At 43.0% G+C, this 288,358-nt stretch overlaps 2 protein-coding genes and 2 pseudogenes across 4 annotated transcripts; 2 read left to right on the forward strand and 2 right to left on the reverse strand.

The window, feature by feature from the left end:
- The first annotated feature begins 59,834 nt into the window (after window positions 1-59,834).
- Window positions 59,835-153,691, forward strand: LOC135512183 (leucine zipper putative tumor suppressor 2 homolog). Of its 3 annotated transcripts, XM_064933915.1 has the most exons (10): window positions 59,835-60,229; window positions 104,049-104,146; window positions 110,577-110,696; window positions 136,629-136,861; window positions 137,458-137,866; window positions 143,499-144,215; window positions 144,610-144,732; window positions 145,082-145,228; window positions 145,362-145,877; window positions 146,007-153,691. In XM_064933915.1, exons 4-10 carry the CDS (start codon window positions 136,668-136,670, stop codon window positions 146,292-146,294), a joined length of 2,394 nt encoding a protein of 797 aa, XP_064789987.1. In that variant the 5' UTR covers window positions 59,835-60,229; window positions 104,049-104,146; window positions 110,577-110,696; window positions 136,629-136,667; the 3' UTR covers window positions 146,295-153,691. The 3 variants fall into 3 exon arrangements, 2 of the variants coding, with proteins under 2 accessions (XP_064789987.1, XP_064789986.1); XR_010451382.1 differs by lacking the exons at window positions 59,835-60,229; window positions 104,049-104,146; window positions 110,577-110,696 and adding an exon at window positions 117,418-117,691 and having other exon boundaries at window positions 146,007-150,295; window positions 150,374-153,691; XM_064933914.1 differs by lacking the exons at window positions 59,835-60,229; window positions 104,049-104,146; window positions 110,577-110,696 and adding an exon at window positions 117,418-117,691.
- A 1,479-nt stretch (window positions 153,692-155,170) lies between these two features.
- On the reverse strand, window positions 155,171-205,730 carry LOC135511608 (PDZ domain-containing protein 7-like). The gene is made up of 15 exons (XM_064933094.1): window positions 205,505-205,730; window positions 205,159-205,296; window positions 203,200-203,374; window positions 200,300-200,476; window positions 199,821-199,968; window positions 197,983-198,043; window positions 190,951-191,466; window positions 173,367-173,600; window positions 172,582-172,754; window positions 170,282-170,373; window positions 169,932-170,023; window positions 167,440-167,508; window positions 163,910-164,599; window positions 158,672-158,772; window positions 155,171-155,596 (listed from the first exon to the last, which is right to left on the reverse strand). Exons 1-15 carry the CDS (start codon window positions 205,728-205,730, stop codon window positions 155,453-155,455), a joined length of 3,036 nt encoding a protein of 1,011 aa, XP_064789166.1. The 3' UTR covers window positions 155,171-155,452.
- Window positions 205,731-222,319: 16,589 nt separating this feature from the next.
- Window positions 222,320-232,445, forward strand: LOC135512184 (sideroflexin-3-like; annotated as a pseudogene).
- A 414-nt stretch (window positions 232,446-232,859) lies between these two features.
- Window positions 232,860-244,702, reverse strand: LOC135512185 (peroxiredoxin-like 2A; annotated as a pseudogene).
- Between the last annotated feature and the right edge of the window lie 43,656 nt (window positions 244,703-288,358).

The following is a 288,358-nucleotide window of genomic DNA, read 5'->3' on the forward strand; positions in this document are numbered from 1 at the left end:
CGTGCAACCATGTGTGCCTGTCACCCAGAGACCGATATGTCTCCTAAGAGGATTTACGTTATGATACTGTCAGGTAGTCTACTGGTTAATTATAGTACCACAAGCAGCAACAGAACCATACCAATTCTGATGTAATAATTAACATTTTGTTTATCTAAGCCCAACAGGATCTGCTTGTTCTGCTTGTTGCGGGATCACACTGGTAGAGGGAGTCACTGAAGGTATGGAGAAGACCTGGATCGAACAAGGGCAGTATGACCGTATGGATTCTTGTTGAGATAATGCACACACACATACATGCACGTACAGATGCAGGCATGCACGCAGAGTCACACATAATCATAAAGTGAAATGCCTTGGTCCTTGAATCCATCTTGAAAACCTCACTGTTCCACTGTTATGCAGTAAAGCACACCCTATCCGGTGGCTCACCATACAGTGAGCCAGCAGTCCTCCTTGGTCAGAGAGAAGCTGTACCGACACTCGGCTCACCCTGATGTTGCCCAAAACTCTGACACATGAGGGCCGTGTTCATTAGGGCACACTGTTGAAAAATATTTTGCAACATCAGGGTGAGCCGAACAAGTTCAGATACCATTTTGGACTGTTTTCTTACGTTTCGTGCCTACTGATCAAGATCCAATACCCGTCTTTAATATGTCATGGAGTTCTCACAGGACAGTCAGAGAGGGATTGTGAGAGAGAGATTCATAGTTACCTTCTAAACAGGGTTTCTTCATCTCCAGGTTTCAAGGATAACATTCTGCCTGCATGTTTGATAAGATTCTTACCAGTTTCCATGTTTCAGAGAAGTGGGGAAATATCATTCGTACTTCTTGTAAACTTGGCTACGACACAATTATTCACTAAGACTGATAACAGAAAGTAGTTCAGAGTGATTAGACATCAGTTATATTGAGTCCTTTGTCTGAAATATTTGAAAGATTTGATCCGACCCACCACAACTGATTCAGCTAATTAAATTATTGGTAATATTTTTTTTAGTTGAACCAGGTGTGTAAGTGCTAGTCTAACAAAAATATTCACCACCTATGGATCCCTAAGGAATGGATTAGGAGACTATTATAGGACCCTTTCCTAGAGTCAGAGGAGATGAGAGAGAGAGGGGCTGAACAGGTGAAACATCATAAAAGTGATTCAGAATAATTAGTATAATATTCCATCTCTTTTATCCTTCACATCTCTCATGTTTCCCTGTTCTCTATGCTTTTCCTAAGGCTAGGGCCTTGGGCGGTTGCATAGCTCTCTTGAGAGAGCTGGTTAAACAATACAGACACACATACAAAGAGATGCGCACACACCCAGGGTTGGGGAGTAACTGATTACATCTAAAATATTGTAATCAGATTACAAATACTTTTGGAAAACTAGATTACTTCTTGGATTGCTTTAAAATCATTTCTGTTCTCAATGACTTTCAATTTGGCTTTGAAAAAAGGCAGAAGTTTAAAGGTGCACTTTGCAGAAATAGCTCTGCCATTTCCTGGTTGCTAAAATTCTAATAGTTCACCTAATCCATAGCCCCAAAAAATATATTTTCAACTGTTTGAAGCTGGTGTACAAAACCGAAAGTAAAAGACGCAAAAAATAAACTTTAGACTGGGAAGCATAGAAATAGTGCACCGAACAGATCTACCACTTCTTAAACTTGCTTTCACAAAAAAACGACAGGTCAGTTTCTATGTGAATTTGGTCAGGTCGCCCCAAAAAGTTACATAGTGCAGCTTTAAATTTGTTCCTCCTGGGCAAGTCTGGCCACAAGTCAGAGACCACTATGATCACACAACAAATGCTTTTGATGGGTCATTTTTGTCTTCTTCTAATGCCTCTAAGGGAAAGTGATCCAAAAGTAATGGAAAGTAATCAGATTATGTTACCGAGTTTGGGTAATCCAAAAGTTATGTTACTGATACAAATGCTGTACAGGTAAGTAGTAACTATAATGGATTACATTTAGAAAGTAGCCTGCACGCAAACGAATAAACATGCACACGAAAGAATAAACAAATCATTTATGCACAGACGTTCCAGCATCTTCAGGTAGTTTAGCCTGATGGCTCTGCCACAAAGACAGGGTCAAAAATAAAAGCCAGTATGACATTGTGACTCATCTCAACCTAGGCGAGGACACACACTGGTTTCGTAATCATAATACACACTCATTATTCTGACACTACATACACTGGATATATCATTGTCTTCCAGTACTGCCACATCATTCCATTGAAAACCCAGACACTGCTTGTTAATCAGGTTCTAAGGCTGTGTGTGAGTCATATTGTCGTAAGCAAGCACAGCGCAGACGTGTGATATTTCCAATCTGCAAAGAGTTACCATTAGAGATGGACAGGTAACTGCCAAAATAAAGGAAACACTTGAGTAAATGAGGAATACAAAGTATATTGAAAGCAGGTGCTTCCACACTGGTGTGGTTCCTGAGTTAATTAAACAGTTCACACCCCATTATGCTTAGGGTCATGTATAAAAATGCCAGTTGCCCCTCATTTTGGCTAGTGACTTTGAAAGAAGGGCATCAAGGGTTTAAAGTGTGTATGTGTGTGTGTGTGTATGTGTGTGTGTGTGTGTGTGTGTCTCAGTCCAATTGAACACTTATGGGAAATTCTGGAGCGGCGCCTTAGACAGTGTTTTCCACCACCATCAACAAAACACTAAATAATGGAATAATGATTTCGCATCCCCCCAATAGAGTTCCAGACACATTTAGAATCTATTCCAAAGCACATTGAAGCTGTTCTGGTGGCTCGTGGTGGCCTGACACCCTATTAAGACACTTTATGTTGGACCCTCAGAAATTGATAGCTTGTTACAACATGCATTTGACCAAAACTGGATCACAAAGCGTGAGCACAAATCCCTAAATGTCACCTATCCAGTCACCCCAGTCCTTAATTCCCTTCTGAAAGTACATAAGAACCCTGCTCACCCTCCACCCAGATGTATTATCAACAGCATAAAATCAGTCACAGACCCCCTTTCGAAATTCATAGATTTTTTCAGATTTTTTTAAAAAGTTGCCATCCTTTTTAAGACACAAAATATCTACTCAACTGCTTAAATGACTGTCAAATTGATTCAGATGTACTACTCATTACTCATGTTCACAATGAAGACAATAACCCTTTTACCCATATTACGCTTTGGAAGCGCTAAATTGACAAAATCATTTTATTTTGGTGTTTATCTAAAGAGAATCTTGATTACTTTGTTATCTGAACAACACAAGGACTTTCCTCTAATTCACTGTTGAAAGTGACCCCAACAGCATCAACTTCCTAGATCTCAAAATATTCAAGGATGATCAAAATCCACACTACCATCTATCGGAAACCAAGAGAGGAATAGTGTCCTCCTCTTCTATTGTAATCATCCGTGACATCTCAAAACAGATATCCCGACTGGCCAGTTTCTACGCCTGAGTCGCAACTGTTCCAGAGGATATTGTAGTCCAATCCTCCAGCGCGCCCACCTCCAGGCTCAGGACATGCCCAGACCGTCACTTCTAGCTCAGAAGCCCCAAATGAACAGCATGGCATGACTGTGCATTGTAACATGGCTTCAGTCATTGTTCAAATCAAAAATGCCAAAACAGTAGCCTATTCTACAAACTGACTGGGCAAATACTGGTTCAATCAACATTGTTTCCACGTATTTCAACCCCAAAAATAAATGAAAAAAATAAATCAACTTGGATCAACTTGTAAAACTCTTTGGATTAGAACATGAGGGCATTTTGTCATTTTTTAACCCAACTTTTAACCTAAATCCAATTACATGGTCATTTTTTGTTGTTGATTTTACAATGATTTCACGTTAGTTGACAACTCAACCAAAAGTAAATCAAAAATGTGCCCAGTGAGGATGCTCCAGCCTCTGGCGGAAAATCCCCCTCTGTTCCAATCTGTTTTTTCCCCATTAAGCAGCGAGCCGGAGTCAGAGGCCGAGTCTTCTCTGGTCTTTACTCCTCCCGTTACGGGGTCTGAGACGCCGAAGATTCCCACCATTAGCTCTGACAAATTGAAAACTCTAGTCATTGGCGACTCCATTACCCGCAGTATTAGACTTAAAACGAATCATCCATCGATCATACACTGTTTACCGGGGGCAGGGCTACCGACGTTAAGGCTAATCTGAAGATGGTGCTGGCTAAAGCTAAAACTGGCGAGTGTAGAGAGTATAGAGATATTGTTATCCACGTCGGCACCAACGATGTTAGGATGAAACAGTCAGAGATCACCAAGCGCAACATAGCTTCTGCGTGTAAATCAGCTAGAAAGATGTGTCGGCATCGAGTAATTGTCTCTGGCCCCCTCCCAGTTAGGGGGAGTGATGAGCTCTACAGCAGAGTCTCACAACTCAATCGCTGGTTGAAAACTGTTTTCTGCCCCTCCCAAAAGTTAGAATTTGTAGATAATTGGCCCTCTTTCTGGGACTCACCCACAAACAGGACCAAGCCTGACCTGCTGAGGAGTGACGGACTCCATCCAAGCTGGAGGGGTGCTCTCATCTTATCTACCAACATAGACAGGGCTCTAACTCCTCTAGCTCCACACAATGAAATAGGGTGCAGGCCAGGCAGCAGGCTGTTAGCCAGCCTGTCAGCATAGTGGAGTCTGCCACTAGCACAGTCAGTGTAGTCAGCTCAGCTATCACCATTGAGACCTTGTCTGTGCATCGACCTAGGTTGGGCAAAACTAAACATGGCGGTGTTCGCCTTAGCAATCTCACTAGGATAAAGACCACCTCCATTCCTGTCATTATTGAAAGAGAACATTATACCTCACATCTCAAAATAGGGCTACTTAATGTTAGATTCCTTACTTCAAAGGCAATTATAGTCAATGAACTAATCACTGATCATAATCTTGATGTGATTGGCCTGACTGAAACATGGCTTAAGCCTGATGAATTTACTGTGTTAAATGAGGCCTCACCTCCTGGCTACACTAGTGACCATATCCCCCGTCAATCCCGCAAAGACGGAGGTGTTGCTAACAGTTACGATAGCAAATTTCAACTTACAAAAAAAAATGACGTTTTCGTCTTTTGAGCTTCTAGTCATGAAATCTATGCAGCCTACTCAATCACTTTTTATAGCTACTGTTTACAGGCCTCCTGGGCCATATACAGCGTTCCTCACTGAGTTCCCTAAATTCCTATCGGACCTTGTAGTCATAGCAGATAATATTATAATCTTTGGTGGCTTTAATATTCACATGGAAAAGTCCACAGACCCACTCCAAAAGGCTTTCGGAGCCATCATCGACTCAGTGGGTTTTGTCCAACATGTCTCTGGACCCACTCACTGTCACAGTCATACGCTGGACCTAGTTTTGTCCCATGGAATAAATGTTGTGGATCTTAATGTTTTTCCTCATAATCATGGACTATCGGACCACCATTTTATTACGTTTGCAATTGCAATAAATAATCTGCTCAGACCCCAACCAAGGAACATCAAAAGTCGTGCTATAAATTCACAGACAACACAAAGATTCCTTGATGTCCTTCCAGATTCCCTCTGTCTACCCAATGACGCCAGAGGACAAAAATCAGTTAACCACCTAACTGAGGAACTCAATTTAACCTTGCGCAATACCCTAGATGCAGTTGCACCCCTAAAATCTAAAAACATTTCTCATAAGAAACTAGCTCCCTGATACACAGAAAATACCCGAGCTCTGAAGCAAGCTTCCAGAAAATTGGAACGGAAATGGCGCCACACCAAACTGGAAGTCTTCCGACTAGCTTGGAAAGACAGTACCGTGCAGTACCGAAGAGCCCTTACTGCTGCTCGATCATCCTATTTTTCCAACTTAATTGAGGAAAATAAGAACAATCCGAAATTCCTTTTTGATACTGTCGCAAAACTAACTAAAAAGCAGCATTCCCCTAGAGAGGATGACTTTCACTTCAGCAGTGATAAATTCATGAACTTCTTTGAGGAAAAAATTATGATTATTAGAAAGCAAATTACAGACTCCTCTTTAAATCTGCGTATTCCTTCAAAGCTCAGTTGTCCTGAGTCTGCACAACTCTGCCAGGACCTAGGATCAAGAGAGACGGTCAAGTGTTTCAGTACTATATCTTTTGACACAATGATAAAAATAATCATGGCCTCTAAACCTTCAAGCTGCATACTGGACCCTATTCCAACTAAACTACTGAAAGAGCTGCTTCCTGTGCTTGGCCCTCCTATGTTGAACATAATAAACGGCTCTCTATCCACCGGATGTGTACCAAACTCACTAAAAGTGGCAGTAATAAAGCCTCTCTTGAAAAAGCCAAACCTTGACCCAGAAAATATAAAAAACTATCGGCCTATATCGAATCTTCCATTCCTCTCAATTTTTTTAGAAAAGGCTGTTGCGCAGCAACTCACTGCCTTCCTGAAGACAAACAATGTATACGAAATGCTTCAGTCTGGTTTTAGACCCCATCATAGCACTGAGACGGCACTTGTGAAGGTGGTAAATGACATTTTAATGGCATCGGACCGAGGCTCTGCATCTGTCCTCGTGCTCCTAGACCTTAGTGCTGCTTTTGATACCATCGATCACCACATTCTTTTGGAGAGATTGGAAACCCAAATTGGTCTACACGGACAAGTTCTGGCCTGGTTTAGATCTTATCTGTCGGAAAGATATCAACGTCCTAACCAACGTGCTTCTACACCTGCATTGCTTGCTGTTTGGGGTTTTAGGCTGGGTTTTTGTACAGCACTTTGAGATATCAGCTGATGTACGAAGGGCTATATAAATACATTTGATTTGATTTGATTTGTTCTCATATAAAGGAGCACGCACAATCAGGGACACCCTCGTCCAATCTTTCCAAAAGCCTGACTGTTCAAGCTGGTTACCTCTACACTGAACTATAAATGTGGAAAATGTGCTCAATGTAACAACACAGCAAACTGTAAGTACTTCACACACAGTTCATCAATTGTAACTCCGCCAACATTATGTATATTCTTACGTGCCCATGTGGTACAGCCTACAGTATGTGGGCCAAACAAAAATATGTTTAAAAATAAGAATATCTGAACATAAAACAACTATCTGCACTGGCAATATTAAATATGCTATGGCAAAACACAACTTAGAAGCCATATGTCACACCCTGACCATAGTTTATGTGTATGTTTCTATGTTTTGGTTGGTCAGGGTGTGATCTGAGTGGGCATTCTATGTTGGATGTCTTGTTTGTCTATTTCTATGTCTGGCCTGATATGGTTCTCAATCAGAGGCAGGTGTTAGTCATTGTCTCTGATTGGGAACCATATTTAGGTAGCCTGGGTTTCACTGTGTGTTTGTGGGTGATTGTTCCTGTCTCTGTGTTTGTTGCACCAGTCAGGGCTGTTTCGGTTTTCGACGTTTGTTGTTTTGTATTGTTCATGTTTACTTCATCATTAAAAGATGTATCTAATGAACCACGCTGCATTTTGGTCCGATCCTTGTTCCACCTCTTCATCAGAGGAGGAGTTAGAAGAACCGCATTACACCATATGTGTATATGTATTTGTATAGACTGTATAATGTCACCGTTTGTTTTGAATACCACTATGCACCACCCTCACACAGGTCTGGGCAATTAATGTAATTATCACCTTCGCACTTGCATAAAAACAACTGTGGCTTTGGCACATCTCCCAATGAGCTGATGAAGGCATCACTGCCGAAGCATGTTAGCATGCCCAGCCTAAAATAGAAAGGTGAAATGAGGTGAAGTCTTTTTTTTGTCTTCGAAATACATAAATTGAGTGAAGCCTTTCCCAATTTCCTTGGGATTTCATTTGAAGTCATTGTCATGTACAGGGCCTTCAGAAAGTATTCACACCCCTTGACTTTTTCCACATTTGGTTGTGTTACAAAGTGGGATTGAAATGGATTTAAATGTAGTTTTTGTCAATGATCTACATAAAATACTTAACGTCAAAGTGGAGGAAGAATTATCTTTAATAAGAAAAGGAAAATAAAACACTATATCTTGATTAGATAAGTATTCAACACCCTGAGTCAATACCTGTTAGAATCCCCTTTGGCTGTGCTTACAGAGTCTTTCTGGGTAAGTCTATAAGAGCTTTGCACACTTGGTTTGTACAATATTTGCCCATTAGTCTTAAAGAACGTGTCAAGCTGTGTCAAGTTGGTTGTTGATCATTGCTAGACAGTCCTTTCAAGTCTTGTCATAGATTGTCAAGCCAATTTTAGTAATAACTAGGTCACTCAAGAAAATTCCATGTAATCTTGGTAAGCAACTCCAGTTTACATTTGGCCATGTTTCAGGTTATTGTCCTGCTGAAAGGTGAATCTGTTTCCCAGTATCTGTTGGAAAGCAGACTGAACTAGGTTTTCCTTTAAGATTTTGTCTGTGCTTTGCTCTACTCTGTTTATGTTTATGAGAATAAACTCCCTAGTCCTTGCAGATAAAAAAAACCATACACATAACAGGAAGCAGCCACCACCATTCTTCTCAATATGAAGAGCGATACTCAATTATGTTTAGGGCCAATCCAGCACAACACATAACACTTTGTATTCAGGACAAAAAGTGAATTGCTTTGCCAACATATTTTTACAGTATTACTTTAGAGCATTACTGCATACAAGATGTATGTTTTTGAATATTTTTGTATTCTGTACAGGCTTCCTTCTTTTCACTCTGTCATTTATGTTAGTATTGTGGATTAACTACAATGTTGTTGATCCATCCTCGGTTATTTCCTATCACGTCCGTTAAACTAACTATTTTAAAATCACCATTGGCCTCATGGTGATTACTTCCTGGTGGCTTACTCTGCTCAAGCAGTTGACTCCCAATCAGTAGTGCACAGTCTAGCGTGGGTTCGAGCCCCCTTTGCAGCAAGCTTATTTCTTGGGATGCCAAGTGGTGCAGCGGTCTCTGGCACTGCATCTCAGGGCTAGAGGCGTCGCTAAAGACCCTGGTTTAATTCCAGGTTGTATCACAACCGGCCATGATTGGGAGTCCCATAGGGTGGTGCACAATTGGCCCAGCATCGTCCAGGTTAGGGTTTGGCCAGGGTAGGCTGTCATTGTAAATAAGAATTTGTTGTTAACTGACTTGCCTAGTTAAATAAACATTAAATAAATAAATATCTGAGTGGTTTCCTTCCTCTCTGGAAACTGATTTAGGAAGGGTGCCTGTATCTTTGTAGTGACTGGGTATATTGATACACCATACAAAGTGTCAAATTAATAACTGCAACATGCTCAAAGGGATATTCAATGTCTGTTTAGTTTTTTTACCCATCTACCAATAGGTCTGCGAACCAAGGGAAAAACTCCCTGGTCTTTGTGGTTGAATCTGTGTTTGAAATTCACTGCTCGACTTAGGGACCTTACACATAATTGCATGTGTGGGGTACAGAGATTGGGTAGTCATTTAAAAATAATGTTAAACACAATTATTGCACACATATTGAGTCCGTGCGACTTATAATGTGACAATTTTACTCCTGAACTTATTTAGGCTTGCCATAACAAAAGGGTTGACTACTTATTGGCTCAAGACAATTCAGCTTTACATTTTTTATTAATTTGAAAACACTTATTAGAACATACTTTCTATTTGACATTATGGGGTATTGTGTGTAGATCAGTGACACAAAATGTGGAAAAAGTCAAGGGGTGTGAATACTTTCTGAAGGCCCTGTATGGCAGCACAGCCAGCTAATACAGTGAGGTTGGGCACCTGTTACACACTCCACTTTCTGTTGGTGTTTCCTTTGTAACAACTGTTTGTTGACTAATGTTTTGAATACCACTATGCGTTTCTTTGTATTTTTTAAAAGCATTTAGGAGTACTGCCATTTCCCAGTGTTCTTGGGATTTCGTTTGAAGTCATTGTCATATATGGCAGAGCAGCCAGCTAATGAAGCGAGAGAGCGCACCTGTTACCCACTTCAACTTATGTTGGTGTTTCCTTTGTATGGGAAGTTACCTGTATATGATGGGTCAGTGTCAATAGTATAATTTACTAGCTGGGTCTGTGTGTGAATGAACCATCTACTATTGAGGTTTAACCTGACTACAATACCAAGCATTCACCATCTCTCTCTCTCTCATACACACACCCACACACACTGACACTCATGCAGTGCACCTCAGGTATCTGTGACTAACTTGACATTAACGTGACATTAATTCCAACAGCAGGGGACAAACTTAACAGATTCTGCTCTACTAAAGCACAACATTGCAGAAACAAGCAGAACATTTCATCTGCAAGTAGCATACAGAGCTATCACAGGAATATATGTTTGCACAATGTGCACAAAGGGAAGCCTTCACCGGGTGCCTGCCGTCTCCATCTAGAAGGGGGGGCTGAGTATGAGAAAGTGCATGTATGAATGTTCATGTTTATGCTTTATTCTACTGATCAATAGTATAATCCATATTTCATGAATTTTGAATTATATTCATACTTTCATAATTTCACCCTCTTTAGTGTTATCATTTGTTCTCTCTTTGTTCCCTCTCTCCTCCCTCTATTCCTGAACACAGGTGACAAGCTGCACCTGTGACCAGTGGGGATCCTATAATGAACAAAAATATAAATGTAAAGTGAAGGTCCCAGGTTCCATGAGCTGAAATAAGAAATCCCAGAAATGTTCCATATGCACAAAAAGCTTAATTCTCTCAAATGATGTGCACAAATTTGTTCACAACCATATTGGTGAGCCTTTCTCCTTTGCCAAGATAATTAATCTACCTGGTGTATTTCTGTCTGTAATAGGGGAAAGACTCATGCTGGTTTGCTGGGCCTGGCTCCCCAGGGGGTGTGCCTGGCTTCCAAGTTGGTGGGGCCATGCCCTCCCAGGCCCACCCATGGCTGCACCCCTGCCCAGTCATGTGAAATCCATTATTTATTTTAATTGACCGATTTCCTTATACGAACTGTAACTCAGTAAAATCTTTGAAAATGTTGCATTTTGCATTTATGGGATGCTATGGGGTGGGGTGTCTTCTCGGGGAGGCCTTTACCATGTGTTTGTTATTTTCAGCCTGAGGGCCATGTATTTTGCACCAGAAAACATGATCCTGGGATTCTCTTCATAGATATAGCCCAGGAAACATGGTCTTGGGATTCTCTTCATAGATATAGCCCAGGAAACATGGTCCTGGGATTCTCTTCATAGATATAGCCCAGGAAACATGGTCCTGGGATTCTCTTCATAGATATAGCCCAGGAAACATGGTCCTGGGATTCTCTTCATAGATATAGCCCAGGAAACATGGTCCTGGAATTCTCTTCATAGATATAGCCCAGGAAACATGGTCCTGGGATTCTCTTTATAGATATAGCCCAGGAAACATGGTCCTGGGATTCTCTTCATAGATATAGCCCAGGAAACATGGTCCTGGAATTCTCTTCATAGATATAGCCCAGGAAACATGGTCCTGGGATTCTCTTCATAGATATAGCCCAGGAAACATGGTCCTGGGATTCTCTTCATAGATATAGCCCAGGAAACATGGTCCTGGGATTCTCTTCATAGATATAGCCCAGGAAACATGGTCCTGGGATTCTCTTCATAGATATAGCCCAGGAAACATGGTCCTGGGATTCTCTTTATAGATATAGCCCAGGAAACATGGTCCTGGGATTCTCTTTATAGATATAGCCCAGGAAATATGGTCCTGGGATTCTCTTCATAGATATAGCCCAGGCAACAACCTGCCTGTGACACACAAGTCAATGAGAAACAAGACATTCTGTATCTACATTCTGTGTCTAATGTTGTCTGTGTGTGTGTCACGTCCTGATCTGTTTCACCTGTCTTTGTGATTGTCTCCACCCACCTCCAGGTGTCACTTGTTTCCTCATTAGTCCCTGTGTACTTATTCCTGTGTTCCCTGCTTGTCTGTTGCCAGTTTGTCTTGTTTGTCAAGTGAACCAGTGTGGTTTTTCCAGTTTTCCCATTTCCCCGGGTTTTTTTTTTTCTTCTCTCTGTTTTGCTAGTCCTCCCAGTTGTGACCCTTGCATGTCTGGACTCTGAACCCACCTGCCTGACCATTCTGCTTGCCCTGACCCCGAGCCTGCCTGTCACTCTGTACATCTTGGACTCTGACCTGGTTTGGATCTTTTGCCTGTCCCTTGAATTATAATTATGATAAATATCAGAGACTCAAACCATCTGCCTCCCGTGTCTGCATCTGGGTCTCGCCTTGTGCCCTTATAGTGTGAAGGGAACCATAGGGGGTCTGTGTAACTATAGGGCATGTCATTGTTGTATCGATTATAGTTCCTTTATAAAAAGTGACATTTGTTATGTTGTTACTTGCTTGGAAATTATGGTGTGACTGTTCTTGTGTGGGTTGGACAAAGATTGTTGTGTAACGATGGACTCTTCTCTTCCAAAACAAACAGTCACTGTGGCTGTAGCACGCCATGCCAAGAGACGCCTCCCTGTTCCCTCCATGACCGGTTTAACTCCTAGACAGCCACGTGCTTCTGTTGTTAGATCAGCTGTCACACACACGCAGGCATGTATGCACGCATACACACACACACATATGCACACAAGTACATATGCGCACACACGCTTATGCAAGCACGCACTCATGCACGCACTCATGCACGCACAGTCGCACACACATACACGCTTCAGTTGTCACACACGCACGCACATTCCTGTCAATCAAGCCTTTATCTTATTTTTGGGAAAATTAGACCATTCCGAAACTTTTCCAGAATCTTTTTTTAATAACAAAAATCCCCTGGATTATAACACTGATGGTGATGTCCTAAAAACTGAATGTTACAACACGTATCTGTCTGTCAAAATATACAGTTGGAGGCTTTACCACCAGTCTGAGTGACACAAATTCTCTAGACAAACAGGTCACAGTCTCTCAGCCAGACAAGTAAATCACTCTTGAATCTAGACAAACCGGAAATACTGGGTTGCATCTTAAGTCTAAAGTGGCTTGCTCTCCTCGTCTCTCCTCTCCCTGTTTACTCTTCTATTTTTTTACTGATCTGAAAACACAGGCTAGGTGAATTCATAGACTAGATTGGAACGTGAGGGAGTCCAATCCGGCCCGTGGGTGTTTTGAGTAAAAAACAAAAGGGGAACTCGAAACTTTGTAGAAATGATAATGGACCTACATTCATATAGTTTGTTAACTGTGTCCAGCTTGCTGATAATCACTGAACTTTAAGCTAGACAGAGAGCATAAAAAAATCCAAAAACGATAGAAGACTACTTTTTGTCAATTTTGACTGCGAGGAAATATAACCAATTTTCAGTGCGATCTTCCAGACCTCGTTGAAGACCGAAATCAGCCTCCAGGGCAAAAATGGTATGACACCCCTGATTTAGACTATTAGGACACACCCCTGGCCAGGTCTCTTAGCGACACGTCACCGTACACATCCACACCTGTCGACTGAAGTGTCATGACATCACACCCATTCATACTTTTTACTGCCATCTTCTTTTGAGATAACCACACATCAATCTAGATGGGAATTTGATAATAGTCTAGGCCAACCACATAGTTTCCACTGAGATTTGGCTAGAGGCGACACTGTGTCAAGAGAATGGCGTTTGTTGTGCTGATCAGCTGCACTGAGACATGGCTGTGTAGTGTGTAGACTTCTATGTCATACAGCGAGTTCACACGTGATACAAGTCAGTTTTCAATGTCTATCCATGTCTGAGGATGTCGGGAGATGACATAACAACCAACCACTAGGGGCAACCAGGAGCACTCTTCATTTCAAATATGTTTCCTTTTTGCTAGGGCATTGTAGACGGAGTTGGTGGATGGCATCTGCCTGTGGTGCCGAAGTTTGCCTGTTTGAATCCAGCGATATAAAAATGTTTTTGAGATTTTTGTTTTAAGCCTATCCCAAACCTTAAACCTTAACCATTCGGAGTTAATGCCTAACCTTAAGATTTCTGAGTTACTGGCTAAATGTAACCTTAAACACCTCGAAATGTGATATTTGCAACAACTTAGAAATTAGACATTTGAGAAATATGGATGAACATCTAATTCTGACATGAGACTGTGAGAGCTAGCTGGATCATAAATAGAAATAATTTGGAGGTTTTCTCCCCACAATGGTCATTCATTGAATATGGAGAAATGTATCTCAAGTATGGGCCTTGGTCAAAAGTAGTGCACTGAATAGGGTGCCATTTTGGATGCAGACAGGGTGTTAGAGACAGATAGAGGGGTGAATCAGGGACCTTTGCACTTCAAATATTGACTGTGAGTCAATAACCCAGCCTCCAGCCCACCTACTGAGTCTATCTTTGATGCCTGCCACCTCTGACCCTATAGCCTGTTACACTGGCTGTATGTGTAGGTGGGTGCAGTCACAGTCCAGCCCTACTCAACATATTTGTTTGATAATTACGCCATCTATTGAATTTCCATTATAATCACACTTGGCTGCAGTTCTACAATTTCTCCACTAGAGTTCATATGTGGCTTGGCTATTCCAGAGAGTAGTCAAAAACCAGATGGGGGAGAGAAATGGAGAGAAGCCACTTCAGAATACTATTGAGACACCAGGTAAACAATCTTGCTGTGGTTTATTAGAGGAGTCCCCAGCACAACGTGCACCTGAGTAAAGATCATGCTGTTTAATCAGCTTCTTGATATGCCACACTTGTCAGATGGATGGATTATCTTGGCAAAGACATGCTCAGGGATGTAAACAAATTTGTGCACAAAATCTGAGAGAAATAAGCTTTTTGTGTGTATGAAAAATGTATGGGATCTTCAATTTCAGCTCCTGAAACCTGGGACCAACACTTTACATGTTGTGTTTATGTTTCAAATCACTTGTCTATAGTCTGCTTATAGTTATAATACCATATCCAACCTACTCCCAAATCCCAATGACGGGATGCTTTCTCTGTTGTCAGTCCCTAGAACATAGTATATATATTTTTTTGTATTCAGTATGGTATGACGCCCTCACCCCCTGTAGAACAGTCAATTATATAGTTTCTCCTCTTTCAGTATTGTATTCACCCGGTGTCACAGGAAGGCCAAGAAGATCATCAATGACCTCAACCACCAGAGCAACGGCCTGTTCACCTTGCTACCATCTAGAAGGTGGAGACAGTATACTGTAGGTGCATCAAAGCTGGGACCGAGAGCCTGAAAAAACAGCTTGTATCTCCAGACCAACAGACTGTTAAATAGTCACCACTAGCCGGCCTCCTCCCTGCCCTGGACTAGCCGGCTACCGCCTGGTATTCTACTCTGTACCTTAGAGCCTGCTGCCCTATGTACAGCACATTTGTAAAGTATTCAGACTCCTTGACTTATTCCACATTTTGTTACGTTACAGACTTAGTCCAAAATGGATGAAGAGAAACAAATCCTCACCAATCTACACACACTTCCCCATAATGACAAAGTGAAACAAGTTTTTAGGAATTTTTATAAATGTATAAAAATAAAAATAAATAAAAAAATACCTTATTTACATAAGTATTCAGACCCTTTGCTATGAGACTCGAAATTGAGCTCAGGTGCATCCTGTTTCCATTGGTCATCCTTGAGATGTTTCTACAAATTGATTGGAGTCCACCTGTGGTAAATTCAATTGATTGGACATTATTTGGAAAGGCACACACCCATCTATATAAGGTCCCACAGTTGACAGTGCATATCAGAGCAAAAACTAAGCTATGAGGTAAAGGAATTGTCTGTAGAGCGCCGAGACAGGATTGTGTCGAGACACAGACACACCAGCCAGCTGGTCTGCGCATGCTCTGAGAGCGCGGCTGGGGATGCCGTCTGGGCCTGCAGCCTTGCGAGGGTTAATACGTTTTAAATGTTTTACTCACCTCGGTTGCAGTGAAGGAGAGACCGCATGTTTTCGTTGCAGGCCGTGTCAGTGGCACTGTATTGTCCTCAAAGCGGGCAAAAAAGTTATTTAGTCTGCCTGGGAGCAAGACATCCTGGTCCGTGACTGGGCTGGTTTTCTTCTTGTAGTCCGTGATTGACTGTAGACCCAGCCACATACCTCTTGTGTCTTAGTTGTTGAATTGGGATCCTACTTTGTCTCTGTACTGACGCTTAGCTTGTTTGATAGCCTTGCGGAGGGAATAGCTGCACTGTTTGTATTCGGTCATGTTACCAGTCACCTTGCCCTGATTAAAAGCAGTGGTTCGCGCTTTCAGTTTCACCCGAATGCTGCCACCAATCCACGGTTTCTAGTTAGGGAATGTTTTAATCGTTGCTATGGGAACGACATCTTCAACGCACGTTCTAATGAACTCGCACACCTAATCAGCGTATTCGTCAATGTTGTTGTCTGAAACAATACGAAACATGTCACATGTCATGTGATGGAAGCAGTCTTGGAGTGTGGAATCAGCTTGGTCGGACCAGCGTTGGACAGACCTCAGTGTGGGAGCTTCTTGTTTTAGTTTCTGTCTGTAGGCAGGGATCAGCAAAATGGAGTCGTGGTCAGCTTTTCCGAAAGGAGGGCGGGGCAGGGCCTTATATGCGTCGCGGAAGTTAGAATAACAATGATCCAAGATTTTGCCAGCCCTGGTTGCGCAATCGATATGCTGATACAATTTAGGGAGTCTTGTTTTCAGATTAGCCTTGTTAAAATCCCTAGCTACAATGAATGCAGCCTCAGGATGAATGTATTCCAGTTTGCAAAGAGTCAGATAAAGTTCGTTCAGAGCCATCGATGTGTCTGCTTGGGGGGGAATATATACGGCTGTGATTATAATCGAAGAGAATTCTCTTGGTAGATAATGCGGTCTACATTTGATTGTGAGGAATTCTAAATCAGGTGAACAGAAGGATTTGAGTTCCTGTATGTTTCTGTGATCACACCACGTCTCGTTAGCCATAAGTCATACGCCCCCGCTGTAACGGGTTTCTTCCAACTCCTCCTCTGACGAAGAGGTGGAACAAGGATCGGACCAAAATGCAGCGTGGTTAGTTAGATACATCTTTAATGAAGATGAACACGAACAATACAAAACAACAAACGTGGAAAACCGAAACAGCCCTATCTGGTGCAACAAACACAGAGACAGGAACAATCACCCACAAACACACCGTGAAACCCAGGCTACCTAAATATGGTTCCCAATCAGAGACAATGACTAACACCTGCTTCTGATTGAGAACCATATCAGGCCAGACATAGAAATAGACAAACAAGACATCCAACATAGAATGCCCACTCAGATCACACCCTGACCAACCAAAACATAGAAACATACAAATAAACTATGGTCAGGGTGTGACACCCGCCCCTCTTCTTACCAGAAAGGTGTTTGTTTCTGTCGGCGCGATGCGTGGAGAAACCAGCTGGCTGCACCGCCTCCTATAGCGTCTCTCCAGTGAGCCATGTTTCCGTGAAGCAAAGAACGTTACAGTCTCTGATGTCCCTCTGGAATGATACCCTTGCTTGGATTTCATCAGCCTTGTTGTCAAGAGATTGGACATTGGCGAGAAGAATGCTAGGGAGTGGTGCACGATGTGCCCGTCTCCGGAGTCTGACCAGAAGACCGCCTCGTTTCCCTCTTTTACGAAGTCGTTTTTTTGGGTCGCCGGCTTGGATCCATTCCGTTGTCCTGGTTGAAAGGCAGAACACAGGATCCGCTTCGCGAAAGTTATATTCTTGGTCGTACTGATGGTCAGTTGACGCTGATCTTATATTCAGTAGTTCTTCTCGACTGTATGTAATGAAACCTAAGATGACCTGTGGTACTAATGTAAGAAATAACATGTAAAAAAAACAAAAAACTGCATAGTTTCCTAGGAAGGCGAAGCGAGGCGGCCATCTCTGTCGGCGCCGGAAGTATATGGATGAGCGATGGCCGTGCGGCTTAGGCAAGATGCAGTAGATGGTATAGAGTACAGTATATACATATGAGATGAGTAATGTAGGGTATGTAAACATATCAAGTGGCATTGTTTAAAGTGACTTGTGATTCATTTATTACATCCAGGTGTGCCACATTTACATTAATTACATACAGGTGTGCCAAGCTTGTAGCTTCATACATAAGAAGACTCTAAGCTTTAATTGCTGCCAAAGACACTTCAACAAAGTACTGAGTAATGGGGCTGAATACTTATGTAAATGTGATATTTCAATTTTTTTGTTTTTATATAAAAACAGCTTTTGCTTTGTCATTATGGAGTATTGTGTGTAGATTGATAACGGAAATAAACGATTTAATCAATTTTAGAATAAGGTTGTAACAAAGCAAAATGTGAAAAAAGTCAAGGGGCCTGACTACTTTCCGAGTGAATTGCATGCATGAACACTGGTCACATTAATAATGTTTACACACTGTTTTACCCACTTCATATGAATATACTGTACTTTCGTCAAGGCTCATCTCAACTACTGCTGTACACACCTTTTATATTCATATACTGTCCATACTATCTATACACACCATAATATACATATAGATTTATATTCCAGTGCTGATATTTCTTGATGTCTTTCTTTACATTTTTAGGGATTGGTTGTTTTGTATGGTTCGGTTATACTGAACTGATGGAGCTGGAAACATAAGCATGTTGATGTACCTGCGATAACATCTGCAAAATATGTGTACGTGACCAACAAACTTTGATTTGGTTTGATTTGACCCTAGTAAAGTTTAGGAAAGCTCTCTTAGCCTGGCTGGCTGGCTGGATGACATCTGTGTGGGCGAGCTGCTCCAGGATTACATTTCTATAATTTTGATGGGAGGGATTTCACAACCAGCCAGCCAGGACTAATGGACTAGAAATGGGAGGGAGGGGGAAAATGATGAAGTTTTGACAAATATGCATTTTCCAGACCTGATTTGCTAGTTTTTCTTTAGTCTAAATTTGATACAAATATTTGTATATATGATTTTACTATTACCATATGTAACACTTTTTTTTGTTTCTGTGTTGAGGATAGAAAGCATGTGTGGGAGGCTAAGTGCCACTTGGGTTTATAGTTTGTGTTTGTTTTTGGGATGTCACTTCCTGCACATGGAGGAGGGTAATACATAAAGTGTTGGTTAGATTATGTTTAAATTATGAAGTCAATCTGCATGTGACCTGGATTTAAAAGGAATATCGCAGAGACTGGTGTAAAAATATGGTGAAATGAAACTCTCTGTCGCTCATGTTTACACCAATCCAATGCCTTTTAACTTTAGTAATACATCAAGTTAGGATCAAGTTAGCTACCTAGCGTCTTTCCCTGTTAGCTAGTGATAGCTAGTGATAGTGACACACAGAGCTAGGCCTATTTGAAACATAGCTTGGCCGCATTTACCTGCCAGGATCCTATGTTTTTAATGTTGAATTTAGCCTTAAAATGCTTTTGGGAAACCGGGCCCAGATTAAGTAGCTTGTAAACCACCCAAAGTCTTGAAAACAAATTGGAAAACCCAAATCGATTTTTGTCCAAAGTGTAGAAACAAAACTAAAACTGAAGATATTTCATGATGGTTTTTATTTTATTTTAATTTGTTTTGGAGCGAAAGATAATAGTTTCAGTATAGTTTTAGTTTTTCAAACAGGTTTGTTAATTATCTTATTTCAGTTTACTAAACTTTTTTTTTCCATTATTAGTTTTCATTTTAGTTTCAGTTTACTATAATAATCTTGGGATGCACGCACGCACGCACGCACGCACGCACGCACGCACGCACACACACACACACACACACACACACACACACACACACACACACACACACACACACACACACACACATACATAAGGACCACAGATTTATCTGGCTCATTGATTCTCTGGGTGTGCAGCAGGACGGAAAGTACATTTCAGGCCCCAGTGGAGACAATACTTTTAACTGTTGCTCTTAGTTAAACACACGGTGTGCGTGCGTGCGTGTGTCTGTGTTGTGTTTGTGTATTTGTGTTATGTTGACATTTTGAGTGTGTAACTTGCTGTCATTGTTCCTGAGTGGAAAACAGTTTTTTGAGTGTTTGCAGTGGAATGAAATAATGTTAAAGAATTAAACAGACTGGAAACAGACTTAACATTGTGTAGCATCACATGAAATAAAACAGACACAAATATATAGATCAGAGGGACAGATGACAAAGATATTTTAGTAAGTTTGTCTATGTGGTGTATGTGAATGTGAGGATCCTGCATATGTCTGTGTGTGTGTGTGTGTGTGTGTGTGTGTGTGTGTGTGTGTGTGTGTGTGTGTGTGTGTGTGTGTGTGTGTGTGCGTGTGTGTGTGTGTGTGTGTGTAGAGAAGTTTAATTGAGCTAAAGGATCCTGCTTCAATCCAGGATAAGAGATGATCTCTCTCTGTGTGTTTATCTTCCACTGGACTCTCCACAGAGGTTTCACTCAGTTACACACACACACACACACACACACACACACACACACACACACACACACACACACACACACACACACACACACACACACACACACACACACACACACAGAAAGACACACACACTACATAAGTAGGGCTGACCATACTCGTATTCGTAATCGCCTCCGTAATTGACAGTTCATAGTTGGATCGGATCATACTCGTAATCGGAAAAGACGGAAGTGTTTTAATATGCCTAAATAGATGTTGGCAAATTACCAATCTCTTACATAAATTATGTAATATGCCAGGGAGATATGTATACTCTAGCTAAGAAAGTAATACTAAGTGTATGTTGTGTACGATGTTAGCAGCCCATGTGCCTCACCCTAATAATTTGGTCTATTTTCACTTCTTAATTTAGCCTACTGTTCTGACTTGGTGGTGCACATGTAGCCTATAGCCTGTTTTAGAGAAATGTCATCATAAAATATCCAACCTGACAGAGCTTGAGAGGATCTGCTGAGAAGAATGTGAGAAACTCCCCAAATAAAATAAAATAAAATTGTATTGGTCACATACACATGGTTAGCAGATGATAATGCTAGTGTAGCGAAATACTTGTGCTTCTAGTTCCGACAGTGCAGTAATATCTAACAAGTAATCTAACAATTTCCCAACACGACCTTATACACACAAATCTAAAGGGAGGAATAAGAATATGTACATATACATATATGGATGAGCGATGGCCGTGCGGCATAGGCAAGATGCAGTAGATGGTATAGAGTACAGTATATACATATGAGATGAGTAATGTAGGGTATGTAAACATTATATCAAGTGGCATTGTTTAAAGTGACTTGTGATTAATGTATTACATCCAGGTGTGCCACATTTACATTAATTACATACAGGTGTGCGAAGCTTGTAGCTTCATACATAAGAAGACTCTAAGCTTTAATCGCTGCCAAAGACGCTTCAACAAAGTACTGAGTAATGGGGCTGAATACTTATGTAAATGTGATATTTCAAATTTTTTGTTTTTATATAAAAACAGTTTTTGCTTTGTCATTATGGGGTATTGTGTGTAGATTGATAACGGAAATAAACGATTTAATCAATTTTAGAATAAGGTTGTAACAAAGCAAAATGTGGAAAAAGTCAAGGGGTCTGAATACTTTCCGAGTGAATTGCATGCATGAACACTGGTCACATTAATAATGTTTACACACTGTTTTACCCACTTCATATGAATATACTGTACTTTCATCAAGGCTCATCTCAACTACTGCTGTACACACCTTTTATATTCATATACTGTCCATACTATCTATACACACCATAATATACATATAGATTTATATTCCAGTGCTGATATTTCTTGATGTCTTTCTTTACATTTTTAGGGATTAGTTGTTTTGTATGGTTTGGTAATACTGAACTGATGGAGCTGGAAACATAATAAGCATTTTGATGTACCTGCGATAACATCTGTACCTGCGATAACATCTTAGAGAAATGTCATCATCAAATATTGTAAGAGTTTTCATTGTCTGCTTATATGCCACCTGTATTTATCCTACAGTTCTGACTTGGTGTTCTGAATTTTGTCGCTGTACAGCTCAGAAGTGCTGAATAAATTGTTATAGTGACTACGTCCAACCTAGCTCGCTCAATAAAGTCTTTTTTTTAAAGGGGCTCATTAATTGAATGTCTTAATCAAAATTACGGATTGCCTCTTATCTTCTCGCCGTCCCCTTATACCATAGTTTGTACATCTCAATTGTCAGTAGAAACCACATTTGTTTAAGCAAGTCAGCCATATCAGCTATGTTTTGTTTTTTAAAGCTAGTAAAGCATAATTAACTGTTTCACTGCTAGACAAGGCTCCACTGATAGCCAGGTGTAGCAGTGGTAAGGCGTTGGGACTGCTGTTGGGACTCTTCTGTTGGGACAGCTTTATGTAGGCCCTAACAGTTTTTGGGCACCGTTTGTCACCGTTATAGTCCAATTAATGTATTGTTTAGTGTTGTGTCGTGTAGTGGCTTTGCTGGCATGCATCGATTTTTTTGTTGTTTATGAGTTTGCCCCACCAAGATTTACATGCTAAAATCGCCACTCTGTAGCACATTGCATTTGATTGAAAGATGCGCGCAGGCACCATTGATTAGAATGATCATTACCAGGTTTCTGCTCAATACAGGTCTGTCTGTCTGTCTGTCTGTCTGTCTGTCTGTCTGTCTGTCTGTCTGTCTGTCTGTCTGTCTGTCTGTCTGTCTGTCTGTCTGTCTGTCTGTGTCTGTGTCTGTGTCTGTGTGTGTGTGTGTGTGTGTGTACATGAGGGACAGTGTGTTTGTGTCCATTTATTACCGTTGCTGTAGACTCAACGATGCGTGGCCCAGTGTGATATAGCTGCATTGCAGCAGAGGCATCTTCTCAAATGTTCTCCTCTTTCACAATCAATACCCGGTCAAATAACTAATGATTTACTTATCATGGAGCAAACCATGGCCATTTTTAGCTTGGGAACAAGCATGATCCTTTATAAGCTATCTGAAAAGTGTATTTTACAAGGCAGCAAAAATGAGCAAAGTCAAGAAATTGGGCTCATCATTTGCACAATGTGATGTGAAGGGCAGTAACTCTGTTGGTAGACTTGGTACTAGCACACAGGGTAGTCGTTCTGATACACAAACAAAGCTACAGAACTCCATATAGTGAAGCATTAAAGCAGTGTGAACCAGTGTGTCCAACATGACACAACATTTAATATGAAATATTATGAAGTAATATCAGTTTAAACAAATCTATGCCCATTTCTCACCCCTACCTCCCTCTAATGTTGCTTTGACTAAATATGTCACATACTTTTACAGGAAGAATGTGTCATTTGTCATGAGGCTGTACTGAAGCCTTTGTTATGTAAAGATCAGACAGTTTTTGCCTTTGGAGAATAAAGAAGTCTTTCATTTCTGTATTCATCCCCCTTTCTTTATGCCCCTCCAGGCAGTGGCGGTTCTGGCTTGTATGGCTCCCTGGACGAACCCCCCCAAGTGGCGGTTCTGGCTTGTATGGCTCCCTGGACGAACCCCCCCCAAGTGGCGGTTCAGGCTTGTATGGCTCCCTGGACGAACCCCCCCAAGTGGCGGTTCAGGCTTGTATGGCTCCCTGGACAAACCCCCCCAAAGTGGCGGTTCTGGCTTGTATGGCTCCCTGGACGAACCCCCCCAAGTGGCGGTTCAGGCTTGTATGGCTCCCTGGACGAACCCCCCCAAAGTGGCGGTTCTGGCTTGTACGGCTCCCTGGACGAACCCCCCCAAAGTGGCGGTTCTGGCTTGTACGGCTCCCTGGACGAACCCCCCAAAGTGGCGGTTCTGGCTTGTACGGCTCCCTGAATGAACCCCCCCAAAGTGGCGGTTCTGGCTTGTACGGCTCCCTGGACGAACCCCCCAAAGTGGCGGTTCTGGCTTGTACGGCTCCCTGGACGAACCCCCCCAAAGTGGCGGTTCAGGCTTGTATGACTCCCTGGACGAACCCCCCCCCCCAAAAAAAACACCATTCTGCACTAACTGTCATTTTTATTCAGACATTTGGAACATCACAAATAATCATAATATTTAAAACTATATAAATATGAAATTATATACAAAAATAACTCATAAATATCAAAAAAGTAACAAAGACAAATAGAAACACATTGTAGTATATAAATACAAATAAAAAAAGAGAATCAAATTATTACACTATTGCCCTATTGCTAACAAAAAACACACAAATGAATCTAAATTGCACAAATCCTATATTACACAAATAGAATAGCACACCTGATTATTGCACTATTGCAACTTCAAACAAAAAACACACAAACAAGGGCCACAAGGGCCACGGCTTTTGTGGAGTGATGGGTAACAATGCTTCGTGGGTGACTGTTGTTGATGTGTGCAGAGGGTCCCTGGTTCGCACCCGGGTCGGGGCGAAGGGACGGACTAAAGCTTTACTGTTACACCTGGTCTGTGAGTTTTGGTGGGCGGCCCTCTTTTGGCAGGTTTGTTGTGGTGCCATATTCTTTCAATTTTTTAATAATGGATTTAATGGTGCTCCGTGGGATGTTTAAAGTTTTTTTTTTTAACCCAACCCTGATTCGTACGTCTCCGTTTGTCCCTGACCTGTTTGGAGAGGTCCTTGGTCTTCATGGTGCCCCTTGTTTAGTGGTGTTGCAGACTCTGGGGCCTTTCAGAACAAGTGTATATATACACTGAGATCATGTGACAGATTATGTGACACTTAGATTGCACACAGGTGGACTTTATTTAACTAATGATGTGAGTTCTGAAGGTAATTGGTTGCACCAGATCTTATTTAGGGGCTTCATAGGAAAGAGGGTGAATACATATTCACGCACAACTTTTAAGATTGTTTTTCCCCCAGTTTTTTTGAAGCAAGTTATTTTTTGCATTTCACTTCACCAATTTGGACTATCTTGTATATGTCCGTTACATTAAATCCAAATAACAATCCATTTAATTACAGGTTGTAATGCAACAGAATAGGAAAAATGCCAAGGGGGGTGAATACTTTCGCAAGCCACTGTAGATGGGCTACACTTCCTGAGACAGAGGGGCGCTGTTTTGTTTGCTCAGATGCTTTCTCCGGTGAGATACATTCAGCCTCTAGCAAATTGAGGTTAATTTATGAAACAGAGAGACAAAGATAAATTATTTCTTGGTAAACATTTTGGGGAAGCCTGGATTCCCTTGGCATCCATGAATACATGCCACTGACCAATGCTACAAATAATTTCTCCCTCGCCCAACAAATAATCATCACTTTCTTTTTACACTTTTAACTAGCGCCATGCTACTGTTGTTGCCAGCTAGCCAACATAAACTAATCCCTTCGTCTCCACACTTGACTCTCAGCTGCACGACATATGTCCTCAATTTGAGCACCATGCGTGTCCGTATAGCCTTTCCCCCTCAAGGCCCTCACTCCCCCTCTCTCTCCTTCCTCCTTCCCTTCACTATCCTTCACTGAGTTTCTTATGGAGCAGGATCTCTGTGTGCCACAGGGAGAACAGGAGATTTGACCTTTCACCTTCTCTCTAGTCCACTGGCTTTACCTCCGTGGAGTTGCCTGGGGCTCTTACGGACACTGTGTGTTTATGTGGAGCTAGGGGCGGGGAAACTACAGCTATTATGTTGTGAGCATGAGCATGGGTGAGTGAGTGCATGTGTGCATATGCGTGCATGCTTGTCCGTGCATGACCTCGTCCTTGTGTACTTGCGTGTCAGAGAGAGACACAGCTGCCGGTCGAAGGCAGTGAAGCTTGTGTTTACATACATCACCCCCCCCCCCACACTAACCCAAGCCCTAACCCCTTATCCTAACCTGAATTCTAACCCAAACCCTAAACCTAGCCTCTAAACTTAAAATAGCCCTTTTCCTCGTCGGGAGGAGGGAGAATTTTCTCTGTTCTACTATCCTTGTGGGGACTTTTGAGGATTTTAGGTCCCCACGAGGATAGAAGAACAATACCACACACACACACACACACACACACACACACACACACACACACACACACACACACACACACACTTCCTTTTACATCAGCTCCATACTTTCTAATCAAGAAAGCTGATTTTTAATTAATGGCCTACGTGTAAGTTAAGCCACACACACAAATGGCTGAGTAGACTTGCCTGTGTATGTGTGATTGTCATCATCATCACCACCATTATTATCATAATCATCATCATTATCGTCATTATCGTCATCATCACCTGTGTAACCGTGGCAACGGGCGTGTTGCTCAACATTGTGGCACAAGTTGTCTGTTTGACCTGCACTGACCTAAAGCTACCCCCAAGCCTCTTCTCGGAGAAGGAAAGAGGAGGAGGAGGAAAGAGGGAGGAGAAGGTAAGGAAAAGTTCTAAAAACAGATGCTCCCCTGACTGGCCCTGTCACTTCACGTTAGTGCAGCACACCCTCTCTTTGACTCCTCCTCGCACCCCTCTCTTCTTATCTCTCTCTCCTCTTCCCCTGTCCTCTCAGCTCTGTCCTCTCCCCTGACCTCTCCTGCTCCCTCTCTCACTTCACTTATTTTACTTCACTGCTCTCTTGTCTCTCAACTCCCAAGCTATCGTGTTTGTTAGATACTCGCTTTAGTGGTTCTGTGTACGTAAGCACACATAGGTAGGCATGCACATGTGTACTTTCACATTATCTTCATTTGTATGTGTATTCACACGTCTTTTCTGGAGAGTTTGTCAGTGGTACCATCATCTCAGCCAACCATAACATTTCCACAGCTGCTGTTTCAACACATATTCAAAGGTTCAGATTTCCTTACAATGGCAACTGTGTGTGCGCATTTGTACGTAACACATGTACAGGCTGCAGTTCAAGCGCAAAGTAGACAGCCCTCGACCCTCAACCCTCAGCCGTTGAATGGCGTTTTATATTGCAAGATGTTGCTGACAGAGAGGGTCGCCTCGCTTCTAGTCCTTGGGAAACTTTGCAGTATTTAGTTTTTTTTTGGTATTATTTTTTACATTGTTAGCCCAGAAAATCTTAAGTGTTATTACATACAGCCGGGAAGAACTATTGGATATCAGAGAGATGTCAACTTACCAGCACTACAACCAGGAATATGACTTTCCCGAAGCGGATCCTTTGTCCGAACCACCCAAAGCATTTCAACTGATTCTGGTCAGACTTCGAGACGCACACACCACGCATTTCTTCCGAGTATATTACTCGCCAATGTCCAGTCTCTAAATAACAAGGGCAACGGTTGCTTTCTAGAGAGACATCAGGGATTGTAACATACTCTGTTTCATGGAAACATGGCTCTCTGGGGATAAGCTGTCGGAGTCGGTACAGCCACCGGGATTCTTTATGCATCGCACCGACAGAAATAAACATTTCTCTGGGTAGAAGAAGGGCGGGGGGTGTGTGTTTCAATGACTAATTGTTTTACTCCAATGTTTTCAAACAAACTAAATGTAAACAAACACTATATAGCTTCAAAACATGGGTGAAACTATCATTTTGATATCACAGATGGTCAGTCCTTGCATCCATAGCTCTGTCTATGAATTTGAGAGTGGTTACATTTCTCCAGCCCCATCCCTCAGATTTTTACCGGAACAAGGGTGGGGAGACAGCTTTGTTATTGTTTCAACTGCTGCTTTAAAGGCAATATCCCAGACGTTTATGGTAAACGCTGCTGCATATGTGAACTCGAGCATTACCTTCAAAAATAAAATGCAATGCTTTTGTTGACAACACACCTTGGATTGACCAGTGACTCGGACTGGAACCTGAATCACCATGACATGAGTGCATTTAGAGCTACAGTATATGAACACAATTTTATTGAGGTTGTTGTTGATATCTTAGAAGAATGTGTGCTAAAAGGTGATTAAGGAGAGTTGGCTGTACTGTACCCGATGGTGTCTTTGATCTGTTCTGAAGATAGACACATAGCTATAATAATACTACAAGCCTTAACAACACACTGTTCACATGCCTTTGATCTTTAACCTCTCTATCCCTCTAATACACACACGCGTGACTGAAGACACACACACATGCATGCATGCACGCACACACACACACACACACACACACACACACACACACACACACACACACACACACACACACACACACACACACACACACACACACACACACACACACACACACATTCTGCTCATGTAGAACCAATCTTGACCCAAGGCGTAAAAATTAAAGAGAGTGGAGTAAACAAGTGCACACATTGGGGAGAAGAGTAGAGGAACGCAAATTCACCACTGTCTTTTTCTCATGTGTTGCCCTTTGTATTGCCTGACTGAAATAGCCATCTGGAGCACACTCTCTTCTGGGAAATGTACAGTATAATTCACTGCTACATTTGATGCTTATTATAGCATACACACACACACACAGAGAGAGACTTAGCGCTTGGCTAATCTGGGTCATTGCCCTCCCATCTGAGTGTGTGGATTAATCTAATGTAACATGGAGCGTTCTCCTACACACAAAAGCAAATATTGCTTACATCCCAATCCCCCGCTGTGTGTGAGTGTGTGTGTGAATGTGGTGAGTGTGCGTGTGAATGAATGTGATGTGTGTGTCTGTGTTTGTGTGTGTGTGTCTGCATATGTGCGCCTGTGTGTGCATACCTATGTGTGTGTGTGTGTGTGTGTGTGTGTGTGTGTGTGTGTGTGTGTGTGTGTGTGTGTGTGTGTGTGTGTGTGTGTGTGTGTGTGTGTGTGTGTGTGTGTGTGTGTGTGTGTGTGTGTGTGTGTGCATGCACCACTAACACTGCATGACATTTGGGACCCCTCATAGGGCCCCATAGGGGAAGGTCAGGGCATCTGTTATGTTTGCAGTATTTATTTACAGTCAACACACACTTACTGTGGACAGCCCCTGTAAGGAACATACACACTGTCAACACACACTTACTGTGTACAGCCCTGTAAGGAACATACACACTGTCAACACACACTTACTGTGGACAGCCCCTGTAAGGAACATACACACTGTCAACACACACTTACTGTGTACAGCCCTGTAGGGAACATACACACTGTCAACACACACTTACTGTGGACAGCCCCTGTAAGGAACATACACACTGTCAACACACACTTACTGTGTACAGCCCCTCTAGGGAACATACACACTGTCAACACACACTTCCTGTGGACAGCCCCTGTAAGGAACATACAGGAATGCGTCCCAAATACCACACTATTCCGTATATGGTCCACCACAGAGCCCTGTGGTCCCTGGGCAAAAGTAGTGCACTATAGGGAATAGGGTGCCATTTGGGACACACAACAAGTTACCCGTCTGTAGCGTGACCATGGGGTGTTTGTTTGTGTGGGAGGAGAGGCTACAGTGGATTATTAGTGTCACACTGACTACTTTGCGTGGGATGTTGTTCTTGACCTTTAAATGTGAGTAAATGAAGATAGACTTGACATCATCGTCAATGTTGATATTTTCTGTTACATCATGTGCTGTTATGAGAATAAAGTTCGTTGAAATACCAGCAAGGTCATATACTGTACTTTTCCATTTTTTTTAATAACAAAAAAAAATGGTCCTCTCATCTGAACCCATGTTGTGTACGTGTGTGTGTGTGTCTGTGTGTGTGTGTGTGTTCAATACTGAGAAACTATCAGTCCAAGCCTATTTAGCACACACCACAATGTCATTAGAGGGGAGTTATTCAATACACAGAAGAGAAAACCCCAGAGAGAGGTGGGAACCATAGGATCCTAATAGCCTAATGTTTTTCAGATGTTTCTTAACTAACAATGAAATCTTTTAAAATCATTCAGTATTTACTGTTTGTCTTAGTTTTGAATAGCGAGTATGTTAAATCTTTTGTGACGTTGCCGTAGCCCCTTATTATACTGAATGTTTAATGGGACTCTAATGGTACATTTTACTCCCTATTTCCCTACCTTCCCATATCAATAATAAAGGATTAGAAAGATGAGCTTTTGAAGTTGGTTTCAGTAATCCTTGGAGGATGGCTCTAAACGCTTAATTTTAAGCTCTGGGAGTGAATTTTTTTATCTTGTATTAATCTTCATTTTACAGGTTGAGGCAGTTATTTAGTGCACTTGTGACAGCTTAGTAAGAGCATATTGGTTAGAGTGATTCAATTTCAGAGAAAACGTACACATCACGGACAAACTGAATTGGTCCACCCACACAGACAGCATCATGAAGAAGGTGCAGCAGCGCCTCTTCAACCTCAGGAGGCTGAAGAAATTTGTCTCGTCACCAAAAGCACTCACAAACTTCTACAGATGCACAATCGAGAGCATCCTGTCGGGCTGTATCACCGACTGGTACGGCAACTGATTTTGTTTAGTGTTTTTCTCACAAACCCTCACTCATAAGACACTATATTGTTTACACATCAAATGCTGTTTCGGTTTTCATAAGAACATTTATTTCAAAAAAGAGAAAATATTGTCCACATCATTTACTGTATCCCAGCCAGGTGCATAGGAGCCGGAGAAACCCCCAATGTTAGAAACTCCTTCTGATGTGCATATTTCCATTTCAAGATGATTCGATACGCATCTACACTGAACAAAAATATAAACACAACATGTAGCAATTTCAAAGATTTTACTGAGTTACAGTTCATAAAGGAAATACGTCAATTTGAATAAATGAATTAGGCCCTAATCTATGGATTTCAGATGACTGTGAATACAGATATGCATCTGTTGGTCACAGATACCTTTAAATGTGACCACAATTTGCCTTATGCAGCATGACACATCTCCTTCGCATAGAGTTGATCAGGCTTTTGATTGTGGCCTGTAGAATGTTGTCCCACTGCTCTTCAATGGCTGTGTGCATTTCCTGGATATTGGAGGGAACTGGAACACACTGTTGTGAACTTTTTGAGGATCTGGGAACCCATCACAAATCATTTCAGTCCCTCCTGAGAGGGAAAAGGCATTGCCGTGCCCTCTTCACGACTGTCTTGGTGTGTTTGGACCATGATAGTTAGTTGGTGATGTGGACACCAAGTATCTTGAAACTCTCAACCTGCTCCACTGCAGCCCCGTCAATGTAAATGGGGGTGTGTTCGGCCCTCCTTTTCATGTAGTCCACGATCAGCTCCTATGTCTTGCTCACGTTGAGGTTAGAGGTTGTTTTCCTGGGCCCATGTTCGTGAACCAGCGATTTGCAACATTTGAATAGATTTTCTGACCGATGCATGCTACATTTGGATCAGTTTGGAGTCCCCTGGGCCGATGCACTCATTTCTTACATTTTAACTGGGACCGATGTCTATCAGTGAGTCATTACATCACTTGGTGTTTCCCCGTCAAAATGTCACCAAAAGTATGGCCGGCTCTGACTGCATGTGTGGCTATGGATGTGGGTAAGCAGACCCGAGATGATGAGTTCATCTATTTTGTGGCCCCCACCCCCATCAAAGTTTCCCGTCTCTACAAGGTGTAATGCATGTGTTAACAGTAGAGAGGCAGCCATGATGATACCCACGGACAGACAGACAGGCAGAGAGGGGGAGAGAGGAGGCCACAAACAAACAGGTAAGATAGTAAGTGCCTCCAAGCTCATAGAGTTCATAGACTGATGAGCTTTCATGGTGTGAATCAATCTGAATTAGTGTGCAATAATAGTCTTTAACAGAATTTTTTTTATGACTTACCTCATCTCTTTATCCCACACATACAATTACCTGTAAGGTCCCTCAGTCGAGCAAGGAATTTCAAACACAGATTCAACCACAAAGACCAGGGAGGTTTTCAATGCCTTGCAAAGAAGTGCATCTATTGTAAACTATTTTGAATATCCCTTTGAGCATGGTGTAATTATTAATTACACTTTGGATGGTGTATCATACACCCAGTCACTACAAAGATACAAGCGTCTTTCCTAACTCAGTTGCCGGAGAGGAAGGAAACTGCTCAAGGATTTCACCATGAGGCCAATGGTGACGTGAAAACAGTGACAGAGTTGAATGAAAAGAAGGAAGCCTGTACAGAATAAAAATATCCCAAAAATATCCCATTTCCATATGAAATAGCCATTGGGTGCTGTTCAGGGGAGGGCAGGCCCACAACACTAGCCGGAGTTGAATGGAACAGCACTTCACCTTAGTGATTGTTCCCTCTGCTCTATACAATACATATCTGTTTATTTTATGTGATGATAAAAGGCTCATACAATACAAATATTTTTTAAATGTTTTCTTTCACAGTGATAGCGACTCCGACTGGGAGCCCCCGGTGCCAAGCTGCCCGCTCTACCTCTGCCCCCAGTGGTGTTCATATGCCACAGTTCATTACTGCAGGCATGACTGTGCCTCAGGGCCAAAAGGGCACAGCATGAAGGCGTCGTTGTGTTCTGTGTCGCATGAACTGCATCACTTGTTCAGTTTGCCTCTGCTTTACATCAGAAAGAGACTGCTATGGGACATGGCACAGGCAGCAAAACATTGTGTTGAGGACTTCCAAAGGGTCTACTGTTTAAAAAAAAAAAATATATATTTTTTTTTTTAAACATTTTTTGTGTGTGTGTGTTAGAATTGCTTTTTGATATGTTGTATATAGTTATTTGCATTATAGTTATTTGCATTATATAGTTATAGGTCATTTCACCAATTCGGCCACTTGGGTACATTTGGGCAACTTGTGTGGGACACCTGGGTGTCTTCATGCTAAATGTCATGTAGCTCACCCATAGCTCACCCATTCCTGAAGTTATCAGTCTGAAACGTTGCACACCTACAGTTGCCCTCTTGTGTTATCCATCAAAATTATCTCCAGCATCTTATCTGACTGTGTGGCTATTCTAGTACATGTGAAAGATGATGCTACAACAATAAAAAACAGAAAACGTATGCTCTTTCTGTCTCTTTTCTTTCACCAGATCTACTGTGTTATATTCTCCTACATTCAATTAACATTTCCACAAACTTCAGAATGTTTCCATTCAAATGATACCAATAATATGCATATCCTTGCCTCTGGGGCTTAGCTACAGGCAGTTAGATTTGGGTATGTCTTCAGGCGGAAATTGAGAACAAAGGGATGCAGCCATAACAGGTTAACAGTCACACTGGTATTCAGAACAGTATGAATGGCCATGGCCCTAAGACTGATTGAACTGTACCAAAGTAAGTCCTCCCTGGTAGGCCCCCCTTCGCCTTGTAAACTTGCCCATTTGTAAGTTAATATTTTTTTACAATCCTGGACCACCGTAACAAAATGTGTGTGTGTGTGTGTGACCACGCCCCCGATCCAGCCATATATGGATTATTCACTCCCATCTACAGTACATTCCATCTCCAGGGGCATTTGGGGGAAAGGCGCCATTTCAATTTAAACAGTATCGCACTGCAGGGCAAAGCTTTCATATAGTTCATATCCGTCTTCATGAAGGGTGGAGGAAAGTCCGTGTCAAGATGTTCCTGGGGAATGAATTATACTACTGTACCCTGCTGTACTGTACTGTACGCTATGTTCTGTATGGTCATTGTGTGTCTGCAATGTGTCCACTATACCATCACTTTATCAAGCCCAATCCCAAATGAACCCATAGCCCAATCCTACATTGAGCAGCATAATCCATTGGACAGTGACCATTTTTTTGTTATTTTGGTTCTGTACTCTAGCACTTTGAGTTTGAAAGGATACAATGACAATGATGAAGTGCAGACTGTCAGCTTTAATTTGAGGGTATTTTCATACATATCGGATTAACCGTTTAGAAATTATAGAAGCTTTTGTACATAGTCCACCCCATTTTCGGGCATCAAAAAAACATTGGACAGTTTAACATAATGTAGAATAAAGTAATCATTGTTAATATTTGGTCGCATATCCTTTGCATGCAATGACAGCTTGAAGTCTGCGATGCATCGATATCACCAGACACTGCGTATCTTCCCTGGTGATGCTCTGCCAGGCCTTCAGTTCATGCTTGTTTCGGGGACTTATTGCCTTCAGTCTCCTCTTCGGCATGTAAAATGCATGTTCGATTGGATTCAGATCCGGTGATTGACTCGGCCAGTCAAGGATTTTCCACTTTTTGGCCATCAAAAACCCCTTCGTTGCTCTAGCAGTACGTTTAGGGTCATTGTCTTGTTGCATGATGAAGTGCCAATGAGTTTGGAGGCATTTGGTTTTATCTGAGCAGATAAAATGTTTCTGCAGACTTCAGAATTCATTGTTCTACTTCTGTCTTCAGTCACATCATTGATGAAGACAAGTGAGCCTGTTCTACTGGCAGCCATACAGGCCCAATCCATAACACCCCCTCCACCATGTTTCACGGATGAGGTGGTATTGCTTTGGATCATGGGCATGTCTTTTCTTTCTCCACACTTTCCTCTTTCCATCACTCTGGTACATATTAATCTTGGTCTCATCTGTCCACAATACTTTTTTTCCAGACCTCTTGGGACTCTTTTAGGTGCTTTTTAGCAAACTATAATCTCGCTTTTCTTTTCTTCAGGCTTATCAGTGGTTTGCATCTTGTAGTGTACCCTCTGTAGTCCTGCTGGTGTAGTCTTCTACGTATGGTAGACCTAAACACATCTACACCTGCATCCAGGAGAGTGTTTTTGATCTGTTGGGCTGTTGTCAGGGGGGGTATCTTCACCATAGAAAGTATTCTCCGGTCATCCACTACAGTGGTCTTCCTCAGTCTACCGGGTCTTTTTACATAATTGAGTTCACCGGTTGTTGTTTTCTTGTTAATGATGAACCAAACTGTTGACTTGGGCATGCCCAGGATTTTTGCAATGTTTCTGATTGATTGATTTTCATTTCTGAGCCTTATGACGGCCAGCTTCATTTGCATCGACACTGCTATCTTTCTCATGTTGTCACACCCCAACAACAACCTCCAAAGGCATTAGCAAAGTCTATAATCAAGACTATTCATCATCAGCTCTTCTGCATTCACTAATGACACAAATGAATACACCTGCCTAACAACACACATCTGTGAAGCCAAATCAACAAATACTTGTAGTACCTTAAAATGGGGGGACTATGTACAAAAGGTGCTGTCATTTCTAAACGGTTCATCCGATATGTATGAAAATACCCTCAAATTAAAGCTGACAGTCTGCACTTCATCCTTGTCATTGTATCCTTTCAAACTCAAGGTGCTAGAGTACAGAACCAAAATAACAAAAAAATGGTCACTGTCCAATGAATTATGGTGCTCACTGTGTAGGTGAAGGCAGGTGATTGCTGAACTCCATTTATTGAATTTAAATCAGCGTACTGCAGGTGTGTGGAGCCAGAACAAGGATGCTGTATGCACACTGCAAAAAAACAAACATATTTGGACTCAAAACTCCATCAAAATAATAATGCAGTAGTGCGTATAGTGCCCAATCCATCCAAAACAACCTCATAGCTTTCCCTATTGCTCTGGAATCTTGATTATTCTCTTTCAGAGATCTGAAAGGATTGTAGTTGGATTGTAAACAGACTGGGCAGCTCATCTATTCAGCTTTGTCTCACCATGGGGTGTGGGGGGAGGTTATATCCCATTGTATTCAGTCAGCACAAGCAGTGACCAGAATTTCAACGTTCGTATCCCACTGATCAAGGCTCTTACAATAACAGCGTATTTCAAAGTATTAGGACATACTGTACACTACAGTATGATGCACACACACTGGCTTTCACAGACTGTGTTTACAAAACAAACGTTGGTATCCAACTCAAAGCACTCAGATGGCAGAAGTGCACATCTGTGAACAAACAGAAAAAAAGTGTTCAGGAGCAGATCTTTGGAATGGAGTTAAGAGTTTTCTGCCCCAATTCTCTCCCTTCTATTCACAGCCATGCAGATAGAGTCTGAAGTGGACAAAAGATTCAATATTGTATGAGCCCAGTGCTGCATGGGGCTAAGAATGCTTGTTTCACGCTGTGATGCTACCCACTGATTTAATTTTGGAATATGAAAATAACCCCCTGACACACACACACATACACTGTAACCAATTTTTGTAAGTTTATCCGTAAATTACTACATTAGTCAACAGTATGATACTGTATAAACTGAATACAGTAGATTACCATAGAATGCACACTAAAATACTGCACATTTGTTACTGTACTGTAAGACCTGTCTATAATTTCAACAGTAATACATTGTAGAATGAACAGTAAAATACCAGTAAAATAAACAGTAAAATAAACAGTAAAATAAATAATAAATATGTTTTACAGTATTCATTTTGGTGCATTGTGGAAATATATATATATGTTTTTGAAAACTCTGTTTATTCAGTTTTACACACAAGACAACACAAAACAAAATAAACAATATACTCAAATAGAAAAAAATGCAAAACAACAACCTATCTTTAAAGATACCCTACTTTAGACAAGTTAAACACACTGGGCAGAAGGTTAAAGGGCAATCTGTAGTCCAGGGACAGAGGAAACACCTCACCATTGTTCCTGTAAGCAGTCAAGGGATAGGGGTGGAGAAATGCAACCACCCACAGACAGTCATGGCCACAGACCGACCATCCACTGGACCAAAAAAATAGTTTACAATGCTATAAAAAGAAGAAAAATAATCATCATTGTATGTGAGCATGAACAAATTGTAAAAAAAACAACAACATTTAAACGGCAAAACAAGCTCACATTTTAGCGTCTGACCGAACAAGGCATCCGCAGGGCACAATCAATAAGTACATCATCAACTTTAATGCCACCCCCCCCCCCAAAAAAGAAAAGAAATGCTCAACCAACCTTTAAGTCACAGGGGAATCAAATACAGACTTATTTGTGTTTTAATATGAGAGGATGGACTGTATGAAGTAAGACCGGAATGGAGCCCAAGCCTCATAAAACAGTTTGGGGTTCCCACGTGTATTGAATTAAAAAAATTCAAGTTTCAGAGAGCACAACACATCTCTCACCCAATATTTATAAGATGGGGGAACTGCCATCTTTCAGTTCTGTATTATTAGCCGGCTAGCTAAAAGAGTTGTATAATGTCCAACTGGATTCTTGACAGGGGGTAGCTATGGGCAGTACACCAAAAAGGGCTGTAAGGGGAGACGGATCTATAACAGTGTCATATAGATCAGAGAAACATTTAAATGTGAATTCCCAGAAACCTGACAGTTTATGACAGCCCCAAAACATATGCAACAGTGTGGCTGGTTCCGTTTGACATCTGACACAGGTAGGATTAAAATCAGAGAATATTCTTCCAAGTTTGGCCCCGGTCCAGTGGATACGGTGGACCACCTTGAATTGAATGAGGCTGTGTCTAGTACTAAAAGAGGATGAATGCACCCTGTGCAGCACAGCTTCCCAGGTGTCTTCCCCAAGTTCCTCCCCCAAATCCTTTTCCCATTGAGTCTTTAAAGGCACCAAAGAAGGGTTTTGTATGTCATTAATGATTGCATATACATCTGAAATTACGCCCCTTGGAAGCTTGTTCAGCTCAAAGATGCTCTCTATAGCTGTATTTGCAGGCTTATGGGGAAATTCAGGTGTGTTAGCTCTGACAAAGTTCCTAGTCTGGAGATAGCGGAAAAAGTGGGATTGGGGGAGGTTGAAATTTTCCTGTAGTTGAGCAAAAGAGGCAAATGTATCATCAAAGAATAATTGGGCTAGTGAGGAGAGGCCTAGTGAGTGCCAGATAGCAAAAGCCCCATCATTCAAAGATGGAGGAAATAAAATGTTCTGATTGATTGGGCCTGATAGAGAAAAGCCTCGGAGGCTAAAGGCTAAACTGAACTGATTCCAAAATTTAAGAGACTGCTTTACAATTGGGTTGACACACCTTTTGCCTAGGGACACTGGGAGAGATCAGCACAACACAGAAGAAAGTGCAGCCGGTTTACATGATTCAGACTCCATCTCGACCCAGAGTGGTCTAGGGCCAGTAGGATCAGTCTGCAGCCAGTACAAAAGGGCTCTGAAATTTGCAGCCCAATAGTATGTCTGAAAATTTGGTAGAGCTCAACCCTCCAATGACCTAGGCTTCTGTAAATGTTTTCTACCAATCTGTGGTACCATGTCATCCCAAATAAAATACATGAATGTTTGATCCAGTGAATTAAAAAAAGATTTTGTGATAAAAATGGGTAAACATTGAAATAAATATAAAAATTCTGGCAACACATTCATTTTAATGACATTAATCCTTCCAATAAGAGAAAGAGGTAGAGAATTACAAAGGTAAAAGATTGTTTCAAACTGTCTGCTAGAGCAACAAAGTTTTCCTGAAACAAATTTGAATATTTCCTTGTCACTTTAACTCCCAAGTAGGTGAATTGATCCCGGACAATCCTAAACTGAAAACTTGCAAAAGAGCACTTTAAAGCAGCCTTATTTACAGGAAAAAGCTCACACTTGCCTAGATTCAGCTTGTACCCTGAGATTGATCAAAACTTTTTAAGAACAGATAGGGCACGTGGCAATGAGGTAGAGATAAACAAAAGGAGGTCGTCAGTATATAGTGAGACTTTCTGCTCTAAGCCCGTCCTGATTATACCTTGAATTGCTTCATTAGGGTGTAGTGCAATGGCGAGAGGCTCGATTGCCAGAGCAAACAACAAGGGGGAGAGTGGACAACCCTGTCTGGATCCGCGGTGCGAGGGAAAATAGTCCGAGGACAAGTTGTTAGTCCGTGCCATGGGAGAAAAATAAAGAATCTTTATCCACGCAATGAATTTGGGGCCAAAGCCAAATCTATAAAGGGCAGCTGTTAGGTAGTCCCACTCAACGTGGTCAAAAGCTTTTTCCGCATCAAGTGAGACCACCACCTCCGGGTCCCCCGATGCTGGGGAGTAAAGTATATTCATAAGGCATCTAATATTGAAAAACAAAGGCCTATTTCTCACAAAGCCAGACTGATCAGAGTGTATTACTTGGTGTAGCGAGCCTTCCATACGGATGGCTAAAAGCTTGGCTAGGATTTTGTAATCACAGTTTAAAAGCGAGATTGGGCGATAGGATCCACATTTCAGGGGGTCTTTGTTTTTCTTTAATAGTAATGAAATTGAAGCCTGATAAGACTAGACTGTAGCTTTGAGGTATTAAGGCACTCTGCAAATAATTGAGACAAGAATGGGCCAAGCAGACCAGAAAACATCCTGTAAAATTAATTTGGAAAACCATCCAGACCCAGTGATTTACCACTTTTCATTGCAGACACTGCTGTTGCAATCTCCTCAGGTGTAAGTTCTTCTAGACAGTCATGGGAGACTGTATCAATTGAAGGCATATCAAATCAAATCAAATCAAATTTTATTTGTCACATACACATGGTTGGCAGATGTTAATGCGAGTGTAGCGAAATGCTTGTGCTTCTAGTTCCGACAATGCAGTAATAACCAACAAGTAATCTAACTAACAATTCCTAAACTACTGTCTTATACACAGTGTAAGGGGATAAAGAATATGTACATAAGGATATATGAATGAGTGATGGTACAGAGCAGCATAGGCAAGATACCCCCCTTAAATGATTTAGATGCACTATTGTAAAGTGGCTGTTCCACTGATGTCAGAAGGTGAATTCACCAATTTGTAAGTCGCTCTGGATAAGAGCGTCTGCTAAATGACTTAAATGTAAATGTAAATGTATCGAGTACAGTATATGCATATGTGATGAGTATGTAAACAAAGTGGCATAGTTAAAGTGGCTAGTGATACATGTATTACATAAGGATGCAGTCGATGATATAGAGTACAGTATATACGTATGCATATGAGATGAATAATGTAGGGTAAGTAACATTATATAAGGTAGCATTGTTTAAAGTGGCTAGTGATATATTTACATCATTTCCCATCAATTCCCATTATTAAATTGGCTGGAGTTGAGTCAGTGTCAGTGTGTTGGCAGCAGCCACTCAATGTTAGTGGTGGCTGTTTAACAGTCTGATGGCCTTGAGATAGAAGCTGTTTTTCAGTCTCTCGGTCCCAGCTTTGATGCACCTGTACTGACCTCGCCTTCTGGATGATAGCGGGGTGAACAGGCAGTGGCTCAGGTGGTTGATGTCCTTGATGATCTTTATGGCCTTCCTGTAACATCGGGTGGTGTAGGTGTCCTGGAGGGCAGGTAGTTTGCCCCCGGTGATGCGTTGTGCAGACCTCACTACCCTCTGGAGAGCCTTATGGTTGAGGGCGGAGCAGTTGCCGTACCAGGCGGTGATACAGCCCGCCAGGATGCTCTCGATTGTGCATCTGTAGAAGTTTGTTGTCAGGATTTGGCCAGGGTTGTTCCGGGTTTTGGTCAGTAGATGTCCCCATTGTGCTTTTTGTCCCTATGTTTTTCCCTTGATCCCCATTATTATTTGCACCTGTGTCTCTTTTTCCCTGATTGTATTTAAACCCTTTGTTTCCCTCAGTTCTGTGCTCTGTGTTTGTATGTTAGCACCCTGCCCTAGTGTTCTGTGTGCTCTTGTCGATTCCGGGTGAAGTTCTTGTGGTATTCTGTTTTTTGTTTTTGTTTATTTTTGGTGAGTTTCTTTTGAGGTCTTTTTGTGTTTTTCCTACCACCTTTTGGATTTGCCATTTTTTGTATTTTAGGATTTTTTCTTTATTAAATACACCGTCTTAAGTACTGCTGTGTCTGCCTCATCTTCTGGGTTCTGCTGTCTATTCGTGGCTCAGTTGGTTAAGTGACTGTTTCTCACTCCGGAGACCCAGGTTCAAAACTGGGTCCTGACAGAAACACAGAGCCAAAAATGAACCCAGAGGCAGCCAGTTCCCAGGACCTTTTTGCCACGCTGTCCCACCACCAGGAGACTGTCCAACGCCACGAAGCCGCCCTGGTTCAGCAAGAGGCCTTAATGGCTAGACATTCTCATCTTCTGTCGGAGATGCTGACTTCCATTAAGCAAATATCTGATCGACTTACCCCGGCAACAGTTTCCGTCCCAGTACCTCAGGTTCACGTACCCATGGCAGTTAACCCCCTGGCTGAACCTCGTCTTCCACCTCCCCAACGGTTCTCAGGTGATCCAAGTGCTTGTAAAGGCTTTCTCACTCAATGTTCTCTCTCCTTTGAGCTGCAACCCTCGTCGTTTCCCACCGACCGGTCTAAGATCGCATATATCATCACCCTGCTGTCGGAAAAAGCCCTGGCCTGGGCTACTGCTGTGTGGGATGCCCATAGTTCCTGCTGTGCCAGCTACTCTGCCTTTGCTGAGGAATTCAAACGAGTGTTTCAAGGCCCAAGCAGTGGTTCTGACTCAGCCAAACAGCTCCTGACTCTCCATCAAGGTTGGCGCAGCGTGACGGACTATGCCATCCAGTTCCGCACGGTGGCAGCAGCGAGTGGCTGGAACAACGAGGCGCTCACGGTGTGCTTTCTGAAAGGCCTTTCCGACACTATCCAAGATGAACTGGCCACTCGGGAACCACCGGACAATCTCGAGTCCCTGATCAAGTTGGCCTCACGCATTGACCAGCGTCTGAGAGAGAGAGAACTCAACCGTAGACCTCTAGCCCCTATCAGTCCCAGCTCCGAGTCCCCACCTTTATCATCGCTGGCTCCACCGGAACCCATGCAGATTGGACGCATCTCCCAGGCTGAGAGAGACCGCCGGATGAGGGAGCGACGCTGTCTATATTGCGGCAAACCGGGCCATTTCCGTTCCACGTGTCCCGGGCTCCAGGGAAACGCTCTGTCCCGTACAGACCGGGGGGAACTGTAACGGGAAACATAACCTCCTCCCATCCGTCCAACTCCCGTCTGCTCATTCCAGTCACCCTCTCCTGGGACAACCACAAGCTTCACCTTCAAGCCTTGGTAGACTCTGGAGCCGCAGGTAACTTCATGGATGGTGTCTGGGCGAAGGAGAATGGCGTTCCCTCTGAACTTCTAAGTGACCCCATGAGGGTTACTACATTGGATGGAAGCCCTTTGGGATCTGGACTTGTCACTCATGTCACTACCTCCTTGAGACTTTCAGTTTCACAACACCAGGAATTGATGAACTTTCATTTGATCTCCTGTTCCGAGTTCCCTCTCGTCCTTGGATACCCCTGGCTTCACAGCCATAACCCTCACATCGACTGGTCTGTGGGCACTATCAAGCAGTGGGGTCCTACGTGCCAAGCTACTTGTATTTTCCAGAATTCCCCGAGTTCTACTCCCGAGTCTTTAGAATCCATCGACCTGACCCGAGTTCCCGAGTGTTACCATGACCTCAAACTGGTGTTTAGCAAACAGAGGGCCACCATGCTACCACCCCATAGATCTTACGATTGCCCCATCGACCTGTTTCCGGGCACTTGCCCCCCAGGGGTCGGATCTTTTCCCTATCTCCACCCGAACGAGCTGCTATGGATACCTACATCAAGGACTCTCTGGAAGCAGGCCTCATGCGTCCATCAACCTCCCCGGCGGGAGCAGGGTTTTTCTTTGTGGCCAAGAAAGATGGTGGATTACGTCCTTGCATCGACTACCGGGGACTCAATGACATAACCGTCCGTAACCGTTACCCGCTACCCCTTATGGCCACAGCCTTCGAGCTGCTCCAGGAAGCAGTTGTTTTCACTAAGCTTGACCTGCGGAACGCATACCATCTTGTGCGGATCAGACCTGGTGACGAGTGGAAGACCGCTTTCAACACGCCTACTGGTCACTATGAATACTTGGTGATGCCCTTCGGCCTGACCAACGCCCCAGCGGTGTTCCAAGCGCTCATAAACGATGTGCTTAGGGATATGCTTAACATATTTGTGTTCGTTTACTTGGATGACATCCTCATCTTTTCGAGCTCCCTTCAAGAACACACTAAGCATGTCAGACAAGTACTCAAACGCCTCCTGGACAGCCATCTGTACGTTAAGCCGGAAAAATGTGAATTCCATTCATCCCGAGTACAATTCCTGGGATTTGTAGTGGAACCCGGTCGAGTCCAAATGGACCCTAGGAAGGTAGGGGCGGTAGCGGATTGGCCCACCCCAAATCCGTTAAGGATGTTCAGCGTTTCCTGGGCTTCACAAACTTTTACCGCAAGTTCATCAAGAACTTCAGTTTGGTGGCAGCTCCTCTCTCAGCTTTAACCAAAGGTGGCAATGCAAGGTTTTTGTGGGGAAGAGAAGCTGAGACGGCCTTCCAAGGACTCAAGCAGCGCGTCCTCTCTGCTCCCATCCTGATACTACCGACTACGGATGAACCATTTGTGGTGGAGGTAGACGCATCAGAGGTTGGTGTTGGAGCTGTCCTGTCTCAGAGGGGTGAAGACAAGAAGCTTCATCCGTGCGCTTTCTTCTCACACCGGCTTACCCCGACTGAGAGGAACTACGATGTGGGGGATCGTGAACTCCTAGCGGTTAAGATGGCATTGAAGGAATGGAGACACTGGCTCGAGGGGGCTTCTCACCCGTTTCAAGTGCTTACGGACCACAAAAATCTGGAGTATATCCAGCAGGCGAAGCGATTGAACTCTAGACAAGCTAGATGGTCTCTTTTCTTCAATCGATTCCAGTTTATCCTCACCTATCGGCCCGGGTCGAAGAATCTCAAACCGGATGCCCTGTCCCGAGTCTACGCTCCTGCCATTCGAGATGACACGGACATGCCTGTCCTTCCTGCTGCTAAGATTGTGGCTCCGATCTCGTGGCAAGTTGAGGATACCGTGAGACGTGCTCAAGCTAGCGAACCGGACCCTAAAGGAGGCCCTGCCAATCGGTTGTTTGTCCCCAAGGCAGTGAGGACTCAGGTCCTTCTGTGGGGGCACTCCTCTCGCCTCACCTGTCATCCGGGCGTAGGTCGCACCTTGGAGTTCATCCAGCGTAAGTTCTGGTGGCCTACCATAAGAGAAGACGTTGCCACTTTCGTCAATGCCTGCCCCGTGTGCTGCCAGGGCAAATCTTCTCACCTCCGCCCTCAAGGACTCCTTCACCCTTTACCTGTTCCCCACAGACCCTGGTCCCATATCTCATTGGACTTTATTACTGGACTTCCTCCATCCCATGGCAATACTACTATCCTAGTCATAATCGACAGGTTTTCAAAGGCGGCCAGGTTCGTCCCTCTGACTAAGTTACCTTCTTCCAAGGAAACGGCTGAGTTGGTAATTAATCATGTGTTCCGAGTCTTCGGCATTCCTCAAGATGTGGTTTCTGACAGAGGTCCCCAGTTCGCCTCAAGGTTTTGGAAGGCCTTCTGCCAACTCATGGGGGCTTCTGCCAGTCTATCTTCAGGGTACCATCCGGAGTCCAACGGCCAAACAGAGAGGATGAATCAAGAGCTGGAAACCACCCTCCGATGTATGACTCGTGACAACCCGTCCACATGGTCATCCTTTATTGTTTGGGCCGAATACGCGCACAACACCTTGCGCTCCTCCCCCACTGGTATGTCCCCGCACGAGTGTCAGTTTGGCTATGCTCCTCCATTGTTCCCGGACCAGGAGGCAGAAGTCAGAGTGCCTTCAGCCTTGAGGTTCGTCAGACGCTGTCGGCTTATGTGGAGGAAGACCCGTCTAAATCTGATGCGTTCCTCACAGAGGTATCAACAACAAGCCAACAGACGTCGCCGTCCCGGGCCTACCCTGCGCCCCGGCCAGAGAGTCTGGCTTTCCACAAGAGACTTACCTCTACGGGTGGAGTCTCGCAAGCTGTCCCAAAAATACATCGGTCCCTTCAAGGTTGCCAGGAGAGTTAACCCAGTTTCTTATCGCCTACACTTACCCAGATCCCTTAAGATTAATCCCACATTTCATGTGTCATTGTTAAAACCTGTTGTTTTTTCTCCCCTTGTCCCGGCAGACAGACCTCCCCTCCGCCTCGTGTCATTGGAGGCCAGCCGGCTTATACCGTCCACCGGATACTGGATTCCCGCCGGGTGCAGCGGTCCTGGCAGTATCTGGTGGACTGGGAAGGCTACGGTCCTGAGGAGCGCTCCTGGGTTCCTGCCAAAGACATCCTGGACCCTGACCTCATTCGTCAGTTCAGGGTCCTCCACCCTGAGAGAGCTGGTAGGAACGTCAGGAGCCGTTCCTAGGGGGGATTCTGTCAGGATTTGGCCAGGGTTGTTCCGGGTTTTGGTCAGTAGATGTCCCCATTGTGCTTTTTGTCCCTATGTTTTTCCCTTGATCCCCATTATTATTTGCACCTGTGTCTCGTTTCCCCTGATTGTATTTAAACCCTTTGTTTCCCTCAGTTCTGTGCTCTGTGTTTGTATGTTAGCACCCTGCCCTAGTGTTCTGTGTGCTCTTGTCGATTCCGGGTGAAGTTCTTGTGGTATTCTGTTTTTTGTTTTTGTTTATTTTTGGTGAGTTTCTTTTGAGGTCTTTTTGTGTTTTTCCTACCACCTTTTGGATTTGCCATTTTTTGTATTTTAGGATTTTTTCTTTATTAAATACACCGTCTTAAGTACTGCTGTGTCTGCCTCATCTTCTGGGTTCTGCTGTCTATTCGTGGCTCAGTTGGTTAAGTGACTGTTTCTCACTCCGGAGACCCAGGTTCGAAACCGGGTCCTGACAGTTTGTGAGTGCTTTTGGTGACAAGCCGAATTTCTTCAGCCTCCTGAGGTTGAAGAGGCGCTGCTGCGCCTTCTTCACGATGCTGTCTGTGTGAGTGGACCAATTCAGTTTGTCTGTGATGTGTATGCCGAGGAACTTAAAACTTGCTACTCTCTCCACTACTGTTCCATCGATGTGGATAGGGGGGTGTTCCCTCTGCTGTTTCCTGAAGTCCACAATCATCTCCTTAGTTTTGTTGACATTGAGTGTGAGGTTATTTTCCTGACACCACACTCCGAGGGCCCTCACCTCCTCCCTGTAGGCTGTCTCGTCGTTGTTTTTAATCAAGCCTACCACTGTTGTGTCGTCCGCAAACTTGATGATTGAGTTGGAGGCGTGCGTGGCCACGCAGTCGTGGGTGAACAGGGAGTACAGGAGAGGGCTCAGAACGCACCCTTGTGGGGCCCCAGTGTTGAGGATCAGCGGGGAGGAGATGTTGTTACCTACCCTCACCACCTGGGGGCGGCCCGTCAGGAAGTCCAGTACCCAGTTGCACAGGGCGGGGTCGAGACCCAGGGTCTCGAGCTTGATGACGAGCTTGGAGGGTACTATGCTGTTGAATGCCGAGCTGTAGTCGATGAACAGCATTCTCACATAGGTATTCCTCTTGTCCAGATGGGTTAGGGCAGTGTGCAGTGTGGTTGAGATTGAGTCGTCTGTGGACCTATTTGGGCGGTAAGCAAATTGGAGTGGGTCTAGGGTGTCAGGTAGGGTGGAGGTGATATGGTCCTTGACTAGTCTCTCAAAGCACTTCATGATGACGGAAGTGAGTGCTACGGGGCGGTAGTCGTTTAGCTCAGTTACCTTAGCTTTCTTGGGAACAGGAACAATGGTGGCCCTCTTGAAGCATGTGGGAACAGCAGACTGGTATAGGGATTGATTGAATATGTCCGTAAACACACCAGCCAGCTGGTCTGCGCATGCTCTGAGGGCGCGGCTGGGGATGCCGTCTGGGCCTGCAGCCTTGCGAGGGTTAACACGTTTAAATGTTCTACTCACCTCGGCTGCAGTGAAGGAGAGACCGCATTTTTCTGTTGCAGGCAGTGTCAGTGGCACTGTATTGTCCTCAAAGCGGGCAAAAAAGTTATTTAGTCTGCCTGGGAGCAAGACATCCTGGTCCGTGACTGGGCTGGATTTCTCCCTGTAGTCCGTGATTGACTGTAGACCCTGCCACATGCCTCTTGTGTCTGAGCCGTTGAATTGGGATTCTACTTTGTCTCTGTACTGACGCTTAGCTTGTTTGATAGCCTTATGGAGGGAATAGCTGCATTGTTTGTATTCAGTCATGTTACCAGACACCTTGCCCTGATTGAAAGCAGTGGTTCGCGCTTTCAGTTTCATGCGAATGCTGCCATCAATCCAAGGTTTCTGGTTAGGGAATGTTTTAATCGTTGCTATGGGAACGACATCTTCAACGCACGTTCTAATGAACTCGCAAACCGAATCAGCGTATTCGTCAATGTTGTTATTTGACGCAATACGAAACATGTCCCAGTCCACGTGATGGAAGCAGTCTTGGAGTGTGGAGTCAGCTTGGTCGGACCAGCGTTGGACAGACCTCAGCGTGGGAGCTTCTTTTTTAGCTTTTGTCTGTAGGCAGGTATCAGCAAAATGGAGTCGTGGTCAGCTTTTCCGAAAGGGGGGCGGGGCAGGGCCTTATATGCGTCGCGGAAGTTAGAGTAACAGTGATCCAAGGTTTTTCCGCCCCTGGTTGCGCAATCGATATGCTGATAAAATTTAGGGAGTCTTGTTTTCAGATTAGCCTTGTTAAAATCCCCAACAACAGTGAGTGCAGCCTCCGGATAAATGGTTTCCAGTTTGCAAAGAGTTAAATAAAGTTCGTTCAGAGCCATCGATGTGTCTGCTTGGGGGGGGGGGGGGGGATATATACGGCTGTGATTATAATCGAAGAGAATTCTCTTGGTAGATAATGCGGTCTACAAGCCATGAACGAATGAATCAATGAGCAAAGGGTCTTGAGGAGATTCAGAGGTGTATAGCGTAGAGTAAAATAGTTTAAATTGACCATTGATCTCTTTATGTATAACTGTGGTGGCACCAGACAGGGTCCTTATTTGTGGGATTAAATGTGAGGCCTCAGATTTACGAATGTGATGTGCAAGGAGTTTACTGGCCTTGTTGCCTTGTTCATACACTCTGTATAGAGCTCGCAAGAGTAAATGTTCAGCTTGCCTGGTAGAAAGCTCATCAAATTCAGATTGGAGTTGTTGGCGCTCTTTATGTAGATCAGAGGAATGATCCGTATCATACTTCTCATCCAATGTGGCTATGGATTTGCTCAGGTCCAGAAGTTGCTGAGAGCGAGCTTGGTTTTGTTTGGCTGTATAAGAAATAATTTGGCCACGTAGGCATGCTTTGAGAGACTCCCATATGGTAGAGCAAGACATACCTGGCTTTGAAATTGTGGAAATATTTTGTGGGCGTTAGCATATTTTAAGCCGTGCCTTGTAAGAGGCTGTATTTGTTGCACCCATGAGTGAGACAGTTGTACATCCACAGAATACAGTAATACACTGTATTTTAGGCATTCTACAGACCTTGTCCTGAAACTCTACTGCAACTTACTGGCCAATTTCTGCCATCAATTTACTGTAATTCAGAATACAGTACCATACCGCATTTTTGGAGCACCAAAAACCATTTGAACTCTAGTGGGTGCAGGGTATTGTTGTTTCTCACTCACCCATTACTGAAAGTGCTGTACCAATTTAAGTGATGTGTGATAGTGTTTCCCTAACAATTCAATTTATCCAGAGGACAGATCCGAGTGGCAGCAAGTCTAGTGGAAAGCCTTCCCAAAAGAGTGGAGGCTGTTTTAGCAGCAAAGGGGGGACCAACTCCATATTATTGCCCTTGATTTTGAAATTAGATGTTCGACGAGCATGTAGTGTAGTGTATTTCTGGAATATGGTTTATAATATGATGATAGCTAGCCTTCCAGTAGGTTGTGAACATAGATGGCATAAATCCTATAGAGGAAGGAACAAGAGACCAAGCTATATGAAATGGGCCTCTCATATCATATGATTCACAGACGTTCTCTGCCTTAAGGGTCTTCATCCTATGACCAGAGCCTAGTCCTGCTAGTCACCTGACCTAACTTTGACCCTGTTACTGTAGTTCTTCACGCTACACTGTAGTTCTTCTCTCTACAATGACAAAAAGTACCTGCACCACAGACAGATTCTGAAATACCCAAAAGCATAGAAGAGATCTAAATTCTGTTCTTTCAGTCGAACATTCACAAGTGTTCTATTATTCTAGTATTAGTAACTAGCTACAATGTACTTAATGGGTTCAATGTATATGTTTAATTCACCATGAGGAAATGTCAGTATTATATAACATAAACAATGAAGACTGGAATGTGGGCACCACACATCAAAATAACCCCAGAAACAGAACAATAAATATAAACATAACAAGGGGGGAAAAATATAAGGAAAACATTTTATATCTGTCTTGTTATCGTCCTCATTAACTGTTATCGTCCTCATTAACTGGACAGACATCATCGTCATGTATCAGTTCTTCAAGGGTCAGTTCTTCTCTTGCCAGTTTCTGGTCGGAGTGGTTGTGTGTGTGCACACATGCACGTGTGTGTACATTGCAAAACATTTCTGGTCAAATGTACAGTAACATACAGTAATTGGCCACTACAGCTACTGTAATCGATTTTGCGGTTATCCATTTTACAGTACCAAACATGTTACTGTAATCTAATTTACAGTATATTACTGGAATTACCCATGCAGCGACATACTACCCATTGTTCTTTGGAAGTTTAAATGTTGACATTTACATTTACATTTTGATCATTTAGTGGGCACTCTTGTCTTAGCAACTTACAGTCAGTGCATTTTACCAAGGTTGATTAAACAAAACACATATCAAGAGTCATAGCAAGTAAAACATTTCTGTAACCGTTACTGAAAATATTGTTGAAGTTAAGGATACAGATATTCATGGTAACCAGAGCAATAAAACACAGTACAACACAATAAAAGTAACTATTAAACTGTAAGAAAATTATTTCTGCAATATTTTACTGTAATTACAAGGTATTAGAGCAAGCAGGTTGCCTGTAGGCATTTGCACATTACAGCAAATTAATGTATACTAGGAGTTTTATATTACTTGCACTTATAGAGGCCTAAACAAAGGCTTCCAAACTGGGTGTGACTACAGGGAAAAACAGATCAAATGGACATGGGTAAATATACTGAACAAAAATATAAACGCAATATGTAAAGTGTTAAAAGATCCCAGAAATGTTCCATATGCACAAAAAATCTTATTTCTCTCAAATTTTGCGCACAAATTTGCTTACATCCCTGTTTGTAAGCATTTCTCCTTGCCAAAATAATCCATCCACCTGACAAGTGTGGCATATCAAGAAGCTGATTAAACAGCATGATCATTACACAAGTGCACCTTGTGCTGGGGACAATAAAGGGCCACTCTAAAATGTGCAGTTTTGTCACACAACACAATGCCTCAGATGTCTCAAGTTTTAAGGGAACGTGACTGCAGGGAGGTCCACCAGAGCTGTTGCCAGAGAATCTGATCTTTATTTCTCTACCATAAGCCGCGTCTGATGTAATTTTAGAGAATTCGGCAGTAGATCCAACACACAACTGTAGATCCTCACAACTGCAGACCACCTGTAACAATGCCAGCCCAGGACCTCCACATCCGGCTTCTTCACCTGCGGGATCATCTGCAACCAGCCAAGTGGACAGCTGATGAAACCGAGGCGTATTTCAGTCTGTAATTAACCTTTTTTGGGGAAAAACTAATTCTGATTGTCTGGGCCTGGCTCCCCAGTGGGTGGGCCTGGCTCCGAAGTGGGTGGGCCTATACCTGCTACCAATCTGATCTGTTCCCTTTATAAATTACATTTATTGGGAATTAATACCACATATAACTTAAATTGGTACAAGACTCTCACTAACGGGTGCAACAAACATATTTTTAATGATAATAAATCAACATAGCCACTTACCATGCCTTAAAATATGTTAATGAGCTATCCTTTCTCCTCCCACAATATTAATCCACAATGCACCATAATTAACAGTATGCTGCAGTAAATCTATAGAAAAACAACAATACATTACCTTTTTGTTGAATTGTATGTATTGAACATAAAATCAGCAATTGCTAATAGTGCATATTAAAAAATCATATACACTATATATCCATAAGTATGTGGACACCCCTTCAAATTAGTGAATTCGCTATTTCAGCCATACCCATTGCAGTCATGTGTATAACATCGAGCACACACCCATACTGTCACGCCCTGGTCGTAGTATATTGTGTTTGTCTTTATTTATTTGGTCAGGCCGGGATGTGACATGGGTTTATTGTGGTGTGTTTTGTCTTGGGGTGTTGTTAGGTGTTGGGTGTGTGGCTTAGTGGGGGTATCTAGCATAGTCTATGGTTGTCTGGAGTGGTTCTCAATCAGAGGCAGGTGTTTATCATTGTCTCTGATTGGGAACCATATTTAGGCAGCCATATTCTTTTGAGTATTTCGTGCGTGATTGTTCCTGTCTCTGTGTTTGTTGTTCACCAGATAGGCTGTATAGGTTTCCACGTTCCGTTTGTCGTTTTGTATTGTTAGTTATTTCATGTTGAGTTCCCTTTCATTAAAGAACATGAATAACCCCCACGCTGCATTTTGGTCCGCTTCTCCTTCGACAGACGAGAACCGTTACAGAATCACCCACCACAACAGGACCAAGCGGCATGGTAACAGGCAACAGCAACAGCAGGAGCAACAAAGAGAGGAATGGACATGGGAGGACGAATTGTACGGAGATGGACCTTGGGATCAGCCTGGAGAATATCGCCGCCCCAAAGAAGAACTGGAGGCGGTAAAAGAGGAGAGGCGCCGGTATGAGGAGGCAACACGGCAACGCGGATGGAAGCCCGAGAGTCAGCCCCAAAAATTTCTAGGGGGGGGGGCCTCAGGGAGAGTGTGGCAGAGTCAGGAGTCAGACCTGAGCCAACTCTCCCTGTTTATCGTGAGGAGCCAAGGAGGAGACCAGAACCAGAGCCGGTGTTGGAGGTGAGCGAAGCAGAGACTGTGAAGGAGTTAATGGGGAAATTGGAGGAGACAGTAATGAGGGAGTTGCTGTGTTGGTGCTTTAAGCATGGAATTCGCCCGACGGAGCGTGTCGGGATTTGATGGCACCTGGGTCAGCGCTCCATACTCGTCCTGAGGTGCGTGTTAGTCGGCTGGTGAAGATGGTGCCAGCCTCACGCACCAGGCCTCCTGTGCACCTTCCTAGCCTTGCACGTCCTGTGCCAGCACTGTTCTCAAGATCTCCAGTACTCCTTCACGGTCTAGCCCATCCTGTACCACCTCCACACACCAGCCCTCCGGTGGCAGCTCCCCGCACCAGGCTTCCTGTGCGTGTCCTCGGCCCAGTACCACCAGTGCCAGCACCACGCATCAGGCCTACAGTGCGCCTTGCCTCTCCAGCGATGCCGGAGCCTTCCTCCTCTCCTGCGCTGCCGGAGTCTCCCGCCTGTTCAGCGCTGCCGGAGCCTTTCTCCTCTCCTGCGCTGCCGGAGTCTCCTGCCTGTTCTGCGCAGCCAGAGCCTTCCTCTTCTACAGCGCTGCCAGAGTCTCCCGCCCGTTCAGCGCAGCCAGAGCCTTCCTCCTCTCCTGCACTGCTGGAGTCTCCCGCCTGTTCAGTGCAGCCAGAGCCTTCCTCCTCTCCTGCGCTGCTGGAGTCTCCCGCCTGTTTAGCGCTGCCAGAGCCTTCCGCCTCTACAGCGCTGCCGGAGTCTCCTGCCTGTTTAGCGCAGCCAGAGCTGCCAGCCTGCATGGAGCAGCCAGAGCTGCCAGTCTGCATGGAGCAGCCAGAGCTGTCAGTCTGCATGGAGCAGCCAGAGCTGTCAGTCTGCATGGAGCAGCCAGAGCTGTCAGTCTTCATGGACCAGCCAGAGCTGCTAGTCTGCATGGAGCAGCCAGAGCTGTCAGTCTGCATGGAGCAGCCAGAGATGTCAGTCTGCAAGGAGCTGCCAGTCTGCAAGGAGCTGCCAGTCTGCAAGGAGCTGCCAGAGCTGCCAGTCTGCATGGAGCAGCCAGAACTGCCAGTCTGCAAGAAGCCGCCAGAGCTGCCAGTCTGCAAGAAGCCGCCAGAGCTGCCAGTCTGCATGGAGCAGCCAGAGCCGCCAGTCAGCATGGAGCAGCCAGAGCTGCCAGTCAGCATGGAGCAGCCAGAGCCGTCAGTCTGCCAGGATCCGCCAGTCAGCCAGAATCTTCCAGATCCACCAGTCAGCTAGAATGTTCCAGATCCGCCAGTCAGCCAGACTCTTCCAGATCTGCCAGTCAGCCAGACTTTTCCAGATCCGCCAGTCAGCCAGACTCTTCCAGATCTGCCAGTCAGCCAGGATCCGCCAGTCAGCCAGACTCTTCCAGATCTGCCAGTCAGCCAAACTCTTCCAGATCTGCCAGTCAACCAGACTATTCCAGATCCGCCAGTCAACCAGACTATTCCAGATCCGCCAGTCAGCCAGACTCTTCCAGATCCGCCAGTCAGCCAGGATCTGCCAGTACCGCCAGCCAGCCATGATCTGCTGGATCCAACGACCTGCCTGAGCTTCCTCTCAGTGCTGAGCTTCCTCTCAGTGCTGGGCTTCCTCTCAGTGCTGAACTTCCCATCAGTACTGAGCTTCCCCTCAGTGCTGAGCTTCCCCTCAGTCCCGAGCTTCCCCTCAGTCCCGAGCTGCCCCTCAGTCCCGAGCAGCCCCTCAGTCAAATCAAATCAAATCAAATTGTATTTGTCACATACACATGGTTAGCAGATGTTAATGCGAGTGTAGTGAAATGCTTGTGCTTCTAGTTCCGACAATGCAGTAATAACCAACAAGTAATCTAGCTAACAATTCCAAAACGAATTTCTTATACACAGTGTAAGGGGATAAAGAATATGTACATAAAGATATGAATGAGTGATGGTACAGAGCCGCATAGGCAAGATACAGTAGATGGTATCGAGTACAGTATATACATATGAGATGAGTATGTAAACAAAGTGGCATAGTTAAAGTGGCTAGTGATACATGTATTACATAAGGATGCAGTAGATGATATAGAGTACAGTATATACGTATACATATGAGATGAATAATGTAGGGTATGTAAACATTATATTAGGTAGCATTGTTTAACTTCTTGAAACTCCCCATCCCGGATCCGGGATCGTGACTAAAGCCTCAGGCTCATTAGCATAACGCAACGTTAACGATTTCTGAAAATCGCAAATAAAATTAAAATAATGCGTTTGCTCTCAAGCTTAGCCTTTTCTTAACAACACTGTCATCTCAGATTTTCAAAATATGCTTTTGAACCATAGAAATTGACTAATTTGTGTAAGAGTATGCAAAGCTAGCAATGCATTTTGAATAACATGTAGCACGCAACATTTTCACAAAAACCAGATAACCAAATAAATAAAATCATTTACCTTTGAAGAGCTTCTGATGTTTTCAATGAGGAGACTCTCAGTTACACACCAAATGCGCAGTGTTTCCTGAAAGCGTCTGTGTGTAGGAGAAATCGTTCCGTTTTCTACATTGCGCCTGGCTACTGAAACGAACCGAAAATGCAGTCACCTACAACGTAAAACTTTTTCCGGATTAACTACATAATATCGACCGAAACATGGCAAACGTTGTTTGGAATCAGTCCTCAAGGTGTTTTTTCACATATCTCTTCATAGACATGCAGTTCGTGGAAGCTTGCTTTACTCTCTGTATTGTTTGGACAAATACTGGCAGGTGACTTTTGCGCACCAATTTCGGCGCAGGACACCGGGCGGACACGTGGTAAATGTGGTCTCTTATGGTCAATCTTCCAATGATCTGCCTACAAATACGTCACAATGCTGCAGACACCTTGGGGAAACGACAGAAAGGGCAGACTCATTCCTCTTGCGTTCACAGCCATATAAGGAGATCATGACAAACAGAGCCTCAAAAATCCTTGTCATTTCCTGGATGCCATCTCATCTTGGTTTTGCCTGAAGCTCACGTTAAAGGGCACGCACAGAGAAGATCTTTGTATTTCTGGACACGTCAGAGTGTTTTCTTTCGAACAGTAGCAATTATATGCATAGTCGAGCATCTTTTTGTGACAAAATATCTTGTTTAAAACGGGAACGTTTTTCATCCAAAAATGAAATTGCGCCCCTAGAGTTCAAAGAGGTTAAAGTGGCTAGTGATATATTTTACATCATTTCCCATCAATTCCCATTATTAAAGTGGCTGGAGTTGAGTCAGTGTGTTGGCAGCAGCCACTCAATGTTAGTGGTTGCTTTTTAACAGTCTGATGGCCTTGAGATAGAAGCTGTTTTTCAGTCTCTCGGCCCCAGCTTTGATGCATCTGTACTGACCTCGCCTTCTGGATGATAGCAGGGTGAACAGGCAGTGGCTCGGGTGGGTGTTGTCCTTGATGATCTTTATGGCCTTCCTGTAACATCGGGTGGTGTAGGTGTCCTGGAGGGCAGGTAGTTTGCCCCCGGTGATGCGCTGTGCAGACCTCACTACCCTCTGGAGAGCCTTACGGTTGTGGGCGGAGCAGTTGCCGTACCAGGCGGTGATACAGCCCGCCAGGATGCTCTCGATTGTGCATCTGTAGAAGTTTGTGAGTGCTTTTGGTGACAAGCCGAATTTCTTCAGCCTCCTGAGGTTGAAGAGGCGCTGCTGCGCCTTCTTCATGATGCTGTCTGTGTGAGTGGACCAATTCAGTTTGTCTGTGATGTGTATGCCGAGGAACTTAAAACTTACTACCCTCTCCACTACTGTTCCATCGATGTGGATAGGGGGGTGTTCCCTCTGCTGTTTCCTGAAGTCCACAATCATCTCCTTAGTTTTGTTGACGTTGAGTGTGAGGTTATTGTCCTGACACCACACTCCGAGGGCCCTCACCTCCTCCCTGTAGGCCGTCTCGTCGTTGTTGGTAATCAAGCCTACCACTGTTGTGTCGTCCGCAAACTTGATGATTGAGTAGGAGGCGTGCGTGGCCGCGCAGTCGTGGGTGAACAGGGAGTACAGGAGAGGGCTCAGAACGCACCCTTGTGGGGCCCCAGTGTTGAGGATCAGCGGGGTGGAGATGTTGTTGCCTACCCTCACCACCTGGGGGCGGCCTGTCAGGAAGTCCAGTACCCAGTTGCACAGGGCGAGGTCGAGACCCAGGGTCTCGAGCTTGATGACGAGCTTGGAGGGTACTATAGTGTTAAATGCCGAGCTGTAGTCAATGAACAGCATTCTCACATAGGTATTCCTCTTGTCCAGATGGGTTAGGGCAGTGTGCAGTGTGGCTGAGATTGTGTCGTCTGTGGACCTATTTGGGCGGTAAGCAAATTGGAGTGGGTCTTGGGAGTCAGGTAGGGTGGAGGTGATATGGTCCTTGACTAGTCTCTCAAAGCACTTCAAGATGACGGAAGTGAGTGCTACGGGGCGGTAGTCGTTTAGCAGTCCAGTGGGGTTCTGGGTGAGGACTACTAGGCCATGGTCGGCGGCGAGGGTGGACTATCCAAGGACGCGAGGAGGAGGGCCTAAGACATTGATAGAGTGGGGTCCACGTCCTGCGCTGGAGCCGCCACCATGGACAGACGCCCACCCAGACCCTCCCCTATGGTTTTGGTGTGCGTCCGGGAGTCCACACCTTAGGGGGGCGGGGGGTTCTGTCACGCCCTGGTCGTAGTATATTGTGTTTGTCTTTATTTATTTGGTCAGGCCGGGGTGTGACATGGGTTTATTGTGGTGTGTTTTGTCTTCGGGTGTTGTTAGGTGTTGGGTGTGTGGCTTAGTGGGGGTATCTAGCATAGTCTATGGTTGTCTGGAGTGGTTCTCAATCAGAGGCAGGTGTTTATCGTTGTCTCTGATTGGGAACCATATTTAGGCAGCCATATTCTTTGAGTATTTCGTGGGTGATTGTTCCTGTCTCTGTGTTTGTTATTCACCAGATAGGCTGTATAGGTTTCCACGTTCCGTTTGTCGTTTTGTATTGTTAGTTATTTCATGTTGAGTTCCCTTTCATTAAAGAACATGAATAACCACAACGCTGCATTTTGGTCCGCTTCTCCTTCGACAGACGAGAACCATTACACATACAATCTCCATAGACAAACATTGCCAGTAGAATGACCTTACTGAAGAGCCCAGTGACTTGTTACCATCAAAGTGGAACCATCAAAGGATGCCACCTTTCCAACAAGTCAGTTCGTCACATGTCTGCCCTGCTTGAGCTGCCCTGGTCATTGTGAAGTGGAAACGTCTATGAGCAACAACAGCTCGGTGGAAGGCCACACAAGCTCACAGAACAGGCCGGCCGAGTGCTGAAGCACGTAGCATGTAAAAATCGTCTGTCCTTAATTGCAACACTCACTACCGAGTTCCAAACTGCCTCTGGAAGTAACGTCAGCAAAATAACTGTACGTCGAGAGCTTTATGAAATGGAAACCCCATTCTCCGGAGTGATGGATCATGCTTCACATCTGGCAGTCTGACGGACAAATCTGGGTTTTGGCGGATGCCAGGAGTACACTATCTGCCCCAATGCACTGTAAAGTTTGGTGGAGGAATAATGGTCTGGGGCTGTTTTTCGTGGTTGGGACTAGGCCCCTTAGTTCCAGTGAAGGGAAATCTTAACGCTACAGCATATAATGACTTTCTAGACGATTCTGTGCCTCGAAATTTGTGGCAACAGTTTAGGGAAAGCCCTTTCCTGTTTCATCATGACAATGCCCCAGTGCACAAAGCGAGGTCCTTTTAGAAATGGTTTGTTGAAATCGGTGTGGAAGAACTTGACTGGCCTGCAAAGAGCCATGACCTCAACTCCATCGAACACCTTTGGGATTAATTGGAATGCCGACTGCGAGCCAGGCCTAATCGCCCAACAGCAGTGCCCAACCTCACTAATGCTCTTGTGATGAAAAAAGTCCCCGCAGCAATGTTCCAACATCTAGTGGAAAACCTTCCCAGAAGAGTGGAGGCTGTTATAGCAGCAAAGGGAGGACACATTTTGGAATGAGATGTTTGACAAGCAAGTGTCCACATTTTTGTCAATGTAGTGTATATGTACATATCTACCTCAATTACCTCACAACCCTGCACATTAACTCGGTACTGGTACCCTGTGTATATAACCAAGTTATGTGTTATTATTCTCTCTGCTTTGTTGGGAAGGGCCTGTAAGTAAGCATTTCACTGTTAGTCTACAGCTGAAGCATGTGACAAATAACAGTTTAGTTTATTTGAGTAGGTCTCCCGTCATTGGATACAAATTTGCATTTCGTTCAACAGCATCAGTGTATTGCAACAGTCACTTCACACCCACATACAACCAACCGCAAAAGAAAGAAATGCAGATATAGTATCGGTCAAATGAGACGCTACCCCCACTCAGTCTGCTGTATGGAAGAAGCATTGGATGGACTGAGCTCCAAGCTATATGATCAAATATACGCACTCCATCACAAGCCCAACTGACTGCCCAAGGCAATTACTTTCATTAGTTGGTGCACACACACACGCACGTGCCTGCGCATGCACGCACACACACATCTACACTAACTGTAAATGCAGCAATGTATGCTATACATGTTGGCAGAGTCACAGATGAATAAATTAACAGTTAAAAAAACACAACTGCTGCGGTTCAAAACTGAATGAGAGTCCTGCCCACAACCCTCATCATCAGTCAGTCCTGTGAATACGCTCTGAGGGTGCTTCTCAAATGACACCCTAGTCCCTATTTAGCGCACTACTTTTGACCAAAGCTATATGGATTCTGGTAAAAATGTGTGCGCTATATAGGGATTAAAGTGTCATAAGGCCTCACCTAATGTAGTAGAATGCACAGAGAGGCTGTTGGGGAGAATGCAGCGGCTGCACTCCATCAGTGCATCTAATTTCAGCTGTGAATTATATTAGCACAGGAGCAGTACACTGGCTGGAGGAGGAGAGGAAAGAGGGAGGTGGAAGAGGAGAGGTGGGGATTATAGCCTTGGAGAATGGGGAAGGAGAGGGAGGTGGTGGGTGAGAAAGGGGGAATAGATGGGTTGAGGGTGATCAGAGAAGTGGGGGTAATGTTCTTGGCAGCAATTCAGTTTATAAATGCGTACAGTTTACAAAAACAGAGAAAGAGATAGGGAGGGAGAGAGAGCAAGAGAGAGTGAGAGAGCAAGAGAAAGTGAGAGGGAGGTAGAGGGTCATTCAGAGTTCAACAGTGATATGGGTCTCAGGTACCAGTCAGGTTATAGACTGGTACTGGACCTCATGTGTAGACGTATGAACCGGACACTATCAATTGAGCAATGACTTAAGAATCATTCAATTATAAAAGATGATGGATAGCATTTATCTAGCGATTTTCAATTAGTCTATAAGTGTTATCTATATAAAGGCATAGTATGGCCTCTGCCTTGGGTCTGAACCTTTATGGCACAGTAACAAGGTTACTGGTTCAAGCAACGTTCCAAATGTTCTCCATTAATTGATACAATAGACACCACTCACCATGAATCATCAAACAGTGGATCATGTCAATTCAATTAAAGGAGCGTTATTGGCAGGGGAAACATATGTTAACATTGCCAAAGCAAGTGAAGTAGATAATATACAAAAGTGAAAATAAAAATGTAAATGAACAGTAAACATTACACTCACAGAGGTTCCAAAAGATTAAAGACATTACAAATGTCATGTTATGTATATATAAAGTGTTGTAACAATGTACAAATGGTTAAAATACAAAAGGGAACATAAATAAAGAAATGTCTCTGTGTAATGTTGACTGGCATTTAACAACCCTTTCCCACCAACCTCTGGGCGATAAGGCCCTAAGGGCAAGGAGCAGTACATACTGTACAGCCTCACCATCTCTGACACTGAACCCATTCAGACACAACGACGGCTCTGTTTCAAAGCTCAGTCAGAGAGTTAGTGTAGTGCTAAGAGGAATTAGCTACCAATTGAGTTTCTATAGGCTAGTTCGTGAGGGGACAGGAATCGGGCTTTCCCCATGGAATAGCCTGTGTCGCAAAGTGTTTCTGTCCCAGTCAGGATATGGCCAATGACTAAAGCATCTGACTCAATAGATCTCACAGACTTTGACAGACCATAGCCCAGTGGGACATTTTACACACCACAATTTGATCTACATTGCATTGTATGTTAACACATACGCTAGCTAATAGACTATTTATATGACAAAGGACACATTATCTTTGAAGCAAAGCGATCGACAGTAAAATGATGTAAGGGATTGTTTCTGTCAAGCAACCGAACACCGGCAGTCTGGATAACTCCTCTCCCCTTGCCTCCACGGTCCTAAAACTTGTCACTCCAGATCAGCGTTCGAGACGCGACGAAAGCAGCAAGTTCGCCCGCGCTGCTCCATTCTGCTCCGTTCGTTTCCCTCTGTCTGCCAGTGGCGCTGAACCGCTGCAGCACGCAGCCCGGACGTTGGGGGCTGGCATACTGCGCGCGAGAGAGAGAACAGAATGAGAGAAAAGGACCAGACCAGTCGAGCTTGTTGCAAATCTGTTTCTCTTCGAAGCGGACGTGAACGGGACAGAGAGAAGAGAGGACGAGAGTGAGCAAGATGAGGAAGGGAAGACTGAGTTTCAACTCGTAAAAGAAAGGGGAACAAATGTGGGGGAAAATACCTGTTATATCAAGGAAAGAATTTACTTTAATATTACACCCAAGCCACATCTGGAAAAAGTCGTTCCTCGGACGTTATCTGCAAGGAGCAGCTCGAGGTAAGTTTCTTGGATGTTAGGCTACTAAACTATCTGCAATGTATCCGAGTTGTGCATACGGAATGTTCTGCATAAAATGTTGGTTATTTCTGAAGTAGCCTAGGCCTGGAGCACATCATGGTGAGGATTGTTTCGCTGTCATGTAGCAAACTTATTTTTAAAGCGTGCTCGTAGTCGGGTTCTTTATCATTTTCACCTTTTTAAAGCAGTAGCCTATATTTTAAGTTTTAATTGTTTGTGGGCCTGTTTCGTGTCATTCTAGTGACACGGTTGTGCTGTGTTGTAAACAGCAGTGTTTTATGTTATTGACAGTACATGCAGTGGAACGGACAGGCTCCAGCTACAGTCACACATCAGGAGCTGAGCTCACATGATGCAGCCATATCTGAACAGCTGTTGTAGCCAAATCATCCATACTAAAAACATGCATGAACTGAAGCTATTTTACCCTGTTTCAAGTGTTACTGTCACTTACAGTAGGTAATAATATCCATCACAATGGCTGCGTTTACTTAGGCAGCCCAATTCAGATCTTTTCTCAATAATAATTGGTATTTTTCCCAAGATCAGAGCTGGGCAGCCTGTGTAAACACAGCCATAGCCTACTCAGTTAAGACTGTTCTGTTTCGATCGGTGGAAAGAGTGTCTGTCTCTAAAATTATTCAATACTTGACTGTTCTATTGATCTTGTAATTGATTGGTTGATTTGACATTTCTGCTTATTGAGATTTGATACAGTGTCTATTCAATGTCTTTATTAATTGACAAAAGTTCAAATCAAATTGTATTGGTCACATACACATGGTTAGAAGATGTTAATGTGAGTGTAGCGAAATGCTTGTGCTTCTAGTTTTGACGGTGCAGTAATCAGTAATATCTAACAAGTAATCTAACAATTCCCCAACAACTACCTAACACACAAATCTAAAAGGAGGAATAAGGATATGTACATATAAATATAAAGGATGAGTGGCATAGGCATGGTGCAATAGATGGTATAAGGTACAGTATATACATATTAGATAAGTAATGTAAGCTATGTTAACGTTATTAAAGTGGCATTGTTTAAGTCGCTCTGGATAAGAGCGTCTGCTAAATGACGTAAATGTAAATGTAAATGTTTAAAGTGACAAGTGATCAATTTATTAAAGTGGCCAGTGATATGAATCTCTATGTAGGCAGCAGCCTCTCTGAGTTAGTGATTGCTGTTTAGCAGTCCGATGGCCTAGAAGCTGTTTTTCAGTCTCTCGGTCCCAGCTTTGATGCACCTGTACTGATCTCGCCTTCTGGATGGTAGCGGAGTCAACAGGCAGTGGCTCGGGGGGTTGTTATCCTTGATGATCTTCTTGGCCTTCCTGTGACATCGGGTGCTGTAGGTGTCCTGGAGGCCAGGTCATTTGCCCCTGGTGTTGTGCAGACCGCACCACCCTCTGGAGTGCCTTGTGGTTGAGGGTGGTGCAGTTGCTGTACAAGGCAGTGATACAGCCCGAAAGGATGATCTTGATTGTGCATCTGTAAAATTTTGTCAGGGTTTTAGGTGACAAGCCAAATTTCTTCAGCCTCCTGAGGTTGAAGAGGCGCGGTTGCTCCTTCTTCACCACGCTGTCTGTGTGGGTGGACCATTTCAGTTTGTCTGTGATGTGTACGCCGAGGAACTTTAAACTTTCCACCTTCTCCACTACTGTCCCTTCGATGTGGATAGGGGGGTGCTCCCTCTGCTGTTTCCTGAAGTCCACGATCATCTCCTTTGTTTTGTTGACGTTGAATGAGAGGTTGTTTTCCTGACACCACACTCCTATTGCCCTCACCTCCTCCATCTAGGCTGTCTTGTCGTTGTTGATAATCAAGCCCACTATTGTTGTGTCGTCTGCAAACTTTATGATTGAGTTAGAGGCGTGCATGGCCACGCAGTCATGGGTGAACAGGGAGTACAGGAGGGGGCTGAGCATGCACTCTTGTTGGGCCCAAGTGTTGAGGATCAGCGACGTGGAGATCTTGTTTCCTACATTCACCACCTGGGGGCGGCCCGTCAGAAAGTCCAGGACCCAATTGCACTGTGCGGGGTTGAGACCAAGGGCCTCCAGCTTGATGATGAGCTTGGAGGGTACTATGGTGTTGAATGCTGAGCTGGAGTCAATGAACAGAAATCTTATATAGGTATTTCTTTTGTCCAGTTATGTACAAACCTCACATATTTCTCAGTATATTTCCAGGATTCTGTTGCCATTTCATCTGTGTGTCTCTGTGGAGCAGGAATGTTGGGTAATAATAGGGCTGTCCCTGACAAAAAACATTTTATATTGTCAACCGAAATTCGTCTGTTTTGTTGACCAATCGATTGGTCGAAATTCTTTAACATGTATTTTTCCATATATAGACACACCTATGTGTTTTAATAAAATGAACTATATGCTTGTCTGATGCTTTAAGCAAACTGTTTGATGATATAAGACACAAATGACTCAAGAGGGAGCCAGATATCAGGATAACTAAAAGTAAAAAAACAACAGCATATTAGCCTGACCCGACCATCCTCCTCCTGCTCCTGCTGGCTTTCTACTCTCCTGATTTTGCCGGTAATAGGCTACATGAGGTAATAGGCTACATGAGGAGTCGACAACCTTTCTCATGTGGAATGGCAATTTATCTTCTAATTTTTACCGATCTGCGTGCCAGTTATGGTTTTCATATACACATCTTCGTATCTCAAAATCATCGTCATGTGGTAAATCAAAATTCTATCCAAATTTAAATGAAAATTATACAAACCCTAAAAAGTAATTTAGTTACCATTGCCAACTATGTAAAATACTTAAAGCCAACAAATAAAAAATTGCAGCCTGCAGGTAGAAAATATCCTGATAAAAATACATATCCTATAAATCACATTGGCTACACATGGCTTGTCTGCAACAAACTTGAAACATTGTATCAACTATCAACTTGGGTTCAGCCTAAAGCATACACTAGCAAACTTGAAACATTGTATAAAATATTCTGGGCCCTCAAAGCTTCCCAAGCCAGTGAGCTCAGGACAGACACAGCTGTAGTCTATTTGCGCAAGGAATAAGAGCTCATCAGGTAGGGCTATTTTATTATGTTTCCACCAAATCAGAGCATGACATTTCCTTCCTTCACGCTGAGTGGTTATCGAAAGGGGGAGAGATGGAAAGATTTTTCAAATACATTGAGGAACCATTGTGATTCTCAATGGATGTAAAACAGACTTTGTTTGCTTGCTGTTTGAGGTGAAGAAAACATTACTTTGAGAAGCTCCACAGCTCATTAGTGGTGGTGCGCTAAGCCAATCAGAAATACTATCAGATCCAACATTTGCGCGCAGGCCAGGTAGTCTATAGGCCTACCTTACTCAACATTGACAGTAGCACTCCAAACAAAATACAATGACTAAATTGACAAAACTCGTAAATGGAATGAAATAAACCAAAACGTGTTTCTCACAAATGTAGCGCTCTGTAAACAAAGTGTCCACTCTGACAATGAGAATGGCAAAAGATTGGAATAATAATATTTAGAAAGCATTAACAGAAATTACCATAACCAAGCAAACATTGTAGATCAGAAATTATAGGAATTAACGGTAAATGTACTACTGGTCATATATGTAGTGGGAAATAGATAGACACCAACAATCAAGGCAAACATTTCACACAATGAAGTCATAGAGTCATTATGCATTTTAGCCACACTCCCGTTCTTCATGGACTGTGCCATCCACGCGGCCTCCGCAATGAATTAGTCTCAGCCTCCGCAATGGGTTAGTTCGAATCAGACAGGTGTCTCGTGTGCCAAAATATAGTTGCTACTGCTTGACTAAAAAAGTCTTGGTTGACCAACAGCCTATTGACCAAACAATCGAACAGTCCACTAATTGCGGTCAGCCCTAGGTAATAGCATGCTGAGCTGTGCTGTCTGGCTTTGGCTCTACACAGCTGTTTCAGTGTGGGGTTTGTCTTCCCTACCCACCCCAATGGCATCCCCTGTCTGGGAAAACACGCACGAATGCAAGCACACACACACACACACACACACACACACACACACACACACACACACACACACACACACACACACACACACACACACACACACACACTCATTCCCGCTAATACCCATATCGTCAGAGTCTTGGCAGGACATTCTCTGTCTGACTCTCATGCCATCCCCAGTTGTTTAATGGTGTCTGACTGTCTGCTGAAGGAACAATCATGTCTAACACACAATTGGGAGAGAGAGAGAGAAAGAGAGAGAACGAAGGAGCAGATAGAAAGAGAGAGGGCTGAGAAGGGAGAGTGGGCAGAGAGAAAGAAAGAGAGAGAAGGGGGCAGAGAAAAAAAGAGAGAGAATGGGGTAGAGAGAAAAGGCAGCATGGAAAGTGATAGAGGATATATCGATGAAAGCTGCTGGCAGAGAGAGCAAGTGAGAGAGAAGATTGAGAGTGAGAGAAAGAAAGAGAGAATGGGGGCGTGAGAGAGGGCAGAGATAGGGTTCAGTTGTGACACTGTAAAGAGACATCTTTGTTTTATGCTCTCAATGCCTGTTTTAATACAGTGTATGGATCAGGATCAGCTGTGAGCAGAATTGCAAATGCTGCTGGTCTGCTGGACCATAAACAATAGGGATGTAACGATTCAACGATATGCATCGGTTCCCAATTCAAATGTTTAAGATGCAAGTCCATAATTGCGGGCTATTCTTTGGGTCTGAAAACTAGTTTTAAGGAAATCCTGGAGTTGAGTTTAATCGGCTACCTGTTGAACTGAGAATGCAATAGTTTTTATTTTGATTGTTCAGGTTCAACAATAGTTTGGGTAATTTTGCTTTAAACAGTGTATAATGGTCATTTTTAGATATACAGTTGAAGTCGGAAGTTTACATACACCTTAGCCAAATACATTTAAACTCAGTTTTTCACAATTTCTGACATTTAATCCTAGTAAAAATTCCATGTTTTAGGTCAGTTAGGATTACCACTTTATTTTAAGAATGTCAATGTCAGAATAATAGTAGAGAGAATGATTTATTTAAGCTTTTATTTCTTTCATCACATTCTCAGTGGGTCAGAAGTTTACATACACTCAATTAGTATTTGGTAGCATTGTCTTTAAATTGTTTAACTTGGGTCAAACGTTTTGGGTAGCCTTCCACAAGCTCCCCACAATAAGTTGAGTAAATTTTCAGAATTGAGTCAGGTGTGTAGGCCTCTTTGCTCGCACACACTTTTTCAGTTCTGCCCACAAATCTTCTATGGGATTGAGGCCAGGGCTTTGTGATGGCCACTCCAATACTTTGACTTTGTTGTCCTTAAGCCATTTTGCCACAATTTTGGAAGTATGCTTGGGGTCATTGTCCATTTGGAAGACCCAATTGCGACCAAGCTTTAACTTCCTGACTGATGTCTTGAGATGTTGCTTCAATATATCCACATACATTTTCTACCTCATGATGCCATCTATTTTGTGAAGTGCACCAGTCCCTCCTGCAGCAAAGCACCCCCACAACATGATGCTGCCACTCCCAAGCTTCACAGTTGGGATGGTGCTCTTCAGCTTGCAAGCATCCCCCTTTTTCCTCCTAACATAACGATGGTCATTATGGCCAAACAGTTCTATATTTGTTTCATCAGACCAGAGGACATTTCTCCAAAAAGTGCTATCTTTGTCCCCATGTGCAGTTTCAAACCATAGTCTGGATTTTTTATGGCGGTGTTGGAGCAGTGGCTTCTTCCTTGCCGAGCGGACTTTCAGGTTATGTCGATATAGGACTCGTTTTACTTTGAATATAGCTAATTTTGTACCTGTTTCCTCCAGCATCTTCACAAGGTCATTTGCAGTTGTTTTGGGATTGATTTGCACTTTTCGCACCAAAGTATGTTCATCTCTAGAAGACAGAAAGTGTCTCCTTCCTGAGCGGTATGACGACTGCGTGGTCCCATGGTGTTTCTACTTGCATACTATTGTTTGTACAGGTGAACGTGGTACCTTCAGGCGTTTGGAAATTGCTCCCCAGGTTGAACTAGACCTGTGGAGGCCTACAATGTTTTTTTCTGAGGTCTTGGCTGATTTCTTTTCATTTTCCCATGATGTCAAGCAAAGAGTCACTGAGTTTGAAGGTCGGCCTTGAAGGTAAGCCACAGGTACACTAGGTCCTGTGTGGCTCAGTCGGTAGAGCATGGCGCTTGCAACGCCAAGCGTCGTGGGTTCGATTCCCGCTGGGGCCACCCATATGTAAAAGTAGTGGCCCCAGCCGACATGTAAGTCGCTTTGGACAAAAGCGTCTGCTAAATGGGATATATTATTATATTATATATTAAGATCTTCCTCTGGTGGCAATGCCAAGTGTCCTAACTACACAGTGAATGTTTGTTTTGTTTGATTACATCCATTTTTATTGCCTAACACGAAACATTTGTAAACTGCTTGCGTCGTGATTTCCGTCTCATTCAACTTTGGACGAAGCGTTTGTGGTAATTACACACACTTAAACAAATGTTTATCCATTCATGGTTGGTTTCATTAAAATCCTCTGGTTGTTACTAACACAACCATACTTGATGGTTCTTTTCCCGGGATGTATTGAACGAAACAAACCGATTTGAAGACACCAATCAATGACCTCATTGCGCACCAATGGAGGGACCGGTCTATCGTTGATTAACTGTATTTTGGCCCAATGACCACTGATCATCTTGAAATATAGCTTGGAAGATAGGCAATGAGCTGAGGTAAACGTCAGCTTTCTATCAACTGCCTTTAACCATGACTGTCATGTCTTGTAAAAGGTTTCTGACTATCTCACGGGCGCTGCACATCAGTGACCCAGAAGTTGAAGGGGAGAATGACAAGAAGAGAGGCCAAGGTTTGATAGGCCTGCCCAGAACCTGTCCATCGATGAGAGGATGGTAGCCTCAAAGGCCAGAATCAGCCTCAAACAATATGTGCGTAACAAACCAACCAAATGGGGTAACAAACGGTTTGTTTTGGCTGATTTTGTGTGTGCCTACACTTTTTTGAAGTTATCTGTCTAAAACTTTGCTCAACTATTGTTGCCATCTTATGTTCTTCATTCAAATCATCCCCAGCATCCTATCTGTATGTTTGTCTGTTCTTGGTCATTTGAAAGATAATGCAACAACAATACAAAACAGAAAACGTATGTTTATTTCCTTGTATTTTCTTCTACCAGATATATTGTGTTATATTCTCCTACATTCAATTCACATTTCCACAAGATGCAGAGTGTTTCCTTTCAAATGATACCAAGAATATGCATATCCTTGCTTCTGGGCCTGAGCTACAGGCAGTTAGATTAGGGTATGTCTTTAGGCGGAAATTGAAGAGGGGGTACGCCAAAGAAGACAAGAACATCCAATAGTCAAAGGTATATGAAATACAAATCGTATAGAGAGAAATAGTCCTATAATTCCTATCGTAATTACAACCTAAAACTTCTTACCTGGAAATATTGAAGACTCATGTTAAAAGGAATCACCAGCTTTCATATGTTCTCATGTTCTGAGCAAGGAACTTAAACGTTAGCTTTCTTACATGGATTGTATTCGGTATCTCTTGATTTCCATGTGCTGTATCTGTGCTATGATCTCTTACATAGATTCTCAACCTTTATAATGGCAAATTATCAACATATTGTGATAATTATGTTATTGATTGAGTGACTATGGCTTCCCAGATCTCCAAACAGTGCTATTTGTGGGTTAATTTTAGAACAATGCTATGACTTTTTAGCTACTCTTGAACAACTCCAGATGGTGTTTCTTAGCAGTCTGAGGAGAGTCTAAAACATCTCAACTCCTTTACACATGCTTTGTTCTACGACTGTCAAAAACTGGTGTGTGTGTGTGTGTGTGTGTGTGTGTGAATCTGACAGACAGCTTGTCTACTCTCCCGCTCTGTGCTGAGGTTGTGCCCTTTGAGAACATTCTGACAGCACCCTTCAGACTGACAGGGACGCACACACAAACATACACACAAACATACACACACACACACTCTCTACCCCCTGTTAGGAGCAGTAATCGTTGGGTACCTGACTAGTGACATGACCTCTGTTTTTCTCTGTTATTCGGAAGGTAAACACTACTGTAGCTCTGGAGAATAATGAAGGGAGTCAAAGACCGCTGTATCCCGGTACTCTTAAGTGGCCTCCTTTTCTTGTGTCCTTCCTTTCATCTATACTGAGATACAGTAGTTTAAGATGAAGAAGATTGCCTTGCAGAATATAGTAGAAGAGTGTCTTAATGTCAGTGGGTTGAAACTCAATCAATAGTACATATGGTGCTGTAAATGCATTTGTAAGAGGACCTAGAATCAATGCTGTGTGTAATGGCCAGAAGAATAGTCTTGTATACAGAATCATGGAATTAAGTAGATCACATTAGGCTCCTGAGTGCTGACATTTGCCAACAACTCCATATAGCTATCAATCAATATAATTTAATTTATATAACATTAGAGGAATATTACAAATATTATTTTTTTCATAAAGTGCTGAAGTGTAACCCAGGCTTACACACCAAAGACCAAGCCTAAAGCAACAGTGGAAAGGACCAACTCCTTGACTGGGTAGGAAGAAACCTTGAAAGGAACCAGACTGCATGGGTAGGAATACATCTTGAGAGGAACCAGACTACATGGGTAGGAGGAAACCTTGAGAGGAACCAGACTGCATATGGGTAGGAGGAAACCTTGAGAGGAACCAGACTGCATGGGAAGGAATACATCTTGAGAGGAACCAGACTACATGGGTAGGAGGAAACCTTGAGAGGAACCAGACTGCATATGGGTAGGAGGAAACCTTGAGAGGAACCAGACTGCATGGGTAGGAGGAAACCTTGAGAGGAACCAGACTACATGGGTAGGAGGAAACCATGAGAGGAACCAGAGTACATGGGTAGGAAGAAACCTTGAGAGGAACCAGACGACATGGGAAGGAGGAAACCTTGAGAGGAACCAGACTACATGGGTAGGAGGAAACCTTGAGAGGAACCAGACTACATGGGTAGGAGGAAACCTTGAGAGGAACCAGACTACATGGGTAGGAGGAAACCTTGAGAGGAACCAGACTGCATGGGTAGGTAGAAACCTTGAGAGGAACCAGACTACATGGGTAGGAAGAAACCTTGAGAGGAACCAGAGTACATGGGTAGGAGGAAACCTTGAGAGGAACCAGACTACATGGGTAGGAGGAAACCTTGAGAGGAACCAGACTACATGGGTAGGAGGAAACCTTGAGAGGAACCAGACTGCATGCGTAGGAATACATCTTGAGATGAACCAGACTGCATGGGTAGGAGGAAACCTTGAGAGGAACCAGACTACATGGGTAGGAGGAAACATTGAGAGGAACCAGACTGCATGGGTAGGAATACATATTGAGAGGAACCAGACTACATGGGTAGGAGGAAACCTTGAGAGGAACCATACTACATGGGAAGGAGGAAACCTTGAGAGGAACCAGACTGCATGGGTAGGAATACATATTGAGAGGAACCAGACTACATGGGTAGGAGGAAACCTTGAGAGGAACCAGACTGCATGGGTAGGAGGAAACCTTGAGAGGAACCAGACTGCATGGGTAGGAGGAAACCTTGAGAGGAACCAAATTACATGGGTAGGAGGAAACCTTGAGAGGAACCAGACTGCATGTGTAGGAATACATCTTGAGAGGAACCGGAGTACATGGGTAGGAAGAAACCTTGAGAGGAACCAGACTACATGGGTAGGAATACATCTTGAGAGGATCCAGGCTATGTGGGGTGGCCAGTTTTCTTCTGGCTGTGCCGGGTGGAGATTATAACAGAACATGGCCAAGATGTTCAAATGTTCATAAATGACCAGCATGGTCCAATAATAATAAGGCAGAACAGTTGAAACTGGAGCAGCAGCACGGCCAGATGGACTGGAGACAGCAAGGAGTCATCATGTCAGGTAGTCCTGAGGCATGGTCCTAGGGCTCAGGTCCTCAGAGAGAGAGAAAGAAAGAAAGAGAGAATTAGAGAGAGCACACTTAAATTCACACAGGACCCCGAATAGGACGGGAGTAGTACTCCAGATATAACAAACTGACCCTAGCCCCCCGACACATAAACTACTGGAGGTTGAGACAAGACTACATGGGTAGGAGGAAACCTTGAGAGGAACCAGACTGCATGGGTAGGAGGAAACCTTGAGAGGAACCAGACTGCATGGGTAGGAGGAAACCTTGAGAGGAACCAGACTGCATGGGTAGGAAAACATCTTGAGAGGAACCAGACTGCATGGGTAGGGGGAAACCTTGAGAGGAACCAGACTGCATGGGTAGGAATACATCTTGAGAGGAACCAGACTGCATGGGTAGGAGGAAACCTTGAGAGGAATCAGACTACATGGGTAGGAGGAAACCGTGAGAGGGACAAGACTGCATGGGTAGGAGGAAACCTTGAGAGGAACCAGACTGCATGGGTAGGGGGAAACCTTGAGAGGAATCAGACTGCATGGGTAGGAGGAAACCTTGAGAGGAACCAGACTACATGGGTAGGAGGAAACCTTGAGAGGAACCAGACTGCATGGGTAGGAGGAAACCTTGAGAGGAACCAGACAACATGGGTAGGAAGAACCTTTAAGAGGAACCAGACTGCATGGGTAGGAGGAAACCTTGAGAGGAACCAGACTGCATGGGTAGGAAAACATCTTGAGAGGAACCAGACTGCATGGGTAGGGGGAAACCTTGAGAGGAATCAGACTGCATGGGTAGGAGGAAACCTTGAGAGGAACCAGACTACATGGGTAGGAGGAAACATTGAGAGGAACCAGACTGCATGGGTAGGAGGAAACCTTGAGAGGAACCAGACAACATGGGTAGGAAGAACCTTTAAGAGGAACCAGACTGCATGGGTAGGAGGAAACTTTGAGAAGAACCAGACTGCATGGGTAGGAAAACATCTTGAGAGGAACCAGACTGCATGGGTAGGGGGAAACCTTGAGAGGAATCAGACTGCATGTATTGGAGGAAACCTTGATAGGAACCAGACTACATGGGTAGGAGGAAACCTTGAGAGGAACCAGAGTACATGGGTAGGAGGAAACCTTGAGGGGAACCATACTACATGGGTAGGAGGAAACCTTGAGAGGAACCATACTACATGGGAAGGAATACATATTGAGAGGAACCAGACTACATGGGTAGGAGGAAACCATGAGAGGAACCAGAGTACATGGGTAGGAGGAAACCTTGAGAGGAACCAGACTACATGGGTAGGAGGAAACCTTGAGAGGAACCAGACTACATGGGTAGGAGGAAACCTTGAGAGGAACCAGACTACATGGGTAGGAGGAAACCTTGAGAGGAACCAGAGTACATGGGTAGGAGGAAACCTTGAGAGGAACCAGACTACATGGGTAGGAGGAAACCTTGAGAGGAACCAGACTACATGGGTAGGAAGAAACCTTGAGAGGAACCAGAGTACATGGGTAGGAGGAAACCTTGAGAGGAACCAGACTACATGGGTAGGAGGAAACCTTGAGAGGAACCAGACTACATGGGTAGGAGGAAACCTTGAGAGGAACCAGACTGCATGCGTAGGAATACATCTTGAGATGAACCAGACTGCATGGGTAGGAGGAAACCTTGAGAGGAACCAGACTACATGGGTAGGAGGAAACATTGAGAGGAACCAGACTGCATGGGTAGGAATACATATTGAGAGGAACCAGACTACATGGGTAGGAGGAAACCTTGAGAGGAACCATACTACATGGGAAGGAGGAAACCTTGAGAGGAACCAGACTGCATGGGTAGGAATACATATTGAGAGGAACCAGACTACATGGGTAGGAGGAAACCTTGAGAGGAACCAGACTGCATGGGTAGGAGGAAACCTTGAGAGGAACCAGACTGCATGGGTAGGAGGAAACCTTGAGAGGAACCAAATTACATGGGTAGGAGGAAACCTTGAGAGGAACCAGACTGCATGTGTAGGAATACATCTTGAGAGGAACCGGAGTACATGGGTAGGAAGAAACCTTGAGAGGAACCAGACTACATGGGTAGGAATACATCTTGAGAGGATCCAGGCTATGTGGGGTGGCCAGTTTTCTTCTGGCTGTGCCGGGTGGAGATTATAACAGAACATGGCCAAGATGTTCAAATGTTCATAAATGACCAGCATGGTCCAATAATAATAAGGCAGAACAGTTGAAACTGGAGCAGCAGCACGGCCAGATGGACTGGAGACAGCAAGGAGTCATCATGTCAGGTAGTCCTGAGGCATGGTCCTAGGGCTCAGGTCCTCAGAGAGAGAGAAAGAAAGAAAGAGAGAATTAGAGAGAGCACACTTAAATTCACACAGGACCCCGAATAGGACGGGAGTAGTACTCCAGATATAACAAACTGACCCTAGCCCCCGACACATAAACTACTGGAGGTTGAGACAAGACTACATGGGTAGGAGGAAACCTTGAGAGGAACCAGACTGCATGGGTAGGAGGAAACCTTGAGAGGAACCAGACTGCATGGGTAGGAGGAAACCTTGAGAGGAACCAGACTGCATGGGTAGGAAAACATCTTGAGAGGAACCAGACTGCATGGGTAGGGGGAAACCTTGAGAGGAACCAGACTGCATGGGTAGGAATACATCTTGAGAGGAACCAGACTGCATGGGTAGGAGGAAACCTTGAGAGGAATCAGACTACATGGGTAGGAGGAAACCGTGAGAGGGACAAGACTGCATGGGTAGGAGGAAACCTTGAGAGGAACCAGACTGCATGGGTAGGAAAACATCTTGAGAGGAACCAGACTGCATGGGTAGGGGGAAACCTTGAGAGGAATCAGACTGCATGGGTAGGAGGAAACCTTGAGAGGAACCAGACTACATGGGTAGGAGGAAACCTTGAGAGGAACCAGACTGCATGGGTAGGAGGAAACCTTGAGAGGAACCAGACAACATGGGTAGGAAGAACCTTTAAGAGGAACCAGACTGCATGGGTAGGAGGAAACCTTGAGAGGAACCAGACTGCATGGGTAGGAAAACATCTTGAGAGGAACCAGACTGCATGGGTAGGGGGAAACCTTGAGAGGAATCAGACTGCATGTATTGGAGGAAACCTTGATAGGAACCAGACTACATGGGTAGGAGGAAACCTTGAGAGGAACCAGAGTACATGGGTAGGAGGAAACCTTGAGGGGAACCATACTACATGGGTAGGAGGAAACCTTGAGAGGAACCAGACTACATGGGTAGGAATACATCTTGAGAGGGACCAGACTGCATGGGTAGGAGGGAACCTTGAGAGGGACAAGACTGTATGGGTAGGAATACATCTTGAGAGGGACAAGATTGCATGGGTAGGAATACATCTTGAGAGGGACAAGACTGCATGGGTTGGAGGGAACCTTGAGAGGGACAAGACTGCATGGGTAGGAATACATCTTTAGAGGGACAAGACTGCATGGGTAGGAGGGAACCTTGAGAGGGACAAGATTGCATGGGTAGGAATACATCCTGAGAGGGACAAGACTGCATGGGTTGGAGGGAACCTTGAGAGGGACAAGACTGCATGGGTAGGAGGGAACCTTGAGAGTGACCAGACTGCATGGCTAGGAATACATCTTTAGAGGAACCAGACTGCATGAGTAGGAGGAAACCTTGAGAGGGACAAGACTGCATAGGTAGGAGGACACCTTGAGAGGGACAAGACTGCATAGGTAGGAGGAAGCCTTGAGAGGGACAAGATTGCATAGGTAGGAGGAAGCCTTGAGAGGGACAAGACTGCATAGGTAGGAGGAAACCTTGAGAGGGACAAGACTGCATAGGTAGGAGGACACCTTGAGAGGGACAAGACTGCATAGGTAGGAGGAAGCCTTGAGAGGGACAAGATTGCATAGGTAGGAGGAAGCCTTGAGAGGGACAAGACTACACTGGTAGGAGGAAGCCTTGGGAGGAACCAGACTGCAGAGAGGAACAAGCCAATCTGGGCCCCACTCCAGCCATTTTCCCAGAGGGACTAAAGTGTCCTAATATGGCACTGAGTGTCACTTGAATTGTGTCAGGGGCCTGAAGTATGAGGATCAGGATTAAGTTAGCGCTGAAACACACACACACAGAGACACATTTTAAAATCTTGATTTGAATCCCCAAATCACATTACAGTCGAAGGATTCAAACATTTCAAAGGACACCGATATCTGGACACTTATGGAAACAGATAGCACCGTCTTCTCCACACAGCAAGGCTGCCCATGACCGCTGACACAGAGCAGTACCTCACTATCTGCTTTGCCTTTGTCTTATGCATGCCTTCAATCTGAAGGCAATGTACTGTCAGCCTACTGTATAGTGAGCATTTCTCATTTGCCAAGATAATCCATCCACCTGACAGGTGTGGCATATCAAGAAGCTTATTAACAGGCATGATCATTACACAGGTGCACCTTGTGCTTGGGACAATTAAAAGGCCACTCTAAAATGTGCGGTTTTGTAACACACCCCAATGCCACAGATTTCTCATGTTTTGAAGGAGTGTGCAATTGGCATTCTGACTGCAGGAATGTCCACCAGAGCTGTTGCCAGGTAATTAAATGTTAATTTCTCTACCATAAGCCGCCTCCAATGTCATTTTAGAGAATTTGACATACGTCCAACCGCCCTCAGAACCGCAGACCTGTAACGGTTTTCTTCCTCTTCTGAGGAGGAGTAGGAAGGATCGGACCAATATGCAGCGTGGTACGTGTCCATGTTAATATTTGTTTAAACTGAACACAAAACAAAATAACATGAGAACGAACAAAAACGAAAAAGTTCTGTCTGGTGCAGACACAGAGGCAGAAAACAACTACCCACAAATCATAGTGGGAAAACAGGCTGCCTAAGTATGGTTCTCAATCAGAGACAACGATAAACAGCTGCCTCTGATTGGGAACCATACCAGGCCACAGAAATACAAAAACATAGAACAACACTTAGAATGCCCAATCCAACTCACGCCCTGACCAAACTAAAGAGAGACATAAAAAAGGAACTAAGGCCAGGACGTGACAAGACCATGTTTAATCTTAGAGATTAACATTCTGTTAAAAATCGCGCAACATTTCAACGTCCTGCTACTCATGCCAGGAATATAGTATATGCATATGATTAGTATGTGTGCATAGAAAACACTCTGAAGTTTCTAGAACTGGTTCACTGGTGTCTGTGACTATAACTGAACGAGTTCCGTGGTCAAAATCGCCAGAAAACCTGGTCACTAAATCGACAGAGAAAAAATCAATCCGCCAGTGTATGTATTGTCTATTGGAAGGAAAAATACTTAAGGGTGAGGATACAGTTCCTATAGATTCCACACGATGTCGCCAGTGTTGTGATTTCGATTCAACTAAATCCTTGGTCATCTGAGTAATAGCCACATCCGGTTGTCAAGTCCACAGCTGTAAACAATGGAACCGGAAAAGTTAGTTACGTTACCCAAACTCGTGCTTATTGAATACAGATCGCTCCGTGATCAATTTGATCATTTATTAACGTTTAGTAATACCTAAAGTTGGATTACAGAAGTAGTTTGAAGTGTTTTGTCAAAGTTTATAGGCAACTTTTTTAATTTAAAAAAATAACGTTGCGTTTAAAAAATTTGTTTTTACTGGATCTGACAGTGTTCATAAATTGACATTTTGGGTACACAAGGACCGATTTAATAAAAAAAAGACCCAATTGTGATGTTTATGGGACATATAGGAGTGCCAACAAAGAATCTCGTCAAAGGTAATGAATGTCTTATATTTTATTTCTGCGTTTTGTGTAGCGCCGGCTACACTAATTCCTTTGTTTACGTCCCCTTCAGGTATTTCGGCGTGTTGCCTGCTATCAGATAATAGCTACTCATGCTTTCGCCGAAAAGCATTTTACAAATCTGACTCGTTGGCTTGATTCACAACGAGTGTAGCTTGAATTGACTACCCTGCATGTGAATTTGTATGAACGTTTGAGTTTTAACGAGTGCTATTAGCATTTGGCGTAGCGCATTTGCATTTATTGTTGGCAGGGGGTGCGGTTGCGTCCCGGGTGGGCCAGAGAGGTTAAGCACGCCAGCCCAGGACCTCCACATCCCGCTTCTTCATCTTCAGGGGTTGCTGCAGATTATTTCTGTTTGTAATGAAGCCCTATTGGTATTTCAGGAACTTGTCAGTGAAGGTCTGCTCCATGTAAGAGTCAAAAGAGCAACCCACTTCCAAAATGAGCCACTCCCTCTGGTCTCTCCCACAGCAATAATATCTGGCATATTTGGATGCAAAACACACACACACACACACACACACACACACACACACACACACACACACACACACACACACACACACACACACACACACACACACACACACACACACACACACACACACACACACACAACAATAACACACCATGCTTTGTTTGATTCTAGAAACATTGTAGCAAACAAACATAAAAAAGTGTAACTGCAGTAACAACAGCAACTGGGTGTCAATACAAGTGCCAAAGGTATTGATGAAGCAGTTTGTTGATTGGCCCTATTGAAGAAATGATTAGGTTGGCTGAGTGAAGCAGAACAGCAGTTATTGATCTAACCAAGCCTGTCATCATTGTCCTTAGGTCTGATAGATACCACAACTACAACAGTGGAGGCTGCTGAGGAGAGGACGGCTCATAATAATGCCTCAAACGCATGGAAACCATGTTGTTGATGTATTTGATACCATTCCACTAATTCCGTTCCAGCCATTACCGTGAGCCAGTTCCTCTGAATGAAGGTGCCACCGACCTCCTGTGAACTACAGCTCGGGGATTCAATCTTGCCACCTTTCGGTTACAAGTCCAACGCTCTAACCACTAGGCCACCTGCCACCCCATGAGTGATACCTGCCAGACCCTATGATAACCCCAACCAAGGCATGCCTGTGTGTGTGTGTGTGTGTGTGTGTGTGTGTGTGTGTGTGTGGGTCTGTGGAATTGAGCCCACTTTGATGTAATTGTTGACAGATGTTATTCCTCACTAGGCCTCTCTTGTCATTCCTCCTTCGGTCCTCTTTCTCTGTTTCTCTCTCTCTCACACTCACACAGACAATAAATGCACACGCAAACACACATGGTTTGGCTGTCTGTATATGTTGCCATCACCACGGTAACATGTTTTCCCAATTTCTGGGAAATGTCCGACAACATTCAGAATCCTGTCCTTCCCATCGCTTGGTCCAGAAGCCATCCTAACATTGATAGCAGATTTATAACATGGACCTCTCTTTGAAAAACAAATGGTATGTGTGGTGTGTGTGTATGCATGCGTACATGGTTTATGACCATCTTCGGTCTGTCTGAAATTAAGAGTTTATAACTTAATTTCTCTGTCAGTGTAATCTGAAGCTTGTATTAACCTGGAACAGAACAGAATAGAACATAAAATAAAAGAACACTGAGGAATGAAAAGACTCCTTCAGCATTGTGGCCTCCAGTGTTGGCCCAGTCAGACGGTGAACTGTACCAGTGAATAGTTGTTTCCTTTGTGTTCGTCCTCCTGGCTGTCTGCTGTGTGTTCTCTCTCTGAAGGGATTGGTTCTGGGAGATTTAGCTCCTCTGCTGAGAGAGAGAATCACATCTGCCAGGAGAGGAGGAGAAGGGAAGGGGGAGGTGGGGGGAATGAGAGAGAGCGAGAGAGAGAGAGAATATTAATGGGAGAGAGAGAGAGAGGCTTCTAGCTAGTAGCCACCGCCAGAACCGAGAGAGGACATGGAGGGATGAGGGAGAGCTAATGTGGAGAAAACACAGAGAGAGAGAGATTTGAGTAGGAGAGAGCAATATATAGATTTGAGGAGAGAGAGATATTTGAGAAGGACATATTTGAGGAGAGGGAGAAGAGAATGAGACAGAGAGAAAAATTTGCGAAGGAGAGAGGGACTCCAGAGGAATGAAAGAGACAGTCAGAGGACTCATCTTGTAACCCATCAGCAGAAACATGAAATCAAGGCCTGTGCGAGGTCATTGTGTGTGTGCGTGTCTGTGTGTGTATTTGCACGCTATGAGGTCATTGAGTACTATATATTGAACACTGGGTCTAGTATCACAGAACCTTTGTGCCTTGTGGTTTGTAATGTTACACAGATATACAGTGCCTTGCGAAAGTATTCGGCCCCCTTGAACTTTGCGACCTTTTGCCACATTTCAGGCTTCAAACAAAATATATAAAACTGTATTTTTTTGTGAAGAATCAACAACAAGTGGGACACAATCATGAAGTGGAACGACATTTATTGGATATTTCAAACTTTTTTTTAACCTCTTACATCTATGGGGGCGCTATTTCATTATTGGATAAAAAAAACGTGCCCGTTTTAAGCGCAATATTTTGTCACAAAAAGATGCTTGACTATGCATATAATTGACAGCTTTGGATCGAGAACACTCTGACGTTTCCAAAACTGCAAAGATATTGTCTGTGAGTGCCCCAGAACTGATGCTACAGGCGAAACCAAGATGAAACTTCAAACAGGAAATGAGCAGGATTTTTGAGGCTCTGTTTTTCATTGTCTCCTTATATGGCTGTGAATGCGCAAGGAATGAGCCTGCCCGATCTATCGTTTCCCCAAGGTGTCTGCAGCATTATGACGTATTTGTAGGCATATCATTGGAAGATTGACCATAAGAGACTACATTTGCCAGGTGTCTGCCCGGTGTCCTCCGTCGAAATTGGTGCGTCATCTTCAACTGCACGTCTTTTTCCAAGCGATTCAGAGGAGAAAGTAGACATCTACGAACGATATATCAATGAAGAGATATGTGAAAAACACCTTGAGGATTGATTCTAAACAGCGTTTGCCGTGTTTCAGTCGATATTATGGAGTTAATTTGGAAAACAGTTCGCCGTTTTGATGACTGAATTTTTGTTTTTTTTTGGTATCCAAACGTGATGTACAAAACGGAGCGATTTCTCCTACACAAAGAATCTTTCAGGAAAAACTGAACATTTGCTATGTAACTGAGTCTCCTCATTGAAAACATCCAAAGTTCTTCAAAGGTAAATTATTTTATTTGAATCCTTTTCTGGTTTTTGTGCAAATGTTGCCTGCTAAATGCTACGCTAAATGCTACGCTAGCTATCAATACTCTTACACAAATGCTTGTTTTGCTATGGTTCAAAAGCATATTTTGAAAATCTGAGATGACAGTGTTGTTAAGAAAAGGCTAAGCTTGAGAGGTAGCACATTCATTTCATTTAATGGTCCTGTATTTGGCTCCATCCATCTTCCCATCAATTTTAACCATCTTCCCTGTCCCTGCTGAAGAAAAGCATGCCCAAACCATGATGCTGCCACCACCATGTTTGACAGTGGGTATGGTGTGTTCAGGGTGATGAGCTGTGTTGCTTTTACGCCAAACATAACGTTTTGCATTGTTGCCAAAAAGTTCAATTTTGGTTTCATCTGACCAGAGCACCTTCTTCCACATGTTTGGTGTGTCTCCCAGGTGGCTTGTGGCAAACTTTAAACGATACTTTTTATGGATATCTTTAAGAAATGGCTTTCTTCTTGCCACTCTTCCATAAAGGCCAGATTTGTGCAATATACGACTGATTGTTGTCCTATGGACAGAGTCTCCCACCTCAGCTGTAGATCTCTGCAGTCCATCCAGAGTGATCATGGGCCTCTTTGCTGCATCTCTGATCAGTTTTCTCCTTGTATGAGCTGAAAGTTTAAAGCAATGTCCAGGTCTTGGTAGATTTGCAGTGGTCTGATACTCCTTCCATTTCAATATTATCGCTTGCACAGTGCTCCTTGGGATGTTTAAAGCTTGGGAAATCTTTTTGTATCCAAATCCGGCTTTAAACTTCTTCACAACAGTATCTCGGACCTGCCTGGTGTGTTCCTTGTTCTTCATGATGCTCTCTGCACTTTTAACGGACCTCTGAGACTACCACAGTGCAGGTGCATTTATACGGAGACTTTATTACACACAGGTGGATTGTATTTATCATCATTAGTCATTTAGGTAAACATTGGATCATTCAGAGATCCTCACTGAACTTCTGGAGAGAGTTTGCTGCACTGAAAGTAAAGGGGCTGAATAATTTTGCACACCCAATTTTTCAGTTTTTGATTTGTTAATAAAGTTTGAAATATCCAATAAATGTCTTTCCACTTCATGATTGTGTCCCACTTGTTGTTGATTCCTCACAAATAAATACAGTTTTATATCTTTATGTTTGAAGCCTGAAATGTGGCAAAAGGTCGCAAAGTTCAAGGGGGCCGAATACTTTCGCAAGGCACTGTACTATCATCCATTTAGATTTAATCAGATAGACAGACGTATTCCTTATTTTCCAAATAATAAGCAACTCAAACTCTTCTCTCTTTTTGTTCTGAGAGTTCAGGTTCATAAGCTGTATTATAGTTAGGATTTACAGTCTAATCTTTCCTTGGCTTCATTTACTGTGGCTCAACTCCATGCACAAAGCATGTAAGATCATGTAAAAGTATCACAAAGTGCTCACGGATCTTAAAAATGTTGTCCTCTGACCCAAAATAACTATGATTGAGGATTGGTGATCCTCACACATTCGCCATCCTACCCCCGGCCCTTCCTGTTGTTGGGTTCTGGTTGAGTACCCCTGGCTGTGGCGTCACCCCCAGACAGTGACCACAGTAAATTAGGTTAAAGGGCACTGGAGCATCCTGTCTGTGTCGGGCTGGGGGGCTGGTTGACTGGATAGGGGTTATAGGGTGTTTGGGGGAGAAGAATTAGGCTCTCTGTCTGGGAGTTCTGACCAGGGGCAGGTGGCCCTGTTTTGGGGATACAACACAAACTAATGTTATCTTTTTAGCAAAATATTTACTTGACTGGAGCTTGTTAAAGTAACATTTTGATGTCCAGCTTCATCATTACATTTTTGGCCTAGTTTGTTCCTCTTATATAAAGAGGCTCACAACTAGTCCTGGTAGATGTTGACTTTTCAGTTGGTTGACATAAGAAAAGAGAGAGAGGAAGAGAGACAAAGAGAATCACTGGAGATACCTGCCCGTCCAGTCCTTTACCTTTATACCAAGAGGGAAAACAGCAGAAAGGGAGCAAAGGAAAGTAATAACAGAGAGGGAGAGAAGGAGAGGGAGAGAAGGAGAGGGAGAGAAGGAGAGGGAGAGAAGGAGAGGGAGAGAAGGAGAGGGAGAGAAGGAGAGGGAGAGAAGGAGAGGGAGAGAAGGAGAGGGAGAGAACGAGAGGGAGAGAACGGGAGAGAGAGGGGGGAGGGATGATGGAAATAGCATGCCCTCTATCTTTCTCGCCGCTGCAGCGCTGCAAAGAGATTAGTTTGATTTACATAACCACTACCCCTTCTCTCCTTCCTATTTCCCCAACAAATGCTCTTTCCCTCTATTCTATCCTCTCCTTTCCTCCTCTGGGAGAAGACAGGTTGGAGATGCTCTAATTGCCATTAAGACATGTTTGCTTGTTCATCCTCTCTTTGGAGTGTCTGAGAGAGAGAGGGGGAGAGAGTGATAAAGAGACACAGGGATGTAGTCTGACTTCTCACACTAAGTTCCTCCGCTGCTCTGTCGTTCACTAAATTCAGTGGCTTGCGAAAGTACTCACCCCCCTTGGCATTTTTCCTATTTTGTTGCCATACAACCTGGAATTGATATTTTTTTTGGGGGGGGGGGGGGGTTGTATTATTTGATTTACACAACATGCCTCCCACTATGAAGATGCAAAATATTTTTTACTGGGAAACAAACAAGAAATAAGACAAAAAACTGAAAACTTGAGTGTGCCTAACTATTCACTCCCCCAAAGTCAATACTTTGTAGAGCCCCCTTTTGCAGCAATTACAGTTGCAAGTCTTTTGGGTATGTCTCTATAAGCTTGGCACATCTAGCCACAGGGATTTTTGTTTGCCCATTCTTCAAGGCAAAACTGCTCCATCTCCTTCAAGTTGGATGGGTTCCGCTGGTGTACAGCAATCTTTAAGTCATACCACAGATTCTCAATTGGATTGAGGTCTGGGATTTGACTAGGCCATTCCAAGACATTTAAATGTTTCCCCTTAAACCACTTGAGTGTTGCTTTAGCAGTATGCTTAGGGTCATTGTCCTGCTGGAAGGTGAACCTCCATCCCAGTCTCAAATCTCTGGAAGAATGAAACAGGTTTCCCTCAAGAATTTCCCTGTATTTAGCGCCATCCATCATTCCTTCAATTCTGACCAGTTTCCCAGTCCCTGCTGATGAAAAACATCCCCACAGAATGATGCTGCCACCACCATACTTCACTGTGGGGATGGTGTTCTCGGGGTGATGAGAGGTGTTGGGTTTGCGCCAGACATAGCATTTTCCTTGATGGCCAAAAAGCTCAATTTTAGTCTCATCTGACCAGAGTACCTTCTTCCATATGTTTGGGGGGGTCTCCGACATGCCTTTTGGTGACCACCAAACATTCTTGCTTATTTTTTTCTTTAAGCAATGGCTTTTTTTCTGGCCACTCTTCCGTAAAGCCCAGCTCTGTGGAGGGTATGGCTTAAAGTGGTCCTATGGACATATAATCCAATCTCCACTGTGGAGTTTTGCAGCTCCTTTAGGGTTATCTTTGGTCTCTTTGTTGCCTCTGATTCATGCCCTCCTTGCCTGGTCCGTGAGTTTTGGTGGGCGGCCCTCTCTTGGCAGGTTGGTTGTGGTGCCATATTATTTCCATTTTTTAATAATGAATTTATTGGTGCTTTTTTTAACCTAACCCTGATCTGTACTTCTCCACAACTTTGTTCCTGACCTGTTTGGAGAGGTCCTTGGTCTTCATGGTGCCCCTTGCTTAGTGGTGTTGGAGACTCTGGGGCCTTTCAGAACAGGTGTATATATACTGAGATCATGTGACAGATTATGTGACACTTTTTATTTTTTTATTTCACCTTTATTTAACCAGGTAGGCTAGTTGAGTACAAGTTCTCATTTGCAACTGCGATTGCACACAGGTGGACATTATTTAACTAATTATGTGAGTTCTGAAGGTAATTGGTTGCACCAGATCTTATTTAGGGGCTTCATAGCAAAGGGGGTGAATACATATGCACGCACCACTTTTTCGTAAAAAAAAATATTTCCTATTTTTTTGAAACAAGTACATTTTTTCATTTCATTTCACCAATTTGGACTATTTTGTGTTTTTTCATTTCACTTCACCAATTTGGACTATTTTGTGTATGTTCATTACATGAAATCCAAATAAAAATCTATTTAAATTACAGGTTGTAATGCAACAAAATAGGAAAAATGCCAAGGGGGGTGAGTACTTTCGCAAGCCACTGTACATTAGTCTGAGACGGCCATCATTGAGGTCATTTGTGGTGACGAGGGCCTTTGTACAAAACAAAGTAATCAGCGATTGGATCGTCTCTAACCAATCAAAGTATCAAAGCCAAAGACAACTTTTCCAACTGCCGCACGTGTGTTCTGGCTCTGGCCCAACCCAACAGTTTCTAGACCAATCAGACGATCCTGAGTGTCGGGGAGGTACTCAGATCCAGACTCATTGTGGAGAAGAAACTAACGTCTGTGGGCGTGGTTTAGCGTTTCGCCTGAGCAAGGAGTCTGGGTAGCCAGGTAAAGAGAGATGTAGGGTTGAAGAGCGACTCAGAGTGAAGGGAGAGGAAGATAGAGAGCAGAAGATGAATGAGAGAGAAAGAGGGGATGGGATTGAGAGAATGATGGATGGATGGAGGGAAAAAGAGAGATGGATGGAGATGGAGGAGAGAAGAGGAGGAGGAGGGAGTTATTTATAGTCAGCTTGCTGTTGGTCTGGAGCGCATAGCATCCATGTCAGTCCTCATCAGCTCCACACACACACACACACACACACACACACACACACACACACACACACACACACACACACACACACACACACACCCACACACACACACACACGGACACACACAGACACAGACGGGGAGTCAGATGTAACTGTTTTTTTTTTTTAACTGTCCCTTATGTTACCAGCAAAATAATTGGAATCGGATTACAGATCATTTAGAAAAAGTTGATAATTACTTTTAGGATTACGTTTAAATTCAGAAAGGACATTTTCGGGACAAAATCAACGACACCTTTCTGTTTTCTCAATATCATTCAAATCAGTATTGAAAAATGGCACAAATTTAAGTTTGGTCCTCCTGAGCAATTCTGACCACAAATCAGAGACCACTATGATGACACACAATGCCTTTGATGAAAAAGAAGGAATAGGCTTTTGTAGGCTACTGTCGAAGCTATTTCTTCCAATGGTGTGACTGTTGTCGGCATCTAAAGATTCTACTGTACATCCAACTTGAATAAACGCTTGGAGGTAAGGAAGACAGTAGTGGTGTAGCCGACACGGCTATCACTTATTATTAGTACAGTATACACATAGCGCAATGATGTGAATCACACTTCTGCTCTCTCATTTAGCTATTTGCGCCTTACGGATTGTGGTTGTTGTGGATGGATTTTACCCAATAATGTTTGAATTTAAGAAGTTTAAGCTGCCTATCAATCATTGTTTTTGCGACCAGTGGACAAAAAGTGAAAAATGTGCTCTTGCAACAGCTGCATAGTGCAGATTCCAGCCTATGGAAGAGTTCCAACCTTCTAAAATCCTCCCTGGTATTGTGCTCCATACTGTAAACAACAAATGTAATTTAAGAAGTGTGGCTTTTATTGCTCTATCTAATTCTTTCTGATAAAAAAAGAAACGATAGGCCTAATGGACAAACTCACGCACAATTGATGGACTTAAACAGCTGCAACATGTTGAAATATCAATGTGTCACGAAACATTTTTCACTTGCAAATAGCACTTTTCGGTAGTGCTCAAAGCATGCCATTCCATGAGAGCAGCATTTATTTTTCAACTCGGAGCAATGAGCACAATCAGTCCTCCATGACAACAACATCATAAACAACAGAGTTGGCTATTAAGTCCTTAGTTTTTGGGTTATGCTCAGGTAAAACAATTTGGCTGATCTATATTTTCAGATACAGTAGCAGCAGGTAGCCAAGCGGTAATAGCGTTTGTCCATTAACTGGAAGGTCACTAGTTTGAATCCCTGAACCGACAAGGTGGAACATCTGTGCCTTTGAGCAATGGACTTAATTTTAATTGCTCCAGGGTTGCCTTTGATAATGAAAGACCCTTGCTGTGACCCCACTCTCCGAGAGTGTCTCAGGTAGACTGGGATATACAAAAATCACATTTCCAATTCACACGTGTGTTCATATTTGATTTATTATTATATTTCCATGTCTTATTCTTGAAGATCAAGGGGTATTGAATTCATTGGAATGAATGGAATTCTGCCAGACTTTGTTTTTATATTTTAAGATATAGTCTAATCCAGTGCTGCCCAACCCTCTTCCTGGAGGTCTACTGTCCTGTAGGTTTTCTGTCCAACCCTCTTCCTGGAGGTCTACTGTCCTGTAGGTTTGCAGTCCAACCCTCTTCCTGGAGATCTACTGTCCTGTAGGTTTGCAGTCCAACCCTCTTCCTGGATATCTACTGTCCTGTGGGTTTGCAGTCCAACCCTCTTCCTGGAGGTCTACTGTCCTGTAGGTTTTCAGTCCAACCCTCTTCCTGGAGGTCTACTGTCCTGTAGGTTTGCAGTCCAAACCTCTTCCTGGAGATCTACTGTCCTGTAGGTTTTCAGTCCAACCCTCTTCCTGGAGTTCTACTGTCCTGTAGGTTTTCAGTCCAACCCTCTTCCTGGAGATCTACTGTCCTGTAGGTTTTTAGTCCAAACCTAAGTTAGCGGTTCTGGTTCAGCTATTTAAGGTCTTGTTGAGCAGCTAATTAGTTGAATCAGGTGTGTTAAATTAGGTTTGGACTGAAAACCCACAGGACGGTAGATCTCCAGGAAGAGGGTTGGACAGCCCTGCTCTAATCGTATTATTATCTGTATGGAAGTAGAAAGCAATGGGTAAGAAGAAGCCTATAAGTCATAAAATAAAATGCAACATCCATTTATGGCCAGCTCTGTCGACATTGATTTATCCTCCAATAGATGTTGTTCAATTGGTACTATTAATTTTTGTTAAGGGGAAAGTAATCTCAAAGTAACTGAAAGTAATCAGATTACGTTACTGTGTTTGGGTAATCCAAAAGTTACGTTACTGATTACAATTTTGGACAGGTAACTAGTAACTGTAACAGATTACATTTCACAGAGACCTGATCTGAGTGTGTGCGTGCGTGCGTGCGTAAGAGAGAGAGAGAGGGCGGTGTACGTGTGTGTGTTTAGGCGTTGATGTTTGTGTGATTGTCTGTCTGTCTTCTGTCTTTTCGTCTCATGTAAACAGGTAGCCATTCAGCCCATCAACCTACGAATGTCTTCAAGCAACTGTTTTTTCTCTGTCTCAGACACACACACATTAATTGTGATAAACTCACGTTTACCGGTACGGCATACCCTACTATTTATTTTGCCGGGACGCCGTACCTGACCGTTCTGCCTTACTTTCACCTCTGCCCGTAACACAAACTAAAACCCTAAACCTAACTCCTAACAATAACCCGAACCACTAACCCCTTACCCTAATTCTAACCCTAATTGTTACCCGAACCCTAAACCTAAACCCTAAGCTTAAAATAGCCTCATGGGGACAAGGGAGAATTTTCCTTGTTTTACTATCCTTGTTTATTTATATCCTTGTTTATTTTAGGTAGATTTTAGGTACCCATGAGAATAGAAGAACCAACCAACCCACACACACACACACACACACACACACACACACACACACACACACACACACACACACACACACACACACACACACACACACACACACACACACAGACACACACAGACACACACAGACACACACAGACACAGACACAGACACAGACACAGACACAGACACAGACACAGACACAGACACACAAACACAGACACACACACAGACACAAATCCCCACCCTAACTTTATTTTGTCAGCATCCAACTCAAACCCCTTCATCAACTACATAGGTACACACTTATCATCTCTGTCTAACATCCCTTTAGATTTGTGTGTATTAGGTAGTTATTGAGGAAGTGTTAGATTACTTGTTAGATATTACTGCACTGTCAGAAATAGAAGCACAAGAATTTCGTTACACTCACATTAACATCTGCAAACCATGTGTATGTGACCAATACAATTTGATTTGATTTGATTTAACACACACACACAGGCAGACACACACAGGCAGACACAAACACACATACACGCAGTTCCTCTATAAGTGTAAGTGTAACTGAGGGCCTACCTGAGGATTTGCTCCCTTGACATCACTACTAGAGGTCAACCTATTAATCGGAATGGCCGATTAATTTGGGCAGATTTTAAGTTTTCATAACAATCGGATATCGGTATTTTTGGACACCAATTTGGCAGATTTTTTTTTTACACCTTTATTTAATCTTTATTTAACTAGGCAAGTCAGTTTAGAACACATTCTTATTTTCAATGACTGCTTAGGAACTGTGGGTTAACTGCCTTGTTCAGGGGAAGAACGACAGATTTTCACCTTGTCAGCTCAGGGGTTCCAATCTTGCAACTGCACAGTTAACTAGTCCAAAGCTCTAACCATTGCACTCCACGAGTAGCCTGCCTGTTACGCGAATGTAGTAGAAGCCAAGGTAAATTGATAGCTAGCATTAAACTTATCGTATAAAAAAACAATCAATCATAATCACTAGTTATAACTACTGACCCAGTTTAGCAGGCAATATTAACCAGGTGAAATTGTGTCATTTCTCTTGCGTTCATTGCACGTAGAGTCAGGGTATATGCAACAGTTTGCTAGAATTTTGCGTAATTATGACATACATTGAAGGTTGTGCAATGTTACAAGAATATTTAGACTTGGGGATGCCACCCGTTAGATAAAATACCGAACGGTTCCGTATTTCACTGAAATAATAAACGTTTTGTTTTCGAAATGATAGTTTCCGGATTCGATCATATTAATGACCAAAGGCTCGTATTTCTGTGTGTTATTATGTTATAATTAAGTCTGATTTGAGCCGTCTGACTGAGCAGCAGCAGGCCCATAATCATTCATTCAAACGGCACTTTTGTGCGTTTTGCCAGCAGATCTTCCTAAGCACAGCGCTGTTTATGACTTCAAGCCTATCAGCCTAATGGCTGGTGTAACCAATGTCAAATGGCGAGCTAGTTAGCTGGGTGTGCGCAAATACTGTTTCAAACGTCACTCGCTTTTAGATTTGGAGTAATTATTCCCCTTGCGCTGCAAGGGCCGCAGCTTTTATAGAGCAATGGGTAACGATGCTTCGAGTGTGGCTGTTGTCTATGTGTTCCTGGTTCGAGCCCAGGTAGGGGCAAGGAGGAGGACGGAAGCTATACTGTTACACTGGCAATACTAAAGTGCCTATAAGAACATCCAATAGTCAAAGTTATATGAAATACAAATGGTATAGAGAGAAATAGTCCTATAAATACTATATTAACTACAACCTAAAACCTCTTTCCTTGGAATATTGAAGTCTCATGTTGAAAGGAACCACCAACTTTCATATGTTCTCATGTTCTGAGCAAGGAACGTAAACGTTAGCTTTTTTACATGGCACATATTACTTTCTTCTCCAACACTTTGTTTTTGCATTATTTAAACCAAATGTAACATGTTTAATTATTTATTTGAGTATTTGAGGCTAAATAGATTTTATTGATGTTTTATATTAAGTTAAAATAAGTGTTAATTCAGTATTGTTGTAATTGTCATTATTACAAATTTAAAAATGTTAAAATTGGCCGATTAATCGGTATCGGTGTTGAAAAATCATAATCTGTCGACCTCTAATAAGAACACCCAATAGTCAAAGGTTCATGAAATACAAATGGTATAGAGAGAAATAGTCCTATAATTCCTATAATAACTACAACCTAAAACTTCTTACCTGGGAATATTGAAGACTAATGTTAAAAGGAACCACCAGCTTTCATATGTTCTCATGTTCTGAGCAAGGAACTTAAACGTTAGCTTTCTTACATGGCACATATTGCACCTTTACTTTCTTCTCCAACACTTTGTTTTTGCATTGTTTAAACCAAATTTAACTTGTTTCATTATTTATTTGAGGCTAAATTTATTTTATTGATGTATTATATTAAGTTAAAATAAGTGTTCATTCAATAAGTGTAATTGTCATTATTTTTGGTCCTCCGATAATCGGTATCAGTATCAGTGTTGAAAAATCATAATCGGTCGACCTCTAATCACTACTCTTGTTCATTATTCCTGCTTTAGGCGGAGTGACTGTAACCAACCACAACACACAACACACATACACGCATACTGACCACAGCTCATCCCCAGGCACAAACAGAGGAAATGGCCGATGCTCCTCCAGAAATGACAGTTTAGAAACAATTTCACTTTATGTGCATTCCTGTGGTGTCTGGCATTCATGTCTCTCTTTGTCTGACTTACTCTCTTTCCCCTTGTGTCTTCTTGTTCCTCGCTATCCCTTTCTCTCTCCATCTCTCTCTATCCCTCGATCTCGGTTTCCACTAGTCACTAATTTGCTTTTTGGTCTTAATTTAAGGTTAGGGTTAGGCATAAGGTTAGCAGTCTGATTAAGATTAAGGTAAGGGGTAGGTTTAAAATCTGATATTAAGAAGATAAATTGTAGAAATATGAGGGATTTAGCCATAATTATCACTTGGTGGCTGTGGTAACTAGTGACAACCCTCTATCCCTTTCTCTGTCCCTAGCTTCTTCCTACACCAGTAGGACTCACATTAAGTACTGGCCTGTCTGTCAGGCAGTGTCCTGGCCAGCTATGTGCTGAGGCGAGTCATAGAACAAGACCTGAGGTTTTACAGCTCCTGACTCATTGTGATGAAGTAACAAACTGGACTGTAGCCACAGCAGACACACGCACGCTCACACACACACATGGAAGCACACACAGACACAGACACACCCACACACAAACACAGGTTTGATGGAGAGGGCTTTTAAACCAGCAGAGAGACGGAACACAACTTGGACATGGTCCCTTGTTTTCTTCTCTCTCTCCAAGGACATTTTTCTCTCACTTCTTTCTCTCTCCCTCTCCTCTGCTCACTTCTCTGGTTGTTTAGATAATGATATGGTTTGGTATAAACACTCAGGTTTTGTTTTTCTCTTTTGTTGTCTCTTCCTCGTGTCCTCTAGTCTCGACTCAGTCTCGTCTTAGATTAATTCTGATCTGAGGTCAGGGCCTGTATTCATAAAACGGCTCATCATAGAAGTGCTGATCTTGGATTCATTTTGTATTTTAGATCATAATGATTCATATTTTATGGACAGATCCCAAATCAGCAATCCTATGCTGAGGCGTTATGAATATGGGTTCTGACCTCATACAAGGACATCATCCTACTGTATCACAGATGTCTTCCATGGTTCTAATAGAAACCTGACCTGGAACACTACTGTAGAATAACTTTCCCTCCAAGACTGACTGCAACAATGCTGAGAGATTATTTATTCATTTATTCATTTCAATAATAAGCATTATGTAGCAGAGTTTATTCCTCCCTGGACTGGGCTTGAACCAGGGACCCTTTGCACAACAATTATTCAAGGTCTTTGTAACGGCCGTTGGTGGAAGAAGGTGAGGACCAAAGCGCAGCGTGGTACGTGTTTGTCATTTATTAAATAGAACTGAACACTAACTACAAAGTAACAAAAAGAACAACCGAAACAGTTCCGTCAGGTGCAAAACACAAAACAGAAAGCCACTACCCACAAACTACCCACCCATATGGGCAGGAGGTACCTAAGTATGATTCTCAATCAGAGACAACGATAGACAGCTGTCCCTGATTGAGGGCCATGAAACAAAAACAAAGAAATACAAAAACATAGAAAAAGGAACATAGAATGCCCACCCTCGTCACACCCTGGCCTAACCAAAATAGAGAATAAAAGCCTCTCTATGGCCAGGGTGTGACAGTCTTAGTACTGCAGTTGCTTATCTTGACAAGCCGTATAATCTCTTTTCCTCACTATGAAGTTAAAAGTAAAGTCAAAGTGGATGACAGATGTACAGTTCTGTTCAGCTGGATCTGGTTTCTCCAGTGATGCCTGCTCACTAGATCTGTGCTATACAGTGATGACTGTTCAGTCAAGCTGTTTTCTACCATAGATATATGGAGAAAATGCAGACAGGTTTGCCCCCATGGCAACTCAGTCTCTGCTCCCTCTCTTTGAGCAGAAATAGAGGGAGTAGAAAGTGTCAGAATTAGTGTGTGTGAGAGAGAAAGAGATTAAACTGGTCTCGTAGTGTCTCAAACATTCTTCCACACAACACGGTATACCCTCAGACAGAGAAAAAGAGAGAGAAGAAGAATAAGTACAGTGTCTGAGGTATGCATAACAGAAATAAAATGATTCCTCCAGACTGAATTCCCTGACAGGTGGATTGTACCAGGAATTTGGAAAAGCTCTGAGAAGGCCCTCGGGGTACTGGACAAGGCTGCAGTGTCATTCTGGGAGAAGAGAAGGAGGGGGAAGAGTAGAGGGGGGGAAAGTGGAGAAGATTAGGGGAGAGCAGATGAGAGGAGAAGAACAATTAACCAAATACTTAGACAAGAGAAGAGAAGGGGAGAGAAGAAGAGTGTAAAGCAGTGGTTCCCAAACTTTTATCGTCCCGTACCCCTTCAAACATTCAACATCCAGCTGCAAATGTTGTTTTTTGCCATCACTATATGATACATTTATTAAACATAAGAATGAGTTTTTATCACAACCCGGCTCGTGGGAAGTGACAAAAGGTTCTTATAGGACAAATAATAATATAATAATCAATCATTTTACTCTTTATTTAGCCATTTTACATATAAACCTTATTTGTTCATCAAAAATGGTGAATAACTCACCACAGGTTACTGAGAAGGGTATGCTTGAAAGGATGGACATAACTCTGCCATGTTGGGTTGTATTGGAGAGAGACTCAGTCTTAAATAATTTTCCACACACAGTCTGTGCCTGTTGTTAGTTTTCATGCTAGTGAGGGCCAGGAATCCACTCTCACATAGGTACGTGGTTGCAAAGGGTATCAGTGTCTCAGTGTGATTTGCCAAGGCAAGAAACTCAACCCTATCCAGAAATCAGGCAGTGGCTTCTGATTAAATTACATTTTCACAGAACCGCTTGTTGCAGCTCCTTGTTGAGGCTCCCATGTTCAGATATCGGTAAGTGGATTGGAGGCAGGGCATGAAAAGGATAACGAATCCAGTTGTTTGTGTCGTCCGTTTCGGGAAAGTACCTGCGTAATTACGCACCCAACTCACTCAGGTGCTTCACTATATCACATTTGACATTGTCTGTAAGCTTAAGTTCATTTGCACACAAAAAAATCCTACAATGATGGAAAGACCTGTGTGTTGTCCGTGTTAATGCAGACAGAGAAGAGCTCCAACTTCTTAATCATGATGATGGGGCAGTGTGTCGGAAGCAGGTGCAGGTGAAACGTTTTAATAAAACAACAAAACCAAGAACACAACACTAACATAAGGCAGAACGCCGATACACAAGAACAATACCAACTGATGAGTGAACCTGGGAGAGTGACATATAAAGGGGAGGAAATGATGAAGGAAATGGAGTACAGGTGTAAAAATAATAATAATTGTTTCAAAACATCTCCTACCATGTCACTGATGCGTCGAGAAACAGTGAAGGGATTGTCTGTACTGTTTTTTGGGCCTTTTCCCCCAGGATTGTCTCAGCCATGTCCACGACAGCAGGACGAATTAAGTCCTCCACGATAGTATGGGGCTTGCCTGTCCTAACCACTCCGTAGCTCACCATATAAGACGCTTCTAACCCCTTCTTATTAATGGTCTCTGTTGCTTTTATACATGTCTTACTACTCGAAAGTCGTCTTTATTCTCTCTCAAAAAATTCCCGTGGCTTAATTTTCATATTTTCATGTTTCATTTCTAAATGTCTGCGCATGAGTGAAGGTTTCCCGCGAGAGAGTACCAGTTAATTGGATGATTGGATGTTAATCATTTGACTACAACCTGTATTGACATTGTGTTATTTCGCTGAACACTAGATGGTTTCATTTTATTTTTGGCAGTGAAACTACCAGTCAAGAAAAAAAACTCACCCAAATGTATAGTCCTGTTGGAAAATATAAATGTACTGTTTGTAAATGTGAAGATATTTATTTGGCGTACCCCCGACGGCATTGTGCGTACCCCAGTTTGGGAGTATCTGGTGTAGAGGAAAGGAAGAAAAGAGAGGAGGAGAGAAGAGAGAAAAGAACAGTGAAAAAAAGATAAGTATTGATCGGTTGTTAACAGCAGACCAATAGATCACAATGGGGATGATGAAGTCACAATGTCCAGGTTATCGTGGAAAGAGATACTCTCTCATGGGACCTCTTGGTTAAATAAAGGAGAGATAGGAAAAAGAGAGCTGGATGAAGTGAATTGAATTAGTAAATCAATAGCTACCAGGCTGTGATGGTGTCTTGAAAGCCAATGGCCTGGAAACAACTGAAATGGGTTTTCAAATGTCGCTGAAATGTAATTGTGCAATTTATTTATTTTCCAATGAAGACTGTTCTTAGGTGTTCTGTGTGTCGCGGTTTTCTATAGGTGGAAGAGAGTCAGACCAAAATGCGGCGTGGCTATTACGATCCATGTTTAATGAAACAAAAGTAAACACGAATCAAATACAAAACAACAAACGTAACAAGAAAACCGAAACAGCCTAATACTGGTGCAAACTAGCACACGACAGACATAAGAACAGGAACAAAAGGACAATCACCCACCAAACCCAACACCAAACAGGCTACCTAAATATGGTTCCCAATCAGAGACAATGACTAACACCTGCCTCTGATTGAGAACCATATCAGGCCAAACACAGAAACAGACAAACCAGACACACAACATAGAATGCCCACTCAGATCACACCCTGACCAAACAAAACATATAAACATACAAAGAAAACTATGTTCAGGGTGTGACAGTGTGTTGTTCATCACAGTACACACCATACAATACGTCATTATATTATCAGCTTAGAACGAGTCGAGATTCTGAGAAGCAAATTAGGAGCTACATTCAATCCAGGCAGATGATACAGAGTGAAAGCGCGATCAACATTTAAGTATTAATGTTCCCGCGTTTTCTGAGACTGCTAAATGCTGCATATGTTGGCTCAATCAGAAATGACCTTTAAATGTCTATCACACTATAACGAGGCTCTTTTGTGGACCGGATTGACTCTAGCCCTGTGTGTTCTTCCATTGGGCATTGAGTCTGAGAGTCTACTCTCTGCTGGTAGGTTGTAATACTAAACCGTCACTTCAGAACCACTGATGATCAGCAAGCCTGATGCCCTCTGGATAAACGGTAATGGTGGAAACTATGTAGTAGACCTGTTGTTAATGCTGTTAGGTCTGTAATTCCCACAACTAAAATCTTGCATAATTGCGTCAGATCCTCGAGAAAACATACTAATCAGATTAGCCAAGTCTCCACCCCTCTAAATCGAAACTCTCAGCCAGTTCCGGGCAAATCTATGGGCCAAATGTCCTCTCCCCTTCCGAAATTTGAACGATGAGAAATCATGTTTTGTCCAAATGATCAGTGACCAAAATTCTGCTTAACAGAACAAAGTTCCTAGTTAGTCGTCACATCCCACAATCTGTTGACAGATGCTACTACCATTTATGTTACGTGTGTCTGTCCACGAGAGATTAGATCCATAGTAGTTGCACAAGGAAGGAGGTAGGGAGGTAGTGAGGAAAGAAATAAAGGCCTTAGATTCTCAAAGTAACAGGGTCATAGGCGGATACCGTCTACTATTCCTAATGTAGAGTAACAAGGATAGATCCTAGTGTCCAAAGTCCAGGGGATCCATTCAGTCAGTGTAACGGTATAGATGTAGCTATCATCTGTAGTACAGGCAAACACAGTCTCCTTTCACTTCCTCTTAACTAGATGATAAATGGAGTTCATTAGTCATATAGACAGTTGTCCTGTGTTCAATGTCTGGAGGTCACAGCTCCATATCTATTCTCTACTGTTTGTTCCATTCTCTCTCCATTCTCTATTCTCTTGCTCTTTCTCTATCAGGCTGTCTCCCTGTTTTCTCTTACTATTTTTTGCAGAGATCAGAAGGAGACTATTTAGCTCTAATGTTGTCTGCTACCAAATCCCCCTTTGAATAAAAGTCAGAAATTGAAGCGGGCAAATCATGTTTTATGTATATTGTGCTTACACAATGAAAGCAGAAAGCAGAGGGGGAAGTGGGGCAAGCATTATAGCCTGGCGTATTATAGCAACAAAGCTGCTTTACCCCCCTTTCTTAGAAAATGACTGCAGCATAGCAGCAATAGCCATAGAGAGGAAGAGGTTGAGGGGAGAGAGAGAGAAAGAAAGATATTTTAGAAAAGCTATTGACTTGCAAAGCAGAAGGAACACTACATAGAAATTGCATTAGCTTGCTACTGTCTGTGTTCCATCTGTGCTACTGTAACTCTTGGGTTTGATTGAGCTTGTAGGCTACAGTGAGACTGGCTGGGTTAAGATGGAAACTAGTTTTAAGTATTAGATGCACTATTGTAAAGTGGCTGTTCCACTGGATGTCATAAGGTGAATTCACCAATTTGTAAGTCGCTCTGGATAAGAGCGTCTGCCAAATGACTTAAATGTAAATGTAAATGTATTGTGAGGGTTGATATGACAGTTATGTAAGCCATGTGCAGTGCTTCTCTCCCAGCTCTCTCCTTTTTTCTTTTGCTCTCTTTCTCTGCTTCTCTCCCTCCTCTCTCTTTCTCTGTCTCACTCTGCCTTTCTGACTCTCACTCCTATGTCTCTCTCTGCAGTAACTAACCTGCATGCCCGTTTAGGCACAGGTGTTTAGTGTCTGTCTGTGAGAGGGGAGTTAGATGGAAGGATGGATGGGGGGATGGGTCTCGTTGCCCAGTGGACAGTTTGGCTAGTGATGGTTGGAAAAATGGCGCCGGAGGAGATGGCAGCCGTTTTACGGTCTCCTAACCAATTGTGCTATTATGTGGGGGGTTTTCGCGATATTTGTAAATTATTTTGTATATAATGTTTCTGCAACCGTATCTTATGGCAGAAAAGAGCTTCTAGATATTAGGACAGCGATCACTCACCTCAGATTAGACAAAGATTTTATCAACAACAACAGCAGCAAGCAGGACTCACACGATATTCTCCAAACACCCCACAGGGCAGACATCCCAATTATTCGCAAAAGGAAGCGACGCAGAAGACGAAGAGCCGGATGCCTCGTCCGGACCCGCAGAAGACAACTAGGAAAGCTGCCGTTACCATAAATATTACTCGCCAACATGCAATCATTGGACAATAGACTAGACGAGGTAAGATCACGAATATCCTACCAACGGGACATCAAAAACTGTAATATCCTATGTTTCACGGAATCATGGCTGAATGGGGACATGGATATTCAGCTAGCTGGATACACGGTCTGTGCGTATTTGTAAACAACAGCTGGTGCACAGAATCTAAGGAAGTCTCTAGATTTTGCTCATCTGACGTAGAGTATATTATGATAAATTGCAGGCCACACTACTTGCCTCGAGAGCTCTCAGCTATACTTTTCATGGCTGTTTATTTACCACCACAGACAGATGCCGGCACTAAGACCGCACTCAGCCAGCTGTATAAGGAAATATGCAAACAGGAATCCACTCACCCAGAGGTGGCGCACCTAGTGGCCGGAGACTTTAATGCAGGGAAACTTAAATCAGTTCTACCAAATCTCTATCAACATGTTAAATGTGCAACCAGAGGGTAAAAAATTCTAGATCACCTGTACTCCACACACAGAGATGCGTACAGAGCTCTCCCTCGCCTTCCATTTGGTAAATCCGCCCACAACTCTATCCTCTGGATTCCTGCTTACAAGCAAAAATTAAAGCAGGAAGCACCAGTGACTTGGTCTATAAAAAATGGTCAGATGAAGCAGAAGCTAAACTACCAGACTGTTTTGCTATCACAGACTGAAACATGTTCCGGGATTCTTCCGATGACATTGAGGAATACACCACATCAGTCACTGGCTTTATCAATAAGTGCATCGAGGACGTCGTCCCCACAGTGACTGTACGTACATACCCCAACCAGAAGCCATGGATTACAGGCAACATTCGCACTGAGCTAAAGGGTAGCAACAAACCACCAAACAGGCAAAGCGTCAATACAGGGCTAAGATTGAATCATACTACACCGGCTCCCATGCTCGTCGGATGTGGCAGGGCTTGCCAACTATTACAGACTACAAAGGGAAGCACAGTCGCGAGCTGTCCAGTGACACGAGCCTACCAGACGAGCTAAATCAATTCTATGCTCGCTTCGAGGCAAGCAACACTGAGGCATGCATGAGAGCATCAGCTGTTCCGGACGACTGTGTGATCACGCTCTCTGTAGCCGACGTGAGTAAGACCTTTAAACAGGTCAACATTCACAAGGCTGCGGGGCCAGATGGATTACCAGGACGTGTGTTCCGGGCATGTGCTGACCAACTGGCAGGTGTCTTCACTGACATTTTCAACATGTCCCTGATTGCTTCAAGCAGACCACCATAGTCCCTGTGCCCAAGAACACAAAGGCAAACTGCCTAAATGACTACAGACCCGTGGCACTCACGTCCGTAGCCATGAAGTGCTTTGAAATGCTGGTAATGGCTCACATCAACACCATTATCCCAGAAGCACTACACCCACTCCAATTTGCTTCCCACCCAAACAGATCCACAGATGATGCAATCTCTATTGCACTCCACACTGACCTTTCCCACCTGGACAAAAGGAACACCTACTGTATGTGAGAATGCTATTCATTGACTACAGCTCAGCGTTCAACACCAGGGTACCCTCAAAGCTCATCACTAAGCTAAGGAACCTGGGACTAAACAACTCCCTCTGCAACTGGATCCTGGACTTCCTGACGGGCCACCCCCAGATGGTGAGGGTAGGTAGCAACACATCTGCCACACTGATCCTCAACACTGCAGCTCCCCAGGGGTGCGTACTCAGTCCCCTCCTGTACTCCCTGTTCACCCACGACTGCATGGTCAGGCACGACTCCAACACCATCATTAAATTTGTAGACGACACAACAATGGTAGGCCTGATCACTGACAACGATGAGACAGCCTATATCAAATCAAATCAAATTTATTTATATAGCCCTTCGTACATCAACTGATATCTCAAAGTGCTGTACAGAAACCCAGCCTAAAACCCCAAACAGCAAGCAATGCAAGTGTAGAAGCACGGTGGCTAGGAAAAACTCCCTAGAAAGGCCAAAACCTAGGAAGAAACCTAGAAAGGAACCAAGCGGTGTGGGGTGGCCAGTCCTCTTCTAGCTGTGCCGGGTGGAGATTATAACAGAACATGGCCAAGATGTTCAAATGTTCATAAATGACCAGCATGGTCGAATAATAATAAGACAACAGTTGAAACTGGAGCAGCAACACGGCCAGGTGGACTGGGGACAGCAAGGAGCCATCATGTCAGGTAGTCCTGGAGCATGGTCCTATGGCTCAGGTCCTCCGAGAGAGAGAAAGAAAAAGAAAGAGAGAATTAGAGAGAGCACACTTAGATTCACACAGGACACCGAATAGGACAGGAGAAGTACTGCAGATATAACAAAGGGAGGAGGTCAGAGACCTGGCCGTGTGGTGCCAGAATAACAACCTATCCCTCAACGTAACCACTAAGGAGATGATTGTGGACTACAGGAAAAGGAGCACCGAGCACGTGCCCATTCTCATCGACGGGGCTGTAGTGGAGCAGGTTGAGAGCTTCAAATTCATTGGTGTCCGCATCAACAACAAACTAGAAAGGTCCAAACAGACCAAGACAGTTGTGAAGAAGGCACAACAAAGCCTATTCCCCCTCAGGAAACTAAAAAGATCCTCAAAAGGTTCTACAGCTGCAACATCGAGAGCATCCTGACCGGTTGCATCACTGCCTGGTACGGCAATTGCTCGGCCTCCGACCGCAAGGCATTAAAGAGGGTAGTGCGTACGGCCCAGTACATCACCGGGGCTAAGCTGCCTGCCATCCAGGAACTCTACACCAGGCGGTGTCAGAGGAAGGCCCTGAAAATTGTCAAAGACCCCAGTCATAGACTGTTCTCTCTACTACCGCATGTCAAGCGGTACCGGAGTGCCAAGTCTAGTCTTCTCAACAGTTTTCACCCCCAAGCCGTAAGACGCCTAAACAGGTAACCAGGTACTCGGACTATTTGCATTGTGTGCCACCCCCCAACCCCTCTTTTACGCTGCTGCTACTCTCTGTTATATATGCAAAGTCACTTTAACTATACATTCATGTACATACCACCTCAATTGGCCCGACCAACCAGTGCTCCCGCACATTGGCTAACCGGGCTATCTGCATTGTGTCCCACCACCCGCCACCACCTGCCAACCCCTCTTTTTACGCTACTGCTACCCACATGTACGTACTACCTCAATAAGCCTGACTAACCGGTGTCTGTATATAGCCTTGCTACTCTTATTTTCAAAAAATGTCTTTACTTACCTCCAAAGGGTAGGTTTAACAGAGAAAATTAAATGTAACCAAATGTAACCAAGTCATATATTATCGATTATATTATTTAAGCCTATATAGCATTTGTGATGTCATCAACAGCTATTGTTTCAATTCAACTCAGGGTTCAACTAAAAATAGATCATGCAAATAGGCCTTGGGTTTCTTTTTTGTTTTTTATAATATATTATTTGTCATTTTTTGCACTTTTTTTACACTCCAAAATCAAACGAATATGTAACGTTGTGCATACTGGCGGCAGAGAAGTCAGGCGCAGGAGAGCGAAAACTGATTTACAACGTTGTCGTTTAATAAACATAAAAAACACAGTAAACAGAACATTAAATGAATGGGTCAAACAAAACCCGGTAACGTACACAAGCACTACAAGAAACAATTCCGGACAAGGACATGGGGGAATCAGAGGGTTAAATACACAACATGTAATTGATGGAATTGAAACCAGGTGTGAGGGAAGACAAGACAAAACCAATGGAAAATGAAAGGTGGATCGGCAATGGCAAGAAAGCCGGTGACGTCGACCGCCGAACGCCGCCCGAACTACGAGAGGGACCGACTTCGGTGGAAGTCGTGACAGTATACATACGAATAACAACTTACAGACAGACACACACAAACAATGACTATAGTACCAGTCAAAAGTTTGGACACACCTACTCATTCAAGGGTTTTTCTTTATTTTAACTATTTTCTACATTGTAGAATAATAGTGAAGACATCAGAACTATACCAGGGAGTGATGCAACCAGTCAGGATGCTCTCGATGGTGCAGCTGTAGAACCTTTTGAGGATCTGTGGACCCATGCCAAATCTTTTCAGTCTCCTGAGGGTAAATAGGTTTTGTCGTGCCCGCTTCACAACTGTCATTGTGTGCTTGGACCATGTTAGTTTTTTGGTGATGAGGACACCAAGGAACTTGAAGCTCTCAACCTGCTCCACTGCAGCCGTTGATGAGAATGGGGGCGTGCTCGGTCCTCTTTTTACTGTAGTCCACAATCATCTCCTTTGTCTTGAACACGTTGAGGGAAAGGTTGTTGTCCTGGCACCACACGGCCAAGTCTTTGACCTCCTCCCTATAGGCTGTCTCATTGTTGTCGGTGATCAGACCTACCACTATTGTGTCATTGGTAAACTTAATGATGGTGTTGGAGTCGTGCCTGGCCGTGCGTTCATGAGTGAACAGGGAGTACAGGAGGGGGCTAACCACGCACCCCTGAGGGGCCCCTGTGTTGAGGATCAGCGTGGTGGATGTGTTGTTACCTACCCTTACCACCTGGGGGGCGGCCAGTCAGGAAGTCCAGGATCCAGTTGCAGAGGGAGGTGTTTAGTCCCAGGGTCCTTAGCTTATTGATGAGCTTTGAGGACACTGGTGTTGAACGCTGAGCTGTAGTCAATGAATAGCATTCTCACATAGGTGTTCCGTTTGTCCAGGTGGGAAAGGGCAGAGTGGAGTGCAATAGAGATTGCATCATATGTGGATCTGTTTGGGCGGTATGGGTCTAGGGTTTTTGGGATGATCGTGTTGATATGAGCCATGACCAGCCTTTCAAAGCACTTTGTCCTGGTAATCCATCTGGCCCTGCGGCCTCGTGAATGTTGACCTGTCTAAAGGTCTTACTCATTGGCTGCGGAGAGCGTGATCACACAGTCTTCCGGTACAGTTGGTGCTCTTATGCATGTTCCAGTGTTTTTTGCCTCGAAGCGAGCATAGAAGTAGTTTAGCTCATCCGGTAGGCTTGTGTCACTGGGCAGCTCTTGGCTGTGCTTCCCTTTGTAGTCTGTATTGCTTTGCAGGCCCTTCCACATCCGGCGAGCGTCAGAGCCGGTGTAGTAATACTCCATCTTAGTCCTGTCTTGATGCTTTGCCTGTTTGATGGTTCGTCGCAGGACATAGCGGGATTTCTTATAAGCTTCCGAGTTAGAGTCCCGCTCCTTGAAAGCGGCAGCTCTAGCCTTTAGCTCAGTGTGGATGATTTTTTTATTGATCTAGTCACTGCTGCTTCCTGCATTAATTTTAGCTTGTAAGCAGGAAACAGAGGATATAATTATGGTCAGATTGCCAACTGGAGAGCGATGGAGAGCTTTGTATGCATCTCTGTGTGTGGAGTATAGGTGTTCCAGAGTTATTTTCCCTCTGGTTGTACATTTAACATGTTGATAGAAATGAGGTAAAACTGATTTAAGGTTCCCTGCATTAAAGTCCCCAGCTACTTGGAATGCCACCTGTAGGTGAGCATTTTCTTGTTTGCTTATGGCGGAATTCTGCTCATTAAATGCTATCTTGGTGCAATCCACACTTTGAAGGTATGTAAACAGCTACAAAGAATATAGATGAGAACTCTCGGGAGTTAATGTGGTCTGCAGCTTATCATGAGAAACTCTACCTCAGGTGACCAAAAGGCTCGAGACTTCCTTAGATAGCGTGCACAAGCTGTAGTTTACAAAAATACATAAACCGCCACACCTTGTCTTACCAGACACCGCTGTTCTATCCTGCCGGTACATCGTATAACTTGTTATGGCTGCAATCCCAATACCGGGATCGATATGACAAATACCAGTGAAAATTAGAGGGCGCCAATTTCAAACCACAGAAATATCATAATTACAATTCCTAAAACATACATGTGTCTTATATCATTTTAAAGGTAATCTTGTTGTTAATCCCACCGAAGTGTCCGATTTCAAATAGGCTTTTCAGCGAAAGTACGACAAACGATTATGTTAGGTCTCCACCGAACCACAATAAGCACAGTCATTTTCCAGCGAAATATAGCATTCACAAAAAGCAGAAATAAAGATAAAATTAATCACTAACCTTGAATTATCTTCATCAGATGACACTCATAGGACTTCATGTTACACAATACATGCATGTTTTGTTTGATAAAGTTCATATTTATACTGTATAAAAAAATCTGAGTTTACATTGGCTTATAAGATTCACTAGTTCCAAAAACATCAAGTGATTTTGCATAGCCACATCGTTTCAACAGAAATACTCATCATAAATGGAGATCATAATACACGTTATACACATGGAATTATAGATATACCTCTCCTTAATGCAACCGCTGTGTCAGATTTAAAAAAAACTTTACGGAAAAAGCAACGAATGCAAAAATCTGAGACAGCGCTCAGAACAGAAGCCAACAGGAGTCAACAGAAATCAGAAAATACATGATAAATGTTTCCTTACCTTTGATGAACTTCATCAGAATGCAGTCCTAGGAATCCCAGGTCCACAATAAATGCTTGATTTGTTCGAAAATGTCCGTTATTTATGTCCAATTAGCTACTTTGGTTAGTGTGTTTGGTAAACAATTCCAAAGTCACAAAGCGCGTCCACTATAACGTGACGAAATGTCCAAAAGTTCCGTAACAGTCAGTAGAAACATGTCAAATGATGTACTGAGTCAATATTTAGAATGTTGTTTTCATATATCTTGAATAACGTTCCAACCAGAGAATTAGAATGACTTCAGATGACCGGTGGAATGTAAGTCCTTCCCCTGTGAACGCGCTTGGTGAATGCATGGTCAACTCGTGGCAGTGGTGACTATATCCTCTGTCATTCGACCCCCCTTCACATTAGTCATCAGACAAAGTTCTATTGACTGTTGACATCTAGTGGAAGGCATAGGAAGTGAAAACTCATCCATATCTCGCTGTAATTTCAATGAGAGCTTGGTTGAAAATCTGCCACCTCAGAAAAAAACAGGAAGTGGAATTTCTCAGGTTTTTGCCTGCTATATGAGTTCTGTTATACTCACAGACATAATTCAAACAGTTTTAGATACTTCAGAGTGTTTTCTATCAAATACTAATAATAATATGCAAATATTAGCAACTATGACTGAGGAGCTGGCCGTTTACAATGGGCACCTTTTCATCCAAGCTACTCAATACTGCCCCTGCAGCCATAAAAGATAAGCAGCCAGCTGTATTTTGATATTGTCGTCATTCAACCACGACTCCATGAAGCATAAGATGTTACAGTTTTTAATGTCCCGTTGCTAGTTTAATCTTCCCAATAACTTGTCCAATTTATTGTCCAAAGATTGCATGTTTGCAAACAGAGTTGAGGGGAGTTGGGGTTTATTCGATCGCCGGCCTATTCCTCAGAAGGCAGCCTGCCCTCCAACCTCTCTTTCTCCACCTCCTCTTCACGCAGATCACTGGGGTTGGGGCCTGTTCCCGAGGGAGCCGTATATCTTCTGCCTCGGGCTCGTCAGAGTCGTGAAAGAAGAAAAAGGATTCTGCTAGTCCATGGTGAGTAATCGCAGTCCTGATGTCTAGAAGGTATTTTTGGTCATAAGAGACTGTAGTGGAAACATTATGTACAACAATAGTAAAAAATAAGTTACAAACATTGCAGATAAACAAACAAAAAAACACAATCACATTTTAACAATCTATGGCCACATATTGAGATTAGCCTACTATAAATACAGTGTATTCAGACCCCTTTAATTTTTCCACATTTTGTTATGTTACAGCCTTAATCTATAATTGATTAAATTGTTTTCCCCCCTAATAAATCTCCACACAATACCCCATAATTACAAAGTTTGTCGAAAGTTTTGCAAATTTACAATTTAAAAAAAAACCTGAAATTATACATTTACATAAGTATTTAGACCCTTTACTCAGTACTTTGTAGAGGTACTTTTGGCAGCGATTACAGCCACAAGTATTCTTGGGTTTGACGCTACTGTCATGGGTCCTCCTGGCACCAGAGGGCGGATGAGACTGCCCTAGAGACTTTTATTGGACTCAGGTGTCTTATTATTTCATGATTATGTCCTTGTTAAAGAGGTGTGTTTTCTGTTGTCCATTGCAGGAGCTTGAATTGTTTACCGTGTGCGTTCGTTTCCTGTTTTCGAGTCTTAGTTTTTGTTGTTTTTTCAAGTGTACTGTGATCCTGTAGCTACTGTTTTAAGTATTACGTTTATCCTTAATCATTAATTCCTTGTCTGGTCTCTTCTTTGCACCTGGGTCCAACTTACCACATCACAGCTACAAGCTTGGCACACCTGTATTTGCGGAGTTTCTCACAAATTGTTCTGCAGTTTTTCTCAAGCTCTATCATGTTGGATGGGGATCGTCGCAACACATTTATTTTCAGTTCTTTCCAGAGATGTTAGATTGGGTTCAAGTCCGGGCTCTGGCTGGGCCACTCAAGGACATTCAGAGACTTGTCCCGAAGCCACTCCTGCATTTTCTTGGTTGTGTGCTTAGGGTCGTTGTCCTGTTGGAAGGTGAACCTTCACCCCAGTCTGAGGTCCTGAGCACTCTGGAATAGGGTTTCATAATCAATGATCTCTCTGTACTTTGCTCCGTTCATATTTCCCTTGATCCTGACTAGTCTCCCAGACCCTGCCGCTGAAAAACATCACCACAGCAGGATTCTGCCACCACCATGCTTCACAGTAGGGATGGTGCCAGGTTTCCTCCAGACGCGAAGCTTGGCATTCAATCTTGGTTTCATCAGACCAGAGAATCTTGTTTCTCATGGTCTGAAAGTCCTTTAGGTGCCAAGTGGGCTGTCATGTGCTTTTTACTGAGGAGTGGCTTCCATCTGGCCACACTACCATAAAGGCCTGCTTGGTGGAGTGCTGCAGAGATGGTTGTCCTTCTGGAAGGTTTTCCATATCCACAGAGGAGCTTTGGAGCTCTGTCAGAGTGACCATCGAGTTCTTGGTCACCTCCCTGTACAAGGCCCTTCCCCCCCGATTGCTCAGTTTGACCTGGCGGCCAGCTCTAGGAAGAGTCTTGGTGGTTCCAAGCTACTTCCATTTAAGAATGATGGAGGCTGCTGTGTTCTTGGGGACCTTCAATGCTGAAATGTTTTACCCTTCCCCAGATCTGTGCCTCGACACAATCCTGTATCGGAGCTCTAAGGACAATTCCTTCGAGCTCATGGCTTGGCAAGACAAGAAGTTTTAAGTGCCTTTGATTGTGGTATCGTAGTAGGTGCCAGGTTCTGCCCAATAGTTTCCTGTGTATCAAGAATGGTCCACCACCTAAAGGACATCCAGCCATCTTGACACAACTTTGTGAAGCATTGGAGTCAACTTGGGCCAGCATCCCTGTGGAATGCTTTCGACACCTTGTAGAGCTGATGCCTTGACCAATTGAATCCAAAAGTGGGAGTGCTACTCAATATTAGGAAGGTGTTGTTCAAGATATCATTCAAATGTTGCAGGTCTGTGGAGTTCCCTACATTTGCTATAATAATCTGTGCAGAATCTCGAACAGCATTGATCAAACTTGCATTATGTACTTTTAATGTAATCTCAGCTGCAATCCAGTTCATTTGGTTGTGCCATGTTGATTCTAAGCAATGTTGTGCTGCTATTTTTATTGACTTGGCCAAAGCTTTTGATACGGTACACCATTCCATTCTTGTGGGCTGGCTAAGGATTATTGATGTCTCTGAGGGGTCTTTGGCCTGGTTTGCTAACTACCTCTCTCAAAGAGTGCAGTGTATAACGTCAGAAAATCTGCTGTGTCAGCCACTGCCTGTCACCAAAGAACTACCCCAAGGCTCAATCCTAGGCCCCACACTCTTCTCAATTTATATCAACAACATAGCTCAGGCAGTAGGAAGCTAACCCTGATTCAGATGACCATCCTACCCATGCTAGATTACGGAGACGTAATTTATTGATCGGAAGGTAAGGATGATGGTAAGGCAGGTAAGATTGCTCTCGAGCGGCTAGATGTTCTTTACCACTAGGCCATCAGATTTGCCACCAATGCTCCTTATAGGACACATCACTGCACTCTATACTCTGTAAACTGGCCATTTCTGTATACCCGTCGCAAGACCCACTGTTGCCTATTTATAAAACCCTCTTAGGCCTCACTCCCCCCTATCTGAGATATATACTGCAGCCCTCTTCCTCCACATAAAACACCCAGTCTGCCAGTCACTTTCTCTCCTGATTTCCTCACTTCTGCACTGATGTAAAAACTCAGTTGAGGAATTGTACTTACACTGTCGCTTTCAAGCTTGGTCATGATGACCAACACATTACAGCAGTGATGGGTTCAATGAAGAAAAAAGAAGGAAAATTTCAGTTTACATTTTGATTCAATTGAATTTAAATGGAAATGACCCCAACCCTGCATCACCATTTGTCAAACCCCAAGTCATGGTGATAGTGTCAAATAGTGGGAGTGCTCCTGTGGAGAGGACATATGCTGGCATAGCCATAATCTACCAGTAATAAAACCCAGATTCTAATCTTAACACAGCTCAGGGTTTACGTCAGAAGAGACCACTGGGTGACATGTCATCTACTGATTAGAAATCCTACAGGGGAGGGAGTGTGTGTGTGTTTGTGCTTGCGTGTGCACACACGTGCAGGGGCAGAGCAGTGTCAGAGCAGAGGCCATGTTGTCCGACCTCGTTTTATGAACGTTACAACTGTAAAGCCTTCCAAAGGCTAGAATCAGGGCCAGAGCTGTGTGTGTCTGTCCTCCCTCTTCTGTTCCTTCCCTACCTCTTCTCTAGGTCCCCAAAGCACACACATCCCTGGGTCGCTCATCTTTTCAGTTCGCTGCATCTAGCGACTGGAACGAGCTGCAACAATCACTCAAACTGGACAGTTTTATCTCAATCTCTTCATTCAAAGCCTCAATCATGGACACTCTTACTGACAGTTGTGGCTGCTTTGTTGTATTGTTGTCTCTACCTTCTTGCCCTTTGTGCTGTTGTCTGTGCCCAATAATGTTTGTACCATGTTTTGTGCTGCTACCATGTTGTGTTGCTACCATGTTGTTGTCATGTTGTGTTGCTACCATGCTGTGTTGTCATGTGTTGCTGCCTTGCTATGTTGTTGTCTTAGGTCTCTCTTTATGTAGTGTGGTGTTGTCTCTTTTCTCATGATGTGTGTTCTGTCCTATATTTATATATTTTTTATTATTTTAATCCCAGCCCCCTTCCCCGCAGGAGGCCTTTTGCCTTCTGGTAGTCCGTCATTGTAAATAAGAATTTGTTCTTCTTAACTGACTTGCCTAGTTAAATAAAGCTTAAATAAAATATTTAAATGATCCTCTCTCTTCCTCCTCTTTTCTCCTCTTCTTTCTCTTCCCTACCTCTCCTCTCTCTCGCCCTCTCTTCCTTCCTTCCTCCACCTCTTCTCCTTTCCTCCTCTCTCTCTTCCTCCTCTTTTCTCCTCCTCTTTCTCTTCCCTACCTCTCCTCTCTCTCGCCCTCTCTTCCTTCCTTCCTCCACCTCTTCTCCTTTCCTCCTCTCTGTCTTCCTCCTCTTTTCTCCTCCTCTTTCTCTTCCCTACCTCTCCTCTCTCTCGCCCTCTCTTCCTTCCTTCCTCCACCTCTTCTCCTTTCCTCCTCTCTCTCTTCCTCCTCTTTTCTCCTCCTCTTTCTCTTCCCTACCTCTCCTCTCTCTCGCCCTCTCTTCCTTCCTTCCTCCACCTCTTCTCCTTTCCTCCACCTCTTCTCCTTTCCTCCTCTCTCTTCTCCTTCTCTTTTCTCCTTCTCTTTTCTCCTCCTCTTTCTCTTCCCTACCTCTCCTCTCTCTCACCCTCTCTTCCTTCCTTCCTCCACCTCTTCTCCTTTCCTCCTCTCTCTTCTCCTTCTCTCACCTCTACAGAATAACAGGGTGGGTAGGCGTGCCCCTTATTACCTAGCTGGTTACCAAAGTTGGGGATCAATGAAAACAGGATGACAAATGGACCCCCCCCCCAGGACAGGGCTTGGCCATCTGGCTATCAGAAGGCTCCCTGCTAGGACAAGACAGGAGGACAGGCCCTTGTGTCTCCTCACTCCTCCCTTCCTTCAGGGCTGTTTAGGATGATTAGGATCATTATGAGGATCTTCTGCTTTATTCTTTTTTTCTTATATGCAGCATATAAATAGGATAGTTTGGGGTCAAGGGGGGGGTTGGCCTTATTATATATATTTTGGGAAACACAGACTGAAAGGGGGTAGGGAGTGGAGCATAATTTCTTTGTTATTCTTGGTCTCATCTGTTCATCATTATAATGGATGAGTAATGAATAGTCCCAACTCGTCTTGCTCATCCCAATAAGATCAGGGTAGCCCCCCACATTAGCCTGAAAATATGAACTTGACAGACACACCCCCATATGTGTAGCAGCTTAACCATATATCAGCATATCTGAATGTTGGGCTGGTTCAGAAACACCTTGAGGGGTGAGTTACAGCTGAGCTCTGCGAAGGTTAAACACTGGTCTCTTTAGGTGCATTTATTATTGTTTTTGTTTTGTTTTTGGGGAGGCGATTATTCAGCAACGTAATAAGAAAACACCGTAGTACATCCATCGTGCGTTATGTCCACGGTAATAAAACAGTGTTTGCTGTTTGGTGTAACATATTTGTTGTTGTAATATCGCAACTGGATGTGGCAAAATCAGGAGTAACCCCATAAGCCCCCCAAAATTACTTGACAGACACACCCCTATAAGTGTAGCTAAAGCATATTTTACAGTTAGCCCACATGAAAAATACTACAGTTTACTATAGAGTACTAACAACTGTGGCAGACCAGAGGGTTTGACCAAGACGTTTCCACAGATCAGAGACAGATCAGTATTCACTGTAGTACTTTTGCTGAGGTTCTGCGACAACAACAAAAATATGCTAAAACACTACAGTGAATACTTATACCATAGTATACTATAGCATTTTTTTCATGTGGGAGGCTGTATCAGAAACACGCTGATAAATGCTTCAAAGCAACAAAATACTCATCTGAGAAGAACTTCCAGAACCACTTGAATGTTACTTTAAAGCAACTGCAGGAAGAGAGGTTACATATATTTTTGTCAGGTTTAATGAACTGACCCCAGTGCAGTGCTATAGGGCAGGAAGAACTAAGGCTAAAATCAATCAGCTGAATTGTATCAGTGATCAATCAGTGATCAGACTGTAGAGAATATATTGATCATTTAGAGTGGGATGGTGCTTGATAAGAGGAGGAGAAAGAGGCGAGAGAGGGGACGGAGGGAGATAGGGATAGAGATAAAGGTTGACATACAGAGATAAAAGTTGAGAGAGAGATAGAGGGTAATGGAAACAGAGAAAGTGGTAGAGGTGAAGAGAGAGAGTAAAATAGAAAATGGGATATTGAAAGCGTAAGGGAAGAAGAGGGGAAAAGAGACAGGAATGTTATGAAAGCAAGCTCTCAGGGAGGCCCTCCTCCCTTCTCGTTCCATTCTCTCCTCTTTTCCCTTTCTTCCTCTTGCACGTGGATCAGGGAATGCTGTTATTTCATGTTGAGGTGCCCTATTTTGGAATTCGTGAGAGAGCGCACACATCAGATGAGACTGCAGTCAAAGCTATAGATGGTCGAGATAAACAAACACAGACTGTGATATCTCCCCTCGTGTGTGTGTGTGTGCGTGTGTGCGCGCATGCGTGCGTGCATAGGGGGTATATTGTTTTAGGAATATTAAGGTGGCAGTGTCTCAAGGGGGGCAGTGGTCTCCTCTTCTCTCCTTTCACAGAACACAGCATTTAAGGAAGTACATTTAACTCTGAATGACCAGTGTATTGTACTCCAAACTGTTAGGTTTAGGATATACCATAGTGTTACAGTTTGACATGATAGAAAGTAATATAAATTGCTTCGAACATGTATTTGCTGCTCTGTCTCTGTACATGCATTACCTTCTTGTTCCTCTCTCTCTCTCTCTCTCTATTTTTCCAGACTCCAGGTCAGGAGGTGTTGTGGAGATGCAGCCCAAGAAGTAGGTTCTGGGTATGAGAAGTCCCTGTTCTCTCCCTGTCTTCCCCAGAGAACCAGGAGAACACTGGGACTCTCAAACAGGTAAAGGTCAGTGTTTGGTGTTTGTCTGCCATGTTAACGTACGAATTAGAAGAAAATCAATACATAACAATTTGGTGGGTGCTTATATTTGTCCTATTTTACACATGTGTGTATTAATTGGAAATGTGTTTTTTGCATATCCCAACTCCATTATCAACAGCAACCCTGGAGCAATTAGGGGAAGTGCCTTGCTCAAGGGCACAACAACAGATTGTTCACCCTATTGCCTCAGGGATTCAAACTCATGACATTCCAGTTACTGGCCCAATGCTCTAACCGCCAGGTTATCTGCCACCACATATCAGTGTCCTGAAACTCAGCCATTTGTCCAAGTCACGTAGAAAGTTGTTCTCCCTCTCTTTCTCTCTCTTTCTCTCTCATTCAATTCAATTCAACAGGTTTTATTGGCATGGGAAACATATGTTTACATGTCATATTATGGCTATGTAAAGTGTCGTGATGATGTATAAAAAGTTAAAGTAGTGTAAATATGGGCGTCCTGTGTGGTGCAGTGGTCTAGGGCACTGCATCGCAGTGCTAGCTGTGCCACCAGAGACCCTGGGTTCGAGCCCAGGCTCTGTCCATGGGATGACACAATTGGCCTAGCGTTGTCTGAGTTAGGCAGGGTTTGTCCTATTTTAACTGCACACTTGTTGTTTGTGTACAAAGAGTTTATAATGTCATATGTTTTTTCCCCAACACCACTTTCCATCAATTTGTACAGCAGACCCTCATGCCAAATAGATTCAAAGGCTTTTCTGAAATCAACAAAGCATGGGAAGACTTTGTCTTTGTTTTGTTTGGTTTGTTTGTCAATTAGGGTGTGCAGGGTGAATACGTGGTCTGTCATACGATGATTTGGTAGAAAGCCAATTTGACATTTGCTCAGTAGATTGTTTTCAATGAGGAAATGTACGAGTCTGCTGTTAATGATAATGCAGAGGATTTTCCTAAGGTTGCTGTTGATGCATATCCCACTATAGTTATTGGGGTCAAATTTGTCTCCACTTTTGTGGAATGGGGTGGTCATTCTCTGGTTCCAAATATTGGGGAAGATACCAGAGCTAAGGATGATGTTTTAGTATCGCCAATTGGAATTTGTTGTCTGGATATTTTATCATTTCATTTAGGATGTCATCACCACAGGCCTTTTGTTGGAAGGTTTTTTTATTTTGTTATTTCATTCATTCTCTCTCTCTCTCTCTCTCTCTCTCTCTCTCTCTCTCTCTCTCTCACTCACACAGAGAGAGAGATGTAAATTGATGTCTCGCCAAAGGCTTTGAAGGTGCTGTTTGAGATAAATTTAACTGATGAATAGCAGTGACAGCGGAGGAGGATACACAGACACGCACACACACTTAAAGTGTGTGATAGCATAGGGACGAAGGGTCACGGGTCATGGCTAGTTCTGTGTCACTGTGGGGGAGAGGGTGGGGGTGACACTGCCGGAGAGTAAGTCAAATCAAATGTATTTATATAGCCCTTCGTACATCAGCTGATATCTCAAAGTGCTGTACAGAAACCCAGCCTAAAACCCCAAACAGCAAGCCAAGCAATGCAGGTGTAGAAGCACAGTGGCTAGGAAAAACTCCCTAGAAAGGCCAAAACCTAGGAAGAAACCTAGAGAGGAACCAGGCTATGTGGGGTGGCCAGTCCTCTTCTGGCTGTGCTGGGTGGAGATTATAACAGAACATGGCCAAGATGTTCAAATGTTCATAAATGACCAGCATGGTCCAATAATAATAAGGCAGAACAGTTGAAACTGGAGCAGCAGCATGGCCAGGTGGACTGGGGACAGCAAGGAGTCATCATGTCAGGTAGTCCTGAGGCATGGTCCCAGGGCTCAGGTCCTCCGAGAGAGAGAAAGAAAGAGAGAATTAGACAGAGCACACTTAAATTCACACAGGACACCGAATAGGACAGGAGAAGTACTCCATATATAACAAACTGACCCTAGCCCCCGACACATAAACTACTGCAGCATAAATACTGGAGGCTGAGACAGGAGGGGTCAGGAGACACTGTGGCCCCATCCGAGGACACCCCCGGACAGGGCCAAACAGGAAGGATATAACCCCACCCACTTTGCCAAAGCACAGCCCCCACACCACTAGAGGGATATCTTCAACCACCAACTTACCATCCTGAGACAAGGCCGAGTATAGTATATATAAGTAAGTGAGAGAGCTTTTTAAGGTGCTCCTGGTTATAAGGATTGAATAGCTTGTGTACTCATTAGCTAGATCAGTTGGGATTATTATGCCACGTTTGCCCTCTCTAGTACAATCCACTTATAGTGACTAGTGGGTGTTGGGCTCCTAGAGGGGGGGGGGGGGGTGAGCAGAGAGATAAAGTTCTGCTCCCCATCTTGTTGCAGCTTCAACCCTATGGCTCCAGTTTGTGTGGTGATAGTGGTGTGTGGTCTTCACAGCTGCTGTCCTTTCCTCTTTCCTCTGTCTCCATTACCAGGTTTCGCCTCTCCTGCTGTCCCCTGTCACTCGCCTCAAATGTTCCCTCTTCCCAGCCCAGCTGTCCCCTTCACTCACAGGCTTCTGTGTCTCTTTCTGTCCTCTGCCACTCGTTGTCCCGCTCTCCGTTCCCTCCTGTCTCTCTTCATACACTCTCTCTGTCTTCTACCTCTCGTTGTCCCTCTCTCCCTTCCCTCCTCTCTCTTCATACACTCTCTCTGTCCTCTGCCTCTTGTTGTCCCTCTCTCTCTTCCCTCCTGTCTCTTTTCATACACTCCCTCTGTCCTCTGCCTCTCGTTGTCCCTCTCTCCATTCTCTACATACGCTCTCTCTGTCTCTCTTCTTTCTCTTTTCCATGTGTCTTCCTGCGCCGTCTCTCTTTCTCTTTGTGAAAAGAGAGGTAGAGAGCGAGAGAGGTAGAAAGAGAATGAGCAATGGAGAGGGAGAGTGGGCTGTACTGCTGGGACTTAATGAAGCTAATGGGCAGAGTAAACACACCATTGACCTAAAGTGGACAGATTTGTGTCTATTCGTGTGTGCGTGCCTGTAGGCTCTGTGTGTTTGCGTTCATGGCTGTGTGCGTGTGTGTGTGTGTGTGTTTAATGGTGGACGCTTGTTAGGTCTTCGCTCTGTCTCATAAATCCAGTTATAATAGGGAGTTGTGTGTCTGAGTGATTTGCAACCTGCTTCCTTCTATTGTTCTGGCCAACACTGGGACTTTCTCTCTCTCTCTCTCTCATTCTCTCTCATTCTCTCTCTCTCTCATTCTCTCTCTCTCTCTCATTCTCTCTCTCTCTCTCACGCACACACACAAACCAGACACACTGACCACAACTTTCCATCTTGAGTTCTATTTTTAGCACTGAGAGGTTGCTGATGCTAGCAGTAGGAATGTGCCATGTCACAGAGTTGAGGTTAGTTCAGCTCACTCCCACCTCACTCCCTGTTACCAATACCTTTGGAGAGTGGGGAGTTCCTTTATTTGATAAATACTGGCTGGAAAGAGGAGGGAGATTGAGGGAGAAAGATAGAGAGGGAGGGAGAAAGAGAGAGAATGGGATGGATACTCTCATTAGAAGTATACTGACCCTAGTGTGTCTCACTCTCTGTCCATCTCTCTCTCTGTCTCTCTCTCTCTCTCTCTCTCTCTCTCTCTCTCTGTCTCTCTCTCTCTCTCTCTCTGTCCATCTCCCATCCCTCTCTCCCATTCTCTCTCATTCCATCTCTCTCTCTCTCTGTCCCCCTCTCTCTCTCTCTCTCTCTATGTCCATCTCCCATCCCTCTCTCCCACTGTCTCTCTCTCTCTCTCTCTCTCTCTCTCTGTCCATCTCTCATCCCTCTCTCCCATTGTCTCTCTCTCTCTCTCTCTCTCTCTCTCTCTCTCTCTGTCCATCTCCCATCCCTCTCTCCCATTCTCTCTCATTCCATCTCTCTCTCTCTGTCCCTCTCTCTCTCTCTCTCTCTATGTCCATCTCCCATCCCTCTCTCCCACTGTCTCTCTCTCTCTCTCTCTCTCTCTCTCTCTCTCTCTCTCTCTCTGTCCATCTCTCATCTCTCTCTTCCATTGTCTCTCTCTCTGTCCATCTCCCATCTCTCTCTCTCTCTCTCTCTCTCTCTCTCTCTCTCTCTCTCTCTCTCTCCAGTGTTCACTCATTTCTCTAATTGCTTTTCCATGGCAGCTCACACAGCAATAAAACTAGATTTGTTTAGTTCATAGAGGCCGGTGCGGACACACACACACACACACACACACACACACAAATACACACCCATTATACTAAAATGTCCACTCATGCAGTCTGTGTGCTCTAATTCTGTGCAGATGGACGTTTATTCACAGCTGTGTGTGTGAGAGTGTATGTGTGTATGGTATGTGTGCTTGCATGCGTGTTATGTAACTCTACTCCCTTTCCTCTGGGTTAATTAGGTTCACATCTCTTTTCCCGCTCTCTTTCCATCTCCTTCCTTCCTCTACCCCCCCCCCCCCACCCCCCATCTCTACTTCTTTCTCTCAATCTCTCTCCTGCCGCAACTGTAGTTCCTAATTTCAGTAGGCTGATGGTATATCATTTAAATTACAGATGGATATACTGTATCTAGTCCCCAGTTCTGCAGGGTGTTTAACCACCATATCAGGATGAGTGGATAGAGAGGCTTACTGTGGTATAATCCACTTACCATCTATGGTTACCACAGGCTTTGATTGGGACAGGATTTGTCACCAGGGTCTGAGGGGGTTAAAGCTGGTTAAAGGGATGCTGTAGATCACCCCCAAAATAAAAGTTAGAGACAGTCAGAGGTAAACTGAGAACGAGAGAGGCATGGAAAGGGAGAGAGAGAAAAAAGAAAGATGCAGGAGAGAGCATGCAGACAGGATTAAAAAGAGGAGGGAAGTTGGGGGATCTGTGCGTGTGTGTATTTGATTTTGTATTTTCTATGGATCCCCACTAGCTGCTGCCAAGGCACAGTGTGCCAAGGCAGCAGCTACTCTTCCTGGGGTCCAGCAAAACATTACAATATATTCACAGATTTCACAACACACTGTGTGCCCTCAGGCCCCTACTCCACCACTACCACATATCTACAGTACTAAATCCATGTGTACGTGTGTGTATAGTGCGTATGTTACCGTGTGTGTGTATGCATGTGTCTGTGCCTGTTTGTTGTGCTTCACAGTCCCTGCTGTTCCATAAGATTTATTTGTATTTGTTTTTTAAATCTAATTTTACAGCTTGCATCAGTTACTTGATGTGGAATAGAATTCCATTTAGCCGTGGCTCTGTGCTCTGTACTGTGCTCCTCCCATAGTCTGTTCTGAACTTGGGGACTGTGAAGACACCTCTGGTGACATGTCTTGTGGGGTATGCATGGGTGTCCGAGCTGTGCGCCAGTAGTTCAAACACAGCTCGGTGCATTCAACATGTCAATACCTCTCATAAATACAAGTAGTGATGAAGTCAATCTCTCCTCCACTTTGAGCCAGGAGAGATTGACGTGCACATTATTAATATTACCTCTCTGTGTACATCCAAGGGCCAGCCGTGCTGCCCTGTTCTGAGCCAATTGCAATTTTCCTATGTCCCTTTTTGTGGCACCTGACCACATGACTGAACAGTAGTCCAGGTGCAACAAAACTAGGGCCTGTAGGACCTGCCTTGTTGATAGTACTGTTAAGAAGGTAGAGCAGCACTTTATTATGGACAGACTTCTCCCCATCATAGCTACTGTTGTAACCATATATTTGGACCATAACCGTTTACAATCCAGGGTTACTCCAAGCAGTTTCGTCACATCAACTTGCTGAATTTCCTCGTTATTTATTACAAGATTTAGTTGAGGTTCAGGGTTTAGTGAATTATTTGTCCCAAATACAATGCTTTTAGTTTGTAACTAACTGCAGCTCTTTGTTAAGTGTTGCAGTGATTTCAGTCGCTGTAGCAGCTGACATGTATAGTGTTGAGTCATCTGTATACATAGACACACTGGCTTTACTCAAGGCCAGTGGCACGTCGTTAGTAAAGATTGAAAAAGTAAGGGGCCAAGACAGCTGCCCTGGGGAAATCCTGATTCTACCTGGATTATGTTGGAGAGGCTTCCATTAAAGAACACCCTCTGTGTTCTGTTAGACAGGTAACTCTTTATCCAATATAGCAGGGGGTGTAAAGCCATAACACATACATTTTTCCAGCAGCAGACAACGATCAATAATGTCAAAAGCCACACTGAAGTCTAACAAGACAGTCCCCACAATTGGTTTAGCATAGATTTCTCTCAGCCAGTCATTTGTGTAAGTGCTGTGCTTGTTGAGTGTCCTTCCCTATAAGCGTGCTGAAAGTTTGTTGTCAATTTGTTTACTGTAAAATAGCATTGTATCTGGTCAAACACCATTTGTCCCAAAAGTTGATAACAGGATGATTGGTCGGCTATTTGAGCCAGTAAAGGGGGCTTTACTATTCCTAGGTAGTGGAACTACTTTTGCTTCCCCCCAGGCCTGGGGGTACACTTTCTAGTAGGCTTAAATTGAAAATATGGCAAATAGGAGTGGCAATATCATCTGCTATTATCCTCAGTAATTTTCCATCCAAGTTGTCAGACCGTGGTGGTGGTGGTGGTGGTGGTGGTGTGCGCACATATTTGTGAACGCGAGAGAATAAGAAAAAGCGAGGAGAGAATTGGAGGAAAGCTGAGTGTGTGTGAGAAGTAGGGGGGGCCAGCAAACAAAGTGAGAGAGCAGAGGGAGGAGGGGAAAAGTGGAGGATGGGAAGGAGGCGGAGCTAAGACAGACAGCAGGGAAGGAAGAAAAGCAGAGTAGGGGGAAAGAGAGGAGAAGAGATCAAAGGGGAGAAGGAAAGCTTCCTTTTAAAACTCCTCACAGTGATCTGTGGAATAAAGGAAAGTTAGAGGAGAACGAGAGGGGAGAAACAGAGAGAAAGAGAGGAAGATTTGAGTTAACGAACTGGGACCATAGTGATTTTCTTCAGGAGAGACAGAGACAAGTGGAGGCAGCAATGCAGGCTTTTCACTGGGGTGAGTGTGTGTGAGCAAGCCACAGCATGGTTCATGATCAAACTTACTCTGAAGTGTGTGTGTGTGTGTGTGTGTGGGTGTGTGTGTGCTCACATGCATGAGTGTATGCTTAGGAAATATTTTACGTTTTCTCTGTTTAGTCAATCAAAGTTACCAATTGGAACGTTAGGCACTCGAGGCGGTGTGGGAAAGCAGTTCCATCAATGAAAGGTGTGAGGTGATAATGCTATCCCATATTTTCCAACTCCAGGTATATAGACCATAAGAAAATCATTATGAGTGTGTGTGTGTGAAAGCTTGCCTACCTAAACAGAAAGACAGAGCGTTACAGGGTAGGAAACTACTCTAGAAATGCCACAGTAAGCTAGGCTGTTTTAGCTAAATGCACCCTGGCTTACTGGCAGTACAGGCTGACTCCAGATCAGTTGATACTGGAGTTAATATCGGGGCAGAACAACAATAACTACAACTCTAAACTGACCGCCAGGCAGTTGCTAGGTTTTTTTCTGAGGGCAGTTCCATAGTAACTGGATATTCTGATGTGTGGGTGTTTGATGTGTGAGTCTTAAGTCAAGGGTGGGTGTTTGGGGTGGTTTAAGGGTTAAGGCGGGGGGGTTGCGTCAAAGTTTTGAGGAGGGGTGAAGTGGGATTTTAGGTTGATGGGACTCGGGACTTTGGGATAACGGTTTAGTGTTGGGGTAGGTGAGACAGGTTTTTGGGGGTGAAGTTAGGTTTTGGCAGCCTGTGAATTGTAGTTATTGGATAATTGATATTCAGAAATTGGCTGTAGGTTATTGATCTGTGGTCCATGTTACTGAGGTTTTGGATAAAACCTGTTACCCTTCTGTCTGACAGCTTGCCAGGAGAAAGGATTTATTCAGTCTGTCCACAAATACATACAGTACACACACACACACACACACACACACTAAACTAACCACTATATATGAGGAGCAACAAGTTGTAAACACACACACAGTTTGTCTTGATGAGAGAGTAGAGCACAGAAGTGGTCACTGTTGTGTAGTCGTCTCTTTTTAATGAGCTGTTCCTTCATCACAGGAACATTGTCATTCTTCCTCCGTGTTGTTACGCAGGATGTGTCAGCACATCTGTTTACAGACGCTATGTTCTCAGGGTTTGCACTGCAGCTATCTCATGTAGCCTGGTTAAACCAAACCATAACAACAGTGGTTCCGTTTGGAATCTAAATTCAGCTCAACTTCATATTCTAGATTTTTGTTTGGCCACAACGTTTTTGTTGATGATCTATCTGAGACATACAGTACCAGTCAAAATGTTGGCTCACCTACTCATTAAAGGGCTTTTCTTTATTTTTTACTCATTTCTACATTGGATAGTAATAGTGAAGACATCAAAACTATGTCTTCACTAGAGAATGCCGAGAGTGTGCAAAGCTGTTATCAAGGCAATGGGTGGCTACTTTGAAGAGTAAAAAATTGTAACACTTTTTTGGTTACTACATGATTCCATATGTGTCATTTCATAGTTTTGATGTCTTCACTATTATTCTACAATGTACACTGTAATTGTCTAGACTGGTTAAACTGTGAGAAGGGTAATGGCATATTTCACTTTGTATGACAACATGTCAGGATAGAAACAAAGATTGGTTTAGAGAATATCTGAGGAAGAGAGAGCGGGAGAGAGAGCGGGAGAGAGAGCGGGAGAGCGAGAGAGAGAGAGAGACTGGGCTGGAGGGACTGAACGGTGGAAAGGATGGTTACCTCATATACTTTGGAACAAATCAGATGAGGTACTGTAAATGTGTGTCTCATGCTGCTGCGGGTCTCGTAACCCTTTCCACATTGACCTAATGTTGACTCACACTATAGGAAGCCTAGCAGTTAAGAGTGTTGGGCCAGTAACCAAAAAGTTGCTGTTTCCAGTCCCTGAGCCGGAAATGTGACATATAACATGATGTATTTTTCTGTCCTTCCCAAACCTTCATAACATCTCCTTTTCTCCTTTCCTATTCCCTATTTTCCCTCCTCCCCTCTGACTCTCTCTCTTCTTTCTGTTGACCCGTGTGCCAGGCCTTTATATAAGGTTTGAGTGAGAGGGGGGATGGAGGGAGGGGAGTAGAGAGAGGTATGTGAGAGAAAGAAGAGCTTAAAGAGAGGGCAAGAGAGCTCATTAAAGTAGGTTTGGTCTCAGCTCACTGCGCTGAATCAGTGTTTTCCACACCACTCTGTTCCCCCTCCATCCCTCTATCCATCCCCCCATCTCTCAATCTCTCTGGCAGCTAGAGTTAAAGTGACAGAACTCTGTCTGTCTGTCTGTCTGTGTGTGTGTATGTGTGTGTGTGTGTGTGTGTGTGTCTGTGTCTGTGTCTGTGGGTGTGTGTCTATGGGTCTGTGAGTGTGTGTGTGCGTGTATAATCACTTTTGTACTTAGGTGGTTTCCCCCTACTCACTCAGACTCTGGGCTCTATTTTAATAAACCTAACACAATGGGAAATCTTAGCGCTGGTGGTAGCGCTATAGGTTTGGGCGTGTCCAAAATATTTTTTGCTATTTTCACAGCCGGAATTATGATCACAGTAGCTGGCAGTGGAGCTAAAGGGCTGGGTTTTGATGAATTAACAAGTTGTAAGTGTGTCGAGGCTTGAACCTTCACTGGTCAATCAGTACTTGCACTATGGCTAAATATGTGGTTGCTTTAAGTTGTGTATTTATGGTATGTTATATATTGCGTTATCATCAACTCCAATATGAATGTTAATCTGTTATAGCCTAGTTTTTTAAATAGCCTGCAGAGACAAAATTACAAAATGTACTGTATGTAGGCCTATCCCAACTTTGCTAAATATGTTGAACATGTTTACAGTCCACATTGTAAGAAGCCTAATTGCATGGCTTCAATATGGGAAGATATTGTTAAACAGCATCTAAACTGATATAGGGGCTAGGCCTACTGTAAATTGCATTGTGTCTGCCATGTCTGAGCCATGGACATGCCAAACGTTGTTAATAAACTAGATTAAATTCACTAATAAGGCTTAAAAAGAGAGTGAATAATTCAAATCAAATTCTAATAAAAAATTTAAGGACACATCTTAAATATTGCCAGACAGGTAAATAGCCGAATCTGGCGTACAGGGTGGGAAATGCCAGTCTGGCAGTTTTTACATTACAAAATTGCAAACGAATGTACGTTTGACACTTGCGTCTCCTTAGCGCCATCTGAAAATAGAGCCCTCTGTCTCTCCATGATGAGTTATCTTGAATTATACATTATAGTTATCCTGAATTACACACTGCCTGGCACAGTTGGACTTAGGCAGCACTGCTTATGTAACAGCTGGTGTTGAATTCATTTGTGTGTGTTTGTGCCTGTGTGTGTGTGTCTAATCCTACCAACTATGCATTCTGCTTGAAGTCAGCAACGAGGAAACTACTAATGATTAATTGGATGACAGTTCAACTGTCTCTAACATAACTTTAGCTTTGTTGAAATCTTGACTGCCCGAGCAGAAGCAGACAACATTTTGAAGCTCTGTGATAGTGTGACCTAATTTCTCCTGGTGAAGCCTAGGTGTGGTAGTTATCCTCTCCCCAGAAACAGGGTGCCATTACTAGGCTTACCTATCCTCTTTTTTCCCCCTTTCTCTGGTTCATGGCAGAGTGGGGTTGTGTTTAGAGTGAAATAACACGTGTTTATTATCTATTTCACTTGATTTGGCAATGTAAACAATGTTTCCCATGCGAATAAATCCCTTTGAATTTAATTGAATGAAATTGATTTAACTAACACCCCCGCCTCTGTCCTTGTCGTCTTTAACTTTGAAACAATAGCTCTTCACTTACTATAGAAACAATACCACAGAAGGGAAGGGGAGTTTGGGAGGGGAGTTTCTCTCTTTTTGTTGCTTCTTTCTCTCTAGTTTTCTGAGCTCATCGACAATTATTGCCAGAGCAGTCAGAGTTGGTTGTAAAACTCAACACAACAGACCCTAAGGGGATCATCTTAACCAGAATACAGTACTGTGAGCTACTTGTCCCATTGGTTTACAGCAACAAAACAACACAGTGTAGCTAAGGCTTTTGTTCCAGACCAGTACCAACACACTGGATTCAACTAATCAAGGGGAGACGTCAATGGATTGATTTGGGACTGGTGTCTGATGGACCGTAGCAGGCTGGCAGAGTGGTGCCGAGTCTCTCCACACGCCCACAACCACCACCACCAGCGGTATTCACATTATCCCTGTCTGCCTGTCTGACCGCGAGCCGCAACCCCCCCCCCACACACGCAAGTGTCTGTCTGTCTGACCACCGGCCACTGCTAAATAACCATTAGTGGTTGGAAATTCAAAAATTTCCGACTGGACTTTGAGAGCAAGATTCAACTCAGCCATTTCCCCTCACATACTTCCAATGCCTTCCCTCCCCATTCCCAGACCTGCTGACTGAGGACCAACTGTCTGTTTACCTCATCTGTCCAGAGCTGTCTCCTACTGTATACCTTATGCCCTGACCCACAGAATAAATACAATAGAATATAATAGAATAAAGTGGAATATAATTGAATAGATTATAGTAGAGTAGACTAAAGTAGAATAGAAGAGTAAGCTAGAGTTACACTGGGAAGATATGGAGCCAGTACTGATATTTTTTTGCTATTAGACAAAAGGGTTAGCGATATGTGTCTGATATTGTATGGATGTTTTTAAATAAACAAGGCTTCTGATGGAGCACCTCCCTCTCTCTTTCTCTCGCTCAAGTTCTCACACTCTATATTTCTCCTCTCCTGGCATTGTTCTTCTCCTACTCTGTTACTCTTTAATTCTTCCTTCCTTCCTACCTGTATGTTTCTGGCAGTGTATGATTCTCTAAACTGTTTAACACAGGGCGTTATTAAGCAGGGATTGTAGCCAATACCTGATTAATCAATCCCTGTAGCGATTATAATGACCAGCCAGGACCTGATTAATCAAACCTTGTAGCGATTATAATGACCAGCCAAGACCTGATTAATCAAACCCTGTTGTGACTATGATGACCAATGCTGCATACAACCACCATTGTCTCACTGTGTAACTTTGGTAGCATCTTAACACTCCTGTTATGCCCATACAGTGAACTCCACCTGCTGTGTGTGTTCCTGTGTGTGTGCGTGGGTGTGTGATTCAGTCTTCAGCCCTCTCTACAGTCTGGCCATAATGGAGCCCAGATGCTTTGAGATGCTAAGGAGCCAACCCCCCCCTGTCAGACTGACACACACACACAAGCAGACACTGACTCACACCCTGACTCACTCATTCACTCTCTCTTTCTCTATTTGTATTATTTTACCTATTCCCGGTATCTTCTTTCATTCTTTCTTTCTTTCATTCTTTCTTTCTTTTGTTTTTCTCCTTTTCCTTTTTTCTTTCTCTTATTCCCACCCTCCCTCCCTCTATCTCGTTCCACCCCGGGCATGAAACATGTAGGCCTCTCTGGTGCCATGGCAACCTCCCAAACAGAGAGAGCAGCTGAAGTCTGCAATAGCAACCGGTTGGCCATAAAATAAAATAAAACTAAACTGGCTTTTGTTGCCAGTCTCTAGCTGTGTTTGATCTGTGTGTGTGCATGTGCATGTTCATGTGCACGTGCATGTATTCTGTTTTACAGCATAGAAAGCCTGCTTTAATGAAGTGGGTCAGTACCTGGTGGCAGCTAGGTACTTCCCAAACTTAACAAGGAAATATTGGCTAACACAGAAGCCGACTGGCAGCCATAGTGGTTAGTAAGACATGGACACACACACACACGCTACAGGTCTTCAAGCCATGTGAGGGAAGGTGACAGAGACATCAGACAGACAGTGTGTAGGAATGTAAGGGCAATTAAAAACTAAAACTATGTTTTACAGTGCCTTCAGAAAGTATTCCACCTATTGACTTTTTCCACATTCCTGAATTTAAAATGGATTAAATTCAGATTTTGTGTCATTGGCCTTCACACAATCCCCATAATGTCAAAGTAAAATGATGTTTTTAGACATTTTTACAAAATAATAAAAAAGAAAATGAAAAGCTAAAATGTCTCGAGTCAATGTTGCATGGACTCACTGTGTGTGCAATAATAGTTTTTAACATGATTTTGAATGACTACATCATCTCTGTACCCCACACATACAATTATCTGTAAGGTCCCTTAGTCGAGCAGTGAATTTCAAATACAGATTCAACCACAAAGACCAGGGAGGTTTTCCAATCCCTTGCAAAGAAGGGCACCTATTGAATATCCCTTTGAGCATGTGGAAGTTATTAATTACACTTTGGATGATGTATCATACACCCAGTCACTACAAAGATACAGGCATCTTTCCTAACTCAGTTGCCGGAGAGGAAGGAAACCGCTCAGGGATTTCACCATAAGGCCAATGGTGACTTTAAAACAGCTACAGAGTTTAGTGGCTGTGATAGGAGAAAACTGAGGATGGATCAACATCATTATAGTTACTCCACAATACCAACCTAAATGACAGAGTGAAAAGAAGGTCTGTACAGAATAAAAACATTCCTAAACATGCATCCTGTTTTGTAAAGAGCACTAAAGTAAAACTGCAAAACAATTGGAAAATAAATTAACTTTATGTCCTGAATACAAAGTGTTATTTTTGGGGCAAATCCAACCCAACACATCACTGAATATCATTGTTCATATTTTTAGGCATGACCTACAAAGCCCTTCATCACCTTGCACCCCCCTTACCCCCCTTACCTCTTAAACCATCTTCTCCTCCATCATCCCACACACGCACTCTGTTCGACCACAGCAGGCCACTTTGTCATCCCCAGGTAGAAGCTCCAGAACTTTGACGACAGGGCCTTCTCCAGGGTTGCTCCTAGGCTCTGGAACTTATTCCATCAGTGACTTGGATTCCATCACTATCTTTCAATCCCTCCTAAAGCCCCACCTCTTTGCCAGTGACCTCACAATATGATATGATCGCGATACTTACAGTAGGTGTCAATACTATCCCTCAACGTAACCAAGACTGAGGAGATGATTGTGGACTACAGGAAAAGGATGACTGAGCACGCCCCCATTCTCATCGACAGGGCTGTAGTAGAGCAGGTTGAGAGCTTCAAGTTCCTTGGTGTTCACATCACCAACAAACTAGAATGGTCCAAACACACCTAGACAGTCGTGAAGAGGGCACGACAAAGCCTATTCCCCCTCAGGAAACTAAAAAGATTTTGCATGTGTCCTCAGATCCTCAAAAGGTTCTACAGCTGCACCATCGAGAGCATGGTTGCATCACTGCCTGGTACGGCAACTGCTCGGCCTCTGACCGCAAGGCACTACAGAGGGTAGTGCGTACGGCCAAGTACGTCACTGGGGCAAAGCTGCCTGCCATCCAGGACCTCTACACCAGGCGGTGTCAGAGGAAGGCCCTGAAAATTGTCAAAGACTCCAGCCACCCCAGTCATAGACTGTTCTCTCTACTACCGCATGGCAAGCGGTACCGGAGTGCCAAGTCTAGATTTTCTTTTTAGCACTGTTGTTTAGACCCTGTAAGTAAGCATTTCATTGTTGTATTTGGCGCACGTGACAAATAAACTTTGATTTGATTTGTAATACGATATGTCTATTGCAATTCTCTTCTCATGATTCTATATGTATTGCGTTTCGATGCTGCAATTTTATTGCAATTAGATTTTCCAACATATTGTTCACTATATGTCTGCTTGCAGAGAGACAAAGAGGAAAAAAAAACATTTTGGAAACATGTTGGCTCACAATTTAACCCATAAGAGTCTAAGCTGGGGGAGGTACTAAGCTATATGGAATTGTTTTAAGGTCATACCAAGAATCATGCCATTTCATTTTGAATTTTAAGACCCCTTGAAGTATAAAAATTTGTATAAAAAATGATTTGCTATTAGCTCATATATTTGCTATTAGCACATAATGCATTAAATAAGAGATTCACTACATGGAACAACAGATAGTCACAAAAAAATCTAAATGTTTGTTCTGATTTCTGTCCAATATCTGAGAGATCAGGAAACATTGGTTATTTTTTAAACATATTTAGCCCCTTATTGTCACTAAACAGTCACCATATACAGTACCAGTTAAACGTTTGGACACACCTACTCATTTAAGAGTTTTTCTTTATTTTTACTATTTTATACATAGTTTTGATATCTTCACTATTCTACTATGAAATAACACATATGGAATCATGTAGTAACCAAAAAAAGTAATGACTCAAAAACCGTGACAGCCACAGTTTAATTGTGAAGATAAATGTAGCGCCGCCCTAAAAACCCTATGCAAATTGACACAAACCTTCAACTGGTATGTGATGAGACATTATATAAACTCTTCAAAGTGTTTTATTTACATTTTATAGGTGATAAGTTGGACAAATCGGGGGAAAAGCAGTTTCCCCACACAACATAGCTCCCCCTATCACTATGATGCAGTAGCTTTCGCTTCCCCACTCGCCATTTTTTAAAGATCCGACGGAGCTCCATTGCCTTCTTCAATCATGCAGAGATGGGCAGCATGAAGGTCTCGTCATTGATTTTGCTGGAAAGGGAAGAAATGGTGCTTTACAATGGTATTAATATTACAGTTGACCTTGAAGTATTACGTTTTTGGGGCGCTAAAATAAGGTCAATATGGAACAGCGCGATGTACTAAAGTCGTTAGCTACCGTTACTTGCATAGTGGAGTATTTTGTTAAGACATGTAGCTAGCTATCTGGGTAAACAATGAACCATAATCCCAACTCATGATGTTACTACCCTGCATGAATCTGCAGGTAGCTAACCAACCAGGTTCAAGTAAATGGCTCTGTGATATGAATAATAAGATCAAACATGTAATGGTAGCTCTTGAGCCAGCCAGCAAAATGGATTTAAAATAGCCTTTTAAAATTATAAACTTGGATTAGCTAACACAACGTGCCATTGGAACACAGGAGTGATGGTTGCGGATAATGGGTCTCTGTACGCCTATGTAAATATTCCATTAAAGATCAGCCATTTTCAGATGGGGCTGTTTTGGTTTTTCACATTTCTTGGTTTTGTTAGTCTATTCATGTATAGTTTCTTTATTAAAGAACCAATAATGAATAATAACCACGCTGTGTTTTGGTCCGCCTCTCCTTCGACACAAGAAAACCGTTACACTTATGGTCTGACAAACACTGTCACCTTTCACCGCATAGGCGGAAGTGTTACATACTGTAGGCAGAGGTGTTGTATTTAGACGCATCCAATAATAATAAAAATATATCTTAAACTGACTGATATTTATGGGGATTTTTTGATTATGCTAATACGATTTCCTCGCGGGCACAGACTTCGACCTGGAGAACAAGCTGTAGGAGGAAAAATATTGGAGTTTTGGCGGAGGTACAGCCGACTACCACTAGCTAACGCAACCTAGCAAAAACATTTATTTATCAAAGTGTCAATATAATATTGTCCAAAATAATGTAAGAAATTCGTAACTGTATACATTTTTCACCTATCTTTTACAAATCGATATTTAGAGTCAAACTATCGATATAATAAATATGCAACTGTATCGATTTTCCCCCCATCACTAGTCCATTGTGCTTCAAACAATGTGTAGGCAGGTTGCTTAGGGTTCAAACCTTTTCAAACAGCCTAATTCATACTCTTAGAGGAGGTGCTCCCACAATAATGTGGTTTGTACCAAATTAATACAAAAATAAAGTATTACATGCTTTCCTTCTCATACTTAAACATTATCCCATTCCACTACTTTTTCTAACTTTTTAAATTATATGAAAGTTAGCTTTGCTTTTATAAGACCATCAGGCTTGATTGATCGAGCTTTTGTGTCTTGTCATAATTTCTGTGGTACCTGCCTGTTGTTCTTTGCTGTTTAAATGGTAATTTATTTCAACCTTTATGTAAGCAATATATGTCATTGAGAAAAATATATATTTCATAATAACGTCCTTTTTTGGTCAGTGGTGTGCAACATAACAACAGGTGGTGGTGTGTTGGACACAGTCACTCATATAGATAGAGAGGTCTATATATGTCTGCATTCCTGATTTCTATTACTGTTAGCTAACCTGTGTAATATTCACTTAAGCTCAGAACCACTTGTTTTTCAAACATGGTCCTGTTTTATCAATTACTGTGTTGATCAATGGACAGTTCGTTACCTCTGTCAAATTATTATGTAGCTTAAAGTTTTGTTTGTAATTGTTTTTGCAGTAAAGATGGTGACGGTACAATAAAACATATACAATAGGCCTACATCTAAAAATACTAATGTATGTACATTATGCCTTGAATCTTTTCTTCCGGGCCGGGAAATCTGCTCCTTTTACTCTCTGTTCTGAACGCACAAGTGACCAGTTCTTTTAGCCTTTAGCCGTACCCTTATCCTACTCCTCCTCTGTTCCTCTGGTGATGTAGAGGTTAACCCAGGCCCTGCAGTACCTAGCTTCATTCCCATTCCCCAGAAGCTATCATTTGTTGACTTCTGTAACCGTAAAAGCCTTGGTTTCATGCATGATAACATTAGAAGCCTCCTCCCTAAGATTGTTTTATTCACTGCTTTAGCACACTCCGCCAACCCGTATGTCCTAGCCATGTCTGAATCCTGGGTGAGGAAGGCCACCAAAAATCTTGAAATGTCCATCCTTAACGATAACATTTTCCAACAAGATAGAACTCCCAAAGGGGGCCGGAGTTGCAATCTACTGCAGAGATAGCCTGCAGAGTTCTGTCATACTATCCAGGTCTGTGCCCAAACAATTCAAGCTTCTACTTCTAAAAATCCACCTTTCCAGAAACAAGTCTGTCACCGTTGCCTCTTGTTATAGACCCCCTTCAGCCCCCAGCTGTGCCCTGGACACCAGATGTGAATTTATTGCCCCCTATCTATTTTCAAAGTTCGAACTGTTAGGTGAACTTTGAAGATGCTTAACACCCCGGCCGTCCTACAATCTAAGCTAGATACCCTCAATCTCACACAAATTATCAGGGAACCTACCAGGTACAACCCTAAATCTGTAACCATGGGCACCCTCTAAGATATCATCCTGACCAACTTGCCCTCTAAATACACCTCTGCTATCTTCAACCAGGATCTCAGCGATCATTGCCTCACTGCCTGCGTGTGTAATGGGTCCGCAGTCAAACGACCACCCCTCATCACTGTCAAATGCTCCCTTAATCACTTCAGCGAACAGGCCTTTCTAATTGTCCTGGCCCGGGGATCCTGGAAGGATACTGACCTCATCCCTTCAGTAGAGGATACCTAGTTGCTCTTTAAAAGTGCTTTCCTCACCGTCTTCAATAAGCATGACCCATTCAAAAAATGTAGAACTAAAAACAGATAAAGCCCTTGGTTGACCCCAGACTTGTCTGCCCCTTAACCAGAACAAAAACATCCTGTGGCGTTCTGCATTAGCATCGAATAGCCCCCGCGATTTTCAACTTTTCAGGGAAGTCAGGAACCAATATACTCAGTCAGTTAGGAAAGCTAAAGCTAGCTTTTTCAAACAGAAATTTGCTTCCTGTAGCACTAATTCCAAAAGGTTTTGGAACACTGTAAAGTCCATGGAGAATAAGAGCACCTCCTCCCAGCTGCCCACTGCACTGAGGACAGAAACATTGTCACCACCGATAAATCTACGATAATCAAGAATTTCAATAAGCATTTTTCTACGGCTGGCGATTCCTGCCACCTGGCCCCCTTGCCTCAGGCAACATCTCAGCACTCCCTGCAGCAACTTGCCCAAGCCACCCGCTTCCCCTTCACCCAAATCCAGACAGCTGATGTTCTGAAAGAGCTGCAAAATCTGGATCCCTACAAATCAGCTGGGCTAGACAATCTGGACCCTCTCTTTCTAAAATTATCTGCTGAAATTGTTGCAACCCCTATTACTAGCCTATTCAACCTTTCTTTCATATCGTCTGAGATGCCCAAAGATTGGAAAGCTGCCACGGTCATCTCCCTCTTCAAATGGGGAGACACTCTAGACCCAAACTTTTATAGACCTATATCCATCCTACCCTGCCTTTCTAAAATCTTCGAAAGCCAAGTTAACAAACAGATCACAGACCATTTCGAACCCCACCGTACCTTCTCCACTAAGAAGTCCGGTTTCCGAGCTGGTCATGTGTGCACCTTAGCCACACTCAAGGTCCTAAACGATATCATAACCTCCATTGATAAAAGACAGTACTGTGCAGCCGTATTCATCGACCTGGCCAAGGCTTTCGACTCTGTCAATCACCGCATTCTTATCGGCAGAATCAACAGCCCTGGCTTCTCAAATGACTGCCTCGTCTGGTTCACCAACTCCTTCTCAGATAGAGTTCAGTGTGTCAAATCGGAGGGCCTGTTGTCCGGACCTCTGGCAGTCTCTATGGGGGTGCCACAGGGTTCAATTCTTGGGCCCACTCTTTTCTCTATATAGAGAGAACAAGGGAGAACAAGTATTTGATACACTCCCGATTTTGCAGGTTTTCCGACTTACAAAACACCATGGGCCTGTAATTTTTATCATAGGTACACTTCAACTGTGAGAGACAGAATCTAAAACAAAAATCCAGAAAATCACTTTGTATGATTTTTAAGTAATTAATTAGCATTTTATTGCATGCAATAAGTATTTGATACATCAGAAAACCAGAACTTAATATTTGGTATAGAAACCTTTGTTTGCAATTACAGAGATCATACGTTTCCTGTAGTTCTTGACCAGGTTTGCACACACTGCAGCAGGAATTTTGGCCCACTCCTCCATACAGACCTTCTCCAGATCTAGGTAAAACCCCACCTTATCTCAGCTCACTGGTCACTTTAGCAGGTATTTTTTACTGGTCATCCCCAAAGCCAACACTTGCTTTGGCCGCCTTTCCTTCCAGTTCTCTGCTGCCAATGACGGGAACAAATTGCAAAATCACTGAAACTGCTGTCTTATATCTCCCTCTCTAACTTTACTCATCAGCTGTCAGAGCAGCTTACCGATCACTGTACCTGTACACAGCCAATCTGTAAATAGCACACCCAACTACCTCATCCCCATATTGCTATTTATCCTCTTGCTCTTTTGCACCCCAGTATCTCTACTTGCACATCATCATCTGCACATCTATCACTCCAGTATTAATGCTACATTGTTATTATTTCGCCTCTATGGCCTATTTATTGCCTACCTCCCTACTCTTCTACATTTGCACACAATGTACATATATTTTTCTATTGTGTTATTGACTGTACGTTTGTTTATGTGTAGCTCTGTGTTGTTTTGTCGCACTACTTTGCTTTATCTTGGCCAGGGCGCAGTTGTAAAGGAGAACTTGTTCTCAACTGGCCTACCTGGTTAAATAAAAGTGAGATTAAAATAATTAAATATATACATTATATTAATAGCAGGACACTGTAAAGTCCATTAATCTTCTGAAGAGTATGAATTAGCTTGTTTGAGAAAGTTTGAAACCTAAGCAAGCTACCTACACATTGTTTGAAGTACAAAAGACCAACATAGCTACTGTAGTAGGTCAAAGCTGTGTGCTGGAAAACCTTGGTAGAGCCTGGGGGAAGTACTGTAGGTATTGTGGTGCTCATCTGATGTAAACTTTCTTAATTTTTTCAGCTTCAGACCAATGCCTAATTCTCACTTAAAACATTGTTTTTGTGTTAATGGTACATTATACAACATTTCCACATGCAAAGTCTGAAATTTTTTTTGCAACTGAAAGGCTGTCATTGTAACCTGTAATGCGGCCTCTGACAAAAGGTCTGGACCTTAATGGCACAGGTGGTGTGCTTGCATAACTGAGAGAATTTGATCACTAAGGCAGTTACAGAGATACTATTATTTCTTACATTTTAAAAGCTTTTGATTGGCGCAATGAAATGTGGGGTTCTGACCTTAACAAGTAGCCCAGGACCAGTGGAAGCAAATTAGCACCATAACATCAAAGATCCACCACCATGTTTTACAGCAGGTATAGGGTTATTTTCTGCTCATGCATTCTCATTTCGATGCCTAACACACCACTGGTGTGCGTGAACAAAGAGCTCTATTTTGATGTCATCCAACCAATGTAAATGTCTAGAGTTTTGCTTAACGACTTTGGTACTTGGATCTGGAACCGGTCCTTTGGTCAGATGACATGAAAATCGAGCTCTATGGCCAAGCACACCAGTGGATTTGGCGTCAAAATGAGAATGCTTGAACACAAAATGACCCCCTTCACCCATCCTGCTCAGTATCTGTGTGCACACCAAACACTAAGCAAACAGGAGTAGGTCTTAAGTGTCCTTATTCCCAATAGATTTGGTATCTCTGCTGCACCTCTTTCTTTCTCTGTCTGGAGCAACGTAGACATTCCGAAACTCTACAAAGATTCTGTGAGATTCCAGAGGGGACTCAGATATCCGGAATAATCCTTTCCTCCCCGTGGCAACCCTGGCCTTATTAACAGACTGGATCAAACTTACTTATAACGGGATTATACTTGCCAGTCACGGATCCCATTCCAGTCACAGATCCTATCAGGGTCGAGGTAAAGATCCTCTGTCACAACACTACCCCTCAGTCTCATCAACTAGATATTAGAAAGACAGAGGTATCTGGAACCTAATTCCTCTGTTCCATCTCCTCAGTCATCTGTCAGATGAGAGAAGGTCTTCAAAGATGGGGAATAGAGTTGTACCACCAAACAAACTCAGGTAGCACGTTGGTTTACAGTGCTGAAATAAGGGGTATTCACAGGGAATTAACAGGAAACAACGACAGGGTAACAATACGGTAATAACCCATTCATAGTATCTCGCAGCTAAATAACAATATTAAGGGTAACACATTTTCCTGTATGTTATGTATAAACAATGATTTGTTACTTTAGAACTACAAGTATTAGAGGGTAAGAAGCACAACTTATGTATTAAGTATTCAAGGCCATTTCACCTGAACCTTTATAGAAATGCTTTTGATTTGATTTGAGAAAAGACATCATAGACCTACTTAGACTGTATGTAGACCAACCACAAACATACCTTTTGGGTATTTTTCTTCTAGTTATCCAGTACTTACAGGTGATGTGCAAATAGTAAGTTGTTACTGACTATAATTATTATGTTCATTACTGGTTCTTCATTCAGTATAACTAGGGTGCTTCAGCACTTTATTCTAAAGCAAAAAATAAATAAATGAAAATATACTTTTCCTTGCTATTTGTTATTTTTATGTCTGCTTTTTGTGATTGAGAATCGCTCTTGGGTGGATGGCTTTGGTCTGCAGTAACGTCTGATCAGCCACCTGCACTGTGCTTTCTCTCCTCAGTCTTCTTTGATGATTGCTGAGGAGAGTTATGTATTGTTTAAAAGGTTTAGAACACGTAAAAGTTGGTGATCTATTAGTACTGCGTTAAAATAGTAAAACACTGTATGATGCAATGCTAGGTTGTTTAGCTAGGCTAGCTATGGTTGAAGTCGGAAGTTTACATAAACTTAGGTTGGAGTCATTAAAACTCATTTTTCAACCACTCCACAAATGTCTTGTTAACAAACTATAGTTTGGGCATGTCGGTTAGGACATCTACTTTGTGCATGACACAAGTACTTTTTCCAACAATTGTTTACAGACAGATTATTTCACTTATAATTCACTGTATCACAATTCCAGTGGGTCAGAAGTTTACATAACTAAGTTAAATGCCTGGAAAAAGCTTGGAAATTTCCAGAAAATGATTTCATGGCTTTAGAAGCTTCTAATTGACATAATTTGAGTCAATTGGAGGTGTACCTGTGGATGTATTTCAAGGCCTATCTTCAAACTCAGTGCCTCTTTGCTTGACATCATCGGAAAATCAAAAGAAATCAGCCAAGAGTTCAGAAAAAAAATTGTAGACCTCCACAAGTCTGGTTCATCCTTGGGAGCAATTTCCAAATGCCTGAAGGTACCACGTTAATCTGTACAAACAATAGTATGCAAGTATAAACACCATGGGACCACGCAGCCGTCATATCACTAAGGAAGGAGACGCGTTCTGTCTCCTAGAGATGAACGTACTTTGGTGCAAAAAGTGCAAATCAATCCCTGGACAATAGCAAAGGACCTTGTGAAGATGCTGGAGGAAACAGGTACAAAAGTATCTATATCCACAGTAAAACAAATCTTATATCGATATAACCTGAAAGGCTGCTCAGAGAGGAAGAAGCCACTGCTCCAAAACCGCCATAAAAAGCCAGACTACGGTTTGCAACTGCACATGGGGACAAAGATCGTACTTTTTGGAGAAATGTCCTCTGGTTTGATGAAACAAATATAGAACTGTTTGGCCATAATGACCATTGTTATGTTTGGAGGAAAAATGGGGAGGCTTGCAAGCCGAAGAACACCATCCCAACCGTGAAGCACGGGGGTGGCAGCATCATGTTATGGGGGTGCTTTGCTGCAGGAGGGACTGGTGCACTTCACAAAATAGATGGCATGATGAGGAGGGAAATTATGTGGATATATTGAAGCCACATCTCAAGACATCATTCAGGGAGTTAAAGCTTGGTTGCAAATGGGTCTTCCAAATGGAAAATTAATCCAATCACACTTCCAAAGTTGTGGCAAAATGGCTTAAGGACAACAAATTCAAGGTATTGGAGTGGCCAACACAAAGCCCTGCCCTCAATCCTATAGACAATTTGTGGGCAGAACTGAAAAAGTGTGAGCAAGGAGGCCTACAAACCTGACTCAGTTGCACCAGCTCTGTCAGGAGGAATGGGCCAAAATTCACCCAACTTATTGTGAGAAGCTTGTGGAAGCCTCACCGAAACGTTTGACCCAAGTTAAACGTTTTAAAGGCAATACTACCAAATACTAATTGAGTGTATGTAAACTTTTTGAGCCACTGGGAATGTGATGAAAGAAATACAAGCTGAAATAAATAATTATCTCTACTATTATTCTGACATTTCACATTCTTTAAATAAAGTGGCGATCCTAACTGAACTAAGACAGAGAATTTTTACTAGGATTAAATGTCAGGTATTGTGAAAAACTGAGTTTAAATGTATTTGGCTAAGGTGTATGAAAACGTCCGACTTCAACTGTAGCTACCAAAAGCCTTGTTTTGTGGTTGGCCCACATACAGTATGATGTAGCTTCTCAAACGTTTCTGTTGAATAAAACTTCTTTCTACATTCTATATGAGTCTACAGTTTTATTGAGAACAGGTGAAATGGCTTTGAATACTTACTACATAGTTTGTGCTTATTAGCCTCTAGTATTTATAGTTCTTAAGTAACAAATACTTGTTTCTACATAACAACCAGAAAAATGTGGCACCCTTTATATTGTTATTTAGCAGCTAGATACTAACTATGAACGGGCTATTACCCTGTCATTACTGTGTTATTTCTCAGTCGTTTCCTGTTATTTCCCTGCCGTTACCCCTTATTTCATCATTGAAGTGCAACCCAAAATCGTTTGGCACTTTGCTTAATGTTTAAAGTGTTTTCTACAAAGGAATACTTCTATAATACTCATACTTGAAAATGTGTTAAACTGCTTTACATAAGATTCCAAAGAAAGAGAGACTTGGATGTTTTGTCGCATGTTTTTGTGTCATGCTTCCAAATCACCCTATGCTAGTTGCCTTCACTGCCTCTGAAGCAAAGGAGCGCTCACCCACTTTCTCCGCATGTTTTGGAGAGGAGAAGGTGGAGGGGGTGTTGAATTTTTGATCAGTCTGACTAGTGAAAGAGAAGGGGGCAGGGAATGTGTGTGTGGGGGAGGAGGAGTTGCATGCGAGGGAGGAACTTCATAACTTTAGAAATAAGCAGTGAACAACATCAGAGGGAAATGAGATCTGGGGCTTTGTATCCCAGAGCAGCAGGAAAAAAAACAGGCTCCTGGATGTCAGGGAGGAGAGAGTAGGGAGTCTGCCCAGCTACGTCCCACTCCTGCTGGTGTCACAGGGTTAGGGCTGGGGGGATCACCTACCATCCCGGATGGTCTACTAATGCCATTATCTCAGGCAGAGTAGACCTTGGCTGGGTAGAGAGTAGACCTTGGCTGGGGCTGAGGAGAGGGGTGGGGGTGGATGGGGGAAGGTATATGGAGGACATGATCCATGGTGATTCTGGTCTGGGAAATGGTCAACTTCTTGCATAACACACACACACCGCTGAGTTTTGCTTGCATCTTCATATGTGCGCACGCACACACACACACACACACACACACACACACACACACACACACACACACACACACACACACACACACACACACACACACACACACACACACACACACACACACACACAAACACCTCCAGTGGAGAGTCATTGAGGTGTTAGAGAGTGACCAGTAGTTGTTGAACAACCCTGACACTATTCAGTTATTACTCCCTCAGTAGGTGTCCTCCTCAGAACCTAGGAATCCCCAATTCCTTTCTCCTTCTCTTTGTCCTCATTTCTCCACCTAGATTTCCTCCCTCTCTCTCTGCTCCCTATCCTTTCTCTGACTGTTGGCTGAATATGGCCTGTGTTCCATGCACTTGTGTACTGGACGCTTGGTATCCTGGGCAAAAACACTCATTAAATTTGGCATAGAGTTGATGGGTGTCCTGCCTGGAAGCCTCAGGGAGGACTGGGCTTTGAAGTACTATATGTGGGACAGTGAGTGTGTGTGTATAATATGTCACCTCTCTGTCCCCCAGGCAACTCACACTAACATAATACTGTCTGGAAATTAAATACTTAAACACGAAGCACACAATTCTACACATTCACCCACATTTGTTCTGTCTCGTTAAATCAGATTTTTAAAAACGTAATATTTTGAATGTTGAAGGGAAAGGATGGGAAATATGTTTGACTATGAACAGTAACAATGATCAGCCTTAATAATGTCCCAATGAAGTGTACTTAAAATTAAACTTCTTCCCCTCTCTGTCTCGATGCAGAGTGTGTGTTCAGTGTATGTCCGGCCTTGTCCAGGTACCATGGCTCTGGTTCAGACCCTGCCTGTGTCCACAACTGACCACCCCAAGCCTCCTACCAGCCTCGACATCATCTCCCTCTCCCCTGTGGTTGGAGGGCCCTGTGGCCCCGGAGCCACCATGGGCTCCGTCAGCAGCCTCATATCTGGCCGGACCTATCAGGAGCAGCGACACTGCCGGGCCGCCAGCGAGTTCAGGTAGGGTGCTACTCATTAGTCGTGGCCGGGTGCCAGTCTGTTTAAGTACTCTTACCTACTTTATTGTTGTTCTGGTCAAGCCAAACATGGTTGGAAAATAAGTGACAAGGAGTTGACATGATAGCACAAACAGACTGACACTCAGGCTATATTGGTCGTGGATGAGATGATTTCCTAGCCTGGGTTCCAGTTTTTTACCTTGTTTCTGCTCTCTTGCCAACTCCTGGGATTGTCATGCCAAACAAGAGCACAAACAGATCTTGGACCAGCCTAGTGATTCCTCCCTTACTGGCTCCTGAGTGGCGCAGCAGTCTAAGGCAGTCCTCTCAATGCTAGAGACACCCTCACTACAGACACCCTAGTTCAAACTGTATCACAACCGGCTGTGAATGAGAGAACCATAGGGCGGCGCACAATTGGCCCAATGTCGTCCGGGTTTGGCTGGTGTAGGCCGTCGTTGTAAATAAGAATTTGTTCTTAACTGACTTGCCCAGTTAAATAAAGGTTACTTTTTTATACAATGGAAAATAGCTACTGTAAAAATGCTATATACTGTAATTCCAATCAATTAGTATTATAAATTATTTTTATTTCAGCACTAAGACACGCCATAACACCCCAACCACCAGCTGTTTCAGGCTCCAGGGTGATAGCAACACCCTGCACAGCGCGAGCTCCCTGGAACAACTACTGGTCATCAACAACCAGACCCAGATCCAGATCACACAGCTCCAGCCCCCGCCACTGCCCACCAAGAAGCAGCCCCGGGCAGGTAACTCTGCTGGTGGGGCAGGGTGTGCGGCTGGAGGTGGTGGTGGTGCAGGGAATGGAAACTATGGGTTTGTGACTGAGGTGGTGACTGTAGGAGACTGGAATGATAACCATGTGGTGGTGGTCGGGAGTCCGTGTAGCGACTCGGAGGAGCAGAGGGATAACCGAGGTCTCAACGGGAATATTGGCGGTCCGCCGCCCAAACTCATCCCTGTGTCGGGAAAACTGGAGAAGGTGAGTGTCGGAGGGGGATTCCCAAAATGTCAAGTGGTTCTCGAGGTTGTCGTATCTGTGTATCCCTAATAAGTCCTCGTCAAGAAATGACCATCCCAACTTCCCTTTGATAACGCCCATACATTTCATTGTGTTATCATTACTATACTTTTTTTCTTTCTCAGTTTTATGTTTCATTTGTAAAATCCCCACTAAGCTAATATACAGAACATAGAATCTAGCTAGCTAATAATACTTCTAGCTAATGATGTAGTGAACTTTCAGTACCTCACTATTACCTAACTACTCCCAGCTAAAATAAGCAGCACTGGTGGTGAGGTGCTAGGCCAACTACAGTACCAGTCAAATGTTAGGACACACCTACTCATTCCAGGGTTTTTATTTATTTTAAAAATATTTCTATAGCGTAGAATAATAGCGAAGACATCAAAACTATGAAATAACACATATGGAATCATGTAGTAACCAAAAAAGTTTGAAATATATACAAATTGAAATGTATTATATATTTGAGATTTTTTAAAGTAGCCACCCTTTGCCTTGATGACAGCTTTGCACACTCTCGGCATTCTCTCAACCAGCTTCATGAGGTAGTCACCTTGAATGCATTTCAATTAACAGGTGTGCCTTGTTAAAAGTTAATTTGTGGAATTTCTTTCCTTCTTAATTGAGCCAATCAGTTGTGTATTTTATTTTATTTTACCTTTATTTAACTAGGCAAGTCAGTTAAGAACATATTCTTATTTTCAATGACGGACTAGGAACAGTGGGTTAACTGCCTGTTCAGGGGCAGAACGACAGATTTGTACCTTGTGAGCTAGGGGATTTGAACTTGCAACCTTTCGGTTACAAAGGTGTATGGGGTGGTATACAGAAGATAGCCCTATTTGGTAAAAGTCCATATTATGTCAATAACAGCTCAAATAAGCAAAGAGAAACAACAGTCCATCATTACTTTAACACATGAAAGTCAGTCAATCTGGATAATGTCAAGAACATTTCTTCAAGTGCAGTCGCAAAAACCATCAAGCACTATGATGAAATGGCTCTCATGAGGACCGCCACAGGAATGGAAGACCCAGAGTTACCTCTGCTGTAGAGGATAAGTTCATTAGAGTTTCCAGTGCTCAACATATTTCAAGACAGTTGGAAAGCATTCCAGGTGAAGCTGGTTGAGAGAATGCCAAGAGTGTGCAAAGCTGTCATCAAGGCAAAGGGTGGCTACTTTGAAGAATCTCAAATATAAAATATATTTTGATTTGTTTAACACATTTTTGATTACTACATGATTCCATATGTGTTATTTCATATTTTTGATGTCTTTACTATTATTCGACAATGTAGAAAATAGTCAAAATAAAGAAAAACCCTTGAATGCGTAGGTGTGTCCAAACTTTTGACTGGTACTGTATATGCTAACATTATTTTCCATAAATCCTCTCTCTCCTCTCTCTCTAATTGACTGTTAATTTCTATTGATCGATAGGCAACCTTATTCACAGCTCAGACAAAGCCTGTAATAGATAATTTAACACTCGGAGAGCGTGATGTTGACTCAAAACAAAATCACTTTTTTAATTACTCAGACATTTTTAAAGTCATGTCACCCCCCGTCCTTGACATTTCCTAACTAAGTCTATATAACACACTGTCGTTGTTATAATCATACTTTTACAAACGTAAAATGTGTTATAAGCAGTTTTAAAAGATATATTTTTCTGCCCCTCGTGCACCGAAAAATATTCACTGACAGTCGGTCTGCGCAGCTGATGATGGCGCATCGAAAATACACCTAAACTACATTATATATTTAAAAAAGTATGTGGACACCCCTTCAAATTGGTAGATTCTGCTATTTCAGCCACACCGTTCCTGACAGGTGTATAAACTTGAGCACACAGCCATGCAATCTCCATAGACAAACAATGGCAGTGGAATGGCCTCAGTGACTTTCAACGTGGCACCGTCATAGGATGCCACCTTTCCAACAAGTCAGTTGGTCAAATTTATGCCTTGCTAGAGCTGCTGTTATTGTGAAGTAGAAACGTCTGGGAGTAACAACGGGCTCAGACGCAAAACGTACGGGACCGGCGAGTGCTGAAGCACTTAGCACGTAAAAAACATCAGTCTTCGTTTGCAACACTCACTACCAAGTTCCAAACTGCCTCTGGAAGCAACGTCAGCACAAGAACTGTTCATTGAGAGCTTCATGAAATGGGTTTCCATGGCCATGCAGCCGCACACAAGCCTAAGATCACCATGTGCAATGCCAAGTATTGGCTGGAGTGGTGTAACGCTCGCCCCCATTGGAATCACGCTTCACCATCTGGCCGTCCGACGGACAAATCTTGGTTTGGCGGATGCCAGGACAACACTTCCTGCCCCAATGTATAGTGCCAACTGTAAAGTTTGGTGGATGAAGAATAATGGTCTGGGGCTGTTTTTCATGGTTCAGGCTAGGCCCCTTAGCTCCAGTGAATGGAAATCTTAACTCTATAGCATACAATGACATTCTAGACAATTCTGTGTTTCCAACATCGTGGCAACAGTTTGGGGAAGGTCTCTCCTGTTCCAGCATGACAATGCCCAGTGCCCAAAGCGATGTCCATACAGAAATGGTTTGTCGATATCGGTGTGGAAGAACTTAACTGGCCAGCACAGAGTCCTGACCACATCTAACACCTTTGATGAACTTGAATGCCGACTGTGAGCCAGGCATAATTTCCCAACATCAGTGCCCGACCTCACTAAGCTCTTGTGGCTTAATGGAAGCCAGTCCCCGCTGCAATGTTCCAATATATAGTGGAAAGCCTTCCCAGAAGAGTGTGTAGCCTGTTATAAGAGCAAAGGGGGGTCAACTCCATATTAATGCCCATGATTTTGGAATGAGATGTTCGACGAGCTGGTGTCCACATGCTTTTGGTCATGTAGTGTATATTGACTAATTTCATATAGAAATCGAGTTTCTTGAAAGACTAGATTTAATTGTTAATAGTCTGATGGGTGAGAGTATTATCAATTTGAAGAATCTGATGAACAGCGGCAGCTTGTTATTGACACAGAGGCTGGTAAATGGAGTGCAAATCGTGACTTTTAAAAATTCCCCTACAGCGTTACATGCAGGTAAAACGTTTGGATGTCTATATAGTATCAGAAAGTGCACATTCTGCAGTTCCACATTGAATATTCTTGCCAAACAACTCTTAAAAATTACCCGTTGAGCTTTATTTCCCAAAAACTTTTTGCCAAAATTACCATGATTCCAAACTCAAAATATGCCATTCTTTTCTTTTGAAATGTATTTTCTTAAATGCATAATGTTCCTTAAGACCTGCCCTTAATGAATGACTCATGAATGATCTTTGTGATTGTGTTTATTTAATGGATTTGAACATTTGACTTGTGGTGTTTTAGTGTTTTTTCGTTTGTACATACAGTGCATTCGGAAAGTATTCAGACCCCTTCCCTTTGCAGCCTTATTCTAAAATGGATGTGTTTTTATCCTCATCACCCTACACACAATAACCCATCATGGCAACGCGAAAACAGGTTTTTAACATTTTTGCGAATGTATAAATAAAATTAACAGAAATAGCCTATTTGCATAAGTATTCAGACCCTTTGCTATGAGACTTGAAATTGAGCTCAGGTGCATCCTGTTTCCATTGATCATCTTTGACATGTTTCTACAACTTTATTGGAGTCCACCTGTGGTAAATTCAATTGAGTGGACATGGAAAGGCTCACGCCTGTTTATATAAAGGTCCCACAGTTGACAGTGCTTGTCAGAACAAAAACCAAGCCATGAGGTCAAAGGAATTGTCCGTAGAGCTCCGAGAGAGAATTGTGTCGAAGTGCAGATCTGGGGAAGGGTTCCAAAAAATGTCTGCAGCATTGAAGGTCCCCACAAACACAGTGTCCTCCATCATTCTTAAATGGAAGAAGTTTGGAACCACCAATAATCTTCCTAGAGCTTGCCACCCGGCCAAACTGAGCAATCGGGGGAGAAGGGCCTTGGTCAGGGAGGTGACCAAGAACCTGATGATCATTCTGACAGAGCTTCAGAGTTCCTCTGTGGAGATGGGAGAACCTTCCAGAAGGACAACCATCTCTGCAGCACTCCACCAATCAGGCCTTTATGGTAGTGGCCAGACGAAAGCCCCTCAGTAAAAGGCACATGACAGCCCACTTGGAGTTTTCCAAAAGCCACCTAAAGACTCTGACCATGAGAACCAAGATTCTCTGGTCTGATGAAACCAAGATTGAACTCTTTGGCCTGAATGCCAAGCGTCATGTCTGGAGGAAACCTACTGTGAAGCGTGGTGGTGGCAGCATCATGCTGTGGTGATGTTTTTCAGCGGCAGGGCTGGGAGACTAGTCAAGATTGAGGGAACAATATACAGACCAAAGTACGGAGAGATCCTTGATGAAAACCTGCTCCAGAGCTCTCAGGACCTCAGACTTGGGCGAAGGTTCACCTTCCAACAGGACAACAGGAGTGGCTTCTAGACAAGTCTCTGAATGTCCTTGAGTGGCACAGCCAGAGCCTGGCCTTGAACCCGATCGCATATCTCTGGAGAGACCTGAAAATGATGGGTATTGTGTGTAGATTTAGATTTTTATTTTATTTTTTCCATTTTAGAATAATGCTGTAACGTAAACAAATGTGGAAAAAGTCAAGGGGTCTGAATAGTTTCCAAATGCACTGTATAGCCTACAGTTGCATAAACTAATGAAATTGCTATTGTGTTCCCTAAAATCCCTTTTCTTTCATATTCTAATGTTACATTCATAAACAGAAACCAATTGTAATTTTTTCAATGGCATGTGAAATCTATTTATTAGACTGTTAAAATGTTGACGTTCGTTCAAAAGACGTTTTTGGCCCGAAGGGGGGGTCCAATGAGGCCAGGCTTTTCAATTGTTAACAATCAATCACCTCACACCTTATAATCAATGTCAGAGCTGTCTTACATTCACTGACACACTCACTGAGGCCTGAGGGAAATCATTTAGAAAACTGCTTACCGGACCTGTGTGTATAGAGCTGTCTTTTTCTGTCTCTCTCTCCTCTCTTGATCTGTCCCCCCCTTCTCTCTCTCTCGCCTTTCTCTTCCTGCCTCTTTCCTCTCCCCCTCTCTCTCCCCGTCTCCCTGTATTTCTCTTTCTATCTTTCTCCTCTCCCTCTCTCTCTTTTCATCCACCCTCTCTCGTGTCGTGACATATTCAATGAGATGTGAGAAAAATCATTAGGAAAACTGCTTACTGGAAACCAATAAATAACAATTAAACCAATCAGAGCCTTCCACCCTATCAGTGTCCCTGTCTTTATTGGGAGGAGACCAGGCATTCCTAATTCGCAATGCTGATATTACTAACGTCAGTTTCTTTTATATTTCCTTTGTTTTATCAAACCTTTATTTAACCGGAAATCCCAATCAAGGGTTGCCCAGTACTGTGGTTCTATGTGCGTTTGAGAGGGCCTTGATTAGATTCCCTTTGATAGGGCCTATCAGGCAATAATGAAAATAACGAAGATGATAATAATTCATTAATCATAGTTGAAAACACAATGTAATGATGTCTGTACTTTTCTGTAAGAACCATTAACAAATACTGTCTTCCATTACAGAACATGGAGAAGTTTCTGATCCGTCCCACTGCGTTCAAACCAGTGGTCCCCAAGAACCGTCACTCGGTGCAGTACCTCTCCCCGAGGACAGGGGGCAGCCTCTCTGAGAGCCAGGGCAGCCTCAACCTCCTCCTGCCCCTACCTATCAATGGGAATAACGGAAATACTGTGGTCAACAGCCCGGGGAGCTACGGAAATGTCGTATCTCTGCTCTGCTCCTCCTCTTCCTCGGACAGCAAAAGGAACTCGTACAGCGGAGGACGCAACGCTCGCAGCAGCCAGTCCTGCTCCATGTCAGACTCTGGCCGTAACTCCCTGTCCAGCCTCCCTACTCACAGCAGTACCGGCTACAGCTTGGCCCACAGCGAGGCCTCTGGGTCTGGAGGGTCAGGGGTGGGCCTGGAGCCTGGGGCTGGAAGAACTACTACTACGAACGGAGGAGGGTTGGTGACCCACGGAGTTCACAGTCACTCAACCTCCCACGGTCACTCTAACTCAGACAGCGGGCGTTCGTCATCCAGTAAGAGCACGGGGTCGGGGTCGCTGAGCGGGCGCGGCCAGCCCCTGTCAGACAGTGGGTCGTGTGGGCACTCACCCCCGCCTCTGGAGGGGTACGAGGGGGTGATGAGGGAGCTGGAGGAGAAGCTAAGGGAGAGGGATTTGGAACTGCAGCAGCTCAGAGAGAACCTGGACGAGAACGAAGCCGCCATCTGTCAGGTGAGAGGGGAGTTTTTTTTACTTAGTAGTTGTTCAGTAGACACCAAGGAGAGGATAATTGACTGAAACAGGGAGGTCCAATAACAACCCCTTGTTTTTGTTTTCAGTTGAAAGCGCTTTATTCACTTTTTTTCTTATGGTTTATCCTAATTAACACGAGTCACACAATCCTGGTGTGGCTCATGTCTGTGTAATGTCAGGGGTTTAAAGGCCTAAAGTGTTGCCTCGAGGTCCAATATGTATAAAATGTTTGTTTTTTCTGCTGTTTCTATTGACTAAGCTAAATTATTCCATAGCTTTTCGAGCCGTAATAGTGCTGGTTCACAGTTTGGCCTCTGGATGTGGCATCTGTATGTAAACTCTGACCTCCAACTCCTGACCTCCTGTGCTGTAGGTGTACGAGGAAAAGCAGCGTCGCTGTGAGAGGGAGCTGGAGGAAATGAGACAGAGCTGCTCTTCCAAGATGAAACAGGCTACACAGAAGGCCCAGAGAGTACAACAGGCCTTACAACTACAGGTCAGATCTACAGTATAGATAGAGACAGATACAGTATACAGAAACATGGATATACAGCGACATAGATACAGAAACATAGTATACAGACAGAGCAGTTTTTCTAAGATGAAACAGGCTCACAGAAGGCTCAGAGAGTACCACATGCCTTACAGCTACAGGCAACAGACAGAGATACAGAGATAGTTCAGTCAACTTAATTTGGGAAGTAGGACCCTGTTTTGTATGACAGCAAGTTACTATTGTTTGTACTATTTGTACTATTGTTTGAAATGTTGCTGCTGTTTTGATAGCATCTCCTGATTTTGGGACTGTCAAAATGCGACCCTAACTGTCTGTGTCTCTACTTCAGGTGTTCCAGCTGCAGCAGGAGAAAAAGAAACTTCAGGAGGACTTCTCCTCTCTGCTACAGGACAGGGAGGTGCTGGAGAGGAGGTGTGCCTCCATACAGAGAGAACAGATCCAGTTGGGACCGCGCCTAGAGGAGACGAAGTGGGAGGTGAGACACTGAGGAGGAGAAAGGTCAGGGGTTTAGGGGTCATGGGTTAGGGTAAGTGTGAGGGTCAACGTTGATTCATGTACACAATTTCAAAGTAAGAGAATATTCACAAAATATGCACCCTCCCACCCAGGTGTGTCAGAAGTCAGGTGAGATATCCCTGTTGAAACAGCAACTGAAGGAGATCCAGTCAGAGCTGAGCCAGAAGGGTGGGGAGCTGGTGGTCCTGAAGTCCCAGCTGAGGGAGGCCAGGACCGACCTCCAAAACAGCCAGGCCAGGAGCCAGGAGGCTGGTTCGGGCCTGCGGACACGCTCTCTGGAGCTAGAGGTCTGCGAGAATGAGCTCCAGCGCAGGAAGAGCGAGGCTGAGCTTCTCCGCGAGAAAGTCATACGCTTGGAAGAAGAGTCGGCCCAGCTTCGAGGTGCCCTGGCCAATCAGGGAGGAGGCCAGACGCCGGCTAATAAGGGCCAGTGCATGAGCCTGCCCCTCCCCCAGGGCCGTGTGGGTGTGGAGGGTGGAAAGGGGGGCCCCAGCCCCTCTATGGGGTACCGTGAGGCGGAGGAGGGCAGGCTGGTATGGGGAGGGGAGAGTGATGAGGCCAAGACTCAGAGGCAGAGTGCTGAAGCTGTGCTTGGACTCAGGCAACAGGTGAGCTCCAATGATGTTTAGACGTTCTTTTGTTAATTTATTATCTGCAGAATGGTGCTTGAATAATACTCGTTTTTGCACTGATCTGTTGTCTTCAGTCAATCAATGAATCAATCACTTCTCTGTCAGGTGGAGAGGCTGAGGGCAGAGCTGATGTACGAGAGGAGGAGCAGTGAGGAGCAGCTGGGAGGATTCGAGGAGGAGAGGAGAGTCTGGCAGGAGGAGAAGGAAAAGGTGATCCGCTACCAGAAGCAGCTGCAGCAGAACTACATCCAGATGTACAGGAGGAACAGAGATCTGGAGAGGGTGATGAGAGAGCTCAGTCTAGAGCTGGAGAACAGAGACATAGAGGACTATGACATCCACAGCGGCAGCAACGACATCCACTTTGAGGAGATGACCGCTACTGAGATCTAGAGGGGACAACAACAGGGGTGTCCTCTCGCCCCATTGAGATTTAGAGACCAGACAGGGACGTTGTCTAACCCCAGTGATATCAAAATCAAATTGTATTGGTCACATACATATGTTTAGCAGATGTTCAATGGTTGTGTTTCTAGCTCCAACAGTAGCATCTCCTGATATTTAGAGACAAGGGTGTCCTCTCGCCCCCATGACTATTAATACCAGCACCCTGAAATGATCTGATTTCCCAATCACTGCTACTGAGAGGGATGCGTCCAAAACCAAACCCTATTTCCTATGTAGTGCACTACCTTTGGCTAGAGAACAGGGTGACATTTGAAATGTGCATCTAGGATACCGAGGGTATATCTGAACTTATTCCCCTAACCACAGTACAAGCACTCTTTACTTCCCTATGGACCGTTTGCTGTCATGGACATTAAGGGAGCATCTCTGTTTAAGGGTGGATCCGCTCCACTAGACATTGGGTTGCACCCTCCTCCTGGACCACACAGGAACAGCTGACTACCTGCAGTCAGAAAAGACTCCATCTCATCTTTATTCAGACTTAAAAGAGAGGTTAGTGTGTATCTCAATAGTTGAGAGTGTCGTCCTCTCCAGAGTAAGATTCACCCTCAGACCAACACATGCTCCTTGCCTCCTCACATGGGTTTGATTGCCCAGCTATTGTACCAGCACTCTTTGGGACGTATATTATGACTTTTGACTTGAGAAACAAGCAGGTACCACTCAAACCTCGCTCAAATCAGTGTATTGAAAGCAAAGGGGAGAATCGAGTCGAGTATAATCACATCTGTATGGAGCACACAGGTGTGACTACCTGACCACCAGCACATAAGGATGACATTACTATAACGATGACATCATCACCACTCAACTGTGTTTTCGTTCGTCCACAGGACTTTGTGCACCTTTGCACTTAAAGCAATGATGTAATAACACAATTTGTGCTGTCAATGTTATATATACAGTGTTCAGTGGATCAGCAACTCATCTAGAAGTAGTACGGAAAGGACAAGAAATAATCCACTGGCCAGGAAATATGGATTTATATTCAGTGGAATTGGACTATGTAGTATTTTGATGGGATGTATAAGGACTGTTGGCACAAATAGCAAATGCAACTGTTCAGTTTTCAGCACTGGCTAAGAAAGGAACTGTAGTCTACATTCTTTCTTGTTCATGGAATCTTCAAACATCCTGGATTTCTATCATTGGCTGCTTGCAGCTAACATGTCAACATTCTCTTCTGTCATTGGCTGAACCATATCTGTCAGTTGATATTGACTCTCAGCTCCCCATATCAGACTGAGAAATGTGGTGCGAAGGAAGAGAAAACCAAAAGAAGACATCAAAGGCTTAATGTGAGTGCTGTGTTGTGCTCCTCCTCTCTCTAAGCCAATAGTCACCCTATTGTATCTTCTCTACAACCTCTCCCATGTGAATGACACAAACAGAAGCAAGTAGCACTATGAGGGAGTGATTAGCATGGGAGATATCAGCACAAATGCAACCGCTGCCCTTCTCTCTCTCTCTCAGCACAAACATATCAGAGGAAGAAACACACCTTAATTGGTCAACTCAAGCTGCCCGTCAAAGATATCGATGCTGCATTGGCTGCTGGGATTGTTATGGAGCCGTATTGGATCAGTGAGCATATGGTGTCACTTTTCCTTATGGTATCTCAGTGAAACCAACAAAACATCCCTGTTCAACTGTACTGAGCTCCCCCCTCCCTTGGCCTCTCACTGTCGCACACGCTGGACTCTACTAACATTTGACTTTTTATTACTAGACCCCCCCTTTCCCTCCCTCTCATCAAAAAGCCAAGTAACACTTCCTAGACTTCCTGTCCCTTCTGGCCAGTGACTGTGAGGCTCACTCACTGACACCTAGATAATGTGGATGGCAAAAGTCTGTCAAAGTCTGGGAGAGGTAATGTAGGGCAGGGTTCCCCAACTGGCAGTGATTTTATTTGGCCTCCTAAGTTTTCTGAGCAAAAAAACATATATATATAATTATATATATATATATATATATATATATATATATATATATATATATATATAATTCTATATTTTTTAAACGTTGTTGGATATAAACGACTAAAAACACCAGCAAATCAGCTCCAGGTGATTTTAATTTTGGAAATCTGTTCCAACGCATAATAGTGAAATAGATACATGTGATCGTATACAAATGTAAACAAGGTTTGAAATAATTGTTTAGGTCAAATATATCTGTTTGGGCATTTTGCATTCAATTGCGGTCTACAAATTATTTGTAATTATGTACTTGTCCGCTGACCATCCGCTCAAGAAAATGTCAGCTTGCGGCTAAATCTAGTTGATGATCCCTGATGTAGGGGTTTGTGCTGGACAGTGCATGATATATTAGCCTAAGGCATGACAAACAGGTCATTATGGAACTGTTCCAGTGGTTATGTCAACATTTTGGCAACCACTGCCATAGAAATATCATTAATAGAATGTAATTCTATTTCTATGTGGGGAACCATAGATAAATATTAGAGTCTTCAGTTGTGCTTCCTCATAAGAAGGGATTAAACTAGAGCTCTGGTCTTTTATATTACAGAGGTTAACAGAGTTTATAAAAAGGAATCTAACAGATAAATGGAAATCAATATGATCAATGATGATGATGTATATTTTTTTTATATAGCACCTGAAGATATTTTGTGGTAACACCAGTACCATTGTGGGTTTAATGTACAAAGTATAATAAAGTGTTCTATATATCTTTCCAGTACCACACATATACCAATGAGATGATTAAACACAATTGGAAAGGGTCTGGGAAGAGTGGCGCGAACATTGAAACTCCACACTTTGTTGTTGACCAAGCTGCATTATGATTTAACAAACATACAAAAATATGGGAAATATCCAGCTTTTAGCCAAGGTTTACATTGGTCAGCACATTAATGGTCATCCTTGTTCAATGCGATTGAGTTTTCATTTGGCGTCCATTATCGTCTATATCACCCAATATCATCGTCATCGTTGTGTTTGTCATATTCAGACTACACTTATTAACACACAAAGCATTTAATCCAAATAATATCTCAACTAAAAATGTGTTCATCACATATGGTACAAACATTCATCTTCAATTTAGTCGTATAGGTCTACAAGGTTACCATTTTACAACATTCAAGATGTATCTTTAAGAGAGGAATAGAACATGTTTTGCTCCAGTGTGGATGTACCATCATCTGTAACACAGTCAGGTGGAAAAAGCAGCTCAGGTGTAGTTTTTTTAATTGAACCTTTATTTAACTAGGCAAGCCAACTAAGAACAAATTCTTATTTACACTGACAGTCTACCACAGCCAAACCCTAACCCAGATGATGTTGGGCCAATGGGACTCCCAATAACAGCTAGCTGTGATATAGCTCAGAATCGAACCAGGGTCTGTAGTGACACCTCTAGCACTGAGATGCAGTGCCTTAGACCGCTGTAATGACTAACACAGTAGCACAGGTGTAATGGTTAACACAGTAGCACAGGTGTAATGGTTAACACAGTAGCACAGGTGTAATGGTTAACACAGTAGCACAGGTGTAATGGTTAACACAGTACAGTAGCACAGGTGCAATGGTTAGCACAGTAGCACAGGTGTAATGGTTAGCACAGTAGCACAGGTGTAATGGTTAACACAGTAGCACAGGTGTAATGGTTAACACAGTAGCACAGGTGTAATGGTTAACACAGTAGCACAGGTGTAATGGTTAACACAGTAGCACAGGTGTAATGGTTAACACAGTAGCACAGGTGTAATGGTTAACACAGTAGCACAGGTGTAATGGTTAACACAGTAGCACAGGTGTAATGGTTAACACAGTAGCACAGGTGTAATGGTTAACACAGTAGCACAGGTGTAATGGTTAACACAGTACAGTAGCACAGGTGTAATGGTTAACACAGTACAGTAGCACAGGTGTAATGGTTAACACAGTACAGTAGCACAGGTGTAATGGTTAACACAGTAGCACAGGTGTAATGGTTAACACAGTAGCACAGGTGTAATGGTTAACACAGTAGCACAGGTGTAATGGTTAACACAGTACAGTAGCACAGGTAAAGTGAACTGAAAGGGACCCCAGTGTTAATTTTGGCACTCTGTAACAGATTTAGTCATTTTGACTTAAATATCATTAAGTCTGATTCACATTTTAGTAATGATTTAGTGTAGTTATTGTCAAAATCTTTGTCAACTAAATCCATTTTTGTCAACTTTCATTTTAGTCATTTTTATTGCCTCATTAACTTATAGTAAACAAATCACTGACTTCCATGTGCACAAACATACATACAGTAGTAGCCTTGTTCTACTAACATATTTTTCTGCATAAAATCCTATTCTCATCCCAACAGCAGAAATATGACAAACATATATAAGAATGATTTGGCCTCGGTCGCGTCATTTCCATTTATCAACGTTCCACAGACGCCGCAGCCACATGTCCAAAAGTAGAATGGAGCACAGACGTCAGTTCAACGTCTAGTTTTGATTTACATTTGGTTCAGTTGTCAACTAGCCTGAATTCAATGTGAGATCAACGTAAAATGTCATGTCATTGGATTTAAAAGTTGGGTGTAAAAAAGACAACACTTCCTTACATTGATGACTATTTTCAAATCCAATCAGTTTTACACTGATTCAACTTCATCACATTAAATTATTTTTGTTGAAATGACGTGGAAACAATGTTGATTCAAACAGTTTTTGCCCAGTGGGTAATGATTTCGAACAGGAGGGAGCTAATGACTGTTTTGCCCAGTGATGTAGTTGATTAATTAAACCTCGAAACCTAATCAAGTCCCAACTAAGTCCCCTGTGCTCGAGCCCAAGTCATAGTCACCAATGGTCGAGTCAGGAGTCCTGGTCCAAGTGCTCTAGTCTGAGTCACCAATGGTCGAGTCAGGAGTCCTGGTCCAAGTGCTCTAGTCTGAGTCACCAATGGTCGAGTCAGGAGTCCTGGTCCAAGTGCTCTAGTCTGAGTCACCAATGGTCGAGTCAGGAGTCCTGGTCCAAGTGCTCTAGTCTGAGTCACCAATGGTCGAGTCAGGAGTCCTGGTCCAAGTGCTCTAGTCTGAGTCACCAATGGTCGAGTCAGGAGTCCTGGTCCAAGTGCTCAAGTCTGAGTCACCAATGGTCGAGTCAGGAGTCCTGGTCCAAGTGCTCTAGTCTGAGTCACCAATGGTCGAGTCAGGAGTCCTGGTCCAAGTGCTCAAGTCTGAGTCACCAATGGTCGAGTCAGGAGTCCTGGTCCAAGTGCTCTAGTCTGAGTCACCAATGGTCGAGTCAGGAGTCCTGGTCCAAGTGCTCAAGTCTGAGTCACCAATGGTCGAGTCAGGAGTCCTGGTCCAAGTGCTCTAGTCTGAGTCACCAATGGTCGAGTCACGAGTCCTGGTCCAAGTGCTCAAGTCTGAGTCACCAATGGTCGAGTCCTGGTCCAAGTGCTCAAGTCTGAGTCACTGGCTCCACTCAAAATAAAGCTATTTACCCAGTCAGAGGTAGTGTCAAGATGAATTTATTCAATAAATTGTTTGCTATTCCTTTTCCTTTCTATCTATGCCACCAAATGTTTGCATAGGCTACTGGTAATGTTACCAGGGTCACGTTCAGTTGCAAAACATGTTGAACGTTGCAGATAGAAATCCCAGGAATAGAGCCAACGTTATTCCTTATTCAACATGTCAGATAGGCATGTTTGTTCTACATAGCACATTTCTATCAGAGCGTTCCGTCCTACTGAACACGGCCCAGGTTGTTAGCTATAACTAGCTAATGAGGTAACATGACTGAACAAAGTGTAGTCTAAATAGACGGTTACTTGTCCGGCCCTAGTTTTAGAACAGATATGCTTTATGAATGTTAAATGCTCCCCGCCGATGCATGATAGAAAGAAAAGACGTAGCGTCGGTATTATGGTTCAAACCTTTAGAGCGGTAATCTCAAGACGTTTTCTTAAACCGTGTCTTTTTACTGCAGTCTGAACAGGCAAAAACCACAATGGAATCTGATAATTCAAGCCACATTTCAAACCAACTTCGTAGATGGCTTGAAGTCAGATACAAATCTGATTCCTGGTCAAGTCACTTGTGTCTGAATGGGAAAATCAGATTTATTTGCCCTCAAGTGGTTTTGAAAGTTGGATAATATTTTCCTTTGAGGCTATAAAGTGTTCCTACACTATGATTTTGAACATTCAAAGCAACTGGGAAACATTCTACATAACTTCTGAGTGATGAGGAATCATGAACACCACCACAGATCAGTTCTAAAAACTATTGTTCAGTCCCACTTAGTAGTCAGACTTGAGATCATTTAGTCTCGTCTTGTTTTAGGCAACTGAAATATATTTTTTTGTTTAGTTATAGTTTTTTTCTGGTCTATTTAGTCAGTTATAGTCTAGTCAACTGCCACTGAAAAAGTAGGTGTTTGACAAGTATTTGAGTCCTTATTTTTGTTGACTAAAGTAACTGTGACGAACCCTCGGTGAAAGCACAGTGCACTCTGGATACCCCTTTCCACATTTCTCACTTTTCTTCATAACCCCATAATAACAATTTTCTGTGTAAATACAGTCAGTATCTAACTGAAAATGACATACAGGTAACTGCCAAAATAAAGGAAACACTTGTGTAAATGAGGGATACAAAGTATATTGAAAGTAGGTGCTTCCACACAGGTGTGAGTCTTGAGTTAATTAAGCAATTAACATCCCATCATGCGTAGAGTCATGTATAAAAATGCTGGGCAGTCCATTATTTTGGCTACCATGGCTATGCCCCCCCCCCCCCCATAGGATTACAAGGCCCTGGCCACAGGGCACAAGTGATCACTGAATGGTTTGATGAGCATGAAAACCAGATCTCAACCCAATTTAACACTTATGGTAGATTGTGGAGCGGTGCCTGAGACAACATTTTCCACGACCAACAAAACAACAGCGTTTTCCCTCCAATAGAGTTCCAAACACTTGTAGAATCTATGCCAATGTGCATTGAAGCTGTTCTGGCTTGTGGAGGCACCACACCCTATTAAGACTTTGTTGGTGTTTCCTTAATTTTGGCAGTTACTTCTACATTGAGTGACATTCTAGTCCTTTACTCAGACCAAAATATATATTTCAAATGTAGCCACTGCGACTAGACCAAAGCAACGTAACACGTTTGTTTGTATTTGTCTTGTTTCTTTTCTTCCTTAGTGAGCATAAGTATACAATTATATTTTAGTTTGTTTAGGTGTTCTGTTCCTTTATTAATCCATGGTGTTTGTAGTCATTCATGTATATTTTCATGCTGTAAATTTATTGTACAAAAGTATGTTTGTTTTTAATTAAAGATACAAAATGTCACCATGGAGTAATGGTTGTTGGAATTTACACTGATGCACGGGTGAAAATAAATATTCTGAAGTGATGAAGGCTTTTTGGGGTGAATCCTAACTGCCTCAAATGTTCACAATCTGCCATCGCCATTGAACAAATTCATCCCAGCCTTAGTGAAAATCTGACTGAAGTGGAAGTGAAGATTTGCCCCTTCATATTTATCAGTTGACAACCAAACGACTTCCTGTATCTACTTCCATTAATATTACACGATCCAGAGACACAGACAGACGGTGTAAAGTGTCAATAAAACATTTATTGTGGTAAATTAATACGATAGCTCTGAAAACATTTTGGATGTACCTTATTCTATGCTTATTACATGTATATTATGCTTAATTACACACACACACACACACACACACATACATACATATATACACACATATACATATATATAAATAACAGAAGCTTAGCCGACCATACTGCCATTGAGCTTTACAGCAGCATTTGTCACCAGCCAGACATTCTAGCCCTACAGCAAGTCATAGGTAAGCACCTCTCAAGCCCTCTGCTGCTCATAAAGGTCAGGAACTACACGTGGTGCACTGTACACTCTGATGATTCCAGGGAGTTAGGGACCTAAACCTAACCTAATATTAACCCTTGACCTAACATTAGCCCTTCATCCACCCTTCCCAGACCCAGACAGTCCCTCTCTCTTCACCCCAGTCTTAGCCCCTCTGCCTCTCAACCCAACCTTAGTTTAAGCCACTGGTCCTCACATCCTGTACATCATTTAGGTTTTCCTCCATCTCCTCCACATGTCTGTTCAGGCTCAGTCCACAAGCCTATGTAATCAAGCATCTAAAGTGGCATCCTGCTCCAGAAACATGAACTCTGTTTGCCAGAAATACAGTTTTAAACAGAGCTGCAATTTGTACTAATCCCCTAGACATCCACTAAACCACAACTATAATACAGAGGCTTAATCTGGACTATAAACCTCATGACGTTGGACACAGTAATCTCTCTCTCTGGCAGGACCGTGGTGGACTGAAATGGTCCCTGGAACTGTGTGTATAGGGGGGGTTATACTTCCTGCGTGCGAGTGGTGAGTGAGTGAGTGAGTGAGTGAGTGAGTGAGTGAGTGAGTGAGTGAGTGAGTTTGCGTACATGCGTGCGTGCCTGCATGTTTTTGCTTCCACAAAATAAAGTTCCCTTCCCTTGAAGTTACCTACAGTACATTATATTAATATGATTGCTATAGCTGCTGACTCCTAACAACGCTAGCTAACAATATAAATTAATATAGCAAAAGGGATACATATAATCCAGTCTATCTGTGATAAATATTATTTATCACATTATGATACTCAAAGTAGGCACAGTAGACCCACATGTCGACTGCAGTTGCAACATAACATGTCACGTTACCAATTTTTGATTGAGCAGTATTTCCTGTTTTCTATGGAAACATTATCCCTTTTTGAGGAGAAGCAAGCGTATTGGTCAGTGTAAGAGGTACCTTCCTCTCCTCTGTGAATAGACCATTCCCTTCCATTCCGAACCATCTGCATCAGACGAATCCTCATCTTCTGTAAATCCACATACTTGTATCTGACAACGTTCTGGTTTGAACACCAGCATTTCATTCATTTCCATTTCCAGACAAAGTGGGTTGGTGAACTGCACCTCGGAGCATCCTTTTTGACAGGCCTGTAGTACTGAGGTTGTAGTATTTGTGTAAGCCTGACAGTGGGCTAGTCAGCAGGGCTCTTTGGGTTCTTAGGGCCCCTTGGGGACCTTGACGATGAACACCATGGAGTCTTTGGCCTTGTTGCTGAACGCCCGGCGAATTACGTCCACCGCATGAAGATGGGTCACACGCTGCAGAGACTCACCGTCCACCGACACCAGCTCATACCCAGCCTGGAGAGATACACACACAAAGAGAGAAACACACACATACACACACACATATGCATGCATAGACAAACACGCACAAACCATACACACACACACACAAATACAGGTTAGAGGTGATATACACACACATAGGCCTACACATGCTTACTGTGCATTGCTTACACATGCTTACTGTGAATCCCACTTAGCGTCTTTTTCTCTAATCTCCATACTCATATCCCAGTAGATGAAGCCCAAGGTTATGTTGAAAACACACACACACACACCAACCACACTTAATGCCTCCCCCTGCATTGTTTCCTGCAGGAAGAGAGCAGAGCACTGCCGAGTTCTAGAACCCAGAGGAGAGGAAGTTCCTGTGATGTCATCAGTGCACACCGAGGATGCACCTGGCTGACACTCACAACACAACCCCACTGAATGGCTACAACATAATCACACACATAATCTATTTTACCCAAACCTGCTGGAACATCTCCCCTCATGAAACTGTTGTTCAACAAAATATTTGATCATGTTTATTGACCCAAAACATTCATGCCCTTCCTCCTGTGATGCCAGTATCAAAAAATGTTGATCCATTAAACTAAAGAGCAGATTAATACAAGTAATTTTGAATATTAAACATAATGTCATTCATCCTCTTTGGTAAACATTTATGGATGTTATTTTTGAGGCTTCCTCTCTCTCTCTCTTTCTCTAACCAACAGGCATCATCCACTAAAGGGTCCTCCCTACTGAATTAGATCTCTCTATTGTAGTCTGGTTTGACATTACAAATACAGTATCGAAATTACAAATAGTTAGTCATTGTTATACTTTAAACCTATTAATGTGGATTATTCAGCTATGTGCATTGCTCTTAATTTCTAGGCAGTGGTGGTAGTGGATCCCTATCCAAACTCCAGGCCATATTTCTGGAGAGAGCAACACTAGAACACTAGGACCGGTTAAATGGTATACTCATCTAGTTTTTAGAGTACTGTTAAGTACACACGCTGCAAACAATAATCAGTTGTTAGCATGTCCCCAGAATGTCACAAAATTGTCTCCTAAAGTCGTCAGGACGTTGTTTCATGGTCCCCTAAATGTTTTGTCTAGTTCCCGGTTGGTCCCGAGATGTCCCCAAGGAAGTTTTTAGGAGATTCTTAGGACATTGTGTCATGGTCCAATGGATGTTTTTGTTTAGTTCCCGGTTTGTCCCATGGAAATCACCTGATGGTCCCAAAGAAACATTGTCGTCCCCCACGCGCAAGCTATTTTCATTACACATCACCCCTTGCTACTGTTGCCAAGCCCATCAAGGCCCTGATTGGTGAACCAGAGTGCTTTTAACATACTGTTTTCTACTTACATACTGTAATTGACACACGTTAAAATACATGATTCAATTGTGTATGTTTATTCCAACAGTAATTATTACTTAACATGTCCTCAACTAGGATTTGAACTCACAACCTCTTGGTTCACGGCATTCCAATTCAGGTGTAACATTAAAACAGAATAACACGCCCCTCCAACATTAGACAACTATACAAAAAACACAAACTCAAATTGCTGAAATAAGTAAATTAAGTCAATGACACAAAGGTCAGTTTAAATTATAACTATAAAGCAGATGGCACTCTTTTGCTAAGTTCAGAGATGTATTATAGGGGCTGAATGTGTAGAGTACTTCTGAACTTCTACAGACAGTGTGGTGCAGCAGAAAGATCAGCATACCCCAAATCTAGAGGTTGTGCATTCTTTCATAAAAGATTATTACACTATTTTAGCTGAAGAGCTTACCTTAAAACCCCCATGCCATTTAATTTATTTAATTATAGTGGTTTGTTACACCAGGGACCATAACGTGGCAAAAACCTCCAGGGGACAATGACACAACGTCCCAAGGACGTTCAGGGGACCATGACACAACGTTCCATAGAACGTCCTAAAAACACCCTGGGACAAACTGTGAACTACAAAAAAGTCCCCTAGAGAACGTTGATTTATTTTGCATTTTAGCTAACCCTAACCATTTTAAAAAGGGTATATAATTATCCTAACCTGTTATGTTAATGCTCCTAACCTGCTGCGTAAGTTCTCCTAACCTGCTACAAAAAGTCAATTTTGACAAAAGCTCTATCCCTTCTAGACAAAACCGTCAAGCAGGGGCAATAGCAAGCGTGACACACACACACACACACACACACATACAGACCTGGTGGCTAGCTTAAAGATAGGCGGTTATCAGACAGGAACAAGGGGATAGGATGTGTGTGAACAGTCAGTCTGGTGTAGTAATCCGACTTCCCCCTGCTCTTAGTGTGTGGCACACAAGTTAGGGACAGGCTATCAGGCTATGCCTAGGAATTAAGGGGCTAGAGCAAACCAACCACGTCTAGCTCCGTCTACATCGGTCTATCTCTCTCTCTCTCTCTCTTTCCCAAACAATTCTCTCCCTCCTTGTCCTCCCCTTCCTCTCCTTCACAAAGGTCTCTGTCACGTTTTTGTATGCATGCATGTCAGTGCGTGTATGTGTGTATGTGTGTATGTGTGTGTGTGTGTGTGAGACAGGGGGGGGGGGGGGACTCAGAGGGGAAGTTCATGGAAACTGAAAGGCTTAGCCGACACTAGATCCCCAGTGTTTGACACTCGAGTCAGGGCCCTATCGTACCTGGGAAGTGCTGTCACCTGATATGCGCACGGCAGCAACACACCCACAAACACTCCTGATTTTGAAACTTCGACCTAGTGTCTAGAGATCGCTACAGTAGGGTTGTATCAGACATTACCACATTCACCACACTGTAACCTCTGACCTCATCCCCCTGCTTCCTTCAGTATCTCTTCCCTTCTATTAATACACTCTGGCTGAGTCATAATACCCGTACATTACCTGGCCCAGCCCATGTACCTCATCAGTCATACTGGAGATATAAAAACACACACACACACACACACACACACAAAAGACCAAGCTAGAGTGCCATTTACAAATGTCACAGACCAAAACTGCTAAACACGTCACCCTGTTTCATTGGGCGCAGCTCTGATTAAAACATGAGCTGCCCTAATATTGCTAAAGAAGCTTACCTTCAGAACACCACTGGTAGAGGCAGCTCCTCCTGGAAAGATCTTCTCTATCTTGATCACAGGCTGCACCTTGGACTCCATCCCACCTGAGATACTGATACCTATAGAGCAGAGATAGAGAGTTTATACACAAAAGGCCGGTGGAGGTGCAGGCTATTGTTCCAGCCAGTCAACTAGTAATCCTAGTCTTCAGTCAAGACTTAGTTTATGTATTTATAGGGGTATTTATAGTGCCTTCAGAAAGTATTTACAACCCTTGAGTTTTTCACATTTTGTTGTGTTACAGCTTGAATTTAAAATGGCGATTTGGTTTCACTGGCCTACACACAACACCCGATAATGTCAAAGTAGATTCGTGTTTTTAGACATTTTTACAAATTAATTTCAAAAATGTAAGCAGACATTGAATATCCATTTGAGCATGGTGAAGTTATTAATTACACTTCGGAGGGTGTACCAATACACTCAGTCACTACAACGATACAGACGTCCTTCCTAACTCAGTTGCTGGAGAGGAAGGAACCCGCTCAGAGGTTTCACCATGTGAAATAAACTCAGCAAAAAAAGAAACGTCCTCTCACTGTCAACTGTGTTTATTTTCAGCAAACTTAACATGTGTAAATATTTGTATGAACATAACAAGATTCAACAACTGAGACATGAACTGAACAACCTCCACAGACATGACTAACAGAAATGTAATAGTGTGTCCCTGAACAAAGGAGGCGTCAAAATCAAAAGTAAGTCAGTAATTACTGGTGTGGCCACATTAAGTACTGCAGTGCATCTCCTCCTCATGGACTGCATAATATTTGCCCGTTCTTGCTGTGAGATGTTACCCCACTCTTCTACCAAGGCACCTGCAAGTTCCCAGACATTTCTGGGGGGAATGGTCCGAGCCCTCACCCTCCGATCCAACAGGCCCCAGATGTGCTCAATGAGATTGAGTACCAGGCTCTTCGCTGGGCATGGCAGAACACTGACATTCCTGTCTTGCAGGAAATCACACACAGAACGAGCAATATGGCTGGTGGCATTTTCATGCTGGAGGGTCATGTCAGGATGAGCCTGCAGGAAGGGTACCACATGAGGGAGGAGGATGTCTTCACTGTAACGCACAGCGTAGAGATTGCCTGCAATGACAAGAAGATCAGTCCGATGATGCTGTGACACACCGCCCAGACCATGACAGACCCTCCACCTCCAAATCGATCCCGCTCCAGAGTACAGGCCTCGGCGTAACGCTCATTCCTTTGACGATAAACGCAAATCCAACCTTCACCCCTGGTAAGACGAACCGCGACTCATCAGCGAAGAGCACTTTTTTCCAGTCCTGTCTGGTCCAGCAACGGTGGGTTTGTGCCCATAGGCAACGTTGTTGCCGGTGATGTCTGGTGAGGACCTGCCTTACAACAGGCCTACAAGCTCTCAGTCCAGCCTCTCTCAGCCTATTGCGGACAGTCTGAGCACTGATGGAGGGATTGTGCGTTCCTGGTGTAACTCAGGCAGTTGTTGTTGCCATCCTGTACCTGTCCCGCAGGTGTGATGTTCAGATGTACTGATCCTGTGCAGGTGTTGTTACACATGGTCTGCCACTGCGAGGATGATCAGCTGTCCGTCCCTGCAGCGCTGTCTCACAGTACGGGCATTGCAATTTATTGCCCTGGCCACATCTGCAGTCCTCATGCCTCCTTGCAGCATGCCTATGGCACGTTCATGCAGATGAGCAGGGACCCTGGGCATCTTTCTTTTGGTGTTTTTCAGAGTCAGTAGAAAGGCCTCTTTAGTGTCTTAAGTTTTCATAACTGTGACCTTAATTGCCTCCCGTCTGTATTTAACGACCATTCCACAGGTGCATGTTCATCAATTCTATATGGTTCATTGAACGAGCATGGGAAACAGTGTTTAAACCCTTTATAATGAAGATCTGTGAAGTTATTTAGATTTTTACTTATTATCTTTGAAAGACAGGGTCCTGAAAAAGGGATGTTTCTTTTTTTGTTGAATTTATGAGAAAATCTGAGATATAAGAAATATATTATTTTACATGTATTTATCCCTTTATTTTGGACACTAAACTATCTCTATGTATACTTCCATTCATGTTTTAAACTGGTACCGGAGACCTTCAGTCCTAGATTAAAACGGAGAGTCTCAGGTTTCCACAGAGGGGTCATATTAGTGTGTAGCCCAAACCGTTCGGAAGCTATAGACAGAAGTTGGCAGAAGAGGCTGTACTGACTTCGGACAAGACTTGTCAAACCAACGTTTTTGGGAGAAGACTGATTTTCGGGACGTCTCATGGTCTGACAAACACCGCTGTAGCTCTGCCACTGTTCACTGCAGTTGCAGAAGGGCGATATCGGCGGTTGTGGTGGATTGATATTTCTAGTGGTGGAAAGATATTTCTAGCTTACACAGACAGACTTTGATGGGAATGTTGTATTATGTTAATTAGATTTCCTCAGCGGCGTGGAAATTGTAGGCTAAGATGGATCAATAACATTGTAGTTACTCCACCATACTAACGTAAATGACAGAGTGAAAAGAAGGATGCCTGTACAAAATAACAATATTCCACAACATGCATTCTGTTTGCAATAAGGCACTAAACTAAAACTGCAAACAAATGTGTCCTGAATACAAAGAGTTATGTTTGGGGTCAACAATACATCACTAAGAATTGTACCACTCTTCATATTTTCAAGCATGGTGGTGGCTGCATCGTGTTATGTGCATGCTTGTAATCGGCAAGGACTAGGGAGTTTTCAGGATAAAAATACACAGAATAGCACTAAGCAAAGGCAGAATCCTAGATGAAAACCTGATTCAGCCTGCTTTTCAGCAGATACTGAGAGACAAATACACCATTCAACAGGACAATAATCTAAAAGAGAATATCAAATATACACTGGAGTTGCTTACCAAGACAACATTGAATGCTCATGAGTGAATGCTCATGAGTGGCCTAGTTAATTAAATCAGCTTGAAAATCAATAGAAAGACTTGAAAATGGCTAACATTCCAACTGATGGCGCTTGAAGAATTTGGAAAATAATAATGTGCCAATATTGTACAATCCAGGTGTGCAAAGTTCTTAGAGACCAAGAAAGACTCACAGCTGTAATCGCTGCCAAAAGGTTATTATAACATCTTTTGACTCAGCAGTGTGAATACTTACAGTGCATTCGGAAAGTATTCAGACCCCTTGACTTTTTTCACATTTTGTTACATCATAGCCTTATTCTAAAATTGATTAAATAGTTTATCAATCTACACACAATACCCAATACTGACAAAGCAAATACTGAGTGACAATTTTGCAAATGTATATAAAAAAAAGGAAATATCACATTTACATAAGCATTCAGACCCTTTACTCAGTACTTTGTTGAAGCACCTTTGGCATCGATTACAGCCTCAAATCTTCTTGGGTATGGCGCTACTTTCACGTTCGTCATATGAATCGGATCAAGGCGCAGTGTGGTATGCGTACATTCTTTATTATTATAAGAATGAACACTGAACAAACTAACCAAAATAACAAAACGACACGTGAAGCTGACAGGCAACTACACATAGACAAGAGCCCACGAACACAAAAGGGAAAATGGCTACCTAAATATGATCCCCAATCAGAGACGACGATAAACAGCTGCCTCTGATTGGGAACCATATCAGGCCACCATAGACATACAAATACCTAGACCTACAAACCCCTAGACATACAAAAACCCTAGACAATACAAAAACTAGCATACCCACCCTCGTCACACCCTGACCTAACCAAAATATAAAGAAAACAGAGATATCTAAGGCAGAGCGTGACAGCTACAAGCTTGGCACACCTGTTTTTGGGGAGTTTCTCCCATTCTTCTCTGCAGATCCTCTCAAGCTCTGTCAGGTTGGATGGGGAGTGTTGCTGCCCCTCTATTTTCAGGTCACTCCAGAGATGTTCGATCAGGTTCAAGTCCAGCCTCTGGGTGGGCCACAAAAGGACATTCAGAGACTTGTCCCAAAGCCACTCCTGTGTTGTCTTGGCTGTGTGCATTATCCTGTTGGAAGGTGAACCTTTGCCCCAGTCAGAGGTCCTGAGCTCTCTGGAGCAGTTTTTCATCAAAGATCTGTCTGTACTTTGCTCCGTTCATCTTTCCCTCGATCCTGACTAATCTCCCAGTCCCTGCTGCTGAAGAATATCCCCACAGCATGATGCTGCCACCACCACCATGCTTCACTGTAGGGATGGTGCCGGGTTTCCTCCAGACGTGCTGCTTGGCATTCAGGCCAAAGAGTTCAATCTTGGTTTCATCAGACCAGAGAATCTTGTCCCTCATGGTCTGGAGTCCATTGTTTTCTTGGGGACCTTCAATGCTGCAGAAATGTGTTGGTACCGTTACCCAGATCTGTGCCTCGACACCATCCTGTCTCGGAGCTCTACGAACAATTCAGTCGACATCAGGACTTGGTTTTTGCTCTGACATGCACTGTCAACTGTGGAACCTTATATAGAAAGGTGTGTACCTTTCCAAATCATATCCAATCAATTGAATTTACCGCAGGTGGACTCCAATCAAGTTGTAGAAACATCTCAAGGATGATCAATGGAAACAGGATGCACCTGAGCTCAATGTCGAGTCTCATAACAAAGGGTCTGAATACTTATGTTAAAGTATTTCTGTTTTTTATTTGTAATACATTTGCAAGAATGTCTTAAAAACTGTTTCTGCTTTGTCATTATGGGGCATTGTGTGTAGATTGATGAGAAAAAAACTATTACATGTTTTATTCAGACTGTAACATCAAAATGTGGTATAAGTCAAGGTGTATGAATACTTTCTGAAGGCAGTGTATGTACATGTACAGTATGTGTGAGTATATGCTTGAGCATTTATGTCAATCTTAGAAAATGTGCACCTTCCCTTCCAATATTCTAGGATTTTAACACTATATGATGATCTGAGAACGTATGAACTGCTTTTGTTTTGTAAAGTGCCATATTTATTGAATTTATTGAATTTATTGATGGTAGATCTGGGGGGGATATCCAATAAAAATATATGTAAAAATAGAACAACAAAAAAAGACAGTTGAATCAGATGTGTTACACTTTGTATACAGCCTTACAAGGGGTTTATTTTATACAGGGCCATTGTTATGTAATAACACTGATCTCTACTGGTAAGGTAGAGTACTAGCAGGCTTCAGATTAGTTGGCGACTCTCAAATAGGCCTACTCACCCAGAGACTGTTTTGTTTTGGAGATGGTCACCGTGGTGATCTCATACTCCTGGATGGCTACAGGTGTTGCGTTTCCATGGTGACCATTCTGCGACCGTCCTGGCGAAAGTCTGTTCACTTGCTTCACCTTCCCTCTCTGGCCTTGTCCCACCCTCTCCCTCCCTGTCGAGGGGCTTCGGTCCTGTGGGGGAGGCTCAAGCACCTGAGCCTGGGTGGGTTGAATGTTCCTGGGTGGTAAGTGTACTCTCACCTCCATGTACCCCTCGGCCATCCCCCCGCCGCCCTCCCATTGGTCCCTCCTGACCCTTCCATTATGTTTGTTCCTCACCGGCGACCGCCCCCGCTCCGGAGTGGTATCTTCCGACAGCAATGAGGTCTCATCATAGTGCCGGGGCCAGGACAAACCATTGTCTCGCCTATTTGGAGAGTGGTTGGTTTGGGTTTGGCGTCTGGTAGTGTGTGGGGATTCTGTGAGGAGCCAGTTGGGGGGTGAGGGGCTCGGAGAGCGTGAGCGTGGGGTGTGGTGGGTGTAGCTGTCCATGGGGACATCCAAGAGGGGGGTGAAAGCACGGGAAGGGGGCAGGAGACCATCCTGGAGGCCAGACACACGTAGTCTCTCTAGGTCTTCCATCAGCTGACGGTCTCTCCCCAAGTCCTTGGCTGACTGAAGCTGGAAACCACCATGGTAGTCTGGAGAGGAGATATACAGTGGAGCAAAAAAAGTATTTAGTCAGACACCAATTGTGCAAGTTCTCCCACTTAAAAATATGAGAGAGGCCTGTAATTTTCATCATAGGTACACTTCAACTATGACAGACAAAATGAGAAAAAAAATCCAGAAAATCACATTGTAGGATTTTTAATGAATTTATTTGCAAATTATGGTGGAAAATAAGTATTTGGTCACCTACAAACAAGCAAGATTTCTGGCTCTCACAGACCTGTCTTCTTTAAGAGGCCCCCCTGTCCTCCACTCGTTACCTGTATTAATAGCACCTGTTTGAACTTGTTATCAGTATAAAAGACACCTGTCCACAACCTCAAACAGTCACACTCCAAACTCCACTATGGCCAAGGCCAAAGAGCTGTCAAAGGACACCAGAAACAAAATTGTAGACCTGCACCAGGCTGGGAAGACTGAATCTGCAATAGGTAAGCAGCTTGGTTTGAAGAAATCAACTATGGGAGCAATTATTAGGAAATGGAAGACATACAAGACCACTGATAATCTCCCTCGATCTGGGGCTCCACACAAGATCTCACCCCGTGGGGTCAAAATGATCACAAGAGCGGTGAGCAAAAATCCCAGAAGCACACGCGGGGACCTAGTGAATGACCTGCAGAGAGCTGGGACCAAAGTAACAAAGCCTACCATCAGCAAGGGCATTGAAGATGAATCGTGGCTGGGTCTTTCAGCATGACAATGATCCCAAACACACTGCCCGGGCAACCAAGGAGTGGCTTTGTAAGAAGTATTTCAAGGTCATGGAGAGGCCTAGCCAGTCTCCAGATCTCAACCCCATAGAAAATCTTTGGAAGGAGTTGAAAGTCTGTGTTGCCCAGCAACAGCCCCAAAACATCACTGTTCTAGAGGAGATCTGCATGGAGGAATTAATTCTTCACCTTGTGAAGACTTACAGAAAATGTTTGACCTCTGTCATTGCCAACAAAGGGTATTTAACAAAGTATTGAGATAAACTTTTGTTATTGACCAAATACTTATTTTCCACCATAATTTGCAAATAAATTCATAAAAAATCCTACAATGTGATTTTCTGGATTTCTTTTCTCATTTTGTCTGTCATAGTTGAAGTGTACCTATGATGAAAATTACAGGCCTCTCTCATCTTTTTAAGTGGGAGAACTTGCATAATTGGTGGCTGACTAAATACTTTTTTGCCCCACTGTACATGTTATCACACACATATTAACACACACACACACCGACACTCACTCATTCCGTTTAACCCCAGAAGACCCACTGTATTGTACTATAGTTCTAAACCTTCCTAGCACTGGTCAACCGTCTGTTTGGCAGTGACACTGTGTGGGAGTTTGCAAAATGGAGTCCATTCACCAAAGGGCCCAATCTGCATATCTCTATCGGAGGTCATCACCCTGACCTGTCAGAACTCACTGGCTGTGTTTGACATGTCCGTTTTCTTCCGCCCTGGTGGAGTCAGCTGACCTTTCAACCCCTTAACCCCTCACCTCTGAGTGCTAGATGGCCGGGGTCATTTACTTCTGTGGCGGCGGTAGAAAATGCCTTCCCTCTGCGTTTTTTACTCTTGAATGGAGAGAGGGTTTGAGAAGCTTTTAAGGTATGCACACACACATGCACTGTGTCAGACTCTTGATTTGGTCTAGTTTGAGAAAGGCTTCAAAGGCTCCATGCAGTCAGCCCACGCATGTCTATGACTTAGCACTGCTCCTCTCTGGCTTTTGTGTTTCTCACAGAGACGTAATACAAGCCTTCCTACTGAAGTCATCTGACACAGGCCTGTGTGTGTGTTTGTGTGCAGGGCCGGGGCTGGGCCTAAGCGACATAAGCGGTTGCTTAGACCCCGGGGTCTCAAGAGCTCAGTCGGGGTCTTACTGTTAAAAAGTTAAAGTTAAAAGTCAAAATGTTGTTGTGCATCAGCCATTTTTCTTTTGTTATGTCAGTCACTGGCAGTCACTCAATTAGCTCAATTAACCCATGCATGTCAGCTAACATTTTTAGTCAGTTAGTTTAGCTAGCTATATAAACTTGTAGTAATCATGGCTGAGTTATCAACCAGGCTCGAAGAGCACATGCCCAGGGGCCTTGACCTCCAGGGGTCCCCCATTCATTTTGGTAGTCACTCTCACGCAAATATCATATTAACATGACATAGGTTATGGCAAAATGTGTAGAATTTCAATAAATTTATTAGAATATATCTAAATCTTCTCTCCGGGTCTTGCCAAAATGTGTAGAATTGAATCAAATGATCTGTCATGTTGCGAATTTATCCCACAGACCCATGGCAAAATCTGTAAAATTGCAGCAAACTTGCTTTGAAACTGCAACATTTTCTCTGCATGTCATTGCAAAATGTGTTGAATTACTGGAAATTAATTCTAAAACATACCTTTTTTTCTTTCTGCCGTCAAGACGGGGGCCACTAAAAGGTTTTGACCTCGAGGTGGGGGGCCCCCCCAACAATATTTTGTTTAGGGACCACCAAAACTCTAGGGCCGGCCCTGTGTTTGTGCTGCATGTGTATGAAATGGATATTGGATATTGAGCAGGTGTTTCAGTCAGACAGGATATGAGATGTACTGGAAAACTGAGGGAGGCGAGAGGAGATATGAAAAGAGGAGAAGAAGAAGAGACAGGAAGAGATGAGGAGGAGGAGGATAAGTTCTCTGGTTATATAATATCCTATTGGGATCAGACAGAGGAGAGCGGTTAGAGAAAGAGAGTGGGTGAAGAGAGAGAGGGGGGATGGGGGAATGAGGGGGCATTATACACACACACACACACACACAGAGAGAGAGAGAGAGACCTGGTATGGGGGTGATGAGGTGTCGTCGAGGGGTTCCACTGCGAGGAGAGCGCAGGACAGGAGATCTCACTGAGGACGAGAACACAACAAAGATATAAACATACAATACTAGAATACAAAACATTACCCCCCCCAACAAAACTCTCCCTCCACTCCCCTCCAACCCCTTCCCACCACCATGCCACTGTCCACCAATGCACCAACAAAATGAACAAAAGACAACAACTAAGGAAAACAACAATGAAAACAAACAAAAGACATCAAGGACAACAAAAATCAAAACAGCAAGGCCGACTGTATGTGTTTGAGTGCATGTGTGGCGCTATTTACATATGTGTATGTGTCCGAGTGTGTGCACATGAGTGCGTTTGAATACATGTGTACACACGTACAAGAACCTGCTTGTACCTCAGCCTGAGGCAAACAGGCAAGGGATATAACAGTCATTCAAAACATATTTTTTTTTTTTGGGGGGGGGGGGGGTTTATTTTGACATTTATCTTTGACCGTCAGAAACTCCACTCCCACTTGTCTCCAGTTCCACATCCCAACCCTCAGCTTCTCTCTGCCCATCCCCCCTATCTCTGCTGGCCACCCTCTTCTGATTTCTACGAGCCATATATCTTTCAACTATGCTGCGATGTTTAACATACAGTACAATTTGGATGTATCTAATCGAATAGAATCCACAGGTTATTAAGAGTATTAGTATATTAGCAATTGACTGACCACGTCTCTCCAGATCTCTCAACAATGCTATTTCTAGGGTCAATTTTAGAATAATGTTGTGCTTTTTAGCCATTCCTGAACCTGAGACCAGAAACAGGCCACCTAAGGGCAATACCAGAACAAATGGTATATTGATTCTGTATCCTCACAACAAAATCTGCAGAGCTGCGATGGTGGCATGCCCCAAATATTCAACATGTTGTTGGTGGCATCACATTCCTAGTGGGTCAGAAGTTTACATACACTCAATTAGTATTTGGTAGCATTGCCTTTATATTGGTTAACTTGGGTCAAATGTTTCGGGTAGCCTTCCACAAGCTTCCCACAATAAGTTGGGTGAATTTTGGCCCATTCCTCCTGACAGAGCTGGTGCAACTGAGTCAGGTTTGTAGGCTCCTTACTCGCATATGCTTTTTCATAAAAATAAAAAAATGTTCTATGGGATTGAGGTCAGGGCTTTGTGATGGCCACTATGATACCTTGACTTTGTTGTCCTTAAGCCATTTTGCCACAGCTTTGGAAGTATGCTTGGGGCCATTGTCCATTTGGAAGACCCATTTGCGACCAAGCTTTAACTTCCTGAATGATGTCTTGAGATGTTGCTTCAATATATCCACATAATTTTCCATCCTCATGATGCTATCTATTTTGTGAAGTGCACCAGTCCCTCCTGCAGCAAAGCACCCCCACAACATGATGCTGCAACCCCCATGCTTCACGGTTGGGATGGTGTTCTTCGGCTTGCAAGCCTCCCCCTTTCACTCCAAACATAACAATGGTAATTATGGCCAAACAGTTCTATTTTTGTTTCATCAGACCAGAGGACATTTCTCCAAAAAGTATGATATTTGTCCTCATGTGCAGTTGCAAACCGTTGCCTGTCTTTTTTATGGCAGTTTTGGAGCAGTGGCTTCTTCCTTGCTGAGCGGCCTTTCAGGTTATGTCGATATAGGACTCGTTTTCAGCATCCAGCATCTTCACAAGGTCCTTTGCTGTTGTTCTGGGATTGATTTGCACGTTTTTCACCAAAGTACGTTCATCTCTAGGAGACAGAACGTGTCTCCTTCCTGAGTGGTATGACGGCTGCGTGGTCCCATGGGGTTTATACTTGCATACTATTGTTTGTACAGATTAACATGGTACCTTCAGGTGTTTGGAATTTTCTCCCAAGGGTGAACCGGACTTGTGGAGGCCTACAATGTTTTTTATGAGGTCTTAGCTGATTTCTTTTGATTTTCCCATGATGTCAAGCAAAGAGGCACTGAGTTTGAAGGTAGGCCTTGAAATACATCCACATGTACACCTCCAATTGACTCAAATTTTGTCAATTAGCCTATCAGAAGCTTCTAAAGCCATGACATGATTTTCTGGAATTTTCCAAGCTGTTTAAAGGCACACCCAACTTAGTGTACGAAAACTTCTGACCCACTGGAATTGTAATAAAGTGAATTATATATGAAATAATTTGTCTGTAAACAATTGTCATGCACACAGTAGATGTCCTAACCGACTTGCCAAAACTATAGTTTGTTAACAAGAAATGTGTGGAGTCGTTGAAAAAACAGTTTAAAGGACTGCAACCTAAATGTATTCAACTGTACTTTCCTATTTATGCTATTTTTGTTCCTCTGCCAGTTTTGATCCTTTATATTGGACAGACAGACCTGTTCCCTACCTCCTTCCGCTGCCACCTGCCTCTTCTATAAGGAGTTAGCACTAGAGCAGAAACAGACTGCCGCCCTGGATATTTTTGATGTTCTTACATGAGCGGCTCTTCAGTATGTCGTAGGCCTCCAGTTCAAAGGGCATGACAATACTGTCAAAACGGCCCAGCTCTGTAGGAGGGATCAGCATCCTGGAAAGACACAGAGAGAGGCTTGGTGAGAGGAACTACACATGCAGATACACACACACACACACACACACCTGCTTTGTCGCATCAGTAGTAGTGACACACCATGGAGTACATTAACCACACTAGCATATAGCACACACACACACACACACACACACACACACACACACACACACACACACACACACACACACACACACACACATGTAATCACACGCATGGACGGACGGACATATGCGCGCACACACACACACACACCTGATCTCTCGTATCAGTAGTAGTTTCTCAGGTCGGTCCAGTATGGCCAGTAGAGGGTGTACTAGATCCTCCACCACACACTCCAACATAAACTGATACAGATAGAGAGAGAAAGAGAGAGGGTTCATCTTAATAGTCTATAATAAATCATGTTGTTTTCCTTTCCTACATCTGAAACAACTGGACAGGTGAGAGAAGATTCACATTATTCATCTTAAAAAATGTATTCCTTGGTCAAGCCTCTATTCCCTTCCCTCTACCCGCTATGCACGTGTGTGGATTTGAGACAAGGTACAGATGATGCCACCCTGATAGCTTATGCAGAGTTCTGAAGGAAATGCTGAGGAGTTGACCATTTTGGTGTGAGGAGTAGAGCGAGTGAGTGTGACGGATAGAGGGAGAGAGAGAGAAAGAGAGGAGCTCCATCAGAAGCATTGTTTATTTAAAAACATACATACACTATCAGACACATATCGCTAACCCTTTAGCAAAAAATTGCAAAAAATATCACTAGACTGGGAGAGCGAGATCAGATGATGGCCGATATTTGACCCCTGTCATACAGATATTGGGTCTTAATTTCATCACTATTTTGTTGCAGATAGGAAATTCAACTTGTAGTGTATTTGAGTTTCAGACTTGATTTGCCCTAACGAAAAATGTACGTATCAACCCCTACAAAAATGTCCATTAATTATAATCCACACAATAATTCACATTTCCTGTTGCTGCAGGATTATTTTTCTGCTGTCGCAAACTGGATCAAATTAAGAGCCTACATCTATAAATGACGGGGAAAATCTGTCTTTTGTCTGAGACGCCGGCGGACACACCGAACATTGTCAGACATTCAGACACACACAGGAAACCATACTTTACATGAAACTCATCCGTCTACAGTACTATGGGTACAGTCTGTTCACTGTTAGCTGCTCCGAAAATGGTAGGTACTGTATGTCTGAAATTGAGAAGAACAAAGCTGTGCGCCAGAGGCAAAAATAACTGATCCCTGCCATGAAGGCTGCCAGAAAGCGTGCGAACGTTGCTTAAATCCACTAGACAGGCTCATCACAGCTAACAATTCTAGGGAGATAAAGTTTTTATTATGTTACCTGTAATGTTCCCCTGATGTTGGAGTGTCAAGTTTTCCGTTAGTTGGGGGAACATTCTATGTATGTTAGTTAAAACCTCCTAAGAAACTATTTAGCATGTTTTGGTGTTCAAGTTAGAAGAGCATTCCCTTAATGTCAAACAAAACCAAACATTCACTGACTGTTCTCAGAATATAACATGTTAGACATGTTTCATTGGAACATTGCAAGAACACTCCTGTGTCTAGTTTTCTGAGGGCTCAGAGAATATTCCCATCAATGTCACACCAAACATACACAGAACATGGTTGCTATGTTTTCAGAATATAAAATAATAATATTCAATTACTGTATGAATAAACATACACAAGTGTGTCAAATATGTAAGTTAAAAGCTTTCATTGTCAAAAGACAGTGAGCTGTGACTGGATCAACAGTTCACCAATCAGGGCTTTGATGGGCTTGGGAACAGTAACAAGGGGTGATGTGTAATGAAACTAGGGTGTGTGTGCACTGGCTAGGTGAGGAGGTGGCATCCAAAAACCTCCAGGGACCATGACACAACACTACAAGAATGACCTGAAAAAACATACCCGGGACAAACCAGGAACAAAACAAAACGTCCTCGGGGGGCCATGACACAACGTACCAAGAAAGTCTTAAAAACGTCCTCAGGGACGACCCCAGCACCAACAGGGAACTACTGTAGACAGAACCTCTAGGGGACCATAACTCAATGTCCTGACGACTTCAAAGGACCATTTCGTGACATCCCGCCCCATATCCAGCCCCGCATCACACACACACACACAAGTGCCTGATTTAAATAATGTTATTTTCTTGCTTTGTTATTTTTGTTTCTGTTTCTGTAAGTCTGATTCCTTCATTTGATTGATTCCTTCATTTCATCAAAGTGGTAGGGTCTAGGAAGAGGGGCAAGGAATTGTTTCTGGATTGGCCCTTGCACTGTTTCAGACAGCCATTCTGGCTCAGTAGCTCTGCAGTGTCTCACTCAATACTCTGTTTTGTTTCAGGAACTCACTTACCTGCATTGTCTTATGACAGTCATTACATCTCAGCATTTTCCCTCTCCGAGTGTCATTTTGGTTCAGAATTTACTCTTAAAATGTCTCCATTAGCCATTACAGCTCAGAACAGCCCCCATTTACAGTGTTTCACTCAGTCTGACATTTTGGCTCAGTGACTCACCCGCTTACAGTGTCTCATGACTGCAGTGACCTCGTCCTGACTGAGCAGTTTCCTGGCCATGTTCTCCACATCTCCCAGGGTCTCAGTGTGAAGCAGGGGGCTGCTGTCTTTCAACCCAGCACGGCTCTCCCTTGGAGACGTCAGCAGCTGGAACGGACGACCCCTCTCTTTATCTAGCGAGTCAGGAGGGCAGATATCCGGGGATATATAGAACAACATGATCACACAATGAACGTTGACATTGGTCAAATAACACAGCGACAGAAAATGTGCTTGTTCTCTGAACCACAAAATTACAGAGCTACTGAGTGAGTAGTAGTAAATGCTAGTAAAATGCTAGAGAGTGATTAGGAGACATCTGTTTAGCGACGCTAGCGAGTTGGTAGAAGTAAGGGTGAGGTATAATAGCCAGTGGGGTTAAGTTAAAGAGGGTTTCTGTTTATGCTGGTATCAAACCTTGGGTTGCGCAGTGAGGTTAGTGTTAGGGTTGAGGCTATGGTTAGGGTTAAACCGGGATGTGGGCATGAAGCTAGGGTTGGGTCGGGGCTATGGTTAGGGTTGAACCGGGATCTGGGCATTAAGCTAGGGTTAGGGTTAGGGTCGTGGCTATGGTCAGGGTTGAACAGGGATATGGGCGTGAAGGTCTCCAGTCTGAGATGGAAGGACTGGTGCTTTTGTGTGTCTGATTGCTAACATGCATGCATTCATGTGTTTGTGTGGTTGTCCAAGTGAATGTAGGATGTGTCTTTCTATAAAGTTGTGCCAGTGTATCTTGGTCCTCTCACCCTTGTCAGCATGGTGGGAGGGTGATTTAAATTGACCCCTGTGGGAGTCCCCTGTCCCTGTCTCTCTACTGTCCCTTGATGTGTCTCTCTCTCTCCTGTTCCTGGACATGTCTCTCCGTGCATCTCTCTTAAAAAGGAGGCTGACGAAGGTCTTGGAGCGCTGCAGGGTCTTGCTGCCCTCTCTCTCTCCTGCACTCTTCTCCTTTCCCTGCTTCTTCTTCTTCTGCTTGTCCTCTGAGGGAGCAGCATGGATAGAGATCAAGGTTAATGCACCACCTCATGAAGTGACATCATAATATACTGTATTAATTTATTTGATACTGTTGAGTTTGAATACTAGATCTGACGTGACTAGCACTCCCCCTACTCTTCACTTCTTCTGCAGCTGTTGCTTGTGGGTAGGGGGAATGGTCAAATCAAGTAAGGCCCTGCGATCCCCAAAAAACTTTGGTGTGGGCCTTAGGTCAGGGAAAACTGACAGAAAGCTTGGTCACCCATGATACAAGTCAGTATTCGACATCCATCCATGTCTGAGTATGTCGGGAGATGACGTGGAAACCAGTCACTAGGGGCAACAGTGAGCGCTGTTACCTTCAAGTAGGTTTTTTTTCAGGTGTTGTGGATGGGAATGGCAAATGGGTGTAATCATCTGCCTCTGATTCCAAAGGTTGAAAGTTAAAATCCAATAATACAATATATTTTGGGGATTTGGGTTTTAATCCTATCCCAACCCTTAACTCTTACCTTAACCATTTGGAGTTAATGCCTAAACTTAAGATTCTGGAGTTAATGCCTGAACTTAACCTTAAACACTTTGCAACAACTTCAACATGGATGAACATCTAATTCTAACGTGAGACTGTGAGAGCTAGTTGGACATAGGGCTTCTATCATAGGTACATAGATGCCCTATCAGAATTACATAGGAGCCTTAACATGGGTACATAGATGCCCTATCATGGTTATATAGTTGCCCTATCGTAGTGTGATGGAACATTTTATGTTTTTGCTTTTCTAATAACCAATTTCTGTATTCATGCAAGTGACTGAACGACTCCTCACTATCAGTATCTGTAATTTGGCAGTACGCCCAGACCATTGTCTTGAGAACAAAAAATATCAGTTTCAAGGTCTCAGCTTAGAGAAGAAACCTCGTGAGGTCTTGGTCTGTCACATGCATGACCCAGTATTGGTCGGTCACATGAATGAAGCAAACTTTAATGATTTATTAATTATGAATGATGAATAAGCAAAATCCTGCAAATATAACTTGTCTGTATATAAGAGAACTAACGGGACTACCCCAGTTGGAGCTCCTGATTGACATGTGTACTTGGTGCTTTGAGTTGGTTGGAAACTCTCCAGCGCGCTGATAATCAAGGATGATTCATTCAAGATTGACTTTGAGTGTCCCTGGTGGTAATTTCCACGACAATTTGGCGTCAATGATCAGGATGATTGATTCTGCATGTGGCGCTTTCCAGTGGGGGTCTGCAAGGAAAACCTATGGCGCATTTTATGAAGCTTGAGGAAAATTCCCATCTGACCAAAAACTGTGAGCTGCCTGGAGGAGACACAACATCTGCAAACAATTGAGGGATACGGCAACTGATTTCAGTAAGTCAATTTAAATGAATTTGTATAAAAATAGAAAAAAACAATAAAATCATTAAAACGAAACATAAAAATGGAGGAGGGTACCACTAGTCTTAAGTCAAGTAATAGCATGAAGTGAATGTGGATGTGAGATGTGTGAGTATAGTGAATGTTTACGTGAATGTTGTGTGAGTGTGGAAAGTATTAAGCTGATTGAAATTGGGATAATAACAGCATTGAAATTTGGCTATTAAGCTGATTGAAATCTGGATATTAAAATATTGAAATTTGGATGTTAAGGAATATTAGTTGAGTGACTGAAATGCGGATAGTAAGCTGATTGAAATGTGCATAATAAGTACTGAGTGAATGTGGGAAAGTGCGTCTGTTATTCTATATGTATGCGGCAAGACAATAGACACAGAGACTATAGAGACGCGAGACTATAGATACTATAAAGAGCATAGATACTGTAGAGACTATGGCGACTGTAGAGACTATGGAAGAACAGTGGTAGTGCTACATATGACAGAGAGGACGACAGCGAGAGCAAGTAACGGTACCATGGAAAGCCCCACTGACAGATGTCTGTAGGCATTTATAAGAGAGTGTCTATGTGTCCTGCAGTGACTAACACAATGTGCTATTCTATATGTATAGGAGATACATACAGTGGGGAGAACAAGTATTTGATACACTGCCGATTTTGCAGGTTTTTCTACTTACAAAGCATGTAGAGGTCTGTAATTTTTATCATAGGTACACTTCAACTGTGAGAGATGGAATCTAAAACAAAAATTCTGAAAATCACATTGTATGATTTTTAATTAATTCATTTGCATTTTATTGCATGACATAAGTATTTGATACATCAGAAAAGCAGAACTTAATATTTGGTACAGAAACCTTTGTTTGCAATTACAGAGATCATTCGTTTCCTGTAGTTCTTGACCAGGTTTGCACACACTGCAGCAGAGATTTTGGCCCACTCCTCCATACAGACCTCCTCCAGATCCTTCAGGTTTCGGGCTGTAGCTGGGCAATACGGACTTTCAGCTCCCTCAAAAGATTATCTATTGGGTTCAGGTCTGGAGACTGGCTAGGCCACAGATGCTTCTTACAGAGCCACTCCTTAGTTGCCCTGGCTGTGGGTTTCGGGTCAAATCAAATCAAATTTTATTTGTCACATACACATGGTTAGCAGATGTTAATGCGAGTGTAGCGAAATGCTTGTGCTTCCAGTTCTGACAATGCAGTAATAACCAACAAGTAATCTAACTAACAATTCCAAAACTCATTTCTTATACACAGTGTAAGGGGATAAAGAATATGTACATAAAGATATGAATGAGTGATGGTGCAGAGCAGCATAGGCAAGATACAGTAGATGGTATCGAGTACAGTATATACATATGAGATGAGTATGTAAACAAAGTGGCATAGTTAAAGTGGCTAGTGATACATGTATTACATAAGGATGCAGATGATAGAGTACAATATATACGTATACATATGAGATGAATAATGTAGGGTATGTAAACATTATATTAGGTAGCATTGTTTAAAGTGGCTAGTGATATATTTTACATCCTTTCCCATCAATTCCCATTATTGAAGTGGCTGGAGTTGAGTCAGTGTGTTGGCAGCAGCCACTCAATATTAGTGGTTGCTGTTTAACAGTCTGATGGCCTTGAGATAGAAGCAGTTTTTCAGTATCTCGGTCCCAGCTTTGATGCACCTGTACTGACCTCGCCTTCTGGATGATAGCGGGGTGAACAGGCAGCGGCTTGGGTGGGTGTTGTCCTTGATGATCTTTGTGGCCTTCCTGTAACATCGGGTGGTGTAGGTGTCCTGGAGGGCAGGTAGTTTGCCCCCGGTGATACGTTGTGCAGACCTCACTACCCTCTGGAGAGCCTTACGGTTGTGGGCGGAGCAGTTGCCGTACCAGGCGGTGATACAGCCCGCCAGGATGCTCTCGATTGTGCATCTGTAGAAGTGTGTGAGTGCTTTTGGTGACAAGCCGAATTTCTTCAGCCTCCTGAGGTTGAAGAGGCGCTGCTGCGCCTTCTTCACGATGCTGTCTGTGTGAGTGGACCAATTCAGTTTGTCTGTGATGTGTATGCCGAGGAACTTAAAACTTACTACCCTCTCCACTACTGTTCCATCGATGTGGATAGGGGGGTGTTCCCTCTGCTGTTTCCTGAAGTCCACAATCATCTCCTTAGTTTTGTTGACGTTGAGTGTGAGGTTATTGTCCTGACACCACACTCCAAGGGCCCTCACCTCCTCCCTGTAGGCCGTCTCGTCGTTGTTGGTAATCAAGCCTACCACTGTTGTGTCGTCCGCAAACTTGATGATTGAGTTGGAGGCGTGCGTTGCCGCGCAGTCGTGGGTGAACAGGGAGTACAGGAGAGGGCTCAGAACGCACCCTTGTGGGGCCCCAGTGTTGAGGATCAGCGGGGTGGAGATGTTGTTGCCTACCCTCACCACCTGGGGGCGGCCCGTCAGGAAGTCCAGTACCAGTTGCACAGGGCGGGGTCGAGACCAAGGATCTCGAGCTTGATGACGAGCTTGGAGGGTACTATGGTGTTAAATGCCGAGCTGTAGTCGATGAACAGCATTCTCATATAGGTATTCCTCTTGTCCAGATGGGTTAGGGCAGTGTGCAGTGTGGTTGAGATTGAGTCGTCTGTGGACCTATTTGGGCGGTAAGCAAATTGGAGTGGGTCTAGGGTGTCAGGTAGGGTGGAGGTGATATGGTCCTTGACTAGTCTCTCAAAGCACTTCATGATGACGGAAGTGAGTGCTACGGGGCGGTAGTCGTTTAGCTCAGTTACCTTAGCTTTCTTGGGAACAGGAACAATGGTGGCCCTCTTGAAGCATGTGGGAACAGCAGACTGGTATAGGGATTGATTGAATATGTCCGTAAACACACCAGCCAGCTGGTCTGCGCATGCTCTGAGGGCGCGGCTGGGGATGCCGTCTGGGCCTGCAGCCTTGCGAGGGTTAACACGTTTAAATGTTTTACTCACCTCGGCTGCAGTGAAGGAGAGACCGCATGTTTCCGTTGCAGGCCGTGTCAGGCTGTGTCAGTGGCACTGTATTGTCCTCAAAGCGGGCAAAAAAGTTATTTATTCTGCCTGGGAGCAAGACATCCTGGTCCGTGACTGAGCTGGATTTATTCTTATAGTCCGTGATTGACTGTAGACCCTGCCACATACCTCTTGTGGCTGAGCCGTTGAATTGAGATTCTACTTTGTCTACTTTGTCTCTATACTTTGTCTCTATACTGACGCTTAGCTTGTTTGATAGCCTTACGGAGGGAATAGCTGCACTGTTTGTATTCAGTCATATTACCAGTCACCTTGCCCTGATTAAAAGCAGTGGTTCGCGCTTTCAGTTTCACACGAATGCTGCCATCAATCCACGGTTTCTGGTTAGGGAATGTTTTAATCGTTGCTATGGTCGTTGTCATGCTGGAAGACCCAGCCACGACCCATCTTCAATACTCTTACTGAGGGAAGGAGTTTGTTGGCCAAGATCTCACAATACTTCGCCACGTCCATCCTCCCCTCAATACAGTGCAGTCGTCCTGTCCCCTTTGCAGAAAAGCATCCCCAAAGAATGATGTTCCCACCTCCATGCTTCACGGTTGGGATGGTGTTCTTGGGGTTGTACTCATCCTTCTTCTTCCTCCAAACACGACGAGTGGAGTTTAGACCAAAAAGCTCTATTTTTGTCTCATCAGACCACATGATCTTCTCCCATTCCTCCTCTGGATCATCCAGATGGTCATTGGCAAACTTCAGACGGGCCTGGATATGCGCTGGCTTGAGCAGGGGGACCTTGCGTGCGCTGCAGGATTTTAATCCATGACGGCGTAGTGTGTTACTAATGCTTTTCTTTGAGACTGTGGTCCCAGCTCTCTTCAAGTCATTGACCAAGTCCTGCCGTGTAGTTCTGGGCTGATCCCTCACCTTCCTCATGATCATTGATGCCTCACGAGGTGAGATCTTGCAAGGAGCCCCAGACCGAGGGTGATTGACCGTCATCTTGAACTTCTTCCATTTTCAAATAATTGCGCCAACAGTTGTTGCCTTCTCACCAAGCTGCTTGCCTATTGTCCTGTAGCCCATCCCAGCCTTGTGCAGGTCTACAATTTTATCCCTGATGTCCTTACACAGCTCTCTGGTCTTGGCAATTGTGGAGATGTTGGAGTGTGTGGACAGGTGTCTTTTATACAGGTAACGAGTTGAAACAGGTGCAGTTAATACAGGTAATGAGTGGAGAACAGGAGGGAATTCTTAAAGAAAAACTAACAGGTCTGTGAGAGCCGGAATTCTTACTGGTTGGTAGGTGATCAAATACTTATGTCATGCAATAAAATGCAAATTAATTACTTAAAAATCATAGAATGTGATTTTCTGGATTTTTGTTTTAGATTCCATCTCTCACAGTTGAAGTGTACCTATGATAAAAATTACAGACCTCTACATGCTTTGTAAGTAGAAAAACCTGCAAAATCGGCAGTGTATGAAATACTTGTTCCCCCCACTGTATGTTTTCCATTGGTTCTGTGTCTTTCCCTTTGGGGGGCTTCCTGAGGCAGGTACCTTTGGAGAGAAGTTATTGAGACTGTGTGCTGTGCAGTGTAAAGGTGCCCGAATCCAGCTGTTGAGGTAGTTCCCAAATTAAGTAAGGAATGGCCTTTTAATTTGTTTTTATCACACAATTTTTACTACACACATGCCAGCACGCACACACAACCCACCTTCATAAGAAATGTACTGAAAAACCCAATGTAAATCAGATACACCTCTTGAAACTCCCCATCCCGGATCCGGGATCGTGACTAAAGCCTCAGGCTCATTAGCATAACGCAACGTTAACGATTTCTGAAAATCGCAAATAAAATGAAAATAATGCGCCTACTCTCAAGCTTAGCCTTTTCTTAACAACACTGTCATCTCAGATTTTCAAAATATGCTTTTGAACCATAGCAATTCACTAATTTGTGTAAGAGTATGCTAAGCTAGCTTAGCATTTTGAGTAGCATTTAGCACGCAACATTTTCACAAAAACCAGATAACCAAATAAATAAAATCATTTACCTTTGAAGAGCTTCGGATGTTTTCAATGAGGAGACTCTCAGTTACATAGCAAATGTGCAGTTTTTCCTGAAAGCGTCTTTGTGTAGGAGAAATCGCTCCATTTTGTACATCACATTTGGCTACCGAAACGAACCGAAAATTCAGTCACCAACAACGTCAAACTTTTTCCGAATTAACTCCATAATATCAACCGAAACATGGCAAACGTTGTTTGGAATCAATCCTCAAGGTGTTTTTTCACATATCTCTTCATTGATTTATCGTTCGTGGAAGCCTGTTTTCTTCTCTGAATTCCATGGAAAAATACTTGCAGCTGACTTTTGCGCACCAATTTCGGCGCAGGACACCGGGCGGACACCTGGTAAATGTGGTCTCTTATGGTCAATCTTCCAATGATATGCCTACAAATACGTCACAATGCTGCAGACACCTTGAGGAAACGACAGAAAGGGCAGACTCACTCCTCTCGCATTCACAGCCATATAAGGAGACAATGGAAAACGGAGCCTCAAAAATCCTGCTCATTTCCTGGATGCCGTCTCGTCTTGGTTTTGCCTGTAGCTCACGTTCTAGGGCACGCACAGAGAATATCTTTGCAGTTCTGGACACGTCAGAGTGTTTTCTTTCCAAAGCTACCAATTATATGCATAGTCGAGCATCTTTTTGTGTCAAAATATTGCGCTTAAAACGGGCACGTCTTTTTATTCAAAAATGATATAGCGCCCCCAGAGTTTCAACAGGTTAAGCCAATTTTAGGAAAAAAAAATGTTTCAACTGTGTGTTGTTTTTCTCTTTGACATTTGTCTAAGACATTTGTATTAAGAATATTGGTAGTAGTAATAATTTGTCATACAGTGAAAAATGTGTCATAAAGTAAATCATTTTTCTGGATTTCCTGAATCAGAAATGCCCCAAACTAAACTGTTGTTCTGGTCTGTCCTCTCTCGAGGTTATGGTGAAGGTGACCACAGATGGTATTTAGATGCATGAAGGGATAAATCGTTTGAGAACAGTGTCAACCTCACCCCCTCGAACCGGCTGAAGTAAAGGTGACAATGACGTTCACTATAGTCCTTTACCACTTCTACCGTGAGACCTGAGTCCGTGCCAGCAGCCAGTACACCGCATCCACTCAATGCTATCAACTGCCTTTACTCTCATGCCTCTCATGCCACATGAGTCCAAGTGGAGTGAGCATGGAGAGAGATCCCGTCCAAACTTCTCTCATGTTGCTGGTGTACTAGTAGGAAAATTAAGACATAATGGACTGGAAAGGACAGTGGTGGTTCAGGTGAGAAAATCGGGACATTATCAAGGGCCATCCACTTTTAACATGTGCCATTGGTACGAACGGAAACGGCAGAAGAATGAGTGCCGGGAGGGAGGGGGTGGACAACTGTACCCTTAACTGATTTTGAGGTATCGGGATGATTGTGGAGATCTGCATGCTGCGAACTCTATAGTACTTTAGACTAGAAATGCATTGAGATACCGATCTGTCATTAATATGACACTCACAACAAAAGCTCCAGCGGGAAATGTCATTGCCAGAATCCATCAATGAAATTGTGTAATGAAGCATATGTGTAACTGTATGAAGTGAATGTCTTAAGCCATGGTTTTACAAGAAGAATTATACAACCCAGAATGAAGGTTTTGAAATTATGAATTGTCTGGTTTTATGTGTTGATTTGCCTTACTTCAATAAAAGTATAGAACCTTATGATAGAAGCTATAAGCTAAGGCTTACCTATAAAATGTAATGGTAATTATCACAGATTGAGGTATAAGAGGAGGGAATAATGATGGAAAATGTTTTGTTTGTGCTTTTCTAATAACAAATTTCTGTGTTCATGCAAGTGACAAATCCTCACTATCAGCATCTGGAATTTGGCAGTATGCCCAGACCCTTGTTTTGAGAACGAAGCTGTTTCAAGGTCTCAGTTTAGCGAGAAGAATGATACAGTATTGGTCAGTCACATGAATGAAGCAAACATTGATGAATAGGGCTGTTGCGGTGACCGTATTACCTCCACACTGGTGGTCATGAGTCATGAAGGCAGTCAAATTCCATGTGACCATTTAGTCACGGTAATTAGGCTTCTCTCTGATACTGCTGCTGGTCACCTCTTAGGGCGTGAGGGCAGTAACCTGAATTTCCGCCTGACTGATGTGCCCAAAGTAAACTGCCTGTTACTCAGGCCCAGAAGCCAGGATATGCATATATTTAATATTAGTAGCATTGGATAGAAAACACTGTAACGTTTCTTAAACGGTTCTTAAACAGTTAACATAATGTCTGAGACTATAACAGAATTGATAGGGCAGGCGAAAATCCCAAGAAAATCCAACTAGAATTATTTTTTTCAGCTCCCAGGCTCTTATTATGGAAACCTGTTGGAAACCCCTATGTCCGTCACCCAAATTGCAATTCCTATGGCTTCCACTAGATGTCAACAGTCTTTATTCAAGGTTTCAGGCTTCTTTTTTGGAGTATTTGGAGTTTTTGCTGGGAGAGCACCTGGACCAAATCAGTCTTTCAGCGAGGGCAAAGGCGTGTGCTTACGAATTTTCCTTTCCTATAGAACATAGTATTTTCTGTGTTAAACATTACAGTTTATTTACGTTGTTTGACTTGTTTGGACAAAGTTTACCGGTAGCTTTTTGGACTCCTTTGTCTGCATGTTGAACGAGTGGATTACTGAAATCAATGTTTCCGACTAAACTGACTTTTTAGCATTTAAAGATGGATTTTATTGAACAAAACAATCATTCATGTTGTATCTGGGACCATTGGGATTGCAAACAGAGGAAGATATTCAAAGGTAAGGGATTTATTTAATCGCTATTTGTGATTTTGTGAAGCCTGTGCTGGTTGAAAAATATGATGATATGGGGCGCTGTCTTCAGATAATCGCATGGTATGTTTTTGCCGTGAAGCCTTTTTGAAATCTGATGATGAAGTTGGATTAACAAGAAGATAAGCTTTTAAATTATATAAGACACTTGTATGTTCATTAATGTTTAATATTACAAATATTTATTTGAATTGTGTGCCCTCCAATTTCACCGGATGTTGTCGGCTTTAATCCCGCTAGTGGGACACCTAGCCCCAAGATTAATAGCCTACCAAACTTGCCAACTGCCTGGTCCTCAGCACTCTATTGTCCCTCTAATCACTCTGATGTCAATGCAAATGTAATCGAAAATCTAATCAAACACTTCATGAGAGCCCATGAGCTCATGTTGCATAACATTTCTATAGGCTATGCATTTGCGCGAGAAAACAGAGTAATGGCATCTACTAAAAAGAGGAGGATCCAATCAGCTTTCTATAGGCTAGGTCTACTATATTTATTTCTCACCTTTGCTAATATTAAGCACATTGCTTATATTGACAACATGACCATAGCCTACCGTCCTCTATTCGATATATTCAAGTGCATAGATGACATGTATTGCCAGTTTCAGTGCAGGTGCATGATAATGGTCCATTCTGAATCAAAAAAAATGTCACACATATTATTTAGTATATGTAAAGACAAGATTAAATCAGGAATAGTCTGATGGGTGTCGATATTAGCCTATCACTTGTGAATTATATTATCACTTGTGAATGATGCCAAGCATAAGAAACAATGCTTTTTTTGCAACTTTTTCAAATCATAGTTGCACACCTCATGTAGCCTAGCTGATAGGCCTATATGGTTTTGACAAGGTTTGTATCACAACTGAAGTGGCCAAATAACTTCTTAATATAATAAAGCTCAATAATCCGCTTTACAAGTGGTGTAGAGCAAACTGGCATACATAAGCAGCGGTTGAGTAAAGTTTGGGATAGATCATTTTGTCACGACTTCCACCGAAGTTGGCTCCTCTCCCAGTTCGGGCGGCGCTCCAGCGGTCTTCATTGCTGGTCTACTAGCTGCCACCGATCCTTTTTCCTTTTCTTTTGGTTATGTCTGTTTTGTGTTTCACCTGGTTTCAATTTGGTTAATTAGGGGGGGTATTTAATTCGACATTTCCTTTGGGGTTTTGTGCGGGATTGTTTTCGTTTGAACTGTCAGTGAGTTTGGGTTTCGTTTTATTAGCTCATGTTTTACATGTGGTTTTTCCCTGGACTGAGTCTGAGTTGGGTTTTCGTGGCTATTACTGTAGTCCGGTGTCCTGTTGTTTTCTGAGCTAGTTAAATAAAACACCCTTTTCTTTGGAACTTGTTTCTCCTGCGCCTGACTCCACACCTACATCTCCTTGGAGAGATCTGACACATTTTCTTCACAAAAATGCACCTTTATAATAAAAGCATAACATGCATAATTGCTTTTGTGGTCACTTTTGATATTGGTGTTTTCTGCTAATGGAACATTCCGCTTATAGCCTACTACCATGTGCACATTGCTGTGCTTATAATGTGAAGAATTAGCCTAATAGTTTGGAAACATTTCAAACTAAATGTTCTGATCTGTTATGTCAGCCACATTGCATAAAGCATTTTTTTATGCTAGTGGTTGTATTAATTTGGGATCTATCGCATTCCACAACTGTCCCAGACTATGTTAGCCTTCATTCCTCAGAAAAATAATAGACTGATGAGTTTCAGAAGAAATGTCTTTGTTTCTGGCTATTTTGAGCCTGTAATTGAACCTACAAATGCTGATGCTCCAGATACTCAACTAGTCTAAAGGCCAGTTTTATTGCTTCTTTAATCAGAACAACACATTTCAGCTGTGTTAACATAATTACAAAATGGTTTTCTAATGGTCAATTAGCCTTTTAAAATTATAAACTTGGATAAGTTAACACAATGTGCCATTGGAACACAGGAGTGATGGTTTCTGATAATGGGCCTCTGTACACCTATTGTATGTAGATATTCCATTAAAGAAATATGCTGTTTCCAGCTACAATGGTAATTTACAACATTAACAATGTCTACACTGTATTTCTGATCAATTTGATGTTATTTTAAATGGACAATTTTTTTGCTTTTCTTTCAAAAACAAGGACATTTCTAAGTGACCCTAAACTTTGAACGCTAATATAAATATATAGACGAGCAATGTCAGATCGGCACAGACTAAGATACAGTAGAACAGAATACAGATATGTAAACATTATTAAAGTGACTAATGTTCTATTCAGCAGCCTCTAATTTGTTATTGATGGCTATTTAACAGTCTGATGGCCTTGACATAGAAGATGTTTTTCAGTCTCTTGATCCAGGCTTTGATGCACCTGTACTGACCTCGCCTTCAAGATAATAGCGGGGTGAACAGGCAGTGGCTCGGGTGGTTGTTGTCCTTGATGATCTTTTGGCCCTTCCTGTGAAGGCAGTGCAGTGCCGTTGCCGTACCAGGTGGTGATACAGTTGTGTATCACAACTGTAATTATGCATCTGTAAACGTTTGTGAAGGTTTTAGGTGACAAGCCTAATTTCTTAAGCCTCCTGAGGTTGAAGAGGCGCTGTTGCACTTTCTTCACCACACTGTCTGTGTGGGTGGACCATTTCAGTTTGTCAGTGATGTGTATACCGAGGAACTTGAAGGCGAACTCCACTGCAGTCCCATCGATGTGGATAGGGGGTGGGATGCTCCCTCTGCTGTTTCCTGAAGTCCATGATCATCTCTTTTGTATTGTTGACGTTGAGTGAGAGGTTGTTTTCCTGGCACCACACTCCCAGAGCCCTCACCTCCTCCCTGTAGGCTGTCTCGTCATTGTTGGTAAACAAGCCAGTACTGTTGTGTCGTCTGCAAAGTTGATGATTGAGTTGGAGGTTTGCGTGGCCACGCAGTCATGGGTGAACAGGGAGTACAGTACATGAGAAGGCTGAGCACACAACCTTGTTGGGCCCCAGTGTTGAGGATTAGTGAAGTGGACGTGTTTCCTACCTTCACCACCTGGGGGTGTCCCTTCAGGAAGTCCAGGACTCAGTTGCACAGGGTGGGGTTCAGACCCAGGGCCTTGAGTTTAATGATGAGCTTGGAGGATACTGTGATGTTGAATGCTGAGCTATAGTCAATGAACATCATTCTTACATAGGTATTCCTCTTGTGCAGATGGGATAGGGCACTGTGCATTGCATCATCTGTGGATCTATTGGGGCGGTTAGCAAATTGAAGTGGGTCTAGGGTGGCAGGTAAGCTAGAGGTGATATGATCCTTGACTAGTCTCTCAAAGCACTTCATGATGACAGAAGTGAGTGCTTCGGGGTGATAGTCATTTAGTTCAGTTACCTTAGCTTTGTTGGGTACAGGAACAATGGTGGACATCTTGATGTGTGTGGGAACAACAGACTGGGATAGGTAGAGATTGAATATGTCTGTAAACACACCAGCTAGCTGGTCTGTGCATGCTCTGAGGATGCGGCCAGGCATGCCGTCTGGGCAGGCAGCCTTGCGAGGTTTAACACGCTTAAATGTCTTACTCACGCCGGCCACGGAGTCCTTGGTAGCAGGCTGCGTCGTTGGCACTGTGTTATCCTCAAAGCGGGCGAAGAAGGTGTTCAGCTTGTCCGTAAGCAAGTCGTCAGTGTATATGACATGGCTGGTTTTCCTTTTGTAGTCCGTGATTGTCTGTAGACCCTGCCACATACAACTCATGTCTGAGCCGTTGAATTGCGTCTCCACTTCGTCTCTATACTGACGTTTTGCCTGTTTGATTGCCTTGCGGGGGGAAATAACTACACTGTTTTTATTCTGCCATTTTCCCAGTCCCCTTGCCATGGTTAAGTGTGGTGGTTTGCGCGTTCAGTTTTGCACAAATTTTGCCATATATCCACGGTTTCTGGTTCAAGGTATGTTTTAATAGGGTACACCATCTTCTATACACTTCCTGATAAACTTAGTCACCGTATCAGTATATTCGTCAACATTATACTCGGAGACTACCTGGAACATATCCCAGTCTGCGTAATCAAAACAATCTTGAAGCGTTGATTCTGATTGGTCAGACCAGCATTGAATAGTCCTCATCACGGGTACTTCTTGTTTGAGTTTCTGCCTATAGGAATGTAGGAGCAAAATGGAGTTGTGGTCAGATTTGACGAAAGGAGGGCGGGGGAGGGTCTTGTAGGCATCCCGGAAGTTGGAGTAGCAATGTTTGAGTGTTTCCAGTACACTGTTAATAAAGAATAATTCATTAGGCTCTAATATATGGATTTCACATGACTGGGCAGGGGCACAGCCATGGGTGGGCACGAAGACCCAATTTCTTTGGGCCCAGGTCCACCCACTGGGGAGCCAGGCCTAGCCAATCAGATTTTTTTACAGACAAAAATACTCCTCCATTTCATTAGCTGTCTGGGTGGCTGGTCTCAGACGATCCCACAGGTAAAGAAGCCGGATATGGAGGTCCTGGGCTGGCGTGGTTACACTAGTCTGCGGTTCTGAAGTCGTTTGGAAGTACTGCCAAATTCTCTAAATTTTAGAGTGGAAACCCAGCACAAGGTGCACCTGTGTAGTGATCATGCTATTTAATCAGCTTCTTGATATGCCACACCTGTCAGGTGGATGGATTATCTTGGCAAAGGAGAAATACTCACTAACAGGGATGTAAACAAATGTGTGCACAAACTTTGAGAGAACTTCTTATGCTTTTGGAATTTTTGTGCGTTTGGAACATTTCTGGGATCTTTCATTTCAGCTAATGAAACATGGGACAAACACTTTACATGTTGTGTTTATATTTTTGTTCAGTATACTGTAGGATAGATTGGAGTTATCAGGTGACTCCTAACCGTTAGGAAGAGTTATGACATGAAGGCTCGCTCTGGTATCAAATGAGTGGTTAAGGAGTAGAACAATTTCACTAAAGCTGTACATTTTGGGAAACCCAACCAATTTGACATATGAGTTATATATATGTCATTTTGGTTGAAAGCCAGTCTAAGAAGAAGTACAGTGCATTCGGAAAGTATTCCGACCCCTTCCCTTTTCCACTTTTTTTTTTACGTTACAGCCTTACCCTAAAAATCATTTTTTTTAATCATCAATCTACACACAATACTCCAAAATGACATCGTGAAAACAGGTTTTAGATATTTTTGCTAAAAAAATTATTTAAATGACATAACTATTCAGACCCTATTATGAGGCTCGAAATTGAACTCAAGTGAATACTGTTTCCATTGACCATCCTTGAGATGTTTCTACAACTTAATTGAAGTCCACCTGTGGTAAATTAAATTAATTGGACATGATTTGGAAAGGCACACACCTGTCTATATAAGGTCCCACATTTGAAAACAAGCCATGAGGTCGAAGAGCACAGAGCCAGGATTGTGTCAAGGCACAGATCTGGGGAAGGGTACCAACACATTTCTGCAGCATTTAAGGTCCCCAAGAACACAGCGGCCTCCATCATTCTTAAACGGAAGAAGTTTGGAACCACCAAGACTCTTCCTAGAGCTGGCCACCAGGCCAAACTGAGCAATCAGGGGAGAAGGGCCTTGGTCAGGGAGGTGACCAAGAACCCACCCGATGGTCACTCTGACAGTGATCTAGGGTTCCTCTGTGGAGATGGGAGAACCTTACAGAAGGACAAACATCTCTTCAGGACTCCACCAATCACACCGTTATGGTAGAGTTGCCAGATGGAAGCCTTTCCTCAATAAAAGGCACATGACAGTCCACTTGGAGTTTTCCAAAAGGGACCTAAAGGACTCTCAGACCATGAGAAACAAAACTCTATGGTCTGATTAAAACCAACATTGAACTTTTTGGCCTGAATGCCAAGCGTCACGTCTGGAGGAAACCTTAACCCTTATCTGAAGGGCACAATCTCCAGATTATACAACATAATACAGACCATTAATCCGCCTTTCTTTGCAAATACAAAATCTGCATGGGAGCAAGACATAGGTGGCGAGCTACCCGATGATATATGGCAACAAAGTATTGAGTGTATCCACACATCATCATTTTGAATAAGGCATGGGCTTATTCAGTTTAAGGTTTTGCACAGTCTCCATTACTCAAATGACAGATTGGCAAAAATATACCCACATGTTGACCCCAAGTGTTTGAGATGCAGCGACTGTGGGACACATGTTTTGGTCATGCCAATCTTTGAGTGACCTCTGGCACCCCATCTTTGAGACATTCTCACATATGTGTAATACAACTGTTAGCCCCAACCCGGTCACTGCCATCACTGGGGAACTTCCCCTCGACCAGAATGCTATCACGCACCACTGTTAGCTCGCCACCTTGTCCTCTTTCACTGGAAGTCTGCAAAGCCGCCCTCCTTTATGCAGTGGGTTAAGGAGGTGATGTCATCTCTGCCTCTGGAGAAGGTTAGGTACACTGTGCTTGGGTCCCAACAAAAGTTAGACTTAATCTGGTCCCAATTAATACAATATGTGGAGAGCCTGTCTTTTACTTAGTGTAACTTGCATAGTTTGGTAAGCAGTCATGTCTGTTCTAGTGGTCATTTGTGCTGATAATTTTTGTTGTTGTTGTTTTTGTCTCTATTACTGTTTGTTTCTGCTTTTCTTTCCTATTTAACTTATTTTTATAGATGCCTTGATAGGTGGGTGGTTGGGAGGGAGGGAGGGAGGGAGGGAGGGGATGGATGGATGGGAGAATGAGGGGTTGCGGTTGTACTGTTTTTGTTGTTATATCTGAAAATCGATAAATAAAGTAAAAAATAAAAAATATACATTGCAGCAACCAGGAAATGGCCGGCACGATTTCTGCATATTCACCTTTAAAGTAAATTGACTAAATTAAATCAAATACTACCATGTGAAAAGCCCATTTGTTACAAGTAATCTCTTTGTTACGGGTCTTTGTTAAATGCTTTGCTTGTGTATGTACCTTTGCCAGATTGAGGTTCACAGAGAAAAATTACAAAAATAATTGTATGTGTTTGTTATTTCAAAGTATAATTCATTAGACTTTGCATGGTTCTATGCTCACACTGGCCAATAAAAGTGGACGATACAGTCTTCAGTAAGAGGTTAAAGACTGTTCATCTCTCATCTAGTCACATTCTCTGCCCTCTCCAGTAAATCATTCCTAGTACAACCCGGTAATATTGATGTATTGTACACAGATGGTTACATTCACCGTTATTTTTGAAACCTCTGCCGCAGTCATCTGGATAACATTAACAAAAGTATGACTCGGGGTGCATCTCAATAGTCTGAAGTGACTTTATTTATGTCCTTTCCATCTGCATAAAGTAACCATCGGGTGAAATCAAATACCTGTTAATGTAGGTATCACCACTATTTTGCTTTCACCTTTTCTTTGTTTTCAGATCAGTGCAGTTGAAGGAGAGGAGAGTATAGACTGTTGAAATTCACCCTCAGACAGTAATGTCTGATTCACACTATCGAGCCAAGTCGAGCTGCGCAATGCTGGCCTGGATAAGCATACACCATAGTTCTGAAACCATGCTGGACAGGACAATGTGAAATGAAAATATCCTGACCAGCACAGTTTGGTTCGGGTTGGCCCTGTAGTGTGAAAAAGGCTTCAGGTGTTGTTTTCGTTGACTTCCTGGTGACAGGAGGGCCAGTGGAGTCATGTGCAGGTCATCAGACTCCAGCTCAGAGGGGATCTCCCTAAAGCTCAGAGGGCGTATCTCGTTACCCAGAGGCACCCACAACCACAGGCACTGAACTGAACTCTGGGTAACTCTAGTGTTGCGAAGGAGATAGTTGCTCTGGGTTAGGATTAGATATACAGGTATGCCTATTCATGTATCAAAAACAGGAGGGAGGGATACACACCAAAAACTGTTCTTTGAAAACAGTGTATTTCCCATTTATGATTCTTAGGCCTCTGTTCTCTTAGGCCTTTCGATTTCATGCGGATCATATGCTGTTGACATGGGAACTATTTACATGAACTGATCATAGTTTTGCTCCTCACCTGTAACTGTGATATGGCTCTGGGATCGTCTGATGGGCTTTCTCGGTCTGCTCAGGGCCATAAGCACCGCCGTTTTCGGGGAGTCCTGCGCCACGTCCTGTTCCCCTGGTGACAACATCCCCCTTTTGCCCCTTCCCCCATCTCCAGCCCCTCCCCTTTCCACAGGACCCTCTCCTTTCCCCCGAATTGGTGTGTCCTTCAAAAACACAGTGGCGCCTAGCGTCCGGCTGGTTTCCATGGCAACCAGCCTTCCATGAGGCAAGGGGGATGCGTTAGAGTCCAAGGGGGGGTGTAGGTCAGTCTGCATGGCGGTCTCTGCGGTGCGTTCGGAGTTGCTGGTGCGGCGAGAGCGGTCCTCAGTGGAGATGCAGACGTCCACCATGTCAGAGCCAAAGGCGGGGGGGAAGAGGACCTGGGAGAGACCACTAAGGGAGCTGAGGGGGGTGGAAGACAGGGAGGAGGCCGAGGAGTAAGAGTCAGAGCCCTGGGAGGAGGACGGAGGCCCTCCATTGGCCACTGCATGGGGAAGAAGAGGAACTCATTTAGAAACAGTAGCTGGAGATTTGAAAAGTAAACGTATAGTGTTTCAATACCAAAGGACACAATATAATATTCTCTAATGATGCAAAATTTATGTTAAAGACAAGTATTGGTAGTTTGATGAAAGTGAACACCAGTGAACCTCATAAGTGGCGTTGAAATCATAGTTTATTGTGTAATCAGAATGAAGTCATGTTTTCCTCAGTTTTATAGTGTCCTCAAATCATCCAACTCTAGTTCCCATCCCACAGTCCACGAGCCGTATACATAACACACATTTTTCACACGATCATAAAGTCTTTGTTGTTGGTACAGACTGACATCTGGCTGAGCTCACTGTTTGTTTATTTGTTTATTTGGATCCCCATAAGCTTTTGAAGAAGCAGCAGCTACTCTTCCTGGGGTCCACAAAAAAACACAAAACATGACAAGTCAGTCACACACATTTTAAATACAACAACATACAAACAAAGCAACTAAAATATAATACAAACATTACAATTAAAAAAATATGTGTGTGTTAGTGTGTTTTTAATCTGTTTTTTTTAAAGGTAAATTTGCTGTTTGCAATCATGGCTCTGTATAAAACAGTGCTTTGCCTGGAATTTGTTTTGGACTTGGGGACTGAGAAGAGACCCCTGGTGGTATGTATTGTGGGGTATGTATGGGTGTCTGAGCTGAATGTTATTTGATTATGCAGACAATCTGGAATTTTCACCACAATCATATTTTTCATAAAACTAGAAGAGAAGCTGTTAATCTCTCATCAACCCTCAACCAGAAAAGATTGGCAAGCATGTTGTTGATGTTTGTTCTGTATGTGCAGTTAAGGGCTCTATTTTAAGCAAGCAGCAGCACGGCTAAGTCCTTCTTCGCTGCACTTGACCATATTACTGGACAGTAATCAAGATGGGATAAGACCAGAGCCTAAACAACTAGTACAGTTGATTGTTGGGTCAAAAAGCAGAACATATTTTTACAACAGACATACCCCTCCCCGTCTTCACAATAAATTTCTCAATATGACTTGATAATTGACCATCCAATGTTATACACCTTGGAGTTTAGCTTCCTCAACTTGCTCAATGGTCATACCAGTCTTAAATACCATGTATTCAAGACCAGTTTATTATTAATCACCCACTCTGATACTGACTTTAATTCCTTATTTAGAATTTAAGTGAGGTCACTGGCTTTGGGTGCTGACATGTGGAATCTGCATACCTAGTCATTCTAGCTTCATGTAAGACCAGTGGCAAATCATTTGTAAAAAGTAATGGCCCAAGGCAACTGCCCCCCTGGGACACTGCACTGTACATATCTTATGATAGAGAAGCTTCCATTGAAGAACGCTCTCTGGGTTCTATTGGATAAATAAGTCTCCAACCATGTGATGGCAGGTGATATAAAGTGTTTTCAATAAAAATGTATGATCAATAACATCAAAGGCTGCACTGAAATCTAACAATACATCTCCAACTATAATAATCTTATTATCCATGTCTTTTAACCAATCATCAGTCATCAGTTCAGTAGAAGTTTAGTGCCCTTCTCTATTTGCATGTTGAAAGTCATTAATTAGTTAACTTGTTCTCTGAAAAATAGCATTGTATTTGGTCAAACACAATCCTATCCATCAGTTTACTAAGCACAGTCAGCAAGCTGATTGGGCGACTGTTAGAGCTTTGGTGCGTTACTATTTTTAGGCAGTGGAATTACTTTAGCTTCCTTCCACGCCTGTGGCACAAACTCATTTAGGCTTTGGTTAAAGTTATAGCATATAGTTGTGGCAATACAGTCTGCTACCATTTTCAATAGTTTCCCATCACTGTTGTCTATACCTGGTGGCTTATCATTATTGATGGATAACAATAGTTTTTCCACCTCTACCACACGAAGTTGACCAAATTCCAAACAGCAATCCTTCACTTTCATTTTTAGATATTTTATACAAAAATATGATGGTTCACTGTTCAATGTTGTCATTTCACTTCTGAGTTTCCACTTTACTAGTGAAATAGTCACTGAAATGATTGGCAATATTGAAAGGTTTTGTTAAAAATGACCCATCAATTTCAATGAACGATGGAGATTAATTGGGTTTTCTGCCCATGACATCATTTAAGGTAAATATTTTTCCATTGTGTTTTCTGTCATTTATCTTTGTTTGGTAATATATGTTTAGTCACAATATTTCTCAATTTACATCATGTCAACCAATCAGCTGAGCAGCCTGACTTCTTTGCCACCTCTTGGCATAATTGCTTTGAAGCATATATTTTTAAAATTCATCATCAATCCAGGGGGCTCTAATAGTTCTCGCAGTTAAGAAACTAACAGGTGCATGTCAACAATTAGCCTTAATACTTGTTTTAATACTTCCAGTGCGGCATCTGGATTCAATTCCTCATGCACATCAGACCAACATACATGTTTTACATCTTTAACAAAATAACATTTTCTATGATCTCTTATAAATGACTTTAGGCCCAAACTTTGGCACTTTGGCTTTCCTTATTATTGCCACAATGTTATGGTCACGACAGACAATGCAAACTCATGTTGCTTTGGAGCAAAGCTCTGTAGCATGAGTGAAGATCTGATCCAACACTATTAGTATGCACTCTAGTTGGTTGAGTGATAACCTGAGTCATATTACAGGCATTAGTCACAGTTAGAAGCTTCACCTTGAGAGGATAGCTAGTTGCTAAGCAGTCAATGTTCGGGTCACCCAGAAAATAGACCTCTCTGTTAACATCACACACATTATCAAGCATTGTACGCATATTATTCAAATACTGACTGTTAGCACTTGATGGCCTATAGCAGCACCCCAAAATAAGAAAGGCTAGATGAGGCAGGTGAACACGCATCCACAACACTTTAACAACATTTTACATTAGATCCTCTCTCAGCTTTACAGGAATATGGCTCTGAACATATACAGCAACACCTCCACCATGGGCATTCCTGTATTTTCTGTAGATGTTATATCCCTGTATTGCTACTGCTGTATCAAAGGAATTTGTTTCAGGGATGGCCAGTGTATGAATGTTATCTGATGTTAGCAAGTTATTTTCTTTCATGAACCTTATTTCTAAGGCTGTGTGTGTGTGTGTGTGCATGCATACGTATGTGTGCGTGTGTGTGTGATGTTGTGCTGAAGCTACTGACCCTGAGGCTCTCTCATTCCTCCCAGGCTTTTAGAGGGAGGATGGACAATGAGCTGGTCGTAGCAGATGTAAGCAATGTTCCCATGCTCTCTGACAGCTTTCATAATTGGGATAAGTTCTTTCTTATCTAGTCTAGGTTAGACTACTGCAATGCTTTACTTTCCGGCTACCCGGATAAAGCACTAAATAAACTTCAGTTAGTGCTAAATACGGCTGCTAGAATCCTGACTAGAACCAAAAAATTTGATCATATTACTCCAGTGCTAGCCTCCCTACACTGCCTCCCTTCAAGGAAAGGGTTGATTGAAAGGTTTTACTGCTAACCTACAAAGCATTACATTGGCTTGCTCCTACCGATCTCTCTGATTTGGTCCTGCCGTACATACCTACACGTACGCTACGGTTACAAGACGCAGGCCTCCTAATTGTCACTAGAATTTCTAAGCAAACAGCTGAAGGTAGGGCTTTCTCCTATAGAGCTCCATTTTTATGGAATGGTCTGCCTACCCATGTGAGAGACGCAAACTCGGTCTCAACCTTTAAGCCTTTACCGAAGACTCATCTCTTCAGTGGGTCATATGATTGAGTGTAGTCTGGCCCAGGAGTGTGAAGGTGAATGGAAAGGCTCTGAAGCAACGAACCGCCCTTGCTGTCTCTGCCTGGCCGGTTCCCCTCTTTCCACTGGGATTCTCTGCTTCTAACCCTATTACAGGGGCTAAGTCACTGGCTTACTGGTGCTCTTTCATGCTGTCCCACTTGAGTGGGTTGAGTCATTGATGTGATCTTCCTGTCTGGGTTGACGCCCCCCCTTGGGTTGTGCCGTGTCGGAGATCTTTGTGGGCTATACTCGGCCTTGTCTCAGGATGGTAAGTTGGTGGTTGAATATATCCCTCTAGTGGTGTGGGGGCAGTGCTATGGCAAAGTGGGTGGGGTTATATTCTTCCTGTTTGGCCCTGTCCGGCGGTATCATAGGATGGGGCCACAGTGTCTCCTGACCCCTCCTGTCTCAGCCTCCAGTATTTATGTAGTTTATTTGTCGGGGTGCTAGGGTCAGTTTGTTATATCTGGAGTACTTTTCCTGTCTTATCCGGTGTCCTGTGTGAATTTAAGTATGCTCTCTCTAATTCTCTCTTTCTCTCTTTCTTTCTCTCTCTCGGAGGACCTGAGCCCTAGGACCATGCCTCAGGACTACCTGGCATGATGACTCCTTGCTGTCCCCAGTCCACCTGGCCGTGCTGCTGCTCCAGTTTTAACTGTTCTGCCTGCGGCTATGGAATCCTGACCTGTTCACCGGATGTGCTACATGTCCCGGGCCTATTATTTGACCATGCTTATGAACATTTGAACATCTTGGCCATGTTCTGTTATAATCTCCACCCGGCACAGCCAGAAGAGGACTGGCCAACCCTCATAGCCTGGTTCCTCTCTAGGTTTCTTCCTAGGTTTTGGCCTTTCAGGGAGTTTGTCCTAGCCAACGTGCTTCAACACCTGCATTGCTTGCTGTTTGAGGTTTTAGGCTGGGTTTCTGTACAGCACTTTGAGATATCAGCTGATGTACGAAGGGCTATATAAATACATTTGACTTAGATTTGATTTCCGCCTCTGGCACATAGCTTCAAAGAGGTCCTCGTTGAGGATGATGTTGGTTCCTCTCAAGTTCTTGGCTCTCTCTAGAACAGCGATCTTGTCCTTAAACCTCAGGAACTTGACCGCTATCGGCCTCAGTCTGTCACCTAGGCTGGTTACATGTTTTCCAGAACTGTGGGCGTGTTCCACCTCAAGCTTTTCAGTGATAATTATTTTGTATTTTCTCCTCAGACTCGGTCAAGCTCTCATGTGAAGATGCTGGTATGTCATTCACAACAATGTTATTCCTCCTGGATTGTCCCTTTAGATATTCGTTTTTTCCAGGCGTTGCTAATAATGATTCACAGAGAGAGTGCTGAGGTCAGCGAGAGGATTTACAGTTTTTTGTCATCTTGCTGCAAGTTTCTTTCAGGACATCCTCTCCTTGCAAACAATTCTTGAAGGTCCTGGACCTCTCTGGTCAGATCGTCTATACTTTTGTTAGTTGAGTCCATCAGTATTTGGACAAAGCTCTTGAAGCTATTTTCCTATTGTTGTAACAACTGCTTGCAACAAACTATTTTTGTTTGTTTAAAAGATCCTTCACCTGTGATATAGAAATACTGTCCCCTCCATGAATCCCACCTTTAGCTTTGGATGCCATGGTAGGATTGCATGCCAATGCTGGTACTCCATGCAGTTCCAGAAGACAGGGCAGGTCGCAGGGAAGATTTAAACAGCAGCAAACAGCAGGGATTCAGACAGCCACAAGCCTGGGACAATCTGCTGTCCCAACCACAAGGGATAACTGCGTGTGTTCAATCTGTCAAGGAAACCTTGTTAGCTTGAGAGCTAGTTAGTAGCTAGGCTAGCTGCCACACCAAGCATCTCTTCAAACTTTTGGTTGGCAATATCCCTGGACAGATATAGCGGTACAAGCAACTGAGGCTAACCGCGTCACGGGATCCAAAAGTAACCAAACTTTTTCAAAAGAACACTTTTTCAGAGATTTTCAAAACTTTAAAACAACAAACTGCTGTGTTAGCTAATCCCATTGGTTTTAACTACAGTAAATCCAGAGAATCAATTCAACTACATGAATCATCAGGAAGAATCATATAAAAGCCAGAAATGACTCAGTAGCCTTAGATCCCAGCAACTTAAATACACCGAGAGTATGTCCCAAATGGAACCTTATTTCTTATATACAGTAGTGCACTACTTTTGACCAGAGCCCTATAGACACTGGTCAAAAGTGCACTAAATAGGGAATAGGATGCCATTTGGGACACAACCCATCCAGCCACCCAGTCACCAACCTGTCATAACACGCTGTGCCCAACCCAGAGTACTACTCTGTCTCTGAGCACACACAACACTAATCTGGGGCTATTTTCAGACCCACTCATATTAAGCAAAAAGCAGAGGATCAGATCTGGGGACTGAGATGAATACCGCAGAGGGATTTAGTTCAAGTACATGTGATGAGCCGGTGCTCTACTTTAGATTGACACGTCATGTAATGTCATGTAATGTAGAATCTGAGATTGGGATTCTAGAATTGGTGAAGCTTTCATGAAATGAATGGAATATTCAGATAAACATTGAGGTCAAGCGTTTAATGTACTTATTTTTTTATTTTCTACGTTTGAATCCTTTCATATTACTTATTAGCTCATTGTACTTCCATTAGTATACTATACATTCAGGATTGTCTGTGTGTGAGTAGCACAATAAGAAGAGAGATACATACTTTTGCTGAGCCAGCTGTATTCAGCCACCATCTCTTTGTATGCAGGGTATCTTCCTGCCTCCTGTTAGGATGAAGATAAACATCACATCATCATCATAATCATCGTCATCATAATCATATTCGTTCTCTGTCATCATCATCATCATCATCCACCTTATTCTCTCCATCATACTCATCATCATCATCACACACAACGTTTCTATAAATATTTTATCAGAGGTTCAGTTGTCAGTCCTTATATGTGGATATCTGGATGCGTTTACCCTAGGATAGGTGTTCTGAGGGCAGAATATAAGTAGACTAGCCTCTCTTTCATGACCTTTACAGAGTCTCACAGAAGTTTCTTCTGGCTCTGGGGCACATGTGACCTTCCACTCAATGAAAGTGTGTGGGTGCTACAAGGACAAGTGACCCTTAGGGACTTGGCGGACCTCACTGCAATTCCACACACACACACACACACACACACACACACACACACACACACACACACACACACACACACACACACACACACACACACACACACACACACACACACACACACACACACACACACACACACACACACACACACACACACACACACACACACACACACACACACACACACACACACACACACACACACACACACACACACACACACACACACACACACACACCCTGTATTATACAGAAACACAGCTCTAGGGTAAAACTGGAGCCCTGACACAAGATGGCAGACACTCACTCACCAGATTCACCACCTCTCCAGGGAAGCTTATGACTTCTCACCATTCTGCTACTTAGCACAGGCCCACATGGAGAACAGGGCACCATTTTAGGTCAAACACAAGTCTCACTTGACAAATTCTAAGATCCCTACACTTAAGACCACAAAGGAAAGCCACCAATTCAGGTCAGGCAGAAGTCACAGTGGACCCCCTCCGAGAGCTTCCACAATGGGCCTTGGTCTGGGCAGGTGTTGGGGGGCGTTTAGCAAACTAACCCGGCTCCTATGTGTGTCATTTTGAGCCATAATGGGGTTTAGCGCAGGGCAGAGGAGAGACATAAAACAAGGCTTTCTGCTGATTATAACTTGATATTGCTGCCTTGTAAATAATGAACATGTCTCTGGCGTTTTTTTTCTCGCACGGAACCTGAGATGAGAGGAGTAAAGTGAGCCCACTGGAATGCGAGGGGCTGGGCGTGCACACAAACACACACACACAAATACACACACAAATACACACACACACACACACACACACACACACACACACACACACACACACACACACACAGGTACACACACGCATGTACACACACACAAGCACAGAGGAATGCATGGGCCAGGTGCCAGCTGTCTGCTTTACTATGCTGTCTCACTCCCCAGCGCAAGAAGAGCCGGTGTTGTTTAACGCACTGCAACATCCATTAATGTGCCAGAGTACTTAGAGCACCACGTGATCAACTGTTCGGTATGAAATGGATCTAACCTACTGAACATTAAGTACATGTTTCATATGAAAGGTTAGTGTGTACCACTTTCAACCTTGATGTACATGCATTTAGGAGAACAGTACAGATCAGTGTATATGATGGAGAGGAGACATGGAGTGGAGGCAACTTTAGACTATTGAGATGCACTTATAATGGCCGTGTTTCATTTCAGAAAGATGTTCCCTTCCATCTGCCCTAGCTAGTTCACTCCACTTCACAGATCTGATAGGACTGGATAGGTGAAAGCACTATAGATGGCTAAAGAAAAAGTTTGCGTCCCAACAGGGGTAGTACACTATAAAGGTAACAGGGTGCCACTTGGGACGCAGACAAAGCTGAGTCTTCTCTCTCACCCTGATGGTCAGCATGATGTGGGTGTGGCTCTTCAGAACTTCCACGGCATTGCTATGGGTGATGCCATCAAAGCTCACCCCATTGGCCGCCAGGATCTGGTCGCCCATCTTGATGCCGTGCTGCTCCGCCAGACCCCCAGGGTCCAACCTGATCATAATACACAGAGAAGTCAAGGAAGATGTGTCGTTGAGATGGCCGATTGTTTTGAGTTGTGTTTTGTACTGCTCTGAGCTTCAAATGTTGTTCTAACATTGTTCTCTGATAGTTACCATCCAGTAGTTAGAGTTCAGATTCAATTAAGGGCTGCTCACGTCTCCCACAAGTCAATTCTGAATATATTTACATGTTACAAACAAAGGTATCTCCACTGTATTTTGTTGTTGTTGAGAGCAACAGTGTTGTATGCTTGAGCAGTTTAATCTAGTGATAGGTGGGAACATAAACCTTCACAACCTCTATCTTCCCCAGGACCACGTACTTAGAGACGTAGATGCCCAGTCCGAACTCTTTGCCCCCTCTGATGTTGAATCCCAGGCAGTAGTCATCTGAGGTTGTGTAGAGGTGAACCATCCTACGGAGAACACTGTCTGAACTGGCATCTGAAGGAGTACGACCACTCTCCTCTACTACCATACGCCTCTGGATCAGATCCACCCTGCAGAAACAAATACATGCTAGATATGTACATAAACATACTGTACATACAAACACACACAGATATGTACATACACTAGACCCACTCCAATTTGCATACCGCCCTAGCAGATCCACAGATGATGCAATCTCTGTTGCACTCCACATTGCCCTTTCCCACCTGGACAAAAGGAACACCTATGTGAGAATGCTATTCATTGACTACAGGTCAGCGTTCACCATAGTGCACTCAAAGCTCATCAATAAGCTAAGGACCCTGGGACTAAACACCTCCCTCTGCAACTGGATCTTGGACTTCCTGTTGGGCCGCCCCCATGTGGTAAGGATAGGTAACAACACAACCGCCACACCGATAGTCAACACAGGAGCCCCTCAGGGTTGTGTACACAGTCCCCTCTTGTACTCCCTGTTCACTCATGATTGCACGGCCAGGCACGACTCCGACACCATCATTAAGTTTGCCAATGACACAACAGTGGTAGGCCTGATCACTGACAACGACGAGACAGCCTATAGGGAGGAGGCCAGAGACCTGGCCGTGTGATGCCAGGGCAACAACCTCTCCCTCAACATGATCAAGACAAAGGAGATGATTGTTGACTGCAGGAAAGTACCGAGCATGCCCCCTACAGTACCGAGCATGCCCCCATTGTCATCGATGGGGCTGCAGTGGAGCAGGTTGAGAGTCTCAAGTTCCTTGGGGTCCACATCACCAACAAACTAACATGGTCCAAGCACACCAATACAGTCGTAAACAGGGTACGACAAAAACTATTCCCCCTCAGGAGACTGAAAAGATTTGGCATGGATCCTCAGATCCTCAAAAGGTTCTACAGCTGCACCATCAAGAGCATCCTGACTGGTTGCATCACTGCCAGATATGGCAACTGCTCGGCCTCCGACCGCAAGGCATTACAGAGGGTAGTACATACGGCCCTGAACATACGGCAGGGTAGCCTAGTGGTTAGAGCGTTGGACTAGTAACCGGAAGGTTGCAAGTTCAAATCCCCACTGACAAGGTACAAATCTGTTGTTCTGCCCCTGAATAGGCAGTTAACCCACTGTTCCTAGGCTGTCATTGAAAAGAATAATTGGTTCTTAACTGACTTGCCTAGTTAAATAAAGGTAAATAAAATACATCTAATCAAATGGCTACCCAGACTATTTGCATTGCCCCCCCCACCCTCAAATTAGATTTAATTTGACATACTACACCTCCCTCCTCACATACAACAGTGAGTTCTGGCCTCCTATCAATTAGTCAAATAGCCATTAGTCATAGAGGAAATCCATCTAGCCGTGCACCATGAAACCAAGATCCCTCAGCAGCAAGATAACCTAGTGGTGACGCATCATACTGATGTGACCATAGAGATATAATACTAGCTGTTCTATTGATGAGACACTATGAAAAATGTAATACTTATAAAGAATTCACAAACCATAAGCCTAATGGGATCAATTTCATAAGGATTGTGATGCATTTAACACACTGTTGATGCATACGATACACTCAGTATCACAAAACCAGATACATATTATATGGAACCATGTGACACTAACTATGTAACAGTGGAGGCTGCTGAGGGAGGACGGCTCATAATAATGGCTAGAACAGAGTGAATAGAATGGAATCAAACAAATGGAAACTATGTGTTTGATGCATCTGATACAATTTCACTAATTCCGCTCCAGCCATTACAACAAGCCCGTTCTCCCCAATTAAGGTACCTCCAACCTCCTGTGCTCTGTATAGTGTTGTTGTTGTACTGATCATATGCATCAAGTAGTCTCCTGCCTGAAACCTGGACTCAGGGGTAGACGTAGCATAGTACATGAAAGCCTAGGACACTCAAATTAGTATGACATGTAACGTTTGGTATGGTACATGTATGCATTTATATGTGGATGTATGGATGTCCATCATCCATTTCGTGTGATATGTTGCGAATTCCAATTTTGTGGCTAATGTTAGCTAGGTTATGGGGTTAAGGTTAGGGTTTGGGGAAGGGTTAGCTAACATGCTAAAGTTGTCCATAATGAGATTGAACACTCAACGTTTGGGATGCTAGACATTCGTGTTTACCCAGACCAACCACCCTCTTTTAGTTTTTTCCTTAAGTAACTTTCTGTCTTATGTAACTATATCAAACATAACATATCATACTAATTTGGATTTGGTTTGGATTTACAATGTTACGTCTAGTCTATGATACCAGCCTGTCTCATTACCCTTACTTCGCTCACTCCACTCCAGTGCTTCAGGTGGCTTGAACTAGTCAGGTTGCACTTGAACTTGAATGCTGATTAACAACTACACTCATTTACACATGTGTCCCTGTCTCAACTAACCATTACATTAGGAACTGACCAACTACATCACATAACAACAGTACAGCGCAGTACATGACGTGACATAATATAACAGTTTAGTACACTCTTAGAAAAAAGGGCTCCAGAAGGGGTCTTCGGCTGTCCCAATAAAACAACCCTTTTTGGTTCCAGGTAGAACTCTTTTTGATTCCATGTAGAACCCTCTGTGGAAAGGGTTCTACCTGGAACCCAAAAGGGTTCTACCTGGAACCAAAGATGTTCTACCTGGAATCAGAAATGGTTCTTCAAAGGCTTCTGCTATGGGGACAGTTGAAGAACATCTTTAGGCTCTAGATATCGTATTTCTTTCTAAGAGTGTACAGTACAGTACACTACACTAGGCCCTCTCACCATGTAGTCTTCTCCTTGGAGTAGCGTATACCAGGGACTTTCCCCACACGTCTCACGACCATCCTCAGCCTGTTGTTCCCCGTCAGGACCTTCACAGCACTGCTCATAGTGATGCTTTCCAGGCTGATACCATTCACCTCCACCAGCTTGTCCCCTACACAGAGACCTGCCTGCTCTGGAGGGGAGAGACGAAGGGATTTAAGCACAGACTGACTGACGCATACAGTACAGACACATGTATACACACGCACACATACAGTTGAGGTCGGAAGTTTACATACACTTAGGCTGGAGTCATTAACTTGTTTTTCAACCACTCCACAAATTTCTTGTTAACAAACTATAGTTTTGGCAAGTCGGTTAGGACATCTACTTTGTGCATGACACAAGTCATTTTTCCCACAATTGTTTACAGACAGATTATTTCACTTATAATTCACTGTATCACAATTCCAGTGATGTCATGGCTTTAGAAGCTGGCTTTAGAAGCTTCTGATAGGCTAATTGACATCATTTGAGTCAATTGGAGATGTACCTGTGGCTTACCTTCAAGGACGACCTTCAAACTCAGTGCCTCTTTGCTTGACATCATGGGAAAATCATAAGAAATCAGCCAAAACCTCAGAAGAAAAATTGTAGACCTCCACAAGTCTGGTTCATCCTTGTGAGCAATTTCCAAACGTCTGAAAGCACCACGTTCATCTGTACAAACAATAGTACGCAAGTATAAACACCATGGGACCATGGAGCCGTCATACCGCTCAAGAAGGAGACGCGCTCCTAGAGATGAACGTACTTTGGTGCAAAAAGTGCAAATCAATTCCAGAACAACAGCAAAATACCTTGTAAAGATGCTGGAGGAAACAGGTACAAACGTATCTATATCCACAGTAAAAATGAGTCCTATATTGACATAACCTGAAAGGCCGCTCAGCAAGGAAGAAGCCACTGCTCCAAAACCACCATAAAACACCCAGACTACGGTTTGCAACTGCACATGTGGACAAAGATCGTACTTTTTGGAGAAATGTCCTCTGGTCTGATGAAACAAAAATAGACCATCGTTATGTTTGGAGAAAAAAGGGGGAAGCTTGCAAGCTGAAGAACACCATCCCAAACGTGAAGCACGGGGGTGGCAGCATCATGTTGTGGGGGTGCTTTGCTGAAGGAGGGACTGGTGCACTTCACAAAATAGGTGGCATCATGAGGAGGAAAATTATGTGGATATATTGAAGCAACACCTCAAGACATAATCAGGAAGTTAAAGCTTAGTCGCAAATGGGTCTTCCAAATGGACAATGACCCCAGGCATACTTCCAAAGTTGTGGCAAATTGGCTTAAGGACAACAAAGTCAAGGTATTAGAGTGGCCATCACAAAGCCCTGACCTCAATCCCATAGAAAATTTGTGGGCAGAACTGAAAAGGCATGTGTGAGCAATGAGGCCTACAAACCTGACACAGTTGCACCAGCTCTGTCAGGAGGAATGGGCCAAAATTCACCCAATTTATTGTGGGAAGCTTGTGGAAGACTACCCGATACGTTTGACCCAAGTCAACAATTTAAAGGCAATGTTACCAAATACTATGCGAGTATATGTAAACGTTTGACCTACTAGGAATGTGATGAAAGAAATAAAAGCTGAAATAAATCATTCTCTCTACTATTATTCTGACATTTCACATTCCTAAAATAAAGTGGTGATCCTAACGTACCTAAGACAGGGAATTTTTTCTAGGATTAAATGTCAGGAATTGTGAAAAACTGAGTTTAAATGTATTTGGCTAACGTGTATGTAAACTTCCGACTTCAACTGTAGGAACACAAACACACACACAAAAATGCACATGCACACACGCAAGCCCACAAACGCATACTCACACAAACACACTCGTAAAAACAAACAGGGGTCATTATGGGGTCAACACACACACCTCCCTCCCTCTGTTATAGGACCTACCTGCAGAGCTGTCATCCTCTATCTTGCTGACGAAGATGCTGAGTCCGTGTTCTGAACCACCTCTAACACTGAATCCCAGACGGCCGTCTGCACTCTTATCTACTGTCACTGTGTGGAGGTCTTCACAGTCATCCCCACCTGTACACAAGAGGGAACAGGCACTCTGAGATCTCATGCAGTAGAAACACTGTATTGACAACAAGTTGGATACAGCAGAAATATGGGAGTTGTAAGTAAGAATGTATAATTGTCCTGAACTAATGAAGGATCTTTAGCTCAGCAGGCTTTAGTTTTGTGGACTTAAGAGTTACTGTGGGAGGGGGAGTAAACACAGTAAAATTATCACCATCGACAGGAGAGTTGATGAGGATGACTCTGCCCATGGGTGAGGACCTGCCTCCCCTGTGGCGGTGATGCTTCTTCTGCATGTAGCGGTTTGTCGAGTGGGATCCCCCAGCCTGGCCTCCATTGTGGGGGTGAGGGTAGCCTCCCCCATTATTAGGGTGGGGGAGAGGATGTCCTCGCCCGTTGGTCATTTCCCTATGGTTGTGGTAGTCAGAGGAGTGAGCCATGGCGAGAGGCCTACTCCCCCTCCCACACTCATCCACACCAGGGACTCGCCTGGAGATGCAGAGGGGACGGGAGGAGAGGTAGAGGGGAGTGAGTGGGTGGGTGGTTTGGCTGGATCAATCAATCAAGAGTTAAACAGAGGGAACAAGTAAAAACAATCCATCCATTACTGCTTGTCAATAGTGAAGTCCAATGCATAAAAGTCCAAAAGCCATATTAGGCTAGTAGAGACATAAAAAACTAAATTATAAAACTGAGTCCATTTGTTAAAGGAGATTAATAAATTATGGCAACTAGTCAGGTTGCAATCAATCAAGAGTTACATCCCCTCACTCCCAAAGTATTTCATCCAGGCACAGTTATGGGACTGAAATAGTCCAATATTTGTATCCTTAAGTGCATCCTTAGGCTTGTTTGTAGACATCAAAATGAGCTGTCTGTTAATGAACTTCGGGGCACATCCATGGCAGTCACCATTCAAGACCAATCACTTTTAATCCAGAAAGATGTCCTTCTTTTGCCATTCCAACTGGTTCGTCCACTTCCTCCTGTCCAGTGGGCGGGGCCAAGATGTCTGCCACAGTGGCCTCTGAGTCCATTCTCCTCGGCCATGCTGTCCCAGCGCACCGCTCACCCATCTATGAAGCGAAACGTTGTCGGGCACCGCTCTGTAAAAAAAAACCTTCCATGATTTCCCACGGGACGTAGTCGGATATCAACGGCCCCGAAAACATTCATGTTTTATTAAAAAGATAAAGGTGACATAGTGTGGAGTACGGTTTCATAATGCGAGGTATCTCAAACACTCCTCACCTTCTAAAAAGCTACTCACTTGAGACACACTTAACCTGTCACCAAGTATAGATTATTTGATTTATTCAAGTATACACAACTACTTTTGATTGTCATTATGAGTGGAGGTAGAATAAGTCCTGCACCTAAGTAGATACAATTTGTGTAGAAAAAAATTGTGAAGATAATTCTTTGTAGCGTTTGCCCAATGGAGTCCACTCGCAGCGTACCACTTCAGCAGCTCCCCTTCAGCACCTTGGACAGTGCTCGAGCAACGGGTTACGTAAACAAACAAAGCTAAAAAAAAATGTACAATTAAAGCTTTACTCTTGGCTAAATACCTGCCCCGCAAGAGGAGCCCCCTCTCTAATAGTACCGATGACACCTTATATTGGCTTTGGTATTTCAGAAGTTCGTAGACAATTCAGTCCAATTTAGTCAAAAGTTATTATAGTATAGGAATAACTTAAAAGGTGACTTCAGCATATAAAGCATTAGCGCATGACAAAAAGGGATTCATATCAAGACCACTTTATAATTAGGCTCACGGATACTTAACATGGACCTAAAGAGGATCCCTAACAGGTCAAAGAGATGCAACAGAGGCACACAAAAGATAACAACAATTTTGGCTCGGTATCAAACTAGTTATTTGTTAAATAAATAATAATAGCCTACCTAAACAGTTTTCTAAAGTTAAACACACACACACACACTCCCCATCAACACATGCATGCAAACTATTCAGCTAAGTTTAACAATAGCATTACCTGTAACCATGTTGTGCTCTGTGACCTCACCTGTGACTAACACAGATAGACATGCATGAACCCGCCCCTCTCCCATACCATTGGACACCTGCGGATGGCTTAAGTCACATTAGTGCCATCTCATTTGCTCTTGACAGTGACAATTGTCTTAGGTATTAATTCATCCTACACTGTAACACGTAGCCAGGTGTCTATGCCCATGCTTAAATTATAAGGCTCGCAAAGTAGCAAAAATTTTTTACAAAATGTTGAGGTTGCTTTAGTCACTAAACACACAAGCTGTTTGACTCACACAGTAACTAACTAACTAACTATCTAGAATAACTTAGTTAGGCTACTAAGAAAAAACTCCCTGTGCTTTTAGATCTTAGAGAGACTTTAACAAACTGAAACTACTAAAGTCACATAATTGCTGTTCACCTGCTTCGTTAAAGGGGCAATCTGCAGTTGCTTCATACGTTTTGGGACTTATGAATGAATGATTCTTGAAGAATAAAACTTATAAATGACTCATGAGCTCAGTTAAATTGTCGTACCCCATCAGAACCCAAAATATAAGTTATTTCACTCCAATGTTTAGAAACAAAGTTAATGTAAAAAAACACTATGTAGCTTCAAAACATGGTTAAAACTAAAATGTTAATATCAAGGATGGCCCGTCTTTGCATCCATAACAAACAGGAGTGGGGAGTACGCTTTATTATTGTCTTAACTGCTGATTGACACTTTAAGGAGATAATTAATGCGATAACGTACTTATTGTAATTGACTAGACTACATGGCTACTGCTCCTTGGTGTCAGAGGTAGAATATATTATTATCTTGTATTGGTGTTATACTGCCATCGTCTGTCTGAGTAATTCCATCTCATGACAGTGGTATATGATCCCTGATAATGAAGGAAATCTAGGCTAGTAGTCTACTAAATCAATAAGTCACGAGGGGGTGCCAATCAGCATTCAGGGCCCGAACCACCCAGTTTATAATTAAGCAATAAGGCAATATACCACGGCAAAGGGATGTTCTTATGCGCGACGCAAGGCGGAGTGCCTGCATACAGCCCTTAGCCGTGGTATATTAGCCATATACCACAAACCCCCAAGTTGCCTTATTGCTATTACAAACTGGCAATTAGAGCAGTAAAAATAGATGTTGTCATACCCGTGGTATACGGTCTGATATACCACAGCTGTCAGCCAATCAGCATTCAGGGCTTGAACCACCCAGTTTATCATGAATGAAAGCTTTCATTCAGTTATGAATGAAAGCATCTTCTGTTAACTTGTTAATTAAATTGTCAATCAATCATATCTATTAGCACATGGTGCTGCTGCACCCACCCACGCACCCCCACACACACACATTGTGATGCATAACATATTTATTATACTTCCCTCTCTCAAGACTTGTCTCAGTTCAAGCTGTCACCCAAAATGGTGGGCAAGGACCACTGGTGAGTCACAGGATCACTGTGGTGAGTCAGAGTTAGTTTCCACTGGGCTGTTCATGCATAGTTGGGCTGTGGTGGGGAGAGACTGTTTTCACCTTAAAGGGATAGTTCGGGATTTTGACAATGAGGCCCATTAACAACTTCCCCAGGGTCAAATGAACTTGTGGATACTCTTTTTATTTATCTGTGTGCAACTTTCTTTATACTGGGCAAAGATACGTAAAAATGGAATCCACAAGTTCATCTGACGTCAAAATCGCAAACTATGCCTTAAAGTTGAGGGACACAAACATTTGAAGGCTTGATGAAGGTCATATCATAGCACCAACTATGATAGACTGTTCAATGGAAAAACATTTAAATGATTTATGTCCCAAAAATGTATTTAATTATCCAGGTCAATCATATGACATCACACACACACACACTATACGATACATTAATTAAACATAAGAATGAGTGTAAGTTTTTGTCACAATACGGCTCGTGGGAAGTGACAAAGAGCTCGTATAGGACCAGGGCACAAATAATAATAATATAATAATAATAATCATCAATAATTATGCTCTTTATTTAGCCATCTTACATATACAGTTGAAGTCGGAAGTTTACCTACACGTTAGCCAAATACATTTAAACTCAGTTTTTCACAATTCCTGACATTTAATCCAAGTAAAAAATCCCTGTTTTAGGTAAATTAGGATCGCCACTTTATTTTAGGAATGTGAAATGTCAGAATAATATTAGAGAGAATTATTTATTTCAGCTTTTATTTCTTTCATCACATTCCCAGTGGGTCAGAAGTTTACATACGCTCAATTAATATTTGGTAGCATTGCCTTTAAATTGTTTAACTTGGGTCAAATCTTTCGGGTAGCCTTCCACAAGCTTCCCCCAATATATTGGGTGAATTTTGGCCCATTCCTCCTGACAGAACTAGTGCAACTGAGTCAGGTTTGTAGGCCTCCTTGCTCACACACACTTTTTCAGTTCTGCCCACTAATATTCTATAGGGTTGAGGTCAGGATTTTGTGATGGCCACTCCAATACATTGACTTTGTTGTCCTTAAGTAATTTTGCCACAACTTTGGAAGTATGATAGGGTCATTGTCCATTTGGAAGACCCATTTGCGACCAAGCTTTAAATTCCTGACTGATGTCTTGAGATGTTGCTTCAATATATCCACATAATTTTCCATCCTCATCATATTTTGTGAAGTGCATCAGTCCCTCCTTCAGGAAAGCATCCCCACAACATGATGCTGCCATCCCTGTGCATCACCGTTGGGATGGTGTTATTCGGCTTGCAAGCATCTCCCTTTTTCCTCCAAACATAATGATGGTCATTATGGCCAAACAGTTCAATTCTGTTTCATCAAACCAGTGGACATTTCTCGAAAAAGTATGATCTTTGTCCCCATGTGCAGTTGCAAACCGTCGTCTGGCTTTTTTATGGAGGTTTTGGAGCAGTGGCTTCTTCCTTGCTGAGTGGCCTTTCAGGTTATGTTGATATAGGGTTTGTTTTACTGTGGTAATAGATACGTTTGTACCTGTTTCCTCCAGTATCTTCACAAGGTCCTTTATTGTTGTTCTGCGATTGATTTCCACTTTTCGCACCAAAGTCTGTTCATCTCTAGGAGACAGAGCGTGTCTCCTTCTTGAGCGGTATGACTGCTGCATGGTCCCATGGTGTTTATACTTGCGTACTATTGTTTGTACAGATGAACGCGTTGCCTTCAGGTGTTTGGAAATTGCTCCCAAGGATGAACCAGACTTGTGGAGGTCTACAATATATTTTCTGAGGTCTTAGCTGATTTCTTTTGATTTTCCCATGATGTCAAGCAAAGAGGCACTGAGTTTGAAGGTAGGCATTGAAATACAACCACAGGTACACATCCAATTGACTCAAATTATGTCAATATGTCTATCAGAACCTTCTAAAGCCATGACATCATTTTCTGGAATTGTTTAAGCTGTTTAAAGGCACAGTCAACTTAGTGTATGTAAACTTCTGACCCATTGAAATTGTGATACAGTGAATTATAAGTGAAATAATCTGCCTGTAAACAATTGTTGGAAAAATAACTTGTGTCATGAACAAAGTAGATGTCCTAACCGACTTGCCAAAGTTATAGATTGTTAACAGGAAATTAGTGGAGTGGTTGAAAAACAAGTTTTAATGACTCCAACCTAAGTGTATGTAAACTTCTGACTTCAACTGTATAAAAATGTATTTGTTCATCAAAAATTGTGAATAACTCACCACAGGTTAATGAGAAGGGTGTGCTTGAAAGGATGCACATAACTCTGCAATGTTGGGTTGTATTGGAGAGAGTCTCAGTCTTTTCCACACACAGTCTGTGCCTGTATTTAGTTGTCATGCTAGTTAGGGCCAAGAATCCATTCCCACATAGGTATGTGGTTGCAAAGGTCATCAGTGTCTTAACAGCGTGATTTGCCAAGGCAGGATACTCGGAGAGCAACCCGATCCAGAAACCTGGCGGTGGCTTCTGATTAAATTACATTTTCACAGAAACGCTTGCTGCAATTTCGATCAGGCTCTCTTGTTCAGATATCGGTAAGTGGACTGGAGGCTGGGCAGGAAGGGGATAACGAATCCAGTTGTTTGTGTCATCCGTTTCGGGAAAGTACCTGCATAATTGCGCACCCAACTCACTCAGGTGCTTCGATATATCACATTTGAGATTGTCCATAAGCTTGAGATAATTTGCACACAAAAAAATCATGGATGGAAAGACCTGTGTGATGTCCTTATTAATGCAGACAGAGAAGAGCTCCAACTTCTTAATCATAGCCTCAATTTTGTCCCACACATTGATTATAGTTGCAGAGAGTCCCTGTAATCCTAGATTCAGATCATTCAGGTGAGAAAAAACATCACCCAGATAGGCCAGTCGTGTGAGAAACTCGTCATCATGCAGGCGGTCAGACAAGGGAAAATGATGGTCAGTAAAGGAAACTTTAAGCTCGTCTCTCAATTTAAAAAAACATGTCAATAGTTTGTCCCTTAATAACCAGCACACTTCTGTATGTTGTAAAAGCGTTACATGGTCACTGCCCATATCATTGCATAATGCAGAAAATACACGAGTTCAGGGGCCTTGCTTTCACAAAGTTAACCATTTTCACTGTAGTGTCCAAAACGTCTTTCAAGCTGTCAGGCATTCATTTGGAAGCAAGAGCCTCTCAGTGGATGCTGCAGTGTACCCGAGAGTCCCTCAGTGGATGCTGCAGTGTACCCGAGAGTCTCTCAGTGGATGCTGCAGTGTACCCGAGAGTCTCTCAGTGGATGCTGCAGTGTACCCAAGTGGCGTCAGGAGCAACTGCTTGCACGCGCGTTACCACTCCACTATGTCTCCCTGTCATGGCTTTTGCGCCATCAGTACAGATACCAACACATCTTGACCACCTATGTCCATTTAATGTCACAAAGCTGTACAGTACTTAAAAAATGTATTATCCTGTTGTCCTGGTTTCCAGTGGTTTGCAGAAGAGGACGTCTTCTTTAATTGACCCCACATAAACATAACGGACATGTACCAGGAGCTGGGCCTGGCCGCCACATCTGTTGTATCATCCAGCTGTAATGCATAGAATTCACTGGCTTGTATGCGGAGCAGTAATTGTTTCAAAACATCGGCATTGTCACTGATGCGTTGTGAAACAGTGTTGTTTGATGAAGGCATTGTCTGTAGAGTTTTTGGCCTTTCCCCCCAGCATTGTCCCAGCCGTATCCGCGGCTGCAGGAAGAATTAAGCCTTCCACAGTGCCATGGGAATGGCCTGTCCTAGCCACTCGGTAGCTCACCATATAAGACGCTTCTAGCCCCTTCTTATTAATGGTATCTGTTGCTTTTATACATGTCTTAATTCTCGCTCACAAAAAAACTCCAGTGGCTTATTTTTCAAATGGCCATATTTTGTTTCTAAATGTCTGCGCGAGTGGAGGTTTCGGTGAGGGAGTACTTTTGCACATATGACACACTGTGGCTGAGGAAAGGCACTACTCCCAATATAAGTGAACCCCAAATCAATGGAGTTCTCATCATATTTGCGCCTCTTCAATGGTCCAACGTCCCTGTCTGTTGTTCGTGCTTTCCCAGGTAAGGGGGCAGTAGCTCGTCGGCTGCATCAGATTCACAACTGTCAGTGTCCATGCTAGCTGGCCTAACAATAAATGTAGTATTACTGATGCTAGCATTGGAAGTGTTCGTGGAAGCAGAACAACTTGTGTCATCGACAGGTGCAGGAGTAGTACTGCTGGTAGTAGCAGTACTACCAGTAGAGCTGGTATGAGTCTCTATGGACGGGGGCTTTGCTTTTTTTTAACCATTTATCTATTTTCAAGCAAACGGAATGAGCAGCAGCTACGTTTGGCTACATACTGACCATTAGTGGAATTCCCGCGAGAGATTAACGGTTAATGTGATTGGATGTTGATTATTTGACTGGGCTGCATGTATTTGACATTGTGTTGTTATTTCGCTGAACACAAAGTGGTTTCGTTTTATTTTTGGCAGTGAAACGAGGCTACTCAGGCGAGAAAAATATATATCACATTTTTTATTTAGAGTATCCCCGACGGCATTGCGTGTACCCCTGGGGATAGATCGACTGGGACTGTGTACATCAACCGGTGCGGCACTATCAGAGGTCATCGTGAGGATGTTTCGCAGGGGACCCAGCTTACAGACGGAGGTTGAGATGGCAGAAGCTGAAGTGTTGTTTGAAGCTAAAAGCGCGTAAAGTACAGTTAGTGAGAAAGATGAGTTTACAACAGTGAAGTCCAACAATGGAACAAAATGGGCTAATGTTGTGGGAATTTTAATTTAAAAAATATATATAATGTAGCGATCCGCACAGACAAGCTGTGTGTTATGTGTTAGGCTATTAGTGGGTTGTGTTGTACTTACCAGTGTTCGCGGGTCCGACATGCCAATCAACCTGCTATCTGCCAATCACGGGAATGCCTGGAATGTTCTGATGCCGAGCATCCTGGCGGTTGGCGGAGTGGCGTGGAGAGGGGTTGGGCAGGGGGATGGAGCATTGGAAGTTAAGACCAGGTTTAGCCATTGTTCTCTCTCTTACGTATGGCCTTCACAAGAGAAGGTCACGGTTGTTTTATTGGGTGTCTTTCATTTATTTGGCGTGGGCTGCGGCCAAACAGTAGCCTGTGTGAAGTTGGGTTAATAAACCGTCAATTCGTAAACTTCAAGCCTCAGTTTGGACAATTGTTCCTTTATGATCTAGTCAGGTCATTAAAATAATTATGCGGGAGTAATTATTATCCATTCGCACAGTAGCTGGCGGAATGCACATATAAATGGTTGCGAACACCATTAAGAAGGACCTTCGTGGGAAGTCGATGAGGTAGAGATGAAAAATATTCCTGGAGTGATTGATGCTCCTCGGATGAATCATGTGGTGAATTAAAGAAAAAGTGAAGAGTCTTATCTGTTATTTTTTTATTCGGAGTCTCTCCTTACTAAAGTGCAGATGGGATATACACTGCTAAAAAAATAAAGGGAACACTTAAACAACACAATGTAACCCCAAGTCAATCACACTTCTGTGAAATCAAACTGTCCACTTAGGAAGCAACACTGATTAACAATACATTTCACATGCTGTTGTGCAAATGGAATAGACAACGGGTGGAAATTATAAGGCAATTAGCAAGACACCCCCAATAAAGGAGTGGTTCTGCAGGTGATGACCAGACCACTTCTCAGTTCCGATGCTTCCTGGCTGATGTTTTGGTCACTTTTGAATGCTGGCTGTGCTTTCACTCTAGTGGTCCACAACCCACACAAGTGGCTCAGGTAGTGCAGCTCATCCAGGATGGAACATCAATGCGAGCTGTGGCAAGACGGTTTGCTGTGTCTGTCAGCGTAGTGTCCAGAGCATGGAGGCGCTACCAGGAGACAAGCACATCAGTACATCAGTACATCAGGAGATGTGGAGGAGGCCGTAGGAGGGCAATAACCCAGCAGCAGGACCGCTACCTCCGCCTTTGTGCAAGGAGGAGCAGGAGGAGCACTTCCAGAGAAAATGCAAAATGACCTCCAGCAGGCCACAAATGTGCATGTGTCTGCTCAAACGGTCAAAAACGGACTCCATGAGGGTGGTATGAGGGCCCGACGTCCACAGGTGGGGTTGTGCTTACAGCCCAACACCGTGCAGGACGATTGGCATTTGCCAGAGAACACCAAGATTGGAAAATTCGCCACTGGCGCCCTGTGCTCTTCACAGATGAAAGCAGGTTCACACTGAGCACGTGACAGACGTGACAGAGTCTGGAGACGCTGTGGAGAACTATCTGCTGCCTGCAACATCCTCCAGCATGACCGGTTTGGCGGTGGGTTGCCAGAGGTAGCCTGATTGCCATTAGGTACCGAGATGAGATCCTCAGACCCCTTGTGAGACCATAAGCTGGTGCGGTTGGCCCTGGGTTCCTCCTAATGCACAATGCTAGACCTCATGTGGCTGGAGTGTGTCAGCAGTTCCTGCAAGAGGAAGGCATTGATGCTATGGACTGGCCCACCCTTTCCCCAGACCTGAATCCAATTGAGCACATCTGAGACATCATGTCTCGCTCCATCCACCAACGCCACGTTGCACCACAGACTGTCCAGGAGTTGGCGGATGCTTTAGTCCAGGAGGAGATCCCTCAGGAGACCATCCGCCACCTCATCAGGAGCATGCCCAGGCGTTGTAGGGAGGTCATACAGGCACATGGAGGCCACACACACCACTGAGCCTCATTTTGACTTGTTTTAAGGACATTACATCAAAGTTGGATCAGCTTGTAGTGTGGTTTTCCACTTTAATTTTGAGTGTGACTCCAAATCCAGACCTCCATGGGTTGATAAATTTGATTTCCATTGATCATTTTTGTGTGATTTTGTTGTCAGCACATTCAACTATGTAAAGAAAAAAGTATTTAATAAGAATATTTCATTCATTCAGATCTAGGATGTGTTATTTTAGTGTTCTCTTTATTTTTTGAGCAGTGTATAAACTCAGAGCATTTGTTCCAAGACCAATGCAGTGCGATCATTGTAAAGCTTTTGGACATGTTTCAAGTGTTTGCAGAAGGGAGAAGCTAAGATGTTAAATTTGTGGAAAAGATCATATCATGTGTTTTAGAAGTTATGAAAATGTGACATGTTGCACTTGTGGTGTGAACCATGAAGCCACATATTTGGAATGCCCAACAAGGGTGAAAGAGAATGAGGTGGTTAATGTCAGGGCTTTTGAGAGCATTTCATATGTTAAAAGGGTTCGAATGGTGCTCCTGAAGAGTCCATGGTGGTGGATTGGCCTTCACTGAAGGCTGCAGGGTTTGCTGTTCAACAGCAGGACCCAGATATGTTAAAGGTTATAAGGTGGACTTTGTGGCCTTTATTTCTATGGTGATTAATGGCACTGCCAAGGTGGAGAGGAAGTCCAGGGAAATAGATATTGTGGATGCGGTGGAATGGTTCCTGGGACTGAAAGACTTCTCAGCAGAGGAGTTGCATGGAGTATTGTCACAAGCCGTACAACCTCCCTGTGAAGGGAGATACTGTATGGAGATTTGAAAGAAGTGGGAGTTTGGGGGTTTTGGTTTTGTCAATGTGTTATTTTTTTATTGTGGGTGGATTAAGTTAGAGGAAACTATCTTGTATTGGTGTTATTTTTACCTTTTTTTCCCAAACCTGTCCAGTTGGTGGTGGTAATACACCTTTTTGGGTTGTAGTCTGCCATAAAACCCACAGAAGAAGAAGTAGGAGAAAGAAGCTAAATGCTTAGAGGAGTATGGAAGGAAACAAGGAAGAAAGTAAGGAAGAAAGTGGAGCATATTAGGAATAAACATGGAGTGGGGGATTACACAGGCCTTCTGGAAGATCTGGTGAAGGAGAAGATGATGGACAAGAAAACAAGGAGCGATATAGAATATGTTTTGAGTGAATATGGAATGGAGGATCGCCTAGAACTTTTGGAAGAGCTTGAGGAGGAAATGGAACATGACGAGAGTGAGGATTAATTAAATGCGGTAGCAGGTGCAGTTATGACTGCTGAGAAGAAGTTGAGTGTAGAGGGAAATAGTGAGGTGAGGAAGGTGGGCGTCAAGTGCAAAAACAGGAATACGTGCTCCAGTAGATCAGAGATGGAACTTGTTGAGAGTGAAGTACCTGCGGTGAGGACTGCTGAGTTCAGGTCTCGTCCCAAGGATGATAAGGATGATTTTGGCACAGTAGGAGTGAGATTTGTTGAGAGAATGTATCTGTGCTTTTTGGTTGATACATATGTGGTGTCAGGTTGGGTGGAGGAGAGGTTGGGGACTGTTGGGTTAGGTAACTCAAGAGGACTCTATTTTTTTGTGTTTCTTCAACTCATAGGGAGCGTGCGTTCCGGATTACGAGATTAGTGCTTTGCTCTCCGGAGCAGGGTGCCGTTGAAAGGTGTAATAACAAAGGTAGCATTAAGTGTTGAGGAGCAGTTGAAAATGAAGATTCCCAATGTCTGTGACAGTGCTGTTTGGTGGAATGTAGATACGGTGGGGAAACGGAGAAGAAATTATATGTCATGCTGAGTTTTGATGCAGAGTTTTTAGCAGATAAGGTCAAGGTAGGAAGTGTCAGGTATCCCGTGAGAGTTTATGTTATGAAAATATTATGGTGTTTTAGGTGTCAAGGTTATGGGCATAGTGCAGCAGTGTGTAAGAGGGAGATGCCTAGGTGTGCAGGAGGGTATTTTTTTTAAATTTAACTAGGCAAGTCAGTTAAGAACAAATTCTCATTTACAATGATGGCCTACCAGAATGCAAAAGGCCTCCTGTGGGGATGGGGCCTGGGATTAAAAATACTAAATAAAATATAGGACAAAACACACATCACGACAAGAGAGACACCACAACGCTACATAAAGAGAGACCTAAGACGACGTAGCATGGCAGCAAAACAACATGATAGAAACACATGACAGCAGCACAACATGTTAGCAGCACAAAACATGGTACAAACATTATTGGGCACAAACAACAGCACAAAGGGCAAGAAGGTAGAGACAACAATACATCACGCGAAACAGCCAAAATGGTCATGAGATGAAGGAATGTGCGGAACACACATCGGTGGAGACAAATGTGTGTTAGTTGTGGGGGTGATCATGGGGCTGGAGCTCAGAGATGTCCTGTGAGAGAAAGGCAGATTGAGGTTGCCAGGGTTAGAGTAGTACAGAAAGTGCCGTATGCTGACGCATGGGTACAGGGTGAGGGATCCTGAGAGGATTCCTGTGAGTAGGCAGAGATCAAGAGAATGATAGGAATAATATGTGCTTCAGTAAAGTGGGATTTTTAGCATTCATAGCCATGGTTGTTAATTGTACTGCAGAAATGGATCGAAAGTCACAGAAAATAGAGGTTGTGGTGGCAGCGGCAGAGAAGTACTTTAGATTGCAAGGATTTACTGCAGAACAGTTGCAGGGGGTGTTTTACCTTATCTAGTCTTTACCTTATCTAATCTTTTTTTAGAGAGGGCTAATAGGTGGTAGGGCAATTTTCCTTTCCCCCAATTTGTTATTTAAGCAATAAGGCTCGAGGAGGTGTGGTATATGGCCAATATACCATGGCTAAGGGCTGTTCTCAAGCACAACAACGCAGAGTGCCTGGATACAACCCTTAGCCGTGGTATATTGGCCATATACCACAAACCTCAGTGCCTTATTGCCATTATAAACTGGTTACCAACGTGATTAGAGCAGTGAAAATCAATGTTTTGTCATACCCGTGGTATACGGTCTGATATACCACAGCTGTCAGCCAATCAGCATTCAGTGCCCAGTTTTTATAATATTGTATCAAATAATATAATTTGGGCCTCACACACCCGTACAGTAGGTGGCGGTGTATGCACCTAAAAGTTGGATGGATCCGCCAACGAAATCCCAAAGAATAAGTAATTGTTTTTCAAGTCTCTGCAAGGTGTGTAGAGTGAGCACAGACATGTTTTGGTGATTTTATTGGCAGTGTTTTACATTTTGTAAATGTGTAGCTACCTCGAGCTAACGGAAGACGCTAACGTTCTGTCGTTTCCTATTTCTTAAACGTGCGCTAGCTAGAAGTTAGCCATCTAGCTAGCTAACGTTAGTGGTTGTGTTTTTTAATTGCACATAGTAAGAAGTCACAGTGTTCGTTCACAATATAGTAATTTATATCAAGACAGTATGTCAGACTCACATGCTACAATAATGGACAAGCCAACTTGAAATGGTCAAACGTTAGCTACCTAAACTTAAGCATGCTATCGTTAGCTTCCTATTTTGGTAACGTTAACTGCACTCATATCGCTGCGAGATGCAGGTTGATTTGTATCCATCTACTACTACATATTGAAAATTGTAAGTAACGTTACACTTCTAGCTTGGTCTTCCTTTCTCCTTTACCTGTCGTGAGTGTCAGGCACCAATCACATGCGTTATTGCATTAGAGCTTGCCTTGGGTTCACTTTGTAATTTTAGGGTACAGTTATTATTTACAGTAGCATATCGTTGTGCCATATCGGACGCTATTAAAAAAACAACGGATATGGCGTCCATTAGGGGGTACGCCCATGTAAAATAATGTATCCATTTAATTTCGTCCATTAAAACGAAATTAAATGGATTCACATGTCCATGTACTTTATCCAATTTGTTTTGTTAGTCCTAACGAAGGCGTCGTCTCGTAAAAAAAAAAAAAAAAGATCGGTGACGTTATCAACGCATTGGAGAACAGTCTGATTTTACTCGTATACTATTGATCAACAATGAAAGTATCGACGCCTGCCACTTCATGGGACTCGATTGTCATTTACAGAATGTGGATATTTATTTTTGAACTATTATCAGGAAGACGAATGCATAATAACAAGCAAATGTCTTGGTATTTGTTTCCTGAACCCCTTGATTATATTTAAATCGTATTTTATTATTAACTAATTACAATACTATCAACAATCAAAATTATAGTAATTAGGAATATAATTCTAACCTGTCTAGCTTTTTTCATTTTGCATTAGCATCAAACATTATAGGTGGATTTTACAGTTTAGCATTTTCACTTGGACAATTTAGCTTAAATCCTATTGTAAAATTGAGAGCCATAAGAACAGAAAAACGAGGTGGTTAAATAACTTTTATTAGAATAACATAACTAAACCCTCCACATCCCACCCACCCCAAAAATTATTTTAACTGCTTTGTTTTTCAAGAGCTACACCATGTGCATATACAGTGCGTTCGGGAAGTATTCAGACCCCTTGAATTTTCCATTTTGTTACATTACAGGCTTATTCTAAAAGCGTTGTCAGCGTTGATGTTATGTTTCTCCTGTCCAGACACTGTTCTTGTTTTGTCTACTTATTGTTAAATCTACACCCAGTACTTACTTCTAGTCTCCCAGCATCTGTCGTTACAGAACTGTTACACTTTGAGTCTTCTTGGGTATGACTCTACAAGCTTGGCACACCTGTATTTGTGGAGTTTCTCCCATTCTTCTCTGCAGATCTTCAAGTTCTGTCTTGTTGGATGGGAAGTGTCACTGCACAGATATTTTCAGGTCTTTCCAGAGATGTTAGATTGGGTTCGAGACAAGTCCGGGCTCATCAGTCCAGAGTATCTTATTTCTCATTGTCTGAGAGTCCTTTAGGTGCCTTTTAGCATACTCCAAGTAGGCTGTCATCTGCCATGGAGTGCTGCAGAGATGGTTATCCTTCTGGAGGGTTCTTCCATCTCCAAAGAGGAACTCTAGAGCTCTGTCAGAGTGACCATCGTGTTCTTGGTCACCTCCCTGACCAAGGCCCTTCTCTCCCGACTGCTCAGTTTGGCCGGGTCGCCAGCTCTAGGAAGAGTGTTGGTGGTTCCAAACTTCTTTCATTTAAGAATGATGGAGGCCACTGTTCTTGGGGACCTTCAATGCTACAGACATTTTTGGTAACCTTTCCCAGATCTGTGCCTCGACACAATCCTGTCTCTCAGCGTTACGGGCAATTTACTTCAACCCTATGCCTTGGTTTTTGCTCTGACATGCACTGTCAACAGTGGGACCTTATAAAGACAGGTGTGTGCCTTTCCAAATCATGTCTCATCAATTGAATTTGCCACAGGTGAACTCCAAGTTATATAAACATCTCAAGGATGATCAATGGAAATAGGATGCACAAGTCTCATAGCAAATCGTCTGATACTTATGTAAATAAGGTATTTCTGGTTATTTGTAATACATTTCTAAAAAACACTTTTTGCTTTGTCATTATGGGTATTGTGTGTAGATTAGGGGGGGTAATTTAATCAATTTTAGAATAAGGCTGTAACGTAACGATGTGGATAAAGGGAAGGGGTCTGAATACTTTCCGAATGCACTCTATAGATATGGCCGTGTGGGAACATCTACCCTAACCCTATCAAGACGTGTATAAATTTTAGTTTTTTAAGTTTTTTAAATAATTTCGCACTGATATGAAAAATAAGGTCCTAATGCTTCCAAAACCATACCGCAAGCCACGAGTCTTAATGTCCAGATTGAGTGTCTGGAGTACCCCGACACCTTCATCCAATGTGTAATGCAATGGAACTGAGTGTCATGATCAAGGACTATACTGGGTAGTGATTACCCTCGCCATAATGTTAAAATAACTGCGTGAAAACAGTACTCGGCAGGTGGGAATGAAGGACAATGTGCCAGTGTCCTAGCAAGCTTGTAGCCTCAATGGCGTTGGGCACGGCATGTATTAAGTGACACATAGTGGGCGACGCATGTAGTGGGCATGGCATGTATTAAACGTGTTCTGCAGATAGACCACTAATGGTCTAGAAAGACCTCTGTTTATCATCTGACTACCTAGGAAACGAAACATCATGATAACTCTAGTGGCCTTTTAGACAGGTATAACTCTAAAGCCTTTTCAAGGCTTTTCATTCCTCAGTTTGTTTATTGTTGTACTGCAAGGCTCTGATGTAGCCTTGGTCAGATGATGCATAGCCTAGATGTGCATGAAAAAGACAGCCAGTAACCTAGTTGCAGACTGTGTGCTGGACTGGTAAACTTTTTAATTCAGGTTGAATTAAGGCCTAAAATGCTAAAAGAAGGTTCAGGATGCCAATGTAATTCCCTTCAATAATGTTTAGACTAATAATTCTGATGCATTTACAAGCAAGCTAATTTGTCAGAGAATTTTGGATAAGGCCTGACTTTTTCTATTCAAGACTCCTGTATTAGGATTTTGAGGAGGAGATTAGAGGTGCAGTAGACCCCTCCAATCACTAGGATTGTTTTGGCCACAGAGAAAGAGAGGAAGTGAGAGCTATAAATGAATCGGTGAGGTAGGGGACTTACCGTGCTATCAAGGCTTTAGGCCTAGCTGGGGAGAAGGGCTTATCTTTTGAAATATGTTGAATTTGTTGACAAGGTCTATTTTGTCTTTCTTTTTGTGTCCCCCAAAATGTCACTGAAGAAAGTCTTTGTCAAATGTGCAGAGAATTAAACCCATGCCTAACTAACATATGTTTCTGTTACCCGGTCCCAAAGTAAAACAAGGATGTCTGGAGATCTGTCCCTGGACATTAACATCAAGGAGCCATGATGGGACCAGAGCACATTCATGGGCCGCGCCCAGCACTACTACTTCGTCACTGACCCCAGGAACATTCTGAAGTCCTCTGAGACCCTGGAGGATGCATGGGTTACTGTGGAGAAATACAGGTACGGTGGGAGGAGAGGGAAGGCTGGGTGAGGATAATGTGGCGGAACGGGTGGGTGGAACTGCTGTCAAGTGAGATGCTGTGAACACATGGGTCACTGTGGAAAATTAACGGGTATAGATGGAGGAGGAGTGAGGTCCTGGGAAGGAAAATGATGATACCTTAGAAAGCTACTGCATTACTCCTCCTCTCTCTGTACGATGGGGTGTGTGGTGCCTGGGAAGGAATTCCTTTACATTATTGGAAGCATCAAACCAAAATATTGATTCTGTGGCTCGACATATATCAGCACGGAAACAATCTATAGCAGTGCCTCTGAACTGAAGAGTTCACGAAGTTAGTTAGCTGTCGTCATAACCTGATTCCCCCCCCCCCCCCACGGCATAATAAGAGAAAGAAACAAACAACATATGACAGACAAACAACTAATTGGCTGGAACATCTGGCCTACTGGTTTCTCCCTTACACCAGAGATGAACTGAAAACACAAAAATAAATATGTAAGTCTAAGCGGTGTCTTTTTTATGAACAAATGCAGAAATTGGCACATTCCTTTAAAACAACGGATGTACTTATATTATGCTTTATGCTGAATTTGTGTCAATCATTCATTCATTCATTCATTCATTGTTTAACGAGTTTGATGTACTTGTGTCCAGGTTAGGAGTGGTGAAGCCAGGTCTGACAGAAGATGAGCTGTGGAGAGCCAAGTACATCTAGGACTCTGCCTTCCACCCTGACACCGGAAAAAAGATGGTGGTGGTGGTGGGACGCATGTCTGCCCAGGTCCCCATGAACATGACCATCACTGGCTGCATGCTCACATTCTACAGGTACTACTAGGGTGTATTCTGTTTTCAATTTAATACATGTTAAATATAATTTGTGTGTAGCATAACATACAGAACAGGTAAAAAACAATCCCAAAATATCAGATGGTGAAATTGTTTGAGAGAAATGCATAGATTATGTGAAATAAATTCAGCATGTTAAAATGGTCACTTTACTCACTTAGTCAGGACACAGCTATTGTGGATGACATGGATAGTTCTGAATAACTCAACCTCTACATTCCCGCTCAGAGGGCAAGACCAGAGTAGCATACTGCAGCTAAGTCCTGTTTTACCACAGAATTAGGTCAATCTGCATTCTGTGTTTTTGCAGCCCGTATGACATTTTCTGTAGAGCGCTCTGCACCTTGAGGCTGTTATCTCTAGGGCAGTTCAGGTTGTTGTTGGAGGACCTCCGTGTTTAGGAATGTGACCGCTTTTCTTGAATTGCTTATAACTATTTTTATGTTTTTATGCATTGTATTTGTATGATTTGTGTACATGCAGGGCTCCCTTGAAAAAGAGGCCTTGGTCTCAATGGGATTTCCCTACTAAAATAATGTAAACATTGCACGGAAGTGGAAAGTTACATTTTTAGCTGTTTTACAAGTCATGATTTAGCTTTGTTTTCTAGGAGAAATTCAAACAATCTGCCTCAATGAGATATCAGAAATTATTCATGCTTATTCTCACTTTCCTTGTCCTCTATCTCTCATCTTTCCCTTTCCCCTACCCTTCTCTCCCATTTTTACATAATGAGGCAAAAGCCTTTCCATATCCCCTCCCTTTTATCTCCCCTTTCTGTAATCCCTTTAAACATCTCTCACCTTCTCTCCTCCCCTCACCCCTTTTGACCCTCTTTCCTCCCTCCTCTCTTCTCACCTCTCTTGAACCTCTAGTCCTCCAGGACGACGCCAGCCGTTGGGTTCAGGGCAGTGGGTGAACCAGTCCTTTAACGCTGTGGTCAACTACAGCAACCGCAGTGGAGACGCTGCCCTCACCACCAAGTAGGGACTTGGACCACTTACACCACAACCACATTACTAAACCAGCCCTACAGTACCTGTAACTGGCTAGTACTATGGTGCATCTCATAGCCTTAGCTACTCTATCTTCCTCTCCTCATCTGCTTTCCTTCATCTGTACTGATCTGAAAGGACATGGATAGGTGGTGAGCAAATCCCCATAACATTTCCCCGCTGTTGCTTTCACCGGTCTTCTCTTTCTCCATCGGTGCAGACGAAGGAAAAGATACAAGGAGAGAAGACCATAGTAGACTATTGAGGTGCACCCCTAGCCTAGCTCTGTATGGGGGCCTCCTGTCATGCAGGGTGAAGCAGAGGCTAGTCAGTGGCACCCCAGTCCACTACATTCCCCTTACAGCGGTATAATAACCCACTCTTTAGTTCAGCATGCTCCTCCATTCCACCTGAAAGGCTGTAGCTGTAACTCTGCTTCACTGTCTGCAGTAGATATAGGAAGCAAGGCATTAGCATACATGTGTCTGGTCTGGGGCCATATGCATCAAGCTCTTCAGGGTAAGAGTGCTGATCTCTGATCATGTCTCCCCTGTTCATGTAATCTCATGCATTGTGATCTAAAAGGCAGAACTGGAAGCTCTGATATGTTTAATACTGTACATACAGCCCCTGGTATAGAGTCTTTACAAATCCGGGCTGCATCTCAACAGTCTAAAGTGGCTTTCTCTCTTTCTTGTGTATCGATCTGAAAATGCATGATCGGTGAAAGCAACATGGGTTTCCACTATCAGAAGATTTCACTTGTTTAGTTATTTCAGATCAGCATAGATAAAGGGATGGAGACATGGAAAGGGTGCCACTTTAGACTATTTATATGCACCTACTTAGTTTATATCTCAGTTTATATGGAAAGAGCATGTAAAGACTGGGGACCATTTTAAATCATTATTACTGTGGAGAGATTCCTGAACTGTACATCGTCATGTCTGCCTGACTTGTCAAGTTTTGCAATAAATATTGCTTATGATTTGATTGCATGTATTCCGTATGCATTGTGACTTGAGACCTCTATCTGCGTATTAGATAAGACTAGATTCTGGTAAATGCTTGGAACAGGAACATTATTGAGGCTCAGTAAATTGTTTTAGTAAGATGCTAAGATGTAAATGTGCGCCCCTATGTTCTCTCAGTCAGCTGGCTGCAGCGTACATCAGTGCCACCACAGGAGCTGTAGTCACAGCCCTGGGACTCAAGTCTCTAGCCAAGGTACGGGACTGTCTAAGGATCATCTTAGTTCAAGTTGATTTACGCTTCGCTTTACATTTTAGCTCCATGAAAAATCAACATTGAAACAAACTCCGTCTCTCCCCAGCGCCTTCCAGCCGTCATGAGCCGGTTCGTCCCTTTCTTTGCTGTAGCGGCTGCCAACTGTATCAACATCCCCTTCATGAGGCAGAGGTGAGCTAGAATTTAAAGACACCACAACCAATGTTCCCTCTAAGCTGCGGGTGTGCCCCAGGACTGCCGCGCAGAAGAAGTGTGAGCCCACACAGAGAAGCACGAGATTAAAAAGTTGAGTGAAGTTCAGATTTTTCCCCCTTAGTTAACACTATCAGCGTTTCCCTTTACTGTGGGATTTGTGATTGAATCAACATATTATCAACGTTCAATGCAACCGAGAGTCATCTTTCTCGAACAATCGATTGGTCACATTTTAAATGGTGCATTTTTCCATATATAGACACTTCTTATGTGTTTTATTCAAATCGGCTATATGCACTGAGCTTGTCTGATGCTTTAAGCTCTCTGTTTGATTAAATAATGAAGACACACAAATGACTCGAGGGAGTGCGACGGCAATTGATTTGATTGTGCAGGGCCGGGCTTAGTAAAAAATATAATATATTTTACATTGAGTGACTGACTAGTTACGTTGTGTCTCTCTCCTCCCTGCTGCGGCACAAATCACAGCGATTGACTTTGTGACGAGCACTCCTTCCTCACTCTCCTCAATACCACAGAAAATCAACAGTGTTAATCGCGCTGTCCGTGTTGCTGAAGCTGCAACATAATTACAGCCGTTTCTGACAAGTTTTGTTACCGAAATCCCACTTTTGTGTAGGAAAAACATTCCCTCATCCCTTGCTCTCTTTAGGTGACATGTATGCATCGCATGCACGTGACCAATGTGGCCTGATTTATAGCGATCAATACATTGGTTATAACAAACTCTGAACACTAACACGTGACAGCAAAATGAATGCAGAGAACGTGACAAACTCGAAACGGGGGAATGTTTACTGGTTGCTCAGGAGGTAAAGGGGAAGTCAGACATGGAATAAATTTGACAAGTGGAAAATACTGGAGATCAAGAAAAAGAAGGTAAGGAGCAAGTGCTGTGTGCTTATTGTGTGTGCCAAACAGGTGCTGTTTTTCTTATCGTTTGGAACACTGTAAACAACACTAAATAAATAACATTCAAACGACACTAAAAACAGTCTCATGCATTCGTGAATACAATTGCCGAAATGGAACGATTTACTGTTTACACAAATTATTCAAGGATGGCTTTATTTTATTTTAAAACTAAAATGCTTGATTGCATTTCAAATCATGAATGACTCAGATGCAACAATATCCTGGTTAACTTTGGACATAGCAACATGACTTGGCTGAATTTCATTCTCTCCTTATCTCCCTTTTCTTAGGGAGCTGAAGTACGGCATTCCAGTGACAGACGAGGAAGGAAACCGGTTAGGAGAGTCAGTCACTGCTGCCAAGTCAGGCATCATCCAGGTGGTGGTGCCCAGGATTGGCATGGCTGTGCCAGCTATGGGTAAGCACTGTGTTTCGGACACAATGTGACTGACCACCTGGATTTGGACTGGTGTTTTTTTTTTTACATTGGATGAAAGTAGAGACTCCAAGCTACAAAATTGTGTATCAAACACTGCACTAGGGGAACAATGTGAAAGTAATTCTGCTTTGAAAGTAGATGAATATGTAACCCTGCTTTTGAGAAAATGGCCCTTCAATGTTTTAGTACACCTACTGGAGAGCTCTTTGTCTACACCTATTCAACATCGTTCACACCCTCTTAAGCCTTAGCCCCACCCATCTCTTTAAGAATGAATGTGTGAGGCCATGTCCTAAACAGAGTTAGTAAGGTAGTGTAATAAACTACCAAAGTAGTAGCCTACAATAAGGAAAAACTCCAGTTAAAAATACACTTGTCTATATCCTAATATGCAGGTCATGTTCTTGACATTACCGTCTCTGATAAACGCACACTATATCAAATTAAATCAGTTTATTTGTCAAATGCACAGGATACAGAAGGTGTAAATGGTACAGTGAAATGGTTACTTGCATAGGAAGTGTCCACATAAAAAATATAGTGTAATTATTAGATGCTTACCTAGACACACTTGTCTAAATTGATGGTTCATGTGAAAGAAATGCTATAACCAACCCAAGCCACATCTAGCTAAGTGGATGGGTCATTATTGTCTAGCTAGCTAAACGATGAACCATAATCCCAACCCATACTATTAGCAATACAAACAGATTGTCATAGCTAGCCACTATGCATGAAATGCTGTAGTATGAATCTGCAAGTAGCTAAAGCTAACAAACTAAGTTCATTGTTAGCTAACTAACATTAGGCTATAGCTAGCAATTCAAATGGCTTCCTCAGATACAAATAATATTACTACACAGATCATATGCGTAGCGTTAGCTAGCGAGCAGCATGCTAACATTCGCTAGCTAGCCAACAGTATGCTTTAACTTGCAATGAAAATGACTTTCTGACCAAATTAGAAACCGTATAATATCTGAAATTAGCTATACTCTTAGCCGTATACATGGATTAACGCTTCACGGCAGACTTGAAACCCTTTAGCTAACTAAGATGTCCTGTGTTTCCATTTCGTTTGTACAGCTTGTTTGGTCCACATTGTGTCAAGTCACACAGGTTCACACTGACCGTGTGCAGAAAGTAGTCCATCACAACTTTTCCCCCACTGATCTTTGTCGATAGCACCGGCTAAATTCAGGGCAGCAATGTTGTTGTGGGCAGTAGCAACACTTTTGCAGTTCTCCATGGCTAAGGTAATATATTTCAAAAAAGCTGCGGTAGCAAGGATTATCTACACATACTGAGCCGCTCATGTTTGACTGAAGCGTATTACATGGCAGACCAATCCGAACTTCTCTCTCTCTCCATGTCCAGCCCATCCATTATCTCAGCCAATCATGGCTAGCGGGAAGTTTCCTGTCTTTCTGTGGCTAAACCAACTAGGCTTGTGATTTAACAATTGTATTCATATTTACAGATGGCATACAAGTTTAAGGTACATGAAAGTTAACATGTTCCAGAAGGCATTTCTGCCAAAAAAACGCATTTTATAAAATACGTGTTGCCTCTTGAAAGTCCTCATTGTTTTCTCTCTCTCTCTCGGTCTGTCCACAGCTATCGCACCTGTGATAATGAACGCCCTGGAGAAGAAAGCCTTTATGAAGGTAATGTTACACGAGACGAATGGATGCCTGTCATGCTCTCAACAGTCAGTGGGTTTACTGGAGCCGGTTCTACATACAGTCAGTGTGTGTGGAGGATAATCTGTGGCATGTAGCCACTGTTGTACTAAGCATACCCTCTATTTGGAGTTCAAACCACAGAATTAAATAGTGTCATTCTATGTGTGGGGTTTACCCATGTAAAATATGCTACTTGTTTGTTGGTGTCATGAGAGGCCAGTGGAAATCCAGGCTTCTGTGTTTTGTCGTGTCTGATATCCTGTGTTGATCCATAATCTCTAGCCTGGTCCCAGATCTGTTTGTGCTGTTTTGTCAATGACCATATGAGTAAGCACAAACAGATCTTGGACCAGGCCTGTTAAGCTCTTCAATACTGTCAGTGTAATGTCTATATACTGTCCGTTGGTTTCATAAAAATTTTCTTCTGCTTGGAGTTGCTTTCACAATTTCTGTCTCTGTTTTCTCCTCAACGGTTCCCAGTCCTAAACGCCCCAGTACAGGTGGGACTGGTGGGTCTGTGGTAAGTATCTAAGGGAGTAATTTTCTCCTCTCAATGACGTGCGCTGTAAGAAAACTAATCATAACATGTTCTGAATACTGCACGTTACGATTGTATACCGCGTACTGCTTGTATTGCACTGTTTACCAAACATCCTTTTCTCTCTTTCAGCCTGGCGTTTGCAACTCCTCTGTGCTGTGCCCTCTTCCCACAGAAGAGGTCAAGTATGGTCATATGTTACATACCTTAGCTATAGACAGTGGATCTGCTTTTCTTTAACATAGAGATTGTACTCTCTAATAATCAATGTATTTTTCTCTCTCTGTTTCTAGCCCATATTCTCTCTCTCGCCCCTTCTCTCTCCCTCCCCCTCTCTCTGTAGTTCTATGGCAGTGAGCAGCATGGAGACAGATCTTCAGGAGAGGATACAACAAAGCAGTCCCCACACTACTACTGTCGTCTTCAACAAAGGCCTTTAGGACCACACAATAACACCCACCACGCAAAATCCCCATCTGCTGGTTGGACCCTGCTACTACAGCTCAGTGGGAACAACTGTAAGGCCAAAGAGAATATTATATTTATGCATATTTTTTATTTACCTGTTTGTTTATAATGTTCTAGGCTTTTTGATGTTTTATTTTTTGATGTTTTATTTTTGATGTCTCAATCCTACAAAGTTGCTTCCTTGTCTGAAATGATTGGTGAAAGCCTACCAGTCAAATTTTTCTGATTGTACACTGAAATATAAAAGCAACATGCAAAATTTAAACAATTTTACTGAGTTAAAGTTCATATAAGGAAATCAGTCAATTGAAATAAATTAATTAGGCCCTAATCTATGAATTTCACATGACTGGTGAGCCAGGTCCAGCCAATTAGAATTTGTTTTTCCCCACAAAGGGGCTTTATTACAGATAGAAAAACTCCTCAGGTGGCTGGTGTCAGAGGATCCCACAGGTGAAGAAGCCTAATGTGGAGCTCCTGTGCTGGCGTGATTACACGTGGTCTGCGGTTGTGAGGCTGGTTGGGCGTACTGTCAAATTCGCTATAACTATGTTGGAGGTGGCTTATGGTAGAGAAATTACCTTTTCAATTCTCTGTCAACAGCTCTGGTGGACATTCCTGCAGATATTTTATTTCAGCTCATGGGACTTTACATGTTGTGTTTTATATTTTTGTTCAGTATAGATGCAGGAAAGGAGACAAGGGGAGAAAGCCTCTTCGAAGTAATGAAATGCATGCGAGCGTAGTGTGACATATATAGTGTGACACATCTTATACTGTGTAGTGTGACACATCTTAGTCTGTTTGTCAATGTAGCAGTATATGGTTTGATTTTATTTATTTCTATTTTGTGCGTTTATCCTCCCTGGGGTTGTGGGTGTTTAATTTGTAAGTCGCTCTGGATAAGAGCGTCTGCTAAATGACTTAAATGTAAATGTAAATGTAATTACTGAATGTTACTGAATGACAAATTCTATCAAATCACCCCAAACTAGATCAACCCTCGTTTTCAATCCCAGAGAGATTTTTTTTCTCCCCAAGGTGTATTTGTTTTTTTCCCATTGTGTTTGAGATCGTACCCTTTTAAGCTGTGTACACTGAAACCATTCATGACTTGGAATTAGAAAATAGTTCAATTGAATCTGCTAGATATCCACTCCCTCAAATTGGCTCAACTTTAGTCTGTAGTAATATACAACAGTTGGTTTATGAGCACAATATAGACTGGCTTGCTATTAAATTCCTTTTTGCGTCTGCCAGGGTTTTGTTTATCATTGTAAAATCTATTGCTTCAGTGTGCCCTAATAAACATTACCCAGTTGACAAGCAAAGCTTCCCTCTCTCACCACTGCCCTTGGAAGTGTACTTACACACACACACACTGTCCCACCAGATAACCTTATCAACCCCTCTCACCCTAGTAACCCTGTCTGTTTTGTTACGAAGAAAATCTTTAGAGATGCTATGACACTGCGTGGGCACTCCTTACTGAGGTTTCAATAAGCACATTCCTAGTTGCACTGATGACAATGATATGCCAGCAGAAAGGTTTATCTAAGATAGAATCTAGGCATAATGTTTCTGCCTAATATCACGGTCTTTCGGCAGGTAGCCTAGTGGCTAAGAGCATTGGGCCAGTAACCGAAATGTTGCTGGTTCAAATCCCCGGACTGACTAGGTGAAGAATCTGCCGATGTGTCCTTAAGCAAGTTTCTTAACCCTAATTGCTCCTGTAAGTCACTCTGGATGTGTTTACTAAATAACTAAAATATATATATCATACAGTATATATATAGTGCTGCCATACAGACTGAGACACATGGTGGTTCTAATGTATGCAATAAGAGGCAAGGGTACATGTATGAATCCCAATCTGTATGATGTCAGGTTTAGATTAATTGTGATGTGTATACCAAATAATATTGATTTAATGTCATGAAACAAAAGCAAAGTTGTGAGAACCAGGGGTCTGAAACTACTGGCCGGCTGAATGTGCCTCCCAAGCTTATTTAATGTGGTCCGTGGTTGTATTAGGAAATGCAGCCCAGGGTCATACATTTTGAGAGGTCAAGGAAATGTGATTATAACAAAAATGAACCTAGAGCTAGATCGTGCTGATAAACATGCAAGGCTTGCGATTGATTGTACTATTCATTTAGTCAAGGCAAAGATGTGCTGTGTATCACACAGCTACAAACCTAGCCAAGGAAGAGTCGGGGTTGATAAAGTTGGAAAAGCAGAGCTTAAGTTTGTCATTGCTTAAGCTTTATTTGACTAGCATCTACCAGGTTATCCTCATGCAATAACTTATGTTAAATATATCTCTGGGTTAGCTTCGGCATGTCATAGAATATGGTCTTAGCAGCACATTGAAGGCACAACATGGAAGACAATCTATGACGTCGCTACACTCCATGGATGTTTCATGTCAGTGTGTGTCCACGTACAGTAACTCTTGTACTGTTGTTCAATACCCATGTAGTTGTCAGTATTGGAATTCACTTATTGATCCATGTTTTATTGCATTGGAAGTGTTATGTCACACCTGAACTATGTAAGATGTATTTACTCAGAGCTATAGAATAAAGTGATTGAAATGAAATAATGTATTTTATCTGAATGTTCCACAACATTGTGCCCTGCTTAATGTGTTAACGGCACTGACGTTAGGGTGAGACACACTCCGCATTGCTCAATGTTTACAGACCGCAGTCTTCCAACAAAGGAGTGGTCCTACAAGGTCACCTACAGCACCTCCTATAGTACACAAACCCCAACCATTGCCTGAGGTAAACTCTACTTGTTTCGTAGAATGCCTTTGTCCAAAAGCCAGTAAAAACAGGTGGGATTGAAAAAGAAAAGAGCTACATAAGTAGAAGAATGGTGTGACAGTTACATTCTGAATGTAGAATTTTCTAAAAATGTATTTTTTCCCACCCAGTAACCTGTGTGAAAAGACTGGTGGCAGCAACACCCAATACAATAAGCCAAGTTGTCCTGATGAAAAGAGACAAGAGGATGATGGTGTGACGAGGTCTATGGTTTATTGTGCTTTGCATTCTCATACAGACCTGTTTCAGGCACCCTGGCCATAGTTAGGCAGTGTGTGTTTGGATATCGAACCTGCTTCCCTCGTTGCCGAGTTTACAGTCAGGTCTTCATTAATAACACAGACTACACACAAGTCACGCTTGAGTACCTGAACAGGTAACACATTCATTCACAGGTAAACATGAAATGCATAGAATCCAGATGAATAGAGCATTGCTTCCCAACCCTGGTCCTCGTGTACCCCCAACAGTACACATTCTCATTGTAGCCCTGGACAGACACACCTCATTGAGGGCTTGATGATTAGTTGACAAGTTGAATCAGGTGTGCTTGTCCAGGGTTACAATAAAAAAGTATTACTTTTTTGTTGGGGGTTCTCGAGGACCAGGGTTGGGAAACACTGACATAGAGAACCATGCATTCCTCAAGTTGAGTTTGACTCCATTGGAGACAATAAAAGTGTGAAACACACCATCGTAGATCTACTTCTCTTTCCCAAAGGATGAGTAATGTACAAGTGTTCACACAGTTTAGTGCATGCTGTAAGGTCCCTGACTGAGAATGTCTTTAACCAGTTAAGACATGAGAACACATTCTCTTTTACAATAACGACCTGACCAAGACCTTTAGGCTACAGAACACATCTAGTTTGTACAATTTGGGAGGTTCCACATCTAGAGAATAGAGATAAGCTACACATTCATTTTCCAATGGGCTTATGAGTGCAGGAAGTTAGCTAATGAGCAGTGAAGATTATTCACCTGAGCATACTAGAACATTCGCATTTTTATCGAGGAAGTGACACATTCATATGTCCTATGATAGGTGGAGCTAGCAATCTGAGAACAAAGGTTAACCAATGTGAACGACAGATACAGAAAATGCCCTTTTCTAGATCAAATGTCAGATGTTTTGTAATCATACAATCAAATCAAAACTCAAGAACACTTGCATTGTTGTTTGCATAAGGTTCAGTTTTGAAGGGAATTGAGAAAAGACAAATGCAGGAAATAACCAAGTAGTTGTGTCTGAGGCCTCTATCAGTGTTGAACTAATGCTACTTACAAAAACTCAAATCTATTGCACTTGCACAATTCTATTCACAGCCTCTAAAACATCTTCATTCTCCACTTTGTTGCCAAACTCCTTCTCCCTGTGCTCCAAAAGAATACCCTGAGGACAAAAGATAACATTAATTTAAAAAGGGACATGCATAATAGCAAACAAGCTCCCAACAATGCTGCTCTCTGTCCATTAGTTTTCATTAAATCATGTTTGTATCCATATTGTCCTGATTACTAAGGAGTTGATAAAGTGGCTGTGCCGGTATGTGTTGGCAGTTTGAGTCTAACAGCTCCTATCAATGATTCTCAGCTGTGGCTGAGCCCAGATGCACAGCCCTGTGTGTGGTGTGGTACCTGATTCCCCGCTCCGATGACAAACACACCTCCCAGGACAAAGCCCTCCCCCAGCATGTTGCCCTGGTAACCGGCCTTCCAGGCCCGCATGAAGTTCTGCCACACCCCCTGACGGATGAATCCCAGCCCTCCCATCTTCCTCTGTAGTGGGCCATAGAAGTGATGCTGCAACGGACACGAGCAAATCAAATAAGTCATTGGAGAAAATAAAACTTCACACAAAGTCAGGCACAGACAATGGGCATATTATATCAACACCAGAGCATGTGAGCAAAGTTGAGTTGTTGGAAATTCCGCTCCTTGTCCTTTCCAACTGCCGCTCCGCACTCATACATTTTTCTTTTTTAAAAGCCGCTCCAAATTCGCTCCAATCATTAAAATCACAATTTAACCAACACGCATGTATTTTTGTGACTACCTGGACCTAACATTTGGTTTTGAAGTATTGAAACCAAACTATATGGCTCTGAAAGAAAAGTATTTGAATAAACATGAAAAGGTGAATGTAAGAAGTGCACATATCAAATAGGCTACGTCATATTAAACATCATATAAACACTCTAAATAGGTAAGGAGCCAGACAGACAGTCTAACGAAAATGTATTATTTAAACTATATTATTTCAAGGCTATAACCTATGACACAAAATTCTGGTAGGGACATAAAGCACTCAGCATATAAAAAAATCTTATTGTATTCAATGATTCTAGTCTAAATTGCGCATATAGGCTGTGACTTACTTAGAATTAAACAAAAGATATGACTTAGTGCCTTGAATTCGTTTTTTGGAAACACAAATTTCTCCAGTCTGTGGCTTCTGTCTCATGCGATGGTGACTGGAGAGCCGGCCGGCAGCAGAGAATATCCTCTCCACACTTGCAGAGCCACCGGGGATGCTAAACACCGTTTTGGCCACCCTTACCAGGCTGGGCAAAGATGCAGACTTGTTTTTACATTTTTCTATAGGTAGGCCTAAAGATTTTTAGGCAAAATAACCCAATCAAAACAGAAAGCTGGGATGGGAGAATAGGATGGGAGAATATGGCAAAATCAAATATAGCCAATTTTATAGATAGAACAAAAATTGAATTAAATGTTTGAGATCTGATGTTTAGTTTATAAATACTTTGCTACAATGACACACTTCGTTATCTACCCAACTCGTTCCTTTCTTTTAGCATGTGCACATAGTAAGTACACCATCATGCTTTCAGGATACGTGTCTTCAGATTCCACAATGATTCTTTAGTTGTGGACACTAAATCACTACACTACACTCATTTTTGTAAATCAGTTTCTTTATGAAAATATTTAGCGAACTTCATGACAGTAGCTAAAGCAAGGGGCTATAGCAGCACACAAGTAGACTACAAATGCATGCTGGGCCGGGCATGCCCTGAGCTTGTGAATTGAGTGCTACTGGAACGAAATTGGAGCGGGCGAGAAGGCCGAAGCTCCAACCTTTGGAAACCTCGCTTCCTCGCTCCGCTCACATACCCTCCTCTACAAATGGTTCAGTTCCTCTCCTTCATGGCAGGCCTATGTAGTGATCTATTAAAACATGTTCACAGTTCTTTCGGGCCAGTGCAGATGAAGGAAAGGAGGAGAGGAAGCCTTTGTTAAACTATTGAGATGCACCCATAGAGCATCAGGTCAGTCTCACCTTCACGTCTACATAGATGTCCCCAGCAAAGTATGGTCGGAAGTCCTGGATCTCCGTGCCGATGTTCTCCTTCACCACGGCAACCAGAGGGACACCAAGATCCTCAAGCTGGGTTTTCAGAGAGGACAGCTCAGAGGCCTCCTACACACACAATTAGCACAATTCTAAATAATAGGATAGGGTTTTCTCCTAATGCATACAGTGGAATCTACATAACAACATATGGTGTGGAATATAGACTTGAATTAAGACCATTTCTGAAATAATTAAAAAAGCTGACTACACTGTAAAGTATCAGTAAAATCACTACTTCACCTCTCTGCACAAAAATCATCCGGGCCGTCGTACAGCCATGACGACTGCTCCGGTCTTCTCCCACAGAGTTTTGGCCTTCATGGTCTTCTCATCTACAGCACATACACAGTACATACATTAGACAGAGCACATACGGTTGAAGTCGGAGGTTTACATACACTTAGGTTAGAGTCATTAAAACTTGTTTTTTCAACCACTCCACAAAATTCTTGTTAACAATCTATAGCTTTGGCAAGTCGGTTAGGACATCTACTTTGTGCATGACACAAGTCATTTTTCCAACAATTGTTTACAGACAGATTAATTTCACTGTATCACAATTTCAGTGGGTCAGAAGTTTACATACACTAAGTTGACTGTGCCTTTAAACAGCTTGGACAATTCCAGAAAATGATGGCACGGCTTTAGAAGCTTCTGATAAGCTAAATTACATAATTTGAGTCAATTGGAGGTGTACCTGTGGATGTATTTCAAGGCCTACCTTCAAACTCAGTACCTCTTTGCTTGACATCATGGGAAAATCAAAAGAAATCAGCTAAGACCTCAGAAAAGAAATGTAGACCTCCACAAGTCTGGTTCATCCTTGGGAGCAATTTCCAAATGCCTGAAGGTACCACGTTCATCTGTACAAACAATAGTGTGCAAATATAAACACCATGGGACCACGCAGCCAACATAACGCTCAGGAAGGAGACGCGTTCTGTCTCCTAGAGATGAACGTACTTTGGTACGAAAAGTACAAATCAATCCCAGAACAACAGCAAAGGACCTTGTGAAGATGCTGGAGGAAACAGGTACAAAAGTATCTATATCCACAGTAAAAACGAGTCCTATATCGTCATAACCTGAACGGCCGCTCAGCAAGGAAGAAGCCACTGCTCCTAAACCGCCATAAAAAAGCCAGACTACGGTTTGCAACTGCACATGGGGAAAAGCTCATACTCTTTGGAGACATGTCCTCTGGTCTGATGAAACAAAAATAGAACTGTTTGGCCATAATGACCATCGTTATGTTTGGAGGAAAAAGGGGAAAGCTTGCAAGCTGAAGAATACCATCCCAACCGTGAAGCATGGGAGTGGCAGCATCATGTTGTGGGGGTGCTTTGCTGCAGGAGGGACCGGTGCACTTCACAAAATAGATGGCATCATGGAAAATTATGTGGATATATTGAAGCAACATCTCAAGACATCAGTGAGGAAGTTAAAGCTTGGTCGCAAATGGGTCTTCCAAATGGACAATGACCCCAAGTATACTTCCAAAGTTGTGGCAAAATGGCTTAAGGACAACAAAGTCAAGGTATTGGAGTGGCCATCACAAAGCCCTGACCTCAATCCCACAGAACATTTGTGGGCAGAACTGAAAAAGCATGTGTGAGCAAGGAGGCCTACAAACCTGACTCAGTTACACCAGCTCTGTCTGGAGGAATGGGCCAAAATTCACCCAACTTATTGTGGGAAGCTTGTGGAAGGCTACCAAAAACATTTGACCTAAGTTAAACAATTTAAAGGCAATGCTACCAAATACTAATTGAGTGTATGTAAACTTCCGACCCACTGGGAATGTGATGAAAGAAATAAAAGCTGAAATAAATCACTCTCTATACTATTATTCTGACATTTCACATTCTTAAAATAAAGTGGTGATCCTAACTGACCTAAGAGAGGGAATTTTTACTAGGATTTAAATGTCAGGAATTGAGAAAAACTGAGTTTAATATGAAGTTGGCTAAAGTGTATGTAAACTTCCGATTTCAACTGTACATTAAATACCTCTGGGCCCTAACTTATGGCCCAGAGTTTTCCCTGACGACATGACCAAGAAGAACTCCAAGATGGCAGTGTTACATGTACAGTGCCATCAGAAATGATTCACACCCCCTGACCTTTTCAACATTTGTTGTGTTACAAAGTATTGATTAAAATTGGTGTTATTTTTTGTCAACGATCTACACAAAATATTTTGTAATGTAAAAGTGGAAGAAAAATTATAACATTTAAAAAAAAAACATTTGAAAAAAAAAAACAACACGAATATATCTGGATTAGATAAGAGTTCAACCCCCTGCGTCAATACATGTTAGTCTTTCTGGGTAAATTCTTCCACCCCTGGATTGTGCAACATTTGCCCATTATTCTTTTCTAAATTCATCAAGTTGGTTGTTTATCATTGCTAGACAAACATTTTCAGGTCTTGCCATAGATTTTCAACGAGATTTGTCAAAACTGTAACCCATTCAGCCATTCAGGAACATTCACTCTCTTCTTGGTAAGCAACACCAGTGTAGATTTGGCCTTGTGTTTTAGGTTATTGTCCTTCTGAAAAGTGAATTAATCTCCCAGTGTCTGGTATAAAGCAGACTGAACCAGGTTTTCCTCTAGGATTTTGCCTGTGTTTAGCTCCATTACATTTATTTTTTGTCCTGAAAAACTCTCCATACCTGATTACAAGCATATCCATAACATGATGCAGCCACCACTATTCTTGAAAATCTGGAGAGTTGTACACAGTAATGTGTTGATTTGGATTTGCCCCAAACATAACACTTTTCATTCAGGACATAAAGTGTATTGCTTTGCCACATGTTTTGTAGTTTACTTTAGTGCCTTTCTGCAAAAACAATGCATGTTTTGGACTATTTTAATTCCGTAATTCTGTTAATATTATGGAATAACTACAAAGTTTAATAGTTATTGACTCAAGACATATCAGCTTTTAATTTTACAATCATTTGTAAACATTTAAAAAAACATTATTCCACTTTCATATTATGGGATATTGTGTGTAGGCTAGTCACACCAAAAAATATATTAAACTCAAGCTGTAACACAACAAAATGTGGAAAAAGTTGTGTGAGTGAGAATGCTTTCTTTAAGGCACCGTATAAAGACTGGGTTAAACACATGGATGAATGTACTTAGTGAGGAGAGTGTAACAGTTTTATATCATGTTCCCTCTTTACATTAAGCCCTTGTTACATGCGGAGTGAAAATTGCATAGGATAGGCTAGCTCATAATGGCCTGCATTTAAAGACTGCTTTTCACTGGGGGTTCTCAAAGCATTTTGTGTTTAGCGGGAGTTTTATAGCCTACCATGTATGGGCGAGGATTTAGCTTGTGGACAGTACAGCACGTCTTACCCACATTACAATAACCTATATAAGATAATACAAAAATTGAATCTTTCACTTGGGATGCAAGTTTAAATTGTTTGTAAACATATGGACTGAAATATATAAGTTTTTTAATAAATTCATCAATGTAAATGACTAACTCTGCCGATGTCGAGGAAGGAAGCTGGTTTTAGCCTTGCATCGTGACGTCACCTTTCCTGAGACAAAGTAACTTTGACTGACCATCAAGGGTGAAGGTTTGGAAAACTGGTTCAATTGTTTGTCATGTCGTTGGTCTCAATTCAAGGCCTGTGCAATGCTTCTATGTAGTAGTAGAATAGGAGAACCTGTGCCCTCGTACCGTCTCCAGTGGAGTGGAGGTCTGCGTCCTCCAGGTATTCCAGCGAGGCCTGAGCAGCCTTGGTCAGACACAGGTCAGTATTAGCCAGGAAGATCCCTGCGATGGCTGCTCCTAAGGTCCCCAGACCCAGAGACCAAATCCCCATCTCAAACAGTTCCACCTCGAAGACAGAGGACAGCACTGCAGACAAAGATAGGAGAAGACATAGACAAACATGATTATCGGAGTCGATTTACAAAATATATTGTTCTTGGGAAAGAAGAACCTGAGAGGAATCAGAACTAGAGGAGTGAGGGGCCCACACTCTGGTTGGCCACACTTATGACTTCTCGTTTAGTCAGTTCATGGGACTTTACCGTTAGTAACTAGGTTTCCATCCAATAAGCAACAGATTTTCATGCAAATACTCGAAAATCTGCATAAATAAATAAATAAACTAATTTCCCATCAGAAATGTGCTTCCATCAAATTTACTTTTTGCGGATAAAAAGCTGTGCGTGATGACGTAGTGCACATAAAAATTACTTCTGCTGTTAAATTCCCATTGTACTGAATATAAAATACAAGTAAATAGGTTTCCATTGCATTTTCAAATCTAGGCTACTGATCATTTTGTCACAAACAAAATGTGTTGTATAGTGAATGTGCCAACTCTGGTCTTTCCACAAGCGCTCTAGCCAACAACTCACAGATAGGCTACCTAAATGATGAAATTATTAGGGACATAAGAGCGAGATTGCTTTGGTTCCATTTTGACAAACAAAAACATTGATCATCATGTCACCAGAATAATACTCAATATTTATTGGAAAGCAGCATCAAGCTCATCACCTTTCACTTTCACCAACCTTGCGAAGTTCCTCATAATCTACAGTACCAGTCAAAAGTTTGGACACACCTACTCATCCAAGGGTTTTTCTTTCTTTTTACATTGTAGAATAATAGTGTCCACATCAAAACTATGAAATAACACATATGAAATCATGTCGTAACCAAAAAAAGGTGTTAAACAAATCAAAATGGCCACCCTTGCCTTCAAGACTGTTCATAGTTTTGATGTTTTCACTATTACTCTAAAATGTAGAAAAAAGGGTCACTGATCTAGGCCGTAATATTAACTGGGAGAAAGGTCAAGGGATGTTTACAGTATGTGTCACTAGAGAAATATAATGTAATGCTCCTTGCCTGATGTGTCAGGGCTGGATGAGTCTGTGCTGAGGTAAAAGGCAGCATCCTGGATTCTCAGAGAGGGGAGTCTGGCTGTAGGGGTGGTAGAGGGATGGCTGTTGTGAGTGACGCCCCCCCAGAGGCAGTGCAGAGTCTGAGATAGCTACAGCCCCAAGGGCCAGATGGAGGCTTAGGGCCTGGACCTTTGGCCATTATGAATGACTATGTAAACACAGCCTACCAGAGCTCTCACTCTCTCTCTGACTCATATAACGCACCCTCAGCCATTCTCTGGAAAGACAACTAAAAAACAGAAGCCTTTATTGTGAGCGTCAAATTATTTGTGTTTGAAAAATGGCATGGGGTTCACATGCCAATGACTTTTAGGTAGTAGTGACTGAGGTTCCAAAAATTGACAACAAAAAAAAAGGAAAAACTAGTTTCACTGTGTGTATGTAAAACTCTCACTCTTGTCAGTGTTGTCTGGGTGAGGCAAGCAATATCAATTACTGTGAAGTTGAAGGTGTGTTCAAACTAGAGGTCGGACGATTAATTATGGCCGATTTCATAACAATCGGTAATCTGCCTTTTTGGACGCTGATTACATTGCAATCCATGAGGAGACTGCGTGACAGGCTGACTACCTGTTACGCGAGTGCAGCATCAAAAGGGACTTGTGGCTGCAAGGAGCCACGGTAAGTTGCTAGCTAGCATTAAATGTATCTTATAAAAACAATTCATCTTCACATAATCACTAGTTAACCTAGTAATATCATCAACCATGTGTAGTTAACTAGCTTGTCCTGCGTTGCATATAATCAAAGCGTTGCCTGTTAAATTTACCATCGAATCACAGCCTACTTCAACTTCGGTGATGATTTAACAAAAGCACAATCGCGAAAAAAGCACAATCGTTGCACAAATGTACCTAACCATAAACATCAATATGTCTTTCTTAAAATCAATACACAGAAGTATATTTCTTAAAACCTGCATATTTAGTCCAAATAAATGCATGATAGCAGGCAATATTAACTAGGGAAATTGTGTCACTTCTCTTGCGTTCAGTGCAAGCAGAGTCAGGGTATATGCAGCAGTTTGGGCCACCTGTCTCATTGTGAACTGTTTGAAGACCATTTCTTCCTAGCAAAGACCATAATTAATTTGCCTGAATATTACATAATTATGACATAACATTGAAGGCTGTGCAATGTAACAGCAATATTTACACTTAGGGTTTCTATCAGTTTGATAAAATACGTAACGGTTCCATATTTCACTGAAAGAACAAACATTTTGTTTTCGAAATTAAGTTTCTTTATTTAACCATATTAATGAACAAAAGGTCTTATTTCTTTGTGTTTATTATAATTAAGTCTATGATTTGATATTTGATAGAGCAGTCTGACTGAGTGGTGGTAGGCAGCAGCAGGCTCGTAAGCATTCATTCAAACAGCACTTTACTGCATTTGGCAATGGCTCTTAGCAATGCTTGAAGCACAGCGCTGTTTATAACTTCAAGCATACCAACTCCGGAGATTAGGCTGGCAATACTAAAGTGCCTATAAAAACATCCAATAGGCAAAGGTATAGGAAATACAAAGGGTATAAAGAGAAATAGTCGACGCGTTATAATTCCTATAATAACTACAACCTAAAACTTCTTACCTGGGAATATTGAAGACTCATGTTAAAAGGAACCACCAGCTTTCATATGTTCTCATGTTCTGAGCAAGGAACTGAAACGCTAGCTTTCTTACATGGCACATATTGCACTTTTACTTTCCTCTTCAACACTCTGTTTTTGCATTATTTAAACCAAATTGAACATGTTTCCTTATTTGAGACAAAATTGATTTTATTTATTTATTATATTAGGTTAAAATAAAATTGTTCATTGTTCATTCAGTATTGTTGTAATTGTCATTATTACAAATATATATAAAAAATAATCAAATGTAAAAAAACAAAATTGGCCGATTAATCAGTATCAGCTTTTTTTTGGTCCTCCAATAATCAGTATCGTGTTGAAAAATCATAATCGGTCGACTTCTATTCCTAACTGAGTATAATTTAGATGGTCCTAGATGCTGATCTAAGGTCATTGTTACAATGATTCCTCTTTGATTAATGGAGGGTAAACTGATCCTAGAACTGTGCTTACAGGCCACATCTAACCAGTGTTATGGCAGCTCAAATTTCATTATCAAATGAAAGACAGTAAACCTGCTCGTCTACTTTCAATTTCCTCAAAATGAAACTGATACATGACTTATGCAGGATAAGTAAACAAACCATGTGAGCTGCTCAGTTTGTTACATTTTATCTTAAGTAGACTATCAAACTGTACTATACTAGTCACAGTATGTGGTTATACAGTTATGTGTGTGACACACACACACACACACACACACACACACACACACACACACACACACACACACACACACACACACACACACACACCCTAATGCCTCAGACCACAGCTAACATGGCTAGTCCTCTTTCCCCTTGTATAAGCAAGATGGGCCATAACATACAAGCAGTAGGCTACACAACAATAAATCAGTATAGTCAATTGAGCATAGTTATTAGTATATGAATACAAACAGCATACTGATAATATATTGTCATGGTTAGCTTAGATGTTATTTTTTCAAGATATGGATCATTCTAAAATGGTCCACCAAATGCTTAGGTCTACATGCATTGAAGATATGTGAAACCAGACTAAACCAAACCTTCAAGTACAGTCACTATTTTTAAACTCATTTTATTTTCAAACATTGTTTCATATATCAATTACCCACTGAAGTTTTGCACTCACTCGAGAAATGCCCCTCAATTTAAGCTCATTCAATCCCAGATAGGTACTCTGTTCTGCACTTCACTGCGACTTGACAGGCTTAACTACTGCAATGTGACGTTCACTTCTCAGAGAGGACAAAGGACTAAACCCTAATGATAACAGCAGCCAATAAAGACTACCTGGCAGCTGTCATGAACTGGACTTGACTCCTTGTATACCATGTAGATAGAGAGTGAAAAGGAATGTTTGCATTGTATAATTCAGTAGTTAAGCTTATAGTGACTATGAGTGGAGAAACGGAATGTTATTGACTATGAAAATGAGGACATAGTGCCTATTATTAGTATGACAAAGATTAAATGTCAAGTTAGCTAGTTACAGATCTAAATACTGACTGAATTCTGCACCTTGTTTTACAGCTTATTTCAAACGGAGTGGAATTTTATTATTAGGCTTTTCATGCAAACCCTATCAAGCTCATGTTGCAGAGCTCAACTCATGCCATGCAATTTGGCATAGCTAGCTAACGTTAGCTAGCCTATTTATAACGATAAGCAACCTTGAGGATGCACTACAAACAATCATGTTAAGTGGCAAGTAGTATTATAAAGTGAGCTTTACTAGCTAACTAAATTACAGTATGGTATTATTTGATTTATACATTAAATAGGCCAAGTAACGTTAGAAGTTAGTAATAGCAATGACACTGCTGAGTTAGCTAAACGAGCAAGCTAGATTTTGGCTACATGATGACGTTTACAAGTTAGCGTGCAGATTTAAATAGTATGGGTCTGAATGCTCGCAACAACATGTTTAACAATATTTTTACTAATGTATATTAAAAGGTATGATACTCACAAATATTGTGTTGACGGTGAAGAGCGCAATAGAAACGTATCAGTTCAAAATATCAGAATTTGCGGTAGGCGCATCAGTCGAGCCAGATAAATGGATTAGTCATTGCAGGGAAAATCGCACAAGACAACATGGACCCTTGGTATAAATGAACTAATCAACCTTATTTTTTTAACAATAAAAACAGATTGACCTAGGTAAAACCGAATATGGATGCCAGAAAAAAGTACAATCTAAAGTAAAAAATCTATGCACAGAGACTGACAGACATACTGTGAAGTAGCACAAATACATTCACTATAGACTATACATTTGACACAAAAGTGCATACTCATAGACAATGAGAGGCTAACACACGTGAGTGGAAAGTAATTCCTGCATAAAATAACCAAAACTACCATGTTAAATGGATAAAGAACCATTCATGTACGTGCTTTTAAACCAGGGGTGAAAATGTCACGAAATAGGGGGGGGGGGGGGGGGGGGGGAAATATGTCACTAAATACAAATTAAGTGGAAAATAGGAATCGGCCCACATTAAAAGTTAGGTAAGCTCTATAGTTCAGACAATCCTATCCGGCAAATTAGGGCAGTATATGTAAATATATTTACATTTGTATCAACATGCCCACAAGGTCAGACTGAGTATTTCAATGACAAAAGGACAATAAATGACGCAAAATATATGTTGAGTTATGTTCATGTAATAAACACACATACAGTGATGTATTATACATACAGTAATGATTTAAAAAATACAATTAAAAAGACTGCATGGGGACTTTAAGCTGTTTGTGTAAACTATTTCGCAGTAGCCAAGCCTTCTTGAATTTTCCTGGCTGATCTGAGTACAGCCAGCAGGTTGACTTTATCCCCAAACTCCTTCTCACGGTGCTCAAGCAGAATTCCCTGCATGGGGAAGAGAAGGAGAACAGACATGGGTCTCAAAACTGGTATCTGTGGAAGTACAGCAAGTGGTCATTGTATAAGCAGGAATAAGTTATGAAAAGCACACCATGTGTAAATGATAGCAGAATAAAAGCACACTCACTGATACATACTTGCACTAGACCTGAATCCTAATTTGAGATAAATGAAGGACACAAAGAATATTGAAAGCAGGTGTTTCCACACAGGTGTGGTTCCTGAGTTAATTAAGTATTTATCATCCCATCATGCTTAGGGTCATGTATAAAAATTCCTAGTTGCCTGTTATTTTGTCTACCATGGCTAGAAAAATAATCTCAGTGACTTTGAAAGAGGGGTCTCAAAAGAGCATAGGGGGTTTAAAGTGTGTGCGTATGTGTGCGTCAGTCACCAGATCTCAACTCAATTAAACACTTATGGGAGTTTCTGGAGAGGCGCCTGAGACAGCGTTTTCCACCACCAACAAAACACCAAATTATGGAATTTCTCATGTGAAGAATGGTGTCGCATCCCTCCAATAGAGCTCCAGACCACTTGTAGAATCTATGCCAATGTGCATTGAAGATGTTCTGATGGCTCATGGTGGCCCAAAGCCATATTAAGACACTTCAAATAAAATTTTATCGGTCACATACACGTACTTAGCAGATGTTATTGCTGGTGTCGCAAAATGCTTGTGCTTCTCACTCCAACTGAAAGGATTGACACAAGAGATGAGAAGCAGGTACAGGGAGTGAAGGTTTAATAACTGACGGACATTAACAGAACAGGAACAGCATCTGGACAGGAACACATAACAACAATTAATATGGACACAGGGAACACCACCGAGGAACAGACAAGGGCAATCAACCACATGAAGGATTCCATGTGAGTCCAATGAGCGCTGCTGCGTGTAATGATGGTGCCAGGTGCGTGTAAAGATGGGTTGTCTGGCGCCCTCAAGTGCCAGAGAGGGGGAGCGGGGGCAGGCGTGACACCGACAGTGCAATAATATCTAACGTAATATCTAACAAATTACACAACATATACCCAATACACACAAATCTAAGTAGGAATTAATTGAGACTAAATACATATGGACAAATGATGTCAGAGCGGAACGGCTCTAGAGAGCCTTGCAGTTGCGGGCGGTGCAGTTGTCGTACCAGACGGTGATACAGCCCGAAAGGATGCTTTCAATTGTGCATCTGTAAAAGCCAAATTTCTTCTTCCTCCTGAGGCCTTCTTCACCACACTGTCTGTGTGGGTGGTCCATTTCAGTTAGTCAGTTATGTGTATGCCAAGAACCTTGAAGCTTTCCACCTTGTCCACTGTGGTCCCGTTGATGTAGATAGGGGGGTGCGCCCTCTGCCGTTTCCTAAAGTCCACAATCATCTTCTTTGTTTTGTTGACATTGAGTGAGAGGTTGTTTTCCAGGAACCACAGTGCCAGAGCTCTCACCTCCTCTCTGTAGGCTGTCCCTTCATCGTTGATAATCAAGCCTACTACTGCTGTGTTGTCTGCAAAGTTTTGATTGAGTTGGAGGTGTGCTTGGCCATGCAGTCATGGGTGAACAGGGAGTACAGGAAGGGGCTGAGCACGCACCCTTGTGGGGCCCAGTGTTGAGCGGAGTGGAGGTGATGGTAATCAAGCCTGTCAGGAAGTCCAGGACCCAGTTGCATAGGGCGGGTTTCAGACCCAGGGCCTCGTGCTTAATGATGAGCTTGGAGGGTACTATGTTGTTGAATGCTGAGCTATAGTCAATAAATAGCATTCTTACATAGGTATTCAGTGTTCAGAGTGATGGCGATTGCATCGTTTGTGGATCTATTGGGGCGGTAAGCAAATCAAAGTGGGTCTAGGGTGGCAGGTAAGCTAGAGGTTATATGATCCTTGACTAGTCTCTCAAAGCACTTCATTATGACAGAGGTGAGTGCTACAAGGCGATACCTTTGCCTTCTTGGGTACAGGAACAATGGTGGCCATCTTGAAGCATGTGGGGACAGCAGACTGGGATAGGGAGAGATTGAATATGCCCGTAAACACACACTCTGAGGATGCGGCTATCGCTGTTGTCTGGGCCAGCAGACTTGCGAGGGTTAACACGTTTAAATGTTTTACTCAAGTCAGCCACAGAGAAGGAGAGCCCACAGCCCATGGTAACGAGCCGTGTCAGTGGCAATGTGCTATCCTCAAAGTGTGTGAAGAATATGCTTAGCCTGTCCGGAAGCAAGAAGTTGATCTCGGCGACGTGGCTGGTTTTCCTTTTGTAGTCCATGATTGTCTGTAGTCCCTGCCACATCCGTCTCATGTCTGAGCCGTTGAATGGCAACTCCACGATGGAGTCGTGGTCAGATTTGCAGAAAGGAGGGCGGGGGAGGGCCTTATAAGCATTGCAGAAGTTTGAATAGCAATGGTTGAGAGTCTTAGTAGCGCGAGTAGTACAGTCGATATGTTGATATAACTTCGGCAGCCTAGTCCTCAGATTTGCTTTGTTCAAATCCCCAGATACAATAAATGCAGACTCAGGATATGTGGTTTCCAGTTTGCATAAAATCCAGTGATGTTCTTTGAGGGCCATCAAGGTAACAGCTTGAGGTGGGATGTAAACGGCCGTGGTGATGACGGAGGAAAATTCTCTTGGGAGATAATATGGTCGCCATTTAATTGTGAAGTATTCGAGGTTGGGTGAACAAAAGGACTTAAGTTTGTGTATGTTTCTAGAATTACACCATGAGGCGTTAATCATGAAACACACCCCTCCATCCTTCTGCTTCCCCTAGAGATATTTATTCCTGTCTGCACGATGTATTGAGAATCCTGCTAGCTTTACGGATTCCGATAGATTCTCCCGAGAGAGACATGTTTTCGTGAAACAAAGTATGTTACAAGCCCCGATGTCTCTCTGGAAAGAAAGCCTTGCTCTAAGCTCATCAACTTTGTTATCCAAAGACTGAACTTTAATGAGTAATATCCTCGGAAGCGGTGGGTGGTGTGCCCGCCTCCGAAATCGAACCAGCAGGCCGCCTCAAGTGCCTCTCCTCCCCCGGCGATGTTTTGGGTTGGCCTCTGGAGTAAGTTTAATCGCTCTGGAGAGAGTGAACAAAGGATCTGCTCCAGGGAAGTACTGTTCCTGGTCGTAATGCTGGTAGTTCTGGTGAGTTTCCGCCACTCTAATATCCAATAGTTCTTCCCAGCTGTATGTAATGACACAAAACATTTCCTGAGCTAATCATGTAAAAAATAGTACATAAAAAAAGGTTTGCATACATGCGTGTGTGTATCTGCTACAAACATCCCATGGACTTTGCTTTGTTGTGGTGATTTGTTATGTAATTGCTGGACCCGAACATTAACATTCTTGGCCCTGATTAGTTAGTTGTTTCTGAGCAGTGAGCAATGCCAGCTCCAGCCCAGACCTTCAGAGCTGATAATCAAAGCTTACTGCAGTAGCGCCCTGAAAGCAGGGCTATATTATTATATCGCTGACTTTGAACAACATTAATTGTAACGCTAAATCGTGTTACTATGAAGCACAGTCATTCAGTGTGACACTGAAAAGAGATTATCAAAGACGGAATGGAAAACAACATACAAGAGTATTATCTTGTTTAATAAAAACCGGAATATGCTACTAAACAAAAAAAATCCTTAAATCACACTTCTTGAGCAATCTATCTACAGATCAGTTATTGTCTTAAGTCAGATCGCATCACTCCTAAGCGACGCTCGTCCCTCAACCGATCAGTGCAGGTGGAATTGATGCCCTATCTGACATAACACAATGCAGGTCAGTAGATGCTGAGATTCGTCAAGTTCAACAATCAGCCTACTGTAAAAAAAAGACAAAAAAATGGATTAATTATTCAATATGTACGTGACTTGTAGCCTAGATAAAGGAAATTCAACAAAAATGTAGCCAACAAAAGCTAGCCTTCCTCCTTCATCAATGAAAACACAATAAATATTTATATTCCATTGATCAAATATCCATTAAATACATTATTCACCAAACTTAGTTGAAGCTGAAGCATAGAGTAAGTTGTGGAAAAAAATACTCACTAATATCTGTCTCCCTGCTACTAACGAGAGGAGGATTCAATCCCCTGGTCTGGTGTGTTTTCAACCCCTCGGCACTAAGCTCTTTAACCAGCCCCAGTCCAATCACATCACTGTACCAGCCCTGTTCAGTATGACCTAACACACACACTGTGGTGGATCACAACGACAGGGTCATATTCATAAGGGCATGCAAAGGAAAACATTTTAAATTGTTGAGCAACGTAAAACAAAAATTAGTTTTTGACTGTTCCTAGTGTTTCCAGATGGTACCTCCACGTTTCGGCACGTTAACATACGCTGCGTGCCGAGTGAATAGGACCCAGAGTCTAAAGTAATGGACATTTACGGGAACATTTCCATGAATGAATGGAGCTTTCTGCTTCACCGCCAACATTAGCCTAAATGCCCATCAGGATGCTATCATTTTGTTCACTCATCCCATTCCTCACTAACCTGGTCCCAAATCTCTTTGTGCTGTTTTGCCAATTCCTATGGTTATTGTCACGTCAAATGACAAGACAGCACAAACAGCTCTAGGACCAGGCTAATTCTTCACTGCTTTTATTTAGGGATCTGAAATTACACTGTTAACTATAATCTATTCTATGGAATTTGGCTATTGTAACGGTTTTCTTTACTTGAAGGAGAGGCGGACCAAAACGCAGCGTGGTGGTTATTCATGTTTAATTTATAAAGACACTATACATGAATAAACTAACAAAACAAGAAATGTGACAGTACCCCCCCACCCAAGGTGCGGACTCCGGACGCAAAATCTGAACCTATTGGGGAGGGTCTGGGTGGGCATCTGTCCGCAGTGGCGGCTCTGGTGCTGGACGTGGCCCCCACTTCACCATAGTCTTAGTCCACCACCTTGTCCGCTTCCGTGGCCTCCTAACCACGGCGACCTTACTCAGGACAGAGGGGCAGCTCGGGACAGAGGGGCAGCTCGGGACAGAGGGGCGGCAGCTCGGGACAGAGGGTCGGCAGCTCGGGACAGAGGGGCGGCAGCTCGGGACAGAGGGGCTCTGGTGCCTCTGGGCTGAGGGGCTCTGGCGCCTCTGGGTTGAGTGGCTCTGGCGCCTCTGGGCTGAGGGGCTCTGGCGCCTCTGGGCTGACGAGGGGCACTGGCGGCCCCTGGCTGACTGGCGTCACTGGCGGCCCCTGGCTGACTGGCGGCACTGGCGGCTCCTTGCAGACTGGCGGCACTGGCGGCTCCTTGCAGACTGGCAGCTCTAGCACCTCTGGACTGAGGGGCAGGAGCTCTGGCAGCGCCGAACAGGCGGGAGACTCCGGCAGCGCTGGAGAGGAGGAAGGCTCTGGCAGCGCTGGAGAGGCGGGAGACTCCAGTAGCGCTGAATGGGCGGGAGACTCCGGCTGCGCTGGAGAGAAGGAAGGCTCTAGCAGCGCTGGACAGGCGGGAGACTCCGGCAGCGCTGGAGAGGAGGAAGGCTCCGGCAGCACTGGACAGGCGGGAGCACCTGTAGGGATGAGACGGAGAGACAGCCTGGTGCGGGGAGCTGCCACCGGAGGGCTGGTGCGTGGAGGTGGTACCGGATAGACCGGACCGCGCAGGCGCACTGGAGCTCTTGCACACCGAGCCTGCCCAACCTTACCCGGTTGAATGCTCCCGGTCGCCCTGCCAGTGCGGCGAGGTGGAATAGCCCACACTGGGCTATGCAGGCGAACCGGGGACAATGTGCGCAAGGCTGGTGCCATGTAAACCAGCCAAAGGAGACGCACTGGGGACCAGATGCATAGAGCCGGCTTCATGGCACTTGGCTCGATGCTCACTCTAGCCCGGCCGATACGCGGAGCTGGTATGTACCGCACCGGGCTATGCACCCGCACTGGGGACACCGTGCGCTCCACCGCATAACACGGTGCCTGCCCGGTCTCTCTCGCCCCCCGGTAAGCACAGGAAGTTGGCGCAGGTCTCCTACCTGGCTTCGCCACACTTCCTGTGTGCCCCCCCAAGAAATTTTTGGGGCTGACTCTCGGGCTTCCATTCACGCCGCCGTGCTGCCTCCTCATACCAGCGCCTGTCCGCCTTCACCGCCTCCAGCTCTTCTTTGGGGCGCCGATATTCTCCAGGCTGTGCCCAGGGTCCTTTACCATCTAACTCATCCTCCCATGTCCATTCCTCCTCGCGCTGCTCGTGCAGCCGCTTCTCCTGCTGCACCTTGGGACGGCGACACTCCCCTGGTTTTGCCCAGGGTCCTCTCCCGTCGAGGATTTCTTCCCAAGTCCAGAAGTTTTTATCGCCCTGCTCCTGCTGCTGCCCGTTACCACGCCGCTTGGTCCTGTTGTGGTGGGTGATTCTGTAACGGTTTTCTTTACTTGAAGGAGAGGCCAACCAAAACGCAGCGTGGTGGTTATTCATGTTTAATTTATAAAGACACTATACATGAATAAACTAACAAAACAAGAAATGTGAAAAACCAAAACAGCCCTATCTGGTGCAAACACAGAGACAGGAACAATCAACCACAAAACCCAACACCAAACCGGCTACCTAAATATAGTTCCCAATCAGAGACAATGACTAACACCTGCCTCTGATTGAGAACCATATCAGGCCAGACATAGAAATAGACAAACAAGACATCCAACATAGAATGCCCACTCAGATCACACCATGACCAAACAAAAAATAGAAACATACAAAGCAAACTATGGTCAGGGTGTGACAGCAATACTCTGTTTGTTATGCTTTTGGATAGAGACTGGCATGATAGTGGTGTTGAATTGCTGAATGGCTGGTTGTCGTAAAGGTAAAAAAAAAAAAAATTAAGAAATAGGACTGCCTTTATTTGGAATATTCAAAAATCTTCTTCCTGAAAAGGGTGTGACGATATTGAGACATCAAATGTACTGTATACTTTATATATCCTACGCACAACACAGGTGGCCCACTATAACTACTATTGTACTCATATGATATAAGACAACACTACTACTGTATTGACCCCACTATTACAGTAATATACACTGCTCAAAAAAATAAAGGGAACACTTAAACAACACAATGTAACTCCAAGTCAATCACACTTCTGTGAAATCACACTGTCCACTTAGGAAGCAACACTGATTGACAATACATTTCACATGCTGTTGTGCAAATGGAATAGAAAACAGGTGGAAATTATAGGCAATTAGCAAGACACCCCCAATAAAGGAGTGGTTCTACAGGTGGCAACCACAGACCACTTCTCAGTTCCTATGCTTCCTGGCTGATGTTTTGGTCACTTTTGAATGCTGGCAGTGCTTTCACTCTAGTGGTAGCATGAGACGGAGTCTACAACCCACACAAGGGGCTCAGGTAGTGCAGCTCATCCAGGATGGCACATCAATGCGAGCTGTGGCAAGAAGGTTTGCTGAGTCTGTCAGCGTAGTGTCCCGAGCATGGAGGCGCTACCAGGAGACAGGCTAGTACATCAGGAGACGTGGAGGAGGCCGTAGGAGGGCAACAACCCAGCAGCAGGACTGCTACCTCCGCCTTTGTGCAAGGAGGAGCAGGAGGAGCACTGCAAGAGCCCTGCAAAATGACCTCCAGCAGGCCACAAATGTGCATGTGTCTGCTCAAACGGTCAGAAACAGACTCCATGAGGGTGGTATGAGGGCCAGACGTCCACAGGTGGGGGTTGTGCTTACAGCCCAACACCGTGCAGGATGTTTGGCATTTGCCAAAGAATACCAAGATTGGCAAATTTGCCACTGGCGCCCTGTGCTCTTCACAGATTAAAGCAGGTTCATACTGAGCACGTGACAGACGTGACAGAGTCTGGAGACGCCGTGGAGAACGTTCTGCTGCCTGCAACATCCTCCAGCATGACCGGTTTGGCGGTGGGTCAGTCATGGTGTGGGGTGGCATTTCTTTGGGGGGCCGCACAGCCCTCCATGTGCTCGCCAGAGGTAGCCTGACTGCCATTAGGTACCGAGATGAGATCCTCAGACCCCTTGTGAGACCATATGCTGGTGCTGTTGGCCCTGGGTTCCTCCTAATGCAAGACAACCTCATGTGACTGGAGTGTGTCAGCAGTTCCTGCAAGAGGAAGGCATTGATGCTATGGACTGGCCCGCCCATTCCCCAGACCTGAATCCAATTGAGCACATCTGGGACATCATGTCTCGCTCCATCCACCAACGCCACGTTGCACCACAGACTGTCCAGGAGTCGGCGGATGCTTTAGTCCAGGTCTGGGAGGAGATCCCTCAGGAGACCATCCACCACCTCATCAGGAGCATGCCCAGGCATTGTAGGGAGGTCATACAGGTACGTGGCGGCCACACACACTACTGAGCCTCATTTTGACTTGTTTTAAGGACATTACATCAAAGTTAGATCAGCCTGTAGTGTGGTTTTCCACTTTAATTTTGAGTGTCACTCCAAATCCAGACCTCCATGGGTTGATAAATTTGATTTCCATTGATAATTCTTGTGTGATTTTGTTGTCAGCACATTCAACTATGTAAAGAAAAAAGTATTTAATAAGAATATTTCATTCATTCAGATCTAGGATGTGTTATTTTAGTGTTCCCTTTATTTTTTTGAGCAGTGTATATTAGATAATACTACTACTCTACTATACTGTACTGTGGCTGTACTGACCCCCTCTGACCGCCGGAACAGGAGGGGCTTAAGGAGGGTCTTAACCTCTGCAACTGGCTCTACAGCACGTCTAAAACTCATTCTACAGAGGGCCGAGTGTCTGCGGGTTTTCACTCCTCTCTTGTACTTGATTACTATTTAGTGACCTTCATTTATCTACGACTGAATTAAAAGGACAAACCAAAAACCTGCAAGCACAGCCCTCTATGGAATGAGTTTAGCACCCCTGCTCTACAGGCTTTTTAAAAAGGTCTGAGGTCAGGGGTCAAGTCACAGGAGTTCCCAGGGGGTTCTGGGCATTCCCATAAAGATTTGGGTCACCCTTATATGTGCTGTATGTTGTGTATGACATAGGCACCCCCATAAAAAACTAGGTCATAACTGTTTTTATTTGTATTTTTTTTATTTTATTTTTTTATTTCTTTATTTCACCTTTATTTAACCAGGTAGGCTAGTTGAGAACAAGTTCTCATTTGCAACTGCGACCTGGCCAAGATAAAGCATAGCAGGCAAGTCAGTTAAGAACAAATTCTTATTTACATTAATGGCCTACCAAAAGGCAGAAAATACAGGACAAAACACATCACGACAAGAGAGACACCACAACACTACACAAAGCGAGACCTAAGACAACTACAAAGCATGGCAGCACACATGACAAAACAGCATGGTAGCAAAACAACATGACGACAACAACATGGTAGCAACACAACATGGCAGCACACATGACAAAACAGCATGGTAGCAAAACAACATGACAACAACATGGTAGCAACACAACATGGCAGCATACCAACATGGTAGCAGCACAAAACATGGTACAAACACTATTGGGCACAGACAACAGCACAAAGGGCAAGAAGGTAGATACAACAATACATCACACGAAGCATCCACAACTGTCAGTAAGAGTGTCCGTGATTGAGTCTTTGAATGAAGAGATGGAGATAAAACTGTCTAGTTCAAGTGTTTGTTGCAGCTCGTTCCAGTTGCTAGCTACAGCGAACTGAAAAGAGGAGCGACCCAGGGATGTGTGTGATTTGAGGACCTTTAACAGAATGTGACTGTCAGAACGTGTGTTGTATGTGGAGGATGAGGGCTGCAGTAGTATTCTCAGGTAGGGGGGAGTGAGGCCTCAGAGGGTTTTATAAATAGGCATCAACCAAACCAGTCCACAAAGGAGAATAGAGTGCAGTGATGTGTCCTATAAGGAGCATTTGTGGCAAATCTGATGGCCGGATGGTAAAGAACATCTACAGTTGAAGTTGGAAGTTTACATACACCTGAGCCAAATACATTTAAACTCAGTTTTCCTAAAACAGGGAATGTTTACTTAGGATTAAATGTCAGGAATTGTGGAAAACTGAGTTTAAATGTATTTGGCTAAGGTGTATGTAAACTTCCGACTTCGACTGTATGTAGCCTCATAAAATGAGATTAGTAATTTTCTAATCTTAGATCATCTTAATGTATTAGCCATTTAGTATTTGGTAGCGCTGCCTTTAAATTCTTTAACTTGGGTGTCACGTCGTTCGTAATAATGATGGTCGGACCAAGGCGCAACGTGAGTATTGTTCCACATCTTTAAATGAATAAGTGAAACTGAAAATAACAAAACTTACAAAGACCCGTGACTACGTAGTGCTCAAACACACTATACATAAACAATATACATAACCCACAGGTGGAAAAAATGCTACTTAAGTATGATCCCCAATTAGAGACAACAATAACCAGCTGTCTCTAATTGGGAATCATACAAATCACCAACATAGAAAATCAAACCTAGAACCCCACATAGAAAATATAAACTAGAACAAAAAACCCTAGTCACGCCCTGACCTACTCTACCATAAAAAATACAGGTTTTCTATGGTCAGGACGTGACATTGGGTCAAACGTTTCGGGTAGCCTTCTACAAGCTTCCCAGAATAAGTTGGGGTAAGTTTGGCCCATTCCTCCTGACAGAACAGGTGTAACTGAGTCAGGTTTGTGGCCTCCTTACTCGCACATGCTTTATCAGTTCTGCCCACACATTTTCTATGGGATTGAGGTCAGGGCTTTGTGATGGCCACTTTGTTGTCCTTTGTTGTCCTTAAGCCATTTTGCCGGAACTTTGGAAGTTTTGGTCATTGTCCTTTTGGAAGACCCATTTGCAACCAAGCATTAACTTCCTGACTGATGTCTTGAGATGTTGCTTCAATATATCCACATAATTTTCCATTCTCATGATGCCATCTATTTTGTGAAGTGCACCACTCCCTCCTGCAGCAAAGCACCCCCACAACATGATGGTGCCTCACGGTTGGGATGGTGTTCTTCGGTTTGCAAGCCTCCCCCTTTTTCCCCCAAACATAACGATGGTCAGTATGGATAAACAGTTCTATATTTGTTTCATAAGACCAAAGGACATTTCTCCAAAAAGTACGATCTTTGTCCCCATGTGCAGTTGCAAACCGAAGTCTGTCTTTTTTATGGTGTATTTGGTGCAAGGGCTTCTTCCTTGCTGAGCGGCCTTTCAGGTTATGTCGATACGTTTAACCTGTTTCCTCCAGCATCTTCCCAGGGTCCTTTGCTGTTGTTCTGGGATTGATTTGCACTTTTCGCACCAAAGTCCGTTCATCTCTAGGAGACAGAACCCAATTTTTCAGTTTTTGATTTGTTAAAAAAGTTTGAAATATCCAATAAATGTCGTTCCACTTCATGATTGTGTCCCACTTGTTGTTGATTCTTCACAAAACAATACAGTTTTATATCTTTATGTTTGAAGCCTGAAATGTGGCAAAAGGTCGCAAAGTTCAAGGGGGCCGAATACTTTCGCAAGGCACTGTATATAAACTTCCTGTCAGGACCCGGTTACGAACCTGGGTCTCCGGAGTGAGAAACAGTCACTTAAACAACTGAGCCACGAATAGTCAGCAGAACCCAGAAGATGAGGCAGACACAGCAATACCTAAGACGGTGTATTTAATAAAGTAAAAAGGAGAAGTCCTTCAATACAAAAAATGGCAAATCCAAAAGGTGGTAGGAATAGCACAAAAATGCCTCAAGAGATACTCAAAAATAAAAACAGAATTCCACAAGAGCATCCACCGGAAACGACAAGAATACACAGAACACTAGGGCTGGGTGCTAACATACAAACACAGAGCACAGAACTGAGGGAAACTAAGGGTTTAAATACAATCAGGGGAAAACGAGGCACAGTTGCAAATAATAATGGGGAACAAGGGAAAAAACATGAGGTCAAAAAGCACAATGGGGGCATCTAGTGACCAAAACCCGGAACAACCCTGGCCAAATCCTGACAGAATCCCCCCCCTAGGAACGGCTCCTGACGTTCCTACCAGCTCTCTCAGGGTGGAGGGCCCTGAACTGACGAATGAGGTCAGGGTCCAGGATGTCTTTGGCAGGAACCCAGGAGCGCTCCTCGGGACCGTAGCCTTCCCAGTCCACCAGATACTGCCAGGACCGCTGCACCCGGCGGGAATCCAGTATCCGATGGACGGTATAAGCCGGCTGGCCTCCAATGACACGAGGCGGAGGGGGAGGTCTGTCTGCCGGGACAAGGGGAGAAAAAACAACAGGTTTTAACAATGAAATGTGAAATGTGGGATTAATCTTAAGGGATCTGGGTAAGTGTAGGCGATAAGAAACTGGGTTAACTCTCCTGGCAACCTTGAAGGGACCGATGTATTTTTGGGAAAGCTTGCGAGACTCCACCCGTAGAGGTAAGTCTCTTGTGGAGAGCCAGACTCTCTGGCCGGGGCGCAGGGTAGACCCGGGACGGCGACGTCTGTTGGCTTGTTGTTGGTACCTCTGTGAGGAACGCATAAGATTAAGACGGGTCTTCCTCCACATAAGCCGACAGCGTCTGACGAACTTCAAGGCTGAAGGCACTCTGACTTCTGCCTCCTGGTCCGGGAACAATGGAGGAGCATAGCCAAACTGACACTCGTGCGGGGACATACCAGTGGAGGAGGCGCGCAAGGTGTTGTGCGCGTATTCGGCCCAAACAATAAAGGATGACCATGTGGACGGGTTGTCACGAGTCATACATCGGAGGGTGGTTTCCAGCTCTTGATTCATCCTCTCTGTTTGGCCGTTGGACTCTGGATGGTACCCTGAAGATAGACTGGCAGAAGCCCCCATGAGTTGGCAGAAGGCCTTCCAAAACCTTGAGGCGAACTGGGGACCTCTGTCAGAAACCATATCTTGAGGAATGCCGAAGACTCGGAACACATGATTAATTACCAACTCAGCCGTTTCCTTGGCAGAAGGTAACTTAGTCAGAGGGACGAACCTGGCCGCCTTTGAAAACCTGTCGATTATGACTAGGATAGTAGTATTGCCATGGGATGGAGGAAGTCCAGTAATAAAGTCCAATGAGATATAGGACCAGGGTCTGTGGGGAACAGGTAAAGGGTGAAGGAGTCCTTGAGGGCGGAGGTGAGAAGATTTGCCCTGACAGCACACGGGACAGGCATTGACGAAAGTGGCAACGTCTTCTCTTATGGTAGGCCACCAGAACTTACGCTGGATGAACTCCAAGGTGCGACCTACGCCCGGATGACAGGTGAGGCGAGAGGAGTGCCCCCACAGAAGGACCTGAGTCCTCACTGCCTTGGGGACAAACAACCGATTGGCAGGACCTCCTTTCGGGTCCGGTTCGCTAGCTTGAGCACGTCTCACGGTATCCTCAACTTGCCACGAGATCGGAGCCACAATCTTAGCAGCAGGAAGGACAGGCATGTCCGTGTCATCTCGAATGGCAGGAGCGTAGACTCGGGACAGGGCATCCGGTTTGAGATTCTTCGACCCGGGCCGATAGGTGAGGATAAACTGGAATCGATTGAAGAAAAGAGACCATCTAGCTAGTCTAGAGTTCAACCGCTTCGCCTGCTGGATATACTCCAGATTTTTGTGGTCCGTAAGCACTTGAAACGGGTGAGAAGCCCCCTCGAGCCAGTGTCTCCATTCCTTCAATGCCATCTTAACCGCTAGGAGTTCACGATCCCCCACATCGTAGTTCCTCTCAGCCGGGGTAAGCCGGTGTGAGAAGAAAGCGCACGGATGAAGCTTCTTGTCTTCACCCCTCTGAGACAGGACAGCTCCAACACCAACCTCTGATGCGTCTACCTCCACCACAAATGGTTCATCCGTAGTCGGTAGTATCAGGATGGGAGCAGAGAGAACGCGCTGCTTGAGTCCTTGGAAGGCCGTCTCAGCTTCTCTTCCCCACAAAAACCTTGCATTGCCACCCTTGGTTAAAGCTGAGAGAGGGGCTGCCACCAAGCTGAAGTTCTTGATGAACTTGCGGTAAAAGTTTGTGAAGCCCAGGAAACGCTGAACTTCCTTAACGGATTTGGGGGTGGGCCAATCCGCTACCGCCCCTACCTTCCTGGGGTCCATTTGGACTCGACCGGGTTCCACTACAAATCCCAGGAATTGTACTCGGGATGAATGGAATTCACATTTTTCCGGCTTAACGTACAGATGGCTGTCCAGGAGGCGTTTGAGTACTTGTCTGACATGCTTAGTTTGTTCTTGAAGGGAGCTCGAAAAGATGAGGATGTCATCCAAGTAAACGAAAACAAATATGTTAAGCATATCCCTAAGCACATCGTTTATGAGCGCTTGGAACACCGCTGGGGCGTTGGTCAGGCCGAAGGGCATCACCAAGTATTCATAGTGACCAGTAGGCGTGTTGAAAGCGGTCTTCCACTCGTCACCAGGTCTGATCCGCACAAGATGGTATGCGTTCCGCAGGTCAAGCTTAGTGAAAACAACTGCTTCCTGGAGCAGCTCGAAGGCTGTGGCCATAAGGGGTAGCGGGTAACGGTTACGGACGGTTATGGCATTGAGTCCCCGGTAGTCGATGCAAGGACGTAATCCACCGTCTTTCTTGGCCACAAAGAAAAACCCTGCTCCCGCCGGGGAGGTGGATGGACGCATGAGGCCTGCTTCCAGAGCGTCCTTGATGTAGGTATCCATAGCAGCTCGTTCGGGTGGAGATAGGGAAAAGATCCGACCCCTGGGGGGCAAGTGCCCGGAAACAGGTCGATGGGGCAATCGTAAGGTCTATGGGGTGGTAGCATGGTGGCCCTCTGTTTGCTAAACACCAGTTTGAGGTCATGGTAACACTCGGGAACTCGGGTCAGGTCGATGGATTCTAAAGACTCGGGAGTAGAACTCGGGAATTCGGGAAAATACAAGTAGCTTGGCACGTAGGACCCCACTGCTTGATAGTGCCCACAGACCAGTCGATGTGAGGGTTATGGCTGTGAAGCCAGGGGTATCCAAGGACGAGAGGGAACTCGGAACAGGAGATCAAATGAAAGTTCATCAATTCCTGGTGTTGTGAAACTGAAAGTCGCAAGGAGGTAGTGACATGAGTGACAAGTCCAGATCCCAAAGGGCTTCCATCCAATGTAGTGACCCTCATGGGTTCACTTAGAGGTTCAGAGGGAACGCCATTCTCCTTCGCCCAGACACCATCCATGAAGTTACCTGCGGCTCCAGAGTCTACCAAGGCTTGAAGGTGAAGCTTGTGGTTGTCCCAGGAGAGGGGAGTTGGACGGATGGGAGGAGGTTATGTTTCCCGTTACAGTTCCCCCCGGTCTGTACGGGACAGAGCGTTTCCCTGGAGCCCGGGACACGTGGAACGGAAATGGCCCGGTTTGCCGCAGTATAGACAGCGTCGCTCCCTCATCCGGCGGTCTCTCTCAGCCTGGGAGATGCGTCCAATCTGCATGGGTTCCGATGGAGCCAGCGAGGATAAAGGTGGGGACTCAGAGCTGGGACTGATAGGGGCTAGAGGTCTACGGTTGAGTTCTCTCTCTCTCAGACGCTGGTCAATGCGTGAGGCCAACTTGATCAGGGACTCGAGATTGTCCGGTGGTTCCCGAGTGGCCAGTTCATCTTGGATAGTGTCGGAAAGGCCTTTCAGAAAGCACACCGTGAGCGCCTCGTTGTTCCAGCCACTTGCTGCTGCCACCGTGCGGAACTGGATGGCATAGTCCGTCACGCTGCGCCCACCTTGGTGGAGAGTCAGGAGCTGTTTGGCTGAGTCAGAACCACTGCTTGGGCCTTGAAACACTCGTTTGAATTCCTCAGCAAAGGCAGAGTAGCTGGCACAGCAGGAACTATGGGCATCCCACACAGCAGTAGCCCAGGCCAGGGCTTTTTCCGACAGCAGGGTGATGATATAAGCGATCTTAGACCGGTCGGTGGGAAACGACGAGGGTTGTAGCTCAAAGGAGAGAGAACATTGGGTGAGAAACCCTTTACAAGCACTTGGATCACCTGAGAACCGTTGGGGAGGTGGAAGACGAGGTTCAGCCGGGGGTTAACTGCCATGGGTACGTGAATCTGAGGTACTGGGACGGGAACTGTTGCCGGGGTAAGACGATCAGATATTTGCTTAATGGAAGTCAGCATCTCCGACAGAAGATGAGAATGTCTAGCCATTAAGGCCTCTTGCTGAACCAGGGCGGCTTCGTGGCGTTTGACAGTCTCCTGGTGGTGGGACAGCATGGCAAAAAGGTCCTGGGAACTGGCTGCCTCTGGGTTCATTTTTGGCTCTGTGTTTCTGTCAGGACCCGGTTACGAACCTGGGGCTCCGGAGTGAGAAACAGTCACTTAACCAACTGAGCCACGAATAGTCAGCAGAACCCAGAAGATGAGGCAGACACAGCAGTACCTAAGACGGTGTATTTAATAAAGTAAAAAGGAGAAGTCCTTCAATACAAAAAATGGCAAATCCAAAAGGTGGTAGGAATAGCACAAAAAAGCCTCAAGAGATACTCAAAAATAAAAACAGAATTCCACAAGAGCATCCACCGGAAACGACAAGAATACACAGAACACTAGGGCTGGGTGCTAACATACAAACACAGAGCACAGAACTGAGGGAGACTAAGGGTTTAAATACAATCAGGGGAAACGAGGCACAGGTGCAAATAATAATGGGGAACAAGGGAAAAAACATGAGGTCAAAAAGCACAATGGGGGCATCTAGTGACCAAAACCCGGAACAACCCTGGCCAAATCCTGACACTTCCGACAACTGATTTGTTGTCATCTTTTGGTTGAAAAGGTAAAAGGTCAGTGGTGAAACGTCACAACTTAGCAACTAGGACAACAGCATTTTCTCGAGTTTTCCACTTTTAATTTCGAGTTGAAGGGTAATTCAAGTGAAACCTCCCAGTCTGAAATAGGAATTTCCGATCACTCCGATAGCACGTGAACGCTTATCTTTAAAACTTTGGCTAGTCAGACCATTACTAGCCTACTTTTCCAGCTGGTTTATAGCCTTTTTATGCTAGGTGGTAGGTGGTGTAGGTGGTGTGTAAAGCATAGCACAGTGCTAAAAACAAATTCCCTGGATATACAGTATGTGATCATCAGATCATGATATTTAGCTTTTTCATTCCGAGGATTGGTGATTATCGAGGCCGGGAGAGTGTTGGAAAGATTTTTCAAATACTGTGAGGAACAATTAGGCTATCATTCTCAATGAATGTTTAAAAAATGTACTTTGTTGACTTACTGTGTGAGGTGAAGAAAAAATTACTGAGAACCTCAGATTATTAGTGGGGGATGTGGTGAGTTAAGACAATCTTTAAGAAATTTAGACATCCCCAAATGGGCACTTTGTGGCAGAATGCCAAGTACTTCTGTGTGAGCTCGGGCACGCACGCTCCCTCAAAATGATCAGGACAGAGAAACCAGACACATGCACATTGCTCACAAGACACTCCAAACAAAAGACAATAATAAAATGACAAAACTCGTAAATGATGGTTAGGAAATAAACTAAAACTTGTTTCACGCAAGTTTAGCAGGTTGTGACTGTAGTCTAATTAATAAATGTATTAACAGAAATGTATGTAACCAAATTACTGGGATTAACCGTACATTTGCTAGGCCTACTGGTGACATACAGTATGTAATGGGGAATTTATAAAAATAAATAATCAAAGAGCAAACAATTCACACAATGAAACAATGAATCTGCAAGAATTGTCTGGAGACAGCTGATCCATTCTGGAGAGCATGCGTTCTGGAGAGAGACCCGACATATCTTAGCCACACACTCCTCCCCTTCTTCTTGTCTCAATGTTTTAAATTATACCCTAAGATACATTGTCTTCACACATATTTTAGATGCTTTTCACTGACATCTGCAACTCAATAATCAGTTAGGCCTATTGCCACACTCGCTGCCCAAATTGCGGGTTTCCCAAATAGGCAAAGGCCTACTCGCTTGTGATTTGAAACAATCCACAGCAACAACATAAAAAAGCAAATGATCCTCTGAGGCTAAGTCATGCTCCCTGGTGAAGTATTTTGAATGGTTCTATTTAGACAGGAGCATTGGCTTAACACAGTTTCTCTGGACCCCCACCAGGTCGGAGTTTGCCCCTCCCCCACTCCCTAAAATAAAAACGGAATGTGTCATCCAGACAGCCACACACAAAGTAGCCTATAGACTAGGGATCACAGTCCATGGTGCTGAAACTGTGACATGTCTATGAGTCTGACAGGTTTTCTGTGGTGCCAGGGCATGTAGCCTATAGCTTTGCATTAGCTAATGGCTAAATGTTTATTGCTAATGCATCCATGTTTTATATTTGGTCATCATTTTCTAATGTTAAGCTTAACATTTCACGAAGCTGTACTGTGTGGGAAGGCTGCAATTTAATTACTTGTTCAGTAATTAAAGTGGCAATATGTAACCTTTTGGGTGACCTGATCAAATTCACATAGAAATGTTATTTATAGATCTATCCTTCTATTTGAAAGCAAGTCCAAGAAGTTGTAGAACTATTCTATGTGCGCTATTTCTATTCTTCTCATTTTTTAATTTTGTTTTCTGTCTTTTACTTTCAGTTTTGTACACCAGCTTCAAACAGCTGAAATGACAATATTTTTGGTTATGGAACATATATTTCACAGAAGTTTAGATGGTAGAATGATTTTCTACACTATACTAGCTTATTTGGTCACATAAACTGAAATTAAGCGAACTATTAGAGTTTTAGCAACTAAGAAATGGCAGAGCGATTTCTGAATAGTGCAGTGGAAATTCAAACAATGCAGATTGTAAAACAAATGTTTGAAACAACAGCATACTTATCAGAAACCAATAGATTTTTAGAAAATAAAACGTTCCCTACTATCTATAGCTACAGGCTACAGTTTTTAGCTTCTATTTATCTGCTATTTATAAAAAATGTATAAATAAATACACATCAAATAGCCTAAGCAGTTCAAATTAGTTAAATTATTTATTTTTGTGGGGCCTGAGGCACTTTGATCAGTCACATTCTTGAAGCCCAAGAAACAAACACCTAGCTTCCTAGTACAGATGGAAATTAAAAAAGGTTTATGAATGATTTTTTAGAAAATTACTGTCAAAATTATTTATACAGTGCCTTGCGAAAGTATTCGGCCCCCTTGAACTTTGCGACCTTTTGCCACATTTTTGTTTAAAATATATGAATAATATTAGATTAATGGCTAGAAATCGATCTTTGACTGTGCTACCGTGATGAAACCACTCTACTGCAGCACTACGATGTCAGCGGCTGTGATTTGTAATTTTAATGTTATTTATTTTACATAATTTGCACAACCTTTCACAACTTTGTTACTGTTGTATTTTCCAGCCCCAGTTTAAACATATCAAATCAAACTTTATTTGTCACATGCGCCGAATACAACAAGTTTAGACTTGACCATGAAGTGCTTACTTAACCAACAGTGTAGTTCAAGAAGAGTTAACCCTAAATGAAGCAAATGTAAGTTTGGTTATTACTTAGTGACATCATTTCAGTTATATTATTTGACTTTAGGGGCAGTCAATAAAATAATGAAACATGGTTGAATAGCCAGAAGCTGGTAGACATCATTTTTATGTTAAAAAGTTCAATAAAACATGTTGGAAAATATTTGTTTCATTTGGTTTGTATTCAGTTAGCACAGTATGAATTCACAGTATGATCTCATTGTAGAATAAAAAAAATAAAAAAAATAAAAAAAAATGCTATTAGATTTTTTCTATAAATCGTGCAGCCCTAACACACGCACACACACACAAATATATTTAAATCAGTCCCAACACACCTCAGCTAAAATGGGTCAGGAAATTCTCTGGGTTGTCAAATGCACATACAAACACGTGATATTTGGCTTGACCGCATGCTGTGTATTTATGAGTAGTAACTGGCAGGAAACAATGCATTTACACCCAAACACTGCCAGTGTGTTTACTGCCTTGTTAAAACTGGTGATATTACTGGAGTGTAGTAGCCTGCAGACAGGTGGTTGACATTTTGGGATAGGGTAGAGAATGTCATACCAGGGGTATCTAAGTAGTTGTAGCTCAATAGGATTAAGGCGGCAAGAAGAAAACTGCTCTGCAATACCATATCCTAACTTGAGACTGACTTCAAGATGGAATCCGCGCCACTGTCTGCCCCAGCACCTTTGTTTTGTGGTTGAAATTGAGCTGAGGTGCATTGAACAGTGTAGTAAAAAATCAAAACAGCTCATATTCTGCTGTTCTATCGCAGGTAAAATTATTTCAAAGAGGGAAAGAACCCGTGTTTGTTGTTTGCAGTAGGGTCATTCCACCAATTCGGTGCCTTTCGCGAGGTGTAACTTGGCCCCAAAAAATTTTCATGTCACATCTACTCCCGGTTCCCGCTCTGGTGGTCTACTAACCACCGGTCCTGGCAACCCATCGTTATGCACACCTGCACAACCATCATTATGCACACCTGTGTCTCATCATTAGTCACACCTGGACTTCATTACTCCCTTGATTACTTACCCTTTATATAGAACTCTTTTGTTATCAGTCATCAGGTAGTATTGTTTCTGTTTCCATGTCAGACATTTCTCTTGGTTTGTACCGTTCCATGTTCATTATTGTAGAACTCACTAACTGCACCTGCTTCCTGACTCCCTGCGTCTACGTTATAGTTTCATTTCATAACAATTGAACATTCAGTCATAAAGAGCACATTTTCAAATTCAGAAAAAACAAGTTCTCATCATAAAAAAGACTAGCCTATAGTAGTGGCAATTAAGGTAACATGGTTGACGACTTCATCTTAAAAGCGCCATACATGAAAGCTTGTTGTTTGCAACAGTGAATGGCAGTTGAAAGCAAGCGGCACAAAATAATTGTCATTGTTAAAACATTTCTAGCCTGTCCTATGGGTAACAGTGTTGACGTGTTAACCTCGACCCACTCAGTTTTCCACCACAAAATTTGCCAAAAGAGTAGGACCAGCACACATGCTTTTACACTGCTGTTACTATTAAATGTTCAATGTTTCTTTGGGGGAAAAAAAACATTTTAAAAAGGAATAGTTTCACCACATTAAAACAAGAGTTCAGTTCACGTAACAGGCTTGACTTTAAAATGAGGGACAGACGTAAGCGAATCGCTAATCTCATGAAATAAATAATCTTCAGAAATGACTGTCAAAGCAACAACATAACTAGGACTAGGTTAAAATCTTCATAGATGTCACAGAGGTTGCACAGGGGGACATGTCAAAATGAAGAAGTCTTTATTCATGTAAAAAAAAAATCTCCATGTGGTCTATATTAAAAGGCACTGCATTTAATATAACAGGCTTTTGAAATGCAATATTGGTGAACAATTTCAACTTAAAATATCAAAAGGGACACAAAAGGCACTCTTCGTTGTTGTTGTAATATCCCAAATGGTTTACTAGTTGTCTAGTATGTGCTTCATAAATGTGCAAAGAGTATAAAAATTGGAATTTATATCAGGAATGGGCAACTTGTTCTCATTCTGAGAAATATGTATGTTCTTAACCAGGTAGCCTTGATTTCAATACAGTGCCTTGCGAAAGTATTCGGCCCCCTTGAACTTTGTGACCTTTTGCCACATTTCAGGCTTCAAACATAAAGATATAAAACTGTATTTTTTTGTGAAGAATCAACAACAAGTGGGACACAATCATGAAGTGGAACGACATTTATTGGATATTTCAAACTTTTTTAACAAATCAAAAACTGAAAAATTGGGCGTGCAAAATTATTCAGCCCCCTTAAGTTAATACTTTGTAGCACCACCTTTTGCTGCGATTACAGCTGTAAGTCGCTTGGGGTATGTCTCTATCAGTTTTGCACATCGAGAGACTGAAATTTATTCCCATTCCTCCTTGCAAAACAGCTCGAACTCAGTTAGGTTGGATGGAGAGCATTTGTGAACAGCAGTTTCCAGTTCTTTCCACAGATTCTCGATTGGATTCAGGTCTGGACTTTGACTTGGCCATTCTAACACCTGGATATGTTTATTTTTGAACCATTCCATTGTAGATTTTGCTTTATGTTTTGGATCATTGTCTTGTTGGAAGACAAATCTCTGTCCCAGTCTCAGGTCTTTTGCAGACTCCATCAGGTTTTCTTCCAGAATGGTCCTGTATTTGGCTCCATCCATCTTCCCATCAATTTTAACCATCTTCCCTGTACCTGCTGAAGAAAAGCAGGCCCAAACCATGATGCTGCCACCACCATGTTTGACAGTGGGTATGGTGTGTTCAGGGTGATGAGCTGTGTTGCTTTTACGCCAAACATAATGTTTTGCATTGTTGCCAAAAAGTTCAATTTTGGTTTCATCTGACCAGAGCACCTTCTTCCACATGTTTGGTGTGTCTCCCAGGTGGCTTGTGGCAAACTTTAAACGACACTTTTTATGGATATCTTTAAGAAATGGCTTTCTTCTTGTCACTCTTCCATAAAGGCCAGATTTGTGCAATATACGACTGATTGTTGTCCTATGGACAGAGTCTCCCACCTCAGCTGTAGATCTCTGCAGTTCATCCAGAGTGATCATGGGCCTCTTGGCTGCATCTCTGATCAGTCTTCTCCTTGTATGAGCTGAAAGCTTAGAGGGACGGCCAGGTCTTGGTAGATTTGCAGTGGTCTGATACTCCTTCCATTTCAATATTATCGCTTGCACAGTGCTCCTTGGGATGTTTAAAGCTTGGGAAATCTTTTTGTATCCAAATCCGGCTTTAAACTTCTTCACAACAGTATCTCGGACCTGCCTGGTGTGTTCCTTGTTCTTCATGATGCTCTCTGCACTTTTAACGGACCTCTGAGACTATCACAGTGCAGGTGCATTTATACGGAGACTTGATTACACACAGGTGGATTGTATTTATCATCATTAGTCATTTAGGTCAACATTGGATCATTCAGAGATCCTCACTGAACTTCTGGAGAGAGTTTGCTGCACTGAAAGTAAAGGGGCTGAATAATTTTGCACGCCCAATTTTTCAGTTTTTGATTTGTTAAAAAAGTTTGAAATATCCAATAAATGTCGTTCCACTTCATGATTTTGTCCCACTTGTTGTTGATTCTTCACAAAAAAATACAGTTTTATATCTTTATGTTTGAAGCCTGAAATGTGGAAGCCTGAAGCCTGAACGGTCGCAAAGTTCAAGGGGGCCGAATACTTTCGCAAGGCACTGTATATACAAAAAATAAACATTGATGATGGGCACATGGGGCTGTGGGGGTGTCCGGTATGCCAGTGGACAGGAGTAATTTTATAATTTTGTCAAAACATCAATTTACTTTAGGGAAGCCAGCATCTGAACCGTGCACTGTTCACCTGCCAACTTTCCTTTCCAATTTGCGAATGGCTGTAACAAGAGATCTGTATATAATGACAAGATGATCATGTCTCTGCCCTAACAATGGGAGTCGTTGTTCCAAAGGCAGGAAAGCAGGAAGGCAGGCAGGGGCATCATGCACCCCAAAAATCAGAGGGGTCACAAATTACTTGAAGATGGCTGGGGGGTGGTCCCAGGGGGGGGGCTAGGTCCACCGTCCATAAGTTAGAGAATTTTGCAATAAAATCTAGAGCCATAATCATTAAGTTAAGTTTTATGTTAAAAATAAGTGTATTTTCTGCCTGTGTAAGAATACATCTTGAGCTGACTGTCATTTTTTTAAAGAAACTAAATATGCTTCTTGTAAGGGATCTCGTCCTCCTCTTCTGAGGAGGAGAAACGAGAAGGATCGGAGGACCAAAACGCAGCGTGCGCTAAGTGTACATAATGTTTATTTTAAAACATAAACTGAACACTACGAAATACAAAACAATAAACGTGAAATGAATGAAACAGTCCCGTGTGGCGACAAACATTGACACGGAAGACAAGCACCCACAACTCAAAAGTGAAACCCAGGCTACCTAAGTATGATTCTCAATAGGGGACAACAATTGACAGCTGCCTCTGATTGAGAACCATACTAGGCCGAACTCAAAAACCAACATAGAAAAACAAACATAGACTGCCCACCCCAACTCACACCCTGACCATACTAAAACAAAGACAAAAACAAAGGAACTAGGTGGAGTGATGGAGTGTTGTTTCTCTTTGCTTGTTTGAGCTGTTCTTGCCATAATATGGACTTTGTCTTTTACCAGATAGGGCTATCTTCTGTATACCCCACTACCTTGTCCTGTGCGCTTTGGAGCAGGTTATCGTCAAGGATCTAGCTGTACTTTGCTCCGTCCCAGTCCCTGCTGCTGAATAACATCCCCACAGCATGATGCTGCCACCACCATGCTTCACTGTAAGGATGGTGTCAGGTTCCCTCCAGACGTGATGCTTGGCATTCAGGCCTGAGTTCAATCTTGGTTTCATCAGACCAGATAATCGGGCTGTCATGTGCTTTTTACTGAGGAGTGGCTTCTGTCTGGCCACTCTACCATAAAGGCCTGATTGTTGGAGTGCTGCAGAGATGGTTGTCCTTCTGGAAGGTTCTCCCATCTCCACAGAGGAACTCTGGAGCTCTGTCAGAGTGACCATCTTGTTCTTGGTCAACTCCCTGACCAAGGCCCTTCTCCCCCGATTGCTGAGTCTGGCAGGGCGGCCAGCTCTAGGAAGAGTCTCGGTGGTTCCAAGCTTCTTCCATTTAAGAATGATGGAGGCCACTGTGTTCTTGGGGACCTTCAATGTTACAGACAACTCCGAGACCTTATACAGACACTTGTGTGCCTTTCCAAATCATGTCAAATCAATTTAATTTACCGCAGGTGGACTCCAATCATGTTGTAGAAACATCTCAAGGATGATCAATGGAAACAGGATGCATCTGAGCTCAATTTCGAGTCTCATATCAAAGGGTCTGAATACCAACAGTATGTAAATATGGTATTTAAAGAATTTAAAAAATTCACACAAAGAAAACTTTTTTTGCTTTGTAATTATGGGGTGTTGTGTGTAGATGAATGAGGAAAACTACTAATTTAATACATTTTAGAATATGTTACTCCCGTATCTCTGTTTTCTGTATATATAGGTCAGGGTGTGACTAGGGTGGGTACTCTAGGGTTTTCTGTATGTCTCAGGTTTTGTATATCTAGGGTTTTTGTAGGTCTAGGGGTTTTTGTATATCTATGTTGGCCTGATATGGTTCCCAATCTGTTTATCGTTGTCTCTGATTGGGGATCATATTTAGGCAGGCCTTTTTCCCACTTTCTGGTGTGGGATCTTGTCTATGTTTAGTTGCCTGTCAGCACTAGTTTGTATAGCTTCACATTTTTTGGGGTTGTTTGTTGTTTATGTTCATTCATTAAAAAGAGAATGTAAGCATATCACGCTGCACCTTGGTCCGATCCTTATGACGAACGTAACAGAATAAGGCTGTAATGGAACAAAATTTGGAAAAATGGAAGGGTCTGAATACTTTCCGAATACATTGTATATTTATATTTGTTTATTTTGAACAGGATAAATGAAGGCAAGTGACAAGGGCTGAATCCCAAATCACCCCCTTCCCCTCGCCACTCCATTTACATGTTCACGTGCACCCCCCACCATTTGCACAATTACAGAGGGTGTAAGGCAGGAGTATTCAACTTTTACCCTACGAGGTCCGGAGCTTCCTGGTTTTCTGTTCCACCTGATACTTGATTGCACCCACCTGGTCTCCCAGGTCTAAATCAGTCCTTGACTAGATGGTAACATATAAAAAATGCAGTGGAACTGGCTTCAGGTCCAGAGTTGAGCTTTAGGGTTGTAGGTAATTAGACCCTCAGACAGACACTTCGTCTGAGCCAGCAAGTGCTATCCTCACATGCACTGTGATATGTTTGGAGTTTGTGCAATTTCATACACATGAATGGAAAGCTGTAATCATATTACCATGTGAATTTGTTTATGTCTGATTTCAAGACTTGTAACAGATTAAATACCTCCCAAATTAAATGTTTAACTGTTACTGAGGTTTATATCTTGTAAAATGACAGGAGGGATTTGTTAATTTTGATGCTTGTTTTACTAAGTGGAACATTAATTGCATCATTCAAGTCAGGAGTGTGTCCCGAAGTTGATGGGTTTCTTGATGGGTTCGCTTGAATGTTGCAATTGTGGTGGGAAGCATGCACATGAGCTTCTGGCAGAGATTGCTAGGATATGAGCTGCTTAGTGTGTCTGCTGTGCAGAGGCAGCAAGAAAAGTTAAATAATGTTCTAGTGGCTTGGTTACCATGGAGACACTGCAGTCCAGTGCTGTGGGTGTCATTAGCAAGGGGCAGAATCCAGATACCCTTGTCATGAAGAAAGTAGTTTTTTGGCAGGTATGGGGACAAATTGCTGGATAATTCTTACTGTATAACCATCACCATGAAAAATCAGAATCCTTGCCTACCACAGTCATGGTTATTTGTGTCTTAATGTGAACAATGGGTCTGGTCACCTCTCCTGACAAGGGCATCAACGTCTGGTGTCATCTTTGATGGGTCTACAATATGTTAGACACTACGTGTCTGTTAAGAAGGTGCCGAAGAGGATGGCTGACGTTTTACATGCCGTAACCAGTTGTGCTATTTTTTTTTTTTTTTTGCGTTGTTAGTAACTTATTATTTTTACTTATTTTGTACATAATGTTGTTGCTACCATCTCTTATGACCGAAAATAACTTCTGGACATCAGAACTGGGATTTTCCACCACAAACTGGAAGAAGCTTTTTCCTTTAACGAGTCCGACGAGAAAGATATACTGCTCTCCAGGGAACGGGCCCAGATCCCTGTCATTTGCGTGAAGAAAAGATGGAGAAAAAGAGGAAGCACATTGGGCTGCCTTTTGAGAATCCGTAGGCGAGCAAGTAAACTCCCACTGCCATCAATTGTACTTGCTATCATGCAATCATTGGAAAATAAAATTGATGACCTACAATTACGATTATCCTACCAACGGGACATTAAGAACTGTAATATCTTATGTTTCACAGAGTCGTGGCTGAACGATGACACGGATAATATAGAGCTGGAGGGATTTTCAATGCACCAGCAGAACAGAGAAGCTATGTCAAGTTGATGAGGGGTGGGGGTGTGTGTCTTTTTATCAATAACAGCTGGTGCGCGATGTCTAATATTAAAGAAGTCTCAAGGTATTGCTCGCATGAGGTAGAGTACATTATGTTATCTATATTATTCATAGCCGTCTATTTTCCACCACAGACCGATGCTGGCACTAAGACCGCAGTCAACCAACTCTATAAGACCATAAGCAAACAAGAAAACGCTCACCCAGAAGCGGCGCTCCTAGTGGCCGGTGGACTTTAATGCAAGCAAACTTATCTCAGTTTTACCAAATTTTTACCAGCATGTCACATGTGCAAACAGAGGAAAAAGAACTCTACTCAGCTCTACCTTTACTCCACACACTGAGATGCATACAAAGCTCTCCCCAGCCCTCCATTTGGCAAATCTGACCATAATTCTATCTTCCTGATTATTGCTTACAAGCAAAAACTCAAGCAGGAAGTACCAGTGACTCGCTCAATATGGAAGTGATCAGATGACGCGGATGCTACGCTACAGGACTGTTTTTCTAGCCCAGACTGGAATATATACCACCTCAGTCATCGGCTTCATCAATAAGTGCATCGACGACATCGTTCCCACAGGAACCGTACGTACATATCCCAACAAGAAGCCATGGATTGCAGGCAACATCGGCATTGAGCTAAAGGCTAGGACTGCCTCCTTCAAGGAGCGGGACACTAATCCGGACGCTTATAAGAAATCCTGCTATGTTTTCAGACGAACCATCAAACAAGCAAAGCGTCAATACATGATTAAGGTTGAATCCTACCACACCGGCTCTGATGCTCGTTGGATGTGGCAGGGCTTGAAAAATATTACGGAATACAAAGGGAAACCCAGACGCGAGCTGCCCAGTGACGCGAGCCTACCAAATGACCTTAATGCCTTTTGTGCTTGCTTCAAGGCAAGCAACACTGAAGCATGCATGAGAGCACCAGCTGTTCTGGATGACTGTGTGATAGCGCTCTCGGTAGCCGATGTGAGCAAGCAGCGGGGCCAGATGGATTACCAAAGTATGCACAGACCAACTGGCAAGTGTCTTCACTGCAGACCACCATAGTCTCTGTGCCCAAGGAAGCAAAGGTAACCTGCCTAAATGATTACCGCCCCGTAGTACTCATGTCGGTAGCCATGAAGTGCTTTGAAAGGCTGGTCCTGGCTCACATCAACAGCATCCGACCAGATACCCTAGACCCACTTCAATTTGCATACTGCCCCAACAGATCCACATTTGACGCAATCTCAATCGCACTCCACACTGCCCTTTCCCACCTGGACAAAAGGAACATCTATGTGAGGATGCTGTTCATTGTCTACACCGCAGCGTTCATAGTGCCCACGAAGCTCATCACTATGCTAAGGACCCTGGGACTAAACACCTCCCTCTGCAACTGGATACTGAACTTCTTGATGGGCCACACCCAGGTGGTAAGGGTAGGCAACAACACGTCTGCCATGCTGATCTTCAACACTGGGGCCCTTCAGGGGTATGTACTTAGTCCCCTCCTGTATTCCCTGTTCACCCATGACTGCGTGGCCAAACACGACTCCAACAACATCATTAAGTTTGCTGACAACATAAAAGTGGTAGGCCTTATCACCGACAGCGATGAGACAGCCGATAGGGAGGAGGTCAGAGAACTGGCAGTGTGGTGCCAGGACAACAACCTCTCCCTCAATGTGAGCAAGATATCGGAACTGATCGTGGACTACAGGAAAATGCGGGTCGAACAGGCCCCCATTAACATCGATGGGGCTATAGTGGAGCGGGTCAAGAGTTTCAAGTTTCATGGTGTCCACATCACCAACGCTCTATCATAGTCCAAACACACCAAAACAGTCGTGAAGAGGGCACGACAAAACTTTTTCCCCCTCAGAAGAAAATTTGGCATGGGTCCCCAAATCCTCAAAAAGTTATACAGCTGCCAAGTCTAGGACCTAAAGACTCCTTATCAGCTTCTACCCCCGTACCCCCCCCCCCCCCCGTACCCCCTGTATATAGCCTCATCATAGCCTCGTTATTGTTATGTTATTATGTTACTTTTTATAAATTTTTACTTAAGTTTATTTGGTAAATATTTTCTTGTCTTCTTAAACTTTTAAGGGCTTGTAAGTAAGCATTTCACAGTAAGGTCTACACTTGTTGTATTTGGCGCATGTGACAAATAAGGTTTGATTTGATTTGATTTTGATATAGAGATTCTCAAAACAGCTGACAAGTAGTCATTTGTTAACTTTGACCTGTGACGGGATTTGTTGTAATTCATGACTGAGAACGTTTGTTAACACAAATATGTGGACCCGAATAAAACAAGCATCCTTTTGGCGTGCTTTTCAATGTTTGGAAACTTTGTTTCATTCAGTGGGCCATACAACTGCTCTATTGTTGCTGTTTTGTACTTCTCCTTCAAAGCACTGTCACATTGGATGTCGATGAGCTCCAATTGTGTGTCTGTTGGTGCTTTTTCAGTGTCGAAAGACAGGGGGCATGATACAAGCTCCAGTTCAGTCTAAATATTGGTGAAGTATGAGAAGCAGGGGGGAAACTCAGCATGCAGGTCGATCAAAGTGCTACTGTGTCTCAGTGCGGCACTGCAATATGGGCGTGTTCAGTGCGGCCATTGTCAGAAAATGAGCGAGAGTCCGGCTGCTCATTTGTCTGGAGAACAACATAAGTTTGGCCTTGAAGGCTTCAATGTTGGAATAAGGTTCATGCACAAAAACACCATTTCCCTGCAGTTTCACATTCAGATCGTTCAGATGCCCCAATATGTCCACACCGAAGCAAAGTCGCCCAGCCAGTCTATGTCTTTCAATTTGGAGAAGTCGTCAACTTTACCAACCATATCAAGGAACATACCTATCTCCCCTCTCAGTTCCCACGTAGCGAAATACTTTTCCCATGCTTAGTCAGCGCACGTTTGAATTGTACAACAAGTCCTGGTGCTCTGCCTCTGTGTCATTGAGAAGCTGAATGAACTGACGATGGTTCAGCCCCCTTGCCCATAAAAAGTTGACAAGTTTTACAACCACATTGACAACTTTTTCCAGCTTTAACACACTTTTACACAGGGCTTCCTGATAAATAATACAGTAAAGAAATATCATTTGCTCTGAGTTATGGCTTTCTTCTTTTACTTTGTCTTGTAATCTTTTTAGCAGGCCGATGTTTTTACCGGTTAGATTTGGTGATCCATATGTTGTGACATTTGTCATTTTGCTCCACGATAGATTAAGGTATGCATTCAATGCATATTCATTCACATGTCACCAAGATGGCATAGCAGTCAGACGTCTTTTGTCCTCACCTTGTCGTGTCCCGTATATATATATATATATATATATATATATATATATATATATATATATATATATATATATATTTACAACTTTCTTCGCATACCTTTTTATATATTTTTTTATTTTCCATAAACTCATCTTTAAAACACTCTCCTGCAACCCGCCTCACCAATTTATATGTTTTTTAAAAGAAAGTATTATTTACCTCAAATCTGTAATCCTCCATAGAAGCTAATCCAGAAGCTAGCCTGAAGCCAACCAGAAGCTATTCAGCTAGTTAGCTTCTTTACTGGCTAATCGTTAGTATTCAGCTAACCACGGTTTGTGGTCATCAGCTATCCTTTAGCTCGAAAATCTATCGCCAGTTTTGTGCGGCGCGGCTTGGACCGGAACATACCGGACCTATTTTTCTCTCCATGTCCCCGGATTTCAACCGCAAGCTCTGGACATTTATACCTGGATCTCGCGGCTAGCTAGCTGTTATCTGTGTGACTATCGGCGTACGTCGATTCCGGAGCAAACATCAATTATTCCGGAGATAGCCAGCTGAAGAGTTCCATCAGTCACTCCTGGGCTACAATCACCTATCCGGACCCATTTTACTGCCAACGGGGAGCCTCACCGGGCCTTCACAACTGGACGTTATCTGCCCGAGGGAGTTATCCAGCTTGCTCCTCCGTCGCAACGTTACCTGAATGCCCATCTGCAGTCCGCTAATCGTTAGCTGTCTTATTGGCTGCTATCTGAATAGACCTATCGAACATTTAATTTTTATTTTTTCTTGGGCCTCTATAACTATATCTATTTTTTTATTTTTTTTTGCGAATTGGGTTGATCCCCTGTACCACACAGAACCCCACTAATCCTACTGACGGAAACGCACGAGGTGGCCAAAAACAGACCACCCTCTGGCCCAAGCTGTGCTCTGGACACCATATGTGAACTGATTTCCCCCCATCTGTCTTCAGAGCTCATACTGCTAGGCAACCTGAACTGGCCAATTGTGCATCTCCCCACCTTACCCAAGTCGCGGCCGGTTACGACAGAGCCTGGGCGTGAACCCAGAGTCTCTGGTGGCAGTGGCACAGCTGGCGCGGCAGTACAGCGCCCTTAACCACTGCGCCACCCAGGAAGCTCAGCCAATTATTTTTTATTTCTACTTTGCACTTTCTTCCACTGCAAATTTACCATTCCAGTGTTTTACTTGCTATATTGTATTTACTTTGCCACCCTGGCCTTTTTTTTGCCTTTACCTCCCTTATCTCACCTCATTTGCTCACATGTTTCTACTGTGTTATTGACTGTATGTTTGTTTTACTCCATGTGTAACTCTGTGTCGTTGTATGTGTCCAACTGCTTTGCTTTATCTTGGCCAAGTCGCAATTGTAAATGAGAACTTGTTCTCAACTTGCCTACCTGGTTAAATAAAGGTGAAATAAAAAATAAAAAAATGAAAAAGATTCCCAAGCAGGCAGAGACACTGTCATATAAATCAAAGCCCCTGGTTGTTTCCATCATTGATTCCATCGCAAGAAGTTCCTCTGTTATTTCAAAGTTCTCCTAAATTTCTCTGACAAAAGTTAAAAGTTTAGCAGTGTCTCTGATGTCAGAGTTTTGAGGCCTCCTGGCCTTTTCCTGAGAGTACAGAAAGCTAGCCTAGTTAGAATGATTAATGACTATTTAGATTATATTCCTTAAAAATGGCAACACTTTCTTGGCATACCGCTTTATGTCCAATATTAGTAAAAAAGTATTTTTGCTGTCCATTCTTCTTTAAACACACGACATTCAGAGTTCACTTCTCTCATTTTCGCAGCACTCATTTTTCACATCAAAAATTGTCAAGCAATGAAATGGCCATGAAGACTGAGCGCAATTCAAATACAATAATATTTAATATATTTTAAAAAATGTCTCGTGGGCCGAATTGAAGTGCCCGGTGGGCCGGATACTTTGCCCGAAGCCAACCCTGATCTAAGCCAACCCTGATCTAAGCCAACCCTGATATAAGCCAACCCTGATCTAAGCCAACCCTGTCTGTTTTTCCCCAGAGTCGCTCACATGTTGGTTTTGTCGCCACTCTTTAGAAGTCACCCTCTGAGTTTCGTCAGCAATATGTGACAACTGAGGGCCTCCCGAGCGAGTTGGTAGGGGGGAGCGGTGGTTTGGGATTCACTGATGCTTAGGTCTGCATATTAAGCCCGTAGAAACACATTGGGCTTATTCTGGACAGATGTTGTCGAGAGTGGAGAAAGCATCCGAGCGAACAAATCAGCTCCCCTCTGTCATACTACATGTAGCCCATGTTTCTGATGCTGTCTGGACAGAAATATTACAGGCCATGCTCTTTTTGGCCAGACAGCATCAGATACTAGGTCTACTACACATACTGAGACAGAGGGGTGCTGTTTCGCTCGCTCTGATTCTTCATCTGAGATTGATGCGTGTTTCTGTCAATAACTATTTTTATATTTTATTTGGTAGGACAATGAGGTACTTTAGGGCAGACTGTGCTATGCTTTACACTACCTATACAACAACAACTATCAGCCAGCTGGAACAGTAATAGTGGTCTGATTAGCCAATGTTAAAAAAATGTGTGAACGCAGCACTATAATGCTAGGTTCATAACCAAGTGGGAAAGTGGGTCATTACCAGATCTGAAGTTGTAAATACCAGTTGGATGCATTCACGTGCTTTGAACTGTTTGAGAAAAGGTTATTGGCTAATGGCCAACAAGCTGTGTCAACCATAAACATAAAGTACAGCTATCATGCTCGTAAAACAAATTATAGTGTTCAAAAACCATATTAATAGATTGCTTTTAATAAATAATGTTTTCTTGTTACATTTAACTGCCAAAAATGCTGTTATTAAGGTCATTTCCTTAGTAGGTGAGAAGTCGGAGCTCAGGAATGATAGACGAGTTTTCCAATAGTAATTACGAGTTGGAGCGGCGTTCAAGTAGATTTTTCCCAGTCGTATTTGGGAAACACCACCTTCCCACTTACTTACGAACGAAGCATAACTCCAGAGGGAATGGATGAAAAAGTGTTTTTTCTTTAACGTTATCTGGCTTGCCTCCTAGTCAAACACAGAAGCTGCAATAGCTATTACAAGCAAATGTACAATTACAGTGTCAAACAAAACAATTGCTATTTTATGCTTATGATGGGCAAATCTTCACATGTAAGCTTGTTGGAAGTTAGCAAGCTAAGGGTGTATTCATTAGTCTGATTCCATTGCAAAACGTTTTTCCACGGAAACCGTTTACTTGCAACGAAAACAAGAGTTAATATTGGACAAATTCATGTAGTTCCCTCCCCGTTTGGTTCTGTTTGATCTATTTGCTTCCGTTTGGTTACCAGAGGAAACGGTAAACGGTTTCCATTGTAAAATGTTTTGCAACAGACATTCCGTTTTGCAACGGAATCCAACTAATGAATACACCCTAGCTTACAATAGCCATATCAACAGCCCATGTTAATACATCACAACAGCTAACATTACCGTTAGCTAGGTTATTAGCAAAATAACTTAACCTTTTAATTCAGTGGGCTAAATCAGGGTCACACAGAGGGTTTCTTGGTAGTCTTTTTATTTTTATTATAACTTTTCTTTTATCCCGTTTTTGTGGTATCCAATTGGTAGTTACAGTCTTGTCTCATCGCTGCAACTCCCGTACGGACTCAGAGGAGGCGAAGGTTGAGAGCAGTGCGTCCTCCAAAAACACAACTCAACCAAGCCGCACTGCTTCTTGACACAATGCCCACTTAACCCGGAAGTCAGCCACAACAATGGAGGAAACACTGTGCACCTGGCAACCGTGTCAGTGTGCACTGCACCCGGCCCGCCACAGAAGTCGCTAGTGCACGATGGTACATGGACATCTCTGCCGGCCAAATCCTCCCCTAACCTGGACCACTCTGGGCCAATTGTGCGCCGCCCCATGGGTCTCCCGGTCACGACAGATCCTGGACTCGAAACCAGAATCTCTAGTGGCACAACTAGCACTGTGATGCAGTGCCTTAGACCACTGCGCGACTCGAGAAGTCTTAAACAAAATCACTTTGAAACAAAAGTATACACCTCACACACGGTTAAAGAGACGACACCTGTACCATGTCAGATAGAGTTGAAATGTATACCATTTGGAGTTTGCATCCCAATATTACACTTTTTATACATCACAGAAAAATGAAATATAACGAAACCGTTTGACATAGAAACATTGGATGTTCGGCTGTTTATTTTTGTTTTTTTTTGTTAATTATGAAATTACGAAAACATTTAATAACATTCCACCCATGAGGCCACTAGATCATTTGACTGCAGGAAAGGGCTACTCTCTTCTCCAAGTTCTCATCGGGGGTTAATTCTCTTTATATTTCAGAATCCATTGGGCTAAGTATTCGATAGGGTCAACAGGTCGCTGGACCGACAACTCGGTCATTCCCTCCCAAATCCATTTATCCATGGACTTGTAGTCCAGTAACACAAAATGTATTGTTTTCAATTCAGGCTGTAACACAACAAAATGTGGAAAATTCAATGGGTGTGAAAACATTCTGAAGGCACTATAAGTATTCTTTATAGGGTACATAGTAGACATGTGAGCTGCCTGTTTTGAAATCTTAAACAACCAGATACAAGCAACATGACAGTCTGATCGGAGAGAGATGGACAGACGAGCAGAGGAACATATAGGCTACTGTAACTGCAATACAGAATTGATTTCCTTCTGTCATCTACATTTCAGATTATCGGTAAAAGAGAGAAGTTATTTAATACTATTGCAACGTAGTCTAGTCCACTAACCTTCCTCATATACAGCCCCCAACGCCACCGCCTCAGGTGAACTTTGAACCCAATAACCAGGTCAAACTAGATCTATCTGGCTGTAGTGTTGGTTTAAAAAACAAACAACCTCTCCGCTGTGGTAGGCCTTTTCCTGTCAGCCTCAGTCAATACGACTTTGTTGAAACAAGAGTAATGTTGTCCCTCTCTGGGCTATCTAGAACATTGTGCACATCTGGTTCTGGTGTTGACCAACTTTTCTGCTACACATGTGTAGGCTTATATTGATTCTAAGAATTTTTGTCTGATCTTTGGTTTTCTAGCAAAGTGTTTTATATACCTTCCAGAGCAATAGATCATGGTCGTATTAGACAGATCCCACTGCACAGACATCAATTCAACATCTATTTCACGTTGGTTCAAAGTAGTTTCATTGAAATGACGTGGAAACAACGTTTATTCAGTGTGTTCCCAGTGGGATGGCTGTTGTCAAAAGGATATAGTGAAAATACAACCAGTTTTCAGAGTAGCAATTCGTATGGTATTTTATGATTTCCAAATCGTACAATATGTTACAAAAGTGCTTAAGATCCCGTCAATCTCTTTAAGCAAATTAAACCATTGCAGCACAAGACACTCTGTTACAGAAATAATATAATAGCCTACCCAGTGACCATAGCGATAACCTTTTATGACGGCGCATAGGTTTTGATAGATAAAAATATAATTTAATATTACTCTTCAGCGACAAAACACTACAGTTGAAGTCTGAAGCTTGCATACACTTAGGTTTGGATTCATAAAACTCATTTTTCAACCACTCCACAAATTTCTTGTTGACAAACTACAGTTTTGGCAAGTCATCTACTTTGTGCATGACACCAGTCATTTTCCCAACAATTGTTATCAGACAGATTATTTCACGTATAATTCACTGTATCACAATTCCAGTGGGTCAGAAGATTACATACACTAAGTTGACTGTGCCTGTAAACAGCATGGCTTTAGAAGCTTCTGATAGGCTAATTAACATAATTTGAGCCAATTGGAGGTGTACCTGTGGATGTATTTCAAGGCCTACCTTCAAACTCGGTGCCTCTTTGCTTGACATCATGGGAAAATCAAAAGAAATAAGCTAAGACCTCAGAAAAATATTGTAGACCTCCACAAGTCTGGTTCATCCTTGGGAGCAATTTCCAAACGCCTGAAGGTACCATGATCATCTGTACAAACAATCGTACGCAAATATAAACACCATGGGACCACGCAGCTGTCGTACCGCTCAGGAAGGAGACATGTTCTGTCTCCTAGAGATGAACGTACTTTGGTGCGAAAAGTGCAAATCAATCCCAGAACAACAGCAAAGGACCTTGTGAAGATGCTGGAGGAAACGGGTACAAAAGTATCTATATCCACAGTAAAATGAGTCCTATATCGACAAATTCTGAAAGGCCGCTCAGCAAGGAAGAAGCCAATGCTCCAAAACTGCCATAAAAAAGCAAGACTACGGTTTGCAACTGCACATGGGGACAAAGATTGTACTTTTTGGAGAAGTGTCCTCTGGTCTGATGAAACAAAAATAGAACTGTTTGGCCGTCATTATGTTTGGAGGAAAAAGGGGAGGCTTGCAAGTTGTGGGTGGCAGCATAATGTTGTGGGGGTGCTTTGCTGCAGGAATACTAATCATATTTTGTAAAGAATCACCCACAGTTCTAACATGATTTATTTAGCTCCTATCTCCGAATGCATCTGTTTTGGCAGACAAGGACAGATAATTCAAGACATGTAAACATACAAAAAGTAGACTCAAAAGCAAGTCTTTCACTGCTTGAAAGACAGTAAAAGAATAGTGAGTTTCTTGATTTGATAGTGATACAGTCTTAACAGAGATACCGTAACAGTGAATGGGGATCTGAATAAACTGGAAAAAGGGAAGTCAGATTAGAAGTTATTTGAAGAGATTTACTCCAAAAAGCTATATATACATTTTCTGAAATGTTTTTAAATGAGCTTTTATTGTTTAAAGCGGCAATATGTAACTTTTTTGGGTGATCCGACAGATCTCTCATTCTCATTGAAAGCAAGTCTAGGAAGCGGATTATCTGTTCTATGTGTGCTATTTCTATGCTTCCCGTTCTTAATAAGATTAGTTTTTGTCTTTTACTTTTGGTTTTGTACAACAGCTTCAAACAGCTGAAAATATAATATTTTTGGTTATGGAAACTATATATTTCACAGTGGTTTAGATGGTACAATGATTCACTACATTATACTTGCTTGTTTTGTCACTTAAACTGAAATTAAGACGAACTATTAGAATTTTAGCAACCAGAAAATGGTGGAGCATAGTGACATAGTGCATCTTCTTGCGACGAGCAATCCCGGATCCGGGATCGTAATCATAGCCTCAAACGAATTAGCATAACGCAGCGGACATAAATACCCCTAGAAACTTTTCCTATTCATGAAAATCGCAAATGAAATGAATATATTCAAACACAAGCGTAGCCTTTTGTTAACACCACTGTCATCACAGATTTTCAATATATGCGTTACAGCCAACGCTAGACAAGCATTTGTGTAAGTTTATCATGGCATAATGCTATGCTAGGCTCTGCTGGCAGCAGGCAACATTTTCACGAAAATAAGAAAAGCAACCAAATTAAATAATTTACCTTTGAAGAACTTCGGATGCTTTCACTCAGGAGACTCCCAGTTAGATAGCAAATGTTCCTTTTTTCATTTACATTTACATTTAAGTCATTTAGCAGACGCTCTTATCCAGAGCGACTTACATTTTTCCAAAAATATTATTTTTGTAGGCGAAATAGCTTATAGTTTGTTCATCATGCTTGGCTGAGAAATCCACCGGAAAATGCTACCTATACAACGCCAAACTCTTTTCAAAATTAACTCCATAATATCGACAGAAACACGGCAAACGTTGTTTTGGATCCATCCTCAAGGTGTTTTTAACATATATATTCGATAATATATCTGTCGAGGCAATTGGTTTCTCATAAGAGGCAATTGGAAAAATGGCTACCTCAGTATTTTACGCAAGATTTTCTGCGGGAGACACCATGTGACCACTTGCTATATATGGTCCCTTACGGCTATTCTTCAATGGAAATGTGTAAAAAGACGTCACAATGCTGTAGACACCTTGGGGAATACGTGGGAAACGAAAGCTCAGTCGTAGCTCATTCACAGACATATAAGGAGTCATTGGCATGAGGCGGTTTCAAAAAATGCGGCACTTCCTGGTTGGATTTTTATCTGGGTTTCGCCTGTAACATCAGTTCTGTGGCACTCACAGACAATATCTTTGCAGTTTTGGAAACGTCAGAATTTTTTCTTTCCAAAGCTGTCAATTATATGCATAGTCAAGCATCTTTTCGTTACAAAATATCTTGTTTAAAACGGGAACATTTTTCATCCAAAATTGTTAATAGCACCCCCTAATGCATAACTGATTTTAATGAAATGACGAAAGAGTGTGTTTTTTTCTAATTATGGCATGGCGTTGTTCAAGGACAGACATACACTTGTTTAAAATCTATCACGTGATGATTTAATTTCAGAGAGACAAATAAACATGTTTCTTTGCTAAATGCTATACAGTATATCCACCTCACTCTCAGAGAAATAAGTAGTAGGCCCTAATGCTAGATTTTATACAGTCAATTGTAATAAATAACTACATTATCCCAAAAAACTCACTAGTTCTTGCCAATGGCAAGCATACCCATAACATGATGCAGCCATCACCATGGATGAAAATACGAAGAGTGGTACTCAGTGATGGGTTGTGTTGATTTGCCCCAAACATAACGCTTTGTATTCAGGACATAAAGTGAATTTCTTTGCCACATTGTTTGCAGTTTACTTTAGTGCCTTATTCCAAACAGGATCCATGTTTTGGAATATTTGCATTCTATACAGGCTTCCATCTTTTCACTCAGTCATTTAGATTAGTATTGTGGAGTAACAACAATGTTGTCGAATCCATCCTCAGTTGTCTCTTTTCACAGCCATTAACCTCTGTAACTGTTTTTAAAGTGACAATTGGTCTCATGGTGAAATCCCTGAGCGGTTTCCTTCCACTCCGGCAACTGAGTTAGGGAGGATGCCTGTACCTTTGTACAGCAGTGACTAGGTGTGTTGATACACTATTCAAAGTGTAATTAATAACTTTACCATGCTCAAAGAGATATTAAAAGTCAGTTTTTTTATTCTACCAATCCTACCCTTCTTTGCGAGGCATTGGAAAACCTCTCTGGTCTTTGTAGATGAATCAGTGTTTGAAATTCATGTCATGGCTGTCGTAGGTGGAAGAAGGAGAGGACCAAGGTGCAGTGTGGTACGTGTTCATGATCTTTTAATTACACTGAACACTGGAACAAAAATAACAAAACGGAACAAACTAAACAGTCCTGTCTGTGACAGAGACAGAAAACAATTACCCACAAACACAGGTGGGAACAGGCTACCTAAGTATGGTTCTCAATCAGAGACAACGATTGACAGCTGCCTCTGATTGGGAACCATACCAGGCCAAACACATAGAAGTACAAAATATAGAACAAAACATAGAATGCCCACCCCAACTCACGCCCTGAACAAACTAAAACAGAGACATAAAAAAACTAAGGTCAGGACGTGACAATTCAATGCTCGAATGAGGGACTTTAAAGATAATTGTATGTGTGTGGTATAGACATGAGGTAGTCATTCAAATATCATTATTAAAAAATATATATTATTGCACACAGTCCATGCAAATTATTATGTGACTTGTTAAGCTAGTTTTTACTCCTGAATTTATTTAGGCATGCCATAACAAAGGGGTTGAATAATTATTGACTCAAGACATTTCAGCTTTTAGTTTGTAATTCATTTGTAAAAATGTCTAAAAACATAATTCCACTTTGACATTATGGGGTGTTGTTGTAGGCCAGTAACACAAAATCTTAATTTAATCCATTTTAAATTCAGCCTGTAACATTGTTCTTCCTCTGTCAACCATGCTTACCTGCAAGGAAACACGTGCCGTCATCATTGCTTTGCACAAAAAGGGCTTCACAGGCAAGGATATTGCTGCCAGAAAGATTGCACCTAAATCAACCATTTATCGGATCATCAAGAACTTCAAGGTGAGAGGTTAAATTGTTGTGAAGAAGGTTTCAGAAAGTCCAGCAAGCACCAGGACCGTCTCCTAAAGTTGATTCAGCTGCGGGATCGGGTCACCACCAGTACAGAGCTTGCTCAGGAATGGCAGCAGGCAGGTGTGAGTGCATCTGCATGCACAGTGAGGCGAAAACTTTTGGAGGATGGCCTGATGTCAAAAAGGGCAGCAAAGAAGCCTCTTCTCTCCAGGAAAAACATCAGGGACAGACAGATATTCTGCAAAAGGAACAGGGATTGGACTGCTGAGGACTGGGGTAAAGTCATTTTCTCTGATGAATCCCCTTTCCGATTGTTTGGGGCATCCGGGAAAAAAGCTTGTCCGGAGAAGACAAGGTGAGCGCTACCATCAGTCCTGTGTCATACCAACAGTAAAGCATCCTAAGACCATTCATGTGTGGGGTTGCTTCTCAGCCAAGGGAGTGGGATCACTCACAAATTTGCCTAAGAACACAGCCATGAATAAGGGATGGTACCAACACATCCTCCTAGAGCAACTTCTCCCAACCATCCAGGAACAATTTGGTGACGAACAATGCCTTTTCCAGCATGTTGGAGCACCTTGTCATAAGGCAAGAGGGATATCTAAGTGGCTCGGGGAACAAAACATCAATATGTTGGGTCCATGGCCAGGAAAATCCCATTGAGAACTTGTGGTCAATTCTCAAGAGGCGGGTGGACAAACAAAAACCCACAAATTCTGACAAGCTCCAGGCATTGATAATTTTCAAGAATGGGGTGTCATCAGGATGTGGCCCAGAAGTTAATTGACAGCATGCCAGGGCAGATTGCAGAGGTCTTGAAAAGAAGGGTCAACACTGCAAATATTGAGTCTTTGCATCAACTTAATGTAATTGTCAATAACAGCCTTTGACACTTATGAAATGCTTATAATTATACTTCAGTATTCCATAGTAACATCTGACAAAAATATCTAAAGACGCTGAAGCAGCAAACTTTGTGAAAACTAATATTTGTGTCATTATCAAAACTTTTGGCCACGACTGTATTTGCACGTGTCGCGGCTTTCGTTGTGGGAAGGAGGAGCGGACCAAAATGCAGCGTAGTTGTTATTCATTTTATTTAAATAAAGAACTATACACAATTAAACTAACAAAATAACAAACGTACAACAACCGCAAACAGCCCTATCTGGTGCAAAACACAGAGACAGGAACAATCACCCACAAACACACAGTTAAACCCAGGCTACCTAAATATGGTTCCCAATCAGAGACAATGACTAACACCTGCCCCTGATTGAGAACCATATCAGGCCAAACACAGAAATAGACAAACAAGACATCCAACATAGAATGCCCACTCATATCACACCCTCACCAACCAAAACATAGAAACATACAAAGTAAACTATGGCCAGGGCGTGACAGCATGTGTATTTGCATGTGTTTGATGCATTTGATACCATTCAATTTATTATGTTCCAGCCACTACTATGAGCCCATCCTTCCCAATTAAGGTGTCACCTGCCGCCTGTGATTCAAACACACACACACACACACACACACACAAACACAGATTAACACACACACAAAAGCACCACACGCACTCAGAACTCACATACAGACAAACACATACAGTCTATTATATACTATGCATTCCACTGCGTAACCAAGTCACTAAACACTGTATATTTGTAAATACAGTATAATATAGTCCATTGTTACTATGCATACTATCCCTGTTATTACTTGTTATTTTTGACTTTACTCTTTTTATTGTTATTATTACTATTGACTGATGTACTGCATTATTGAGGGAGCTAGTGCATTAGAATTTCACTGTACCTTTTGTACCTGCTGTAAACTGTGTATGTGATGAATAAAATTTGATTTGATGTTATTTTCTGAGGCCCAGAGGAGGCTGGTGAGGGGAGGACAGCTCATAATAATGAATGGAATGGAGTAAATGGAATGGTATCTATCACATGGAAACCAGGTGTTTTATGTGTTTGAGACCATTCCGTTTATTCCGTTTCAGCCATTACTATGAGCCCGTCCTCCCCATTTAAAGTCCCACCAGCCACCACTGCCGAGGCCAGTAAGTCTCTCCCTATAGCTAACTTTGTGATAAAGTCCATAACCAGGGGGTGTCATGGCAATTTCCTGTATTACTAAACATTGAGAGAGCAAACCACACACAAGTCAGAGTTATATTATAAAGTCCATCTTTAATTATATATGAGCTTCACCATAGCCCTGTGACTCTCAGATCAATTCAGTGTCTATAAATGAATTCTCTGAGTGTTAACAAATGGCAACTGAGATCTTTTATAGCGAAGATCCACCCCTAGTCGACATGACAAACCACATATAATAGGAACTTCACAAAGTGCCTTTTACTTGAAAGAGGAGTATCCCATGGCCAGATAGCATTAGTTATAAATTATCGTCCAGTTTGGTCTCCTAAATGAAGTTCTTATCTCGTTCTTGGTACAACATATCAATTATCAATTCTAGATACTCCCATCTCAAATATACCTCCTC

Source organism: Oncorhynchus masou, chromosome 24, assembly GCF_036934945.1.
Source record: "Oncorhynchus masou masou isolate Uvic2021 chromosome 24, UVic_Omas_1.1, whole genome shotgun sequence".
In the NCBI taxonomy this organism is placed as follows: Eukaryota; Metazoa; Chordata; class Actinopteri; order Salmoniformes; family Salmonidae; genus Oncorhynchus; species Oncorhynchus masou.

What these genes read in the sequence shown, in the direction of transcription:
- LOC135512183 (XM_064933915.1), top strand. Translation starts at nt 136,668, where the DNA reads ATGGCTCTGGTTCAGACCCTGCCTGTGTCCACAACTGACCACCCCAAG. An exon ending in CGGGCCGCCAGCGAGTTCAG is followed by an intron (nt 136,862 to 137,457) that starts GTAGGGTGCTAC and finishes TTTTTATTTCAG; the next exon opens with CACTAAGACACGCCATAACA. An exon ending in ACGAAGCCGCCATCTGTCAG is followed by an intron (nt 144,216 to 144,609) that starts GTGAGAGGGGAG and finishes CCTGTGCTGTAG; the next exon opens with GTGTACGAGGAAAAGCAGCG.
- LOC135511608 (XM_064933094.1), bottom strand. Translation starts at nt 205,730, where the DNA reads ATGGCTCACTCCTCTGACTACCACAACCATAGGGAAATGACCAACGGG. An exon ending in CTCCCACCATGCTGACAAGG is followed by an intron (nt 172,755 to 173,366) that starts GTGAGAGGACCA and finishes CTGACTCGCTAG; the next exon opens with ATAAAGAGAGGGGTCGTCCG. An exon ending in TCATGAGACACTGTAAGCGG is followed by an intron (nt 170,374 to 172,581) that starts GTGAGTCACTGA and finishes TATCTGTATCAG; the next exon opens with TTTATGTTGGAGTGTGTGGT.